This window comes from Neopelma chrysocephalum, unplaced genomic scaffold (assembly GCF_003984885.1).
Source record: "Neopelma chrysocephalum unplaced genomic scaffold, ASM398488v2 Primary Assembly neopelma1_23, whole genome shotgun sequence".
In the NCBI taxonomy this organism is placed as follows: Eukaryota; Metazoa; Chordata; class Aves; order Passeriformes; family Pipridae; genus Neopelma; species Neopelma chrysocephalum.
In genome coordinates this window covers 26,073,076-26,361,433 of record NW_020897691.1, presented here as the reverse complement: position 1 = coordinate 26,361,433, position 288,358 = coordinate 26,073,076, and the positions used below count along the sequence as shown (strand labels likewise).

Below are 288,358 nucleotides of genomic sequence, written 5' to 3'. Positions count from 1 at the left end.
ATCATCATTTCTGAAAAAAAGGTAGAGAAGTACTCCCATTTTAAAGCAGTCTAGCTCAAGACTGAGTTCAGAATTTGAATATCAAGTATGTTTTGTTCCTAGGAGCCTCTGTTGGCTGGTGCAGTGAAATCCGCAAGGTCTGTTGGTTGAAAGTTTTGTGCAGAACTCCAGATTACAGTAAACAAATGAGCATGTGTCTTCCCCTCTTCACAAATATTTTGCATTCCGCTAGTGAAGTTGAGGAAATTTATTACTGTAGTTGATAATATCTACTCTGTTTCTGTAGTGTATTAATCACTGCAAAAAGAAAGTAAAAAAAGAAAATAGAAACAAAGGTCTGATCCAAAGACAGAGTTTTTATCTTAAAAATAGATAATTCCCATTATTTGTTTGTATTGTACACAAATACATTATATCTACGTTGTTCTGAAGTTATTTCTCTATATCATTCAAAAGAAATGCCCTTGAGTTACAGAATACAGTATACAGACCTTGCCCCTGCTCAGAGGAGATAATATCTAGTTGTTAGGAGGCTTGCCAGTTGAATCAATCTCCACTCGCAGCTAAGAATTTGAATGCACTCTCTTAGCAGCAAACTCTACCTGACAAATTCTTACAACCAGACACAGGGTTGACATACATTCCATTCCATGTGAGAATTGTACTTATGGGAACACAGTCTGGTAAGCAATGCATTACACTTGTAGAACATTCATTATAGCGTCATTATTCTTTCTCATTTATGTAGGGCATTTGGTGCCCTTGCTCCAGGGTTTTACCACTACAATTCACTTTGTTAAGAGTAGTATTTCAGTGATGAAGACGAAACATCTCCCTACACTCTCAACTCTTGCTCTTTTCTCCTGGTAATCATTCTATGTACTAACTGCTCTTTCTCTCTCTGTGGCAGCCTGAAACATTTGGCTTACAGTCTTCAAGAGGATGTGTTCCCTGCAACTGCAACTCTTTTGGTTCCAAGTCCTTTGACTGTGATGGAGATGGACAGTGTTATTGCCAGCCTGGAGTGACAGGAAGGAAGTGTGACCGCTGTGCACATGGATTTTACAACTTTGAAGAGGGAGGCTGTACTCGTATGTAAATTTTTTTGAACCCAAGTGCAGATTTATTTATTTGTTTGTTTATTCCTAAAATTCTAGTTTGGCTGGTTTTGGATTGCCTAACAAATTTTCTTGACAGCTAGGTATGTTCATAGGCAGCCTTGTAAATCAGTCAGTTGGCAAGGATGATGATTGGCAAGAAGAGAAGACACGGGTAATTTCTGCCATTTTATGGCCAGTTTATGGCTAATCTACTATGCTTAGAAGGAACAGGGATGTCTTTTACTCCAAGTACTGTCTGCCAAAAAATTCTTTGAATTTCCTATAATTTAATTATGTTGAGGATATCATAGAAGTCTGATTAAAGTTCTTACCAAATCACATCAGCTTGAAGAGAAAACAAAAACAAAAACACAAACCCCCTTTGCTTCTAGTTTTATCCCAGATCTTTTTTATTAATGCAATCCTTTTCTGTACATTAATATTTAGTTTCTTGCTTACTTGTATACTTTTTGTGTACAACAATATCTTCAGGTAAATCTGTCTGCTATGTCCCTTGTGTAAACACTTGAAAAGTCTGCTTCTCTAGATGCTGAAATTCTGGCATTGGACATAAATATATCCAGCCACTTCTTTACATTTATTTTTTTTCCTTTTTGGACATTAGGTCAAAAACTGAAATGGATGCTTCCTATACCTGAAGTAGTACAGATTGCTATGTCAGAAAGAACCTAATCTATAGGTTTCTTCACAGGGAAATATCCATCTTTGCTAGTAGAACTGTATTTTTAAAGTCTCACAGACTCATTTAGGTGTGATTACAGGAGACATAACTGGTTGTCTAGTGTGAGTGACTGCTGGAATGCCAGAATGCTGCTATAATTCTTCAGCCATAAACTGTATTCTTCCCCAAAGCAGAAATCACCATGTCCAGTAATCTGTTCTTCCTCCTTTCCTATCCAGAACGGCAGCAGAAGCAGCAAGACTAGCTCTCTGCCTTTTTTTTACTCCCTTTTTTTATGGAAGGAGCATCAAGGCCTTGAGACCCACATTTGTACAGCAAATTTCAATTTTAGCTGTAGTGTGGATAAACCTTGAGACAGGCTGGATTATGGATTATGTTTGAAAACATTGTTCTATGGTATTGTTTCCCATGTTCAAAAGGAGAACAGCCTTGAAAAGTGCAAAAACATTGGCACCTTGGAAAAGGGAAAGATTGGTTCCCAGGCTCACTGATGAAAAGAGCTTGAAATAAAATGCAAATGATAACTGCAGTCCTAAAGCCTATAGCAAGTATACAGAGGGGGAAAAAATACTATAGTTTATCTTTATGGTTAGCCTCTTATTCTAGCGTTTCGCAGTTTAAAAGTACTACAGTATTGTGAAACACGAAAAAATGTTGTTAACTTCATACAGTTGGAGAAGGAAAATGAGAGGGCTATTAATAAGATTTCAAATTAAATTTATAATTGCTCTCTTGGCAAACTTTGAAATGACAGAGTAAATCCATGCAACATTTTAAATAGAAATATATCAACCTGTGATCATCAAATGTTTAAAATAACAGCAACAGCTGAAGATATTCAGAACACTCAGATTTTTTAAAGTTCCTAAGTAAGTAGACAAATGGAGAGGAATTCTGTTTTCAACATGCTGTTTTTCCCCACTTATTTTTAGGTGACTTCTTATGTATTCCTTCAAATGACAAAAAATAAGGAATTAAATTATGAATCACAAAGAAAATCAGAAATTTAATAAAATATATCAAAACGTGCTAGAAAGAAAAGTACAGAAAAATTATTTCCATTGTGACAGTTAAGTATCAAATAAAATATTGGACCTCTTTTATCTAGCATTTATCCAGAAGGAATATAATTTGATTTTTTCTTGTGCAGTTAAAGCCCATAAATCATAAAATAAACCCTAAAGCATCATCAGTGTTGACATTCTAGCAGCAAAGATACAAAAGAGATTTCTATTTCACTATTGCTTGCAACAAATGTGTTGTACTTTTTCCCTCCTTTTTTTTTTTTGAGAACGATAAAAGTAAAAATGAAAAAAAGATTGGTCTATCTCCTTCTTCCCCTCCGTGTCTTTTAAGCCAATATTCTGTAAGACCTGGAAGCCCATAGAAGAGCTGTCACATACAAAACCCTCAGTCTCCCAATGAGCTGTATTCTGAAGCATCTTCAAGCCACAGTGCGTCAAAATATTTGAAGTAGCATGCAACATATCCTGTTCTGGCAGGATGGAGGCAAAACTTGCTATCTTCTTTGCAACAATTACCTTATTTTGAAAGCATTGATGGGGAAAAAATAAAGGTCACTTCTTATTTGAACTATAAATATGAGTTCTATCTTTGCACATCTCTTGTTTTCTTATTTAACTCTGAACTGATGTATTTCATACCGTAAAGGCAGTGATCATAAATGAAGCCCTCAGTAACAAAGTTACACTGCCCTTTAAACACCCAAGGAACAGATTATGGCTCAGAGAGTCATAGTTTGCTTATGATGCTTTTTCTCTGGCCTCAGGGGTAATGTGGATGATGGGTATGAAAATAACCTCCTTCAATCACTGAGGTGTCTTGTGCCCCATAACTACTTATCACTTACATACCTTGAATTTGTATTTTCTACCAATGAGCTGTTCACTTAATAATCATTTAAGAGCAAAGACTGCTTCTGGAACCACTTTCAAACCCAAAGCATTTTTAATTTACTACAGTCTGTGAAGAATCCCAGTTTCCCATGGAGAGGAGACATCAACTTGTTGACATCCTGCCAAGGCAGAGAACATGTAATCTGAGAAGAATAGAAATGGAAAAAGGAAACTGAAACACCTCTTTTGTTCTTTAAAAGAAGTCTCTTTAGAGCAGCAGAAATTTCAGGAGGTTGGCTCAGATTGGTATAAGATGTTAAACACACTGCAGTTCCTGCATAGGTGGCTCAGGTGGCTTCTTGCAGGAGACAGCGTGGGTCCAGAAATTGTAGAGCAGCACTCCTGCAGTTAAGACACAAGAATGCACAATCTCAGAAGTCTCTGCACTTCAGCAGTTGGTGCCTTTATTTTTCCCATTCTGTTCTCATTGCAGTTACTTCAACCTCAGTTGTGTTCCATTGCTACTGGTTTTGGTTTGTCTGGGTTTACCCTACCTTTCCTACCCCACTGTCCACAGATAACTGAGTGTTCACTATACAGTGACCCTGTTAGCATCTGCTCTCCAGATGTCACATAAAGGGCTAATTTTTCCTCTGCTTTTTTTTTTCCATCTCCCATGAAGCCTGTGAGTGTTCACATTTTGGTAATAACTGCGATCCCATCAGTGGCCGCTGTATCTGCCCTCCCAATACTGTTGGAGAAATGTGTGACAAATGCGCACCAAATTACTGGGGCCACAACATTGTCAGTGGCTGCAAGGTGAGTGGATTTCTATGTTCTCTGTGTACGTTACTTTTTTCACAGTAATTTATAGCTGGAACACAATTCTTGGTTTGTAAATCATGTTTTGCCTCTGCATTGCAAGTTTTGGTGTCAGACTGATGTAAATGTTGGTGATCTTTTACTGAGCACTACAGATCCTTTGTCTCAGGTATACAGCCAGTAACACAAAAATCCTGTTGATTCTGCAGTCATGCTGAGTCAGTGTCCTGCTTGAAACTGGTTTTATTTTATTATAGCTGTGTTTAAAGTGATTGAGGAGATTACCACAGTATTGAGCAATGTATATAGATGTATATTTACAGGTAATTGACAGTGCTTTTGTGGAAAAAATTTACTTTAGTCTTAATGGTGATACCACTGGGAATTTGTGCTTGAAGTTTGCTTGAGAAGGGCTTCCATTAGTGCATAAAAGACATCAAGGAGAGAAGAAAAGAAACATCCACCTTAGTTGTAAATAGCTCTTTCTTCCTCTGTTCTGAAAGGGGTAATAAACCTTTTCATTAGCCTTTAAACCCTTTTATCACAGTATTTGACACAGAGTTAAAAAAATCTGAAGAGAAGGGAGAAGAAACAGGAAAACAATGATAGATCATCAAGGAGGCCATGAAAGCTGTTGTTAATGCCCTTGAGTTGAGGAGAGCAGTATTCGGCTAAGGTTGAAAATTGGTGACAGTGGACATCATGCAAAGTTCAAATGCCTTCTCCTCTCTTCTGTGCTAGTTGATGATGAGGGATTTATAGTTCTGCTACAATTCATCCACAAAATTATATCTGGTCTGAACATAGTCATACACCATTAATGCTTTTTCTTGAAAGGCTGTTTGTCGTGTAGCTCAGGCTGCAAAGCAGTTGTTGAGAATGATTTCCTTTTTGTATTATGAAAAACTCCTCTTGTGAAACCTCTGCTGTGCTGCTGTGATACAGACTCTTGGCTTCTGAAACCAGCCTAATGAGGTTGAAGACCTCTGTTTGAGCTCTGGAATATATTCTCTGATTGTCTTTTATGTGAGCACGTTAGTATGACAGTTCCATGGCACCATCTAAATTAATAATGATCTATCATCCCACATCTCTTTCAGTATGTTGCAGCTAATTTCTGCAAAGTAAGATGTGAATCTCCTACTTGCAATTTTTGTAGAAGTTTTCCAAGGCTCTTTTAACTCAGGGATAGAGAGAATTGCGTACAACTGCAAAAACAAACATAGCATCTTATGGTAATTTAGGTTTTGATATTGCACACCAAGCTATTTCAGAGTATGGCACAGAATTTGCTTTCTAAGCTTTATGTTCACATATATCTTGTAGTATAAAGGTCTTTCTGTCGGAAGGTTTTATTTTTTAGGTTAGGTAGTAGTCTAGCAGCCTAGCATTTAACCAGTGGTTAAATAGTTCCTCTGGCATTCAGTAAAGATTGCATTTGAATGTTTCCTGTAAATATTAACCTTCTTTATATATAGTCTTTCCAGATCAGAAGAAAAGTGCTCTAAGTAGTCACGTAATAAACAATTTTACTTAGAAACTGAATCCACATTTTCTTCTCTTTTTCAGCTTTGTTTCTGTAATTTTAGCAAGTCTATCCATGTCAGTTACTGTGGTAACCTGTACTACTGCCACAGAGTTTGCTTCTGTAAGCTGAACTCCTCCATATGAGATTCTGGTCACGCCAGGGGTTGCAGCCAATGTCCTGTGCTAACTTTGCAGTGCAGTCACAGTAATAGCACTGAGGGATTCTTCTATTCCTTGGAAGTCTGCAGTGTTCCCTGCTACTTAATTCTCTATTCAATACCTAGACCCCCTGGCAAATCACCTATTTCTATCCTTACCTGCCTGCGCAAGTCTCATTCTCTGAGCAAGTTTACTTCCCAGTATACTGTATGACTAAATCTCTAGCCCTTACTGTGTAAACTGCTGTCATCTAGGAGTCTTTTTTGTACAAAGACACCTGTCTGATGGATGACTAATAAACATTGAACTTGATTCCTCTGGAACTACTAAACCAATTGCCCCTGAGCAATTCCAGTTTTAGGAAAGTGGTCTGAACATGCCTGCAAAGGATTTACATACAAAATACTTTTTAGGGTGTGTTTGTAGTTTGCAAGTTAATTTTGTCCCTGAAGTATCCTAATGTCCTCAACACTTTTAGATTTATTTGTTTTCACTGCCTAACTTATCAGTGATAAGTCATATCTGTTGAAAAAAAACTGATGGAAAAAACCCACCGGTACTGTAAATGTATTTAGTGTATATGCTTGACCCTTGTTGAGTAAAAATAAACTACTATCCTTATAATTTAGATATGTTACTTTTAGACAGTGGTAATTCATTGCTGTACTTTATTTACAGATATTTGAAAGAGATGAATTGCTTTTTGGTTGGGTTTTGGTTTTGATTGGGTTTTGGTTTTTTTTGTTTGTTTGTTTTGTTTTGAGTTGATTTTTTTTTAGAGCACAATTACAATTGTCTCCTTGTTTCTCTCCCTTTTAGCCCTGTGACTGCAGCCTTGTTGGAGCCCTGAGTTCTCAGTGTGACTTAAATACAGGCTGTTGCTTCTGCCGCCCTGAATTCTCTGGGGATAAATGCACTGAGTGCAGGTTGGGCTACTGGAATTATCCACACTGTGTTGCTTGTCAGTGCTTTCTGGCTGGGACTGATCCACAGAGCTGTGATACAGAGGGGAAGTGCTCATGCATTGATCATACTGGCCAATGCAGCTGCAAGGTAGGGCAATGAAGGTTGTAAACTGATTTTATAGCTGCTGAGAAGTGTATTCCAAAATTTATTAACCTTTGTACTTACTTATTCCAGCTGCACATGCAGACAAATCTCCTTGGTTTTCATAGTGCATTTGCTAACTGCTGTGGGAGGAGCCCAACACAAAGAAAGACTTAAGTGCTTGTCAGTTGCTTTTTCACATACAGACACTTGCCGGGATAGCATCCTCTTGAGCTTTTTTCTTAGTTCGAATTTCTTTCTGTTCTTAGAGAACTGCTGCCAGTTTATCCCCATAATACAATTCTTGTTCAGATATTGGGCAAAATAAAAGCAAACACATCAGTAATCACAGTATGCCACAGTGCTAGTTCAAAGTACATTGTCTTAGAGGGAGTCAATATTCATAATTTCATTAGTAGAATTCATTGCAGTAGTACCCCTTCTGAGTAGACTGCATCCAGTTCAGGATCACTAACGCAAAGACTTTTGGCATCACCATCCACAGCATTCTTATTTGGAATTGTTCTTGGAAGAGCAGCACACTTAGATGGTTTGAAAATTGACTGGATTGATGGCTTAAAGGGCAATAATTGGTGGTTTGACATGCATTTGGTAGCCAGCAAGCACAGTACCCCCGAGCCAATACCTTCATCAGCACCACAGATGACAGAATTCATGATTAGCACATTTGAGAATATTGCTGATTTGAAAGAGGTAGAAGGTTGACATGCTGAAGAGTAGAATTATATTCTAGATGATAATTGAAAAGCTTGATGACTGGGAAAATGGAAAGATCATGAATTGGAGAGCAATGACCTCAAGAATCAGTACAGTTTAGGAGGAAAAAGCCTGAATGGTAATTCTGCTGAAAAGCACAGTATTAACCAACCCTATACTCTCCTTGTAAGTCCTACCTACTGAGCTGGATGCATTGAGCATACCAGCCAATGCAGCTGCAAGGTATGACATCACAAAGAGCATGACCAGCAGAGGAAAGTCTTTATCTACTCCATGCTCTACTCTTTACTCAGTGTTGGTAAGACTGCACTTGGAAGTGGTGTCCAGTTTTAGGACCTGATTCAAAAGTATTGTTGAGAAATTGGAGAGGATCCAGAGAAGGGCTATAAAAAGTCTTACAGTAGATGATCTGTGAGGATGTACTGAGCTGGACTCTCTTAGCCTGAAAAAAGAGGCTAATAAGAGGAAATGCAATTGCAACCTATAGCCACTTCAAAGAGTAGTTGATGGAGTCAAGTCCTTTTTTATGTTGACAAAAGATGTAACAAGGGATGTCAGCTGCAAATGGCAGCTTGGGAATTTTGAGTTGGACATTAGAAAAAAAAAATCAGGGTTATGCAGCACTGGAAGAGATTGTCCAGAAACATTGTGAAATACCCATTCTTGGAGATTTTCAAGAACTGACTAGAAAGAGGTATGGGTAACCTGATCCAATATTAGTGATAGTCTCACTTCAAGGAGGAGGCTTTTGAAAGTGACCTCTAGAGATTTCTTCTGTGACTTTGATTCATTTTTCTTCTTTAGGTCTGTATTGACACAAAGAGCTAGTAAAATGAAAGAATTAATTTAGATTGTTGAACTGCCAGGTAATTATTTTGTTAAAAGGGCACCAGTCACTTAATTCTGAGTTTAAAGACTCAGTGGAAGAGATGTAGAACAAAATAAGTTGGAAGTGACCTATTGAGGTCACCTGGTCCAGTGCCTGTTTTGAAAGACGTTACTGAGGCAGTAATTCCAAGGATGGAGAGGGATTTCACAACCTCTGTGCAAACTGCTTGACCACCCTCCCATTTTTCTGGTATATTTGAACAGAACATATCCATTATGTTCTATTTCACAAATACTGATTCATTTGATGGTGAAACCATAACAAAATTGAAGTGAGTTGATCACATGGACTGTCTCAGTAAAACTCAACGCTATTTGCCCTGTGTCAGCCTCTGAAATGGAGAAATTGAAGTATCTGAATTCTGTCAGCCTCTCAGGATACATGATAAACTCCAGCCCCTCTAACCATCTTGTTGCCCCATTTCTGGATTAGGTCCAGTATGTCACAGAATCACAAAATGTGTCAGATTGGAAGGGACCAGTGGAGGTCATCTAGTCCAACCTCCCTGCTCTAGCAGGGTCCGCTAGAGCATGTTACTCAGGATTGTGTCCAGATGGCTTTTGAATATCTCCAGAGGAGACTCTACAACTTCTCTGGTTCATCGTCTGTCTTGTAGCTCCTGTAACCACCAAGTAGAAAGAAGGGAGGTTGATGGTATTTTTAAATGGAAGTGTTTCTTTGTTGATTCTTTTAAGGCTAGTATAGTTGCTTCTATGTTTCTGTGAGTGCAAATGAACAGTATATATTTAGCTGATGATTAATGATAAGGAACTGAAATTGACATGAAACAAAATTCGAAACAAGTAAAAATCACCTTTTATGACAGAAAACGGACAAATAATACTGACTGAAGTCAGCGTTTTTTCCTCGGAGTTTATGTCTACGGTTAAATTTAAATCTAGCATTGGTTAACATTTTGTATAACTTTTTTGAGGGAGTTATATATTGAAGAAACTAGACTTTTAGAAAATGGTAATCATTCCCATTTTAATCTGCTGTTACGGCTGCAGAAATGAGCTTTCAAAGGCTCAGGAGCCTCATTGTCAGCCCTGATAAAAAGCAGCAAAGTTTAAGCTAAATACAGTCTAGGCACATTTGTTGATAGAGTTACATGTGGAAATGAGGGTTAAAAATGGTAAATCTTGAGGGATAATGTTGGTTTCCTGTATAAGCTTTGGAAAGTTTAATTTGTTTTTTAGATTGTCTTCTTCACATTACTCTCAAGAGAAAAAAAAAAGGTGTGTGTGGGGGAAAAGCCAACCAGTACTTTCATATTGGTGATTTTTTTTTTCTTTTTGAATACCTTGGTCTTGGTATGAAAATGGTTTTAAAAGGCTCTGCATAAATTATTGTGTATCTCCCCTATCTAGAATAACTTTTTATTTGGACTAATTGAAAAATGAAAATGAAAGCATTGACATTACAACAGTGAAAAATTTCAGCCTTGTTAATACTGTTCAATGATGTGGAAAACAATCATGAAGAGGGGAAAGCTTTTCTCTACAGAATTTCCATTAAAATACATTTCTCAGCGAGAACATTCAGTGCTGTACCTTAAATATCTGAACATGTCAATGGTAATTCCTATTAAGAAGGCTTGATTAACACAGGCAATTTCAGAACAACTTATTTTTCTTATCTTATCAATCAGTTATTGAGCATGTCATGCCCAAAGTGCCATTTAATTTTTCTGTGGTTACAAATGTCAGTGTGAAGCCAGCATCCATTGCTCAGAGCTACTCAGTGGATACAAATACAAATGCCTTAATTACATTAATTACATATGTTTACATACACACGTGATAAGAAACTGGAAAGTTCCTTGAATATTTCCTAACCCTTATTATTATTATTTCCTTCTGCACTCTGTTATTGTCATCACTGCCTGATTTTCTACTGCTACCTTAAAATAAAATTTGCTTTTTTTTTTCCCCCTTTTTTTTCCCCCTTTTTTAAACATTCTCTCTCTTCCAGGTTAGTGTGGAAGGTGTCCACTGTGACAGGTGCAAGTCTGGTACATTTGGTCTCTCTGCCAGAAACCCACTCGGCTGCAGCAGTTGCTATTGCTTTGGCCTGACTACACGGTGCAGTGAAGCAAGGGGGCTGATCCGTATGTGGGTGAGTGGGAAACTGCTGAGCCATGTAATGCGATAATGTTGTTTCCTGCTGGCATCTTTTAGTCAGGCACTGAGAGGTAGCTAGAAAATGGCCAAACATTTAAGCAATCATTTTCTTCTTTATACTTTGAGAAGTGGTGAGAGCAGTATGTTCCATTAGACAATCAGGGTCAAGACATTAAAAGTAAATAAGTAGATGATAAAATGAGTGATAAAATAGCTGATGTCAAGCCAAAGTAAAGCTATTAAGCCCCAAGAAAGGGCAAGCTAGTCGTGTGGAGAAATTATGCAGTACAATGCATTGCAACATAATCCCTGGTACATGATAAACAGTTTACCCAGGTGTATTCAAGGGTCACAGATGCTTGTTGTCCAGCATAAATTTCTGATAGTTCAATTAATCTGTTTATTTTCATTGTTGGTTTTGCTGTTTTGATGTTGTTGGGTTTTGTTTTGTTGGTTTTTTGTTATTTCTTTAAATTTTTAAAAAAAAGCTTATTGAAGCTGTATTTAAATTCAAGAATGGAAGGGTCTAATTCATCAAAGCAAACAAAGAGCTCTCCACTTGTTTGTGGAAGAGGGCCTTGAGGCCTATGCGGCACTGACAAATAAGGCAGACTGGATGTCTCCATTTATCTGTACAACAAGCACAAAACACACGTTGAGACTGCTGCTGTCTTGTCACTGCTGTGCCAGCTCCTCAGTTACATTCTGGAGGAGTGATTTCTAATGGAAAAAGATTAGTTCTGTCCCCATGTATGGTCAGTCATATCTCTGCTCGAAAGCATGTTGGCCATAGAAGGAATGTCTACCTAATGCAAATCAAGCAAAGCCCCAGACTTGTCAAGTACAAGCATCAGTTGGATAAGGAAACTTTAGGCTGAAATCAAGGTAATGTTTCTTGCTTAATGTAATATGAATACAGCTTATTCTCCCCTTCATTATTCAATCCAGTAGCACCTCTTTGGTTTCCCAGTGGATGAAGTGATTTATTATGATCTGACCCAGTTCTCATTATTTCTGTTTTGCCCCTCATATGCTGCTAGACTGGAGAGGGAAGCCTGCAGAAGACTGGCAAGTTATAAAATTTAATCAAGTTCCATGACAGCAGCAGTTCTGGATAATTGTGCTTTGACCTTTGTGGCAGCACAAACCATAAACAGTTTAAACCTCCTGATTATTTTGTTTCTCTTGATTAACCTCCTTTCATATTTGTGCTCATATCTAAAGGAGAGTATGATTATATGTCATCTAGTTTTTGGTGTTCTGTGTTCTGCCAACTGATAGTGGCTATTTCAGATACTTTCAGGTGCTTCAAATGGCATTACAATTGTTTTAAACAAGCAAATCCTCTCTTATATGACAATAAGGCATGGCTAATCTGAAATTCAAATGTGTTAACCCCTTTCTTGATGTCTAAAGTATTAAACAGTAAAATACAGTTATTCCAGGAGCTCAGTAAATCTCACTTAGGGCTAGCAATATTAGGAATGCTTCCATGTCTGATCAGTCCATAGATGCTGCAGCAAATGGAAATACCAGGATACTGGAAGTATAGTACAGGACTTAGCTGATTCCTCATTACCTGGCTCCTGTCTCATGACCAGCCTGTTGATGGGATGACTGTTAGAGATATGACTCTGCATTTGTTTTCTTTGTTTTCCTCACTCTTTGGGAGAAGCAATTTTGATACCAGCCTTTTGTGTCTGTTCACATACTCCCTGTGATACTTCCATTGGCACAGAATTACTAAGACTCTTATTACGGTTTTTGATCAGAATAATGATTTCAATAAAATGCTATTGAGACTCTGTCAACAAGTCTAAGAAAATTATAAACATATAAGTGACATTAATTTTTCATTAAATCTGAATTTAGAATTACAGAAACCCTCACTGAGCCCTCGCTCTTTGCATATTGCCTGGAAAATGTTTAGCTTTGAATATTGCATAGAACTGTCAAGGGATCAGGCACTGTGTTCCACAGCCCCAGTGATGTATGATGAGTGGTGGTGAGAACTGTGCTTCTTTGTAAGGTACGTTCTCACAATCTGAAGAGAAGAGGCTGGAGACTGAAATAGGACTATGAAAATCACTGATAAAATTCATGGAATCACTTGCTGATTGAACTATTTTAACCAGTGCTACTACATTTTTTGTTAACATGAGGACAAGGTGCAAAAGGCTCAAGAGGAAAGTCATTATTAGCACTGTTCATACCTGAAGGAGTAGCAAGACTGCTTTGTGACAAATTGCTCATGATGTGAAATGAAATTACCTAGAAATAATTTTTTAAAGAGGTAGAATTTAAAGACTAACAATTCATGTGGGAAAATAGAGTTAATTTTCTTCTCAATTTTTTTTATTATGCATAGGTGACCTTGAAGCCAGAGCAAATGATTCTGCCACTGGTGGATGAAAAGCTTCAGCGCAGCACTCTTTCAGGGATTGCATTCCAGCCTCCTGAAATAGTAGCAAATATGGAACAGGTGATGCAGGATCTTCGGTCAGAACCTGTTTACTGGAGACTTCCAGAGCAGTTTGAGGGACGAAAGGTAAACCTAAAATTCCACAGAATACTCACATCGATTTCTTTTTTTTTAGTCTTATATTTCTATTTTACAGTGCCTTTTTTCCCTTCCAATGAGCATATCATCACACAGTGAAAGGTACTTCAAAAGAAAATAAATGCTATTCCATTATTAAAAATTATTTGCTCTGTTATCATGGAAATTCATAAAGTAACATGAATAATATTTAGCATAGATATTTACGGATATTAATATGTAATATTTTTCCACAGGATAGATTTTCTCATAAAAATGTTATTTGAAAAAATAAGCTGCATAAAATTTAATATACTTCTCTTGTAATTTTTTGTTTATCTCAATTTTAAACCAAAATGTCTGACCTTTGTAAGTTACATAGGAGAAAATGATTGAAATAACCCTCCTTTTGGATGTTGTTATGCACTTCTGTGATGATTTATTTTGCATTTTTTGTATTTCTTGGTTTGGCTTGGGAAGGTTTAGATGTTTTTTTCCTTAAACACAAGTTTTGGGGAACACCAAAACACATGTAAAGAAATAGATTACATATTATTTTTAGTGTAGTACAATAACAAATTGTTGATGGGTGTTTTTGAACACAGCCTTTTCCCCGGATATCTCCACAAGCATGTATTGCTATTTTTTACCATGTATGCATTCATCAGGCTGCACATGGGTGTAGAGTGCATCTAGCTCCTTCCCAAGAATTTATTTCTATATAACTGAAAATTAAGATTTCTTTTTGTGCATTCTTAGCTGACTGCTTATGGAGGGAAACTGAAATATGCCATCTACTTTGAAGCACGAGAAGAGACAGGTTTTACTACTTACTATCCACAAGTCATCATAAGAGGTGGGCCTCCTACTAATACAAGAATTATTGTCCGGCACATGGCTGCTCCTCTGATTGGGCAGCTAACAAGGCATGAGATAGAGATGACAGAGGTAAATCACATTGCCTTCTGCTTTTTTTACTCCAAAGCTTAAGCACCCTGTTCTTTTGAATAATGTTAATAACCTGGTTTTGCATTTGTGTCTTTCAGCATGAATGGGAATATTATGGTGATGACCAAAGAGTCAGAAATCCTGTGCCCTGGGAATATTATCATGATGACTCAGGTATCAACAGGACAATGTCTCAGACAGATTTTACCTGGAAGCCTTATGGAGATGACTCAAGACCAAGTAGAGCTGTATCCCGGGAGGACTTCATGAATGTGTTGTATGATGTTCATTACATTCTTATTAAGGCAACTCATGGCAATATCATGAGGCAGAGCAGGTAACTATTTCATGCAGTGGTCTGAAATAGTGCAGTAGTCACAGACAACCTTGTAGACCTCCCAGCTATTCCCAACAGAATTTGTATTCATAACATCAGCTATAAGCCATTGCTGAGAAGAAGGAACAGAAGGAGTTAGCATTCAGCATAGCAGAAGACACAGGAGAGGGAAGTTTAATTCAACAGAAAATTTAAATCACAATAGGCAATCTCTATTTTCAGGTTCCTACAGCAGAAAACACATGTAGCACACACATTCTGAAACAAATTCAGGGTATTTTTTGAATAAATGTCTATTTTATGAAAATATGATGCTGTAATTAAATAAAAGTGTTAGTATACAAAAAATTTTTCTCCTGCAAGTGGGAAATAGAATATGTTTGGGTCGAATATACTCAACGTCTTCTATTCAGTCTATTAGTTATTTATATGAGGAAATAAAAGAGATGACTGGAGCAGTACAAAAATCTGCTGCAATCTAAAGGTCAGCTATAAGATTGTACACTGAAAGTAGCGGTCAATTGAACAAACAAGGAACAACTCCTTAGTTGCCTATTCTTCGAAGAGGAGTCTGCTGTTTACAACAGATCACCAGGTGAACATGATTCAGTAACGATATTTTTGTTAAGAAATCCTAATACTCTATCTCCATGCATAAACAAATATGGCCTGCAAAATGAAATTAAAAAACAACCTCTTTTACTTCCTCCAACACTAATAAAGCGTAAGCATCAAGTTCCGGTTAATGGAATTCAAGAAAAAAGTTATTAAAGTGTTCACAGGATATCAGTGAACATCATCACAGGTTAAAAAACATGTCCTGTGAGAAAAGATGTAAAGAACCAGATATGTTTAGAAACTAGAAATTGCCTTAAGATGCTTAAAGAGAAGAATGTATTCTTTGTTGCCATTGCGGGGAAGTAAAAAACAAAAATGAACTTAAACTTCAGCAGGAAAGATTCACATTAGACATGAAAGAAAAACTTGTCGGGGTAAAGACATTGTAGAACAGATTATACAGACTATTGCAAAAAGGTTTTAATAATGAATTCACAATATCCTTTGCAAGCAAAATTTATTAGCAAGGACATGGGAGTGATCAGAGATAAACTCCAAAAGTCTCCAGAGGTCCTTTTTATGATTCTGTCATAAAAGTGATAGACTAAAATTACTTCCAGATTTTTAGATTACAAATACATCTGTAAGAGCCTTACCTTTGGAGTTTAAGGGTGAATAGTAGGGGAAGATACATGTACAACTTTGCAGTATCTTGTGACAGAAAACATAGTCATTGTTTCTGCTATTATCTCTATTTAAAGTATGTATTTTGCTGAAAAGTATTCATGCAGCTTGTGCTGGCTAGATGCTAAATATTAACACATGCCATAAATATTTTACATTGGTTTCATTTATTTTTGGCACAATCCATGTAGGATATTGTATTACAAGCACAGGCGGGTTCCTGTGAAAAGAGTTATGAAGGTAACTCCACTGCAACTGGAAAATTTGAGAAGCATATTCATGTTTTATGTCTGTTTTTCCCTTTCCTTACCTTTACGCTGTACATATCCTAGTTCAGCTGTGGAAGCAAAAATTGAATACTATCTCAGCTCGAGCATCAAGGAAATTTATGAAAGCAAAGCTCCTGGTTTTGTTCTGGGATATGTGTGACTTGTGACTGAACTAGACCTGCATTGTAATACACCACTGTTTTATCAGGGCCACAGAGTAAGGAGGCATATATCAGAACAGGGGAGGACTTTTCAGTTTCAGGGCAGGTTTGCAAAGTGTCACTTAAAGAACCAGAATATATTTTTATAGCATGACAGGTAAGAATGTGACATTTTATGACAGCAGGAGTTAGCAAAGAGTTCATCTGGTCTTTCTGGTAACTCTCCTTCTGAAGGCATAACTTTGCATATAATACCATATTTGATTTTGAAGGCGGTTATGTTACAATAGATTTTTATGGCCTAGTTACAAAGCATTTACCACATGGCATCTGAGACTTTAGGTAGAATATAGGAGGAATTATTATTTTTTCAAGTTAGCTGTATGAATGATTTCAGTGAAAGTTTTAGAAAAGACTAAAAATAAATCCCCTAGAATGTTTTTAAAGGTTAGTGGAATATTATCTTGCATAACAGTTGAAGGCTTTTATTAAAAATAAGCTGAGACCCTCTAAAGGACAATATTTATGCTCAAATTTAAATATATGTTTGAATTAAGTGACTTATAACATTTGTTTAAATAGAGTATGTTGTGCTTTCCAAATAGGGAAACTTGTAGTAAACTAGTAAAGCTTCTCTTTCTACCTGACTGCATAGTAGGAAAGGATAAAGCAAAAGGGACTGTGGATGGGAGGAGGAAAATATATATATTGAGTGGTTTTATATTTTTTTTAGGTTTTCAATAGTGCTTTAATTTCAATTGCAAAGTTTAAAAACTGCAGGTAAGTGATAAATACCAGGAAAAACATTTTAAAATAAGAAGTCAAAGTAGCAGCAGCAACAGGAAACATAAAAATAGCTTAGTTCTAGTGTTAGCACTGTATTAGCTATAGAGTTTAGCAGCAATGCTAATGTTACAGCTTCAAAGCTGCAGCATTGGTAGTGATTTAGAGGTTTCTGCTCAGAATCCAAACCCAAACATTTTTCTCCAATATCGTTCATTTTGTTGCCCTCATTTTCACATTCACCACTCTAAATGGAAACATTGCTTTTATTAGATTTTGGTTTGCAGCTGGGCTGTGATAATAAATTCATTTGTATTGGAAGTATGCTTTCAATTTGACTGGGAATTATTTCAATATTTCTGACAGTGATCAGGTAACAGTTGTTTGACTGCTGCCTAATAGACAGGCAGTTACCAAAAATCAGCCAAGCCAGACCTTCCTTAAGTAACATTTTCACACAAACAACAGGTTGGTTTATGGTCCTAGAATGTATTGTTATGTAAATACAGCTTTTTGACAGTAAACAGTTTCTCAACCTTGCCTCAGCCTTGATGGGGGAGCAGATTTCATTTTTTCCCCCCATTAAATGTACAGAGATTTCAATGTAAGCTTACACTGACATATCAGATCTGAATGGTTTTGCCCTCTTTATTTTCAGTCTTCTGGTTTGACCTGGCTTTGTTTTCTCGGGGGGGTTTTTTGTACAATTTCCCTGCTCCACTGAACCCCTTTCTTTAGGTAATAACAAGAGAGCACAGGGTTTAAGATACTAGATTGATTTGGGATTTTTATTTTGACACAAGGTATCAAGAAGTATGGGTCTGGTCATGTAAGATCAATCAGAAAACTCTGATCTAGTTCAATGGTGGGCATTTGCTTTTCCGATATTCATCCTGACATTGGTGCCTATATGCCAATGAGCAGAAGACTGTCACTGAGTCACTCAGTAATCAAGGTTTGGGAGTAGATGAACAGACTGTAAGCATAAGAAGGAGATGAGCAGTTCTGTGAGCTCCTCTCCATTAGCCCTGTGCTCAGACACTTAATGAATAGACTCTAGCTGCATTATTGACATTTATTCAGCTAGTTAGTCAGATGATCTTTGACATTTTATCTTATGTTGGCAGTATATTTGAAGCTTTAAAATTTACACTGTTCTGCCCTTTTCATTTCTCAGAAGCAATTGGTGTTCCAGATCATAGCATTCATTTAAACAAACTAACAAACCCCCAAAATAAAGAAGTAAACTGAAAGTACAGCATTGGGGTGGATTAGGATTAAGTGTATTTCATTAGATGTTATATTAGTTACCTTTGTCTGTGATGTACTGAAGCCTATTTTTCAGGACAGCATTCATGCTGGAAAGACGAGGAGTGGTTGGGAGGCAAGGATATTATTATTTATACAATCAAACAAATGCTTAGAAAGTTAAAATGTTAGAAACATATCCCTTTCTGATACTAGAAGATGTTTCTGTAGTAGGATTTCATGTTTGCTTTGAATTGTTTTTTATAGGTCTAAATAATCCTAAAGAAAAAAAAAAGGATATCTGCCTACAGATCTTAAAATTCCTGCTAAAAAGGCAAATGTCCAATATCTTTGAAGTCTGTTTTACAGCTTGTTAGGTTACTTTAGTTGCTGAGGATAGATGTTATTTTATTTTTTTAAATAGTTGCCTCATTACAAGCTCATTTAGTGAACAATTTTATTGCTGTACCCCTGAGAGTCATGAATGGGAACTGTATTTAGTATGTGACTTCAGTTTCTTAATGAGTCCCTCCAAATGAAGAATCAGATATGAACTTTTGTTAGTAGTTTGCCTGAAAAGAGATTAAAAAAAAGAAATAGAATCAAGCTGGAGAGCTAGTTAGTTATACTATTGCCTAAAGACGGAAAATGAGACCAGAGGTTGTGTTAACTTTGTAGTTTCCTTAGCAGATGCAAAAACCAGTGTTGTCTCCTGTAGATCAAGAACCCTACAAACAGCCAAATAAGACTGTTTTCTCCCATGCTAGCTATGAACTAGCTATATTTGAGTTAGTGCTTGACTAATCTCATTAGAGATATTTACTCCTCTTTTTCAGGATTTCTGAGATCACGCTGGAAGTTGCTGAAGGCGGCACTGTGTCTGGGATGACTCCTCAGGCTTACCTGATAGAGAAATGTGACTGCCCATTGGGTTATTCTGGTTTGTCTTGTGAGGTACGGTACTAACCTAACTCCCAGTAAAAGTCTGTACCTTTGCTGGTCCATTCATTGGTAACATGTGAAAAGTAATTAGAGTGTGAGTTCATTTAACTGGCAACAACTCTCTCTTAACGTAATTACTTACTTAATCTCTCCGGTATTTCTCTCACAAGGAATTTAGGCACTTTTTTTTTTTTTTGCTGTAGGCAAATATGCTACTGAAACCATGGTGATGACTCAAATACATAGTACAAAGGAAAGTGAGTTTTAGTAGGACAGCATCTCTGAGGCTGAATTGTGTGACTGGCAGATCAAGGCTGACAGATCAAGCTTTTTTGAACAGATAAGGGTATAATACTATTGCAATAGTAAATTTCTAACTCATTGAATGCTGGGAGAAAATGCTGTTCAACTCGGTGAGCTCAGTGTGCCTTATACATGCACCATATTTATTTTTTTACTTACGTAAATGTTTTCATGCGGACAATAACATATTACAAAAGTACCCAAGTTTTATAGAAAATCAGCTGACTTACATTTTTGCAAACTGTATTTTATGATAGATACCAGAGAAAGTGTTTAAGATGTTCTGCATTGGCTGCAGAATAGAAGTTAATATTTTTGACTGTCCGTCTCTGGAGGATGAGACTTCCGGTTTTTCTGTGTGCAAAACACCATGTTTTCATTTTTAAGCAGCACTAGCAATTCCAAATGTATTGGTTGCAATTGCTAGGTAGAGGTAGCAGGAGCAACACCTTGAGTATTCTGCAAACACCATAGACACCCTGACTAAGTGGGGATCTTGTAAATATTCCCCCAAACTAGCAATGGGAGAAAAATTGAAGTAAATAAATCAAGGGAAAGATGCCTTGTTATCTGTAAGAACTCTGCTCCCTTCAGATATTATACACAATTGTGTTATGCAGCAAACGAGTCAACAGGAACTGTGAGTTCATAGGAAATGTGTGGAAGGAAGCAAGTGAAGTATTTTTCTTTGCACACTGTTTCGGTAAGAGCATACACCTGAATTTGTGTAAATGCATGAGAAATTAATCGGCTCCAACATTTATAACTACAGATTTTTTTTTTTAATTACTGTAGCAAATTGAATTTTTGAAGAAAAATATATGATAATGTAATTAGAACTTTATTTTAATTCACACCCACCAGGGGCTGCAATAAATGTCTCAATTGCAACCTTCATACTTCATGCTTAATTTAGTGATCTTCACATGCTCATAACTTAGTTTATTTTTAGTGTGCTCAGTGAAGGTTATGGTGTGTTCTCTGAAGGTTTATTTCATTTTAGCAGGAAAAAAAAGCATCTGATACCCTGGCATTTTTTAAGCAAATGCTAACAGGGTATATGCTCTATCTGTATAATTGCATTTTGAAGACTATGTGCATAGCAGTTTTTATTAGAAGTGACATTTATATCTACCCCCCCCTTTTTTTTTTTCTTTAATCTGGTTGTATGCTGAAAAAGCAGAGGTAAGAGTTTCCCTTATGGCTACTTCTGAAAAACTTCCGAACTAGTAATTAAAAATGTAGTCTACTTTGTCTTTTGTCTGTGTCTCATTTCATCTGAGAAATGCTTTGATCAAAATAGTGAGAAGAGTGTTTAATGACATCAGAAAAAAAAAACAGATATTAGTTTTGTTTGAGGATGTACCATATATTTATACCTTGATTTTAAAGTCACTCAGAACTTGTAAAGCTATGTTTTGTACCATGTTTGGAGAAGGACTCTGGTGGAGATAGAGAGGGAGAAAAAAAACCTGGAATTTGTAGTAAGAAACAGAATTACTTTCATTTGAGATTATTTATCTAAATTAGAATACTTCACAAACCATGAAAAAGCAGATAGACTGTTTCCATGCTTCAGGGAACTTAATGTAGTCTAAGTCAAAATAAAAGGGGAAAAGCAGAAGTGAGTTAGATTTCTTTCTTTGTGATTCTAAAGAAAATAATTGTGTTTATGCTTTTTCCATAACTTAGGCACCTGGAGGTTTTGGCAATAATTATAAAACTGTCAGAGTGGTGGTGTGTGAATAAATCTAGCGTGTCAGCTAGTGCTTCTCTGAAGGATCCTGCTTTTTGTCACAAAATGTTACTTACTTCAGATTCTCCTTTGTTTTATTTTGCATCCATTTTATTGCTGTGTGAAAAGTGTACTATTCCCATTCTCTCCAAAAAGCAGAAATTGTGGTCGACAGTAGGAATTTACCTCATCAGACAGCCTTCACAGGCTCCTGGCACCAATAGGTGGTGGGATTTATACATGGGACAAGTGACTTCTCTGTAGGCTCTTACTCCAACGGTCTCAGCTGTCAAAATGTTCCTGTTTGTGTTTTTATGCAGCCATAGCTGTATGCTTTCTGAAAGCTATGTGGAGACTTTCATAGAATTGAGTAATAAGCCTGAAATAAAGATCAAGTGTTTGATTTTGCATGTGTCAGCTTTGCTAGTAATTTTGGGGTTGTTCTCAGAATTTTATTGCCAAGCTGTGGTAGAGGAGAGAGTGATTGATAAACTTGGTTTGGGGCTGATAGTCTCAAGACATGGAAAACCCTTAATATTTTGAATTCTGTACTTTTATGGTCTTTAAATTATATAGCTATAAATAATGCAGCCATGCAGCCATATTCTTGTTTATTATCATTTCGCTTTTGCTTGTTATCCATCAGGTAGTCTGTAGGCAGATACTAGCTTGTCAAACTTGAAAAACTTAGCAAGGATGAAGGAAACAGAATCATCATGCTTACTCTCCACAATCCGTGCAAAAAAATTATTTTGAAAACAAACCTTTTTCTGAAGAAATGAAGGTAGTGCACTGTGAGAACAGAAAGGTGTTGTGCATCTGAATGAAAGATCTCTCAAGCTGTAGGGTAAAAGCCTGGTGCCAGTGGAGTGCTCCCGGGATTTTTCAGCCCTGTGTCCAATTAGGGCTGGCTCTTGTTATCTGTAAAGTACTGTATATTGTTTGTAACACAGCTGGAAACCTGTCAGGTTCTTTTCACAGCTTGTAAAAACTGGTGATTGGAAAGATGAGCTTGCAATGCTCCCCTACCCAGTCCACTCTGTAATGATCTGTTTTCTTCTGCATCTTTTTTTATTGCAGTCGTGCTCTCCAGGATTTTACAGGCTTCCATCTCCAGCTGTGGGAAGGACATCTGCTCAGTCCTTGGGCACCTGTGTTGTATGTCAGTGTAATGGACACAGTACTATGTGTGACTCTGAAACATCAATTTGTCAGGTATTATGCTTCTGAACTTAAGCACCAGGTTAATCGTAATGTAAAATTCATAAGTTGTATAACTGGTCTAAAAAGACAGAGGACGATATTTTAATCTAATTTTACTTAAATAGCTTAAGTGACAAAGTTCAGGGAGGTTTATAAAAGCAAACTTTTAAAGTTTTCCACTCTGATTTTCTAAATTTCAGACTAAGCAGTGCCTTTTCCCCCCTGAATTACTATTTGTGTAAAAAGAAAAACTAGCCACCTGCAAACTGAAGAAGCAATGTATCATGTGACGTACAATAAGCACAACGCTGCTCTTACAGGCAGTAATACATGTGACCTGATCCAATAAGATTGAATTTTAATTATTTCTCCTTCTTCAATGGGTGGAACAAAGGAATGAAGAAAGGATGAATGGGATAAGAAATTCTGTAGCATACATCTGGCTAGCTGAAGACCTCTATTCTTTCTTCTTTTAAGCCCACATATTACTCAGCAGGCATTTGATAGATGCTTAAAGCAAGCATTCCCACTGAGAATCATATCAGGGAGAGACAAATTATATATTGAAGTAAGTTTGAATCCCTGAGGCTGGGAACAAAATTTTGTCTGCTTTCTTGTAGTTATCAAATACAGCTTTCATTCTGTCTCCTTCCTCTGCAGAATTGTCAGCATAATACTGCTGGTCACCACTGTGAGAGATGTGCACCAGGATTTTATGGCGTTGTCCAAGGCTCTCCGGATGACTGCCAGCCTTGTGCCTGTCCCCTATCCATTTCTAGTAACAAGTGAGTAACCAAACTTAAGATGCAGAATTTCCTTTCCAGCAAGCCAAAGCTTTGTTCTGGGCTCACTGTGTCCTTTTTTTCAGATGGGTACAGGACAATTTCATCATGGAAGCTATACTAAAAATTTCTTATCTACTTTTGCTAATTGATCTCCTTTTAAAAGTGGGAAATTGCTCCCTTGCTAATTTGTGATGAATAAATTAATAAGTGCTAGAAAATGCAATACTCAAGATAATGAATGTGTGTTATAAAGGTATTCTCATAAATGAAGCTAGAGCAGAATTCAAGTACAATATAGCCACAAAGGAGCTGCAAAAAGTCTTATGCTCATGTTTTATGTTGCTATAAATGTGTTACAGTGCCTTTCTTACTCCACTATGGAATTTATTGATTCCTTATTTAATGTTACACAAGTTTTAGGCAATTTATGAAAGATAGAATAATTTAAAAGCAATATAGTTATTGCAGCATAAATTTTATTGGTTGCTTTATGCTAATGAGCCTTTCCGTGGTTCTTCTGCATGTGTTCCCAACAGATGATATTTTAGCACTTGAGATTTGTTTGTTGTTTTGTTGAGAAGCTCTTAATGATATTTGGCATCCTACTATAATACTGTTCTGAAAAGGTTTGTGTTTCATGATTGTTCTTTTGAAAAGCTGGAAGTGTTCTGTAAAACCATTTTTCTGTGCTTTGTCTGGCCTTTGGGATGCTTTAGTGAGTATTTCAGTAGTATAGCTGAGATTTTGGGTTTTTTTTATTTGTTACTTCTTCATTTTATCATTTTGGATTGGTCTCAGGTTTATTTTGCAGGAGGGAAATCCTTTCTCATACATTACTAGCTAAAGACATCATGATCATTCATCCACAGAAAGAGTTTTTAAGAATACTTTAAAATCTCAGGTATTTAAAGAAATAACCTTTATCTCAGAAAGTTATAATGCAGTCTTAAATGCAAGTTTTTCCTGAGTTGTACCCCATTTCATGAGTGTCTGGTGTTACAACTTGATTGAGTGTTCTACCTATTACTGTGAAAAAGGACATTCAAGTTGCAAAGAACAAGATCAACCAAGCTTTTCAGCTTTGTAAATCAGCAAATAGACCGGAAAAAACTTTTTCTGTTACTAACTTGCAATATGAAGCGCTGCAAATATTCCATCCTATTTTTTTTCTGGGGTTTAGGAATCTTTTGTTGCCCAGAAAAACATGTGTCAGTACAGAAAATGAGGAGGGCTCTTCATATGAGTGGTTATGGCACCCTGCTACAAGAATTTAGACATATTCTCCATACTGTGCTCTAGAGATCATTTCAGTATCTTATCTAAAAGCTAACATAAAACACAGGAAGTTGGTGTTGCTGAAGTGCTCTATAGGTGAAAAATGTGTGGACCCTGGGTAGTGCGTGTGTCACAGAATCATAGGATGGTTTGGGTTGGAAGGGACCTTAAAGATCCATCTCCAACTCCCCTGCCATAGGCAGAGCCTCCTTCCATTAGACCAAGTTGCTCAAAGCCCCATCCATCCTGGCCTTGAACACTTCAAGAAATTGGGGCATCCACCATTTCTCTGGGCAGCCAGTTCATTCACCACCCTCTGAGTAAAGAATGTCCTCCTAACACCTAATCTGCATCTCCTCCCTTTTAGTTTAAAACCATTCCCCATTGTCTCATCACTATCTGCCCATGTACACTGCTGCTTTCCACGTTTTTTAATAAGCTCCCTTAAAGTGTCCTGTGGGCACGCTTAAATTGCTGAGCTGCCTGAGGAAGAGCAAGCAAAGTGCCCATACCTCATGCAGCCATATAGCCTGCATGGCTGTGGGTGTTGTCACAGCCTTTTGTGTCATGCTCATGTAGAAGTGAACTCTTTTGTTTCATAACCCTCATAGGAGATAAGAGAATAACACATAGTTTGAATTTAGAAAATACACTTAGTCATGAGATGGTCGTCCAATTTCTTAGGAGTCAGATCTGAAGCATGTCCAGAAACAGAACTGTTTGTGTTTTATAGAGCTTAACTCAAAAGTCTCTAGATGTCATGGAAGAGATTTCTGTTAGCTGCAGCCATCAACAATTTTGGTAGCTGTATAGTAAATGCAGGGACAGACGACTGTACATCTTGCCCAAGTGAAAACTGAAGGAAAACACCATTGGAGAGAAGGCAGGGAAGGAGATGTTTCAAATGTGTGAATAAGCCTGTCTGTGCATCTCCACTTTCCAGTGCTGATATACGATGCCTGAACAGTTGGATTAGACTACATGCCTAACTTGTAGATGGATATAGTGTGATAGATCCATTCCATAAAACTACAGTATTAGGTGGAAAGTAATAGTATCACACCTTGGATTTGCATCTTTTGCAGGTCAGTTCAAGCTCTTCAAGATACTATTAAGGAAAAAACTCTACCTGCAGCTATTCTGTGGTAGCCAAGTAATCATAATCTACATGAAATACAGATAGCTAATGAGCTATCTCATTAGCTTACTATGTCATGACTGACATGACAGTATTTGGGAAAGGTATAGTGCAATTATTTTTATTTATGAAATTGTATAGAACTCCACTGAAGTTTTAAATACTGTGTTTATACTCCTGTACAATCAGCAGTCAGCTTGCAACATGATGAACTAGGGAAAAAAAAAAAAGAAAGAACAGAAAGAATGATTTTTTCCTAACATGGATCTATTTTTATAGAGTTGAAAATGTGTTGGATAATGAGCCTGTGAGTAATAGATCGATTTGTTTACATTTTTTGCAAAAGCATATTTTATATACTTATTCGAGCACTATTGATTTAATGCATTATAAGCAAGTTAGAGTAGGATGCTGACTGTACTGTACCAAGAAGGAGCTCTGGGCTCACCACTAGCCACCTCTGTGCTTTTCTGGTTCTTCTTCTGCAAAGAGCTGGAAGACTTTTACAGTTTTGCACCATCTTAATATTTAGTTCTCTTTCTCTTCCCCTACCTACCCTTTTTATTGTTTTAACCGCCTTTGCATGCACTTAATACACATATTCCAACAAAATGCTACTTTCCACAATCCCCATAGGTACAGACCAGTAAAGTGACTTAGTAAAGATAATCTAGTGTCTTCTATGATTAGAATAAGACCCCTCCCTGATCATGAAGGAGATAGCTTTTAGGCTTTTTTAATCTGTAGAATATTTTTTTCTCTTCAATACCTCTTTGAGAAGATTGTCTGATACTGCCTTTTTGGAAGATTCAGACAGCTATGATTTTTGTTCCTTTTTCCCTCTTTTTGTCTTAACTTTGAGTACATGCTTCCTAGTTTGTCTCCTTTCATTTGAACTAAAAATAAATCCAACTGGAAAGGCTAGATGTTTGTTAGCTGAGTTTCTTAATCTTTGATTTCACATTCTTCCCAGTGCTTCCTCTTCTTGATCACAGTGAGCGACAGCACCATTCAATTGCACAAGCCTACAGCATGGGATGTTGCTGACTCCATCCCCTCTGATACAGCTCTTAGAGCATTTGTCCAAATTGTCCAGGGCGTTCGCAAAATTCTTAATAGAAAAGAGGGATCTTCTACAGGTTTTTATAAGCAGATAAGAAAATGCTGCCATTTATATTAAGAGTGGAGCTTACCATGGGCCCTTCTGCACAGCTGACTAAAGTGGAATGATGCAATAGAGTGGAAAAAATTCTTTATTTGCTTTTGTTTTAGTTTTAGCCCTACTTGTGTTGCTGAAGGACCTAGTGATTACCGGTGTACTGCATGCCCACCTGGATATGAAGGCCAATACTGTCAAAGGTAGGATGAATGGGAAAAGAGGGACAAAGAAATGCAGAATAGGCATGAAGGAGGTAAATGAATTTTGATACCACAAGCATGTATTTACTAATGTTTAGATACACGCTTGGGGTAAGTTATTTCCTCTTTACATGTTTTTAAAACTCAGCCAAAATAGGCAAGTTTTATGTACACTTACTGTAAATTGATAGTCAGTGCTATTGGCATCACCAATACTGTCCTAATCTTACTTTTTGATTTGTGAGGGTTTTTTTCCTATGGGCCTCTGAAGTTAAATCGAAAAATACAAAATTTATCTAAAATTAAATGCCATGCTAAGAGTGTATCTTGATGTCACTCATACCTTTTGTTCTAGTGACTGTTGTGTCCTCATGGGCGCTGAATGTGAAAGAAAGTTACATATTAACATATTAATGCCAAATTGCAAATAAATAACCTAAACAGCAACTGTTTGTTGTCCTATCCATAGCAACACTGAGATGATCAAAATTAGCAAAATTGTCTACTAGGAGATTTCACTTCTAATGCCAAATACAAGTGGCGAGGTCTATAGGCCAAATATTGATAATGGAGAAAGTTTTTTTTTGTGGTATAATAGAAGTTTAACTGAAAACTGTTAAGGATATGGAATCACTTTTGCATACTCACTCCACCCAGACTGTTCCATGTCCTGGTTAGAAGTTATTATCAGTTTGTTGGACAGTTTGCAATATTTATCCCTAAGTCATGAAGCACCAAAGATCTTTTTTCAGTGGTTCGTGAATGTCCATATAAATTTTGTTTACAATATTGCCAAGTATTCATTGTGGTGCACTGCATCTCAGCTGGCCAAATCTTGTTTTGTATTTCCAATGTCTAGATGTTCTTCTGGCTACACAGGAAACCCACAAATTCCAGGAGGCTCCTGCCAGGAATGTAAGTGTGATCCATATGGTTCCCTGCCTGTCCCCTGTGACGCTGTCACTGGGCACTGCATTTGCAAGCCTGGATTCACGGGGTGGAAGTGTGCTGGCTGTGAACATCGGCACGTGCGTGATGGCATGAGATGCATTTGTACGTATACTAATGTAATTTTGGATAACATTTGATTGTGTTTGTCATGTTTCATAAATCCAAACCTGCTTGTTTAACAATGACTTTTGTGGGTGTCTTTGAAAATAGTTGCTAGGTTTCTTACTGTTTTGGCATCTGGTCTATTTTTTTTACAAGCCTCGAGATGTTAGGAAAACTCCCAATACTTTTTAATATGCTCATTGTTAATTGACAACAAAACTTTGAAGGATTTCTTTTTGGGTTTGTTAAGTTTTGCTAAAGGTTGTCACCATTGTTTAGTGATTTTTTTGTGTTGTCCTAAATGTTTAACCAGCAATTGCAATACTCTATGCCATGAATCACACACAGAGTTTTTACCAAAGTTTACTTTATTGTGTTGGTTCAACAACCACCCATTGAAATTTAAAAGATGTAAGGAATGACAGTGCACTATGTCCAGGAGCAAAGAATTCCTTTGTTTAAAATAGAAAACTAATAGCCTAAACCACCAGTTTATATTTACAGTACTGGTATCTTTGTCCTACACTCAATTTTGATACATACGAAGTGTCTTATCTTGTATTATTGTTTGGATTTTTTTTTCTTGAAATTGAATAGTGTTTGTTTCGAGTCTACAATCTCATATCCCATGATGTTGTACATTTAAATCTTATACAAAAAAACAGGTAGCAAAATCTTTCTAGAACACTTGGTCAACCCTGACTGAAATAAGGCATTTTCCTCTCCTCCATTTTCCCCAGCTTTTGAAGGACTAACTTTGTGATTTTTTTTCCCCTTCAATGCCATGATTGTTCATTTTAAAGTAGAATACAGGTAGAGTTTCAATAAGTCCACAGTATATAATATTTATTAATCTGTGCATATTTGAATATATTGGCAAGGTACAATGAAGTGGTTTAAATGTTTTCTCTTTAATTGGAGCTTTTTCATGGAAGGGGAGGTGTATATGTGAGGAACATGTAACATCAAGGCAAATAGATGCCATCTATTTTTTTTTTCTTTTTGCTTCTTCAAAGAATTTGTTCCATTTGTACCTCAATACCCAGAAGTGTACAGTTCTCTAATATTAAAATCAAGTAGTAAAGCAAAAACAAATTGCAAATATTTCAAAAGCAAATTGGAAAAATAAACAATGAAGTGCTAAAAATGTGTGAAGGCATCATATCAGTGAAGAATGAAATGCATGGCTGCTTTGAGTGGTGGAAGAGGAAGACATTAGGCATGTAGGGTCAAGGGCTACACAGTGCAGAGCATTTTTTCACTCAATTTAATGGTTGTGATCAACTCTCAGGCAGTCATCAGGACTTAGCAACTAAGCTTTTAAGTGTGACTGTTGAGTTCAGTGCTTTTGCATTAGTCCTGAATCCCAGGCAGAGATTATAGATTACGGGGAATATAGACATAAATGCTTCTATTTCTATATTATTAACAATATGGCATTGATTCATTAATTCAAAGTTTAGTGTACTTAAGGGAAATAAAATTTAATGTCCTGCAGTGTGATGTAGTTTAGGACTTAATTCTGAACTTAAGCTCTATTTTAAACTACACAAAAAGGAATGCAAGTAGAGTAAGTAGTCACTTTGCCAAAATAACTACAGTTTGGGTTCCATTTTGTGGCCTACGTGCCAAGGAGAATTCAAGGAGAATTGTAACTGTGAGTTAAGTCCATAAGTATTACAGCTAGAAAATTTTAAAATAAAGACTGTGTTTTCCAGAATGGCATCTAAATGAAAATTACTTCATTTGTCAATATCTTGAATAGCTCTTTCATTATTTCCAGTATTAGCCAAAGCTTCCAATATCAGGCATGACTTAGTATGGTTTTGGTCTTTTACCTTGTCAGTATTATGAAAAGTCTTTCGGATATCCAGGATGACAGAGTTTCATTGTACAAAACAGCCTAAATTCAAATTATCATTTCTAATGGTTTTCCAATTTGTTAATCAGACTATTTTACTGTGTGGATAATAAGGTTAAAAATCCGTGCTGTGAATGGGAAAAGCTGTTTGCAGGTAAATCAAATTTTCCACCTTTTTGCTTTGAAATATGTGATTCTCTGTAATCTATGATTTAGCCGCAACATATTCATGTGCAGGTGTTGAAATGTATCTATGCTATCTGTAGTGGCATTTTTGCTTTAACTAGGTAGTCAGTTTTCAACATAAAAACAGTCCATCACATGCGCATATGGACATTTCCTTTGACTGGTAGAAATGTGGCATCAAATGAGAAAATTTCTTTTCTTTATTCATAAAGATAGGAACCACCTATAGGAACATGTGGGAGGTGCTTTAAATCTCCCCTGTCACAGGAACTAAGCTGCTACTACTGATACCATTTCAATAATATCCCTGTCATAAATTGCAGAAACTGCAATTAAATATTTCATTAGACACTTTATGCCTATTTGCTCTTATTATATGATTTTCCCTTTGTTTAAAGGTTCCTTGACCCCCATATTACTCCAAACGTACCTTTGCTAATGCAGTGCAATACCCTTGACATAGCAGAAAATAAGCCTGATCAATAACCTTTGTAGCCTGTGATGGATGCAGGGGCTGTGGCAGACAAAGGAGTGGGGATTTGCCCATGGTTAGCACTACCTAGTATGTCACAGGCTTCGAACTGCAGCTATTGATAGGGATTCATTACTGCAGCCCTTAATGTGCTTTAGTAGTCACTGTGCTGTCAAAGAACCATTAGAAACACCTTTTGGGGGAACCTTGAAGCTTTCCTTCCTTACTCTCAGAACATTGAGCTGTTCCAATCTGAATTTAATGCAGCTGAGAATTTGGTCCTATATGCAATATATTTTTACTTTCATATATCAGCCAATTGCAAAATACCCAGTAAATTCCCTTCTGACTACAGTTGTAATGAAACCTTAATAGTAATAGTACTCTTAATGTACAGAAAATTAATGCCAAGAGCAGAATCCCATTTGTCTTCAATATTTAAAATGAGCCGTATGCCTGTATCTACTTTTGCTCTTTTGTGGTCCCATTTCAGCTACTGCAATCGCATTGTACCTGTTAGAAATTTGAGGAACCCCTAGTTAGGTGGTAAAGTAGTCTAACTTAAAGAATATAGATGTAAATACAGGAACCCATGTTTGAAAAGGTGTAGTTGTAAATAATATAAGACATAATGTGATTAAGCTGCCCAATGTTAGTATGTTATAGTTCATATTTAGGAAAGTGAAATTTGATTTTGAATATTTAACAAAGAGTAACTGTAACAAATTTTTTGGCAAATTCTGTAAAAGGTCACCACGCCATATGACCTGAAAACCAAATAATGCATATTTAAATCAAATTAGAGAGATATTTTAGCCAAAATATTGTAATGCATTGTTTTTAAATATAACATTTATCTTTTAACATAGCCCTTATCACAAATATTCTAAAGATTTTTAAGTGAAGATTTACAATGAAAAGACAGGGGGAAAAAAGCAAGAAAGCATGCATGTTCACTGAAGTGATCTATTTCTGATATAGCTGAAAATCTGTTTTACCAGGTTCTTACTGTTTTTTATCATAACGTTTCATTTTTCAGTTGCTTAGTGCATCCACTTTTCAATGCTGTGTTATAATATTATATTTTAGAAAGCTACAGGTAAAATAGAAAGTGAATATATTTTTCAAAAGCCACTGTACAAAGGGGAAGAGTTTGCTTACTGATGAATAATAATGGTAAGATAATTACAGGTTCTTGGCACAGAGAGCATTCACTTCCCATTATATTCTTAGAACAGAACAATGTTGTTTTCTCTAGGATGCCATCAGGGAATGAAAAATTATATGCAAAAAGTAGATTTTTTAAAATAAGTAATACAAGAGTCTGGTCAACTACACATCATAAAAAATGTAATTTTTAAAAATTAATTTCTAAAAATTTTATTTTTTTCTAATTTTTTTCTTTCTTTTTTTTTTTGGCATTAGTACAGTAGCTGGATTATTTGGTCAGGTAAAGTGACCATCTAGGTTGTCCTGTGCAGATATTCATAATACTCTGCTGATGAATGCTTCCTTGTTGGACTCGAGGAATCCACTTTGTAGGCTCACTTTCCCTTCTCTTTTGAAACAGTCAGTTGCCAATTAAAAAAAAATAGCAATGGCTGCAAACTAATTTTAATAATGCTGCCAGAATCCTTGTATACTGTCAAATATGACAAAAGTTTTCCCAAAACTTCTCTAAGATTTTGAATCAAGCCTGTAGCAATCATGCATTTTCTTAGATATACTACTTCCCTTATGTATTTTTATTATACCTGTTGACATTCTGCTTCAGTTGTAGAGTTTGTAGTACATAAAATGAAAAAACCTAAATTGCAATGTTATTGGAACAGTGACTGTGATCGCTACTGTGCCGTATTTAAGGAGCAAAACAATCCTAGTGAGAACTTCAAGGCTTTATTGTTATATGGCTCTATATCTTATATGGCAAGTCAGAACTCACCTTCTGAATGCTTTCAGGGTATCTGTCATAACTACAATGGAGACTTCAAAAAAATGGTCTTCAATATTTTGAGCTCTGTTGCCACACAAACTACAAAACCTTTCTGTGGATGTATGCATCTGTCACAAACGTTCCTCAAGCAAAAGCCTGAATGTAAAGCAGTTGATGTGACCGAACAGGAAGCAATCATGACACAGGCAGATCAAACAGATAGGAGTTTTTCTTTAACTCAGTCTTATGGGGGGAAAAATAAAAAGACCTTAAGCCATGCTGCAGTCACAAAACTTTCATCTTTATGAATTTAAATATTCAATATTGGTAAAAGGAGAAAATTATATAATGAGATTCCTTTAATACCAGGTCTAGCACACTTGCCACCGGTCCTGGCAGAATCAAGGTTTTTACTTCAAAACAGCCATGATATCAGCCCCTCCAAAGTCAGAACTAGGCAGAGATGCTGCCTCTGTCAGAAGCAGATCTTGAACAATCCATGAAGAGAAGCCTCTCCTAGCTCCTACACACTGCTTAATTCAGCAGGAGCTAGGAGCTTCTTACAAGCCTTTACAGAGTGAGCTGAAAAGAAAGGTCCTGTGTGTAACACCATTTTTGTGATACGTGAGTTCCTGTGGAGTTTAGAACCACACACCAGTGCCTTTCACCCAACTCAAGCATTCTTTAAACTCAACTAGGACTGGAGTATTAGGACCAGTGGTATGTATCGGAACCAGCAAATGAGGGTTTCTAAATTAGCAAAATCAGAAATAAACTTGAGTAGGTGCTTTAAATCCGGATCTGGATCTGAATTTTCCTATATTTTGGAGACATATTGATCATGTAAGCTACCTGAAACCAACAGCAGTGGTAAGGAAGCTAAAACTTTAAACTCGCTATGGGGGTTCTATTTTGGGAGGCACAGGAAGGCTATTTTATTATTTGGTATGAGACTTGTGCCAAAATGGGAAAAATGAGGTAATAGCTAACAGACTAATGAGCTAACAATAGTCCAACACTTTGTTGTGAAGCAACAGGAAACTAATACTGAAGAGTCACTGACTATCATAGGATACCACATCCTATCAGAGATTGCATGGTTGCTCTTAGACCAAAAATTACCTAGTCATAACACAGTCTTCTGAATCTTAACAGCAATGAATGTATTAAAGCAAAATTGTGTCATATAATCACTCAATTGGAGGAACACATTGTGACTCAGACATGTTTCCTTTATTGTACATTATCTGCTCTTTGTACGATGGAATAAATGGTTAATGTCTATAAACTTAAAAGAATTTCTTTCGCATGCATACTTTGGAGATGCTTCTCGCAAGAGGTAAGTCAAAATCCTTAGAGGAGTTATTTTGCATGGAAAAGTGTGGTGAAAATGGAAAATGCAGTAATTTGCATTAATTGCTTGCTGGACTATTGTAATATTGATTTAATGATTTGCCTCTTACATGCTTGCACTGCTATAATGTTCTGAATTTAGTGCTGCATTTGTTAATATTAGACACAAATTTATCCTGACAACTTTATAGATAGACACAGAAGTATTTAGTCTTGCAAAATATAATCACGCTCTTAAAGTATTTCCCATAGCTACAGTACATTTCAGACTGCATATTGGAGTAGCTTAGTCCTGTCTCATCTGCTCAGCTGTGGTCTCACTTGATGCAGTTCCTCTTTTCAACCTGATTATTGTGCAAGAGGTGTTAATTTATACTGAATACTCACTTAATGATTTTTTACTCATTGAGAATACTTTTTCTCTTCATGAGCTGTTAATTTTTTTCTTATTGATGTGAATTGAGTTTGTCTTTAACACATAGCAAATTTTTAGCATTTTATTCCCACCCACTAAGAAAATTTTCCAGGTGAATAGATTTAACTTGTTCTGTAAGTGAAACATTGTATCAGAAGAAAACCCACAGCAAAACCCAAACAATGAAGACCAACCCTTTTCAGATTCGAGATTGGTTTCTTTCATCCTGCAAAATAATTATCAGGTTTCCTTACTTTCTTGATCAGCTACAGAACAAATATTTCTTATTTAAAATGTTGTTGGCTATAAAACTTGCTTTTCCTTTAATTCTCTCAGACTTCTAAAGGCAAGCACACAGATGACAAGAACTGGGATGTTAATAAGTTGAAGGGTGGGTATGGGGAGATAAATTCCATGGAGAAGCATAAATCAGAATGTATCATGCCCGCAGTTATAGACCGCAGTTCTAGTGCAATTCAGCTTATGTAACAAAATACTGTGAAATAGGAGGAAGAAGTCTGCAGATGGAAGCAATGAAAATGCAAACGGAAGTCTTAAAATAACAGTAGTATCTACCTTTCTGTACCCACTTCTTATTGCACTAAGCCAGCATCTACCTTGTCTCCTTTTCAATCACCACAGGAGTTTCATGGTGTATTAAACTCATTTTGGGGTTTTTTTCCCTCTGTGTTTGACTTGACTCTTTGCTATATTGAACAGTCAACCTACTGAATAAGAACTGTACTTAGGTAACTGTGAAAACTTCAAAGAACAGAAAATATTTAATCTACATGAAGCATAGATTTCGAGGGGGGGAGTAATTCTCTTTTGAAAACTACTTCTCTTTTCTACAAAAGCATACATGCTGCTTAGTGGAGGGCTTTTTATAGCTGTTTATTTTTTTTTTAATAAATAATTACACAGTTGTAAAATTTTAGGTACAACCCTCCACATCTCTTAACATCACCAGTGAATTCATTGTTTCACAGTTTGCTTCATCTCCTGAGATGTTTATGTTTGTCAGTTCTGCACAGAGTCTTTATGCAGGGAAACAGGTATTCCCACAACCCTGTTCTAAAGGATGAAGAATTTTCCTGTCTGCAGAATAAATGATACAGGATGAGAATTTCTTGTGATAGTTAATCAAAAGCAAGGGGAGGAAAAATGCAAACTCCTTTTGATACATGCAGCACACACCAGTATTTTTCTTGCTGAAGGATATTTGCAAGAAAGGAAGCATACATGAAAATCTTATAAGCTGGTTAGTGAAAAAAGGTAGGGAAAAGCAATTTTTAAAAGAAAACTATCAATATTTTTACCTGTATGCTTTCAACTGTCTGCATTACAAGTTTAGCATGCTTGGCTGTGCTGTTATATGAAGTATGTAAATTGGAAGATTTTTTTACATTTTTTCTTACATTCAAATCCATAAGCATGCTGTGTTTCTTACAGCACTCCTTAGATTTTCCAAATTGTCTGTCCACTTTTCTCAAACTTCATCCAAATTGCCTGTCTAATTTAATATTTTATATTGGCAAGTCCATATGGACAACAGAAATTATTTCCTTTTTTTTTTGTGAGGTAAGCCTTTCAATTTTGTGTTTTATATTAAACTTTCCCATTACCAAGTCCTAAGCAATAATGCCTTTCCTATTCCCTAGTTGTTGTTTCCATTTTTTCTCACTCTACACTTTTGGAGTAAATTATCTGAAATTAATGTTACCTCTCACAGAATTCTATGTGTGCCATATAATTTCTAACTCAAACATATGTCTTAAACGTTTAGCAGGAAGAAATAAGCTGTGGTTCTTCTTCCCCCAGCTTGTGATGATAAATGCACAGGACTCCTTCTCAATGACCTGGATCAGCTAAACCAGATGATACTGAGTGTTAACCTTAGTGGTCCACTGCCTGCTCCATATAAAATGTTACATGGTTTTGAGAACATGACACAGGAATTAAAGGTATGTTCACAATATTCACATACATAAATAACCGGGCTTCAGTACAACTGTACTTGAAACTGTTCAAACACGCAGCCTGAGTAGATTCAAGGAAGAAGAAAAATTCAAGATTTAATTACTTCAGACTTTGGTTGATAAGTATTACTGTTATTTATTTTTACTTACTTCAATAATTTATCTATCTTGCAGCAGTAATTTCTGTACATATGTTCAAGGAATTATACTGCAAGCACAGAAAAAGCAATGTTTATACAAATAAAATGGTTTTTATGCTGATGGTCCATAAAGTGGTTATGTATTTTATATACTGTATGTTCCCTACCATACTTACAAGTTCCCCACTAAACTATGTAAAGTTGTCAAGATTCCTGAGAAAAGTCTGTTGGATGAATGTGACACAAGAGTCAATGACAAAAGGGATTGCATACTGTAGTGAAAAGGAAATGTTTTATGCTTCTTCTCTACAATATTTGAAAGCACCAAAATCTGTTAAATATGGATTTTTCACTCTCCCTTCTCTTTCCCAACAGCACTTACTTTCCCCTCAGCGAGCACCAGAGAGATTTCTTCAGCTAGCACGAGAAAATCTGGATACCCTTGTGACAGAAATGGATGAACTACTGACAAGAGTAAGTCTGTGATCACATTGGGGTCTATGGGTTTGGTTAAGGCTGCATAATGACATAAATCTTCTGAGTATGAATTAAACATGAATGAATAGATGAAATATAAGTGCTTCTCAGTCTCAGTGTTTGAAATGGCAGCAAGTCCTCTAACGACCTCTTTTTGTGGGCCAATACATTGAGACATAATGTGGTGGTTTGAAACTCCCAAGGATCCAATTTTTGAGTTCAAGACCCCCCCCCACAGTCTGCTCCTGTGAGAGGGTTTAGTGATGGTATGGACTTGATATCCTTTTCTCTTCATGTGGAGAGTTTTCAGACAAAACACAACCATTTGTTATTGGGGGAAGGGAAAAATATTTACAAAGGTTTATTTACTCACACCTATATATATATATATATATATATATATTTACATTGAATTAAATTCCTCTTTTCCTTCAATAAAAGTCCAAGAAGGAAAGAGAAAAGTCTTTCTGTCACTGCACAGGCCACAGTTCCTTCGTTTCAGTTTTTTTTGTGGCACTGGTTAGTGTCCTTCGTTTTCCTGAGGCAGCAGATGTAAGTATGGCAGTCAGGATTTTGGTTCTTACTTTGTGGAAATTCCAACCCCGAGCCCAAGCCTTCGGGGGATTTCCTTGTAGGTCTTCACTCCTTTTGGGGGTAGAACATTGAAGGCAGCTTTCAGTTCAGTCTTACCAAAGCTCTTTTGCTCTGGCTCAGCTCGCTAGCATGATAGAAGCAACAGCAGCAGCAGCAGAGGGCACGGGCACCTCCTCTGCACTCTGTCCTGGTTCAGTTCTCAGGACGACTTCAGGTTTCTCGGCTCTTTTCTCCCTCTCTCTAGCTGCTGCTGCATTTTGGGACTCCCTAAAGGTTTGGAAGTCCACCCCTGCTCCTCAGCAGGTGTCTGGGTTTTGGGAAAGTAACACAGTCTTACCCCAAACCAGCTCTGTTGAGTTTTCCTCTGTTTCGTTGCCAGCTCTCCCTCCTGCAGGAACATCTCTGCGTCCTTCAGCCGGCTTCATGTTATCTTGTTGTTATTGGCTATCTTTTTGGCTTTCAGCCATTGCTGTTTTCTGTTCAGGACTGCTCCGCTGCCGCTTTCAATGTTTTCTGCCACTGCTGACAGTAAGGAAATTCTCCTGCCTCTTGATCACAGGACCCGGTCCAGCCCTGACACTACACCGGGTCTCTCGTAGCCTCAGTTGGGGCTGGGGGCTCTTGGCCCCCAGAGGGGGCCCACTGGCCCCCTGCCTCCTCGTGGTTCAGATCATGGCTACCAACTTACTAAAAAAAAAACAAACTTCACCACCTTCTCTTCCGTTGCTGTGGGTATGTAATTTCCGCAGGGCGCATATGAACCTTTGATTGGTCTAGTATTATCAGTGGGGCAAACCATTACTGCCCCAGAGAAAAGGTTTTTCAAACCACCACACATATTTTCTACAAAACTTCATAATAAGGTAAGAACGCTTTATCGTGCCAATATGGAGCATTCAAGAATGAGCTTATCTGGAAAAGCTGACGCTAAAGAGGTACATGAGTTTAGTTTTAAATATCTAAGTTAAATTTTCTAGATTTTATTTATGAGGATAGTTAGTCTTCTGGATTTTAACAGTTGTCTTATGTACTCTATTACAAAAGTTTTATTTCACACAGACCTTATTTTGGTCGTTAAAGACAGTCTTAGAAAATAAATTGTGCCACCTAGTGGACAAAAAATAGGAAATGAATCAGCCTCAATACAACTACAGCTGTCCAAGATACATTGGTGTGAAGGACTACCAAAAGTCGTCTTTGTGAGTTGAAAGTGCCAAATAGGAAAGACATGGAGTACTGTAGTGATGAATATTCACCTCGGAGAATTACATAAACTCCATACAGTTTTAGCATCATGTCTTTAAGTTGTACATGGCTTACAGATCTAAAATTCTCAGAGAAACTCTTTCTTTGTGTGGATTTTACTCAATTTTGAAATGAGTTTTGGGTAAGAAAGCATCTGTAGTGTGTTTGCATATATAGTCCTGTATTTGTATGTCTGTACACGCACACACACATGCATACACAAGTATCTATCTACACATACTTTCTTTGTGAGAAAGCTTGCTTTTCCACTTCTCTTTGATCTTTTACTTTTCTGCCAGAAATAACTGTGGTAGTTTTAAGTCTAGCTGGATTTTTAACTTATGTTAGCCCTACAAGCAGGTGAGATTATATTTCTTCTATTAAGATTTCTCAGTCTTAGGCTAAGATAATTTTTTTCCACTTGTAAAGTTGCTCTTTTTAATATGCTTTTCCAATTGCCCCCGTAGAGGTGACCTAAACTAATGTTGCAAGTTCTGACCTTCTGTAGACTACTCTTGGAAGCCAAAATATATCGAAGGTGTGATCTTAAGGGAGTTATTGTAGTGGCCACATTATCACCATGGTTGCAATGACTAAGAACCCTTATGATTTCCAGCTATCCTTACAGAGAGTTGTTAATTGGATTGGAGTAGTTTGTTTTGTTGGGTTTTTTTTTAATTTGGGGACTGGCAACAGGTGGCAGGCCTACCTTTATCTTTCTATGTTTGTAAATAGGGATAATATTCCAGAAAGAAGTGCGAGTCCTGATGTAGTATGTTCAAGTCCATTTCTTAATGAACATGGCTAGCACTTGGACTACATAGTATAACCATAGATACCAAAATTTTTCCCCGTATATGACTTGCAAGCTCACTAAATTTTCAAAGTGAAACCAGTAGTGATAAGGAAAAAGATTGATGAGGATTGGTGAGGAGACTGTTTCCATGAAAAAAAAAATCAAACTGTTTTAAGATAAAATATATAAACCAATAATATTTGGTCACTACAAAACCTTTGGGGATTTTGCTTCCTTGTGGTAGCTTTTTAACCAATGATCTCTTACTTCAGCGCAGCATTCCTTTTCCTTTTTTCACATTGTTCTTCACTTCATTTACTTTGCCATATAGAAGATCCTTGTGTCTTTTTCGCACTAATTACATTCATATGTAGGCATGCACGTTCCCACACCTAGCACCAGGGGCAGACCCAAGACTTCAGTTCACTGCATTTCATCAAAACCCCCACTTCCCTTCTGATAGGTACCTTCAGAGCCCTCATGAAGGGCAGGGATCAGAATCACTCATCTTGGTTGAAATGCTTCTTTTGTCTTTGTAAACTTTTACATTTCTCCCATACCACTGAATTTCTCAAACTTGAATATTTATGGAAGCAGTAGCAGAGGCAACTTAGTTTGCCATATCTGGAAGCATTTGGAGGGAGAGTCAAGAACTTCCATCTGTAAAGTGAGTTCTGTGTTTACTCCTCTTTATGTGGTCTGCAGCTCATTAGCTGGAGAAATTCCTATAAGGCACCCCTCCAGATGCCATCCAGAGGAGTTGTCATATCTTAAGACCTCAGATTAAATAAACACAGAAACAAAACGAAACCAAGAATGTGTGTATAGTTGCTAATACTTGCTAATAGTTTAAGTTGCTAAGTGTTTACTCCAGACTGGGACAAGGCTTTCCATAAAACTTCCATCACTAAGTATAAGCTGTGGACATCACCTAAGCGTGTTCACTGATCTCAGATACTTTCTTTACTGTATTACCATGCGAGGAATCTCCTTTATGCCAAAAAGTCTTATATTTGTCCAGACTTGTCGAAGATTCATTCCAAACCCTTTCTGTGGGTCCAGTCTGCCTCACCCTTATTGCTTCCTCAGAAAGAGTTTATCATGCCTGTTTAAACTGTTAGAAGATGCTGAAAACTGACCATATAGAAATGGTGAATTGTAGTAAATTGAATATATAGAAAATTAATAGGACCTTATTAACAGATGAAAACATTTAATTAACCATGGAATGGCTAGGTGCAGTGTGAAGGATTTTCGCCATTTAATTTGGTTCTGGAGTTAAAGCTAGACTAGATAACAAAGTGAAAGGTTATTTTTCAACAAAGCAAATTATGTCAAAATGCAGAAAACCTTCAGTGGACCTGAATAGGATTTAAGTACTAAGGAGAACTGTCACTGAAAGGAAATGAAAATTGTTCAGTGACAGATTAATTTGCACAAAAATGTAGTATGTGCTATTCAGTCATAAATAGAGAGGTTAAAGTGGCCAATTTGAATTAACATGATTGTGGAAAAAGTAATCAAACCTAAGAAAGGTATATGTAAGTTATAAAACGCCATTTGTAGCAAAGGACTTAGAGATGTTATAAAATATAATAAAATTCAATGTGAATATTCCAAGCAAATAAAACCCAAAGAATAAAAGGCTGCTTGTGGAGGATTTGACAATAAATAATAAGGTATTCTCAGTTAAATGAAGAATTAAATATCATCAGGAATGCCAAGCAGTGTTAGAGCGGTGGTCCATCAAGACCGTTTTGAATTTTTGCCTTTTTCCTATCCCATTGCCTCTTACAGCTCACTGGGAGAGTATTTTAGTTCAGTATCCAGGCAGATAAAAGGGGGTTGAAAATCTAAGAGGAAGTAATCAATAGTATGATTAAAGCTGTATAAGTGTGAAAATACATGTTTTTCTACTGATGTAGGGATGAAATAGAACAAACTTTCCCTGGTCTGCATGGGTTCTTAACTCTTCTTGTATATTCTATTTACCTGAACCATTTTCATATAAATTGCTTTCAGTGTAACTACTCTGATGTAGCCCAAAATTGTAAGTGGTATGATAATGCCAGGGGTTTCCTTTCAGAAACCCAGATGTTCTGATGTATCTTGAGGGTTTCCATCTAGAAGCTAATCAGGCAAAAATAAATGCGTTTAAGTGCTACTATTTCTCTTAGATTATTATTGAAATGGGGAAGGGGGAGAGGGGCGGTGTTGTTATAACAGAGAAACATTTTGTGCAGTTCAAGTCAGGGAAAACCTAAGCTCAATTTTGAAAAATTGACCTTCTAGCCATTTCACAGAGACAGAAGAGAGCATAATGCCCTACTTCAAGTTGATTCTTGGGAAGGCAATCCCCAAAGAAAAAAGCTAGGGTATTAGGGGGGGTGTTTGTTTGTTGGTTGGTTGGGGGGTTGTTTGTTTATTTGTTTGTTTGCCTGCTTGCTTTACAGTACAGTTCCACAAGCTTTGTTGCTTGAAATGGTCAGCTTCTTTATAATAAAAGTGGGTCCATTTTGTAAATTGGGACCTTGAGAGCTAAGTTGAATGTCTTAAGGTGACTCCTTTCCTCAGCATTTCTTCTCAGGTCTGGAGCAGATGTCTGTCTTCCTGCTGCTGCTGTGATGCAATAAAATTATAAAGCATTTAGTTACACACAGATAAAATTTTACTGAACACCCAAGTAAACAAGCACCTTCAAGCATTAGAGCTGAAAAAACTACTATTTTTTTCTCCCATTTTCTTGTTTTAATTAATGTATTGATTTAAAGTTCTTCTTGCTTTTTGTCATGAACTGTCTCTTTGAGAACACCTCCAGGGAAGAAGAAAAGAGGTCATGGTACCTGCTGCACTTTGTCAATCGAAAAGTACAAAGTTGTGGAACTATGGAAAGTATTCCCTGAAGAATCTATTAAAAGGTTCCAAACATTTCTTTAAGCAAATTCAGTGGATAATTTCATCCTGTCTCCCTTTGTGTGCTTTGCACGCATGTGGGTTTCTAGGAACCTAAAATAAAAGCCTTTCAATTTCCATTTAAAGGAAAAGGTAATAAAATTTGTGTTCTTGAACAGAGCATGTAATTTCCCATGCATCTGATCAATAATTCATTGATTGCCTCTGGCCTGAGGAAAGTTTTGTATATAGAGTCAACCATTAGGAATATCACATAGTACACCCTTGTCCTGTTCATTAATTATATTTCTCCTGAATTTGGATCACCAGGCTACCAAGGTGACAGCAGATGGTGAGCAGACCAGGCAGGATGCTGAGAGGACTAATGACAGAGCGAAATCTCTTGGACAGTTTGTCAAAGGCGTTCTCCAAGCTGCTGAAGGTATTGGAAAAAGAAATATTGCTGATTGTTTCTCAGGAAAACTGGAGGATGGTGGAAGAGGGTCAGAGACAATGAGGAAGATTTTATTCACTGAGAAATGTCATGTGCTTTAAATGTCGAGTGAAGAAAATGCAGTAAACTATCTTCAGATTTTTTTTCAAATCTGTATATGCATTTTGTATAAACAGTTAGGGTATTAGTAATTATGAACAAAGACACAGAATACTGAGTATGTTTCTTCACGATATTTGCAGTTATTTGAAGAGCTATTATGATGAAGTAACTAACAGGGCTTAGCTTTTGTTTATTTTCAAAGCAGTCAAAAATATGTATTGGTAAAGAAGTTTGATGTAATTTTAGCACTTTTTACATTAACACTTCATCTTAATTACCCAACATTACTTCAAAAATGCAGTGCTACTTCCTGTTAAGGAACATCTACTGCTTGGTATTTGCAAGTGACTCTTAACCCTACCTAAGCAGTGGCATGGAGCCAAGCCATCTCTCTCTCTTCCACAGACTGATCCACTGCCCTTACACTGCAGTAAATACTTAAGAGAAAAAGTATTGCAGATGGCTTTGAGAAGCAAGACCTTTGAGAAGCTATGAAATATGATAATGGTTGAAAAATATGAAAATAATTGCCAATTACAGGCAGGTTTTTTTCTTTGAAAAATACTTAGTTCTTTCCTCCTTAAAAGTTTCACTGCAGTACTGATTTCAGTAGCTATGCTTCTGAGGGCCCACTTCATTGAAAGGGAAAGCTTTCACTTTTGTCCAAGTGCTATAAAATACATTTTATATTGCCTTTCATGTAACACATAACCATACATGCCCTGGAGCTAAACTGAACAGTAATTTAGGGTATCTTTAGGACTTGTAGCTTTAACATGAAAAAAATGTGGAGAAAGCAACAAGAAAAAGTGAGCAAGTTTTCAAGAATTTTTTTTAAACAAAAAAACCTTGCTCCTCATATTTCAAGATGAATTTGGAATAACAAGAACAAAACCAATTCTTTTACTCAACAAAGTTTATGCCCAGTGTTTGTAACTAAACAAAAATTTCCTCAAGCAGTTTTAACAGTAGAAAATACAGATTTAGAAAACATTGAGGCGGTGAAATAAATTTATGCAGTATCTTAGAAGTAGGCAAAGACTTTAAAATCAATGTGTTTGCCTAGTGGCCAAGTTAACATTCTAAGAATACATGAAATACAAGAACACAGGACTGAAAGATACCTTCTGGGTTAAAGCATCCACTCCCCTGTTATCATTAACTTTCTAAGCCTCACCTTCAAAGTAGTTTCCACAAATACACACTATCTGAAGAGGAGGCAGTTTCAGTACTCTTCATAACTACAATCCTTCACATATCAAGCAAAAAATATTCATGTTTAGTTTATCATCATGGGTTCTTTGTCCTTTAGTTCAAATAGATTATTTTTTTTCCTCTCCCTAGTACTTCTCTTCCTTCTCCCACACCCAACTATGATTATAGAGAGGAATCATATTCCTCTTTGGTCCCTTTCTTTCTAGACTGAAACACACAAAAGAATATTCTCCCAAATCTCCTACTCACCATGTAATTTCGCTTCCTCTGTTCAAAATTATGTCCATGTTTCCTGACCACAGGTAAAAAGCAAGCAAAGAGGTTTCTTCAGTGTCTTGTTCTTCAGCAGTAGTAAAACCTGCCTTTGTCAGCTCTCCTAATAATGTCCTAATAACTTTTTTTTACAGTTGGGTGCCATTGGAGATTCATAACACAGCTATGTTTTCTCATTCATATCTTTTATCTAACTGACAAAACTCCTTATTAAATGTGAGAAGTTTGTAGTGATTTCTTCTAATGACCATACTCTGATCATTGATCCGTTTCTACTGAACTGATTGCTGACTTTCTGAACTTCTGAATATCTGTAACTGATTTTCCCCCTTAACTACGGAACTTCCCTGCTTTCCACTTCCTTCCATTTGTCTGTGTCAGTGCACACAAATCTTTTACCACCACTGGACTCTGAGAATCTGATAGTTTTCAGTATACCAAGATGCCAAAAAAAAGACTGTTAGGAGAAGAGAAGAATGGGGAGGAAGGATTAAACTAGGTATAAATTTTCCTGAACTAAGGAAAGCTTAGGTAACATATCCATTTTCTCTTCTAAGGTAAATATTCAGGGAGGTTAAATTTCCATCTATTTATTCCAGAATTAAAAAATTAATATATATCTATTCCTTGCCTGAGGTAACTTAATAATGATACTAAGTACACAGAAGTGATCCACAATCCATTTGAGCAAAGTGTAGTCTTTTCCAGACCTCACTACCCCACACACTTGATTAAAGACACAAATCTCACCAGCTAATCAAAGACATCATTAGATAATAATTTTCTTCATAATTTTCTCTGAACCTATGCAATGTGTAGATGAAATTCAAAGTTTGAAAGACCAATTTTACTTTCTTCAATTAAAGATTTAATTTAAAATATTCAGAAGTACCCATATGACCATGAATGGTGCCATTTTGTAGAAATCAGTTACTTGGGAGCTCTGTACCTATGATAGGACAGCAGTACTTTTTAAAATTGAAGATGGAATTGATAAATGACCTAGTTGCTTCTGAAAGTGTATATTCTAATATATTGTGGTGTGCTATGGCAGAAATATTTTAGACAGTCCTTGAATATGACGCTTTATCACTCAGGAGTAATTCAGCTGTTCCAAATACATAATGTGTTTACAGTATACCTTCATATATTCCAAACTTCATACTCTTCCATTTCTAGGTATCTGCTTCTAAACATGAGTGGGTTTAGACATCTGTAGGTGTCTTTCACTCCTCTCTCCTTCATTTTCCAAGATTTCACAATTGTTTATTCTTCTTAGTACTAAGTCTGAATGCTAAAAGTGACATATATTGAAGTTCTCCAAAGGTAATTTAAATCTAATTTTCATTGCTTGTACTGCCTGCTCCTTAAATCTATGAGCAATATAGCAGATTATATTCTGCTGTTCTGAAGGTTCAGTGCAAATTCTTTCTTTCAGGAGGAGGAGAAGGGGAGCAATGTATTTCTTATCCTGGATATAAAGACTTCTTCACTTTAATTATTGTGTTTAAAAGTGAACTATAATAATAGGTTTGATGAAACATATATCACTTTCTCATTTGTTACTGATCATTGGATTAACCATCCTTTATAATTCACGGCAGGAATAAGCAGTGCAAGTTGCATTCCACTTGCTGATAGAGTTGATGGCAGATACTTAAAGCCGCTCTGTTGTTAATTAGTAACTCCCTACATAAATATTTTTGGTCTCCTGCAGCTGCAAATGAAGATGCTATAAAACTGAACGAGACACTCAGAACTCAAGATGAGACCTTGGAGAAGAGTCTTCCAGAACTGCAGAGGGAGGCTGAAAGAAAAATCATAGAGATGAGAAATAGAGAGCTCAATATGCAAGAAAGAATAACTCAAGATGAATTAAAGTAAGTAGAGGGACCTCAGTCTTCCACCTCCTAGTAATAATATCTGACTCTTGTAAATGTGATTGTCATCTTTTCCAATCAAGTTTTTGAGCTGGAGCTTACAAAAATGTGAAGGAAGGCAAAGTCTAATATTTCAAATCTGTTAATGTAGCATTTGCATTTTTGGAAATGCTTACATATGTGGAATACAATCCCTAGGAAATTACTTCTCTGCTCCGCAGGTACCAGCAACATTTCTAATTGAATTCTAAGCATTTTTTCTCAGTTCGGTTTTAGTTTCTGCTTCAGACCTAATGAATGGCTTTTGTACTAAAAAGCTTGTCTAGAAGCTTGGGTTTTTTTTTCTGGAAAACTAGTTGGTCTCATAAAAATATCTGTCTTCAAAGTTTGTCCAACAGAGTAGACATTCAAAAGGATGTATTTTGCCATGTATAGAATAGTATAGATCAGAATATCCCATCTCTGTGGCATAGTTCAAAAGTTTAACCAAACCAGGGTTTGGTTATTTAGTTAACTCTAAAAATAACAATAATAATTATATGTACAATTATATTTGCAGCTGTTTATAAACATTTAGCAAAATGCTAAACACTGATCCAGAAAAATACTTGGCTTGACATTAAAGTTCTGGTAGTCTTTTACTTCTGTATGAGTCAGATCAGGCATATTTCTAGAACTAGACTTTGCTTAGCACTTCACAGAGCAAACAACTAGCAGAGAATCCAGCTGAGGAGCTGCCTGGTCCATTGAAGTTGTGATGGCTCAAAAAACTCTCTGGGATAGAGTTATTCCGGCCTGAAAATGTCAGTTATCAGGTGTGTACATACTTTAAGGAGACGTAAATAGAATACAAGATTAGCTAAGAATTCAAGCAGTATACAATCAGATTTGCACTGGCTATCTTAGACCTTACAAATCAGATTATTTTCTGGAAATCCTGCCAGTACAGTATTTCTTCCCATAATGCTGATGGCTCTGCTTTCTGTTCTCTTGAGAAAGAGTATATTGCAAACTTATTTTTCAGCAATGTTTTATTGCTTTTTCATCTGATGCCACTGAGCTTCTTCAATGCCTTCTCTACTCACACATAGAAATCAACCAGGAAAAAGTAGAGATGAGAAAAATTTAGCCAGACCTTTTAAAGTGCTGCCTGCAATTTTAGGACAGGCTGGATAAGAGTCTTTCTGACAAGGCGTTCTTAGTTCTCAAATACTACAGCCAACATGAACTGTCAGCCTACCATGAAATCATTTCCTATTCTTGCCCAATAACTAGAGTAGAAAATGCAGCAGGGCTTTTTTGAGGGAAAAAAACTTCTCTTTCTCTTCCATTGTTTCTGAAATGTACAAAGCAGGTGTTTAAATTTCTTGATAAAGGAATACATTTTATACTAAGAGGTACTTGAATATACTCATTGATTTCAATAAAAGTTGTATGGTTTATCTTAAGGATATGGTTATTTCTTTATAGGCAGTCATTGAGATCCAAGAAATTTTGGCAGTGAACTCAACTGAAGGAAAATTAGTCACTGTGGATTACAGGGTAGGAAGGAAAGGACCCTAGATACTGTTTTCTGCCTCTTAAAGAAAAATGCTTTCAAACTGTTTGAATAATGTAGTAAGATAGTGGATAGGATACATTCTTCAAGGAAAAAGGAAGAAAAATTAATCATTCTTAGAACTCTGTAGGTATGCATGCGTGTGGATTGCTATGCTCATGTATTTTCTACAGACTCATTTAGAAACATTTACTTTTGAATAAATTAAGGCTCTTGCAAGTCTCATGATCACTTTGAAGTAGTTAATCATGTGTACTCTTTGCTGAGATGTCTTTTGGCAGTGATTGTATTCTGTTTTCAGAATTCTGACCAAGAACAAAATGACAAGATTCAGGGGATCCTCTCCTATGTTTTCAGTGAATTCTCAAAAGTTAAATAAAGAAGACAAACAAAGTAAAGTTTCTTGCTGTCATAGATGGCACAACTTCTCTTACATATGCATTTTTTCCATTAGTTTCCTTCAAACTTTTCAAGTCCAGCCTGTAATCTGATTGCCTTAGTGTACTGGAATGGCACATTAGTCAATAATTTTTCTCTAAAAAGAGCGTGTTAGAAACACACCAGTTGCTGTTCTGAACTGCCCTGCTTTTCACACTTAAGAAATTAATCTTTCAATATTTTATAACATTCCTACATATTTTCTCAGATGCCACTGAGTTGCTATCAAGGGATGCTGTGAGCCAGAATTTTATCTTTCTATTTAGTATGTTGAATAGCTTTATTTTTGTGTGACTTTTTCTTCCATGATGGCTTTTGAGCTTCTATGAACTTCTATCACCCAGTTTCTTGTAAGAATGAATTGCATAACTCAGCCATACAGTGTTTTAAGATACACCTCCTGTGTTTTGACATTGCTTCCTGATTGTCATCAGTTTCTAATCTTTTTTTGTTCCCTTGCATTCATTTAAAGGATCCAGACCATGCAGCAATCCAGGTGTTAGGCCAGATCTGTGACTGTTTCTTCTAACAATTCAAGCATTTTGTATAGTTTTATTTTTTTTTCTAGGACGGTATCCAGTGGAAGTAGCACAGCTTAAATGTCCAAGAGATTATTTCAAGAAATGTGATGCAGTCCAGTCACACAGTAATTCTGGTACCTAAAGCAAGGGATTACATGGAACACATTGCCTCAAACTTCATTGGAAAGAGCAGAGGGAAAAATGCACAACAGATCAATATGGAAGTGTTATCTTTAGATCCAAGGAAGAATTTTGAGGTAGACTATTGGATGGATAGGTAGAGTTTGAACTGTGCTATGAGGCAAGGGAATAAAAAGGAAATCCATCTGTCTTATAATGTTTCTCCACTACTGCAGAGTCTTAAGGGTGTCAAAATTTGCCAGAAGTGTAAGACAGGAGCTTCTTATACAAAGAATATTGGAGGACGTATGGAAGAAATCTTGAATTCCTTTCTACACTTCTTCTGGGACAGGGTGTCAATACTGGGATTTAGTTTTTGATTAAATATTTTGTCCTCAGAAGTTGCAAATTCACAGTTTGAATAATTTTTTTCATCAGAGCCAAAGCCAGAACAGACAGAGGAACAAAACAATCCCTCTCAGAAAATCTGAAAGCTAAGATAACAAGTTTACTTTTCTTGGCTCCAGTTCAGATTCTTCATCTAAATTATGTCTAGTGTCAGCATACCTTTTCCACTTTTCAGATATTTTTGGTGGGTGTTTATTTATGTGTTTATTTTTAGAAGATTCCTTAATGAATGGACTACAGGCAGGCCAAACTGCAGTGTTTTTCAAAAAATACAGTTCTTATTTTCCACACTTGGTCATAATGAAACCAGAAGAAAAACTTAATCTGTTCTAGGAGGAAGTATGATAAATTTCTTTTGTAGTTATTATCTATCCTGCAGATTCCTGTTTACTTAGGATTTTTCTTATCTCCAAAGCATCATTTTGGAACTGCCTGAAGTGCCTCTTTTTTGTTTTTGTCCTTGACATATCATTGCATTAACACAGTGGTATTGCATTAATGAAACTGATCCCGTGGCCTGCTATCACAAGTTCTCCAGTCCAGTAAAAATATCCCGTAATTTATTTTAGATAAGCCAAATTTTTTTGGCTACTGGAAATCATAAATTCAAGGATCCTGTTTTTTTCTTTATTTCACCAGAAAACATTTATAATTTTTGACTGTCTAGTCTAAAGCGGTTGTCTGCTCAAAGACAACTTGGAATCAGGCATATCTACATATACTCCTCAGTTCAAGGCAGGAAACTACTTTGTGTCACGTGTCACATTAATGTGAATGAATGAAATCTTTTTGAGAAGTTGAAATGTTTCAGCAAACCTGACTTTGCTAGTGAGATCTCAGGAATGGCAGTTTAACCCCCCCAAAAAAAACCCCAAAACTAAAAAAAAAACAAACCTAAAAGATAGTATTCAATGGTGGATATTTGAATAAATAGGACCTCAGTGGCATTTAAAAACCTCCTTTAAGAAAGGGCTTAAAAACAACTTTCACTTCACTTTAATAAACGTGTGTCCCCTGGAAAATTACATTGAGATTTAATTTAGAAGTCTGTTTCATTTTCCTATTATTAAGACTATTCAGATTATTTGTTGCGGGGAATATGAACTTGATGTCTTCATGGGTGGTGTTGTATTGCAGGAATGCAGAAGATCTTTTGGACAAGGTGAAGAAATTATTTGGTGAGCCCAGTGAGAAAAATGAAGATCTCAAAAATGAGGTCCAGGACAAGCTAGCAAACTATCACAACAAAATTGATGATGCTCGAGATCTGCTACAAGAAGCTGCAAGTAAAATTTGGGAGGCTGATCGTTTATCTGCAGTCAACCAAAAAAATATGACCATGCTAGAGGTGAGTGCTGACAAGTGTTATCCTTGATTACTTGGATTCTGATTAAAGTGTGAACCTTTGCATGATTAAATCTTGAAACAAAAATATAAACAAAAAAAAATTATTAAAATATAACTATATCTGATGTAATTTAAAGGAAACATGAGAGAATGCCTTGGCTTTTAAAAGTAGAATTACTCCACATAAATGTTATGTGGGAGGTTCATTGGATTTATTATTCTGGGGGAAATTAAATTCATCCCAGTATAAATAGTCATGTAAAATTCAAATCGTGTGCTCAATATTTAAATAGGAGTTCAGTTAAAATCTTTGCTGTCATATATTTGCTTCTAGAAAACTTACACTTTCATCTCCCTCTCCAACCCCTGTGAAGAAGACTGAAGGGGGTATGTGGATATTACAGAGTAATAAATCAAACTCTATCCTCTGTAGTTAGTAGCTGTTATAAATGATCTCACTCATAGAAGAGGGGTCTGCTTGTGATTTAATTTAAATTGCAGAGACTTAAAGAGTATATTGTAATGCACATTAACAAGCATTTAACCGAGACATAAAGAGCAGAGTCAACCTAACGAAGATAATTGTTTCAACTGTGTTTGTGTCTCGGTGAGCTTTCAGCTCCAGTACAGTAAGAGGTTAAAGTTCTGAGACCTCTGTTCTCAGAAGAGATTTCTGGGCTTGATTGAATTAAGAAAATACAGAGATGTGAAGAAGTTGGGTGATATCTGCTCTGTGCATTTTCTTCCCAAAGGTGGATGGATAAAGAATGAAGAAATTACCTGTTATCTCAGTTTTTAAAATATTCTCTGCATCACAGTAACAGAGTGCCTGAAGGCATTTTTTCCAGCAGTCCTGCCCACATCACTGCCATGGTCTCCTGTCAAATTAATCTGTGATACGCAATGGATCTGGTATAGGAAATTACCAATTCCTTATTCAGAGGTCAATCTTTACTACATAGTATGCAGTAGTTTTACTAGCTGGAAGAACAAGAATCCTAAGGTTACTCCAAAGCTTATATTTTTGCATTCAGTAGTAGTGAAGTACCAATGGATGTAAGTAGGAAAGCAGCAGATAAATTTTTCCTTCATAGTCAGAGAAGGTGATTTTCAAAATGAGGTACTTACATATCTGTGTAAAGTTTAGGATTTATAACTTATTTCTTATTAATTTTGCAATAGTACTTCAGTCAATTACGTCAAAAACCTTACCATGTGGGAGGGCGATACAAAGCTGGGGATAGGAGGACAAAGAAAAGATACCTTACATGTTCTTTATTGTTGTCACTGTCTTTGCTCTGAGAGCTCAGAGAATTCCAGAAGGGGTATGGTGGCATGGTGACAAAATGCTGGCATTTGAACTGGCATTCCTGTTCTAATAAACAACTCGTATTTTTCTTTGTATGAACACATCCTATAGAAAAAGAAGCAAGCTGTAGAAGATGGCAGACAAGATGTTGAAAAGACTCTTCAGGAAGGGAATGATGTCCTTAATGAAGCCAATGAACTTGCAAATGACATCAGCATAGCTGTAGAGGTGAGTGCTTTATCATCTTTATCTGAGAATCAGTACAACAAAGCATCATTATGGAAGCAAAATATATAATCAAAGTAACACCTGATTTTTCATTGTATTTTTCAATGTTGGAGTAATTGATTTGGAAGAACTCATTTTTCAATTGCTGTATGGCAGAAAAGCTAGTCTGTTATATAAAAATTATTAACTTGGAGATTTAAGTGATTCGTTGAAATACATAAAGAGCTAGTTCGTAATTTTTCATGGACTCTGCCTGCTTTTATGAATATGGTATTCTGATTGTAGTACTGACTTAATCTTTAGAATTGCAGATGTAGCAGACCCATTCATAATCTTGCTTTGACTGTAATCTAGATGTAGATTTATCTGCACAAAAACTGTGCATGCATATCAGAAGGAAACTTCAGAAATAATTTATTGCCTGTGGCCACAATTTTAAGTCTAGATAGATCAGGGAGAGGAGAGGATTGCACTTTGATTTTACATAACATTTTTGAAAATTCTGCCTTAAAAGTTTTATCAAGTGTTTGAGATCAGTGCCTTAGCTACAAAAAAAAGTACCTTAAAGTATCATTGATTCTGAATATATTTCCGGATTGCATTCCAACTCGTTATAATGAATGGAAAAATGCTTTTTGGAGAAATGGAAAAGGAAACAATTTGAGACTGCTTATTGGAACAGGAATGGCAGATCTTTATAAAGTACAATTCTTATTAGTATTTTCTAATAAGCAAAAATAGATTGTAGTCACTCAAAGGGTCCTGAAACATGAAATTTCTGTCATTAATTGGTTATTATTATGGAGCATAGCAACAATTTAATATAACTGCGTATGCATCTACATTTAGGAAACAAAAGCAAATTAGAGTTTATGAGCTTTTAAACTGTGCAGCTCCTTAATTGTAAAATAGAAGCTTCTACTAAGCTCTAGAGAGGCATGTAGCTCTTGGAATATTGTTTATCTCCTTTCTGCTTTCCAGTCCAGCCATTCGTGCTACTCTTAGTTTCCTGAAGTTTTAATGCATGGGTAAGTTGAGATAATAGCTCACAAGGAAAAAACCCAATTATATATATATAGGGCTACAGAGTGCCTGCATTCAGCAATTTAAAGACCTTTCTTTTGTCATTTTCAGTATGTAGAAGGTGTTGCAGATAAGATACAGCCAATGTCTGATCAGCTGAAAGACAAAATAGATGACTTATCACAAGAAATTCGTGACAGGATGCTTCCAGAAAAAGTATTGCAAGCTGAGAACCATGCGGCCCAGCTGAATGAATCATCTGCAGTTCTGGATGGGTAAGGCAAACGTTCACTGGTGATGATAAAATCATGAAGCAGGTTTGCAGAATTGCTCACGAGAAATTGAAGGGCTTTCTTCTCCGACTTCAACATCTGGCACTGGAAGTATAATAATAACTAGTGTCCTATACAAATATACAACTATCCAGTAGGTCAATTTGTGTGTGTATCTCTTGTGAATGTTTTCATACATCTTGTGATTCTTATAGGCTGCATGAAGTGCAACCAGTGCCTTCAGATGCGCTCATAACACAGTTTAACTTATCATATGCTTACTGCTGTGTTCATGGTAGTTCTGTGTTTGGCAGCCAGACCAAGAAATTAGTTGTTCAGAGATTCTACTTTAAAACATGTCTGTCATGATCCTTCATGTTCATGCAGTGCAAATTTAATTGAGTTGCCTGGCTCAACAAATGTGGCTACAAACCCACATTATGAATATGTTACTTGTATTACAGTATTAAGCACAGCGCTATCTTTTCTCAGTGTCTGGTCTATTTTTATCTCACAGAACCTCCTCTTTTAAGCGAACATTGTTCTTTATGTCTTTCTGCACAGATAAAATGTGAATTCTATTAAACACATGAGGCCAGAACTCCTGAAATCCCAAGTGTAGCATTGCTCTCTAAAGAAACACCTTAGAAATACAGGCTGTTGGGTTTGAAAAAGCAGGATACTATGTTCTGTTGAGCTCTGATAACGGTTTAATGGTGTGTTTACTTTTCCCATCCCAACAGAATCCTTACTGAAGCCAAAAACCTCTCTTTCAATGCCACACGTGCTTTCAATGCTTATACTAACATCAAGGATAACACAGACGAAGCTGAAAGAGTTGCCAAGGAAGCCAAGGTTCTTGCAAATGATGCTATGCAAGCGGTAAGAAAAATAAGTAAAATACTGAGTAGAAGGGTTAGACTTTCTGTGGAACTGTGCTACACCTTATCTCAGATCTGTTTTTTGCCATCTTATGACTTTATGTAGAGACCTCTGCCACCATAAATTCTTGTGCTGCCATCAGAAAGCTTATGCCCTTGTGAGAGCTATGTGCACCTTCAGACTACATCCCCATTTATTCCTAACTCACATTCCTTGTTTTTCATTCCTTTTTATTTACTATTCTTCCTTCCTCTGTCTTTCACCTTTTGATCTGTGTCTTGGCTCAAGCTAGCAGCTTTCAGTCAGGAGTGTAGGCCATTTGGTATTCAATAAAACTAGTTTAGATGTGTCCAAGACATTCATTAAAGAACTCCATACCTTAATTAACTCTTCAACCCAGTTCCATGAAAATGCTCAGAGGCACTCATCTGCCTGTCAGATGAACTGCATGCACCTGGCAGAATTCTAGAAACAGAGAATTGTAGCAGGGGAGTGGAAAGTTTTATTCCCTTTGTGAACTCTGCCAGTTGTTGCAAAGAAATTCTCACTATAAGGTACTGCATGCAAATTTTCAAAGAAAACAGAGAGAACTTTTAAAAATGGGATTTTAAGGTAAAAGCAGCTCTCCAGCCTAAGTCATAATGACGATCTCAGCTCCTCAATGCATATACTGTGAGCAGAAAACATTCTGAGCATAGCCAGAATTATCTTTTATGTCAAATATAAAAGGAGTTAATGGCTAATTTGTGGAGGGCAGTCAGAGAGCAACTGACGTGCAATTCACAGGCACACAGAAACATAAGGCAACGACAGTATAATAGGAGATATCCAGAACCTATATTTGATACAGAAACACAGATGAACAGAAGCAACTTGTAGCCACAGCACTTGTACATGAATAAAGGTAGCTTGCAGAGAGCTATTTCAGTCGAATTGATTATGGGAATAACAAAAGCAATCACATGCTGTAAAGGTCTGTATTTATGAGAGGGATAAAGTTATCTAGCCACTGCACAAAAATTTTAATATTTTTAGGCTTTTTACATTTTCAGCATTCTTTCAAATAACACTAATTACTATATTTCTCTCTTGATGAAATAGTTTCACCTCACACATTGGTATGTGCTAGTTCTCTGTAAATAGTTATTTGTTTCATCAGAACACCAAATTACACCGCAAAATTAAATAAGAACTTGGCCTTTTTTTTTCTTCTTCTCATTAGGATCAATACATGATGTCTTTTGCTCCTTTGGAGTGAGTGAGGCAGGCAACTGTTTCAGGGACTGAATAGGAAAAAAAGAGATGCATAGAGCAGTAAAGAAACAAAGCAAGCAATTACAGGATGATGACAAAAGTGTATATATCAGATGGTGAACTGAGTGATTATACCATAGACAGAATAACAATTGAAACATTTAAAAGTGATGGAGGTCAAGATGAACAATATCATGTAAGTAGAGGCAAATGAGTAGCAAGGAAGGAGACTAAGATATTAAGGTGATGTTTTCAGCATCTCCATTGCATGTATTCATTAAAGGGAGCTTGCTTTTTGTTATGAGTTGTATATATATATAGTGGGGATCTACTTGATGAGGAAGAAAATTGAGGCAGCTGACGCCTTTTAAATGTAATTAACTTGATATAGAGTAGAGGTCATCAGTGGTTTACCATCAAACTGCTGCAAAGCAAGATAGATTTAGCCATTATTTTTTAAATGATCATGTGAGGATTTCGAGCCAGATTTAAAAAGTATACCAGTTGTGAACTACAGACATCATTTTGCTGTTCTATTTTCTTGTTTTTATTTAAATACTGTTGAATGTTTGCTCATCCTAAGTGAAGAGTTTAACTGGTAGTCCCAAGGAACTTTTAGCTGAGCTTCAGCACAAGAGAAGGAATGTACCCTCACTCAAGGATGTCTGGAGCACAGTGGTTCAAACAGTCTCCCTCAGATTGATAAGCCCCTAGAAACTGTGTCCCCAACTTTCTGAGAAGATCCTCATGAGGACACTGCATAGAAGACAGAGATGATGTCTTTCCCCTCCTTTTGAAAGATGGAGCCATGTTCTCTTCTTTATGAGAGCCGTTGTGGACGCCTGTCTTCTGTAAAAGACTCTGAGCTCCAGAAGCTAGGAGATAATGGAGAAAAGTGCTGTAGCTCACATGCACCCGTTCACCAGTTACAATGTTAGGTCAGGGGAAGGAAGGTTTCCCAACAGTAACAAGCTGGTGTATAAAGTAGAGATGGTCGAGACAGGTTTCAGTTTTAGGTTCTACCCTGTACATCACTGGAGCAAATGATTTACAAGAAGCTAAGTGATATCTCAAGGATTTTTTTTTGTTTTGGTTTGTAATGAAAATTACCTCTTTTTCAAATTAAGCTAATGTTGCTGAAAGCAAGAACAGAAGATGCTTAAAATCCATCATGATTACAGAAAGCCTGATAAATGACTGGGAAAAAATGTATTAAAAATATGACAGAAAAATTCCTCCTGAGCTGTTTATGATGGATATGTTCTCCTCTTCAAAAGCAAAATAAATTCATCACAAATGAGGAATCTCTAGCATTCAAGCAGTTTCAGCATCCCATTAGCTAAGGCAGTAAATGACTAGAAAAGAGTCACGTTAATAGATTCTGCTTGTACCTCACAGATCAGAATCATAGTTTTACCATATATCTTGAAAACGTGTGATTATTCTCAGGCTTTTTGGAGAGGACTTACAGAAGAGTAACTGAAACCACAGGGGACACATTAAATGTTTAAGGTCCTACTTCCTTCTTTGCTTTTGACTTTCTTTCTTACATTGTAATGGCATAAAGCTGCCTGGACATCCCTGTGAGGATGTCCTGAGGTACAAACCCTTCATAACATTTTTGGTACCTCAGAATGCTCAGCTATCTTCAGGACTGGTAAAAACGAGAGTAACCCTAACTCTTGCTAGGTGAAAACTTCACGATATAAGTGTATGTGAAAAGAAAATAATTTAAGAATAACACGGAACTATTTTTAACTGATGTGAATTAGCACTTAGCTCTATAAAACATCTAGTGCCTGTGTAAATTGTATGTGATCCTCAAAACTGTCCCACTGCATTTATGCCTCTAAACCATGATTGAGACTGGAGTGTATGAACACATAATGAGGTCTCACTCCTGCCACAAGATGCTGCAGGTATTCAAGCTGCACAGAGTTTGCATGAGGAGGGTAGAAGCCATGAAGAAAGGCACAGTGGAGGAAGGTACTATCCGCAAGTTATGGCCACTCTGGAAGAGACAGAAGAACAAATTAGATTCCCAAGACCCTGCAATTTTCTAATTTATTTTGAATAATAATATTTTTTTATTATTCTTTTTTTTAAAGTGTCTCAATTTAGAAAATAATATCAGAGATTCTTGGCTGTAAATCCTACTAAATCATTAAGGGGTTCACCATGCCCCAGGCTTGCCAGAAGCCCACAAACTCACCTCACACAAAGGCATAAAATGTTTGTTTTTCTAATTATTGACTACTTCATAACTTGACATCTCATGAGCCACAAGAAAAACTAGTAAAAAAAAGTATGTTTTCTGTCAGATATCTTGATTAATCCTTACTTTCAGAATGACTTTTAAAAAATTATAAAATAAAGCTTTTAATCAGTACAAGTTTTTTTATATCTGAAAGGGTTTTATGCTGAAATCTGCTTCTGACTAATTGTCAGCACACGCCCAATTATTGTTCCTGATTTGATGAACTTTTTGGTTTTGCATTGTAAATTTGGCCTTCCAGTTTCATTTTATTGACTATAAACTGCGTCAACAGCCAGTCAACCATGCCTAGTCATGGAATAATAATAACAATCCTTGTTTTTGAAGTCTGTGGTCCCAAAGTGATCATACCCTGGATTCTGTTGCTAATGGGAAAAGAAATATGAAAGTATTATCTGATTTGACAAGTGCATCTGCCACAAAATCTGGCCAAACGTTCTTCCTTCAAGAGCAGCATTTTACTTGATTGGGTAGTTTTTTGGATTTTTTTCCTGGGGCTTTATGTATTTTTCTTTTACCAGTGCTACTTGTTATTATGTGATAAAGAAAATCTAGAATAAATTAATTTTGTTCATCTTTTGAATTTATACGTTTCTGTTGATGTTGAAAGGAATTTGTATTCACGGGAATTTGTGTACAAAGGAATTTTGTGTACACAGCTCATTTCAGATGAGCTTGGAAAAGGGCAGTCATGTGTGCCTTAGTTCTTAAAATCACATAAACGCATACATTTACATTCCCTACGAATACAAAGAATCTTTAATAGCTATACATCCCTGTGACATGGCAACATATACCATGAGATATTGCATAGCAAAAACCTTGGTTCTGAATTTTGAAAGCATCCAAAGCATTCTCTAAGATTTTTAAAAGAAAAAGAAATGGCAAGTTCAATATATGGTTTTTACAGTTTCGTTGAAAACCAGCAGAGATTCAGGAGTATGTGGAATGTCACCTCTGGGCTTACTCGTATAAATAATGAATAGCAATAATAATTGTGTCATTTAATTGACACACAGTTAATTTTTGAGTATATGTATCTGCCCTGGAAAATGAAAAGTAGCTGCTTCTTAATTACATACTAGTTGCAAGGCTATGACCCATGACTAATATAGAATGTTATCTGGCTGTCAGGAGTATTCTCAAAGAAATGTATTCAGTATTATGTATGACCTGAGTTCAGTCTTACAAACTGAGCAGTAAGTGGTTCAGAAGCTAGAGCATTTCCTACCAACTGAAAACACTAATCTAATTTAGAAAAATCATTCCATCTATTGATCAGTCTCTGCACAGAAGGTAGAGATGGATGTTTTTCAAAAGAAAGATCTTTAAGTAGCACGATATGATGAAGAGTGGTTACTTACTAATAAAACTCTTTCAGATTAAGTGCAGTCTGCCCTTCTTTTAAAACTCTATTTCTTATTTTTTTACTGACCTAGCAATTATAATTCTTTAATTTAACCACAAATGAATCTCCATTGTCAGTGTTAGAATCATCAGATCCAGTCTGGCTTCTAAAGTTGCTCAAGCTGCAGTTAGGGAGAAATACTATATTGCATGGTGTTCTGTCCATAGCTGGAAGGATAAATACATATTTAATTTGAAATATGTTTTGTTTGTTTGTTTTGGACAAAGTTTTGCTCTTAGAGTCAAATCTTTTTCTTTAATAAAAAGAGACAATGTTTACAGTATTAAAGTCCCCAAAGGGGATCTGGCTTCCCATTAAAAAAAAAAAAAAATTAGAGAATTTTTTTTATTTTTTGCTCTTGTAGACCAATATAATGGCAATGGGATGTAATTCAGAGCACACATTTATCATTTAGGTGACTCTTCACTTAGATCATATTCATACTTCTTTTATGACTTCAGACTTCCTTGTATGTTTAACACTGCTTGTTTGTCTACAGACATCTAGTCCTCAAGGATCATTGAAAGATGGCGCCAGGAGCTCTCTTCAGAAAAGCTTCAGGGTCCTTAATGAAGCCAAGATGTTAGACAATGATGTTAAAGGTAAATGCAGTATATGACATTCAGACCTATTAAATAGAAAAAAAAAAAAACAACAAAACGTGAAAGTGCTATGCTTTCAGTATGAAGAAGCCAGATCAGGAGGAAAAAAGTATAATTCATTATCTGATTTGAAATTGAACAATGTATCCATGAAAAAGATTCTCCTGTTCTGTGTCCAAGCATTATGCAGGAATGCTTGTTCCCTCTATCCATTTTCTTGGACAGGAAGGCTGAGGAGGATGAAACTTTGGTCTTCTCTTGCTAAAGGAACCCAGTATTAAACTTTTATACTTGTCAATACAAAACAGAGTTTGCATTGCTCGTCAGAGATGATACCACGTCTCTTGAGGACGTCTATGGGGTTTTTTTCTGAAAATGGAAGCATGGGGAGGTCAAATGAAGCTGTTTGCCAAACAGACTAGTGGATAAGAATTGCTAAGCATTTTCTTAAAAAAGAAAAAGAAAAAGAGATTAAACCCATGTCTCTAGAGGTAAAATTTCACACACACAAAATGATTTCTTTGTTCCTAAAGCATCAATACATGTCTAAATGCAGGTTAAGTCATAAGGTTTGTAAATTCCAAACCGAATACTTCAGCTTCCTGGTGAAAAATAAAGCATCTTTCATTTCTCTTCAATATTTTCCACTGGGGAAAAAAAAATAAGTTTTTGAACCGTGATGTTCAGTGAGATGTAAAAGCTGGTAATTCAGGTCAGACTGTGCATATAATGTCCTTAATATTTTCACATCAATAAATGAGAGTATTGCTGGTGAATGCCATAGTGTGAGAAGGTAGGACAGTAGTCAGTATGGACACGTACAAGGGCTTACATGTGTACGTGAATAATCAGCTGCAGAAATGAAGAATGGTGAGCAGTTGTCTGGGTAGCACTTCTCTAGTGCAAGACTAAAGAGAAGCATGGATCACATGTTGGGTGGGGGTGGAAAAGGCAGATGTCACAGAGGAATGCACAAATAGGTGCACACTTTCCAAAACACATGAAACAATCCTTCCAATCTGTTCAGGGCTTCTAGTGCTTGAGTTACTGGCTACAGTCTTGGGCACTGAACTTCATGAGGGTTGAGGTGGTTTGCAGCATCCTGAAGACATCATGAAGACTAATTGGTGATCTAGCAGAAGAGGGATGAGGAGAAAGATTGAAATAATGTATATTTAAAGACTGAAAGACAAATAATCAAAGGGATTTAATATCCTTCAGTTATGTCAAGGTTTTTCCAAAGAAGTTTAGACTAACATATCTCAAATGCACTGATACAGATCACATATTAGAAAAGTCTTCATTGTAATTAAAATACAGAAGTACTGGAATTGATTACTGGGAAGATTAGGGAGATACAACCTTTGAAAATCTCTGAAAACAGCTTAGATGAACATCAGTGAGGAATGACTGTTGATCAGAAGGAGAAAAACGATCTTTGGACAACCATTTGTTCAGAGCCTATGATTCGATGATCTTCTGATCATTGCAACCAAAAGCAGTTTATTCCTTGGGTCTTTATCCAGACAGATTATTTTATAGGTCCTCTAAGAAAATACCTATTGTAGCACTAATGAAGAATCTGTTTAATAGTACTCAATACTTCTTTCTCCACAGCACTCTTAGGAAAGAATTAGAAAAAAAAATAATTTTGATTAAACCTGAGGGGAAATAAGTATGATACAATCATCCACTTTCAAGTAGGCCAACATCAAGTTTCTCACATCTGCCTTTGTGAAAAATGTTAAATATTACTGCTTTAATTACTTTGTTTTTTACATGTAACATAGAAAGCAATTTAGGAGCATACAATGTTTGTACCACTGATGTAGTAAAGTCTGAGAGGAGAATCAGTTAACTGAGTCCGCCATAAAATTCTTTGAAAGTCTTTCATCTGAATACTGAGTCCAGACAAAATAAGTTCAAGTTGATAATTCTGTGGTTTATTTCAAGTTAGTTCACTGCAATCCTCTCCCTTTAGTAATTTGAAATTTTGGTGTGTGTATATTTGGAGAAGCTTATGTCCAGTCACTATAGTTTTTGAAGAAATCTTTTATACTAGATAGTATACTCTGATTCAATTGGCTGAAACTATAATAGGGTTAACCTGCAATTAACCACAAGGACACAAGGAAAAAGCATAGCACTTGAAAACCCATGTGAGAAAGCAGATTTAGGACTTGGAAGAAATAAATATGAGGAAAAAAAAAGTAGCTATGATATGATATTTTTTGCTCATCATGGGATCTGAAAATCAAACTGGGTTTTGGGGGGATATTTTGGTGTTTTTTTCCGTGCATCAGAACTAGAAAAATTGCATACAGTAGATATTCAAGGTTGGGTTTTAAACTTGTCACAGAGATGATGCCTGAAGCTTCCCTGTCCTTTTAGCTTAGTTAAAATACTTTTTTATTAGAAACAAGACAGATTTTTATAATAGAGCCTGTTTTTCAGGTTTTTACATACAAAATTTTCCTTGACCTGCTGGGAGATACATTAAGAAGAACATCCAGCATAAGGGATGAGATCCATATAGCTTTTGGCTATTACTACACTTGCATTTAGTTTTGGCAGCTCTAGGATTTCCAACTGCAGAACAAGTAAACATAATGTTTCATAAGGTCATTAATTGCATTTCACTGTCATACAGTGTTTGAAAGTGAAAAACATCATTATTTTCTTGTAGCAGATCTGAGAAAAAAAATGTGTCTGAGTTACTAGTAAATCTTGTATGTATATTTAGGGTATTCTTTATTGCAACTCTCTACTGCCAGATTCAGTACAGATTTAGGGCTGGATGAACATATTTCAGGAAATATGTTATAGAAAATCACATAATATGAGAAGAGGCGAGTGTGCATTTTCAGTAACATGGCTAAAGCACGAAAAATAGGGGTGCTTTCTGGAATGCAAACTGCTGCAGTTTGCCATGGGTGGTTTATAGAAAACACTAAAATTACCCTGCTGCCTCTTCTCTTCCACAGCATTCCTCTGAGCAGACTGGACACCACGAAGTGGGGTCCATAGCTCCATGTGCTTCCCAGGCATGTATAATTGAGTAACCACATAGCACTGTCCCCTGTTTTGAAGGACAAAGTAAAATAGTGTCTGTACTTGGATGTATGTGAATTCCACGTGTTCACAAGACCATTCAATTTAACCCCGAGACAAGATATATTACAACCTCTATCAGGCATTACTTCATGGAATTTTGGAAAAGCATATGTTATTCTCCCATTGTACCAGTGAGAATTTGATTACAGTTTCATAATTCAGAAGCAAAAGTTTAAAGAGTCTAAAGATGCATAAAGCAAACCTAATGCAAGCAGGCAGCAGTGCTTGTAATGCACATATTAGATCTTTGTCTATGTTCTTGGCCCCAAACTGAAGGGTAATGAGATGGAGCTTTCTTAATGCTCTCTGATATGTCTTAGATTTAAAGGGCTTCATAAAGACAAACATTCTGAACTTGAACAGTACATCTTTTTGCATCTAATAAAACATGGCCATGCTCCACAGCTTGACCCGTGGAGATCAGTTAACATCGTGCCCAGAATACGGATGTGTAAGAATAAAATGCAATGACAGATTTCTATTCCCTACTCTGCTTTTGCTCAAAGTGATGATATTATTATTATTATTGTGAATAACATAGAACATATGTTATTAGTATTATGAACCTAATCCTTTGTGGATGTCTTGCTGTTCCCACGATAGAAAGTGAGAGTTCAGTGTCAAATGAATAGTAAGATATTTTTTTAGAATTCCTATAAAGCCACCCTGTTCAGTCTCAGTTGGAAGTGCAGGATGGCTAATGGGTACTCTATAAAGATTTGGTAGAAAGAAGTAATTGCTAGTTTAAAATTTCTCTGTCTGCACTACAGGTAGTACATTAGTTAAAGTAATGAAGACCCATAAGCCACTCAACTGATATATGCTCCAAAATTCCAGGCTAGGCTGTGATAGAGGTGAGAGTGTTTTCTTCCTACATTATGACATTCTCCTGATTTGTAGCCAATTACCTGAGTTATAAAACCACTGTTAATCATGAAAATGTTTTATATAACCACCAAAGACTGCTGAAACAGTCCTTACAAAGCAAATGTTCTGACAGAAGCTATTAAAATGGAGATTTAGTAATTTCTCTCTCAGTGGGGCTTGGAGTTAGAAAGAATAACCCTGGTTATTAAAAGAAGCAAAATCTGTATGTAGTACTCTGTAGTACTCTGACTAAGAAGGAGTTTTGAAATTTTGGCTACAAGTGAGGCTGCTGCCTGCTAGCTGCATTCTCTCTGTGCCTTGAGGGATTTTTCAGTTTGCCAGGAGCAATTTTTCTTTCTTATAATTTTGAATTTAATGTTTTAAAAATATACTTGCCCCAGCATAGATTTGAGACTATATACAGACTTTGTCAAAACTGAATGAAAAGTGAAAAGTGAAAGTAAGATACATAAACTCCTCATCAGCTGGAGATTGCTGTCAGGTCATTTCTTTTGCTGAAGAATTGACAACTGGAGGGGGACTTGTCTTGTCTGACAACACGTGAATATTTTTAGCTAAAACATTTTCCAGCTGATAGACAACATAACAAGGTGATAGATCCCTTGTTTGTGTGTTCTCCTCTGCTTTGTATTTCTGCTGACCTGGCATATTGCATTCACCGAATTATTGCAGTCCGTGCTAAAAGCAGTCTTCTTAAAAAGTTAAACATCGTTAGCTGTATTTCTGTAGTTGCATATCTTTCCCCTGTTTGTTCCTAATGCCAAGTCTTGCTTGGTTTAGGGGAAAAAAATCAGCTTGTGACCCATCTTCCTCTTTATCAGATGAGACTGTGGAAAGCAAGAATGCTATTTGGAAGAAGTAATAAAAAGATAACAGAGATGTGTGTAATGGTCAGTTCATTTGTGCTGTTTCCAGTCAATAAAAACAGCTGCATGTGTTGCTACTCGATAGATTTCCATCTTTATTCTGTTTTTGGAGTACATGCATTTGGTAGCATAGCCTTGTAATGTCTTTTTGGGCAGTTTCACCTGGAAAAACTGCATTGGTCCATACTATCAGAAGATACCTGTTTCCACTATGTTCCACTATGTTTCTACATATATGTTTCCGCATATGTTCCAATATGATGGTGGCTCATCATCAGTCCTTAACCAGTATCACCTTGTATGTGATGTGCAGAGACTTGTAAAAACGTGTGCCTTGTAAGAGTAGACCACTACCTATAAACAATAAGTAACTAAATTCTTAAGTTCATCTTAAGATGAAATATATGTGTGCAGGTATTTTTTTTTCATTTGGCTCACTTCAGTTTATTCACTCAGAGGAAAAAGGGATGATGCTTTATCCTGTAATTCTCTGTTTAATATAAAGAGGAATTGAAAATCTTTGTTCATGTTAACCAACCCAGAAAATTTAAAGGCCCATACATGCCAAGTCCTTCAGGTTTCTGCTTACTCTTAAGAGTTTAGTTTCAGCAGTGCATGACTAGTTTTGCTCATTTGAACAATAAACAGTGCATTTATTGGTATCCTGTGCCGTCTCTGTGCAGAGCTAATCAAATGGAAACAGTATTGAGATAAATTTCTCAGGATACTCCTCAACCTATACTTGACAGTGCAGACCTACTAACCTCTTCCAAGTCAGATAAGCTCTGTAGTTTGGAAAAAAACTTAGGAAAAGCTGCCTGTATTTTGACTAGTTTTGATGATTAACTGGAGGATCTCAGGCCTTCAAATCGTAGCTCCAGCATTTTTCATAAATGCTAATACTGAAAGGATGGGGGAAAGCTGATGTGAAGTGGTTCAGTTTGTGATTCATACAGAAAATTAGTTCAGTGCTTAGTGAAGAGGCCATCTGGATTACAATATGAGAAGTTACTTCAGAATAAAACCTCATCTTAATATCACTGAGCAAAATGAACAATTTCCTTGAAAAACTGACATGGGACATAGCATCTCCTCACTTCTCTTTGTGTAAGAGCCTCCCTAGGAACACTTATTTATGGCTTTATTATTGTAATTAAAAAAGAAAAAACAAAGCCATACACTTAAAATGTATTTGAGGAATTAAAAGAAAAATGATTAAACAGGTATTTCAGGAGTTCTAGGGAAACTTCCCTCATTAAATTCCAGTTTGCTGCTATAGTTACAAAGCTGAAAACAGAAGTGTGAAAACATGATTCTTCAGAAATATAACTGGGGGATAATTAGCATGTTGGATCTGGCAGAGTAAAGAGGAGAAAAAGAGATAATTTAAAAGTATGCTCCAAAGTTAGAGCATAAATGAATCAAATTTCTCAGAAATATTGACACACTTTATAAACACTAACATCCCACCAGAGACACCAAGAAATTATCAGGCAAACCATAATTTCAGAATTAAATAGAGGAAATTAAAACAGTTTTGTCAGTATTATTACTTAACAAGAAATGAACTCAGATAAAATCTCAGGGCGTACAAGACCAGAATATCATGAGTTTATCCTGGTTTAACAATATCTCATTACCAGCAGCCTCGTTTAGCAGTCATGACAAAACCTGTCATTTAAAAATAAAGGTGTTTTTGAGGAGAAGAGTGATCTCATAATTTGTGTGTGATTCTTCCCAACGTTATTCTAGTGTTAACTGTACCTCTTACAGTTCACACAAATGTCCTGTTCCTCTGCAGGACGTTTTGCAGGAGTGAAGGCCTACCTCCAAGCACTCCTGCAGTCCCATATGTTGCTTTAATTTAAATAATGCAAACAGATTTTTTCCTGAATGACGTTTCAAAATATCTAACAAAAAAAGTATAATTCTCATTTAAATTCTATGTGCTATTTCAGCCTTGCTATAGCCTTGGAAAATTTAATAAATTATTTCCTACAGGCTATATAAATTTTGTTTGATTTTTCTCTTTACAAATTGCTTTTTGCACATCTAGTTTTAAGAAACTAGATTTTCTAGAAATTTTGGAATGTGGACTACAGTCCTTCATTTTAATGTACTGTTTTTTCTCTCACAAAAGTGTTACAGCCCTGGTGATGTTGGCAGGGTTGGAATACCCATGATACACCTAATTATTGTTCCTTAGTAAAAAGAGATGCTTTTTATTTTGGCAAGCATATGCTTATAATACCTCATCTCCAGTACATTTTCCTATCCTAGTATGTATTTGGATAAGTATCTAAAAAGTAGTTGTTTATTTTCAATAACCTGTCACATATCTGAAGGTCACAGTCGTAGTTTATATCCTGAACTCCCTTTCTACAAATTATTCTCCTCTTCTGGCTGTCAAGCTCAGTGATGGTAAATTAGTTTCCGAGTAGGATATGCCTTTAAGGCAGGAAATTACCTGTTTCAAATAATTTCGTATTGATAGGAAGAAATGATAAAAAATGCCCCGTACTGTAGTAGTTTAAACATTAACCAGCATTTTTTATGCCAAACTTTACTTCTGAATTTTGGAATAATGTCTGTTTCAGTAGCCATAAAGCTTAGCTGGAAGCTCATTTTTGAGAGTTTGAAAAATTGTTGCTATGCTGAATGCTGTTCAAAAGACCCTCCATGATTTTTATTCAGAGCAACTGATGAAGAATAGGAACTTCCTTGTGAAGGAGAACATCAGTTTCAACCATAATGTACCAAATGTGACACACCTGTGCCTTTGATTTGTACTGGTTCTTCGGTTTGAACAAATTCTTAACTATGAATGTTATTTACTAGACAGGCATTTCCCCTAAAAATTTAGTATGTTTGTTTCATAATAACCTGTTGTTAGTGTGCTCTTCTCATATTGATGATCAGTGCCAGGGTGATCTTGTATTCTCCTCAGATATTATGTCAACACTGGTTATCTTTGAGAAATTCCAGGAGAACTAGGCTGTGGCCAAATTGCAACAGCTAGCTGACCTAATCATGCTTGCCTCTTTCACACTACATTCAACTCATTCAACTTAGACAACCAGCTTAAGAAGGCTCAATCTAGGAATCAAAACTATGACTAACATCACAGTTGTTGAATCTATCATTATGTGAATTTGTCTAAATCATAACATGTGTGATTGTAGTTCTTTCCTCTGCATGCCTTAGAAAAACTTATGATAAATATACAACAGTACAGGGAACTGAAGCGTTTAAATACCGTGGAACTAGGGAACTTAAAGAAACGGGAGAAGATGATCAGTGAACACTACAACAAGTTCTACTGGACTTCCTTATTTACACAGTATAATATCTTAATGAAAAATGGCTTGCTTGTTGTCATGCATTTTAAGTTTTGTGCAAAGAAAGGGGAGTGGAATCAAAGAGTTAAAGCTTCTGTATCATATGGACTTTTTGTAGAAAATGGGGATAATCTGGACAGCATGCAGAACAGGCTGAAAGATGCTGATGAGAAGAATTCCAATCTCCTGAGAGCTTTGAATGAAACCTTAGGAAAGCTGTCAGCCATTCCTAATGGTAAGTTGGAAAAGTGTTGCAACACTTGACTCATCTCTGTTCTTTTGTTTCTTTTCCCATCACTTAACATCCATCTCATCAATCTTTGCCTGTGTCCACACTATGTCTACTTTAACCATTGGCTGTTGTTATAAGATGAAGATGAGCAGTGTGAGAGAAAAAACTGAACAGAAAAGTTACGTGGTAGTGGTTTGAATGGTAAAAGGTACCATGCTCTACAGTTTGCAGAAGGTTTCTGAAGAAAAATAATTATGATAGCAGGATATGGTATACACTCTGAGAAAAATAGTCTTTTGTTTATATGTAAAAAGTCTTTTTATGAAACTACTGTTTAATGAACCATTATAATTTCACCAGTGTAATTTAACCAAAGAAGCATAAGACTTACTGACTTTACAGAAAAAGCAGAGTGAAATTTTCTGGATTTTGTCTTACCTTTCTACCACACTCTCAATGTTTCCAGTCACTGTTTGGTGTTGTATATCTTTTTTAGCTCTAAAATGCTTATAACTAGAACAAATTTTCCTCAATGGACTCTGAAGTGCTGTTGTGTTACAACCTGCCCCTGAAGCCAGGGTAACTGAGACTGAGTGACCAGGGTTTGTATATATATATATGGCAGGTCTATTTTAGAACAATTTGGTTGCAATGGAAAGGAGGTATGCCATCCTTTTGATTATTAACTATAGAAATATAACAATATGAAAGTATAAAAATATCACTGAAGAAAATAAGTAAGGCAAACAGATAAAGATAAAGATAAAGATAAAGATAAAGATAAAGATGATAAAGAAAAGCTAAGAGTAGGTAGCAGAGAGGAAAGATGTCACCACCAATGGATCCAGCAAGAGACTAGGTCCTTGCAATTTAGATGTCTGTTAGCCAAAGTGGTGGTTGCAGTCTTGATCCATCTGGGGTCAAGGAAGCCCCACACAACATAAAGTTCGGGGGTTAATATACACTCAGTTTCAGGTGGGAACACCCAGGTACCTCCCTAGGGGGGAGTTTTACAGTGTTTGATGCAACACTGTGAATCACGTGTGGTCCTCTGGTGGAAGGCCCCAGAAATGAGTCTGGGGTCTTTTGATGGTTTACGATATGACAACTGCCCTCTCAAGCCAGCATAGCTGAGCCAGTTATGCCTTATCAGTACCTTCAGGCCTGCATGTGAATGTCCTGATACATACCTGGGGAGGGGGAGTTTTACGTCTTTGCCTGTGTAAGGAGGATGTTGGCATGATAAAAAACATTATCCTGTCTTGAGGGATCCGCCTCTTATTGGCCTTTTCCCTTATCTGGCACAAGAAACAGCTTCTTGCTAAACAAAGATCAGTTTGTTGTGGTGATCTTCCAATGATGGATGTGCACCCCCACTGCACATGGGCTGTTCTTATGCAAGTCAGAGGTTTCACCCCAGGCACTCAAAAACCATCCTCCTTCCCTTCATTTGCAGGCTGCAAATCTGGTCTCAGCAAAGCACCTGCTGCTTTTGCCAGTGCCCAATTTTTTGAGTCATTAACCTGTAATATTTCAGTCTCTCACATATGCACATTTTTCATTCCATATAGACATTTTTTTCAAAAAAAATGTAATATTCATTAAAATCCCAAAGTCCTGGGATGTTAGCTACATTGTGTTGTGATAGCAAGAGACAGGGAGTTACAGCAGTTTCATTATAATGGACAGTGAATGATAAAATGAATGTTTTAGAAAATAAAAAGATTTTAATCAATGTATTCTGCTATGACTTTTCTCTCCAAGGAATACTTTATAAACTGAAGTTATGCCTTAAGGAAAGTGTCTAAGGAAAATCTATATTCTGTCTGGTTTCTGACGGTCTGGAAGGTTCAGACTGCAAGTAAAACCTTGGCATGAAAAACAATTTACTGTTCGTGTTGTACATTTTTGTGGCTTTAAGATTCCAACTAACTGAAAAGTTTTGATTTGGATTTAGTAATCTTTGGAATCAGTCATTCATAAAATAAATTGTTTAATATTTTGTCCTCATACTATACCATTTCTTGGGTTTTGGTCACAGATATTGACATGAGTGTTTGTCTTCTTGTGCACAGATAGATGTCTCAGTCAAACAAAATGGATGTCTAAGCCTGTTAACCTTAGGACGCAGATTACTAAATATGGAACATGTAAAATAAGTATGAAATATGCAATCATTAGCAATGCATTAAACTCTTGGCAGATTAGAGTTACAGGGTGCCTGTTCTTGGGACAAGGACACTCATCAAAACAAGCTGATGTATATTAAGAATGAAATTCAGAGCAAATAAATGGCATGGATAAAAAAATGCAGTAAATTAGTTGTCCAACAGGACAATAATCAATGAGGAAGGGAGAAGAAATGACCCTGTGATATATCTTGTTCAAGGATTCAAGAAAGCAGAGAACAGCTTAAACTGATAATTCTTGTTTCCATATTATACTAATAGTCCAATAAAAGCCGAAAGATTCAGAATGAGTTAGGCAGGCAGATCGCATGTGGGACAAGGACCAACGTGCAGAGATGGCATAATTTAAAGTGTGGTTGAAAACAGTTTGTGTCACCAATGGGGGAAGTGACACAGTAATTCTAACTTTCAGTCAGCGAGAAAGGTGTATGACCTCTAATAGTGATACTAGAAGGAATTACTTAAATATACTGAAAAAAGGAAGTGAGAAGAGACAATCAGAACTCTCTTTTCTTTCGCTTGGCAGGACTGACAATGACAATGGTTTATGAAAAATTCGGTTGTATTTCTTAGGTGCTATTGTATTTGGGGGGATTTTCAGAGCCAAAACTTCAGAAATAAGGGTTAAGTTGTTTGGAGCGCAGGTATAATATCTTTACTCAAAAAAAGTAATAAGGTTCAAATAACTGTCCAGCATGCAGGACAAACCCACCAATTCTCTATAGCATACAGAAGCATTACATGGTCCCCAGGCCATAGGCTTGATCACATCAGATGTTCCACAGAAGGAGAATCACCTGCCTAGGAGACCATCTGGAAACCTATGCTGTTGATCCATTGAAATGGAGAAAATATCTGTGTTTCCCATGTCTTCAACAGTCACAGAATCGGAAATGTGCAATCTGTTTCAAGCAAATGTTTGTATAAACTAACTCTTATCAGCTCTCTTAGAAATTGAGTGAAATCACAACATCCTGTGCCTTCCCCACTACTTCAATACAATGTTGACTTCACAGACTACCACAGGAAGCCCAAGTCAATATAAGTGGCACTATCTGTACATGGTTGTTTCAGAGTTGTCCAAACTTCTGAGCTGCACACTGAAATTTTTATATGACTAAGGAACAAGAGAATACCTTGGAAAGCATAATGGAAAGCACCACCAAGAACAGTTTCACAGAAAGCACGTGGCAAAACAGGTTCCTGCAAGTTCCATGACTCCACTGTGGTGTGGTAATAGAGTGGGAGTTCACATCAGTTCCCTTGCAAGCTGGAGTGTCCACCACATTTTCTGCCTGCTCACTTCCTCACGTCTATGGGAATTTAGAAAATCTGTGCTCCCTAGCCAAACACAATCTGTGCTACTGGCTCATCATGTGCAGTATTCCCAGCCTGACAACAGCACCTGAGCTGCATGATAAGTTTTAAAGCAATCCAATTTACATGGGATCTGAATAAGTACCTAGTTGAATATCTAGCTGTCTGTTTTATCATTTATCAATGGCAGAATCAAAACCATTCAACTTGAATGTTTTCACCCCAAAGACAGAACATTGGTTTCCATTTTTCAGGCAGAGAGGTGGGGCAGTATTAGACTAATTGCTTTGCTCAAGGTCACCCATGATGTCTATGGATGTATGTGATTAACTAGGGCAATGGATCCTTGGTCCCCTGATTCAAAAAAATATTTGTCACGGAGTTAGCTTTCTGTATTCTGTACATCAGAAGATTGAAACTCCTATTTCTAAATATCAGATATTATATCTGACTCTTGATCAGAGGTTAACCAGTGAGTCAACAGCAACAACAAAAATTGCATACAATTTTACTTGCTGAAAATTATTTTTCCTTTGCATACAAATGGGTCTGGAGCCTTTTTTGTTCTTCACATGCATTTGATGTCCCAAAAAAGACATAAAGGGCCAGATTCTGCAGTCGAAACTTACAAGTAATCATGTCTTATTATGTGTGAAATAGAAAGTCTCAAAGAACTATATAACACAGTTTAACTGTGTTTAAATACATAACACAGTAGAACTTTTACCCAAGTTTATTCTTAAGATGTGTGGAAGAAACTTCTGTACTTATCATTTCATTATCCTTTTCTACCTACAGATACAGCTATAAAGGTACAGGCAGCCAAGGACAAAGCAAGACAAGCCAACAGTACTGCAAATGACATCCTGGCCCAAATTAAAGACCTCAATCAGAATCTTCTGGGCTTGAAAAACAACTACAGTAAACTTACAGATGATGTGGCCAAAACGAATGCTGTTGTGAAGGATCCTATCAAGAACAGTAAGATCTTTTTGGGTTGTTTGGTGGTTGATTTTTTCAGTTTGTGGTTTTCATTTCATATCTCAAAATGAAACAGAGACACTCCAGAATTGCACTTATATAGCATTCTACAGTATGCTGGGATAAAAGGAATCTCTATCACTTCTATTTTCTGGACTTCTTATATATGAAAAGGGAAAAACTCTAACAATTCTGTGATTCTGTGAAAATAATTTTAAATCTTAATGCTAGTAGTTGAAAGAAAAGCTCATGTCAGCACGATGAAAATGTAATGGATAGATTTGTTCCACTGACTACTTTTTAAAGTATTTAGGAGGTGAATAATCAAAGATTCTAACTAGCAATTCACCACCTGATTCAAGCAAAATAGCCCACACTGTACCTGTCTTCAGTCAATCAGATAATCAGTCCTTGGAGAAATGCATGACTTCTTTCTTATACTTTACTATTTTTGGTAGAACACTGAAGATGCTTAAGAAGAACGAAAGAAAAGAGATTCTGGGAATGGGCTTTTGTCTGCTTTTTTTTTTCCCCACCATGGTTTCTGTTATCAAATGTGACAATTGCTTTATCCTTTTCACTTTGGTTATTACGGATAACAGATTAATTCTAAATTACAACACATTTTATGGTAGATTGTTAGACCCTATCCTACAGAATATATAATCAGGGCTGACCACAAAACCAGAGTGTCTTTAGAAAGTTACAGAAGGACTGACTAATTTCTTAGCTACCCTGGGCTCCCAGCTTGTTGTCAGCTTGATGAAGCTGGGCACCTAAAAACATACAATTTAGGAGGTTTTCATTCTCACTCTATGGACAAATATCCTCTTCCAATTGATGCTGTACAATCTCCTGGTTGTCCCCAGTCACCATTATTTTGTTTGCATTGAATAGTGGTCTTAACACTTGCAAACTGTTTCATGTCAGATAAAGCTTAACTGGAAGATGTTCTCCAGAAGTACACTTCTACCACTCTTCAATAGTTAATGGATACTCAGATGACAGAATGAGATTAAAGTAATGTAGAGTAAACCATTCCAGATGTATAAACTGAATATGTTGGCACTCATGACTACTTGCTGAAGTAGACATAGCCTCTCTTCTATGTCAAAATTCAGGCCATGAATTCTCATTTTGTAGATGTGCAAAGTATAAATGGTAAAAAGGTTTTATAGACTCATCTTGTTCCTTATTTTACTTTATATGTCTGTTTAGATCTTCAAAATGTTCTCTTACATTATCTTCTGTTTTTTCTCTTTTCTTTGTCTCCATATCTTGCCTGCAGAAATCTGTACGTACGTTTTTCTTACTTGCAGTTTTTAGCGTGCATTTTCCAGTAAACGATGATTCACTGCTTATCACCAAAGCTTCTGCATGGTGCTCTATGTTTCACATTCATTGAAATAGCTAAATAGTCACTTTTTGAAAACTTGGAGATAAAGTGACTTACTTGGCAGCTAGTTTACCTTACGTGAAACCTTAAGAAGCATCTTGAACGTTTGGTATGAGTGTTTGGGTGACGATCCAAAAACTAGATATGCAATAATTTCTGCTTTATCTAAGCATTATTTTTATTGCTATTACTATTATTTTAATGTAATATACATTCTTTTGGTAAATGTGTGTTTGTCCCTTTCAATGTCATCCACAAAAGCCCACACCCTCATTCTAGCCAAGTGTTGTCATACTTAGATCTGCTGATGAATTGTCAAAAAGAAGGCATTATTTACTAGCTTTGTGTTGAGAGGCAAAAAAGTAATTTGAAGCTTAAAGAAAAAAGAGGCAAAAAGTATCCATGTAAAATTATTAAGTGCACCTGAAATTAGAATATCTGTAGTTTACTGCCACTGTCTTTAAATCTGCTTTCAGTACACATACAGTCTTAAGCTTGTGACCAGAATAAAGCTTTTTCTATTTGTGCCCATTATAATTAGTTCAAGAATTAATTTCAAATTAATTTTAACACTCAGAAATTACTAATGGAAACTAACCAGTTTTTATTTATTTTTCTTCAAAATTGGAGTTTAAAAAAAAGAGGAAAGCAAATATTTCATTCATAAATGTATTTCGCTACAGGAAATGTTTTCCATTAGTTTCATCCTGACCTGAAGCATAGTTACATCTTCAAAATCCTGCTTTAACCCATGTTTTTGCTACTTTTGCTGTTTTAACTTGATTCTAAATATTCTGAAATTATCTTATTCTGTTCAAGTAGCTTCCTGGTCTGTATGTACCTCATAGTAGCATATACTATCACCTGAGCATTGTGTATGCAGAATTTTCTTGGATTTTATTTTTGCAATGTCTAATTAGTCTCTGCCACTGTTCTCTAAAACTCTGCCTTGTTCTTTTATGAAGTTGCTGATGCAGATTCCAGTATTAAAACCCTAGAAAAGGAAGCAGATCGCCTGTTAGATAAAATCAAGCCAATCAAAGAACTTCAGGATAACTTAGGGAAAAACATTTCTCAGATAAAAGAGCTGATAAACCAAGCTCGGAAGCAAGCCAATTCGGTAAGCCCTCTTTCTCAAAAAAATGACCTTTTGAGTATTGATGGGATTTTATTTTCCACTTTTTTATTTCTTTTCCACAGTGTAAACCCTTCCTAATTCTAAACAGAGTAAAGAGATAAAATAATGGAGTATAATTTCTCAGATAAAAAGAGAATATTCTAATGATTTTCATTCTGTGTCTTGTTTCTTCATTTCAACACTGCACTTGTTAAATTTATAACATCTGTAGGAATGTATCTGAAAAGATTATTTAAGTATTGTAGATGATAGTACAACAGAAAGGTCACAACATAATTGGTTTTTTGTGAAAACAAAAATGTATTTTTTTGTTTCAGCAATGATATTAAGCCCCAGATTTCATTTCATAGAACTTATATTACTCAAGAATGACACCAACTCAAATTCATTGAAATTGCCAAGTATATTTGTTTTTCCCATATTTTTGGTTTTTCTTTGTCCATTAGCAGCGTTGAGGACTCAAAATGGACTCTTGTCCATTTAGGGAGTTTGGAGTCCACCTCCCTGACTAGGTAATGCTATCAACTTGAGGATCAGCTGGTTAATAGTGAGGTTATTCAGCTTGTGACCAAAATAACAAAGGAAAAAAAAAATCTTGAAGATAGTACTTAAGAAATCTTCCTCAAAAATGGTTGAAAAATAGTGGAAAGAAGCAATCTACAGAATACTAGGACACTGTGAAGGAAGTGCATTCCATATACTTGATGAAATTTGCACAGAATAGAAAGACAGGGTACAGTAATGATATGTTTTACTAAAGGCTTTGAAGTAATTAACTGCTCAGCATTTCTGTGATAGGGAAATTGTGAATTTGGTCCTATAATGGATCTCCTTTTTACCAAAGTTTGCCCTAAGCATAAGGTGATACTATTATGTACATTTCCTCTAATGCATAAACATGTCTAGCTGGGATTGAAATACCATTGTACTGTCATTATATCTGTGCTGGCATTATGAAAGCAAACCGTAAACTGTTTTTATCTGTGCTCAGACCCTGAGGAAACTAGTACATGTATCCAAACGCATATGTCACTCAGCTGTGAAAATAAAATTTAGTTATGAATGCCAACTCCATTATAGACTATGTAAAAGCAGTGATAGACACAACTGTTGGTTAAAAATAATTGTGAAAAAGTGTCTTAAATTGGCATAATCAAAGATATTACAAGAGAAAAATAGATCATTCTGACTACCCAATAGCAATATACTGTGATTCCTTTAGGAATGCTGTTTATTTTCCTGGCTGTATATTCCACTTACAGATTGACTGTACTGCTAGAATTCCACTGCTGCTTGCATTAGACCAGTATATCTTCTAGCTGTTTTTAGTCTATGCAGTTTGCTCTTTCAAATCTGAATGCCAGAAAAGGCTTTTATTTCCTTTTAATAAACAATTCCAGAAAGAAAATTCCATTTCTACCTCCTCTGCATACCCAAGCAACTCCTTGGTACATGTAACAAAAAAATGTGAGGAAAAAAAAGTATATTTTTATAATTAGTTGGAAGCATCTATAGTTAATTCTGGAATAATAACCAGTGAACTGAATTCTTTCTGCTATGCTTTTTTTTTGAAGATCAAAGTGTCTGTGTCCTCTGGAGGCAATTGTATTCGCACATACAGACCAGAAATAAAGAAGGGAACATACAACACCGTCACTGTCAATGTGAAGACTGTAGTTGCTGACAATCTGCTTTTTTACCTTGGAAGTGCCAAGTTTGTGAGTCTGTCTCCTGCTTTTCATGTCAGAGTTGCTCGATCAGATCAGACTACTGACAAATATAGAGGATGAGAAAGGCTTTTTTTTTCTCACAGAGGCTTCAAGGCAGTAGTAGAGGGTCTAAGATAATCTAGACATATACTGTCTTTGGTATTAATATAGAAACTTCTAATAATATTACCAGCAAATTTTTAACATATATCTTTAACGAAATATGAAATAGCAGGCTCGTACATGAACTACATTAGAGCTTTAAAATTCTTGGTGTAACTAGAGTAATTTGGGAGTTGGTTGTGTGTTTTCCTTTGGGAATGAAGTAGCTAATCACATTGCATCTGTCAAAGCTTCTATTTATTGTCATTTTAAGTCAAGAATACAATTTCAAGCATAGCAATGGTGACTGATTCAGTTTCCCATGAGGCCTATAGGAGGTAAACTTCTAGAATAACCAAAAATAATTCAGCAAATGGAAAAAGTATTCTATTACCAACATTTTAAACTATGTATTTTATTTACCTAATACAAAATGAAAAGGTTAGATGTCATCATGTATCCCAAAATCTTTCTGCCATCCAGGGGATATTTCAACAATGTTTTTCTGAGTTAAATCCCTCTCTCAAGGGCTAAAATATTAACATTTATATAAGTCTGGCAGTCATTTACTCATTTCTCTCATCACTGAGATAAATAATTTGCCATGTTTGGCTTAAGATTCCTTGTTTGAACCAATAAAAGCAGGAAAAAGAGAGTCATTTTAGATCACTGTGAGAATTAATGTTCATACTCTAGTGTCTATATGTGAGTTTCTCATGCCTCATTAGACCTTCTGAAATGTGAAGGTTTCTGGAAAACTTCCTTAATTAAAGTATGAGATTGCTTTTCTTATTTTACATGTAGACCGACTTCTTGGCCATAGAGATGCGCAAAGGCAAGGTGAGCTTCCTATGGGATGTAGGATCTGGAGTTGGACGAGTTGAGTATCCAGATTTGACGATTGATGATGGGTTTTGGTACCGGATTGAAGCCTCCAGGTAAGTATATATTTCATTTCCAAGATTTTAGAAAAAATGGCTAATATGAGAAATTCTAGTCTGGTTTAATGAAAGCTTTTGAACCTACATCCATTAGTACCAAAAGCATATACACTACAATTACTTTTGAAATGTGAATTGTTCTGTGTCAAGAATTCATTTTAATCATATAGTTCCCCTCTAGCATCAACAATCTATGACTGATTATATTCCCTTCCGTTTACCTGTCACTCTGTCGATTCTCTTCTTCGACTAGCTTCCTTTTAAAATCGGTTACAGGTTTTGGCACTCAAATGGATAACTACTATGCTTTTCTCCTTGAGTTTTAAAGAGGAGCATCTTTTCTGAATTTCTGGTCTTGAGACAGTACTGCAAATGAGTGGTCTGTCATACAGCAGTATCTTGATTCTCAACTCAAAATGCTGTTTCCATAGGCAAAATGTCTCATCAAACTGGAGATATTTAAAACAGATACAGTTTATTAAAATTAAAGGAGGAAATATTCTGGAAAGTTAAAATACATTTTGTAATTTGAGATCCATTGTTTAATGCTTTTGAGCTTTAGAAATATAGATACATAAATATTCAAATTCCAAATTTGTTAGCTGAAGCTTATATTTTCCACTCAAATACCAAACACATGACATATGGTGTAGTAATTACAGTATAAGGATTGCATAACTTTATAGCCTTTATCTTAAACAGATCTTACTAATTTAGATAACATCATCTGTATTGCAATTTGATAGAAAGCTGAGTAATTTCTCCTGCATCATTACAGTTAATTTCACAGAGTACTAAACATAGCACAGACAATATAGTCAGAAAATGAGAGAATGAAGGAGAAAGAAAACAAAGCACTCTAATTTTGATTACATGCATAGCTCTCAGAGGAAAATGGCATCCAGTTTAAATAATTTAGTGAAATCACAGAAATCAGGCATTCAGAGCAGAGAATTAAATAAAATTATGGCACCATCTCCAGAAGCTGGCTTTAATGAAACCTTATTGCTAGGAAAATACAAACTGGGGTACAATACGAATTGTTGAAATCTTCACCAGTTCATATTATGCATACTAAAGCAGCTTCATGACACAGTAATGCCAGGCTTTCATTTACAAGAAAGCTGCTTCAGCAGAATATGGAGCCAGGACATGGTATAAAATTCACGCATCCTACAAAAGCCCATTACCTATTAGCTGGTTGTTCCAGATATATAGGGTGTGCTTGCCATTAGTTTGAATAAAGTGCTGGATCAGCTATTTAGAACGATTACAGCTGCACAAATCAAGAGTACATAGCAGTGTTTGGGAGAATTACATTGCAGAGGTATTAGTTGGATTTGTGGGATTAAGATGATGAGCTTGGAACTAATTTTGCATTCTTAAGGCAGACTTCAAAAAATGTACCCTACAGAAGAGTCTTCAACTTTGTATATTTTAGTCCATTTGATAGCTTTTCTCTAACTTCCTTCATAAGCTGTTGAAAAGTTTTACTCATTTCCTTCCCTCACACATTTTCTCTTAATTTCTGCTCTGTTCCAGCCACAGACTTTTTCAGCCTGACATAACCACCTGAACAGCCGGAGCAGGGCATGTGTTTAGAATGTGGAGATAAGATGAAATTTTGGCCTTGCTGAATTTTGCCATAGTTTTCAGTGGTGGCATGCATTAGCAATAATAATGATATGGTGTTAAACCCACCATAGGTTGATAGGAGTTCTTAATCAAGGATCCCAAAGGGACTAAAACAAAAAAGAGATGTGGTGGCACAGAAGTTGGGAAATTCTTAAGGTCACTCAGCATTCTGAATGAAATCTAAATATGAAAAATCTGACTGTTGAGTAATGTTCAGAAGTGTTCAGTTGATGCCTGCACCAAAATTTCCAGTTATTTAAGGTTAAATTGATAATAACTGCATCTGTTTTCCAGGGACACTTTTAATTTTCATCACCTTTTTGTTTAAAGTACACTGATCCTTTGCATTTTATTGTATATGCAGAGGTTAGAAAGGAAGTATTTTGAATTCTTTTTAATGGAATTGAAGTAAAACCTATTTATTCCTATAGGAATTTCTAAAGGAATTCCGTATACTTTGATGTACAGGAGTTTAACAAATGTCACTTACAGAGTTACTTACCTGCTTACAGAAGCAAATCTAATTGGCATCAAGAACTGCAATCAATCAAAGTTTCAATTAACAAAGGAAAATCTGGCATAACAGTATGTGACAAAATGATTTAAAGGAGATTTACAACATGCAGATAATGTCAATTTTGTGAGACAGTCAAATGGATGAGAGAATATTTTTGAGACTCACTAGATCAGTAAAGCAATGTCACTTCACTTCAGCAGGCCTCAATTAGGAGCAGAACCTGATTAGTTGTGATTTTAATCAACTGTGATTTAAGTATTACCATTGTTTTGATTGTTAATGACAGAGTTTAAGCAGTGCCCTTCCTTTGAGGACAAAGGATGCTTGAATCACAAGTTCACTTTAGACACATACAGTGTAGCTCAGCAAGAATTCAGTCTTAAAGTACTGTAGCCATGTTTTTCAGTGAAGTTTTTCTGTGCTTTCAAGGGGTCAAGGAGCAGAGGTTTCTACATGTGTTTTGTAATCTAATGCTGATTACTTGCAAAAGTCATCTAATTTACCTCGTGCATCTCCTAAAGAGCAAACACTGCATGTATGATATTACATAAATTTTTCATGGAATCATAGAGTATGCTGAGCTGGAAGGGACCCGCAAGGATCATGAAGTCACCCCAAGAATCACTCTATGTGCCTGAGAGCGTTGTCCAAATGGTTCTTGAACTCAGACAGGCTTGGTTCTGTGACCACCTCTGTGGAGAACCTGTTCCAGTGCTCAACCACGCTCTGGGTAAAAAAACTTTTCCCTGATATCTAACCTAAACCTCCCCTGACTCAGCTTCATGCCATTTCCTCGAGTCCTGTCACTGGTCACAAGAGTGAAGAGATCTGTACCTGCCCCTCTGCTTTCCCTCATGAGGATGTTGAAGACTGCAATGAGATCTTCCCTCAGTCTCCTCTTCTCCAGACTGAACAGACAAAGTGACCTCAGCTGCTCCTCCTACAGCTTCCCCTCCAGACCCTTCACCATCCTTGTGGCCCTTCTTTGGCTGGTCTCCAATAGCTTAATGTCTTTTTTATAATATGATGCCCAAAACTGAACACAATGTTCAAGGTGAGGCCTCACCAGAGCAGAGCAGAGTAGGACAATCACCTCCTTCCACCAGTTGGCGATGCTTTCCCTGATGCCCCCCCAGGACACAGTTGGCCCTCCTGGCTGCCAGGGCACTGCTGACTTATATTCAGCTTGCTGTTGACCAGGACTCTCAGGTCCTTTTCCACGGTGCTGCTCTCCAGCCTCTTGTTCCCCAGTCAGTACACACAACTAGGAGTGCCCCATCCCAGGTGCAGAAACTTGCCCTTGTTAGACTTCATACGGTTGGTGATTGCCCATTTCTGATTTTTTAAGGTCTCTCTGCAGGGCCTTCCTGCTCTTGAGAGAGTCAACAGCTCCTCCCAATTTAGTGCCCTAATCAGTGCCTTTTCACATTTCAGCCACACAGTGCTGGTACATCTTCTGTAATCCTCCAGTTTTACAGGTCTGACTATCACTAGAACAATATCTTCTAACCTGATGACTTGTCATGCACAGGATAGAAATGTCTTTTTACTGTCAAGTTAGCCAGGATCTTCCTTTAAGCTCCATTGTCCTCCATAAATAAGAGAGAATTATTTATGGCAGAGACTCCATTGTTAGCATTTCAGTCTGTTTGAAGATAAAAGACATGCATACTATTTGTGAATTATTAGACACCATAAAATGTGTCAGTCTGCTCAGTGACTTTTGCATTATTGCACTTGAATATTTTTAAACTGGAATCCTGATTTCAGCACAATATAGACTGGAAGTGCCAGTAACCTTCAGAAAGCATCAGATTTCCACAGTTTTAAAATAGTTTTTAGAAACTTTGTCTTTTGACAGTTATTACATTGAAAACTTCTGTCCTTTAAAGGCTTCACATCAATAAACCTTCTGTAATAAACCAGTTGCATCTTAGACGCACACAAGTCCATGAGGATGGGATTCACCCAAGACAACTGAGGGAGCTGGCGGAAGATCTCACCAGGCCACTTTCAATCATTTACCAGAAGTCCTGTTCAACCGGGGACATCCCAGGTTGAAAGTTGGTAAATGTGACACCCATCTATAAGAAGGGTCAGAAAGAGGATTCAGGGGACAACAGGGCTGTCAGTTTGACCTTGGTGCCAGGGAAGGTCTTAAAGCAATCACACGACATGTACAGGACAACCAGGGGATTAGGCCCAGCCAGCGTGGGTTTACAAAAGGCAGGTCCTACTTGACCAACTTGATCTCCTTCTGTGAAAAGGTGACCCACTTAGTGGATAAGGGAAAAGCTATGGATGTTGTCCACCTAGACTTTAGCAAAGCATTCCACACCGTTTCCAACAATGTTCTCCTGGAGAAACTGGCTGCTCAGGGCTTGGGCAGGTGCACTGTTTGGTGGTTAAAAAACTGTGTGGATGGCTGAGTCCAGAGACTGATAGTGAATGGAGTTACATCCAGCTGATGGCCAGTCACAAGTGGCGTTCCCCACGGGTCACTGTTGGAGTCAGTTCTATTTGACATCTTCATCAACGACCTGGGCAAGGGGATCACAGGCACCCTCAGTCAGTTTTTAGATAACATCAATTTGGGTGGGAGTGTTGCTGGAGGGCAGGAAGGCGCTGCAGAGGGATCTAGACAGGCTGGATCGATGGGCTGAGTCCAACTGTATGAGGCCAAGTGCCCAGTCTTGCACTTGGGTCACAACAACCCCAGTCAGCACTACAGGCTGGGGGCAGAGTGGCCGGAAAGCTGCCTCTTGGAGGAGGACCTGGGGGTGCTGGTCAACAATGGTTGAACATGAGCCAGCAGTGTGCCCACACGGCCAAGAAGACCAATGACATCCTGGCCTGTATCAGCAATAGTGTGACCAGGAGGATAATCAAAGTGATCATCCCCCTGTACTCAGCACTACTGAGGCCACACCTTGAATCCTGTTTTCCGTTCTGGGCCCCTCACTACAAGAAAGACATTGAGATGCTGGAGTATGTGCAGAGAAGGGCAATGGAGCTGGGAAAGAGTCTGGAACATAAGTTTTATGAGGAGCGCTGAGGGAGCTAGGGTTGTTTAGCCTGGAGAAAAGGAGGCTTGAAGGAGATCTTACCACTCGCTATTCTAAATCAAGGAATTCCCTAAATACAGGATGACAGTGTCTTCATTTAGCTTATTCAGTAGCCTAAGTTCTGTAGTTTTCCTTGCTGTGCTCTACATATAAGTTCTTGAAGTAAAGCTTTATTTAACTTTTAGTTTGCTTCTTATTTCAACATCCCAAGCCAGTCATGTTAGTTTTGGTTTTGTTTTTTTGTTTTCTAATTAGACAAAAAGGAATTTTACATCTTTGCATGCAACAAAGTTCAGGATTTTAGAAAATCAAAGGAATTTTTTTTTTACCTTTCTGGTTGTGGCTTGGCAGTATCTTGATGGGATGGGCATGTAACTTTTTATCTAGAAAAGCTATATATGGAAATTTATGGTGAATTTTATTAACTCTATTTAGTTGTCTTTCTTTCTTTCTTTCCCTAGGAATGTTTTTCACAAATATAGATATAAAATTTGTTTTCTGAGAAAAATCTCCGTTTTGTCTAGCTTGAGAACAGGCACTAATTAATTTTTAGAGTCTAATCAGGTAGCCAGTAAAATATCACATGTAATCTAAAAAAATTGATAGTCATTCTTGATAGGTATACACTCTTGGTAAGCTGTTATGGAAAAAAGAGAATTTTGTTTTAATTGGTGCTTTTCTACATTAAGTATGAAATGTGTAAGTTAGCAAAGTTCCAACGGTATCCATGCTGTGTGTTTCAGTGCTAGTTAGATTTCAAGATCAGGCATACATGTTAGAAATTTCCAAATCAACATGACAATCATCATGGGAAATCCAGCATCCTATTAAAAATGAGCTAAAGTAGCAATTTCCAAAATTATCTATAAATCCACAATATTTGATGACCCTCTGCCTCATCTCCCCGACACACCTTTACCACATTACTAAACATACTAAGTACTTTATGACAAGATTTAGGTCATACTCCATGCTTATTTCTACAATCATATTATGGCCCCATAAATTATGTATGTTGATTATGATCCATCTGTTTGGAACGAAACACTCATTTATGGTGTGACTAAAAGTGCCTAATAGCTTACTTCTGTTAAGTAGTCACCTTTCTGTGAAAAGCTACTATCCATACTGCTGTAAGCTAAAGTATTACTAAGCAATTTATTGCAAAGGATTCAAAATTATTCCTTTGAAATACCTTTCTATATATCTGAAAGACTAGGAGGAATCATCTTTCCACAATCTATTACTTCTGTTGTAAATACATGTCAGCAAACTCTTTCTGTGCCAGTTACTACATTAATATAACCTAAGAAGTAGAAAACAAACTGATTCAGAAACTGTTAACAAATGGCAAAGTCTGTTCTTGTTGTTGTTACCATCAGTATTTGATGTGATTCATAGAGGACTGTGCAGGAACATTCTTAATTGTAATGGGGTTTGTGCCTGTTTGATAAGCAACCAGAGAGCTCCACTGCAAAAAATGCAAACTCTCTGCATCACAGTGAAGGAAACTGAAGCACTTTATCACATAATCATTCATTTCAATTAAAATATAATCTAATAAACCTTATGAAATTCAGAAATTTCATTTGGAACCTTACCTGCGACATTTGTTATGTCAAGAAACAACTACTTAACACTAATTTCATCACAGTAATTAAAAAAATGCAATTTCTTTTTTTTAGTCAAGCTCCATGTGTATAGTGAATTTTGTTCAGAAAGGACATTCAGGTGAGAAAAAAATCTGGTTCTGTGATCATGTCTTTAACTTATGCAGGCATATTAGTCTGTTCATTTGTATCAAAATGGAGTATAATCAGATCACTAATTCATGCCTCTGTTAAAAGATGCCATATAAAATGGACTTTTCCTATGTTTGGTGTAACTACTGACTTTGTATGCTTATGTTATTGTTTTTAAATCTCTAGGACTGGGAAAAATGGCACAATATCAGTGCGAGCTCTGGATGGTCCTAAAGCCAGCATTGTGCCAGCCACATTCAGTGCTGTCTCTCCACCTGGATATACCATTCTGGATGTAGATGTCAATGCTGTGCTGTTTGTTGGTGGTTTAACTGAAAAAATTAAGGTAATGTCTTGTCTCGTGATAGTGTATTAACTGGCTGCTTATGTGGACAAGTTTTGTTATTGCTTAAAATAAAAATAGTAAATTTTAATATGCTGACATCATTGTAGTAGGTGCTTTAATACCAAGTAGTACACCTGCACTCTAGAAAGATTATTGGGATTTGCATACAACCAGGTGCACAGACCTGAGATTTCACTGCCCATGCTGTTAACTTCTAATCAGAGGTCCTAGGGCTGGCTGTATTAATGCAGAGTTTAGCCCAAGCAACTAATTCCTGCTGGTTAGCTTGATGCTTTACCTTGGATATACTGCTGCTCTGACAGGCTTTCAGTATCATTGTGACAGGAATTCATTTCTGTTTCCATACATTTCTGGTCTCCTAACAATATAACAGTATATTTTCCTTTGCATTCAGGGTTTTTTCTTCATCATGTATCCATCGTATCACTTTCTCCTTTGCAGTCTACTTCTGGTAGTTCTGCTTTATTTTCTTAATTTTTGTTCCAGTTTCCTCCCTTGTACTACCCTTCTTTTTAACTGCTACCTGCATCAGACCCCTGATCTATTTTCTCTTCATTTTGCCTGTTCATTTTTCTGGTGACTTCTACATTGTTAAACTTAAAGGGAGTAAATAGAAGATTTATGCCAAATAGAATGTATGGAAATCTTTAAAAAAATGTTCTCCAATAAAAGCTAACTAGCACTTCTTTTCCAGTGGCATTCATTACAAAACAATTTAAATTGACTATTTTTTTCCTGGTCGATATTTTACCATTAAAAAAAAGCTAAAATTTAGACTTTCTCTAAAAGTGAACTCAAAGAAGTTTTTTTACTCTAAAATTTTTATATGTCCTCAAGGGTTAAAATAACACAATATACAAAAAATTGAAATGCAAAACCCTGATGTCAGAACAACTGCTTTCAACCTCAATAAGTTCTCCGAGTATTTTTTATCCTAGTCAGGAAAACCTTCCTGAATTCTTTTTTCTTCCAGGTAAATAAGGACAAGGGCAGAGGAAGGAAAGCAGTCTATTGTAAGTTTGATATGACTGGTATATTTGCAATTTAGGGTTTTAAACACTATCAGATTTGTTTTGTTCAAATACAGTGTGTGAATTAAAAGATAAATTATAACTTCATGTTTTTGGGAATTTCTGTCGTCATTTAGTACAGTTGTCAGGCTTAAAAAATGAAGACCTTAACTGAGACTTTTCTAAAACTATAAAACTCTGTGGACATTTAATCAAGATCACCGATATATCTTAAATCTTTGAATCTGCTTTTTCATATTATTGGGATTTGGAGTGCTTTAGATTTGTCCTATGGTTTTGTCCACATCCCTTTTTACATGCATGTTTGCACTGTATTCAATAAGAAGATTCATTTTCAGTTTTTACAAACGTCTTTCATCTGACTTGAGTAGATGACTATGATACTTAGATGTCATGGATTTCTCAGAACTGACATTAAGTTCATACTTGTTGCTAATTAAAACCTTTCCAATTACCCTGGGAAATATCAATAGCACATTAAGTCTTTTAAGTCATACTTTTCCTTGAATATTTTCAAATTGCACTTCTCCATGTTCTCTTGCAAGATCTTAATATTTGTAATTGCTGTATGGAAAACAGCAGGTGCTTGTCTATCTCAAATAGCTAAGTGTATAGATTTTTAATCAGCTCATATTGATGAAGTGAAATTTAAATGAAACAAGGTATTTTTAGAAAGAGAATTTTGATCTGAGTACTCTGTGTACTGTCAAATATTACTACCTTCATTATGGTACCATGTTATGATCTCATAAGTACGTATGTGCGTGACCCTAGCTTAATGAGTTCTGATGCAACATGGGGGTTAATTGCTTTGCCACCTGCCCTTTTTTCTGTATTCAAAATTCAGCATGAACTTAACAGGTGTAACAGTTGAGTTCACACTTAGTCTTTTAGCTTGGACAGTCTGCTCCGTTTCCAGGGTTTTGAGCATTAAGTAGAATTTCTTTTGTGGCTGCTGTTAAGTTTGTAAATTGCTGCCAGTGGCTGAAAAATTCCAGCCCCGTAGTTCTCTTGGAATCAGGAGAACTGTGTCTATTGGACTGTGTGGATCTGATGGCCTGGCACGTCAGACCCACAAGAATACCAGGCTTTGGTTGACACTGATGCTCAATGCATGTTAATGCCATCAGGACATGTGGGACCAGAGACTATTTCCATTTCTGGAGTGATGGGAGGGTCTCAAGAGTTGACTGTGTTGGAAGCTGAGGTGAGCTTGACCAGGAAGGACTGGCAGAAACACCCCGTTGTGGCTGGTCCAGATGCCCCATGTATCCTGGGCATTGACTACCTCAGGAACGGGTATTTCAAAGACCCCAAGGGACATCGATGGGCTTTTGGAATAGCTGCTGTGGAGACAGAGGCAGCTAAGCAGTTGAATTCGTTACTGGACCTCTCAGAGAACACTTCTGCTGTGGGATTGTTGAAGGTTGAGGAACAGCAAGTGCCAATTGCCACTACAACTGTGCATCGTCGGCAGTACAGAACAAGCTGAGACTGTGATCCCCATCCATAAGATGACTCGTGAGCTGGAGAGTCCAGGGGTGGTAGCAAGACCCACTCACCCTTCAACAGTCCCATCTGGCCTGTGCGTAAGTCTGATGGAGAATGGAGATTGACTGTGGACTATCATGGCCTGAATGAAGCCACCCCACCGCTGAGTGCCACCGTTTCAGATATGTTGGAGCCCCAGTACGAGCTGGAGTCCAAGACAGCGAGGTGGTACGCCACTATTGACATTGCAAATGCGTTCTTCTCCATCCCCTTAGCAGGAGAGTGCAGGCCACAGTTTGCTTTCACATGGAGGGGCATGCAGTACACCTGGAACCGACTGCCCCAGGGGTGGAAACACAGTCCCACCATCTGCCATGGACTGACCCAGGCTACACTAGAGAAGGGTGAGGCTCCAGAACACCTGCAGTACGTTGATGACACGTGGGGGGACACAGCAGAGGAGGTTTTTGAGAAAGGAGAGAAAATCCTCTAGGTTCTCCTGGGAGCCGGTTTTGCCATCAAAAAGAGTAAGGTCAAGGGACCTGCCCGAGAGATCCAGTTCCCAGGGGTGAAGTGGCAAGATGGACGTCGTCAGATCCCGACAGAAGTGATCAATAAGATCACAGCAATGGCCCCACCGACCAGCAAGAAGGAAACGCAAGCTTTTCTGGGTGCCATAGGTTTCTGGAGAATGCACATCCCTAAGTACAGCCAAATTGTAAGCCCTCTCTATCTGATAACCCGCAAAAAGAATGATTTCCGTTGGGGCCTCAAACAGCAGCAAGCATTTGAACAGATTAAGCGGGAGATTGCCCACGCTGTAGCCCTTGGGCCAGTCAGGACAGGACCAGATGTGAAGAATGTACTCTATTCTGCAGCTGGGGATAATGGTTATTACTTTGCTTATTGTATTGTGAGCAAGATTCCTCATAGTCCTTTCTATGAAGTCTTAAATTAAAACCCAGATAGACCTTGAACAGGTGAGAGCAGGCAGCTCTTTGAATAGCCAGGAAAACTGATGGTGGAAACCAGAGCAGCTCCTTGTTCTCCAAGAATTGTTCTCCCTAGGCCTTCCCCAGAGTCTCAAATCTATATCATTTTTTTTTTCACATTTTCACTGATCAGTTGTTCTATAGGAGGGCTTCTAAGATTAGATACTACTCTTGATATTCAAAATATTAAGAAGCATCTTATGGTATTTGTTATTTTCATACCAGTTATGTTTTCAGACACAGCAGATCACTTTGAATTGCATTCTAAGGAGGTTTTTGTTTTCTGTTGCAGAAGTCAGATGCTGTAAGAGTCACCACCTTCACTGGCTGCATAGGTGAAACCTTTCTAGACAGCAAACCCATAGGACTCTGGAATTTCAGGGATATTGAAGGTGACTGCAAAGGGTGTGCTGTCAGGTAGGTAAAGCACTGTTTTTCATCTTCTTTGGAAACCTGTCATTACATTTGGTGGTAAGCATCAGGAATTTTCACAGCAGCCATCAAGGTCCAGTCTGTATGCAACAGAAATTAGGTTGGAATTACACCAAATGTGGTCAATGTGTTATCAGAAGTAAGATTGATGGTGTAAGACTGGTGTAGCAGTGCTGTGATGAAAAGATTTCTCACAACCAATAACCAGGATTAGTCAAAGCATGAGAGAACATAAGAGCCACAGTGGGATTGAGTCTAGTTCATGGACAGTTGTGTTGTGGGTGCCTGCACCTCTTACAAAGCATGAAGCAGAGTCAGGTGCCTCAAGGTGACTTTCACAGTGTGGAAAGCAGAGACCCCCACAACAGAAAGGTGTTTCCATTCTCAAAATAGGATGGGAAATCCTGTCCCTGTCTGTGACCTTGTAGTTGTAAGTAGGGTAAATGGCCCATCCAGACAGGACCAGGATTCACATATATAGGCTCAGAACTCTGTTTGGGAATTTTAAAACAAGATAATTCCTTTCCAGACGCAGCCTTGTCCTCAGAGAGCTGCAATCTTCATTCCTCTTTCTGACCAAACTTAAACATTTTGTTGTGTCATGTCTCAGCTTCAAAAGCTGAGGACCTTTATAAAGAGGCACCACCTGACACTACAGCACAGTCCAGGCCTGGGAATGATCATGTAAAAAGGACAGACTCCGCATCTGTCACATATTCACAGTGACCTTCTGCATGAAATCAGTTCTATTCTCTTAAATGTTCCTGTTTGTAGTGAATTTGGCAGTCTTAATGTTAGGTAAAATAGTTGTAGCCCCAGTCAGGGAAGTTAAGAGTAGGCAATTTTTCAAACTAGCAGCCTAATTTTACGTCCTACTAGGGCAGGAAAATTCCAGTCATGAACTGAAACAATTTTGGAAGTACCAGAGGATTTCCTTGACTATAAGTGTAGTAATAGTGTAGGTCTGCTTGCTTGGAGTGAGAGTGGTTGAGAGAGATTAAAAAAGAATAGTAGATTGAAGATTTGTAGAAAACTGAATTACAAGCTTCCTTTTACCTTAACCCATTGTTCCAGTACCAGAAAGAGTCCTACTCTCCTGCAAAGTCTAATTGCAAAACTGTTAAATGCAGCTATGGAAGGTGAGAGGACTACATTCAAGACCCTTGCATGTGTTCCAAGATAAATGGGAAACATGCTCCTGGCCAATATTTCACATGTAGGTCCTGTGTTCAAATTCAGTTATGCTTGTGATTAAATCAAAAGCTTGCTGTCTTGCAACTGTCTGATCTGTGTGACAGAAATGGACAAAAAGTCTATCATAAAATCATACCAACCAAATTCGAGGCCTGATCTTTCCTGTTTTGTAATTTCAGGAATGTCAAAAATCATGGAGGAATTGATTGTGAGGTTTGTAAATTTAGGGTAAATAGAGAATCACAGTTTCCAGGGTTTTAATTCTTGGACCCTCCAGAAGTTGTAAAATTGGTAAGAATAATGAAACCAAGATTTATTAGAAGATGAAAAAGTACTTAATGCTATTTTACATTGAGGAGTGCAAAATGAGTCATTACAGACCATGAGATAGATGTGACATGTTCCTCTTCCATCTTCCTCACAGATGCATTTTTGTGTTGGACAGCTGATGAGCTGACTTTACAGCTTTACTTGTCAGAACAGAGGTTTGATATGAAATCAAACCAAGTTCAGAAAGGCTCCCAAGAGGTGTCCCCACACTCCCCTAGCCCCCCACTTTTTCTTTTAACCTCACAAGGCAAAGGAAAATTATTGGGTTTGCCCCTTTTCAGCCCACAGGTGGCAGATGGTGAAGGGACGGTCCAGTTTGATGGTGACAGCTATGCCATGGTGAGCCGCCCAATCCGCTGGAACCCCAATATTTCCACAGTCATGTTCAAATTCAGGACCTTCTCATCAAATGCCCTGCTGATGTATCTTGCTACTGATGACTTGGTAAGAACAATCAGCTAACTTCTATACTCCTTACAGGTTTCATGCCATCATTGCAGTGGCTGAATTAATCAGATTATGAAAACAATTAGTAATTTAATGTACCACTGTCTTGGTATGATGTTGCCTGGTGTGATGCTTCACTGCTGTCCAAGTGAAGACAATGTTATATTGTGGAGGTTGACTACCTAATGTTTACTGGCTGTGGAGCATTATGTTAGACTGAGGGGAATTCCAGCTTTGCGGAAATTATTAATTAATTTTCATTTATTGCAAATGTGAATCGGTGCAAACATTTTCAGTTGTGGTTGTATATTCATAGTTTAAAATATTGTAGTATGAAGGCAGGGAGAATATAGAACTCCTACTGATACGAAGAAAAAGTTTGTGTTTAATGTGAGTAGTGTTAAAGAGGAACTGAATAGTGCAACAAACAGGATGTAATGGTGATCATATTTTTACAAGGTCTACAAATGGGGCCTTTTAGAGCTGAAATAGAGAATAGAAACATTAGTTATGAAATTGCTCAAGGTTTTTATTCATACACAGTATCAACTGTGTGTGGACAATAGGAAGAAATTATTTATAAACTCATCTGTCCAGTTCTAAATAAACCATCTTCTGCATCTCTGATCCAAATTGACTTGCATGACTGACTGGGAACAGAATCCTTTCCTCAGCCCTTTCACATGGGCCAGAAATTAGGTGCAGCAGTTCTCGCCAATGTCTTGAAGAATTACTGAGAAGTCACTATTTTATAAAAAATGTGTTTGTCTAAATCAGTCTTATTTCAGATTCCTGTATTTTGGAAAGAGTTATCAAGGAGGAGGGTGCTCCTCCTGACTGACTAAAAGAAAAGCTGGCATTTTTTGATGATAATGAAGTATTTGTGTAGTTTTTCTAATTAACTTTTGTAACTGAATATTGAAAGTATAATTAATGTAATTATTTTAGATGATCTTGTATCATTATTATTAATTTATTTAGTTTTCTACAAAAATTATTTACTTGAATGTCTGAATAACACTGGGAGCTGGAAGGCAACTGGACCCTGACACAGTTTGTCTCTGAAGATACTGTCCCACTGTATAAAAACTTTGAGGATGCTCTTTCTAGTGGTGCATGAATAAACTTGCCTAAGTATCTAGAATACTGAGTTTGTTAAATTTTACTCTGAGAAAAGTTGGAACTGGCCATAAGCAAAATTATAACTAAAATTTCTCTGGTACATTCACATTCTGGGTCATAGTTCCAGGCATTACTTAATGCCTATCATGCTGTCCAGTTCCCTGGCTATTTGTTTTCCTCTTTGTATCCTGCTAGTTCCTTTTCTGTAGTTACTGGAGCGTATATCATTGGTCCAGTCAGCCATCACCAGTTCTTGCTTAGATACTGGTGTCAGTGGTTGGTGAAAATAAGAGAGTTCGTAGCTTTCTGTTGCTTCATTAGTACAGATTACTCCCTGGGAATCCTGGTAAAATGTGCCCGTTTTACCATCTTTGCTATTCTTGTTTTCTGCCTTGCAAGTATAAGTCTAGCTGAGGTATGTAGAAAATACTCTAACTATAGTAAAGATGTATCTTCAAAGCAGAGTATTAGTTAGAGGTAGTTATAATGTCTATTTGTGTCTTCAATCCAACAAAATAGAAGTACAGACGTCCCATCAAAAATCCAGCTAAGTTTTTAGCAAAATTCCAGCTAAGTTGGCAATCCAGAAGAGAGTAAAAGGGGAGAAAAAAACTTGTTGGCATCAAACTTTTGTATATTAGAATCCTGGGCAGTAAATGCCTACTTTTTTATTTTTAAAACTTGAAAAAAAATTGTCTGATGTCACCTAGGACTAGAAAGTGTTTATTTAATGTCATATGCCTCTAACCAAAATGAACAAAAGTCATTATTGTGTATCTAATCCTTTTCATTAACAGAAGGATTTCATGAGTGTAGAACTGAGTGGTGGACGTATAAAAGTCAGCTATGATCTGGGTTCAGGTACAGCTTCCGTTATCAGCAACCAAAATCATAATGATGGCAAGTGGAAATCTTTCACCCTGTCAAGAATTCAAAAGCAAGGTAAGTTTCTGTGATGTCAACACCATGACTTTCCCAGTTACCTCTACAGTACAGCTAACCATCTAATCACAGGGAAGATGTAGTGGGAATGATAAAGTTCTAGTGATTTAGCAACTTCTTTTGTTTAGATTACAGATCAAATGGGTCTTTCTGGACAGCTGGCCTATTTTTCAGGCATAATTCTCTTATAATTACATAAATTGCATTCTAAAATTCTTTTGGGTGGGAAAAAAACCAAATCTTTTCATCAGTTCCCTGATGTTATTCCAAATCATGAAACACACCAGTGTGATTTTTGTTAGGACAGCAATAGCTTTCGTTCTATACAGTCCTCTCATGCTCAGCATATACTAAAGCACTTAAAAAAAGCAATGACCTTATTACTGATAGTACAGTATCTCAGTAGATGAACACAACAACTATTTTATATTCCCTAATGATATGTAGTGTACCACTATCTCAGTCTGCAGGGAAACAACTGGGAACATATACAGAAATTCTACTGATTCTTTAATCAGTTTGCTGGTGCAAAATGTGAAGTGGTGGCATTTGATAAGATCACAGAGAATGCTGGCTACCATTGCTGCCAAACCCCTTTTTTTGTTTATAATCTAATTATAGGGCTGATGTAATCTTACCTGAGACAAATTAATTTTATTTATGACAACTGTGACATATTCTGTGCCTTTGTATTCTGAAGTCTTTCTGCATTCTGGATCTGCAGGGTCACCATGAGCCCTTGAACACACTCCTCCTCCTCTGCCCCCTGCAGTTCCAGCTCTCTACCTGGCCTTTATACCTCAAACACAGTCCCACTCCCTTGTCATTTGGCTGAAGTAGATTTGAGAGCTGAGACAGCGGCCAAAATAATTTAGAGCTCTCACTCGCAGATTTGCTGCACCTTTAGAGGAGGAATGCTTTATTGCTAGCCATATTAGTCCATATTTAACGCAGGAGATATTAAGATAAAATACAATGTTACATAATTGTAATTTATTAATAGCATTCAAATATCATGTGTTTATAAAGAGGATACAGGTCTAGAAATGAAAGGAAAATGAATCTGGTTTTGGTAACGTACAGCAGGAAAGTCTCTCCCACATTCAATTCTCAAGGAAGGAAGGAAGGAATCCTTCCTTTTCATCTCTGTGGTGGTAGAACATCCCTATCTTTCTTGGGGACTGCTCAGCATTTTTCACTGAGTCTCATCTCTTTTACTGAACTTTATATTATTTATTAATCCATACATAAAAATATACATGGAACAAGCACTTAAATAAGATGGTTGTGTGTAGCGCATCACTGACTCCAGACTGAATTAGACATGACAGCAACTAACTGCTTTCGGTGTGAAAATGGTTTAGCGTGACTGATCACCAATCTCTAAGGCACATAATGACAATGCTTAACCAACTTTTACACTAAAAAATCCTGTTCAAGTGGCAATCTTTGGACTGAGATCACAAATTAGACATAAAATGATCTCTTCTGTCTCGACTTTGTCCTGAAGTGTTAGCTCCAAAGCCCAGTGACACAAAGAAGACACCAAACTGAAACAGGTTTAGAGAATATATAAAAATAAAGCATACAGAACTGCTATAGTTATTCAGGTTGTTATGGAAACAGAGAAAAGTGCAGGTCTCTTCCCCTGCCCATAATTAATGATGTGGAAATCCAATATCTTAATTGCAAAATACAGCCCTGCTTGCCTCTCCCCTCACTTGCTAACCCTCCAAATATTTCTCTGTTGGTTTCTTACATTAAGACATCATTGTTCATGTCTAATATTTTGAAACTAATCTGAAATTTCTTTTAGCCAATGTATCAATTGTAGACATAGACACCAATGAAGAAGAGACCATAGCAACAGCTTCTACAGGCAGCCACTTTGGACTCAACTTAAAAGCGCATGAGAAAATATATTTTGGGGGGTTGCCAACCCTGAGAAATCTAAGGTAACGTGGCTCAAACCAATTTCTTCACCTTTGATAAGGGAATGTAAATACACTGTAATCTTATTCTCTGTATTTATTTCTCAAGTTCACTTGCAATGAGTGGTGAATTCCCAATACATATTCCCACAGCAGATGATGCTTTATTTGCATATGTTATGTATTTCAGTGTATTTCACACAGCTCACCTTACACAAATACAACAGAAATAACAGTAGCAGTGCAGCACATCTTTGTGATACTGTGCAAGAATCATGATGTAGCTGACTTTTTAAGTAATTTTTATTTGATAAATAGAATTTGTCACTGCAGACTTATAGAAATGGCTCTATACCTCAGCAAAATTAAGGACAAGTGTTTACCTTGTGCATGAGTAGCAAAATTGAACTACTCCTCATGGAATTACTGTTAAATGAGTATCCCTGCTTTTGCATAATCAATGTCAGTATACTTTAAATATGTATTAAAATATTTTGCTTAGATATCATTTAACATTATTTGTAGACTTAGGTTCCTGGACTTCTTAGGTAAAATTCTTCCTATATTCAGGACTTAAAGTATATGATAAAATATTCTTGATATATTAAATGTAAATAGAATGAAATATGGCAACCTTTTCCCTTCAGAAGTCTGATCCTGAATTTCTTATACAAATAAAATTCCCAGTATTTATTTTTTAAATATTGCATGGTGTTATTCATAAACTTTAACCTCAACTTCAATAATCTAAAGAAATGGGGTAACAGATACTTGAATTTAGTAACTTTATTACATGTCTTTAAATAGACCAAAACCTTACTTAAAGCTTAAATGAATATTCAGCAGTTTTGCAATGACAAGAACAAGAGAATTCTGTGCTACCATAAACAGATGAGCAACACAGAAACAAGCCCATTAATCTATGTCAGCTTTAACGACATGGCATAATGATGACCTTGAAGTGGTCTTGTGCACAAGGAACTGTTGTGATTAGTCCACAGAATGGACGTATTTGTTAATTTATTAGGATAATAACTGATCTCTGATGTCAAATCACCCAGCAATAAAAAGATCTAAGATCTATTTTAGTCATGAAATATAACACTATATTATGTAATTGTGAAATCACATCAGTGCATAAGAAAATGTCTAGAGCCATTGTCTTCCACTTCCTTTGTGGTTGCTTAAAAAATCAATGTACCACAGCTACTTGGACCTGTGGTAACCATTTTGCCTACAGCTATGATTCATCAGTGACTGAGGCAAGATGAATGTTATGGTAAATTAGAATCAAAAGTAGTGAAAGGGGGATTAGGGCAAAGCTGAGCTACTGCAAACAATAGATGCTGAGGTATCCATGACTTTGTAATTATCGGGCCATGTCAGTTCTGCCAAATTCTTTTACGTGGTTTGCTTTTACTCATAGCCAAGTATAGTAACAAACTATAAAAGCCCTTTGATATATTACATTTTAAGATGGCATTTTTGCAGAGTAAACATGTTAATTGTTATATGTTTCTTGTAAATTATGAATATCTGCTTCACTGTGAAATGTTTGAACTTTGGTAATAAGCATCACAAAGTAACAATGCAAGAATTATCATTCGCTACAATTAATTCATTTTTGTTGTTTTCTTCTTTTGTTTTTCTTTCTCACCCCAGTATGAAAGCAAGGTAAAAATAATCAGATTACTTGCATGACTTGCATGTGTCTAGTAAGTGCAGCTTGAAAGCACAGGCGGCAGCACAGCAGCAACGTGTAGGCGGTATTTATACCAGCTGTTACGCTAAGGCTCTTAGTTCAGTGAGCTGCTCCTGCCACAACTAGCAAAGCTGCTCCCGAGTGCTTAGCACTGTCATGTTACACGCTCTGCACACACCTACACAAGCAACTTTTATTTTCTTCATGCAGCTGCTTACTTCAGCTGCGTTTGTTTGCGACAGTGGAATGCCTCGGAAGAAAAGCTACAGCCAGCTGTATTGCTTTCGCTTCAACTCCCAGGCTGTAAGAGCAATGTAAACCGATGTGAGGCAAGGAGCACTGTGCTGGGAGGCTGTTAAGTAATTACTGAGGAGAGTATGAAAGCAAGGGGCAGATTTTTGTGAAATTTGCCACTTCTCAGTTTAAGGACAGGAGGATGAGCGGAAGAGAGTGGAGGTCACCTATTTCTGAATGCGTTTTCAGTTTGCAGCTGTTTGTATCCATTACTTTTACTTTGATATGGTCAGATAAGAACTGAAATTCACTGTTTTGCAGCTTAATTCCTGGCTTGAACTGGAAAAGTGCAATTTTACCCCCGTATCCCTGCCCTGACTGTGAGAAAGATTATTTCCTTCCAAGCTCTAGAAATGGTTCCTTGTTCCCCCTTTAAACTAATCCTAGTTTGGCTAAGGGAAAAAAAAAAAAAAAGACCCAGATCTGAGTGAACTTGGACCTAGTTTGGCATGTTTTGGAAAGGAACAAGGAAAAAGGGAAGACTTAAAACATTGAGCAAGTGTTCAGTGTTTGCAAAGAGATTGAACAGATGTGACCCACTGTGGTGCCTTCCAACCTTACCCCTTCTGTGATTCTGTGATATGGGGTTGGGAATTATAACAACAACTGCTTGTACAGAACAGGATAAGGGCAATCTGTCACTGGACAGGGCAGCAAGAAGGTAGTAACAAGAATGGTTTCTGGATGGCAAATATAGGAGACTATGGGCACCACAGACAATGATACAGCAAAACTGTTCTGCTGCTGAAAAGATAAGTCCATAAAGGAACTAGAGAAGAGCTAGGGAAAAAAAAATGAGAAATGAAAGGTGACCATAACTACATGACTGTAAATAAAGCAGCATATGGATCATTTTAGTAAACCAGATGCTTGCTTTAACTTATGTAGAGGATACTAATTTGCCAAAGAATACATCAAGCTTGCTAGGATGGCTATAATGCAAAGAATAACTTTCAGTGCCAAAATGTGCAGCTGATTAGTATCTATGCAAAACAGGTTTATTTTGTGATTAATATTCTTTAAATTTTTTTTTTTCCTTCCAGGGAGCTGAAATGTTTGTTACTTCCCAATTTCCCCCCGCCTCTCCCCACCCCACACCATTTTTAACTCCTTATTGAATTTCCAAATTCATTTTTCTTCCTTTGAGCTGTTCATCTTTTTCAGATATTCTAGAAAACAGTCATGGGTAATACTGTGAGCAAATTAACTAGTGCTTTTTTGCTTTTTGGATTTACTCTCCATAGTATGAATGGCAACATTTTTTTCTGAAGTGACTTTATAAGGCTTTTCTTCTGGCAAGCCTGGTTCAGATGTTGCCAGCAGTTGTGGTCTCACTCCGGTGTTCCCAGGCCTGGGAAATTATACTTTTGCATTAAAGCATGATAGCTTTGGTGTTACATTCAAGGGGCTTCTAATTTTTTCTGTCAGCCAGCTGATAAGTCAGACATGGAACTTGAATTCTGTTACAATATTTTCCTTTTTTTGGACGGATAGTTACGTTCTGTAACAAACCCAAGTGTTTTGTTTTCTTTAACTACCTGAGAAAGTCAAGCGTATTGCTGTGTTGTAAGAAAATACACAGCAGTTTTCATAAGAAAGATTCTGGGAATATAAAATACATAGAAAAAATGTTTGTATGCTGTTAAAGTTTCATTAGGATCTAGCATGCAAAAAGAGGAATGAAACGTGTCTTCCAGTTCAGGTCTCTCCTTACTGTTATGATTTCCTAGCTTGCATCTTTCTGCTTTGCCTAAGGAACAACAATTTCTTTATTTTATAGCTTACTGCATTTTAACACCAAAGGTGACAGCACTCCTTTACCAAAGGAAAAAAACCGAACAACTCAGAACCAAAGCAACCAACCAACCAATCAAAAAAACCTAAAGAAAAGAAAGAAAAAATGGAAAAGGGGACTGTTGTCAATTTGATATTAGATGAATCTCCCATTACAGCTTTGAGTGATGCAAAGCAGAATGCAGTATGTGCTGATAGATGGTTGAAGGCAGCATTTGAGTGTATGTGGTTAGTTAAGATAAAAATCAAGCATCTGTGTATCTGAAAGTGTATGTGTGTGTGTCTGGCTGACTGTGTTCTCCCTAATCTGTATTTTTGAAAACACATTGTACTTCTAAATGTTTTTTAGGCCTGAAGTGAACTTAGAGAAATACACAGGTTGCCTCAAAGACATTGAAATTTCAAGGACACCATATAATATACTGAGTAGTCCTGATTTTGTTGGTCTAACCAAAGGATGCACACTGGAGGTTAGTCTGAGTTCCATGTATTTTGGCCTTAATGGGTATAAATGTTTTCTGGTTTCTGATTTTATGGCATAATAGATTAATTGTATAAGGCATATTCCTTAAATAAGAATCTAATAAATAGGAATCTAACCTGAAAATCCAAACAGTTATATTTAAGAGAAAGAAATAAGATATCACAACAGGCCAGTTGTGATATCCCTGTCCCTAAAGGGTAGGATTTTCTGAATTATGTAGCAGTGATCTAGTTTTGTTTCAGCTGACTAAAATGGGCATTATTGAAATTAATGAAGGTAGTTACTGACAACATTGCAAAAGCTAAAAAATTGTGATGCACATAAAACCCCAGGATTTAAATTATTTTTTAAAATTTTTATTATAAAGTCATTCACTACATAAAACCTGAGGTATGAGCACCTAGTATTATGAGCTACCACTGAGCTGGAAGGCACATTTCTTACCTATCATGAAGAATGTGCAAAAGTGATGTTATTTTAGCTTTAAATACAACTCAGGACCATCTGAAATTTGGGAGAGAATGTAGTAATTTTCCATGGAAAAAAAAAGTCTTCATATATAAAAAATACTTCCAGTGACACTTGTCTCCCAATAAATAGTTAGTATTTCTTCTCTGGAAATCTATACTAGTTTTAGCAAGCAGATGTAATAATTAGGGTTCCATATCAGATATCAGTACAGTAAATCCAAATAAGTTGTTGTTAACCTGATGCTCTTCAAATATTTTTTTTTTCTATAAAATGTTAAAAAATTTCCTTCAAACAGTAATTGGAACTCAGCCAGGCCAAAATAAAGATAAGGGCCCTATTTTTCTTTGTTTATCTTTTGTAGCTCTGGCCCTCATCAGAGCAAAAAAGCACACAACAGTAGGACTCTCAGACAGGATATTAGACTAGATGGATCTGTTTTGAGATCCACATTTTAAGATTTCAAGTTTGTGATAAAGCTAAACTGTAAACAAGCAGGTTGCTCAAATGCTTTTAAATATTACAGATTTGATTTCAGCAAAAATTTGCTACAGAGGTTCATGTTTGTTTTCATTTATTGTAAATTTTTATGGAATAGGAAAGAAGGATAGTTGTGTTCATTTTCTTCTGTTGCTATGAATCTTAGAAAGTACTTTACTTTTCACATAATTTTGTAACACTTGAGGTTTCAGAGTGTGAAATCTAATTGGATTAATTATTTTGTTGGGGAAAGAAATACAATATTCCAAATGTACAAAACAAAATATGTAGGAAAATTAAGAGGAAGTGAAGTAAAAGTAAAAGATAAAGACTGATATGCACTCAGTTTTTTAAATGTCCTCATATTTCAGGGAAAGGTGAGCACAACCAGCAATGATTTTATGTGGCATAATCTCTTCTCTAGACCTGAAAACAGTTCTGCTGTACTTAAAAAATTGTATACTACTTTAGAAAAAGTCACTGTTTCTATAGACTGCTCTTCCACAGCTAGAATAATACATAAATTGGCAGCAATGACAGAAAATCTTCAGGTGTATGCATTGATTTATGATTTGATGACATATTCTACTCTTTAAATTGTGTTAATGGATGCCAATGTCCAAAGACTTGGGCCATGTGCAACAAATGCTTCATTCATGAGTCTAAGTAATAAAGAAAGCAGCAGTTCTTAGTGAAGCAACAATGACAGATAATTGAAAAGTATTTTCTGGGCACTTTTGACAAATAACAGAATCTAGTTTATTTTCATATTGGCTGTTGTTACCTATGTTAATAATTCAAGAGAAAAGTCCAACTGTATTAACTAATGGAAAACAGTCATATGAAAAAACCACCCTTGAACAGTTATTTTTAATCCAAGAGGATATACTGACATAAAACTGGAACTTTGCCTTCCTGTAAGACAGGATTTCAGAAATATGCTAATAATGCCAGATATAAACAGGTAAATTAGTGTTTGCACAACACTTTGAGAAGTAAATTGCTGTTTGTTATTACTTTCCATCTCTTCACACTGGTTACATTTACATAGTTTATTCTTTTAGTTAAGAAATCTTCCTATGTGTTCATACTCTTGCTTTTAATTCTACTAATGACCTTTACTCTCCTTTTCTTCCTGCAGAACATTTATACAGTTAGCTTCTCCAAGCCAGGTTTTGTGGAACTGCAGCCAGTCTCTTTTGGCATTGGCACAGAAATCAATTTCTCCTTCAGCACCAAGAATGAGTCTGGGATCATCTTGTTTGGCACAAGTGGTACAATTGTCCCCCCCAGGAGAAAACGCAGGTACACTGCAACAAAAGCTGCCCCTCTGAGGAGAAAACGCAGACAGACAGGACAGGTATGAGGAACCTAGCAAAAGATGAAGAAAACCCAGAATTTTACTGAGATTCCACTTGGTTTGTTTTAAGACACTGTCAGATATTCATAATTTCAGTGCTTGGGAATAAATTATTTCTAATGCTATCCTTTATCTGATAAAGAATCTAGTAGAAGCTCAGAATTGTTTTTTGCACTGGAGTAACTGTTTTTCTTACAGGTTCACAGTAAGGCATCCATTGCTTGTTGCTAAGCAGCAGATTTTTTTTTATCACATTCCATGTTGGTTTTTTTAACCAAACCTAAATAACCCTAACCAAACCTCATTCTGAGGGGTAATTATGCACTGTTAAAGCTTAGAAACTCTCTCATTCCTCTTCATAGAGATATAAATAAGGATCATTCTAATTCCCCTGAGACCAAAAGAGGAAAAAAAGAAGCTGCTGAAAGTAGTATAAGATAAGACTCTTGTTTGGGATCACTGCTGTGGGATATATGACTCGAGCGCCCTTAGCCTCTCCTTCTCTCCCATGAAATACAAATCTGCTGTATAAATCCACAGTGTCCCAAGTGACTAACTGATAGAAGTGTGGTTGCTGTTAGAAGTTATTCGAATCTTGATTAAATCTTTATTATAATCCTGACAGACATACTACAACAGCAATAAACAGAATGTTTTGATACAGATTTCTCTGTTCAGGACTTCTGAGAAATGATATTTCATTATTCTTCTTTCTGCCTATTTTGGAAGAGAGCTCTCAGTGACCTGTAGTAACACACTGCAGGAACAGCACAGTGTAATGGCTCACCTGCATGACATTAACTTTAGGGCAGGGGCTCCTTTATCATTTCCCAGCTCTTCAGGTCACAGAAGTGAACATGACCACTTATTGCTATAGTAACTGGAGGTTAGATCCTGAAATCTACTACAGTATGATATTGTTGCTAGAGTAACTACTGGCATGATTTGCCATCCTCCAAACTCAGAACTCATGCTGAGATTAGTACTATTCAGGCCTTGATGGGTTTAAGACCAGTTATTGTAACACAAGAAAACAGAAGAATTGTGGGTTAGAAGCCTCCACCCTTCCGTGAACATAGGTATGCAGACAGTTAACTCTTTTGTTGAAGTTTTTCAGTATGACCTCCTTTTACCCATTCCTCATTACAAAAATGAATGTAGCAGCAGCAGCAGAACAGAAACAATAGTGTCTTTTCTATGGGTGAGCAAATTAAAAACCAGTGTAAGACAATAAAACATACACACTAATGTAAAACTAAGTGAAATAATTTATTTCCAAAAGCAACTTACCTTTTCATACCAACATATACATTGCAGGCCTACTATGCAGTGTTCCTAAACAGAGGTCGACTAGAAGTGCATATCTCCACTGGGATGCGGGATCCCCACAGAATCACCGTTAGACCAGAAGCTGGAGAGTTTCACGATGGCAGAGCACACTCCATCCGGATAGAACGAACTAAAGGGTAAAAAATTCCTAGAAGTGCTACAGACCACACAGCACAGCTAATTCAACAAAGCAAATATGTTGATGTCTTTGGCAATCCATGTAAATACTTCTGCTGAGACAAAAAAACTAGTGTTTTTAGAAGTAAGTTTCTGGTAGTGCTTATTGTTCTGCAGAGCTGGGTTTACATGCTTTCCTAGGCTATTGGCCTGTTCCTCCAGAGACCTGTATTTGTCTGAATTGGCATCTTTAACCTTTTGATTCTTGGCAAATATATTTTATTAACAGTTTATGTAAAAGAGAAATACTGCTGTGCTGCAGTAAATCAACTTAGAAAACATGCAGAAATGTAGACATGTAGAAATACTAACCATTTACAAAGAGTGTAAACAGCAACAGCATAGCAGCCTGTAGTCTTTTTGAGATGCCATGTGCTGGTGTATGTACATGTGGTTACAGTAGTGCCCAGCTAAATATGGTAAAAACAGTGAAAACATGCAGTTTCACAGACATTCTCATTGGAAAAGCCGTCAGAGACCTTCTCAGACCATGTTGTTTTAAGCAGAATTTCCCTTGAATTCCTTTGCCTTTTTTCAGACATTGTAAAATTTCTTATTACTCTTCACCATTCAGAAAGTGATTAGATACAGCACTACTGTAGGACTCAGGCAATCATTATTATTTATGGCCTGGAATAGCCCTTCTTCCAAACAGGGTTTATTATGGACATTTGAACATACAAATGTGTACATGTGGACATTCACTGGAATCATGTACTATGCATAATGTTCTATGTTGTTTAAAAAAAATCAAAAAGAAGACATGACATCCAGCATGTTACACAATGCACTTATCCTAGCACACTGAAGACAAAGCTTCACCCTCTTAACCCCACGGCACTGAAGCCTTCTTGAGCAACAGTTCCCATCCCGAGATTCCCTTCTATCCTCTCTGTGCTTTCCTTTCCTTTGTTTTGTCCTTTATCAGTATAATTTTCTGACTGAATTTCTATTGTGTTGTTAAAAAAACCTCTTGTAAATAATGCCATCAGACAATATGTCTCCTCTACTTCAGTGACTAGATTAAAGTCAAACTATAAATTCTCTGGGAGAAAACGTTATTTTGCAAATGGATGACTACTTTTTGTGATACATTTTGTTCCACCATGACAGAACACAAATATGCACGTAATAATTAAAAGCTCTAAACAACAAAATAAGTTCTTTTAAGCAGTGCTATAACAGGTACAGTAGCTTGACCTTGTTAGGGTACATGTGAAGATATATCAAGGCATAATTGTTGTACAATGCTATCCAGTGATGATGCTTGTTCAGATGAAACCTCTGCATTTTCAAAGAAGCTTTGTTACAAAATCAGTTGTCTGAACTCTGCAGTTCCTGTAACCTGAAATGGATGTGAAAAGATATAAATTAAGATTAACCCTTCCCCCACTCATCACAAACTCAAGCTTTATTTTATTAAATGTGAGGAACACCCTGTGAAAACTCTTCAGAGAGATAATTGTCCATATAATTATGAAGTGTTTGCTTTCTCTTCCAAGGTGATTATAGGATACTATATAGCAGACTAATGTACATCATTGCATGGTTCTGCTTGGACCCAAAATATTTACCATGGTTAGCCATGGCTCCATGACTAATATGCAACAGCACAAAGGATAACTCAAGTACTCACAGTCTGATTTCCCTACACTTGCTCTGAAGGCAGTGGAGAGAAGTGTCCTCTCTGGGACACTGCACAGAACCTAAATTAGTCTGTTGCTCTGAACTGCCTCCAGAGAAATTTCTCTCCTTCTGTTTTCTAGAGATTGTCCTGAGAGATAAATTTCTTAATACCTGATTCCTTCAACCCTTTGAAAAATTAATCCCTTTCTTATTCAGAAGCTTTCTAGACCAAATTAATCCATCCAAAACTATGAGGAAACTGGAGAATTTGCATGTAGTATAGCAGTTATGTAGTTCAGGTGCTTAAGTCACTATCCAGTTCTGTCTAGGATTTGTGTAAATAGGAAAGCTAAGCATTTTACATGTGAAAACAAGCCTCTTTTCAATAAATATTTTCACTATTCAGTTGCTAACATTTGTAATTATAGTTAAGGAAGAACACAGTAGTTCAATATAATTTTGCAGTTGACAAAAGTGAGGTTATTTGCCAGAAACTGATTGGTCAGCCAGTGGTGCTCTGCTTCAGAGGCTTCTACCTTCCTCTGTTCAACCTTAACAGTATCTTCCATGGGACTGCATTGTCTTTGACTTGTGCCATGTGAATTACTCATGGGAATGAATTATAGCACCTGTATCAGTACATGGTGAACAATCGGCAATTTTCCTACTCTACCATCTTTCCCAGAAAAAGCTTGGTTAATCCTGCAATCAGAGCAGTCTGTAGCAGTGCTTGTGTCCAAGCAAGAAGATAACTTGTACAAACAGGTAAATAGGGAGTCCAAACAAAATGTGACCCTGTGCTATTCCCATGCTGCTGAGCTCTAGATGATTATACAGTACAGCAGGCTTGGCCCTTACTGTGTCAGTGTTGCCACACCACAAACACTTCTTCCTATACAACTACAATCTGGTATTGTCACACCTCCACAAAACAATTTTGCTGAGCTTTGTCAGACAACTAGTAAGGAAGCACAGCAGTGGCTGAAAACCCTCTAGTGGTTAATATGCATTTAATATGAGCTGCTAATTACATAATTTGAGTTGCTCAGTGTTACAGCCAGTGTAGGAGTAAATAGGGCCTACAAAGGGGTAATTTCAATGCAAGCAATACCCAGAGTAAAATATCTATTTCTTTGCTTTCAAATCTTTTTCCCAGGATGTTCACTGTTCAAGTTGATGAAGACAAAGTCCAGACTCAGAGGTTGCCTTCAGACCAGCCCATCTCTGTTAAGAAACTCTTTGTGGGCGGTACTGCTTCTCAGTTTCAGACTGCACCTCTCAGAAACATACCACCATTTGAGGGCTGTATATGGAATCTTGTCATTAATGCCACGTAAGTCTCACTGATACCAACAAACGTCCAGTTAAGGAGGTCTTGGTGGCCAGAAGAAAGTTCATTGCTGCAAGGAATCATACTAGCAGCAAATCCTAGGATATGATCTGTTTTCTTTTAACACCCTTCCTTTTTTTTGTCTACGATATACTCTCCAAAGGCTATACAATAATTGTTTTACAGACGAGCCAACACTCTCTATTTATCCATAAAAATCAGAGAAATTCAACAGTAACACTACAGTAAGATGTGCATCCGTGATAGGTATTTATGATGTACTATAACACTTTATTTTAAGTAAAGTTCACCTCCAAGAGTATACAAATTCTGAGAAGCACCATGGGAATCAATTTGCTTTGTGGAAGGTGCAGTAACCTGGAAGGAACATTTAAGCACAAAGAAAGGGAATGATGAATAAAGTAAAACTTCTATAGAAAGTTCCAGTGTAAATCTTTCTTTCAAAAATCTGAAGTACCTCAATTAGGATCTCATCACCCCACACTCCATCACTGTATATCATAGAGGACTTCTCCGCAATGTGATTGAAAGAACCTGGGCTGGTAAAGCTTGACAAGGAGGATGCCTGTCTCTCTGCACTGACTATAGGAAGGAAAGCCAGTGCTATCATCACCTCTAATTTAAGTGTTCTGCTTCTGTACCTGTACCTACCTTTACAGGGTGGGATGAATCCTGGCTTTTGTGGCCTGTGAAGTGAAATTACACTACAGCAAATAACTATTCTTTATAAATTGGTAGTAAAAAGGCAGAAAAAGTAATAACAGATATAAATTTCTTTGTGTGTTCTCAGCCCCATGGACTTTGCTCAACCCATGTCCTTCCAAAATGCAGATATTGGCCGATGTCCCACTCTAGAACCAGAGGTTAGGCCACCTGAGGATGAAGATAAACCAACTCGTGCAACAGTCATCATCCAACCTGAACCAGTCACTAATGGGGAGAAAGAAGGGCCAAGGATTCCTTTTGCTTCTCCTCCTCCAACACCACCTCTATCTTCAGCCCCTGTAAGTGTAGGTCACTTCAGTCAGGTAAAATTTTAAAAGTTTCTTTTTCTGAGCAAAATTGAAGGGCGAGCTATAAAGAATAATGGAACACTTTGTAACAAAAATAGTAACAATTCAGCATGATACTGTAAAGGGAACATCTTATTGCAGGTCAGTAAAACCTGTGGATAATGGAAAACTAGTTGATCTCATTTGCTTGTATTATCACAACAGTAATTTAAAGAATGATATAGCATTAGAATTCTCTTTGGCTTGCATGCTTAGCCATAAACCCTTACACCTCAGGATGTAACTCAACCAATATGTGCTTGGGGTTGAAAGGGGAATTTTCCTATGGGAAATCTGTGTCATTATGATTTTTTGTGCTGTTCTCTGATGCGCATAGTAACAGCCATGTTAGTGACAGGATGAAGAAAAAGGTAAACCAGGAGATCTGTTTGAAATGGCAACTCCTCCACTGCTATTTTATGACTTTATTCAGGAGACTTACAAAATGAAACTCCACTCACTACTAAATTGAGGACAGCTGTTGTTATCAGTAATCTTAAATAACTAGATAATAACAAGCAGCCTTATACAACAAAACTGAAGGAAGATATTTCTTCTATCACAAGTGTAGTAGTTTTGTAAGTTGATGCAACATTTCACTGTCCAGAAAATATATGCTTAGATATCTGAATATTAAACTGAATAATATATACACTGGAAGATATTGGTGGGAAAACTCTTTGCGTGTTGTTAAACCTGCATACAACCCACAGGTTTATGCAGGCTATAGTTAAGTATGAGTGAGGTTTCCAAAAAGTGTGAAAAAACTGCACATTCCCAAGTTAGGAGCCTGTTTACACTATCAGAATTTACACTACCATAATAAGACAGTTTTGAGAAGTTAACAACTGTAATATTTAATATATAGCAAATACAAAGGAGTCAGTAATTTTGGAAATTTCTCACAGATTGGCTTCAGAAAATCTTTTAACCATTTTGGGTCAAGTTAAATCTTTGTTCCCGTTTCACACCTCCTCACTGACACAACATTACAGAATACCAAATTTGTTTATGTTGGGGTTTTTTGTGTGACTTAGAGATTAATATTATCAATTAATTGCATGAAGGACACCAAAAAAACCCCAAACAAAAACAGTTGTGATTTTCAATGAGGCTGTGAGAGACAAAGTAACCTGAATTCATTGCCACAGTCACTCCCAGTTAACAGTCTCATTTTCAGAATTCATATCTGGTTTTCCTTAGGAAGGATTTCTGCAAAAAATGGTACAAAAATTGGTCCAAAACCCCTAACTCATTAAGGTTAATTTTGTATTTGAGATTCATGGCCACCTTCATTGTCCAGGTACATATGGCACAGCTTTATCTAAAAGGACTTTTCTGACACTACTGAAGTCTCCACATCACATGCAGCCATCTGTGTGCCTGGAAATGGGAGCCTTGGGTTCAACATAGGCAAGCTCCATGTTAGTTATTAAGGCTCCAGAGTTATAAATGTCGGCCTTTTAGTGCTCTAGGGCAGCGGTTTTGATTTGTTCCCACAAGGTGGAGTAGTTGTAACACAAGGGTTCCAATGTGGCTTTGTTTGGAGCTGAAAGCAAATTTACTGTACAGTAAGGCTACCATAGAAAGATAAGGAACCAGGCAACAAGGTAAAAGGATTGTCCAGTTTAATGGTCACTGTAGTGAAGGAATGTAGACATAGTATCTCTTGATCAAGCCTTATAAACAAAACAAAACCACACAGAAGTGCATGAAAGAGCAAATGCACACTTTCTTAGACTATAAGCACTAACTTTTATATAGCAAAATTGGAAGGAATAGATCTTCTCATTAATATTGGAAACTAGTTCCATTGTAACTAGGTGAGTTTTCTATATCAACATATCTAGAGCCATGATAATTTGAAATAGGAATTCAAAATAAAGATCTAAATTAAACACCATTACTCTACTTCTCTCTTGGAAAAATTGAAACTGTGTTAGTATGTTGAAGACTTGAAAGTAATTTAAATAAGGCAAAGTTTTGGTTAGTTTACGTTCATGTAATGTAAGTAAGTTCTCCAAAGTATTTTTCGGGGAAATGTTGCAACAAATAAGTAACTGTTATGACTGTTAAAGAGATAACAGTCATATGGCAGTAAATTATACAGAATCTCAGAATAGAAAGATTGCATATGGAAAATATACAGCAGAAAAAAATATTTGCACATAAAAGGCTTAAATAAAGTATCTGGTCTATTTAAGTCCTTTTAGGACTTTTTTTCTCCATTGTCCATCTGCATGAGAAAGGGGAGGGCAGTTTAATCCTAAATGAGAAAAAACCTACCCTCTACTAAAAGCAAGACAAGATCGAGGAGTAGGACATTTGGGAAATAACATCCATCACCAGTCTGCTGCTCCTGCTTGCTATAGATGCCAGAATGTTTCTCAACATTGGGTAACTGCTGCTTCTGCCTCACATTATTCACTGCTTCTCAGGATTCACTTGCCAATGAAATGAAGAGCGCCAGCATTACTTCTGCATTTGACTCCATGATGGTATTTTCCACTATTTCTTCATGCGTTACTGCATTGTTTTATTAACAGTATTTAGTGAACTGTGGGGACTGCTTCAATGCTCCGTTTTTCCACTAATTGCTTTCTTTATAATTGCTAATACAGCAAATGAGAATGTAGAGAATGTGTGACAGTCCACCAGTGGGCTTTTCTGTTCCTATTTCCACCGCCAGACACACCTAGTTTCTTGACCTACCAGTCAAGTCCCTGACATCTGACAAGACTGAAGTGCAGCTAAGGAGTTCAGTCTTGAGACACTCATGGAATATGGAAGATTATTAAACAGCCAGGACACATTAAGGCCATTACTGAAAATACAAAGCTGAGATATTTAAATACAGTCCAATGATCCACTTAGTGCACAGTCTTGTGAAGGCTGTAATACTGGAAGTCCTTTGATAAAATGGAGGCAGACACAGGCTTGTGAATAAAGTCTGGAAGTTTTTTAAACATGCCCTAATGATTTTTTTTTCTGTTTGGTTTTTTTCCTTTAAAATCTTCAAATTTTAGCAAGTCCAAATGTTATTGAAAGTATTATATGCATGGTATTACTATTAGCATAGTTGTTAAACTTCTAGATAAGCCTGCAAAGCTTAAAATAATTCAAAACTTTACCTTGCATTATGGGAATATTATTTTTTTCCCTATTTGATGATTGCTGGAAGACTGATGTCACACATTCATAATTTCACTTGATCCTACTGAATTTTCCCTGTTTCTCCCTTTCATTGCATATTGATGTGTACTTGTCATAATGCATGGTGTTCTACTCTGTCATATTCAAACCAGAGCATTCATTTCATTATGGAAAACTAATTTTTAGAAGTGCTCTATACTTTTGTGAAGATTTTTGTGATGTGTGAAAACAAAAAATACAACATTACTGAATGAGTGAGAAAGGGAAAGAAATTTCCTCTTTGCAGCTGAAATCTCAGTGCCTGAGCCACTCATGATATTTTCAAAATGTTTCACAGAAAGAACTATTTGAAAGCAAGGGACTGCACCTTGTGCTTTGCAGGTCCCTGCTGAGTCAGGGCTCAAATAAGAGACTGTCACCAACCCAAAATGATAGCAGACACAGTGCTTAAAAACAGAGCTTGCAGCTATCAAAGTTTGTTTTTTTCCCAGCGGTATTGTCCTGATATTGTGTTGCGTTAGATCCTTTGAGTAGTTTCTTCACAATACTCTCAGTGGGAGGCAAAAGCTAGACATGAGTAGGAGTTGGTAATTACCATGGTCTCACATTGCCCCAGGCACCCCTATACAAGAGCTTTAGGGCCAGAGAGTAAAAGACCTAGTGAAATTAAAAAGAGAAAATTATAGTGGGCAGAAGATATTTTACCTTGCATTGTTGCACCACTTCAAGATTAATAGAGGTGGAACAGACAGGGAGGGGTTTCTTTCTTTATTCCCTGGGTAATGTGTCTACATTAGACAGCTCAGGGAGTTCAACAGTTGTTATGTCTATCCATCAGTTATTCAGATTCCCTCATTGTTTTGAGGGGCCTTTCAGCAGCACTGTGGAAAAGAACAGCACATTAAACAAAGATTACAGTTATAAAACAATATAAAGAAGTAAAATGGAGGACTCATTGAAAGGTGCAGGATCTGAAACTACTTTTAACTCATTATTTTTAAGGTGGCTATATTTCAGGTCACCAACAAAGCTTAGCTTTAAAACTTAGATCTTGCTACATTTTTGTAAGAGGGCATCCTACTGTGTAAAACTCAGTTATGAGAGCTAAGAGTACACTGAGCTGCCTGGAAATCACTTAAGACTCTTGTAAATGTCCACTGATGAAAGCGTGAAAGCAGCAATGTTCATATATTACTTTTATTTGCTTTTACAGCCAGCTTAATGAGCTCTGCTTTTAAACCAAGTTCCTGTCATACTGCTTTATCACTTTAGCTGGTGTGATGAGTCGCCAACACACTGGAAAATTGCAGGGCCAGTCTCTCAACTAGGTAGAATATTCTGTCCTGAATATTGGAAGCTGGAAGACTCCCAGCCTATACATAGCTGAGACAGATAAAAAAATATGACATTTGTATGATTGCTGTATATTTTGCAGGATTCTTGTGCTGCTGACATAGTACCATCCATTTTGGAAGGTGGAAAGCAGTTTGGTCTTTCAAGGAACAGCCATATTGCAGTTGCATTTGATGACACCAAAGTGAAAAACAGGTATGTTGTTTGTTTCAGCAATGAATTTTGGTGGAATAATGTCAAAATGAAATGCCCCTCCTCATACTCTCAAAAGCATCTCTCTAAATTATGGACATAATCTGAAAAAGATCACATCCTATGACTAATTCATTTCATTAACCAAACCTAAAATAGCATTAAAGCGTGAAATCTAGGCAATGAAGTGCCCACCTAAGTAGCTGTCACAGAAACAGTTTACCTCTTTCTTTGGGCACTCACAGATCCCAAACAGATTTTCAGAAAAACAAACAGAAGAATGTATCCACATCATCCAACTGAGTTCATAGATTGCTTTTTCAGAAGAAAGTTTTTTATTCAGTAACTTGATAATTTCTTCTAATAAGAAAAACTTTTTTCCCCTTTCCTCCAATAGTTAAGATCAAGCTTGCACAGTAAACAGACATAATGACATCGGCCCCTAATGTATAACAATATATACATATAGATGTTGACATGCAAAGGAATTCCGTGAACTGTGTGTGAAAATGCAGCTATTTTCAATTGATTTTTGAAGCTATAACTTGTTAATTCTTCATTTTTTCTCTGAAGGCACGTAGTCATTAATAAATATGCCATGTCCCACTATCAAGCACTTTTGTTACCTTATAGTTTACAAATCCATGAGGCTCACACTTATTTTTCCCTATAAAGATGTTGTACTGCATATTTTCACATATGCTAATTTTAGAAAAGTAGGAATGATCCTGGCCTGATCATTTGTTTGCAATGATTTTTCACATTTATATTATCAACTACTTTCAGGTACTGACTTTGCAGCCCAGCTTGAGCTAGGTTAGTGATGTGTTGCCAGTACAACCTTAGCATCTAGAGAATCGAAATAATTTCTTCACAGGTTCTTTGCTGTAGAGAAGGTTCTTGGCATCACCGTTCTGTCTGAGGGGTCAGCAGACCTGCTCAGACACAGCCTCATTTTCTGTTGGGAGAAATCAGAATAAGTATTTTATATCCTCATTGTAAACTCTTCTCTCTGCATCTTTAAAAGTTTTGCAACCTGTCTTCAGGCAATACAACTCATTAGAAATTCAACATTTGCCAGCTGTCACTACAGCTCTCTCCTCTTTGTGAGTATTGTGTGGATGATGGATAACGCTGCTGGAATTTTACAAGTGCTGGGATTTTTCTAGCTGCTACAGCTGCAGCTGAGAATTGTATCTTGAAATTCTATACCAAGATTGCAGTTTTGTAGGGACTAATGAACACTCGCATGTCAGGGATCAGATATGTGTGAAATGCAAGTTGCATATAATCAAATTATTTTTCTTGAACTCTAAAGGACAAGTAGAATTGGGCACTAACTGTAAAGTTTTTTAGAGGAACACAAAAAGGTAAAGCAGATGAATTTGTCTACTCCCTGACTCCAAATATCTTTTCCTTGGTTATGGTTTTCCTGTTTGTTTGATTTCTAGACTTACAATTGAATTTGAACTCCGAACAACAGCTGATTCTGGTTTGCTGTTTTATATGGCCCGCATCAACCATGCTGATTTTGCTACAGTTCAGATAAAGAATGGTCTGCCTTACTTCAGTTATGATCTGGGGAGTGGAGACACCAACACAGTGATTCCAAACAAAATAAATGATGGCCAGTGGCACAAGGTATAATAGTTTCTAATGCTATGTTATTCTTTGTAATGCTAAGAGTGAGCTTTTTTTGGCCCTAAGATATTTTCAAAATGTAATTTACACTAGCCAAACTTTACAACTGAGACTTTCCGGGAAAAAAATCATCTAGCAATATTTGAGTTTTCAGATTCACTGGAACACAGAAATTTGTCCTTCAGGGAACATATTTCTGGACATATTTAAAATATGTCCCATTTATGGTGAGGAACTGCAGGAAATGTTCCTTCCTGCCTAATAGGGCTCAGGTGAGTACCAGCTCACGATGATGGAATACATCATTAAAGCCAGTTGTTTCTACATTAATAATAATGTCATTGTTAAGCATGGTGCTAAGAATAAAGAAAAATAAAGAAAAAAAAAGAGGTAACGTGTAAGTAAACCTTCCCTGGATTATTAATTCATTAGGGAATAAATATGATATACATGGATGTATTTGACAGCTCCATCCGTGACTTCATGAGGGGAAGCATTATCTGCAATGCCTGTAGCATTTAGGAATAATATCACAACTGTGAAATTTAGTATTTAGTGGGCAAGGACAACAGACACATAGTATATTCATTAGGTAACATGCTGGAAGGCACCAATAAAGACAGTGAAGAAAAGAATACATATAACTGTTTTCAAATTATAAACTATAAGATATACTGAATTTTGTACAGATCTTTGGAAATTCAGCATCCACATCTCATCACCAAATGAAGAAAAAATCTAATTGCATTTTCTCTTACACTTTAATTGCTTCATTCCCACTCTGTTCTCCAGGAATTTTATTTTCACTGGATTTTTAGTCATGAACTTTTTGATGATACCAACTGCTCTACACCAAGGCATTTCATAAGTGGAAAAATGAAGTTGTATTCATAATTTATCTGTTTTATACAATATAATGTCTAGGAGCACTGGCAGTAGACCAAGGCCCCTTCTTGCTAGTCTGTCTGTACATACAGAAGAGATATGTTTTTGTTCTTTAGCCATGCCCTCTTTATTCTAAGAGAACTCTCTGGAGCATGTATTTCTTAAAGGAAAATCGTGCTCTTTGGGCATGCAGCTTGACACTCCACAAGAGAGGGCCCCTTGTTGTAGATCAGATTTCTGTAGAGGAGAATGAAGACAAAGTCACAATTCCCAAAAAGCACAAGAAAATCCATTTTGAGAGGGGGAAGGAGGGAAGGCAATGTCTTTAAGAAAAGGCCACAGTCTTTATTTCTAAGAAAGCAGGGGCTTTTCCTCAAAATAATCCCTTAATGACAACCTTTTCTCCATATGAAATGATTTAGGTTAAAACATTTCCTTCAGGCCTACAGAAGCCACATCGTGCTGCTAGTATCTCTTTAGGTTCTCTGCAAGAGTATCTGTTCCCAGTTGCTGTCTCACTCACCTAATCCTTCTTCTGCCCAAGGTGTAGTTATCCATCTCAAATTTACAGTTGCCTGTAAACACCAAGTTCAGTCCCTCACCTTCAGGCCACCATTGTCAGTGTTCAGTCATTCCCATTGCATGACAGATATGCTGCCACACTGAAACAGAAGCAACCACACTAAAGAAAAGCCAAAAAATGCCTTTTGTCTCTCTTTGCTACTCTGGTGAAATTCACTAATATGCATGATGCATTTATCCCTTTTTTATGCAGAACCATTATTATACTGATTTGTAGAGGTTTCAACATAAACCTTTGGAAAGACATTGGCCTGTGGTTGTTGGGGTAGAATTTACTCAGCTCTTCAGCAACTGCACTTCCTCCATGCAATTCACAGCCCATTTGTCTGAGCAGAAGTTATAATACCAGCAGAACATAGTTGGTATTATATTTGCTCTAGCATGAACTATGACCTGAGGCATGTCCAAGCTAGTGGAATCATAAACTGAATATTGTCTGCAAATGTGTGCTGCAATAAAGATTTGCAACCAGTACCATTAACATTCAGCATTTGCTATTCTCAGTCCTAAAATTGCTGTCGAATTCCAGGAAAAAAAATATTGTGCCATGCCTCTTATAACATAACAATGAAGCTTTTTAGAGGAACCTCAAGTCTTTTCAGTAATTCTAATAAATAACTGTCATGATGCCTCCTAACCCAGATGCAATTAAAAGACAGTCAAATGTTTGCAGAAAACATTTATGGAGCTTTGTTCCATAAATATCATTCATAGTTGCTGCCATGGTACTTCTGTAACCACTCCTATTACTTTCTCCTGTATTGTTACATATTTTGGACTGTAAGGCTGGTTACAATCTGGAAATGCTTTGTTGTCAGAAAACTATCTGTAATTGTATTGCATTTGTGTGTCTTTCTAGATAAAAGTAATTCGAACAAAGCAAGAAGGAAACCTTATAGTAGATGGTATTTCAAACAGGACTGTTAGCCCCAAGAAGGCCGATATATTAGATGTTGTAGGAATGCTGTATGTTGGAGGATTGCCCATTAACTACACAACCAGAAGAATTGGTCCGGTAAGCAAACTTGTTTAGGTTATCTTACACTCCTGCAGTATGTCTTGATTGGTACTAGTGTCTTTCCAGTTTTGTCTTGTTTTGCTTTTCCCTCAGATTGGTCAAGAATATGAATAAAATGGACCTTAGGAGAGGTACTTTACATCCTTTCACTCGGAATTCAGTTAATGCAACAAAAAATACAAATAGAAATAGCAGTTACTCTTTTGGAAAAGCAGAAAGTTGCATACACTTGTATCCACTTGGATCACTGTGCAGGTAGCATATAGGTTCCTGAGTACCACTTGCCCTTTCTCGTTGCTGTAATTCATCTAGCAACAAATGCTAATAAACAGTGAAAGCACCTCCTACGAAACAGCAGAAGCCAAAATTACCCTGGACAAAGTACGCAATAGTACTGCTACTTACGGTAGTAATCAGTTGTGTATTGGTATTACTAAAAGAGGAGAGAATGTGTTTTGAAGTAAGGCCATGAAAGTTCTGCTGTACTCTTTCTGTTTCCAAATCAAATGTGCATATATCAATTTATCACTGTTTCAATTCAAATGGCCAGCTTCCACACTGACATGGAAGATACCTTGAAACACAGAGAGCCCAGAGAAGTGAATATAAGTTTGGCCTAAACTTTGTAGAATTAGCTAGGAACACTGTACTCTCTCACCCAAGCCATTTACTGCATCTATCTACACAACTTCATGTCAGTCATTTCACTTTCTTGATGTCCTTCCAGCCTCACCAGATACATCAGTATCTGAATCAGAGAGAAACCTCTTCTGTGACTTATTTTTCTCTCTCTGCCGAGGGTTCTTTCAAAGCAGAAGCCTGAACTTGAGTGAATTTAATTATAGCGAACAACAAATTATCCATCCAGTGCAGCACAATTCAGAAACACAAAAAATGGAATGTGAGTAGCAGCTCTGTCTGAGTTCATCTTGGGCAGTTGTATAGAATGAGTAAAGAGAAGGCAAAAATACAAATCTGGTAAGGAAACAAAACAGACTCCCAAAAAAACTGCAAGTGGGTAAATACCACTGTAGTAAGATGATTATGGAATGGCAAATACTAGTCTATAAACAGGCAAGAGTCCCCCAGTTTGAGTGGACCAAATAAATACAGAAAAGGAATTCCTAGATCCTGCTTAAGTAAGTCCCTGTAATAACTCATGGACAGGGAATAAAGGGTATAAGTAACCACTCTACATCTGCGAGTTGTATTCCATAAAGAAAACTGACCTGTAAGATAATGTTTCTCAGCAAATAATGAATTGTCCAGAACACCCAAACTGAGGCAAATCTACTGATAATTTGGATTTACCGAGACAAATCTGAGACACTGAAAAACAAAAGCAACACTTAATTACCCAAAACACATAATTCATAGTAGTATCAAATCATGCTCTTTGAAATATATCTGCAATTTACAAATACTAATCTAAGGAGAAAGATAACACTAAATCTTTACCTATTGCTCTTTGTCAGAAGTAATGGAGGGAACCCATGCGGATAAATGGCTCAGTCTGGCAATAACAGTCATGTCAGATTCTGATAGTCTTAAGTGCTTTTTGACTTCAAAAGCCATATAAAAAGCAGTGCTTGTCTTCCAATCATTCTCAATAAAATACACACCCAGTGATGTATTAAGAGAGTGTTGTGTTGAAGACTTCATGTAAAGGCTCTGAAGCAAAGTTGAAAGAATATGTTATCTTAATTAAGACTTTCTTCTAAACATTCATTAGCCTTTTTAGACACTAATTGATTATAAAACCAGAGGTGGGTTGGCTTTGTATTCAGTGCAGAAGACTGATACCTACTTATTTGGATTCAGCAGAACTCACATTTTAAGCACACAAAACTCTGCTTTCAGCAACAGAGGTTATATTACCATGCTAATGTATCACCAGATTTGCTTTTCCATAAGTAAAGGGAAATTTTAAACTAGAGAACGTTATTGAGTTGTCTACAAATCTTGCATTTCTGTGATTTATTCTTGCAGTGAAGATGGAAAGATTTGTTTTCTTTTCTGGCATTTTCCTTTGTTGATAACAAAACTTGTTGATCTGGAGATGACTTTCACTTAGAAATTACAAAAAGGTCTATTTATGAAGAATCTGACAGAAAGCATTGTTCAGCTCAGAACTGAATTTATTCAGTGATATTGTTCAAGTTCTCATGAAAATTTTGTACAGGTATATTTAGCTGTAATAAGCTATATAATTTCATGGTACATACAGCTTTGATTTACAAGAAAATTCTTGGAAATTCTTTTAATTACTAGTCAGAATACTGTTAGAGGAGGTAGTGTGCAGAGTCAAGACTTGTCTCTGCAGATATACCTCTATCCTTTCTGTATTTGCTCATATTTCTAGGCTGTATTTTATACACAGATGTTTATTTTCCTCCTTTCTACTGCTCTGCTAATGAACATATCTTCTTTTTCTTTCTCAAATATGTGTTTTATCATTTTCCTCTCTCAAACTGATATCAGGGATAGACTTTTCTAATTCTAAGTCAAAGATCAAAGCCCTTGTCTGAATCTGAGAACCAAAATGCAGCTTCTGCACACCTTGGAGGGAAAAAGGGAGAGAAAGCTCTGGAGGAGATGCCAGTGGCTTCCAGAGGTCCCATTGGACCTGATCACACCCAGGGCAGCCCAGTGTGTAGCCTAGGTAGTCCCTCACTCCTGCCCCAGGCAGATCTTGCGTACTTACATCACCATTTTAAGTGTGCACACACCACCCACTGGGAGTCAGTCACGTGCGCCCAGTACAGAAGCCAAACTGGAGCTGCAGTTTGCTGCCCTGTACAGGAGCCTCCTTATACCTAAGTACATTCCATGCCTCCACTTGCTGCTCTGGCCAACAGAGTGGCGCTTATCATTGTGGTCATCAGACTATGTACAGTCAACAACCTTTACATAGGGTTGTTCATTTTAGTAGCTGCGTATCTGCATTACCTCTCCTTACCACGCAACATTAGGCCCACAGTAAAGTGATTAAAGGGAGAAAAAAAAAACCCTAGTAAAATTACCAGCAGCCCAGAGAACTATATCCAGTGTCTTCATCTACTTGCAAACCCCATAACCTAGTCAATTAAAAAGGTAAAGTATAGGCCATTAAATTCCTGCATTGCTGATGTAATTTGCTTTTTCATTATGCGGTGTATTATTTTATGTCCCCTCCATTAAGCCAAATAGATGTGACTCACATCGCATCACTGAAAAGTAATGTAATTCATCCTCAGTATGACTAAGATTAGATTCCAATTACAATCAGATATTAAGCATTAGCCATGTAAAATTCAAGTTTTATCCAGTTCCAGCAGAGAAGCAGAGGAAATGTACTTTTTGATTGCATACTTTAGGCTTACTTTCACAGTTATACATTTTGTTTGAAATATTGACTGCAGATCATCTACAGCATCGATGGCTGCATCAGGAATTTTAAAATGACAGAATCACCTGTTGACCTGGATAATCCAACTTCCAGCTTCAGTGTTGGGAAATGCTTTGTCACTACCCAGAAGGGAACATACTTTGATGGAACAGGCTTTGCCAAAACAGGTAATGAACAACAATTCTACTGATAGACAAAGAACAGAGAAAGAGGAGATTCTGGTTTCAAAAACTCCCGGTGCTACCTAACTCCTGTTGGCTGGAGGCAAAATGAGACCACTACTTGAAACTGTCATTGATCATTTTTGGTTATCTTGCCTAAGCATAGACTATATGACTTTCTAGCAAGGTCTCACACTAAGCACAACCACCATAACAGTTATTTGCATGATTTCACAAGAAATGGAGTGCATTAATAATGCTTAGTTACTTCACATTACTCACAACACACTTTGTGTGATTATTAGGAATAATGTATTAAATGCTTATCTTCATTTTATTATGCTTCCCCTTTTCTCTCCAAGTTGGTGCATACAGAGTGGGAACAGATCTGCTTGTGGAATTTGAATTCCGTACAACACGAATGAATGGTGTTCTTCTAGGAGTCAGCAGCCAGAAAATGGATGGGCTTGGCATTGAATTAGTAGGTGGAAAAGTGAGTAGCAAAGCAGTTTTGTCTCTTTATAAAGACTGGTTTTAGACAGCACAGGTAGTTTAAATGCAAGGTTACTACCCCAATCTCAAGGCATCTCAAAAAATATCAGGGCTTTCCTTTATGCAACACTTGTCCCTTTCCATACACCTATAGTCTCTTAACACTTTCAAAAAATACTTTAAACAATTCTATAACACTTGAGTTTCCTAAAATGACATCATCAGGTCTTAAATTAATGACTATATGAGAAGCTTTGAGGAAAGGCTTTGTCATTAATAATACCAGTTTCTTGTTTATATCTTTTATTCCGCAGTCCAGAAAACCAGCCATTAATCTGTCACTATAGAGAGCTTGGGGGTGGGGGTGGGGCTGTGAAACACCCTAAAACTAAGATCCCAAAAAAGGAAATACAGCAATTTTGTTCGTTTCCACTTGTGTTTATCTCAGTGACATAACACAGATCCCAGAGGGAGAGCAATCCACATAGAGCCTGGTATTAAATTAGAGTGTGTGTACAGTCAGACCATGTTGACTTTAAACAAAAAAAAAAACAAACAAAAAGAACTTAAGAACCATTTTGAAAACTGACTGACTTCCATGTCATGCTTTTCAGATGATGTTTCACGTTGACAATGGTGCAGGCCGATTCTCTGCTGTCTATGAGCCAGATGCACCAGGCAGCTTGTGTGATGGACAGTGGCACAAGGTTATCGCAAATAAGATCAAACACCATTTAGAGCTGACTGTTGATGGCAAACAGGTGGATAGTAGCAGCCCAAACAGGGCCTCAACCTCAGCGGACACTAATGACCCTGTCTTCGTCGGAGGTTATCCTGGTGAGCATGTAACACAGAACTTGTTCTTTACTTATGCTCTAGTAACACTGCCTTGGTAATGGCTTAAGTACAATTAGGACGAGTATATTAAAGATGATGGGTAAGACTGGCCAAGTGTGTATCAGTTGTCATGGATGCTTGTTTCTGCATCCAGCTGCATTTCAGAACAAGAAGTTGTGCAACACCAAGGGAGTCTCACAGATATCTCTGCCCCATTTCAAATAGGCACTGTCACAGAGAATCAGGCAGACTTTCTGCCTTCTGCTGCTCACACACACACATAACCTCCCTCTTAAAACTTTCTGTTTAGTAACAGCATATTAGTTACGTTGTAATAGTAACAGTATATGGCAAATTTAAATTTAACTGAAGAATGGCAAATTTTAACTAAAGAATGCCTGTATGCCCTTGGGTGGGGCAGGGAACCATGTGTGTAAATCAGCCTATAAACCTGAGGAACTTAGGTGCAGAGCAGCTCGCAAAAAGAGGTGAGAAGACACCATCTCTTCTTCATTAATGTCTTTGCTTCTAGTCTGCTGGTTTTTAAAGAAAAAAAAATAATCAAAATTTGCTAATCAGTATTCTGGAAGCCCTTGAGAGAATTGCTTTATGCAGAGGTGATTGAAGAGGATTGAGAACTGAGCTGACCTCTGTAGCTAGCTTTATCTTCCACTAAACTGATAATGAATGCTTGTATTCATCTCTTCATAGACAGTCAATAAGTTTATCTAAGACTAGTTTACTTTCTGAAAACACAGTTGATATGTTTACAAAGTACAGGTTTGTTGCTTTTATAATAAAGTTTCCCTCTAGCTTGCAAACAAAAAAAGCAAAGTAAGTTTGCAGTATCTGTCTACTCTAGTGAATACTGAGGGCAGTGGCAATACACCTCTGAGTTAATTCCTAAATTATTTTCTGTAAGTTGTATTTCCCCCCATTCTGGTATGCGATATAGTGCATCCAAAAAGCCTTCTCTCTCAAGCTCCAGAACATTTTAAAAAATGTCCTTGATACTGACATATGAGAGTTGTACTTCAGTCACCATGACTATTCATAAGGACCAACAACTTTATGCCAGAAGGAAAAGAGCTTTGTTGCAGCCTTTTTATAACAAAACAATATTCTATATAGGAGCTAGTACTAAAGAAATACTGCAGATGGAGTTACTAACTCATTCTGGACTGTGTGTCAAGAAGTATATTGCAAGAGAAACAAATCGCAGTAACACTGCAATCTGTACATACAAGCCTCACCTTACATCATGTTAAAGTGACGTTCCTGAGTTCAGACACATGACAAGTTATGAAATTATTTAATAAACCTACTGCACATGTAAACACTTCACACTTCTTTTGCCATCTAGTCTAGCTTATCCAAGATTTGTTTTAATATTTCCAATACCTGGACAGCTTCATCACAAATTTGAAACACAGTATCATGGGATTTTGTAAAATTAGTAAGCTTTTGTATTTTCCAGTTCTCTTGAGGCTTCTCCTGGCTGCATAAACAGTGCAAAACATTTGTAAACCAGCTAGAATTAGCTGATGGAGAATTTTCTGTGTAGAGAAAATTTTCAGCACCACAGCATGGACAAGAATATAAATTCCTGAGTACCCATAAAAACTATTACTCGTCTCTTAGTATCACTCTTCCCTGTGCAAGGAGGGACAAATGGATTCAGCCTCTCATCATCTGTGAAACAGAATAATGCTATGGCCACTCTATCCTCTACAGATGTAAAGTTATTTCTGCAACTCTTACTTTATCAGTCACATAGATATGTATCAAAGTGCATCCCTGTAGCCGAAGCACTGAGAAACAAGTTGGGTCATGAATTTCAAGCAGTTTCCCGGTCCAACCACCCTCACTTCTATCCCCTCCTTCTTTAATGGAAGAGGTGTACTCAAATCCCAGGCTTTACTATCAGCAAGAAAAAAAAGTCAGCATGCTTGAAAACTGTCAAAAGAAGTCCATAAATGTCCCTTTAAGTCCATCCTGAGGAACTGGCTTTCTTCTGACATTAGAGCCAAGAATTGCATACACTTTGGCCTTTTTTTTCTCTGTTATTCTGTGGATAAATAGCTTGAAAACTTGAATATCTGCCAGACTAGCATGTATGCATCATACACCATTTATAGCTAGCAAGTTGCATCCATGATTTACAATGGCAGTTTAAATGTGTTCAGATTCTGCCACTGTCATAGTAAGACAGAAAAATAAAATGAGTGGATTATTGTCTAAAGTAAGATTTATCACATTTACTCATAATCTTTGTAATTTTTTACTAATTAATATATACAGCAAATAAAACATTCATATATTGCTGGGGACATCTGTTTTCCTACAGGACTCTCAAACAACAAAATTAAGTATCAACTCAAACTAACACAGTTCCTTTTTCCTTTTTTTTCCCCTCCTTCAGATGGTGTGACCCAGTTTGGTCTGACTACTAATGTCCGTTTTAAAGGGTGTATTCGATTTCTGAAGCTCACCAAGGGTACTGCAAGACCTCAAGAGATTAACTTCAGCAAAGCTTTGGAGCTGAAGGGTGTTCAGCCACTGTCATGCCCTGCAAACTAACTGTCATTCAGCCAATATGGGTCTGTTTATATAAGCACCCCAGATTAAAAAAAAAACTATACCTAAAATGCATTCATAATAAAATGTCTTTATGCAAGTATTTGAGTAGTGTTTGTGGTATATTCAAATGTCTAATTCAACATACTCACAAGAATTCATGAACTAACCCTTTCCCCATCCCCTTCATTAAGGGAGTAGAACAATAATTTTATCTGTTTTCTTATAGTTGAAATGCAAATGTTTCATCATTCTTGTGATGAGTGAGACTACATATTATGCAAGTTGTCCCGGTTTTATGGAACACAGGTTCACAGAATATCTCAAATTGGAAGGGACCCAAAAGGATCATCGAGTCCAACTCCCTTAAAAGCTCCCTAAATGCTTTTGGTGAAGTAGATCTGTAAACTTGTATTCCTTTACTATTCTAAATACAGTGCACTTGTGTGCATGCACAGCTCTGTCCTTCATTAGCATATTACTTTGCTTCAAAAAATTATGCTTTGGTCACTCCCAAGAGCTATTAGAAAATTCTTCTGACCATAATATTTCCGATGAAGTTTCACTGAGAAAATCAAAACTTTATGTAATCTACATGGCCGCTGTCATGCTATAACTATGGAACCAAATGCAGTAAGGAAAATGTTACAACTTAATGTATTTGGGATTATTGAAGAAAATATTTTGCACCTTAAGTCCATGCTATGTCATTTGAATAGCACTGGATTTTAACAAAGGCTGTGTTGTTTGATGTTGGGAGATTGAGTTTCTAATGGAGGTAGTATAAAAGCAGGTTCTATTACTTACCTCAAAATACAGTTTTAAATGATCCTTAATAAATAAAGTTTGATACTGCCTCTCTCTCCAATTACACATGATATTGAAGTTACACGTGGCAAAATTCACAAACCCAGTTTTTAAATGAAGATGAAATCTTGACACTTGGAGCAGAATGGTGGTGAAGCAGGAGAATCCCAGAGATTATTAGTGCACCACCTACCACTAATCTCTACTGTTACCTCTTTATGAAATCCTCACTTTAAAAACAGCTTCCAAAGTTCAACTCTACTGCTTCTGCTTGATGCTCTCAGTTTGTGAGGAATACTGAATGCAGAAGCCACCCTAGATGATCTTCCTTAAATAAAATTTATACTTCTCTGTGGAAACGTAGATGGAGAGATGAAAGTTGCTGCCTAGATTCTCACTAAAACGTCAAATCCTAGTGATTTGCTTCAGTGCTTTGTATGTTTTAGAGGACTATGAAATCATCATTGAAGTGTGGATTGTTTCAAATTGTTAAACTGTACTTTTGCAAAGGTTGTGATGCAGAGCAGCTACAATATGAATGTAAAAAGAACTAGCTACACAAAAGAAAAAACCCTAGCAATAAGGTAGCAGAACCATGCAATTAAAAGAAAAAACAGGTTCTAATTATTTTTTTCTGCCCACAGAGGGTCTTGAATACACATTTTCAGAACTTCTGACTTTACTAAAAAAAGGCAGTGCAAAATTTGTGCATAGGCTAGCTGCAAAATTTGTGCTTGACAGTGAGCACTCCTGCAGGAGTGCTTTGTATTTTACAAAAGGCCTCTTTGGCTTACAATGTTTCTTTAAACTGCCATGGGGGAAAAAAAAGACATCTTTACACTGGGAAAGTGCATTAAAGAGATGGTAGTAAATACGTATACTGCCACTCTAATGGTTTGGGGAGTCTACCATCAATCACATACACCTGAAGAAAAACTGTTTAACTCATGTGAAGCCCTGAAGTAATTGTCTTCAGCGAGTATTCTGGTTTTAGTTGCAACTGGCCCTTAATGTTACGAAACAGTTGATGGCCATGCAGTGTTACCCATGTTCAAAGTGCTAAGAATTAGCAAAGCATACATTTGTCTCTGAAAAAGCCTAATTATGGGACGCATACTGTCTTTAACTTCTACATGGTAGTGCTTCTAACAAGCACAATGTAAAATATTAATGTGTTTCTATTTTATTATTTGTGCCTCATGTATCTACCTACTCTCATCCCTATATTTCAGGATAGTTTGAGCAGCTCAAGAAAAGCAGGCCATAACACTTCAAATACAGTTTAGTACTTCCAAAAGTCTTGAAAAATATGAACAAATGAAGCCCCAAGACTTTTCTGCACAGGGATGTATGTTACTGTTATGAATTTCTCACAACACACAGAACAGCCAAGCCACTTGGCCCATTACACTACCTAGACATACTTCCTCTAGATTCTGTTCAGCTTGTTGGATTCTTTTTCAACCCAAATTTGTTTGCTAAGTTTTGGGGGTTTGTTTCATCTGGTTGGGTTTTTTTGGACTTGAAAACACAAGGGAAATTTGAACAACTGAAACTAGAGCAGCATGAGTTAATACCGTGGCCAGCCTAAGAGGCAGGAAATTGCCATTGCTCTGCTCAGTGCTGCATCAGCAATGGTCTTTCACATAAATATGTCTTTGCTTTCCAAACAATTACTGGAGTTTCTGAATGAAACAAATGGAAAGGGAAAAAAGAAAAAGAAAGGCCTTTATTTTCTTAGCTATGTTGAAATTATTTCTCTCTTGCATGACCTTCCAGGAATGTGTGGGACAGAGCAGAAAACAATGAAACAACGCACATTAATTCATTTCTTGAACTTTTGAGTGGAAATAATCAACCATCTGCTGTCCTCTGCTAGAGGAAATACACTCAGTAGGCTGAAACAACAGCTACTTCAGCAAACAGCCAAGCTAAAAGAGAAAAACCTAACTAATTTGTTTTTGCAGATCAGTGAGTGGATGCAGCAAGTACTGTCAGTAAAGCTTTCTGCATTGAAGATTCAGCAAAGCATCTGGGAATGATCCCACCTCCCTGTTACTACGAGATCTCTTGCCATTCAAGAGATTCGTAGATCGTCACATTCCAGATAAAAACTAAAATTGCTTGAAACCAGCAGGTTGTGAGCTTCAGAGACATATGCAAATTGCTAGAGATTATGCCACTGCTGACTGTTCCAGGAGCATGACAATAACTTTCCAATTCAAGACTGAAAATTAATAAAGACTGCAAACATCCACAGGACACAAGTATTTAAAACCTTATTTTGGTGGGTATTTTGCATACAAAAGTTTTTACTGCCTTTTTTTACTGCTTTCTTTTTTTTTCTTTTTTTTTTTTTCCGCACACACTTTAAATACTCTGCTGCTGAACTTAAAAAGAAAAACTCACATACAGGTGTTTTTTAAAATTGTTTTAAGATCGACCTTGTTGACTGAGGTTACTTTTAGGCATTTATGATAAACAGTCACTCTTAATCTGTAGTTTTAGGCAAACTGCTATGCATGAAAAAGGTTGTCTTTTCAAGTTTAAATACAAGCAGTTCTCAACTTAAAGTCTTTGTAAGGAGTAATTTACTTTTTCTTTCTATTAAATCATGCTTTCAGCCCTTTATAGAAGCTTTTAAGGGGAAGAACATTTTTCTGGCTTAGTACTTTTCTTTAGAATGCACAACAAAAAATGCTTAAAAATCCAAACCATTTCCCCTGTCTCTCTTTTAATATAGAAACCACCAGGAATGCCAGTCCCAGGCTTTCACTTGTTCAGCTATGGTGCTTCTGGGCTGTCTCAGATATCTGCTGAGGGATTTACAGCACAGGCAAGTAAAATTTTTCGCTGACCTGTTTCTGACCGACAAGAAAAGTGTACACCATACCTTTCATATGAATGCATCTACTGAAGAACCACCAAAAGATCCCAATTCCCACATGCACACCAGTTTTTAAACCTTCGAAGAAGACTTTGCAGTTTTCAGCTGTTTAAGTTTTTATGAAAGCAAATAAAACTCTTCTGAAAGTATCCTATGCAATGAAAAACGTTATTTTTAGAGCAATTTAATGAGATACCATAGCTAGACCACTGGATTTTTAACCTCTTTTTTTTCTCTTTATGCCATCTACATTTCTTAAAAATCCTACCAGTTCTTCAGTCATCCATATGGGCTGAACTTCTAGTGTAAATACATAGAAAAGAATATCACTTTCATGCTTCATAATAGACATAGTCATGCTTCATTAAATAGACACAAAACCATACAGACCTTTCTTCAACATTGTTCTTTAAATATACTGCTAATGTGTCATGTAATGAAATTGAAAGAAGACCCCAAATTATTCAGGTTATATATTTCTATAGTGTTATTCTTCGTAGTCAAGAGTACAAATAATTTTTCAGGTACCTGAGGTCCCAGATAATTGCCAAGATGACTCATCTGTTTCAACTCCAAAAAAACAAACCTTTCCTTTTCAAATTTAGTGGGCAACACAGCAAACTAAAATATCTAATTTAAGCAAAGAAAGAAAACCCTAGGGAAAAATCTCCAGCAGTTAGTGCTCTCATACATTTTTCATGCTCCAACTGGGACCAACATTAGAATATTTAGCCCAAATCTAACACCATCTCACAGTTTTCACTTGACTATGGAGTAAAGCATTTTGAAGAGAACTGCACAAAACTCTCCTAATGCTGCTCCTTTTTCCTACCTTTTTTAAAAGGATGTTTGACTATAAAACTAAACTGATACTTTCTGCTTGTCCTGCATTTATCTATGTAACTATCACTCCATAATAGAGATAATAATGAAGTTAGGTGTCTAGAGTTTCAAAGACTAACTTTTATTATATATAGTATTATGAAAAATTCTGCAAAGCTGAATAATCTGCTGTGACATCTCCCGTTTTAAACATAATTTATTTTGACAACTTTGGTTCTTCTAGTTGGCAGGAGCAAGGAAGGATGACTTGGGGCCCTTGAGTAGCTACATTTCCTGTGGTTTTCTTCATTGTGATTCTGTACTGCAATACAACATGAATTGATTTAAACAGCCAAAGGCCTCACTCTTTTGCTCAGTTTCACGTCAATGGCTCCCTGGGAGAGGAAAAACTGCCCATCCCCCTGCATTGAGGAAGGAAGCACACAGAGTGACATGGACTCCTGTGATCCTCAGAGGCACAGGGTTGTGGAATAAACCAGGGCCCTTGCCTCCACAACTTTGAGTTATTTGCAGTTATAGTCTTCTTAAGTACTGAGATGCCTGAAGGTGTAGACTGGCCTAAGACATCAAAGAATGATACCTCTACAGTTTGCATCAGTCTACTCCACCTGAAGATTAAGGAAAGATGCACATATTACAGGTTATTCTAATATTTCTTATTTAGCACCTGTTCAAGCAAGATCTCTATTTCATTACTCTTTTAAAGATTCTGTTTTTATGCTAAATTGAGGGCAAATCATTCTTTTTTTTCATGGCTTTTTCTTTCTCTGCGTCATGGACATATATGTTCTACAACTGAGGGAGAAGTAAACCTACAGCTGAAATACTGCTGCTTGAAAACAATTGATGTCATGTTAAACTGTTATTGATACACCCATCAGACTGTAGTTGCTATTTCAGATGACCAGAGGAAACAACAGGCTGTCCTTTGCCATATCTGCAAATGCCACCTCCAGAGTTCTATTGGCTCCTATTGCACCAGATTCCAAATTATGAGCCTGATCCATCAAATGAAACAGCAGGGCTGCATGGCCAGACTGTGCCAGCGACCAATAAGCAGTGAACTGTGGTCACTGCAGAAGCTGCAGGTAAGCCTGCTGCCACCCTAAGTGTTCTGTTTCATCTAATGTCATTGGTAAAACCTTTCTGCCCAAAGAAAGGAACTTGGTAGCTCTGCTGCAATCTGCTACAGTAGTCATCATTAGGGCTACTCTTAATGGAATACAGCAGAACTCCAGCTTAGGGAAAAACTTCCAGATCCAGGTAATATCAAACATTACTAGCTAGTTTCTTAATCCTCAGTAAACCAGAGCTGCAAGCACAACCACTTAGATCTTTGTCACTGAGCTGCAACACTAAGAAAGTGAGATATTAACCTTACGTATATATTCCCTGAAGCCTGTTTTTTTTCTGTTAATGGCTGCATTATTGCTACTATTCAGACTATTTTGACAATCTGAACAAATCTCCCCATTAAGGAAAATAAGGTGTAATAAAGGGGGTGAATTTGGCTGGAATAGCTAATTAGATTGGTTGTGAATTCACTGACACTGCTGCAAGTAGGAAAATCTAACAAACTCCTGACTGCTGTTACAAGTCTGCTGCCTTGTGCAAAGTCTCAAGGTCAAAGGACCAGAGTATTGCTAATACTTTACTGCATCTACGCCAGGCCATGGACAGCTGGGCAAAAGAGTGAACTACCCAGACAAACACTACTTGCAACAGTGGGTTGCCCTAAATTATAAAACCCAGCTTTCATCCAATGCTGCATACAGCTGGTGCACACCAAAGGAAAAGGTCACAACATTCAAAACACTGATATCATATCTACATACTTTAGTACACATTCACAGAGTCAAAGGGACAGCAGGGAAAGAATCATGTCAGGAATGCCATTATAGCAGGGCAGAAAAAAGGGTTGGACAGATAGGAGTAATTCATCTGCAAATCTGCACCAGGGCCAGATACAAAACAGCTTACTGTGATTTGCTTTAGGCTTTTCTCATGTAAATTAAACATAAAATTCTACTCAATGTGTCTGTATACTTTTGACTGTATTCAAGTATTCAACAAGCAGCTAATGATTATGGACCTAAGCAGGTTTTTCAACTATGTTTTTAAATTACCGTGGGCCAGAAAATTCAAGACTGATTCCGACGTTAGTAAGTTCCTTATTGTCCATCTTATAAAGGGAAAACGGAGAGGAAAAAAAACCCTATAGCCAGACAGTACACTTGAAAATACGGACTAAAGACAGCATGCTGCTTTCCAGCTACATTAAAGAAGGATTGAGCAGTCCCCAGTGATCAAAATCTAACACACCCACTTTAAACCTGACAAGGTAAGGTTTAAAGAGGTGCAGTAAACTTTCATCCATACTTTAGCTCTAAGGCCAGGTTTGCAAGGTGCTAATATATTCAGTGCAAAACTAAGGCAAGCATGGCCACAGTGCACAAGCACACTTTTGTATACTTTGTCCATAAGGCATCTGCTATTGTAAGCCTCCAAGCAGTTTTATATACTGAACTGCAGCAGCAGTGTGCTTTCAAACACCAGCTGGCAGTGGCACATTGGGTTGTGAAGTCTCTAAAGTGTGATTCCATAAAAGACATTGGATGTTGCTGCTGCTTAGGAACTATTAAAAGTACTAGAACAGATGGAGAATTAAGTTTACCATTTAGCTGCCTAGTTCATGGACCGTTTTCCTTTCCCCCCACCAAACATCTTCGAAATTAAAAATTTTTTTCTTTTAACTGGCCTTTCTCTTTTCCGTGGTGTTTTTAATAAGCCATTTCTTCTTTCACTTTGTGGTGTGACATCTTTTTAATATCCTGCTTTGTGGTGTATAAAAACTGACAGTTTTAACTGGTAGTATTTTGCACTGATAATCAGATAATTAGTCACCTTAGGAACATCAACCGGTTTCTTTCTTCACAGATACATTACATTTTCAAAACTTAAAAAATTCTTAATTACAAAACTAAAACTCTTTGGTTACCTGACTTTTTCTACCATTTATTATGTCGCTGATTTGAGGCAATCAAGAAAGCAAAATAATTCTTTTCCTGTACCATGGGGGGATACTCTTGAAAGAGGTGCAGATGGCCTTAGGTCTAGAGAAAACCTTAAAGAAACAAAAGCCTCCACCACACAGTAGAAAGGGCTTTAAGAGGGCACCTAGCTCACTCTTCCTATTTGCAGAGCTGTGACCTAGGCAGTAATTCCCCATTTGTGTTTGTGCACAAGGTTTCTCCTGTGCTAATGCCTTTCCCTAACAGGCATCAGAACTCCATGCCCATACTTGGCAAGTGTCCCGGTGAGGGGGAGACCAAGGAGCACAGGAAGAAGAGCTGGGTAGGTTATATACTTGCAAGAATTCCTCTTGTCTTTTTTAAATTTAGTAATGCCAACTTTGGAGAGATTTCTCTCTCCTGAGCCAGTTCAAGACAGCGGACATAACAGCACTTGAGCTCTGTAGCTGGCTAAATGCAAGCACACTTCAAGATAAGGGCAGTTTTACAGTCCTGCTTCATTTATCAAACCTGACATGTAGTGCACATTATGATTTCCATGTAATGGTTTGACTGTAAATTTACCCTCAGCAAGATCCTTTTATACGCGTTCAAACTAATTTACCTCTTGCTGATGGAGTCCTAAGTTGTAATTTGCTTAAATGTAGAGCCTAAATTGACTAAATCAAATGCATTTGCGCAAACTCAATAAACAGAACCATTATCCACTGAAATAAGCAAGTCTCCTAAGAGCATCAAATGCTTCCTTATAGTAGGAGAGTTGGCTCAGGATCCAACCACTACTCCATCTAATGACCATGTTTCTTCCTCTATTTCATTAACCAGTCTGAGGGCTCTAATTTTTTTTTCCCTCTAAACGGAAGGGCAAGAGGCATACGTAGCCTTATCAAGTATTGCAACCAAAGCAACTAAAGCTCATTTTCCAGTGTAATGAAAAGGAACCAGTGGAAGAAGATACATTTGAATATCCCTGTTAATGCATACATTAGCTAGGCCATAGCCAACCTTGAAGACCTCAACCACCTAGAACACAGCATCCATTTCTGGAAAAGCTCATACAATTATTGTGTCAGCACATGTTTTATATAGCAATGCAAATACGTTCTGAGTCATACTGATCTCCCTCTGACTCAGTGCTTAGAAAAGAACATTGATTTGCAGTTGCAAAGCAACAATTTAAAAACTGGCATCAGTCAAGAGGGTATTCAGCCTCTTTATGAGGAGTGCCCAAACCAGGATCCTTCTGAAAGGGATGGAAGACTCTGATCTACTGCACCACAGCCTACCTCCAGTCTTTCACCAGTATAAATTTATTTCACTGGCTCTGCAACTTAAATGTAATGGTGGTGATCACAATGGAAGCCGACATCTAGTACTTTACACCAGCTTAAGAAAACTTGTGTTGGATTAAAAGTATTTAAAGTTTCATGCTTACCGAGAATAATAACTAAATGGCAGGTGGTACACCCTACATACCAATGGCTGTTCTAATATGGAGAATTTTTACTGCCTGGCAGTACTGCTACACTAAGTATTCTCACTAGAAATTGCTGCTGTTGTTACATCTTCGAGCTATGATGCAAGGAGACTTGAACAGCCAGTTCATTCTGAGTTAAACTTCACATATCTAGTTGCCATGAAAAAAAAAGTCTTACCAAAATTAAAAAAACAATAAAATATTTTTTGCTGATATGTATAAAATACATATATAACCAGAACTGAAAGTCTTAAACTTGCAGATTAATTTTAATAACAACTGCCAAGTTTTTAATACAACCTGGTAACAAAACATAGTATTTATTAAGTACTTGTCTTTAGAATGCTTTAGGAATATTAACTCATCCATTTTTCTATTAATAATCAAATGTCATGATCTAGGCTTACAACAAACATCATGCCCATGGCAAATCCATTAAACACAGGAAATTAAGTTAGCAGTAAAAACTACACCATTCTATTTTATTTGTTTGCCCTTTGAAACTTCTGCCTTCAGTTCCGTGTCTGCTAATTTCCATCAAAAATCAATAAGCAAGACTCTCCAGTGGTTTCCAAGATAACATGTCAAAGAATTATGTACAGATCTACCAAAGGCAGATCTTCCTCAGACATGCCTGAGTAGCTCTGGTGCAGTTTCAAGTAGATTGGCCTTGAACAGAACAGCAATAGTAAAGGAAGGATGTCTTGTGACAGAAAGGATTCCATACTGTGTGGGTTCTCAGCTATCCCTAGCGCAGGTGACAAGAACACAAAAAGCCTAGGAATTACCAGTGCTTTGCACCAATCATTGCTTTTTTAACATTTCTATTAAGGATTAATGTATATCCTTCATTTGTAGTGGAAAAAATTGCAAAAAAGTCAATGCTTCTTTTAAAAATTTGTGTATGGGGCCACCATTTTGTGTGACAGGTTCTCTCACAACAACTGAAATTAAAAAAAAGAGGAGAGGGACACTGCAAAGGCAGGCAGGTGAGGGAACAGGAGGTAGGGGGTAGGCAACTTTGAGTGACAGCAGAGGAGACTTCAAGAAAAGTATTTCTTCAAACAGCAGCCACTGAGGGAATTATGTCTGCTGGACTGAAATTGTAGATACCTAAACACTAAAAGTAGGAAGTTTGAACACATTTTCTTGTTTGTTTACTAAGTTTACAGTTAATATTTGCTATGTCTTCTCTGCCTATAAATGACACATAAATCAAAATCACGCTACTCAGCAAGGTTCTTCCCCTGTAAATGAGAGAGAAGAGGATTTCTGCACACTGTGAATACATTCAAGTTCCCGTGTTTGGTCCTGTTATCTTTAGTCATTTAAGACTTCTTAGAAAATGTACTACTTTTCTATACTGAGCCTTCATTTTATTTTGTCTTTGTATGGAAATTATAGTCCAGTAAATAGCATACTAGAATATATGCACTGGAGTAGATCCAGGATTAATCACATCTTTCACAGCCCTCAGTCTCAAAGACTTTCAATTCTGGGTTACAATTAGGATAGCTTGGGCACTAGAGGAATTTCATGTATTAATTTGCTGTATCCTGAGGAAATAAGTGATGTAAAGAACCAGCAAAGCCATAAAGAAAGCCACAGCAGTGTTACCGCTTTAATTTCAGTGCAGGCAGAGTTTTATTGAAATCCATCAGCAGTTGTTCCAGCCTTTATGGAAAAACAATTACCACTCTCGGAAGACCCCTGTCCAAAAGCAACTCATCTGGAGCACAAGAGGTGCTATAGATCTAGAAACCAAAAATGAGCTGCAGTGTTCTAATCACTTTTCTACATAAGAGTGTATGCCACTGGTATTACCTTGCCCATTAGATGCTAAAGAAAAGTGCTGTGTGATCTATGACTACCTTGTGAAGCTGGAAATTGCTAACAGTGCACATACTGTAGCTGTGATGCATCTAAGATACTCAAGTACATCTTTAAAAATCACCATCTCATTGAAGAGATGTTATAGCTGGATATTTTCAGGAGGTTATTAAAACCAGGGAGGGGTAGATGTGTGTGGGGGCAGGGGTGTGTACTGTTTCTTTCTTCTGGACTGCTGCCAACACTGTGATTACCATACTGTCATCAGCTGCACAGGCTCTTCAAGCACATGGACATCTCGAAAATGTAACCTCGTATGACACAAAAATTAAATATAACCTCACATTCCCCCCCTCCGTGGGGGAAAACAGCTGCCAACCACGTCTCTAAAGAAGGCCTATATATACTGAAAATCCTCTTGCACTTGCACAGTACATAGTGATGTCAGCTTAAAAAACAAAATAAATTAAATCCAGTTCAACCCCTTTCTTTCCCCATGTGCCTTCCCTCAAAACCAGATATCCATGTCTACAGCAACGAACAAGAGCAAACTTATTTAGCAATGGTGCATGTTCTTCATTTGTCACAGCAGTTAGAGATACACACATTGTCAGTCTGTCTCTTGCTGATCTGCTTATGGTTAGTGCTATTTCAAAGTAATAAACAGAATAAATATTCATCACTCACTCCCCTGCCTTGAAGCCCATTTAATGTGACAAGGGCATGCAGTATCAACCATTGCAGCAATACAGCTAAAATCATTCTCTTCATGGGTAATGAGCAATGCATTAAGGAACTGGTGGTTTTTTCTAGTTGGCTTCTTTCACTGTAAGGAAAACAATATTTTGTCACATGGTCTCCAGACTGAATTTGAATGAGCTGATGAACTACTGTCCCTCCAAGGCAATGATGCAATTAGAGGAAACACTATAGAATCAGAAGAGGAAAATATATTGGAATTTATTCACTGATGGAAAGACTCCAGTCAGTAGCAACCATTGTTTTACTGCCTTTCTAAATTGTCCTCTTGCAGTTTACTATCAGACACCCTATTCAATCCCCCTTATTTAGTTCTAAGAGCTTGTTTAAAGTAATGCCAACTGACTAAGGTGTATTTAGTTGCATGTACAGCCCATGTTAAAATTATCACAGTGCTTCTTTCTCAGGAAGCATCAGAGGCTGGATTAGGATGGAACTGTGCAGTCGGGCACTGCATGGCTTGGATCTTGCCCACCTGCAAAGAAGTGCAATCTGGTTTCTTCTCCCCTGACAGGGGAGGTTGCTAGACCATTCTCCCCCTCTTATTAAGAAAAAGTCAAACATTATTTATCCCTTTCAGAAGGAGAAGGTAATTTATCTTATGTCTGATATACAGAATGTGAGCATTATCTATCTGCCTCTCTCAAGTTGCTCGAACTTGGAGCAAGCGGCCAGGCAAAATGCTGGCACTTCTACAAGTGCGCTGCTACGAAGACGAGGCCACAACAAACAAGATGTGATTGAAACTTCATTTTGTCCTTTCCACGGATGCTCAGGACCAGGCTATTTGCTTCTAGTTTGTAACTGAGTGGTACCAGTGTGAGGGGAAGAAAGGCAACAGGTCCCTCCACTGACCTACCCTCTGGAGAGCCTGTACTGGTGCCACCACTGGCACACTTCTGTCCTTTCCCACAGGCTGGGACTCCAGAAAAGTCTCCTGGATTGATTGCTTGGAAAGCTGTCTTGCTTGCTTAGGAATTGGGCAGACATAAAAGTGGCTAGGTGTTTCAGGTACATTAAACCTCTCTATTCCAGCATATTATGGAGAAGACTGATCTTTCAGCATCAAAACCATTGATATTTCTGTCACAAAAGAAACAAAATGCAGCACATCTACATTGGTTTTATTCATGGATCCAAGACTGGGTAAAGCTTTTCATAAACAGCTAATGATTGTGACTATCTCTAGATGCCCAGCTTGTGGCACAGCAAGAAGTGCAAATTAACAAACAGCAAACAAAACACAGTCATCTGAGTCCCACTCTCCTAAAAGGCCAAGTCCTTCTGAGTTGCCCCGTTTTGGAGACTAAGTCAGCCAACTGTAATCACAATTCACACTTTGCAAATTCAGCCAAAGTTGGAAAGATGGATTTTCTTGCCATATAATGCCACAGCAAGGTCCCCTGTTTAATTTTTCTGATGTAAATTTCTGTGCATGTCAGTTTGCATTAATATTGTCATATTAGCTATATTTCTCCAATATTTCTGCAAACAGACTGCCAAAATATACTCACAAGCCCAGTGGAAGGGCTACTTAGAACCAAGAAAATAATAGTGGCAAATAAACTATTTGCTGGATTATATATGTGCAGGAGTGAAAGTTTTGAGCAATTCGTTAGTCCTCACATGCAGTTATTTTAAGTAAAAGAGAACTAAACTATTTTCTAATGAGGAAGAAAATTGTTTTGCTTGACTAGGTAGTAACAAGCAGTGGCTTTTTTATTGCTGCTGCTAAAAGTGATATAAATGCATTTTCAAAAAACAAGTAAGATCCATCTCTTTCGACAGCAGAAAACAAACTAGCAAGTAATCTGTAAGCAGTATCTTCTCATCTTCTCAATGCTTCTTATATACATTTTAATACTTTTTGATCTATAAATTACTTTGAGCAGGTGAAAATAATTTTCTTTTTAATACATTGAAAACGTCATTTGAATGGTGGTCAGAAGACAAAACTTCATGCCATCTTACCCTGAAGTTATATAAAGATACTGTGAAGAGGGTTGCATTATAAGTGCCTGCTATCTCATAACAGGGAGAGGAGACAAACACTAAGTAAGAAAAATCACAGTGGTCAGACATTACTGAAATAAAACTCACTTCAGTATACTTCATATTTCTAGCTATAGAAATATCTATGTGACACGTGAAGAAACACGGGAACACTTTTGTGGAGCAAAAAAAGATTAAATGCTCCAGATGTACAAATAATATGATTATACTCTTCTCCAACTGTTTCCCTACCCAATTTTTGGAAACTGCCAGATGCTACTAGAAGTCTTTATATATCGCATTTTTCGTTGCTAAAATAGAATTAACACATAAAGCAGCAAATAGGGTTATCTGCTTCACTTCAGTCTCGTAGCATAAACATACCAGATCATTAGCTGAAAGCAAGGGTTTTTATGAAGTTCACTATGAGTCCACACCCATAGAGAATAACAGGATAGCATCAACTTCATCAAGAAGAAAAGGCAAGCAATCTGAATGCTGTAGGACCTCCTCAATGGCTTTGACTTACAGTATACTTTTAAATCTAATTCCACTTAATATCATATCAGAAATATCCTTTACTGACACTCCTTATTTAAGATGTTTCATGGTTGATTTTCTGGTGCTCAGTGGCATCAGGTGGGAACATCCATATTAACAAAACATCGGAACTATACAGCTTCTCTGTTCCCTGCTGCAAGTCAGGACATCTCAGATGCAGAATTAAAGGCTAGCACAGTTTTCATCTCTTTAAAGAAACAGTAAATCCTTGTGTGGATGAGTTCCAAATACATGAATAGAATTTTTTTTCTTACTTTCCATCTTTTCTTTTGTAAGGAGCTGAAAGGTGCAGAGTTGGCAGACATTGGCAAATATTGTATTCATGAGGGAAATTTTAAAAACCTGAATAAATGTAGCATGCTAACTCTTTTGTATTCATTTCTAAGCAAGCTAATGTCTGGGAATTTTTGCAGAAAGAGGTTTTGGGTATCAATCTGCATTTCAGCTCTTTTTCATGACAAGAAATCTTCAATTCAATCCACCCTGAAGTGCAATTGCAGCAAGACCATGTGTTGTAGTTTTAGTTAAATGGAAAAGATTTTTAGTGAATTTTTTCATACCAACAAGTAATTTGGAGTGTGGGGAACCGCCTCCGCCCTTGTCTGAGCTGGATCAGAGAAAGACTGTGTCCAGTATCTCACAACCTGATGGAAAGGTGGGTCCCTGAAGGGAAGCATCCCAAGAACTTGGGAGACAGGAAATAAAAACAGGCACGCACCAAAACTCTGGTTTCTGGGTACCTGGTTTCCTTTGCGCACTGGAGCACTGAGGGCTTTTGAAGCCTCTTGCCTGGGGACCGACCTGCCTCAGGTGCACCTGTTTTGCTGCCTCAGCCGCAGCCATCTTTCACATCAGATTGAGATCGCCTGGCCCCAGCTGAGTCATTCTGGCACAACGAGTCACCACTGATACCTTGGGAATTTCTCTTTCTGAAGCTGCACAAAGCAACAAAGCACTGCCACCACGTGGTCCAGGTCATCCTGGCCCCACCATTGTCACTCCACATGGTTTTGCTACGTCGAAATCCACACTACCTGGAAGCCACACTACAGTCCCAGTGGCATAGGCCTCTTTTTTGGATGAAATACTCTATCAGGTTTTGTTTTAACCTAGGGGGCGGGAGAAGGGGTGGTGGATAGCTAGGTAATATTTTCTGCTATTGCTGGGGATTTTTGTTGTTGTTTCTTTCCACTTTTATTAAAATTATTATTTTTCTTTCTTCATTCAGACTTCTCATAATTTTTTCACCCATCTGTATGGGGGGAAGGAAAATAAAAGAAAAAAAAAAAGGAAGGCTCATCTCATTAGAGGTCTCACCTGCCAAACACGTTGTCATTAAACCACGACACCATGTTACTGGTAGAAAGGATGTTATTGATGGCATCCTCTGTATTATTGCTGCTTGATCCAGTCTAATGATGAAAATCTGGAAAGTGTTACTAATATGCAACAAAGCTCTATACAGTGTGCATTTCATAAATCTCCCTTCTTTCATGTATATTGCTGCTATTGTCTGTAGAAGAACAGACTGATCATGTTGTTACAAGATACTTTCTTTTTTTTTTTTTTTGAGAGCTTGAATGATTTTCCCTCTAAGTCACTGCTCCACCACTGGTGGGGGAAGGGAGTTGAGAGCAAAATGTTTTTCCCTAAGCTGCAAGTCCTATAATGTACTGAGTAATATATGCTGGTTCTCTCTCTACCATAACCTTGAGAGCTTGGTAGCAAGCAGCTCAAGAGCCCTACAAGGACCGCAACTGTACCTAGGTTGCGTTACTCTAACGGGTCTAGTCTTCCCCTGACATCACTGCCAATATAGTTTATAAATTTCTATCAGCCTCTTGGACTGTGAGGCATCAGCAGCTCATTAGGACACAGGAACTGTCACTTTCAATCAGGCTTCATCTACAGACAGACATAGGAGGCAGTCACTGACATACTCATGTTAGGTTTAAGGATAGTGCAAAAGGTTGACAAGGGACTCATGGGTCCTCATGGATGACCCGACTCAGTAGTGCCTCTGGCAACTGCAGAATGGCCCTGTTGGGAGGAAAGGGTTAAAAGTGGAAGATTTGGCAAGGAGGCAGTAGATTTCACTCAAGAGACTTTTGCAGCTGAGAATGTTAGGCCTGGAAAAGATCAGTGTGGGAAAATCCCACTTATTACATATACTGATGTTTATCCTCTGCCTGTTTTGAGAAGTAGGATTCCTGTGTAGAGATAACACTTTCTTACAGACATTCTTGAGGCCCCTGCTGGGAGAGAGGGAGACCATAAAAGCACAGAGAACACAGCCTTGAGGTAATGTGCATGTGCCATGGCTGTTGTTACCTAGAGCCCAGGAACGGCCCCCGCACATGTTGTTCAGCCTGCTGCTACCTTGCAGGGTAATGTCCCTGTCTGCCAGCAAATAATGGAATAAATCTTTCTTTCACACTGTAGCTATGGTTCATGGCTATCTTGGTTAACCTGCATCTATCAATTCTTACAGGCCCATACCGGCTGAGTAAGCAGAAGGAGCTCTCTTCTGAAGCTTCAACACAGCACACACAGCAGACTCTCCCACAGACTGGCCTCACTTCCACTTTTTCCTAAGCTATGGAAATTATGTACAAAGGTCTTAGTCTCCCAGGAAAAGGATTATTCCCACTGGGGCATATGTATAACACAGGAGATTTTATAAAAACAGATGAAAAATATACCCACTTTCGCAGCCGTTTTCATTACCCCCAAAGCTTTTATCCGAAACCACTTCCTTCTTAGTTTTTTTTGCCAGTCTGGGTCACCCTATATCTCTGTGAGGCTCAGAGGGAGCTAGAAGGACCTCTTCTCAACAGGACGAAGTACACCAACCTCCAACTTCTACATGTCTCTCTGAAGAGGCAATCTCATTCAGCTTGAAGAAAACAAGATGCAATGTCAGGCTGTCACTTTCAGCTGAACAAACTAACATTTAGTCCAAACCATGTAATAAGATAGTTTAAATTTGCCCTCATTTGCTACATCGTCGGTGCCTTATTATTTATATAAATATTCAAATTCTGATGTTGATTGATATTGATTTCGCAGTGTTCAGTTTCACTGAACATTCCTTTCTGCCCATATAATAAAACATGGAATGAGTATGCTTCATTTTGGATTACATTTCACAGCATAAATCTTTTTCAGACCTACAGAACTGAGACGTAATCTCATTTTCTACTATGCCAAGCAAAGAAAACAAGAAACTCACTCTGCGATGCAGGCTATTCAAAGTGCACACTTCTGGACTGCAGGGTACTGATGATATTTGATCAATACAGGTGGGTGGTTTGTTTTTTATTTGCTTTTAATAGATTTTGCTAGAATGTGAACTCCAAACATGAAAAGGAAGCTTTAGAGATAAGGACAGAGAAATTTTGAAAAAGTAACTGTTTAAAAATGTGCTCAAGTGTCTATGTTCAGAAATTGCTTGACCAGTTAGTTTCCTGCAGCTCCCGAAGACACTCCAATGCAACACAAAACAGAAACATTTAACATTTTCCATGAGCCAACTATAAAAGCAAATTAATATAAAATTTAAACTTTTTTTGTGAAAATGTTATAGCAAATTATGCCAAGTAATTTACTAAATGCAAGGAGAGAGAAACTGCCCCCAAAGCTGCCATTATTATAAGTTCATTGCTACAAAAAATAATTAATTGACTACTCGCCCGCTGGTCTCTCACTGTTTAGGTGTCACTGTTTAGTAAGCGTGAGAGATCATGCTTTTGGGGAAAACAGGAATGAATCACACACTCAGAACCAAGTTTCCAGTGTGGCATATCCAGTATAAAGAAGACAGCTCATAAAATACTAAATTCTCAAGAAAATCTGGCCCATAAAAGTTGGAACCGACCTTTCTGTTCCTTAATAAACTTCACTGAGACCCCAGAAACAACTAGGTTGAATAATTCTGCTTACTTCATGTTTTCTGTTCTTCTGATAGAAGATTAGTCAGTTTTTTTCTGGTTCGTTTTTTTCAGAGACAGCTAGCTACACTCTAAGGACAGTCTGAAGGGGAGTAAAAACAATTTATTCTTGGGAGAGGAGACACTAGGAATTCCTATATTAGGGTAAATTTGCAGAGATTTCTACTTTAGAAATAGATTTAATAGTTCTCTTTGAACTTTGCATCAAATTGCCCTCAGTCTTCTGAAATTGCTGCACAACTCCTAGCTAAACCAGAGCTCTACACTAAACCAGGGGGGGAAATTAGGGATCAGTATTGGAGACCTGGCCACTACCATAACTTCCGAGAGCAGGATTTGTACCCAACTCTAAAAACTACCATTTCCTTGTTCTCATACGCCCTTGCCAGAGGGTAGACAGGCGGTGCATTAATAGGGGACCAATTAAAGTAAATGAAGCCAAAAGCAGATAAAAGCTGCACTAAAGTGAGGTGAGCCAAGGCATTCCTGGCACTGTACCACTTAAAAGTGGTACAGAAGGTCAGAGGAAAAATAAATTAATAGCTCAAGAACAGATCATTTGTACCTATGCTGTTTCATTCAGAAATGAATGGCATTTGTGGGAAGTGTGAGACAGATTAAAAAGACTGTGCAATTACAGCAGTTGTTTAACATTTCTAAGCAGGTCTTTGAATGATCATTTATTTAAGAGAATGAAGAGACAAAGCTTAAAGGTAGAGGACTGTTGGTGTTTTGCAGTCTCTGAATCCATGGAATATTTGCAGCAGCTTAGCTGTGGAGACAAAACAGCTGCCCCTCTTCTTTTCACATGATGTGGCTGCCATGCCACTGGAATGCTGGAACAGCATGGATGAACTGGAAGACAACAAAAGGGGTGGAAGGAAGAGAAAGAGAGAAAACAGAATCGTGGGAAAGAAAATAAGCTGTTTCTAAATTGGAGAGACATAAATACAAAATTAGGTTTCAAACAGTCCAAGAAGAGAAAATGTTGCATTCCATCAAGATTAACTCTTTTTTTTTTAAGTACTAATTGATAATTAAATTATGAAGAAGCAGTAGGCCAATGTCAGAGCAAAACCTTGACAAGAAAGAAAACAGTCCAATGAGACTCAGTTTCTGAAATGTTGCTCTGAAGTACCCCATCAAAACACATGTGCCCTGGAGGGACACAGTCTAAGCCCTCCTGGGCACAATACTGACTCTCCAGAGACACTCGCTTTTCTTAAAAAGTAGCCAGAAAACAGGTGTTCACTTCAGTCTTGCTCATTTGGTTCTTAAGAGGGAGCCCTTGGGGCAAGCTCTTGGTGGGGGGAGGGATGGTGGGAAGGTTTTCTGTGCTTTCAAATGTGACCTACAGTTCTGAATGTGAACCAAAGAGAAAGGAACGAGCGCTTCAAAACTTGCACTGGCACTTCCAACATAGCCTTTAAATCAGAAAAACCTCCATCTCTAGTCACCATAACTGTTTGCACAATTTGGGGAAGCAGATGAAAACAAAAAAAAATTACTTTGCTAGCCATTATAAATGGTTATAAAATGCTATCCACAAAGCACAGATTCTGCCTTGGTTTACCAAAGCACATTATGACATTAAACTGTCAGGCTGTTGTGGTGCCAGAGCCCCAGACACTTTCTCTTTACCTGAATTCCATGAGAGAATTAATGTGCTTTTGTGAAGTGGGAGCTACTCCAGCAAGGAACCCAATAGACTGGCAGCAAAGCCTAAAAGAAGAATAGTTAAAAGGCAAGAAAAGCAGAGCTGCCCACATGTGGCAATCCAATCCTTTTGAGTAGCACAGTACAGGGAAGGTGTATAGAAGGTTCTTAGAGTTGCACTGATGTGGCTGAAGCAAAATTTACACATATATATTTTTAGTAGTAGCAGAAGCATTTGCACTCAAAGGCAAACTCCACAGGGATCTGGACCCTCTTTAACTCCCTTCACTGTGTTCTACATACTATAATAGTGCAAAGGAATAGGCCAACACCGCTGATCCTATAAACAATATCCAAAATGCCAATCATAGCAGCAGCCTCAAAACACATACCCTGTACACTGCAGAAGAGTGAAAAGCAGCTGAGGCACAGCTCAAAGGCAAAAAGTAACAGTGATTCCTCAAGGGCCTCAGTACTCTGCTGAGGCTGGGCTAGGCACAAAGTTTGTGCAATCCAGGGCAATCCAACAGTGTCAGCACCAGCAAACTCCCTGGCTCAACTTGTCCAGGACCAAAAAATTTAGACAGGCAGCAGCTTGTGTGTCACAGCAGCTCTGTGCCTACCCAAGTGCTAGAAACTGAGAGTCGACTTGAGGTGCTTGAATAGTGTTCTTCAGCTGAATGCTAACCCCACCATGAATAAGCCACAGACACAATATGGTGAAGGAAAGGAAGAAACTGAATAGATCTGCTGGACATCACATAAAAGGAAATAATGATGGAAGTCCATCGAGAGATAAAATGTTTCCCAGACATTTGCATGACTGCCACACATATAATTGTCCACCCTGTGGCCAAGTGACATGTGCACACAGATAAAAAAACCAGTCTCTTTGACCAAGATGAGAGGAACCCGGGGATAAAAGAGATGCACTCTATAAAGATGACTAGAAGATGACTATTCATGTGCATGCACACATTCATGGATTTGATTAAGAATATTACTATGATAGGTATATTGAACACCTGGAAGTAGGGAGCGATAGGCTGCAGAGCAATAAAAATAAAAATTCTATACACAAGGGAGTGAGACATGCATGCACAAAAAAACCCAGATTCCCTATGAGAAACACAGATTCCCATTGGGCCCAAGTTCTAGCAGAGACAAAGAATGTGGTACTAGGGACCAGCCATGAGTACCACAGCAAGAGACATACTGAAAGAGGCTTGGAGGTCAGAGAGGATGCAAGCTGAACAGAGAAGAATGCCAACTATCCCTATGTATATATGCTGTGTAAGATATGAAGCTACACATTTAAACACACAAATAATTGCCTTGCAAAGCAATTATTCAGAAAATGCACAAGAGGCAAAGCAATTCCTGACTTCGTTCTGAGGAATGTGCAGGATCTGGTTCCAAACACTGGAAAGATTCATTCTGCCATGCCCCTGATACACTAAGCTGCAGGAGCAGCAGCAGTACCATCTTCTATTGCATACAGTTGAGTTTTCTTTAAGCAAGACTAAAAAAAAAGAAGAAAAAAGCAGGTATTTAAAAAAAATAAATCCCAAAGATATAAGTCAACAGTTAAAGTGTTTGCAGGTGGCAAGAACACTATAGTGAAGGCTCACTAAATTAATATTTAACATTTTGTTATTCGATCATTCTAACAAAGAAAGAACTAATTCTTTGACAAAGACGTTCATCTAGGAAATACACTCTAAAAAAAAAATCAAACCAACTCCACCCCCCCAGATCCCCCACTGTCATATTTTATGAAAGATTATGGTGAGCAGCAAAAAGGGCTTTTGAGGAACAACCTGCTAAACAGGCATAAAAGCAGTTACTCTTTTCTCAGGAGTAGGCGGTAGGGCCATTAATTAATGCATAAATGGAGTGACCAAAGAAGAGATCACAACAGAAAAACTAAATTCTCTGCATCTATATTTTACACTGTTGCATCATCTGCAACACTGTGTGCTCACAGATCAGAAGGCCAACCACATCCTGGGCTGCATCAAAAGCAGCATGGCCAGCAGGTCAAGGGAGGTGATTATGCCCCTTTATTCTTGTGAGACCCCACTTGGAGTGCTGCATCCAGCTCTGGGGTCCTCAGCATAAGAAGGACAGACCTGTCAGAGTGAGGTCCAGAGGAGGGCCAGCAAGATAATCAAAGGGTTGGAGCCCTTACGAAGAAAGGCTGAGATAGCTGAGGTTGTTCCACCTGAAGAAGAGAAGGCTCTGGGGAGACCTCATAGCAGCCTTCCAGTACCTTAAGGGGGCTTATAAAAATGAGGGAGAGGAACTCTTTATATGCACAGATAGTGTGATAGGACAAGGGCTAACAGTTTTACGTGGAAAGTGGGCAGGTTTAGAATAGATGTTAGGAAGAAATTCTTTACTCAGAGGGTAGTGAAGCCTGGAACAAGTTGACCAGAGAAGCTGTAGATGCCCCATCCCTGGAAGTGTTTAAGCTCAGATTGGATGGTGGTCTGAGCAACCTGGTCTAAAGAATGGTATCCCTGCCTTCGGCAGGAGGGTTGGAACTAGATGATCTTTAAGGTCCCTTCCAACCCAAGCCATTCTGTGATTCTATATTATCTCTTTAGGATTTACAGGAGTAACTGCAGAGGAATTATCTCAAACTGAATTTCAGTAAAATTTTGTAATACAAAATTAACACAGAGAAAATTAACACTGGCTAGTTACCAGCACCAGATGGTCTTTACCCACAAATTAAACAGAGCTCAAGTATGACACAGCCAAATTGTTAACTGTAGTATGTATGCATGGCCAGTCTTAGCGAACGAAGATTTTGGGAAAGGTCTTTTACCCCTTACCGAAAATAACACCATTCTTTTACAAAGTCATGACTCTTGAACCTATTGGATTTTTTGAGGAAGTTTATAAGCATGTGCATAATGAAGACCCATAAAATAAAAATAAACATCACATTTCTTGATTAAGTTGCAAGGGGAAAAAAAAGGAAAAAAATGGTACTCAAATGGATAAAAAAGTTTAAAAGATAAGAAAGAAAAGCTAGGAACTGCCTCACTGCAGGCAGGTCATAGTGTTGCACTTGAGCTCATGCTGTTCAACATACACTTGATCTCAAGTGATCTCAAAGAAGTGATAAGGTAGGTTACTGATACTGAATTATTGAAGGCTTTAAAGAAACAAACTGCAGAGAGCTCCAGACAGACCTCATGATACTGGTAACCTCATGACTGACTAGTGAAAAAATGGAAGATGAAATTCAGTGTTGAGTATACAGCAACTGAGAAAATAAGAAAAAGTCCCATACTGCATTCACAGTGATTGAATTTGAACTGCCTACCACTAGAAATGAAAGATCACTGCATTAAAAACTATGAAAATGTTCAACTCAGTGATTTAAAATAGCCTAAAACCCCAAACAAGTACCAGAAATCATCAAGGTTGTGCTGGTTTTGGCTGGGGTAGAATTAATTTTCTTCTTAGTGCCTAGTATGGAGCTATGTTTTGGATTTGTACTGCACACAGGGTTGATGATACAGAGATATTTTTGTTATTGCTGAGCACTGTTTACACAGACCAAGGCCTTTTCTGCTTCTCATACTGCCGCACTGGCAGAGAAACTGAGAGTGCAATTGGAAGCTGGGAGGAGACACAGCCAGGACAGGTGACCCAAACTGACCAAAGGGATATCCCATACCATATGACATCATGCTCAGTATGTAAAGTGAGGGGAAGAAAGAAGGGGGAGGGGACATTTGGAATGATGGTGTTTATCTTCCCAAATAAGCCTTACACGTGATGAGGCCCTGCTCTCCTGGGGAGGGCTGAACACCTGCCTGCCCATGGGAAGAAGTGAATTATATCTTTGTTTTGCTTTGCTTGTTTGTGCGGCTTTTGCTTTCCCTATTAAACTGCCTTTATCTCAAACCATGAGTTTTCCAGCTTTTCCCCTTTGCAATTCTCTACTGGATTCTGCTGGTGGGGAAGTGAGTGGGCCTGGGGCTTGGCTGCTGGCTGGGGTTAAACCATGGCAAAGCTACAGAGAACAACAAAATTACTGTATCACCATACAGATCATTGCACCTCCTGGTAAGATAGGAGTGCAAGGTATGTTTCTGATTTCCCCTAACCTGAGAAGAATAACAGAGCAGAATAAGTTCAAGAAGGGCAACAAAGACGACCAGTGTTCTGCAATGGCTTCCACACACAAGACGGTCTCTTTGACCAGAGGAGGGGACAACCTGAAAGTACACCATAAGTAGCATAGCAAAGGTAAACATGTAGGGTTGTTAACTCAGCAAAGTCCCTTGCAAAGGGACAACACACAGTTACACTGTGAAACTTGCTCCCATAGGATGTAGTGAATGCCATGAGTTTATAGGGGTTCAAAAGCGATTAAGAAAAATAGAGGAAGTAAACCTCATTAAGCCTCATTACCTCAGTAAACCTCAGGCACGTGGTGTGATTCCTGGGGCTGTCCCATGCAGGGCCATGAGTTGGACTTTGATGATCCTAGTGAGTCCCTTCCAACTCAGGATATTCTGTGACTCTGTAATGGCTACTGAACGCAAGAACATCAGATGTAAATGACAAGCTTATTGGGAAAGCATACTAGGGAACTACAACTATGTGCTTGTTCTGTGCTTTGATCCTTCCTTAAGCATCTACCATTGACTACCATCAGAAATAGGCAGGTAATAAAACTAAAGAGACCTTCAATCTAGCCAAATGCAGTTGTTTTTACTGCCTACACATTTTGTTGAAAACCTCCAACTTTGATTCAAAGACCAGTGGTGAGAGGCTGAGATGGCAAGTCAAAGTGCGTGTGTACACACAAGCTGAGATGGTAGATACAAACTTCATCAAAGCTTTCCAAGCCCAATGACATCATGCTGATTAGTGTTAATGCATAGTGTTAATTACTCTGTCAATTCTGCTAATGGCATGGATGAGGTCATTTCACTCCAAAAATAGGCAAACACTTCACACTCACTGAACAACGCCTGAGAAGCAGCACATCATCCTTCAACACAGCATACTTGCACACTTCTAGCAGCAACCACTCCTACACATATGTAGAGACTCCCTGTGCTCAGGGATGCCTTTTGGAACATTCCTTGAGAACATCAGCTCCTCTTCAAAACATATTTGTTTGGAACGGCTAAGCCTTCTGGGGTTACACAGATGAATATTATTTCTGACCTTTTCCTCCGAACATAATGTAGATGAAGCACACTGGCACAGACAGAAACACCACACAGGGTAGACATCTTTTTACCAACTGCTTTCTAAAAGAGTAAGAGGGGTAAAATTACCTAAAAGTAAGAGTGGAGACACATAAAGAATAGGCACATTACAGGATTGCTCACACTCAGCATGTCTTAAAGGAATTTTTAGGAAGTTATTTTGTAACCTTAAGTCTGTGTAGTCTCACCACTACACAGACTTGAGACAGCACCTAATAGGCAGACCTGGGATACCAGTCCTGTCATCATCAGCATATCTAATTATGCAGTTTAGTTATATAGCTAATGCACTAATTATTTTTTCCTAGAATCAAGTAAGTGTTTTTAGATGTTACCGTGCCACAGCCACAAGTGTATTGGGAGAAAAAAAGTATATATTGTTCCCAGCTTTACCAATGGTGTATCACTGGTTTAGCAAGTATTTCTGCACTAGCTCAATTCCTCTTTATAATGATCCAAGAGAATTTGATATAAGCAACTTAGAAATTATTTGGAAAAAATTCAGAGCAGAATATTGCAATCCCATGTATTCTATTCATACCCCCAAAACACCCACATTGTGGTTGCGCAGAAAAAAATCTAATTATGCTGAGCTTTCACAATATTTTCATTATTCCCAACAGCAACAGCATTCAAAGAGAAAAATTAGCCAATTTAAAAAGAAAAAAGAAAAAGGAAAAAACCCTCTCAAACTCACACAATTCCCATGCCTGTCCTTGAGTGCCAGTAACACCACCTACAGGAGAACATCATCTAATTCCTGTGGCTGGGAATGTGGGTATTTCCTTCTGACTCTTCCTAGAAGACCTGTGGTGAAGCAGTTCTGCATGGATGACAGAAATACTTGGTCTACAGACTTGGCTGTCACATTTTCTCAACTTGGAGAGAACTGGAATAAATAAAAATCCTCTTCTCAAGTACTCCATTTCATGTTCACATACTGGCCTATCATTAACAACACTTTTAAAAATAAGATTTTTATTAACCAAAAAACCCCAAAATAAGAACAGAGTAATTCTCTCACAATTCCCTCTACCATCTAGCTAAGACAAAAATGTAAGAAAAATCACCATCACCTCCCAGCAGAGACCTACAAAAAATAAAAATACACCATCTTTGTAGAAAAAAAAATGAACAATTAAAGAAGACTTTGCATAGCATGTTTCCTGAGCTACTTTTTGCAAAAACACAACTGAATTCCTAACTGTGTCAGAATTGTCTGCTCTCTCATTGCTAAACACAATAAGAAAAATCTCTTTTTTTTCCTGTTCAAAATGGCATATTAAAAGCACCAGCAGATATTTTTGCCAGTACTCCAAGATTGCACAATAAAATTTCAGTCTTATCATAGCCCACAAAAAAATGCTTATTTCAAGATCAAGTGTTTTAAACAAAAACAGCATTCCAGATGCATGTCACCTGGCTGCACCCTAAGATTTTGCAGTCACAAAAGCAAAATGATGCACTGAACGAGGCCAATAGCAGGCAGACTGGGATACTGAAGTGGGCACCTCTCAGCTCTATATTTCACAGACATGCAAAGCCTTACAAGAGTCTCAGCGCTCCTTCACCTACTCAGGCTCTAGTTCCTGCTGGAAGAAATTCCATTTGCACATGCTGAATGAGAGTTATGAATAAAGACACCTTCTGGCAGACTGTAGCAGAGGAGGAACATCCAGAATAAGGGCTCAGAAGCTCATTTGCCTTACAACTTACAGAGCACAAGGTGGGAACATACTAGAATATAATCAAGACAACTAAATTAGGTTAGACACACCGTAAATTTCAACTAATCCAAAAATCAGAAGGCAAGATTTAAAACAAACAATTCTTCTCATGTCAGGGGGGAAAGTGAATAAGCAAGAAACCAGATTACAGTTACTAATCCAACACAGCTTAGGATCCGGAACCTCAGACACTTCCAAGCAATTACATGTTCCCTTGTTTATTTTGGATCATTTAGAGTGTGTCGTACATCTGCATGTTGATAATCAGCAAGGGATACTCCAATAATCCACGCAAGCTTGTGATTCTCTGCTAATGCAAAGCTTTCTATCCTCACAGTTCCACTGTGTCCAGAGATACATCAGGTACATATTGCATGTCCAGCCATAGGCATGAGAAAAACACATTAATTTAAATGCATGACTTCAGGAAGTGGAAGAGCTCTTAGTGCAGCTGACAGGATGGATGGCATGAAAGCAGACAAGAATACATGGGTGACCACTAGTATAGATGAGGTATATGTAGTTAGAGTGTTGTACAGTATCATAGAATAGTTTAGGTTGGAAAAGACCTCTAAGATCATTGAGTGAAACCCTTAACCCAGCACTGCCATGTTCACCACTAAACCCTGCTCCCAACTGCTAAATCTACACATTTTTTGAGCACTTGGTGATTCTACCCCTTGCCTGGGCAGCCTGTTCCAATGCCTAAGCACCCTTTAAGTAAAGGAATTTCTCCTGATATCCAGCCTAAACCTCCCCTGGACAATTCCCCTTGTCCTGTTGCTTGTTATCTGGGAGAAGAGACCAACCCTCACCTGCCTTCATTCAGGTAGTTATGGAAACTGATAAGGTCTCCCCTGGGGAGTACCAAAAGTAGTGGTTTACTACTTTTTATATTGGGGAAAAAAAAAGAAAAAAAAAGAGTGCCAAGAGATGATCAGACAGTACATACTCCGTTTCGCGGCCCGACGTTCAGCAAGCCCGAATTTTGCGGGGGAGGCGATCTCGCCTCGCAGCCAGGGGCGCGGGGCTCGGAGCCGAGCAGAGCATGGCCCGGCACCGCCACCTGCCGCCGCCCCGCCGTGGCCAAGGGAGAAAAACCAGGGATTAAGCGGGGCTGCGGCAGGCCGGGGTCAGGCCAGGACACCGAGGTACAGTCGCCCGTGGCAGCTTCCAGGGATTTCTCCCCCCGAAGGTGGCCCTCGGACGCGGAATAGAGAGGCGCGTGCTGTAGGACTGACCCTCCGCCTCTCCCCGACGGGCAGCGAATGACATCGGACAGCAAATACACGCCCACATAATAGCCAGGTGGCAGTTTCACCTCTCTGAAGGCACAGGGAATCCCTCGGGAAAGAAGCACAGAACTAACTGACCTGCAGGACCTGATCTAGTGACACAGCGTGTGAGCAGACTGCTCACGGGAATGGAGCCAATTCATTTTCAAGAGTAACCACATTACAGAGGCATAATGGTAACACAGAGGGCAAAGCTCATTTAGCAGAGAAAAGAGAGAGACTGAGGCTCTCATGCCAATGGGCATTGGCTATTGGTTTTACAGCGCCACAGGGAGAATGAGGGATCCTTTCAGTAATCCCAAAAGGTACTATCACAGAGTGGTAATATCTGCAGGGCTTTTGAACCACCACCACCTCCTCCATATGATTCAGAACAGAGGATCTGAATCGCAACTTATATTCCCACAACAGTTTAAAACCTGCATGTGAATGCTGTCCTTTGATACTGTCCAGTTTTAGATCTGATTATTCTCCAGGATGAAGATAATTCCCAACAGCCCTACAAGCAGAGAGAAGACAGGTACTTCCACCTACCTCCTCACCTGTGTCAATGCCATCAGCTGCGGGTACAGCTCAGGCTGGTAAGGTGCTCAGTTAGTTGCTCAGTCCATAAGGAGGGGATGGAGATGAGTTGTACTAACCAGAAATTACAGAGAAGCTGCACCACAAAAGCCAGCCCAGGAGGACAACTGTAGCTTCAGCAACAATCACCCACATCACGTCAGCAAAGAAAATTCAAAAAGCAGAAGGCAACACAAGCGTTTCCTCAGGCCTCCAAATACCCAATGCCACTTCCCACTGGCTGGCTTTGAGCTCTAAGCACAGTCTTCCTCCACAGCCAGAGCATGTGTATGTCTCTCCCGCTTCTGTTCTGGTACCTAAATAAAAGTGGAGCTTATGCTGTCATCTTCCCATTGAACCAAGGACTCATAGTACCTAGTTTTATGAAGCTCATAGAAGCTTATTTTTTGAGACATTCCCTCCCTCCCATTCCATTTGCCAAAAATGGAGTCTGCCAACAGACTCAAAAGTAATTAGAGGAAGACACACACAAAGCAGCAAGATTACCCCAGATAAATTTCCTTTGGAAACCAAGCTAAAAATTACAGCATTGTATTTATTAAAAGAGTCCCCTGTAGTCATATTCATCATTGCCATACTGATGTTCTTGGCAATATAGTAGATTTTTAAAACTAGTTTTGGATGATGATATTTGGTTTCTACAAATCAGGTTGACTTCACCCCTTCTAGCTGCAGGCCAGTAATTTATGAACATTTTTCCCATTTGTTAAATGGGGACGATAAGCACTTACCTGCCTCAGATGTGGCCTGTGTGAAAACACAAACAGCGGTCTGAAGATCTTTAAAGCATTGCTCTACATAAAAAAATATTATTATAAACATTGCTGTAAGATTAGCAATTAGGTTCTGAATGGCAACCTTTCAAAAACAGAAGCACATGGAAAAGGAGGAAATCATTCATTTAGCAATCTTTTGCCAAGTTAACTTGCTGCTGCAATTTATCTCAGTACTTAGGAAAAGAGTGTATTTTACTGGACCATTCCACTGCTTTTAAAAATGTTTGACAAAGAAATAATGGTCTGGAAAAAGTTTCAAGCAAGCCTTTCTCAAATATTTCCTTCTTTGTTGGTGGTCACTGCATAAAAGTGCATCTCCTTACCCTTGAATTCATCTCAGTCATGCCACTACATAGTAAAAGTTCAATGGAAACTCAGCCACTGTTTCCAACACATCCAGACACATTAATCTTCCTGCTCCCTACTGCCTTCTCAATGTCTCACGGGTACACTCACAAATGCTGCTTGTTGAGTTGCAACATGAGATAAATCTACCATGCTGCCTTCTGCCTTGCTGCTGCTCACATAGGGGGCAGGTGGTTGGGATGACACCTTTCTTCCTTGCATCCATGAATAGCCAGGGATATGCCTGTGCTTCACACAAGGTGGGGAAGTACAGGAAGCTATGGAAAATGAGTGCAAACTCTGCAGTCTTTGAAGTCAAACAGGAAGAGCAAGAAAGGTATCTATACCCCATACAAGCATTGTGGACCCTTCCCCTCCCTCCCCCCTCCTCCAATATACAACAGAAGATGATTTTTTGAGCACAAAACCATCCTTACGTGTTCCACCACATTCAGGCAGCGGTAAGAGGGGCCACTGCCTGCTTCTCTGCTCCTTCCTTTCCCCCACCCCTGCTGCTCTGCAGGCACAGAGTTGCACACTTAGTGTGAAAATTATTAATCCATCAGCTGGATGAAAAAAACCCTGTGTACGTGTTTTCCAAGTCAGCAGTCAAACGATGATGGGCTGCCAAATTACCCCAATAAGCAACCCATGCAGCACTGTCTTTTTAATTATAAAAGATTCTTATCAACCTATTTGAATGTGATTTGGACTTCCCCTTGTGCCTGTCCTAGTTAGAGCAGCTGACAGCAGTTCATCACTGTGTGGGTATAACCCTCCATGTCATTTCTCAGAAACTGTTAACAACAGATCATTTGCAGCAGCTGCCCAGAGCACACCTGACCCCTCAGGCTATAAGCTGGGTGTTAAGAGGCCTATGAGATAGGAAGATGTTCCTGTCCTCACACCCATGGCTCACAATCACCCATTGTGGAACTCCCCACCCTGGGGGAGGTGTTGGGCATTCCTGCCTGGCCCTGAGGGTATATAATCTTGGGGTCTTGGGGCTTCCAATACCATTCATTGGATCCAGAAGAGGACCAGAACCATGACTGGACTGTAACCACCACTCTCGATCGGCCTGTGATCACCACCCTCAACCAGACTGCGACCAGCACTCTCACCAACAGGTTTTTCCCTCTCTTCTTACTCTGGACTCAGGGGGACCACGTGGGGCTAAGCACAGTGGCCAGCAAACACCATTCTGTTTGTGCCCCAGGGTGCTGGGTTATACATCTGGGTTTTGTGGGTTAAAACCAATTGTTTGTCCATATAATTGTATTTATTGTATTATTTTTTTTTAAATTGTAACTCTGATTTATAATCTCTTTAGAGTTGGGTTCATTTCTCCTGCTGGTTTACCTTTAAACCAGCACAGTGCCCTAATTTAATTCTTAAATTATAAGGAATTAAGAGCCAGTATTTTTGATAAATGCTGAGAAGGCTGCTGTTCCTTCACACATACTCAGTAATTGTTATATTATGTATTTAGCTAAGGTGTAGTGTGATTGCACCAAAGTTCAAAACTTCTAACTAGTTATTTCCTTTTCCAGCAGGCATTCATGTTGCAGGACTCTTTCTAACTTATCAATGTTTCTTGTCATACACAAAGCTACAAGCTATCTACAAAGATGTAAAGTGTGAAATTAAAAAAATAACCATTGCTTGGTGTCAATTGGGTATGTTTCACATACAAATATAAGAATTCAAATGAGAAAAGAAGTCAGAAAAAACAACATTTAATTATAAAAGAGCTTTTTAAATTAAAAAAAGAGATAATGGCACTAAACCAGAAACAAAGTTATTTAAAAGATCATAGCCACAGGGCAGTTACAATTTTATACTGAAACTGTATAGCTGTTCCTATCATCCGCACTTTGCTCCTGATGAAAATAACATCTAGAGTTCCAGTAACAAGTAATCTTTTACAGAACTATAATGTACTATGAAAACACACTTCATTTTTGTATTACCTGACAAAAACCCTTATATTTATTACATTAGATTTATAAAGGTTTACCTAAGCACTGTGCTGTTTTTCTACTCTACTTAGTCCTTACATTTGAAGAACAAGGAGTGTGGTTTGTTCTTTTGACAAAAGTGATTTGTCCTGGTAGATTTGCCCATAGTGGCACAGCACTATACCATGCAGGAGTACCCAACTAGATGGAGCATTGAGGGCAGTACAGTCATATTAAAACAATTTTCTATTCTACTCATCCTGCTTTTCAGAATCAGTCAGTGCTTCTTTTTCATATGAAGACAGACTTTGGCTTTAAAAAACAATAAATACTCATGCCCCCAAAATTGTTCATATGCTGTGGATAGCTAATCAGCAGGTGTCTAATTTTTCTATGACCTTTCAGAGTTCTGTTTCACTGCTTGTATGTAAAAGGGAGAATTCCAGTAGTTACTTTGTCAACACAGTCAGGTCCCATATCTAAAGCTCAGCATAAAGGTCCTTTATTCCTTTAATCATCTTTGATCACGAAAAAAATGTAATTCAGTCCTTGATTGTATGTAGAATATTCCCTATGAGGTCAATATAAATTCTGTGTGTGCATTGAAATAACGTATTTAATTCCAAGGATATAATTTCACAGTAGTTATTTCAGGTAGTCAGCAGGCAGGTGTAAGCACTTAAGCACAGCTGAGCTAGTTTACAAATAAATTGTAAAGCAGTACACAAGCTCATGAGCCCAAAGTATTGCTGGGGGAGTGGGGCTCTGGAGCTCCAGGCCACAGCTCTTTGTGCTGCAACAAGCCACATCAGTCTATAACTCATTATCACTAAATTCCATGAGGACCTTTCAGTCTTTTCCTGCAAAGCAATGGATTTGCAATAGTACTCCGTTGGACTATTAAATTTGGAAGTGGTTTAAACAGCATCTATCAGCATCAGGGAAATCAGAATTCAATTTCTAGCCTCATCCAGGATAGACCAGACATACAGCTGATGGTAGGTAAGATCCAAAAAGCCTACGTGAACTGCACAGTAGACCCTTACACTGGTTTTGAGAGAAAGGTATGGTGGTTTGCTACCTATGAAATTTAGACTACAGTTTCCTTCCACAGTTATTTTATTCTTCCTGAAAGTTTTTATTGTGCTAGTAATTGAAACGTTTTGGCAGTTCACAAAATTCAATCTATCAGATATCCAAAAAACCTGAAACCAGTGTATGTAACATGGCTGCACATCACTGCTAAAAAACCTAAAGGTCTTTCTAGTGCATGACAATACGCCAGAATGGACAATGCCAAGAGTGGTGAGCTTTAAAAATTACTCACCTTGCCACATGATTTTTTCTTTCTTTCTTTTTTTTTCTTTTTTTTTAATAATCTCAAGAGTACAATCAACCAGAATAACAATAAAATTATTTTAAAGATCTAGCAAAAAAACCTGCACAGAAAGCATTTTCACAGTTGTTTTTACATAGTTTTCATCAAACTTTAAAATTAGGACTTCCAAAGACAAAATATATTGCGTTCTAGTTGTCTCCTGTGAAATTCACACTTATTTGGGAAATTCATATGACTGGGTTTAGGTATTTTTAATACTGTAGAATTCAGAAGTGCTGATAACAATTTAGTCCTCTATCGTACTAGCAATGAAAAGACCTATATGAATGCAAAAGTCTACACAAACAGATTGTAAATCTCTAATATAAACAGGTTAAACATCTGTTTGAAAAATAAATTCTTCTGCAACAAGAACTACCAGATGGGAGGTAGATTAGTGCCATTAAAATATTTAAGGTACTTATGCTTGTTTCAAATATGAATGGGAAAACTGTGCTATCTCCAAAATTTTGCTGCAAGTAAAACTGAAAATTTACTGGTTATCACTGCTGAGTTTCCATCACTTTTTTTTTTTAAACTGGATAAGGTTCTATTTGTATAAATAACAGTTGAATGCTGAAAGGACACACTATCCCTTTGAAACATTCAGCCTTACAATGTAAGTCCACAGGTTGTTTTTTTGTTGTTAGTTGTGAGCTTAGCTCTGCTTAGGTTTTATAACCCACTCAGCATTTGGGTTGAGCTGGTATAGGTCCTTCATGTAGGTATCATCATCAAGGCAGCGTTCCCCTAGAAATGTAAGAGATATGTGGTTACATCAGTACCAAAACAGAAAGGAATCAACTTTCAAAGGTCCTGCCACTGTTTTATTTCATTTAGGTTTTCAAGGTCTCTCTGTGGTATTAAACAAAGGACAATGCACCTAAAAGCTAGAAGTAATCTTACCCTGCCCATCTGCCTTGAGGAAGAAGGGGGACAGGAGGAAAAAGGAAGGAGAGTAGAGGCTGTGCCACTTCTGTGGCACATTTTAGGTCAGATTCTTCACGCAGACCATACAGATGGAAGCCCTCCTCTGTGAAGATTTAGGAAAAAAGGAGCAATGCCCTGGTCCTCTCATGGGTAAATACAAGGTTCATGTTTGCATAGAAGTCCATTAAAATTTCAAGTTATTTTCCCCTCTTGAAGTGCTAGCTTTGTGCAAGGTTTGTCCTTGTTACGAAGGTGTTACTCCCTATCCTGGTCCTGCTATGCTGTTCTGCATAGTACTTCTAATAGTTTCTGTCCTAGAAGGGAAAGTAGTACACTGTTCTCAGTGCATTACAAGCAATTAATTTATGCATAGTAGCTATGATGAAAATAGCATATGCTGATCCATCAAGATCTACATGTTCTTCCCATTCCCCTACAGGCAAAGCATTATCTAATGCATCTGCAGCTCTACATCACAGCCCCTCTTCTTCTCCACTGTGCAGACGGTTGGGGTAGATGGCTCATGTGCCAGACAGATGTTTCCGGTACGTGTACTCCTGATACAGAAGGCAAGCAGAGGTGCAATGCTGCAACTGAGTTTCTCTGCCAGCTCTTTGGATTCCCTGAGCAGGGCACGCAAGAAGGCAAAACTTCCTGCTCAACCAGGCTCAGTCTCACTGGTCCCTCTAGGATTTTAATACCAACCTATGTGACCTGTACTGCCCACACTACTGAACTGGGCTCTCTCCTCTACACAGTGCAGCATGTTCAGGCAGTGAGAGCACAAGGACAGTGCTTTGCCATATCCAGTCCAGCCAGTCCCAGTCACAAAGCAGTGGCAGAAGTCCTGTTCAGTACCCTGAAGCCCTACAGTGTGTACTGAGTACTCAAAAAATGTCTGGAGACTTCAGTGGCTCCATCTGCTAGGGGACAGGATCACAGCACTGTGCATGTTACAGTTATGAGCCCAAGTGTACGGATGTGAGCATATCATGAGCCCATCGAGTCTTCTCACTTTGGGCTTCCTCTGCAGGAGTCAGTCACATCGAGCAGAGAGAGACAAATGGCAAAGGTCAGGACAGCTGGTTTACTTAAGCCTGTACAGCAAGTTAAAGTCTGGAAGTTTCTCTTATCTCAACTGAGAGTATTAATAAGGACTAGGATTTGTAAGGGCTGATTAAAGTTTAAATTGTCTGGAAGTAAACCACTCAGACAGAGAAAACATCTAAGCTTTCTAACATATTTCATAACAAAATAAATCTGCAACTAGCCGTGTATTTTCTCTAAGAGAAATACAATTTCTGTCACATGTTTAAAGTAATAGTATGTTGTTTCAGTTTCACTGGAATTGTTACAAAATCTTTCTTTCTGCAATGATTACACTTATGTACAATAAACAAGATATTCCTCTGCTTTAAAAAACTCTTACATCTGGGATCACAACCTGCTTTAAAAGGCATAGAAAATGCACATATATGCTGGATATGCAAGAGACATATAATACATTAATCTGGCCTCCAGCTATCTTAGTAACCTCTTTTTCACCATCTAATTCAGTAAAAACACTGAAACATATCTGTTGCAGGAAAATACGGAAGTGCTGTTTTTAATTAAGTCTTTTGGTTAAGACACAGACACACAAAAACTTGATTTATAACAGTGATTAGGTAAAAAGGAAAAATGCTAGAAGTAGCAATTTACATACAGGATTTAAACTTGCAGAGCACAGAAGTACTGCATGGAATTTTATAACTTCAAATAAAGTTTAGCAGTCACAGTTAACAAGAAAAAAGTAAATGTATGTCCAATGCAATACTGGGGTTTTTTTGTTTGGTTTTTTTTTTTCTGAGTATATGAAAAATACTGTGATTAGAAACTGATTCCTAATGAAAAAATCCTCTTGCATTTGTAAAAGAAAATTTCAGAACTGTGTTCAGAATTATCCTTGGCATTAACCTTGCTGATTTCCTACTTACTTTCATCAAGAGAGCCTGGAATAGACAGAGCAGGAAAGACTAACTGTTGGAAAATTTTATCACTAGGTCATCTTTCTGGTTGAGCATTTTTTCCCCCAAAGGAACCTGTAAGCAGTGCTCAAATGCAGAGCACGAAGGACTGTAAGTTCACTTATTATCCCTCAGTACAAAGGGAAGAATAAAATGAACTTCAAGTACCTTTCTATCCAACATTTTTGTGCTTCTTCACTGTACACATATGTACACATATCAGGAACATCTGTTTCAGCTGCCATCTTTCTCTGGGACAGATAATAAGCTACTACTAGTATAACGATCATATCAACATCTCTGCTGCCTTCTCCACAAGGTTAACTGTCTGCTTTAGTGTCAGGGAGAACTAGAGACATGAATAAAAATGCAACCACAGTGAAGCCCATGGACAGTGTGCCAAGGAATCCTATTCTAGCAAAATAAGTTTTTCAGAAGCCATTCTTACCAATATTTCCTCCTATTTCATAAAGAAAGACCTCTTCTTTGTTGAGTGTTTGGACATTTCCACTGTAAGGAACAAAGCACAGTGAGTGATGATACTGCATAAGAGCTTGTAGATCAGCCACTTAGACGTGTCTGGGAAAAATTATGCTAATTAACATCAGCAGTGTACCTGTCACAAATCATTTGTGTGTATACTTACTGATAGTCAGCGAACAAGAGTACCCTTGCATGCTAATGCAAATGAATAGTCCTACAAGTGAGTAATATTCTACAGAAAGGTAAATTAGGATAAATGTGAAGAAACTGCAGGGTTTAGAAAAGAATATCATTGTTATCAGCAAGTAGCCTGATATTTACCCTCTGATTTTTTTTTTCCACTGCAGATGCAAAAAATAAGTATTCCCCTCAAACACTCCATATTTCAGAAAAAGTCTTATGGTTGAGTGGGAGAAACCAACTAAAAGAAGTAAAAAACAGATGGTGGAAGAATAAAGTGCCTATATCACAAAAGGATTCTACTGTTCTCACTGTTTAATAGTAGTAATATATGCTAAGGCACAGCCAGAAAATAACTTTCTGACAAAAATGCAAACCTCAAAACAGCATTTAGGAAAAAGCAGCTTCTTATTCTCATCTAGTGCACCATACTATTGCTTTAGCTAAATAGCTATATATGATGAACATTTATTTTTAATTAAAACTCCCCTTCTAAATGGATTTGGATGACTAAAATGTAGCTTTCCTTTTAAATAATTTAATATGCGTGACATTTGCACATTATTATATCCCAATGCCTATTATATTGCTATATGTCAATGCATTATTTTACAAAATATTTACTTTCTCCTTTCCTCATTTCTTTGTTTCCTAGACTTATTTTCTTGGAGTTCCCTTCTATCTTGTCGCCAGAAAATTACAAAACTATTCCTGACCCATCAGATTCAACAGCGATTTTTTACTAACAACACTCATGTATTCCTTAAGGCTTCATGAGCTTTAATGACATTAGAAGCATTAAGTTAATTCCTGAAGCATGTATTTTGATGGCTACATTCAGCCAAAAAATTCATGAACTGACCAGGACTTGAAGTACTTTAAAACTTATTTCTTGATATAATAAATGAAAAGACACTTCTCTTGAAACAAAACAAAAATGTGTTTATACCTTTTCTGGCTGAGAAACCTGGCTACTATATCACCGGCTTTCAGTTCTTCTGTCAGCTGTATTGCCATGGAAACTTTCGAAAGATGAGGCGCTTGCACCCGTATCACTCCCTGAGGAACATCAGTCTGCAAAGCAATAATGGTGTTGGAACAAAGCTGCTAGCAGCTGGCTTTGATGAGCTCCTCAAAGTACAGTATGGAATAAGTAACTAAGTACAGTGCTCTGTACTTCACTATCTACTACACTTCACTACAAAAATATGATAACTACGCAGTAATTCAGTAAATTACATCAGACTTTCAAAGCTCTTTTTAACAACAGGGAAAACTTCAGAACAAAAGAACAGTAGTGCTTAATTATTTTTCAAAGACGTTATGAATAACAGTAACAATTATGCTATATTAAGAACACACTCTGGTACGATAAGAAGCATGTGAGATTGATATGGAAAAATCTTGCTGTAGGCATGAAAGCCAGGCAACAGCCCTGCACCACCCCTCTGCTAAAACTTCAGGAAGAAACCTTTCCACTTTCATTTAACCTGAAATGCCCAAAAAAAAAAATCACAGAGTACTCATGGGTCAGTATACTTTAAGTGATTCCTCTTTCCTCTTGGTAAATTTCATTTTTTTTAAAATAGATATTCACTACTGCAGCTTCTTCTCCCTGTTTTTTATTCTCTAGAATATATTCAGCTAGCCAGCCTGCAGGTCTGACTATATAATGGATTTGTATTTTATTTCAATCCACAAGTCCTGGATGATGAATATCAATCATATTAGCTACAGAGAAGGAGGGCTCCAAAGACCAGTTTTTCTGTTCAAGCTGCAGGTACATGACATTTGAAGTTACAAAAGGCATAATTTATTTGTGAATAAGGTCCTAATTTCTGTTCCTGGAAATCTCAAGGTAATTTTTCTATTCATATTACATTATCATTTACCCAAATGTACTTATTTTGATAGGAAAAGAAAGTAAGAGTCTCAGTACTCAAGGTTGATTATGAGAGTTCATTCTCTTCTCCCCCCCACCTCCATTTACTCAATTGCAAAGCTGAACATTTCTTCTTCCATAATCAGTGAACAAGTCTGGGCACCTGTGAATCTAGAATAGCTTCTCTGAAGCCATCAGTGTTAAATGAATATAGAACAAGCATAAACGTGAGCAGAATCAGGACAGCTTCCTGAGAAAGCTGAAAGCTCATTACTATACAAATGAGGAGTTATGGTAAGTAATTTTAACCGAACAATCCTTCTATATCTAGTCTTATTATTTATTGATTTTAAAATATTAGACATAATACCTATTTCTATCTAAAGCATTAAGAAATGTCATATTGAGAATTTGCTATGTAGTAATCGTGGAATCAAAGGTTCATAACATTGCAAGAGATCTCCATGAGATCTCCCCTAGATTTATCCCTAAATTTGTCAAATCTGTTCTTCAGGGCCTTCACTGATGAAAAAAGTGTCTCTAGCCATCCACTAGGAAGCTAACTCTCACTTAAAAATTTTTTGCCTCTTTCCAAACTTCTGGGATCCTGGCAAAATGAAATTTTTATGGCTGAACAGATATCACAGACATCCCTAGCTGGTCTTTCACCAAATTCAGCATAGTAAATTTAAATTAGCTTTCATTTTTTATACAGATCTTTAACATTTTGTCTCAGTTGATTTTAATGGGGTTTTTCCAACTTTCAGCTGGATAACTTTTTTTTAATATATACAGCAGGCATCTTATATATTATTTAAAAAATAACCTGCTTTGAGTATATGAGAGAAAGACTAAAAAATGTCCACAGAGTTCTAACATTATGGTCACAGATCAAACAGAATAATTACTTTGTTTATTCAGACAAAATCATTATTAGCTCAGCTAATGAATACATTTTGCCACTTTCACCACCTTCATTTACAGAAAAAATCATGCCCAACTAGAGATAGAACAGAACCTGACCATCCCCTACCCCATTCACTGTGCTAGTTGGCGATAAAAAAAATGTGGCCTAAAACATCTAGGAACAGAATCACAGAAGGGCCTATTCTCTGCACAGCACAGCTCAAAACATCCAAGTTAGGGGCTCCACATCACAATATATAAGCCATGTACCTCTTAGATGATAAACAATACACTAAAGAGTGGTCACCTACACTATTCAGTGCGCGAGTTCCCTGTGCTGCCCCACAGGCTCTTTCAGGATGAGATTTAAAACACTGTAGCCTCTGGCTGAATTAGAAAACCTCTTAAGAAAAAACATGAAGAAGGTACATACTTAATTGATGGAAAATATTGGCCTACAATGTTTAGTCTGCAGCAGGCAGAGCAGTCACCTGGGAGGCACTCATCTTCTTTCAAACTCCTTCTTGTCAGAGGGACTTGAATCTATGTATCACAAAAGAACAGCAGCTCCCTGGCTATAGGATCTGGGGTAGGTCTCCTCCAGATTCTCCTATTCCATTTGGTATGACACACTTAAATATTTATCAGGCTAGATGAAGAGAGAAATTAAGTGACTATGCAGTATTTTCAGTAATGATGGAATATTATATATAATTATTAAATGTGCAAATTATACCAAGCAGGAATGGGACATGAACATTATGAAGAACAAAACTGATTTTAAAAAGGATCTTGCTACATGGGAGGCAAAGTCTGAAAAAAACGCAAAACAGTTGTTCTCTTTGAGTTGCAAAATGTCGCACCTATTTTGGGACAAAAAACTGCAAAACTATACAAAGAGAAATGATTTAGCAGGTAGCAATTTTTTTTAGTAAATAATTTGGCAGTGCAGTGAGCAACAAATTTAGCAAGAGTCAGAAACATTTTTCTGTGTAATTCAAACAGGTTATACAAACTCGTTTGTATAGAAGGGCTATGGGATACAATGGTTTTACTAACCTGTAGCAGCTAAGTCTACTAGCATTGCATTGTGCTGTTAACATGACTGCTCCTTACTTTGGAACAATTGCAACATACAGAGGAATACAATGACAGATGGTATAAATCAGGGTAAAGCTAGTGGGTAAATTTCCAGTCCTGAGGGCATCTTTTTTTGACCATTATGCAGCCCAACAACACCAGAAAAAATCCCTAACACTGACTTGGAGCCATGGGTATGCATAGGTATCTCAAAATGCAATTAACCCTCACAAGCCCTCTAATATTAACCACTCTCAGCACTGTACAGAGATCTCACCTACAGTTTGCAGTAAATGCTATTTAACCTCTGTCTTAAAGAGGGAAATATGATTGATAGAGAGGCCTCATCAGAGATAAGATGAAATTCTATCCAAATGAGCTGCTATTAAGAATGCAGATACTGAGTTATTTATGGAGAGTATGAAAGTGACTCAAGCTCTGTCCATCTATGTTTAATCATGTGGGGTGCCACAGCAAGTGGTAGAAAATAGCAACTTTTCCTTAGCTTTTATTCAGCTGCACACAAGATAATTAGCTTTCAAAAGTTGCAAAGTTTTCACTGGAGCAGGAATTCACCCCAAGGTTGGGTGCCTCACTTGCCATCTAATAGTGAAATGCAGTTCAGGAACTGCACAGGAAAAATCATCTCAATTTTAAATTAAAGCAGTATAAATTGAAAATTGGGGTGGGGGGGAAAACCCCCACAAATTTTCCTTAAAGAATGAATGTATAAAATTGTCATTCACAATGAAGCCTTATCAATTTGTTAATATGATTTTAAGAGTAATATCTTCCCAGGCACCCAAAATTACTTAATGCTTCAAATAAGTATGAAGGATTTGTGAAAAATTGTACCATTTAATTTTGAACCAAAGCCCCACAGAATTCTACAGCTTAAAGAAAATTATTGAATAGTAACTTTACATTTACATTTGAGCAAGAATGTATTACATGAGACTTAAGTCCTAACTCTCCGGTGGATTGAAAAGACATAATTTACTCTAAAAGACCTCAGCACTAACTCCCCAGTGGATTAAAAAGGCATATCTTACTCTAGAAGACCAACAGCGCTGAATTACAAAAAAAATCCAATATCTGAACTTGCAACAGCATTTGCCTACTTCAGTGTATTTGCTGTTATTTCTACGATGAACACAGGATGGCAGCATTAAGTGTCATCTCATCATAACTCAACTGAACTGAATTCAAGGAATTCTCTTCTTATTAGACTGAGAAAAACAAATACCAGTGTTTAATGAGCTTTATGTAAGTCTTCATTCTGCGTACAGATTCCGTCATATAGACAGATATGAAAGTAAGGCAAAGTGATGCCTGGGGAATTAATTAATGTTGGACATTAAGATATGTGTCAAATATTGCATACAAAATGAGGTCGGAACACTGAAATGTAAGTCTCCAGCAAATTCTGGATATAGTTGCTCAAAGAATCTAGCTATTTACACATTCAAAAAAAAAAAGGCAGCATACCAGATTTGAGAGATAACACAGCATATTCATTTGCTTTTTTTTTCCTTTTTTTGGCTTAAAAAAATGCCTTTATGAGAATATGACAACCCTTTTTTTGTAACAGTATGACATACACGCGCTTGATAAAAAAGCTGCGGACTGCTGATAGCACTGAATTTCTACTAGTGACCACAAGATGTCTCTACCTCACCAGAATCTTCACTGTGACTCCAACCCTCAAGGGGGTATTTTCATACCACCCAAATCTGATAAGTGTTCATTATGTTATCAAGATACACGTATTTTGTGTTACCTGTTTGTGTATTTAAACTAACTTTGGAATAACGTGTAGGCTAAAAAGTTTCAAAAAATTGTAAATACTAACCCCATTGAAATCATAAATAATTTCAATGTACATGATATGTATTTTTTAAGCTTTTGATGTCAGTGGGAACAGTCCAACTAAAATCTTTCTGAACCACAGGAGAAATTAACACTATAATGCCACAGGATTTTTTTTTTATTTTAAAGAATATGTGAAGTGTGTTGTGCTGAAACTTATGCCTTGAGATCACTGATGGGTCTGGCAGAAGTTAATTACCTAATGGAGAGATTCTGAACTGTAGATCATATATACTGGGGTAAGGTGGCAGTAGACACTTGGACAATAGCTGCATAAGAGGCAGTTAATCAGCTTTTTACATTTGTTTCATCCTTTGGGGTTTCTTAGGATGGGCAGGTTGTGTGTTCTAGCTAAAGATTGAGACAAAGAGTTCAGTGGTTGGGGAACTTCTGTAGATGGAAGAATAATTAAAAGCTAGATTTGTTTCCAAATACTATTACATATAATAGAGTGAAATCTAGATATTTAGTTTTTAAGTAAACACATGATCTGCTGTGACTTTAATTGGGCAGCACGGAACCTAAACATGGATAGAGTAATACTAAGTCTTGTCACAACACTTAATTTCCTCTGCAGATACAGAACTAATATATTTTTCTTTCAGATGCTCAAATTGAAACAACCTGTGGGATATAATTTTTCAGAATAGAAATATTTTGAAAAATCTGAGAAAACAAACAAAAAAACAGTACAGTCCTCTAAATGCATCATGTTGGTAACCCACAAACCATGAAACCCACATTAACTTGCTCTCTATTGCAATTCTTAGTTAAATAAATGTAGATATCCTCTCTGTCATATGCACTTTTTCACCACTATAAATTATGGTCTTATTAATAAAGTATTTCAGATGCATGCTTCCTTACATCATTAGGAGTCTTCTCCTGTTTCTCATGCTTTTCACGGTCATATGCCATCTTTTTCAGAAGTTTCTTCATAGCTTTGTCCTTTTTCTCCTTCTTCTGTCTTTCAGTGTTTTGTTTTCTCACTTGGTTAACAATAAACTTAGGAATCTAGGTGAATATAGATAGTAAGTAGGAACAGCTACGTAATTTTCTTAAGTAATTAAGTTATCAAAACTTTGTAAATGGACAAATTATCAGGTAGAACTCAAAAAATAGTATTTATTTCCAGTAATAATTACAGATTGAAATAATATAAAACTGTGAAACGATTTTAAAACCACTCTATTTGTGTGGAGGGGAAGAGAGGTGGACTCATACAGCGTTTTTACTTTTCTCAGCCAACAAAATTTAGTCAACACTTAGTGTGCACAATGGTGATAATTATTTTTCCTCACATGCAGCAAAGGTCAAAATTGTTTCAAATTGCTAATGGACAACAAAGCTTCAACTTCTTCAGTCTATCTTAGAGCTTTGCTTGAGACCATGATACAACTTCATGTTTTATCAAAACATGTTTTATATAATATTAAGTTTGGCCCAAAATGCAAATGAATTCAAATATTTCCTGCTAATATCTTTAAGCTCAAAAGAATTGCCCACAACACTGTATACTGGTAGACCAAATATAAATATCCCCCAGGGACTTATTTTTGAGTTCACATATAGTATCTACTGTATTAAAACTCGGACCATCAGAGCTTAACATCAGATGTAATGATTTTGTTTTGCTCCCGTAAGAGTTACCTATAAGCAAGAACCCAGCTGGATGGGGCTGATCTTTCTCTAAATCATGGATGTAACTCCATATTACTTCTTTGTTCAAATAACTTGTTTCTGAAATTCATCATTCCCCGCCCCACCTAAAAATACACTTACTGTCCAGAGAAGTTTTTGGTACTGAATCATAAAACGCATGACATTTGCTGTTCCAGCTGCCATAACAAACTCGCTTTGTTCAATAGTCTTTGAGCCAAACCCATGAAATGTGAAAAGGTTTGGGGCCATCACCATTGCAACATTCTTTAACGTCATTTTATTTTTGTCTCGATGATCAATTACCCTTTGGAGGAATTCAAGCAGTACCTGAAATAAGAGCAGAACTTACAGCTCAACTCTGCACATGAAAAGTGAAATGTGCAGAATTGAACATGAACATAGAAGTGAAACATGATGTTACATATTTTTTGAAAAAGCTCTTAATTCCTAACACAACCACATTAAAAACAATCACTAATATGAGTGTGTATATATTTATTCACAGGACTGTAATGCAAGTTTTGTTTCCTTCAAGTAATGAAGTAAAACATTCTTATTATTATCGTAGATAACATTTTCAAAAGTAAATCATGTGACTTTGAAGCACTGCACAGTAGGATGTTTTCTCAAAACCCTTGCTGTGTAAGTGCATAAGTAGTATCCCACAGATGCTTGTGAAGACATTACTGTTGGCTTTTCTTAAATTGAAGGTGAACACAATAGTGCCAGCTGTCATGGTTATGGAAACATGGAGTGGCTAGTTCTGTAAGGTAAACAATTTGTGAGTAAAGCATTGTGAATGACAGGCAATTTTAAATTAATTCAGTTCCGGATATTTGTAACTCAGCTCAGGAGCCCTCTTGACTGTCCTCTTTACTAACTCAAAAAGGAAGCCTTGTTTGAACAGTAAGACCTAGTAGGGGGTTTTTGACTGTAATAGATGATCTTTTGCATCCTACACAAATCCTGCACTCGTTTTTGATTGTAGCAGTTTTAATAGTAAGCGTATTCTGAAAAAAGATTATTAGCTTTGCTACAAAAGGAAAAGCACAAATTGAAAGACTCCATATAATGTGCTATAAATAGCAACAGGAAGTAAATTTCCAGTCTATTGAGAGTAGAAACAAACAGCACAGCGAAAAGTGGGGAATAAAAATGAAGAGCTAAACCCACTTCATAAAAGCAAACTCACATCCATAGTATTCTGTTTATTTTTTGCATTGGAAATAATGAGTGCTGCTGAAAAAAAAAGGAGCAAAACTTCTAAGAGAAAAGGTTGCTCGCTGCGAGATTATTACTGCAATCTCCTGGAAAAATTTCAAGTCACATTCTTAGAAGTCATTTGGGAGGAATTAGGGTCCTAAGTGGGTTTTTTTCTGAAATATATATTAAAAACAAAAAAGAATCACTAGTTTCAGTATTAACTTAGAACTGAAAGAAAAAAGAATGTTAAAAAAACAACAGCATTCATAACAGTGGACTCATAAAAACAGACAAAACATTTCTGCAGGAAAACAGTATTAACAATTCTAACCTTCAGAGTGTCTCTGTTTGCTTCAGGTAGAAGGAGAACCAAAAGATTCAAAGCTTGCAGCTGCTGTTTCCTCGTTGGAAGATCTGCCAGTGAAGAACATGAACCTCAGTATTTTGAAATTGTTCTTTGTACTTTTCAAAAAGCATAAGTGGAAACCTCTTACAAAATGCTGAATGCATACACATGGCTAATTGTCATAGTATGAAAAAGGACTGGCAGACTCTGGTTTTCTGATACTCATTTCCAAATGTTCTTTTAGGATTCAGTTGCTGTATGACTCAGCAGTCTTCTGGCAATATTTTCTAGATGCCTTGTGATTCTTTATTTTGCAATGTTACAAGAAGAAATAGTCAGCTAACGGTTCCTCCCTTTTTGAGCCTGTGCCCCAACATATGAAAATATATATTCAAAACTGCTTTCACAGTTTCTCTGATTGCCTTCACAGTTGCATGGTCTCCCAAGTCACAGAATGAATATCACATGCTACGGAATAAGGCAGGTCTTCAGTGACATAAGCAGCAGCAGCTGCAATGGCAGTGGGGATAAAGCCAAGAGCAGAGAAGCTTAACACTTATCTACAGCAGTAAATGCTGTACCAAATGATGCAAGCTATAATTAAAGAAAGCTAACATTGTTCTGCCTTTTACCAATTGCTCAGTGGTGCGTCATTCACCTAAGATGCACAATGAGTGCATCCCTACGCTCCTCCACCTCCTAGAAGAGCTCCTACATTATGGCAGTGTTGAGCAGCAGGAAGCCCTAACTCTCTCATATTTGCCACTTGTGATAAACTTCCTCCTGTCATGCTTTAGAGGACATGCTCTGGCAAGTCTTCTCAGCAGACTCCTAATGAATCAGGCCATACATAAAACAAGTGAAGAAAGAGGTACCTGCACTTGACATAGTTTTATCACGCTATTCCAAAATTCGACAGCGCTATTCTCATGCTTCCTGTTGGGATTCCAAATCAATTTGGGAGACACCACAAAAATAATAAAGGTCATTGATGAAATTAAAAAACCAAACTGTTACTGACTACTTTATACCATGATAAAAATTAAGGAATTGAATAAATGAGTGGCAAATGGCATAGCCATTTAAAACATCAAGTAGTGAGAACAGTGTATCTACCTGCTCTAGAAAGACATACATTAAAAGTAAGGCTTAAATTCAGGTTCAAAACACTATATGTCACAATGTTCCAAAAACAATGAGAATCAACATTTTCCTAGGAAAGCAAGCAAAAATACAATTGCAAAACATTAAAATTCATTACTTAAATTGGGGGTTTCTGTCTACTCACCTTAATAACAATTGAATTTTAGCTGCTTACATTACTTAATCAATTAAATTGTTTAAATTATGTTGTTTAAATATTTAATTCTAACCACACTACTTAGTCACAGTATCATGAAAAACACTGATTACTGTCACAAAGATGATGTCTTCTTTCTCTACCACCTAATCTTATTACATGTAACCATCAAGACAGGCAGACAATTTAAACAATGGGAGGCTATGAAGTACTGTGTCTGTTTTGAATCGAATCCTTTGGTTCAATGTAGAAAGTGGTTTGGATCCTGCACCTGAGTATTTCTGGGTAAATAAAACCACATAAGCCTTCAGACAGCTGAGGAGTGAGAAGCAGAAACCCTCTTGGCTCCAATCACTATCCAGTAAATGGAACAGTCTTCTGGAGTAATTTGCTGCCAGCATCATCTGAAAGCATTCTGGCCAGTTTTAACTTGCCACTCAGTACTGCAGAATCAACAACACATGTAACACAACAAAGCACCAGCTCCCTACTCCCACCAACCCAAAGGCATTGAAAGGCAGCTCACAACTGGGAGATTGACATAGCCCACAGTTTTTAAAAATATTCATCTGTCTGCCTGTCCATGGGAATTGTCTGACCCTGAGAATAGCTCAGTTGGTTACAGCATGGTGCTAATAATGCCAAGGTCATGGGTTTGGGCCATTCACCTAAGAGTTGGACTTCATGATCCTAGTGGGTCCCTTCCAACTCAGAATATTCTGTGATTTTGTGGAAGTGTCTCTAAGAAATGCACCATTGCTCTGACTGGAGGGAAGTGAAATAGAACTTTGCATGCCTGTGTTGACCGGGGAGTTAATGCATGAGGATTCTCACTCCTGATTCATTATCACCAAGCCAGTCTCTTTCAATTACAGCTGGCATGTTTGCTGTCTTTGTGACCAGTTGGCAAGGAGGACATTTGCACTGGAACTTGCTGATCTCATGGGACATGGATGATCAGCAGTTCTGACTGTTCTGCTTTAACTTCTCCCATTGTAAAGGGATAAAAGACCATAAACAGTATAAATTATAATTTGTTACATTTTTCTGCAGAACTACTTATCTTTGCTGTGGTTTTCTTTTGAAGCAAACACTGTTTGTAAACTGATACTGTCATACACGATTTCCTTACAACCCTTCTATACCTCCTAACAACTATCAGAAACATCAGAAAGTGGCAATGTGTTTTCATTTTATGTGTTAACTACTGAAACAGTTGTTACATGAAAAATGTTATTTGTACATTAGTAAAAATATGGCCAGTCTTTTCTCAGGAGAACTCACATTGTTGTTATTCAATTTGTTTCTCAGTTTTACATATTATTAGTGAAAATACTGCTACAGCATAGAGGCACTTATCTGCACGGATATCAATTCTTTCAGCTGAGACAGAAAGGACACTACTCACTCTGTACATCTTGGAAAGCTTTGAGATATTCTACAGTGAGAAGTGGCTGAGGCAGTTCACGTATGAAGAGTTTTAAAAGACTTGCTGCATCATGCTGCTTTACATTTTCCCAGTTGAAAGTCCCTTCATAAAATTTTGCTTCCAGTTCTTGGCAAAGAGTCTGAAAGGCAGTAGATACAGAGAGCACCAGTAACACTCGGCTGCTGGAAGTCATGCATCACACATGCAGCAATGCTTTCCATACTTTGAAACAGGGGGGAAAAAGGACATCTGAAATATCACTTAACTTCAGCTGCCACTGACCTTTTGCTACAAAAAGATAAATTGGGGATTAGAATTACTGCAAGCAAACATGTAGTAATAGGCAGCAGTCAAATCATATAGGAAGAATCTCAAGGGCCTGCCTCAGGGCCATATGGAATATACAATAAGAAACAGATAACACACTCAAGTACGTAAGGGTCATGACTTCCTCTCCCACCAAATATTAAGACACGTCTGATATACATAGCAATTCTGAAACTACTACCAAAAGTATTGCTATACTGTATGCACGGACATTTTCATAGAAAAAAATATGGCAATTACATGTGTTGGCACACAGTTTCCTATCAAAATACACAGTAAGGTGAGGCTGGTTCTCTTTTTAAAACATAGGAAAAAGATGTGACTGAATAGCTGAGGGTCTTGCCATCTATAGGGAACTCCATGTTGCTGGGCACATACAGCTTTGCCAGCACTGCACATGTCAAATGTGCCCTCTCTATGGAAGGGGACTGTACTGCAAATCATGAGGTTATGCAGCAGAATAAACAGTACTGAAAGTCTCAGTGGTACATCCTAAAAGTTGGGAAAGGGTGAAATATTGTTGGCAGCAGACATTACCATATACCTGCCCTGCTCCCACGGCAGTGCTACCACTGGGCTTTCAGAGATGTACAAATGGGAACACGCTGCAAAGACCAAGTCCTTCTTCGTCTATTGCTAGGCATTAGTCCAGGCCTCACATCCACTTCATTTATTTCTTAGACTGGCAGAGCAGGAAGTAGCCTCCATATAGGGCCATATAGGTGCCCTGAGGCACCTCTCAAAGGTCACTCCCTTCTTCTAGACTCAGTTACTCTAGACAGAAAAGGAGGACAGAGGCATCGGCTTGTTTTGCAAAGTATGTGCTATGGAAAAATATGGCCATAATTATTAATCTGGAAAAGAAGGGCACACTGGAGAGATGATACTAGATACATTTTTAAGATACCATTCTTATTAAATTTAACTTTGTCAAAATGGAAAATGGATCTATTTCCAAAGAAAATGTGGACACTTAGGTTGATATAAAAGTTGGATGTTCTCAAGTGTCCTCAAGAGAGACCTTCTGTCTTCACTGACTATGTTGGGGGTTCAAAGGTGCAATGATTGCAACTCAGATGTCTAAAGTCAAGTGGGTATGATTTCCTGATCATCAAAAAAAGCAACCTTTAGAAACAGACATGAAAATTCTCCCCCGAGGCTCATCAGCTCCTCCATCCACATTCAGACTAAATCACTGCAGCAAATGCAGTATTAAAAATACAGATAAAATGAATTGTTTTATATGAGAGGTAAGAGTGGAAATTTCAACTGTGTCCTAGTGATCCAATGCTTAGATTTTAAAGTAAATGTATTTAGCTACAGGTATATCCAATGCATCTTTTAATAATAACTCTAAAATCTATAGAACATGATAGTAAAATATTTTTTCTGTGTCTTTGTGTAAAACTACATAATGAAGAAAATACTTTCCTTTTCCAGTTTAAGAAAACAAAGAAAAAAATCAGTCTTTGGTTTTCTTAAAATTTTCTATTTGGATAAGTAAAAGAACTTAACATATTTGCTAAGAAAACAATTGCTTGATTTAAAGAAGCAATTAAAAAAATGAATGAAAGCCAAATAGTGACTGATCCCCTCACTGGGAAATCATATTAAGCTAATAAAATCAAAGAATAAACAAATAAACAATTAAATAAACAAAATCACTCAGAAATCATTCCAGTTTGCGGAACTGATTAGAAGTGGAAAATAAAGAACAGAGGAAAACTGAAAAAAAATTACTATCTTAGTTACTGGTAAAGAAAGAAAACCAATTTCCATAACATTCCCTTCTTTTAGTTGTTTCTAATGAACAAGCTGCTGGACCAAGTTCTACACAACAGAGGCTGGCAGACGTCTTTGAACAGCTGAATCCACTTAAATGGTCCTTTCTGTTTAGAATTTAAGGCCAGTTCAGACCGTCTTTTTAACACATTGACTCTTGGCAAGAATCATACTGTGCACTTAGTTTCCTGCATTAAGGCAAATACTGGGGAAGAGTCTGCATGTAATTGGCACTCACTCTGCAAGTGTTGGTGTGCACAGATGTGCCTAACACTTAGTGCCATGGTCTAGTAACCACAGTGGTAGTGGATCAAGGGTTGGACTCGATGATCTCAGAGGTCCCTTCCAACCCAGCTGATTCTATGATTCTATGATTGCACTTGGTGAGCCACTTAGTTATATTGCTGTTCATAAAAACAAATGTGAGAGTTCTTCAGTGCGTGCTGCCTGCCTTGCCCTATAACATAGGTTAAGTCTAGCTATTAAAACAGGCTCAAAATGCCAGAGAAAAGCTTCCTCCTGGGGTAGAAAGACTGTGTAGGAACTGTTCAAATGATTAAGATGGTTCAGGGAAAAAGCAAAGGCCTGAAAAGCTCATGCCAAGGATTAATGATATTTTGGCACAATTGAATTTGAAATGTAGCTTGAACTCTCCTTCAATTTTGGACACCAGTCTTTTCCCTAAGACTATACTGGATGAAACCATCAGCTCTCTGGCTAATATAACTCAGTTTTCTTTGTAAAGAGATTTTGCTTTCTGTTTTTGAAGATTTTCATAACAATGTGAAATTAGAATATATTTGTATGACAAAATAAAATCAGAAAATACAGATACATTTTGGGGGATGTTAAGAATCTGTGCAATGTTTTACCTTTACTCTTGTTGCAACTCCTGGTATTCTAAGAAGTCCTTCTGTTTCCAGAGTTGTCTCTTCTATCTGGGCAATCAGCTGTCAAGCACAAACAAAACTGCATGAATGAAGATGCCAGTTAAAAATTACTGGAAGACAGTTCTGACATATTGGAGCCTTTACGCTTGTATCTCTGTATGCATATGTGTATGCATGCATTTGTGCAAACAGATATGTAACAAGTGGAGGAACAAACAGTTTGTAAATGGATTACAGTTGTTATAGAAGAAAACTTTAATATGGTTCTTACCTTTTTTATGAGTATTACTGAAGAAGAGTTTGTCTATTTTATTAAAAGAAAACTGTATGCTTTTTACCTTCTTCAAGTCTTCTCTGAAGACAGAAGAATTTTTTCCAAAAATTACTCTGCCTTCAAAATCAAATCCCAATTACTACCCTTGTAAAATGTCTCCAAATCAAAACAATTAAGGTAACATTAGAGATGCAGTATTAATTTTCTCACAAATACTCTTCTTCAGGACTTTACTAGAGAAGAACTAAGAACTTCTAGGCTTTAAAGAAATCTCCGATTTGCAAATTCTGATGTTCTAACAAACTCAACAGTTTGCAATCCTACACATGGCTAATTTGCAGAAATTCTGTAAAAGTACTTCAAACAGGTACCATAAATTCTTTTTCTCTAAAAGATATTCCTAAAAGCATTCACTGAAGGATGGATTTAAGAGTATACAAAAGAAATCTGTAAACGTCAAAAGCTGATGACATCATTTTAGCGCAAATAGTTCTCATGATGTTTAACTAGGGCAGTGCCTTTGTTACATGCCTTCCTGTGCCAGCTCTTGAATAAGAAAAATTATGCAACACAGTTGTGCTTTCTCCCGTTACAGAAATTGAAGGGGGTTTACCTACCACCGTATTCATGTAACAGATAAATGCCATAAAAAAGATCAGACAGAAAAAACTACAAAGTTCGAAAACAGCACTAGTAGTGTCACGCTGGTGTATTTTCCAGGGTTAAAAAAAAGTGCTAACTGGCCCTATCCAGTTCTCACTGTATCTGGTTTACACCAGATCAGTGGCTGCCACTCTCATGTGTTGAACACGAAGACGCTTTGGGCGTTTTGTGATTTGCCATCAGTACAACGTCTGGGGGAGGCAAGGTCTGGTGGCATTACTGGTGACCACAACTCCTTCACACACAACTCCTTCACTCCCCTTGGCCAAGAGGTGGCTACTGGCAACCACCAGTCTCCTGCCTATGGGAAATCCCCTCTTCACCTCTATCAGGGCTGCTTTGCATGGTTTCATTAGCAGGCCAGAGACTTGAATTACTGTCAGCAGAAACTTCTGATGGAGATACACGGATTGCTATTACCCTCAGATTTTCCAGTCAGAAACCCCCTAGGTTAAATTATGTCATTATTTTTAACTGAAATTCCTCAATGAAATAAAAATTCAGTGTGTTTTTGTTTTTAATTAAGCAGCATTCCTATTAGCTTGCTTTTTTTCATTTTAGTGATAAACAAGGTACATTTAAAAAGCAGAATGAGCAAAAATGTTCTTTCTTGCACTTTATATAAATCCCCCATTCTTGGAAAGCATGTGCTGTAGAGAACAGGCAGAAGAAATGCGAAACTTTTTTATTTTCATATTCTCATTTAGAGTAAAACTGTATTCCAAATGACATCTGCAGCTTGCAAAACAAATCACATCTATAAGTGATTAATGTTTATGTAGCATTTTCTTCCTGCAGAACTATGCTTATGACAGTGCTAGGATAGCACCATGATCAATCACTTTTTTCAATTTGAATTCTTATTTTCTAGATAGCCTCTTTTCCAGAAATGTATTTTTATGATCCTGAGGAAGTAATTTCTGGCATGAATGACACAGTAGTAATTTTCAGAGAATGATGCAAAACTACTTTGAGTTTTCTGTTTCTCAAAAAATAACAAGTACATCCACAAACATACTGAAACATTGATGAGATAGCACTGAGTTTCTGTCAGTGTTAGGACAGTTCCACACACTGTGGTCTCTTTTTTTCTCATGAAATGAGACCTGCTATGCATGGGCAGTAAATCCAGGGTCTCCATTATCTTTCCCTTTATCTTCCTAATTACTACGAGATGATACGGGCCAAAGCATACCCCCATGTACTAAGGCAACAAGTCTTCTGGAAAAGGGCTGCTGTCACCACCAGATGCAGTTATCCAGCATGATTCCCATGCATCCCCATAACATCCGTCTTGTGGTCCAAATAATTTCTGAAAGGAGAAAACCACTTCCTAGAAATACATGTTCAGCCTGGGGGATTGAGAATTTCTACAGAATTTCAAGTATTTCCTCTGGGAGACAAAGAAGAAAAAAAAAGAAGGAGGCAGCCTTACTGATGATGGAAGTTACACCACCTTTATGAAATGGAATTTGGCTGAAGCAGGTTCCTACACTGATTTTTAGTTTTCACAAGCTTATTAGTAAACTTGACTAAATCATGAAGATCAGTTGTAATAAAAAATTAAATGTATTACTTTGACTCAAAATATGTCTGATACAAAGAAAAGTATCACATTTACTGAATTAGTAAGTAAAGTTGCAAATAAAAGTTACGATAACTTTGATAGAGTATTATACTGAAAACTGCTACAGGAAGCAAATAAATCCAGGACAAAAGGTTATGTTTGTCATCTGCAGGCATGTAACAAGTTGACTTGTTCATGCCTATTTACCTTTTGAAAAATCAGTGGGATCTTGGTTCCTGGAACCTTCTTCTGATCCTGTTCCAGTAAAATTGACAGTGGGACACCAAACAAGCCAGAGTCTGAGGAATAAAGCAAAAGAAATGGAGACATTATCCACATCTGTTCCAGTACATGTGATAATGGCATAAACCCATATTTCTGAAGCAATAAGTCTACTCAATACATTCAGAGCTATTGACCTTTTGTTCAAAGTGTTTTAATGTCTTTGTCAATCAAGTTATTACACAAAGAATTCTGGCCAAAAGGATTCATTCATCTCTTTCTCGAGAGTCTTCTGTTTTGACTTCAAATTGCCATCCACACATTCCGCAGCACAGTGAAGCAAACTGCATAAATGAACCATCTGCGTGGTTCTGTTTTGCAGAATGGGTGTGATGATGACCCTGCAATGCAGATCTTCATTACTCAATGCAAGTTATTATAGTTAAGATGCAAATGGAAAGAGTAAAATATCCAGAACTTGGCTACTAAAATGAGACAAATATAATTACCACTCAGAGTTACTCTGAGCACTTCGCTCTATGATGGTTTTGAAATAGGAGCTTTTCAACTTCCGTGTTCTTGAATTATACAACACTGGCAGAAGAGCAAGATAACCAACTCACCAAAGGTTTGTTTTATTTTTTTGTGTTTTTTTTTAAAAAAGCAAAAGTACAGTTAATTCTCGGTTAGAAAATAGCCTTTACAATAGTGCTAAGGCAATGCAAATTAAAATAAAAAAAAAAAGAAATCTAGTGCCAGTTAATCTAGCCTTGATGCAAAACCACCCTTATTCTTCAAGTAAATGGGACTCCCATGTATTTATGACCCAGAAGTAAATGACTATTAGAAGAGAGCTATACTAGTAATAACTAACCCAAAGTCTGCTGACATAGAACTTCTCTGTCAGAAGTACTGATAATTGCTGTATGTGCAATTTTTCTAAAACAGCATATAACACTACATATAGTTAAAAACTGCTGCTTGGTATGATGCCATGCCAATATTGAACACAGAACAGCTGCAATTACTAAAAAAAATTGTCAGCCCTTGAAGAAATGTGATATATGTCAAAGAAAGATCAGTTTTAATGCCAAATCAAAAAGTTCTTGTATCTCCGTGAGCATAAAAAGTCTACCTATAAAATACAATAGACTCATACATACAGTCAACATCCATACCCCATAGCTTTATTATCTTGAAGATCTTGTCAATAATAAAAGTAAAAAACAAACTACAGAAGGTCAATAGAAAGGCAGGGCTGGGAACAGCACAGCATTCCCCAAAAGAACTATATTCTCATGATCTTTTACATACTCAAGCACTGAGGGGAACAGCCAATAGACCCACCACTGCTTGAATCAGTTGGCCCAAGAACACTTCAAGGGTGATGAGGTGACTGACGGTCAGGTAGAGCAATAAGGCACTGAAGATAGTATATTGCAAAAGCAGATTTGCTTGGGAGAAAAAGTGACAGATCATTGTCTATTTCCTACACATTTCCATGGGTCTAGCCCACCTTTTTTAACTTCTAAAAAAGTTCTTAATCAATTCAACATTACATGAATTCCTGCCATTCAGATAATAATGAAATTCAACCAATAAAATCTGTATGAAGAAGCAGTTAAAATCAAGACCCAAAATAAATGAGAAGAAAGTGTTTTGTGTCTGATTATTAATGACACCACTACTGTCTTCTTCGAGAATAAAATGCATTTAAGGGATACAGTTCTTGTAGATGTTTCTGTGTATGCCTTTTGCACTTAAAAAGCTATTTTCTACTACTGTAAAGTGAAAAGTGTATTCTGAAAAATCTATTGTACCTTTCTGTATATCTCAATGCTCTCTGTTGCTTTCAATTATTTAAAGTGAGGTATTGCACTATCACATTCACAGAACCTTGACAACGGAGTTATGGCCAAAGGAGGCTTGTGATTAACTGGTAACACATTTCAAGCTCTTGTAAAGCATTTAGCAGAAGCCAAAAATATGAAAACAAAACAAAGCACTGAAAACCTCTAGCATCTTGAAATTGGTTTCCACGTTTTCTGTGTTCCCAAGAAAAGCACTGCGATTATGCATAGGCTCCAATCGCTTGCAGAGCAAAATGACGTGTTGCAGCTGTTGCTGATGCAGAGTTGCATCCTCTGCTACAGCTTAAATCTTCCACTTAATATGATGCCATTCTGGATAAAAGCTGCATTATAGCCTAATACTGGTTGGCCAAGACCTACATAACACAGGAAAGTTTGCCAGACAGAACAAGAAAGTAGGTGACAAAGGCTCTCAGCATCTCCCACCAAGGGCAATGAAAGCAAAAGTCAGGTAGACTCACAGAATGACAGAATTATTTGGATTGGAAAAGACATTTAAGACCATTGAGTTCAACCATGAAAGTAGTCCAATACCTACCTTCAGGAAAGTTGGAAAAGAATACACATGAAGAGCACATTCCCAAAGAGTTCTTTGGGAATAAATCAGCATATACAAACTTCTGTGAAGTAATTCTTGCTGCAGAGCATGCTACTATGATACTTACCCTTTTCACTCCTTAGCTTATCTGCTTAGGGATTGACTTGAGTTTTAACTCTAGACAATAAACAATGGGTGCAGTAGCTGGAGAGACTATGTCAGTAAACTTATTTAGAGTGTGCCTTGAGTTAAGATGTAAAATTAAATGCTGCTCAGGACCTATATTACTATTCATATACTAAACACAAATTCTGTGATTCTCTGAACTGGGTGCATTTGTTTTGCTGGATTAAAAGAGATGCATTTTGTTCAGAACACAAAACACCAACTCACCTTTGGTTTTGATTTTTACAGCTTTTTGTTGCTTGAATTCTGTCCCAAGTATGTCATAGAGAGCAGTTAATTCAATCAGTGCTAAAGAATAGACTTTCTTCATATCCTGAGGGGCCAGGTCACCAATTTTTGTGGTACCTGTTTTGTCCTTCGGCAGTCTGAAATTCTAAAAGCAGAGATTTGCAGCAGGGTGAATAATCCAAGTCATGACAAATTACTTAGCTCAAAGGCTATGCTTCCTTCAGGGCACAACCTTTCATCATGAAGCCTCCTGTTACTAACTAAATCATAGGAGAATCCCTCAAACAGGTTGAAAAGCAGACGATCTTAAAACTATAGGAAGACTCAGGTTCCTAGTGACTTCTGGAGGTCATCTAATTCAATTGCCTGCTCAAAGCAAGGCTAAATTCAAAGTCTGATTGGGTTGTTTGTTGTGCTGTTCAAATGAATTTTGAAAACTCCCAAAAACGCCTGTGGGTACCTGTTTCACTGTTAAATGCTCTCACGGGGACTTTCTTTACTTTGCAAAACAAAATTTTCTCCACTAGTCACTTGTGTCTATTACCTCTTGTCCTTTTACCCAGCACCTCCAAGGAAAGTCTGGCTTTGTCATGCCACCTACCCACTCCTCCAAATTCCGCATCCTTTTCCAATTTACAGTGGTGGAAATGTCTGTCCATGAACAATCCTATGCATGTACAGTTGGAAGAGAAATCCCCCTGCACTTAGCGTGCAGGACTTTCACTGCTGCGACCATGGGTTCAAGTCCCCGGTCTCCTGGCCTGATGGAGGTCGTTAGCCCTGTGTGGCCATCCATCTATGAGAAGGACACTCTAAACAAACCTACGTCCTGAGGACCTCACTGCCATTGTCCAAGCTTGCTTGGCCCCGGCAGATGAACCTTAGGATTAAAGGGTGGGCTCAGTTCAGCGCAGGCTGTGTCTCACCTAAAAAATCCATTGCGCAGGCTGGAAAGGTAAAAAGACCTTTCCCCAAATCTTCGTTCGCGAAGATGGGCCATTATTATTAAATAATAATAAAAGGGTTATCTTCTTAGGGAAGGGGGACACCTAATTACAGCTCATTTCTACTGTGCTAAATGCTCAGAGGCTGCAGTCAGAGATCAATATAAGGAATTTAGTTGAAAAGGTGAGGGAGAGGGACTTCCCAGCTCACTGAGCTTTCTAACTCCATCTGCCACCCTCAGGCTTCTAAGTAAGACTCTTGCCTGTTCCTGACACTAGCAGTGTGCATGACTCAGAGCAGGAAGGCTGACAAGACTTTCTTCCATTTGGAAAGATATATTATACTCCAGAATCATTTTCTCATCCTATACAAACCCAGCAATAGCACAGATGATTGGTGGTTATGGCATATGACTACAAGGGCAGATATCAAAATATAAACACAATTTACAAATGGCAGATGTGTAGCTGTTTCCCACCTTGAGCTTTCATTGACTTGCACAAACATGTCTGTTTAAAAATAGCTGCAAATGACAAAGTGCAACCAATAAATACAAACTGTAGAATTTAATAGGTAACTCCCTTCATTTTCCTATCATTTTGCCACTCCTTTTATCACTAAGAAATCCCACAACCATGTTCTTGAGCAATCCTTCACAAGCCTAGCTAGAAGAAGAGCTAATGTATGTATCATGCATATATACATATATACAGAAGTTAGAGCTTTCATCTCCTTGTTATAGGCTGCATTACAGAAACGTGACTCAAACACTTTAGAATCCATTTGTAAGTATCCATTAGTGTCTGGTTTATAATGTTTAAACTAGTATACATCGGGTAATTACTACTTGAAGAATTGCACATGTCCTTATCTAAATTAAGTGTTTGAAGAACAGTGAAACATTACTTCACAAACTGTGTTTACTCAGAGATGTTTGCATACAATGTTAGGGAAAAAAAACAAACAACAATACAAACCAGAGGATTTTCACACCAGTCAGTAGTTTACAGGTCATACATAACTGCATGTTCATGAACTGTTAGGCAGGGAGAGATCCTCAAAGAGATTTCTGAGGATCAACAACAAAATCCCTTAGAGGATTTTCTTTTGTATTTATATGGATTCATTCAGAAAGAGCCATTTTTTATTAGGAGTTCAAACTAATCCTTAATTTCCTGCCATTCGATTTCCTAGACCATTCTGTTCTTCATTTTCATCTCTCACCTACCTGCATTGGATAACTGCACCAGGTTTCCACAGTCATCCACCAACCCTCTTTAATTGACAACAGAGCTTTTTATTACAGAGATAAAGGATCTCCTCTCAGATAACAGGAAAAAGGGCTGTAAACAAATGAAGGGCACAGTTTGTGTACAACTACCACTAAGCCATTTACTCCAGCTTAATATTACCAGTTCATCATTGCTTACATATAGAGTGAATTTTATTATACAAGGATATAAATAGGCATCAAAGTAGTTATTTCCATGTTATTGAGAATACTATTTCCAAAAAATTAGTTATCTTGAGAAGCTCTATCTCCACAAAGCTGAATATGGCAAAATTCTTCTAAATCTATTTCGCTCACTATCAGATAAATTTCAGGCAAATAGTACCTCTAATAAAAACAAAGCGGAAAAAATAGGAAACACCTACCGGGAGAAGAGTGTCACCACCTCCACCCTTGCACATATTGCCTACTGAGCTGTCTTTGAGATTAGCTGCCTGTTCTGCAAATGATATCTCCAAATTGATGTCAGTGTCCGAAGATGGCATGACTTCAAGCATGCTCTTCTCCTCATCTGTTCCAAGATTGAACTCTTGACCTGAAAACACCAGAAAAAAAATCCTAAAAATCAGCAGCAGCACCAGTGAGCACCATTCAGTGCACAAGAGTAAGTTTTAAGTAGAAGTAAGTGCTGTGTAAGGGATGGACTTTCTGTTTGCAAATTCGCTGTTTTCTGCAATTTTTATGTCAGTTGAAAATTTAGCTTCTGACAAGGGTTCAGCTTTTCTAGGCTTTCTTCAATAATTTTGCCAAAGTATGGGGTTTTCTCCTATTTATCCATTAGGAAAAGATAGAGCAATCCACCTCAAACAAACATCAGACTCCCAGAATCTTGCAGAGCCAAAGAGCTTTGACTTCAGATGTTTCTTGCCATCAAATACTTTCCAGCCTCAAAGACTGTAACATCCTGCAACTAAATCAGCAAATATTTCTGCTCTTAAAATTTCAAAAGCAAAAGAGAATGTATCCTCTATGACCCAAAGCATTAACATCTAGGAATAACAGGGATGACACAGATCATATCTTTGTTCCGTCATTCCTGTCCTCACCTCAGACTGAGAAGTCTAGATTCTTCAAAACTGTTTGGGCGTGTTTCCATGATACAGGGAAGGACTAAGTACACAACAATGGCCTTATTTCTTTTTCTTGGTTCCTTAAAGAAATCAAACACTAGATAAACTTAGAACATTTTTGTTAAAAAAAAATAAAGAAGGAACAAAAGGGAGAGGCAGTTCTGCTTTTAGAAAAAGAAGTTGCCCAGTTTCACAGTAAATCAACCGTTGCTTTTCAGTTTGAAGTTAAAATATATCATGAAAGAAGCAAGAAGAAAATTATATTGTAAATAACAGAGTGTAATACAAAGCATCAAAGGCAATTTAGCCTAAGAAACATTTCCAACTTTTGCCTGTTGTGTGTGTTACTCACTACTTGCTTTTTCCAGAGTGGCTTCTGCTCACTTTCCATAGATCCCAAATTACCTAGGGCATACGCTAAAGATTAAGCCGATCCTGAAACTAGAGCTGTTCCTTTTGGTACAGAGACATATGAGTCCTCAGTAAGCAAACACATCCAAGGTCAAATTCACCTCTGACTCCAATCTTTGGCCTCCCTGTGTGTATCCATATATATCATGTAAAATGTTTAACGCATCTGAACTGAATGAAAACAGTTCCCCATCCCCCAAAGACTTTTGTCATGCTAATGTGGCCTATACGTGACCTACATACTTCCTACCAGCTTAGGAGGGATCTGGTGTTTGTAACAAACAAAAACGCAGTAGCTCCTATTTCAGTACTCTGGTCATACCAAGGTGCTGTGTAAAGCAGATGTCTTGGTAATGGTGTGCACATTTTAGAGGTCTGGAAATGCTGCTGTTGTGGGGAGTTTCCTCTTGGTTGTATAGCCTTGCTCCTATTGTTGTGCAGTCCTTAACTAGGCAGCATCTGTAAGAGGAAGTGGCTTTGATGTTCTGCCAATCTGCCAACTACATGCAATATTTCATGCGAGAAATGTAAATGTGATACATAAAACGTAAATACTGCCTATGAGGATGTGGAAACCATATTTTACATGAGTTTCGTACCCTTTCCTTGGTTCACAGAGCTATTTTAAGTTCACATAAAATGATGGGAATTCTTCAGGAAAAAACAAGGAAACATCACAAGTGTCAACCTTGCTATTTCCTAGTTTTGCTAGAGAATCTAGAGTATACTCCAATGGAGCTGTGCTGATAGTTCTTAATTTATAATTGGAAAGGTCAAATTTATAATTTTGACTGACAAAGCATTTCTCTAAAATGCCAGTTCATAGATGATTATAAATAGAAAATAAAAAACTTTTTAATCATTTCACTGACACTATCACTTTGGCTATAGGTTCCTTGCTTATCATGTAAAATGAAAAGCAAAAATAAACCCTTTAGTTAAAAAACACAACCACATTTCAGTCTGTTTCCATATCGAGAAGCAAACATCACTGCTCTTTACCCTCATATTACACATGGTACACACCATTCTTTCATCCATTTTCTAGATTGTTATGCTTTAAAATTGCCCTTATACAAAGGTTTTTATCTATCATTCTTCCTTTGGAGCTAATCCTGTGTTCAGAAAGACAACTGCAGTCTCACAGTAAACTGATTTTTGCTGCTACCCTATTTAAGATAATGAATATTTTTTATCTGTTTTATTCTTTCTTTTTTATTTCTTGAGAGGTCTCAACCAACACGGTCATTTTTCTTTTGTATCTGTTGAACATATTGCTAGCTTTGCAGGCCTTTAGTGAGTATCGTGGATTGTTAAATTGATAATGTCTTTTAAGAGCTTAACACACGATTGTGAATTTTCTTTTTGTTTCCTGTAGACTTACTCCATACCTATATGAAACAAAGGCACTTAAAGCCAGTAAGTGAGCATCCTTCCAAAAAACTTCAGATATGCAGCTACAAACAAAAAATCTAAGGAGCTCATTAAACTGTTCTGTTTGAGCAGGATTAGGCAGAAAAGAATAAAAATGTAATGGTTTTGTATTATTCTATGAGTTTGCATACACTATTTGGTCAAGAAACAAGGTGTGTCAGCCTGGTAAGAAAGGAGAAGTGAACACAGGTTCACACAGCTCAAGCATGCTCTAAGGGCAAACAACTAACATCTTCAGTTTGGCAGAAGCACTTGGGAATGCAGCATTCAAATATCAAATTAGGAACAGAGTCATCACCTTTGGAGTATGGCCAGAAAGATTGTTTGCCACAGCAGTTTTAAGACATCTCAATTTAAGCTTTTTTAATAATGTCTGAGATGATGTTCACTTTTTTCAGGTAAAACTGGGACTACTTCTCTGTCAAAGAGGTTTTCCATTTTAAAATAACATCTTTGGATTTGGATTTCATAAATATTTAGTACCTCTGAAATATCAGGCACTGTTTAGCTTTTGCCTTAAATTCATTCACTGTTTGTATAACACTAATTTGCTCATCATTCTGGAGGAAAGATCACAGTACAGCACCAAAACAGGTGCAGTGCTTTTAACACCACCAAACTTCCATGGTTTGACTGCAAATTGAACTGATTTTCCCTTCCTGCTCCAATCCTGGGAGCAGAGCCCATTTCAGTATGTTGACAAATGCAGAAGTGTATCAGGATGTAAGCAGGCTGCATTTGCCATCCGCATCACAATCTGTGCTGAGAAGAGCTAGCATATGGGATTTGCCTTTCAGAACTTCCCATTTCTGAAGGGTTCATCAGGGCCACAGGGAAAAAAAGAACCAGATGTGATAAAAACTCTGTAATAATTGCTTGGTAATTTTCCAGCTCTGAATCCTGCAGTGAAGTTTATTGACACAAGCACCAGGCATCTTCCTTCCCTTGTGCTGAACCAGCTGTCTGGCAGTCCTCCCAATTTTTTACTGTTCTGACTGAAGTGAGGTTTGCTGAGAAGGAAGGAAGGAAATACACACTTCTGAAAACACACAGTATTGGTGCTATTCAGGACTGGTTTATATTAATCTCTCCCACTTCAACTTCCATGCATATCCTGTATTGTCCATTGCTGTTTTCCCGAGTCTAATCCTAAAGTAAAAATTTTTCCAAAATACTACTGATCAGTATTCTAGATCTGGAGCAGAATTTTATTTGGTGGCTTAATTACAGATAACTAACTTGCAGTAGGGAACTTGATCTGCCTGCTCTCAGTGGCTACAGGGTTCAGCCTAAAACCTGTGTGCTGTTCAGCCCCCCAGAAGAATAGAAAACCCCAACATATAAACAAAGCAGAATAACAATGCAGTATCTTAAAGTTTAAATGGCTGCCAGTAAATGTCCTGATCTCTACAGTGGTAGGTCTGGTGGTATAACAGATATAGTGCAACCTCTACTTTGAAGAAACCTAAGATGATGCAGGACAGCCATCTTTTCATTACTGGATCTGAAGAACAGCAGAAAGCTCTATCAAAGTCTTTCATCAAAATTCATGCTCTCAAAACAGAAACTACAGAATCAGCTAAGGACTTCTGTAATGCTTTATCCTGGCAGTGAGAGGAAGAGGTCTTCCATGGGTACTGCACCCTTCTTGTGTGATCTACACGCCATTGAACACAATCCAGTCCTACACACAGGCAATGGTTATTTCCTTTCCATTTTCCTTAAGAAGGTAAGCAACCATTTTTCTTCCATCCCAAAATTTTCTTTTAATTTGAACTGCAGATATATAGCCAGTTCTCACTGTTTTTTCATGTTTATAGTCCATTTAGGTTTATTGTCTCGTATGCACAGATGAGCTTACGTACAGTATACCAGAGATAGACCAGAAGAGAGAAATTAAGGATCAGGAAAGATTTAAGCATAAGCTGTGAGAAGAGACCTCTCCCAGATAGCTCAATTATAAGATGATCCCTGGTAATAAACCAGGTTTCTCAGATGGCTCAAAGGACACTATCTACAGCCACATTAAAATTTTACACCCCAACAATGCAGTTCAGAACAGGTTCCTCATTAGAATTTATTTTGCTGAAAAGTTACTTGAAATATAGACTCATGTAGTAGCTTGTGTAGTTGAATGCCTACAAAAAAAAAAGAAAAAAATAAAGAAGAAAGTCATTTGGCATTACCTTTTGTTCCATCGTGTGTTTCATTTTTGTTTTCACTTGTTCTCACAGTTGAGGGTTCACTTCCATCACAGACCTAAGAAAGGAACAATAAATATGCATGCCTATAAAAACCAAATCCATGCTTGTAGAAACTCCTCTGACCCTGTGCAGGATTAAACCACACCCTCCTGCAATACAGGGGTATGCAGAAGTGTTTCAGCAGAAAACCCTTTGCCAAAGTCCAAGGGAATCTGAAACCTAGGTAATTAAAAAAGAAGTAATTAGGTCAATTCCTCCTCTTCCTAGAAGGCTAAGTGGGTGAAAGACTTAATTTTCCAGAGCGACAAAGAATAAGAAAATGCAGTCTTTGACCTGAAGCCATAGTTTGCACTGGAAAGGATATGGAAAGGGAATCCGGAGGATTTTGACTGACTTGACATTTTGACTTCACTGACTGACTCCAAATTCCTTTCTCTTGCAAAATCTTATATAGTCACCTCCCCTACAGAGCAATCCCATCCCTTTTGCAGGGCAGTCTGACATTATTATCTGTGCTTTCAGGTTTGATTTCTAACAGCAAAGCCAGGACACTGTGAAGAGGCTTCAAAACGGGAAAGGATTTGAACCATCCTCTCCTTTCTAAAATGCAGACCTACCCAGTCTCAAGATGTGTCAGATTCCATGAACTGGATGACTCCTGCTATAGGCAAAAATATTCCAGAACATGTAGAAAATCTACGCCCATATATATGGGTATACATATACCCATATACATTTTTACCCCTGCATTATTTTTATTGTGTTTTTGGCAACTCAAATTAACAATGAATGTTTAGCACTCTAGATTTCTAATTGTATTTTACTCAAGCAATTTATAACTCCATACTTACTGAGAAGAAAAATTCAAGTTTTAAAGATTTCTTCTGCTGGCATGATCTGTATATTCACTTCTTTTTTTCCTTTTTTTTTTTTCTTTAACTGGGGATTCTGAGAGAAGGAAAAAGATAGCACTCCTGCCCCCAAAATTATTACTGTTTCACAAAGCAGCAGAAGCAGACTGGGAAGCTGTCAAGGTACCAAAAGCCTAGCTTCTCTTTGGGAATACGGCAGGAAATTTAGGAGAGACATCAACACAGTTGTTGTGTTGATGCAAAACATCAACACTATTGTTTTACCTTTCCTCCTGCTTTCCTCCAGATGAAGGGAGGTTACAGGATTTTTGGAGGCTATTGTTAAACTGGAATGACTTCATACAGCTGCAGATGGCTTCAGTCCTCTTTTGTTACATAAAAAGCTTTCTAACGATGGAAAAGTAACAAAGTACTGAGACAAGTTACCTAGGGAGGTTGTAAAAGCTACTTCACTACAGGCTTTCTGTGACAGATTAGATGAAAAACCACAAGAAACGATTTCTGAGTAATTATCTTGCTTTGGAGAAAGGAATGCAGCACAGGTTTGAGGGCCTACACTTGTTTTACTTTATTTCTGTTAAGGAAACAGGTTTAGAAGGATTTTTTTTTCCATTATTTCTAAATTGAAGAAATATTTTAACCTTCTGTGTTATGCTTCTTATATGGCTACAATCATTTGTCTGTTTGCATTACTTCTCACTGATGTCTTCAATATCAAAACATGCAGTTTAAGAGACACAGAAGTCTACTGAACGCTGTGATGTAGGATTTTCAAACATTACAGTGTGTAGCTTACATACAGGAACATGAGTATTTATTGTGCTTTACTGAAATAACATCCTTGAAAGAGAAATTATACTGCTTTAAGCTATATGATATTTTACCTAAATTGCTCTGCTATTAGATCATGTAATTTTTAGGTAGAGTCAATTACAAATCAGATCCTGGAAAGCTTTTATGGAGTTAATATCCCTTCTGTAACCACATGCAAGGCAGAAGAATGAAAGTGAAGCTGTGCCTCTAGAACACACATTTGAGCTTACAAACTCCCCTCACTACATTTCACTGCGGCTGAGTTTGAAAGGAGCTGATGAAGGAGAAGATGATGTTGAGGGAAAGAGGAAGTTAAATCTCCTCAAAATTCACTGTGCTTTCCACCACCACTACCACTGCACAGAATGGAACCGTCAGCAGTGACAATAAGGGACAGAGCTGAGGGCAGGTAAACTTGCCATGCATATTCATCAGGTCATACTCTTCTTATGATTGAAGATCTCAGTGCTCTGTGGGAGCAGACAGGACATATGCCCTTCTCCACAGAAAAGGAATTCTAATCATAGTCTCCATTTCCCTCCTTTCCCTTTCCTACATATGGGAGAGGAACTCTGTTCAATATTCCATGAGAGGAAACTGGGACCTTTCAGGACCTGCCAGAGCAACTTCCCATACACAGTCTGACAACACACAAAGGCCCTGGGAGCTAGTATGGGGTTTACGCCTCAGGTGATAAGCATAAAGATGTAGCCAAAACTGAGGACGTTATGTCGATGCCTCTTTTTTTCCTTTTTTTTTTTCAAAAAAACCCCCAAAAAACAAGAGCACCAGTAAGTAAGAGCTACTACCACCCAAAGGTAAAAGTGGGCTTTTGGTAGCTCTTTGGGTGATTGTTGTCATGAGTTTTGCATCTACATGAAAGTTAATTCAGATTAATGTCTTGGCCATGGAGTGGTTGTTTTATTCATCACCTTTAAGTAATACAAGACCAATATACATAACTTCTTTTTACTTACTAAAATCACTTAATGCAATGTCAACTCTGGAAAAACACCATTCCTGCAAATTTAGTCAAAAATTCTCTTGGAAATCAGTGAAAAATCTTCTGGAAATATCCCTTTTGTGTGCCACTCTCCTCTCCTCCCACCCCTGCATGTCCCTTTTCTCTCTGCCGGAATCAAACAAAACAACAGACAGGAACTTACTTTTCCCTTTGAGTCATTTTGTAGCCTGAAGATATCTCTGACATCAGGAATCTGGTGCTGTTTGTTTTTTTTCCTCAGTGTTTGTGTGATAGTCTCTACTCGCTTTTCCACTGCTGCTCTCTGGGTTCGGGTCAGTGTGGATAGAAACACCATGCTTTCCTGGGAGTCGCCAGAGCTCTCTCCAAACAGATTTGACAGACCTGCCTCCTTCAGCCATTCTTCTTCTAGTTCTCCCTCTGAGCAAGTCAAAGGGAAAAAGGCAAAAATGGCTTTCGAGTACTGCCAAGCACACTGGATGTTAATGACATGATAGAGTTAATACAATCCCAGGGAAAGTACTAAGGGGATACACAATTAAGAATAATTACTTACACTATCATGACTTGGAAAAAAGCCATTGTTTCTGAAGAGCTTCAAAAGATTTAACATATGATATCAAAGCTTTTAAAATAGTTAATCCAATACAGATTGCTATGTGGCAATCTTTATAATAATCTACAGCATTTCTATTAAATCATATACCATTTTATAAATGTACCTAGATATAAATTTGTATGGGGAAGTCTGAAAGACTCTGATCATCACTGCCTCATTGATTTTCAGTTCAATATTCAATCTTTTTTGCTCCCTTACTGACATGGTTCTGCCCACTTTTCTTGACACATTAATCCTACAGCCCTCCACTAGCTCAATTTAATGAAGGACAAACCAGGCTACAGCAGTCACCTTAATGCTATTTTTTCATCAGTTCTTATGACATGGTCTCCAGCCTGCTGACAGCCCACAAAACAATTTTTGCTTTATTCTTATAGCTGATAAGGTATCCTTTATTGACAGATCACTGCACAAGAAAGGTGAGAAAGCTATTGAATACTGTTACTGATGGCAAAACTGATTCTGAAACCCGTATCTCTCTAACGATATTTTCTTTAAAACACTAAGTTCTGTCTGTAGCAGCTGAGGTTGTGTCGAATGCCAACAACCCTCTCAAATGTTCAAGCAATATTTCCATTTATCAGATATTTAAAAATAATCCCAATCTGGCATGTCTACTTCACCACTGACTGCAGTTTCCCACTGTGCCCAGTGCACATTCAAATGGGCACCTGAACATTAACAGCATTCAGAAAACAGACAACAGATTTTAAGTATGGATTTTGCTATGGCTGGGTAGCCAAACCCTGAACTCTGACAAAACTCTCAGATTTTATCAGGGCTGGAAAGAAGGGCTACACCCGTTCTCCAGAGCAGGTGTGAGCAAGGTAAATCTCATCTGTCCCCTGCCTTGCCTTTGCATGGCCGTGTTTCAAGCAAGCGCCCCCCCTTGGCAGGCCCATCACCCAGGTGCAGCATCCCACACATTCAGGAGTACTTGTATCCAAGCAAGGTGCTGCACATTAGGCAAGGTGCAGGGCATAGCAACATATGCTTGAGCTTATAACTCAACTGTGCTGACTCACCTGGGCTTCATGCCAGAGTCAGCTGCAGTAACTAAGGGGAAGAAGGCTATGTAAAAAAAAAAAAGAAAAGGAAATGGGGTGCAGAGCCTAAAGGCACAGCCACATCAGTGAGTTGGGGTAATAGAAGAGGCTCATGCACTGCAGAGCAATGGGCTCTGCTTCTCTGGAGAAAGGTTCACAGCTCTGTCAGATGCCCTGCTCCCAGCAAGGGCTGGGAGCCTTGCTGCTTTCTCCAGGGGCCACGTTGTACACTCTTCAGAGCACTTGTAAATAGCAGCGCCATTTCAAAATGCTTAGGGAGGCAGAAGTGCAAATCCCTTTGAAAGCTCATGGAGCACATTCTTCTCACTCATGTGGAGGCCATACCAAAATGCAAAATTCACCATTTTAATTTTCTGAGACTGTAAGTCTCTTGTAAGAATGGAAGAGAGACAGATACTGCTCTGTTAAAAAGTAATTTTTGAGAGAAGACTGGAATTAAGGATATTACTTTTCTTTTGTCAGAGACAAAAAAAAAAGAAAAAAGAAACTGCTCAACCTCCAAGATCATGCCCTAAGGAGTGGCCCATAATTGATGCTTCTGAGAAACAAAATAATACAACTGAACAATCACAACAGTTACAAGCGTAGAAAGTTACTCACTAAACTTAAACTGGTTAATCATTGGCTTGTCTTCTAAAGCGTGGGGTTTCTATCCACAATAGCTACAATAACGAACAACATACACAAAGAGTGAAAGAGTAAGTTAGTTTAACAGTAAACTGTAAATAAAGCTTCAATTGTTGTGATTTGCAAGAACAGGCACCTTTCTGATATTCTGCAAATATCATTCAAAGGAAAATCATCCTTTTACTTCTGTCCAATAAAACTCTTTCAGAGCACTGCACATGCACTGATATGCATCAGAGGCAACAGAATTTTCAAAGTGGATATTCAGGAAGGTGACCTCTTTTTTATGATTTGTGTTTGGTGGGTGCCATCTCTTGAAATAAGACTTGAAGAGAAATTCCTAAATCAGCAAACTGATGATCATTCACAGGAATGGATTTCGTTACCATCTGGCTCTTTCACTACAAGTGCTACTCCTTCCTCATGGTTATTTCCTCTGGTTTCATGGATGTTTTCAAGTTCTTTCCAGTAGTCCTCCATAGACAGTTCATCCAAGGAGTCCTGGGATCCCGAGCGGTCAAACGATGCTCCATCAGGGATCTTCTTGGAATGGTCATGGTTCATTGTATACTGGCCAGACCGACGGCTACAAACAAACCCAAAAGCAATTCTTGGTTAGCATCTTAAGATACAAGATATATTAATATCTGTGAAGGCAACTGGTGATGAATTGTGTCAAAGTATCAAAGCAAACCACTATCAACAAGCAAATCAAGATATCAAAAATTACTTTTAATATCTGGAATATATTTTTAATTTAATATTTCTGCTACCTGTATCTTCCAATCCAGAATGACAGAGGAGTCAGCCTTAAAAAGGAAATAATGAATCCAAGGTCTAGTAATCCTGGTTACACTAAACCTTTAATTCAACTCACAACAGTCAGTTCCACAAACTTTATGGTACATATCTTCCTATCACCGCTTAAAAAAATTTTCAAAAGTGTTTTTCTGCCTGAGTAAAATCTTATAGCTTAACAGTACAATTACTGTTTCCCTTTGTTATTCTGCCTTTATTTTTTATTAATATTTACTCTGGTATCTATGACCTTAATTACAGCTGGGAAAGGACAATGTAGAATTACTGCAATTACAGTTTGTGAAGTAAACTGGCAAGTCTGACTGTTTAATAAGGGCCACAGTAACTATTTGTTTCCATCTGGCTGCCTCTTTGACTGAAACCTTACCATTTTTATAGTTTGGTGTTACTAGTTTCTGATTCACCCCACCAAATGTATATTGCTAAGGCTTCCAAAAGGAATCTTTCATCTTAAGTATAACTGCAACTAGAAAAAAAGAAACCAATAAGCTGAAACCTCTAGGTCTCATCTTGACCTCATTAAGTCATTGGTAAAAATAACCACTGACCTAGTAGGGAATTCATCTTAAAAAGGGCAAAGGTTTTAATTATATCACTGAAATTACAGGTCACCCTTACAGTCAAATATACCAAATCAAAAGCCACAAACTGATCCAGTGTATCAGTGGATTACATGAGTAGCAACCTGATTTAACTTTGGAGTTGGCTCTACTTATAGTGGAGGTCAGATTGAACATGATGATTTCCAGTGATCTTTTTCTAAACTAAGTTACTCTACCATTGTAACTGCTTCTTCCTTGTATTAAATTCTTCCTTGTATTAAAAGATAGTAAGCTCTTAGTATTTCAGGAAGAGCCTCAGAGTGTTTTATGTCTGAATTTATCACCATACTCTAAAAAAGAAGGCATGGTTTGGGCTTTAATAACAAGTATCACTTATTCCAAGAGAAAAACATATCAAAGATCAAGCATTGTGGATTTATCAGAGTGTAACCGCAGTAAAGTTACAGTAAAGTAAGTCCTACCATCCCATTTGGCTGACTTGGCAAGTTCATATAGTATTAAAACAAAAGTCTCTCGTCCTTGCATTTTATCTCAGGACAACTGACGCTTGTTAGCTGCTCCTAAGTAAAAAAAGCCATGCCTTTCTCTCTGAAGATAAGCCCCTTGTGTGTCCAAGTAACAAATCCTTTCACACCACACATGCTCGATTCTCTGATAAGAAATCCTGACCATATGGACTTTGCCTTTAAAGGTAAAAAGCCTTATGGAAGGACACTGAGTTTCCACCTGCCCTGCCTCTCAGCTCCAAGTGCAAGTTAATAAATGACAATTAATTACCAAGATAATACGCGCCTCAACACCATTCCTTAACCTGTCTTTACTTGAAAGCCCGGGGGGAAAAAAAACATAAAGGAGTGTTTAGCTTCTGCATCAATGGCAATAACACCATCATGGTAGTAGTACATGTTACCCAATAAATACAATATCTCTACCTCAGTTCTTTAACCTCTCCTGACAGGTATGTACCTCGCGTGACATGTGCTGCTTGTGAATCCAACACTAATCACTGCAGAAAGATGTTCATGGAGACACAGCAGAAGCGTCCCCCCCAGGCAACTTGAGTGCTGAGTGTGGCCAAAGCAGGTCAGACTTCCCTTGCACAGGCCTCCTACCTTCTTCAGCTGGAGGTGCTCAGAGCAGACTGGGTCTCTCCCACAGACTCTGGACACTTGAACTGCTGCCTAAGGGAGGTGAGATTTCAGTTTATTGTCACTTCGTTTAACCCTCTGGAGCTGCGAGGCAACTCTTGCGTGGCCTTTTACCTTTGGAACAACCCGCTCTCACTGACCCACCTCAGCTGAAATTTAACCACCATAGCACACAATGCAAAAAATAAAACTAACAGACTGGCTAAGTTAAAAGCATGCACTTTGGGGAATTCTGGTAGGCTGAGCTGGGATACACTGCAGCATGTCATGGGTTCTGCGCCATGCTAAGAGGGCAGAGCTCCTCTGATCCCTCTATAAAAGCCGGCTTGTCACCTTCCCAAGACTAAGTCCTGTTTCTGAGAAGAGAAGCCTGTGTCCCAAAATTCACAGCTGACACTCACAAAGAGCACTCAAGGCCATTTTCAGGGTCCTGTGAGCATTTGCTGTACATCACAAACACTGCATTAACACTCAGACACGGCACCTTGCCCTTCAGTCTCTGGTCACAGGGCTGCTCTACTCAACCAAAGGTAAGCGGCTTTTCTTGTCAGGCTCCTCCCAGCCTGACCTTTCCATCCGTCATTAACGAACCAATACAGGAACTCTCAATTGTAGGCAGGCAGTAACGCCACTTCTTGTCATGAAAGCCCTCAGAGATAGAAGGACATGAATGACCAAAGGATCCTGACAAGAAATATTCATACAAAACCTCCACCACTCTGCTGTGAATCTCCAAATCTCTCCTTCAACATGTTATTTTAGGCCCATTCTCAGCTGCCAATCCCAACCTCAGCAGCATTTGGGCTCCTCAGGAGCCAAGTGACACACCACTCCCACTCCACTCACAAATTCCTTGATTCCTTGTCTTCCCTCATCAGAATCAGTCAATCCCTATCACCAGTTTTTGTTTGGACTGCAAACCCTTTCAAAGCCATCTGCATTTGTCCACAGCCACACTTCATATTTTTGTGGGCTAGGAAAGAGAGAAGCTCTGGTTGGGAGAAAACAACTGCTAAAGCTCTAGCTCTCAGAGCACATCAGATCTTATTTTCACTTCGCTTGGTTCAAGGTTTCTTGCCTTGCATACTCCACCAGAGAAAGACATCAGTGAAGCAGTATTTGGTGCATAATCTGCACAGCAGTGGCTCCAGGCATCTTCATCTCTGTCTCTACTATGAACTCCTTCCTATGCACAAAGAGGCAGAAACAAGACAGACCTTTTGAGGATAATGAGGACAGTCTTGATACCATAGGCTTGGTATAGATGAGAAAACAAAAATAATTTTAAAAATTCACAGCAAACGGAAAAATAAGTTGCCAATTAAGATTTTTATTTTCAGATATCTGTTGAAAACAGCTAGAACATGGGGCTTCTGCTGTGACCTTCCACTAAATTCAATCCTTCTCCAAACTTATGCTTAGTAAGCACTAATTGCATATTACACAATAAAAATGCACAGGTGGAAGCACGTTAAGGCCAAGAAGAACAGAGAGGAGCAAGGGAAAAGCAATCGCTCTTAGTAATAATATTATAAGGAATTTGGACAAGAGATATATTTTTTAAAATAATTATTCCACATGTATAGATTCATAAAAATTTTTTTTTCAGTATTTCAAATGCCTCATGTTACAAGCTTTAAAGTTTTGTAGAAGACTGCTATCCAAAAAACTATCAGTAGGAAATAAATACAGCTCATTACAAAAAAAAAGCTATTACTGCAGTTGCAGAAAATAGGTTACTTCTCCAGTACATTGTTATCAAGTGTCCAGTTTGTCTATTTAAAATGTGAAAAAAGCAGCTGCTTTTCTCAAGTATCTTAAAGGAGATCTCTTTTCTTCATACAGAAAATGTAGGGTACTGTTACACACACAGTCACTTGAAGTAATTTTCAAGCATTTCAGATTACTACACAGTAAGTTTACTCACCAGCAGTTTTTTTCCCCCGGAAAACTCATATTTCCATTAAGGTCTTCACTTATAACACTCTCAAACTCTATTAAAATCTTATTAACATCTATTCCCAATCATTAGTAAATAGTTTACTCTTCAAATAGCTTTACAGGGAGCAATGCAACACTCTCATTTGCAAATGACACAGGTAGTTCTGACCTCTCATACTCAGACACATGCCCTTCACGGCCAATGAGACTTTTGCGTATTTATGTCAGTACAAAACTGAGCCCCCGGGTATAAAACTCATTCTTCAATATAGTTATTGCAGTTTCTCACCAGACTTAATCTTCTTGTCCCACCCACCAGACATGCATTTATTTATTAGAAACATCAAGGATGTGAGACGAAACACTCCAGCTCTTTCAGAGGGGGCCATTAAAAACAATTCTTGTAATGAACACCATTCATTACATTTACAAGGAAAGAAACAAGATTTGGGTTATTTCACTAAGTACTGATATGCTTCATATTGGGTCAAGTAATTAAGGGAGAAGAACTGTGTGCAAATGTTTTCTTCAGCATTTACTTTTGTGACCAAGTGTGTCCCTTCTCAGCCTCTAAGTAAATATGACTCTTTACATTAATCACTATTTTACAGCATAACAAAAATGCTGGTTTTCTTAGGCTCTGTTAACCTGATTTTGATTTCAACACTAGTAGTTTTATAATAGTTCAGTTGTCTTTATTCCTAATTTTCTTTCCTGTGAAGTCTAAATCTCCCTGTCTGTTTCAGTGTCTTTTTAGCAGTTCATAACTGATATTTGTCATGTGTAAACTACAACAGTTAGAGATTAATCAGTTAGTAAAGTGCACTTCCATTTTCATTTCAGATTAATTCACTTTGCAGAAAGCTAATTTTGCCCTTACTTCCATTTCTCTCACTTAAGAATTAAGGACCATGTTGTGTTCTAAAACAATGAGTGATGAGAAAAAATATAATATTTGTCGGTTTTGTAGTGCTAGGTAATAATTTTGGACCTTTCTACAGCACTATACAAACATCGTAATTGTATGTGTACCATAATTTTATGGTATTCTTATATACTATACATATGGGTATGCATATAGATGTATAAAGGCAGAAATACTAAATGCAAGGGCATTTATGGTCATAAAAACTAAGGAATATAAATACACTTGAATCAAACATAAAAGATTAACACTGCTGAAAGAAATGTGCAGTTCCTCTAGCAGGATTATTGCAGGAGAGCACATCGACTCTAGGAAAGGACAAAGTCCAGCTATTAAATACTGTATGAGCTAAAGCAAAAAGACACCAGTTTCTATAATCTGTTATCTTCTTCTTGAAAAACAAATGCAACAATGGATGAAACACAAGTGAAACGGAGGAGTGGGAAACACCTTTTCAGCCTACAATCTAGGAATTTCTGTACAGGGTCCTTTTTTCTACCCGCTTTTGGCAAATCTTGGAATTCAAAATTCAGGCCTGGATCTTTCCCAAATAAGTGGAACAAGGGAAGAGACCATCTGCTTAATTACTGGGTCTAACTTCAATTCAGATTCAACTCTTTGGTCCTAAACAAATATGATCCTTTTTCCACAGCTGCCAAACAAAATGTGAGTTTTAAACATTGTCTTTAATTCAATGTTCTACAAGACTAAGAGTCCTCCAAACATTTGCATCAGCTGATTTCCAACACTGAGAACAGTATAAAAAATGCATTGTATCAGCAAGTGTGTTGGGTTTGGGGTAGAGTTAATTTTCTTCACAGTGGCTAGTATGAGGCTGTGTTCTGGATTTGTGCTGAACACAGGACTGAGAACATAGAAATGGTTCTGTTATTGATATTTTGTTATTTTTATTTTGTTATGGCCTTTTCTGCTTTTTATACTGCTACAGTGACGAGGATGTTGGGGGTGAATGGGAAGTTGGAAGGAGACAAAGCTGGGACAGCCAACCCCAACTGATCCATGGAATATCCATGATACATGGAATATTCCATACCATGACATCATGCTCAGTATATAAAGAGGGGAAAGAAGAAAGAAGTGGGGGATGTTTGGAGTGATAGTGTTTTTCTTCCCAAGTAACCCTTACACGTGATGGAGCTCTGCTCTCCTGGAGATGGCTGAACACCCGCTTGTTCATGGGAAGCAGTGAATTAATTTCTTGTTTTGCTTTGCTTGCATGCACAGCTTTTTCTTTCCCCATTGAACTGTCTTAATCTCAACCCATGAGTTTTCTAGCCTTTACCCTTCTGATTCTCTCTCCCATGATGCTGGTGGGGAGTGGTTTTGTGATAATACTTGTTTGCCGGCTGGGGTTAAACCACAACATTAAGTGATATAATTACTTGTCAAATTGAACTATTACACATCATTAAGCTGTACATTGAAAATATAATGTCTGACCTTAGAGGCGTCTTTAAATCCTAGCCATTAACCATTGCTATTGGAATTCCTGTACAGGCAGCACTGCTGCCCCTTCGGATGCACTCTACAGTTCTCCAATAAACTAGCACTTTACTTCCAGAGTTATATAAAATGACAAAAATACATCTGACTATAGCTGCATTACAGCAGCAACTTCTGAAATGCCTATGCAAAGGGAGTCATTGCTCCCAAAGCTAGTCTAAGTTTGGTCATTTACATAAAAGCTATTAGCAGTATTATTGCAGCCATACCTCAGGTGATACTGAGGCTCACTGATTCTGGGCATGATACCAACACGTGGTTAGACATGTTAATCTGATAAACAAGACACACAAATACTGTGAGAAGAGGGGAAAAAAGGGGTGGGTACTTGGCTCAGGGAGGTGAAGCATGTTGTTCAAGCTCATGGTGTAAATCAGTGACAGAAACAATAATAATTCTCAGATCTCTGGAGTCTTTTACCACTGGACCACTGAGTGTTAAAGATTGAGATCTGACCCCATAGCATACTGCAAGACAGATAAAAGGAAGCTCTGCTATTGAGTGTTTGTGATAGGCTCCAGCACTGTGGCCATAGAGTAGCACTCTCAAAGCAGAATTATCTTGTTGACATAGGAGTTACAAAGTACAGTAATCTGTGTAAGTAATTTTAAGTTTGTACAAAGGTTAGCTAGATTGAAACAACCAAAAAATGCCTTTGAGTACAGTGGCTCATTTTGGAAACTATTTACCAAGCAATCCCATCAATGAGATGCTGTGCTCTCAAATATAAATACAGGACCCCCTAAGTCCTTTTTAATCAAAACAACTAAACAGACAAGAAGAGGGAAACAGTGTGGTCTCCTGTCCCACTTCTCATCCTGAATGCTGAGCTACAAGAAGTGTGGGAATAAGTAAAGCTACGAAACCCAAAGCTCCCCCCCTCCTTCCCCTTCTTTCAAGAAGCCAAGCAGCACTGCAAGGTACAAAAACTTCTTAACTGAATTAATCAAGAAAGCTCTAATCTAATGGCTACAGCAGTTGCGTGGCTTCAGCTTCCCATTCCTGACTGGGACACTGGCCTGGGAAGTGATTGCCAGACCTTCCTATAGCCATGGTGCCTACCAGAAGAGCATTCTGATTTTTCACGGTTTCTAGGCAAAGCTGCAACCCAAAGATAATGCAAGGCCTTGATTCTAAGGCTGTGTCAAATCAGGAATTTTTATTACCAAATCACTTATACTAATGGTTTCAACCTGATGTTTGAGAAATTTTTGTCACACCACCCCTTCACACAGTATCCAGGATTTGGCAGTGCAGTTTTGAGCATTTTTCAAAGTCTTCTGTTAAAAAGGGAAAAAAAAGATCAAAATGGAATTGATAGGTCCATCAAAGCAGGTTGTCTTAAAATAACTGAATTTTGCATAAAGCCACAGTGACACTACCTAAATGAAGATAAATTAATTTTTTTAAATGGAAACATCTTCAACTTTTTACAAGGCTTAACATATTAAAAAGATTCTTTCTATTTCACTGATAGTTAAATCCTCCCATCAAACAAAAGCCAGTATCACAACCTTTCATAACCAGCAGGTAATCCTTGAGCAATATAAACATACAAGTCTGGACATTTGGTATCCAGAACAATGCAAAAATATTTCTCACTCCTTTTAAAGTGCTTCATAACTTTCAGAAGGCATTAGAGAACCTTCAGTGTGGGATTGTATTGCTGCTTTTCATTCTAGCTCCTAAAACCTGTCACTCATTGCAACAATTGAACCCTCTGTTTTCTACCTTTTCTGTCATTTACTCCTTCCATGACTGACTGCAAACCCTCCTGCAAGACAATCATGCAGACATGTAAAGGTAACAGTAAAGATGTAACATAATTTCCAGTCTTTTTGGTGAACTGACACTTAGCACTCCTTCTCTCCATAATTAAATCATTTTATTTTGGCTACTCTGTGACCTTATGGAACATTCTGAACATCAACTGCAATCAAACTTGCCCAAATACCCATTAAGCTCCAAAGAAAAGCCAGAGAAGTAGAAACTGAGGCAAAGTTCTGTTCTCTTTCCAAAGAGTACAAAGTGATTGCAGAGAGGGTATAAAACAGTATTCACTTTCTAAATGAGCACAAAAAAGGCTGAGCAAAGAGAATCAAGTCTCTCAGGAATTTTTTTAAAATTCCGTCAGCTGCTGTTAATACCTGCTCAAAACTGCTCTGGAGATTAACAAAAAAAACCCCAAACAACGAAACAAACAAAAAAAAGCCAAAAAAACCCCCTCAAACAAAACAAAGCAAAACAAAACAAAAAAAACCAACAAACAAAACAACAACAACAAAAAAGACAACAGAGAAAACCAAAACCTAACAAAACAAAAAAAACCCCAGAAACCATACCAACTGGCATTTTAAATCCCTCCATAAATAACAAATAGAAAACAGGCCAAAGTTAAGGTTGCTGGACTATAAGAAGTATATATATACACTGTACTGCTTCCAGCCACATCCTCATTATTATTTATATGAGATTTTTTCTACATTAGTGCACATTCCTGATTTTGCAACCCTAGCCTGTCACTAAAGAAAACAGGAAGGGAATTGTGGCAATGACACAGGCTATTACACTTAATATTCTAATCCACTACACTAGAAATGGAAGATTCCAGATACGATGCCAAAACTAAATCTGCCTGAAGTATATGCAGCACTTCTAAGAAGACTAAAATATTTCATGACATTTCCTTTAGTAGGACCTCATGTTCCTACACAGCCATTTAGACTCTATCTATTTTCTATGTCTGCTTAGATACTTTATAATTATGCTACATTGACATATACACACCCTATCTTAAATGAGGATATAGATCATTGGCCCCCCATGTATAATTGATGATGTGAAATGATTTATTATCAAAAGAGGTGTTAGAACTGTAACATATACAGTTGCCAAAAGAGTTATTTGATATGCCATCCCAGGCTGCTTCAGGAAAAACATGACCTTGTTAGACTCCACACAAAGTGAGAAAGAATTCAGGATTGACAACTGCAGCCATAAAGCTCATCCACCACGAAATGATTACAGCAGTTGTGTTTCCTCATCTGTGGGGGGACTGCTGCATTCCAGCATCCAAGCTGTTCAACTCAATGTATGCTTTTAGCTTTATTCTCCAACCATAGAATACAAAAGCCTGCTTTCTAGCTGCAAAAAGTCAACTTTGTGCAGATACAGGGGATCACAAAGGATTCTATGAGGCCCTCAAAACAGCATACGGGCCTACATACCAAGTCCATAGCCCATTACTCAGTGCAGATGGTCAAACGCTTCTGACAGATAAAACCTCCATTCTGAATCGTTGGTCTGAACACTTTCAGTCTCTTTTCAGTACCAACCGTGTAGTCCAAGACACAGCCATTCAGTCCATCACACAACAACCGGTGAAATACGAATTGGATACTGCCCCCACTTTAGGAGAAACCCTCAAGGCCATACAGCAGGTGAAAATCGGCAAGGCAGCTGGGGTTGATGGAATTCCACCTGAAGTCTGGAAACATGGGGGCCTTGCACTCCATGCTAAATTTCATGAGCTTGTGGTGCGCTGTTGGGAACTAGGCGAACTACCTTCAGACCTTCGTGATGCAGTCATCATCACCTTGTATAAGAAGAAAGGTACTAAATCAGACTGCTCAAATTACCGTGGTATTACTCTGCTCTCCATTGCTGGCAAAATCTTGGCAAGAATACTCTTGAACAGACTAATACCCGCTATAGCAGAAGAAATTCTACCTGAATCTCAGTGTGGCTTCAGAGCCAACAGGAGCACCACAGACATGATATTTGTTCTCAGACAACTGCAAGAGAAGTGTAGGGAACAGAACAAAGGTCTCTTTGTAACCTTTGTCGACCTCACCAAGGCTTTCGATACTGTGAGCAGAAAAGGTCTATGGCAGATTTTGGAACGTTTAGGTTGTCCCCCCAAGTTCCTTAAAACGATCATCTCACTTCATGAGGATCAGCACGGCCAAGTCAGATATGGCAACACACTTTCTGAGCCCTTTCTAATAAAGAATGGTGTGAAACAAGGCTGCGTTCTCGCTCCTACCTTATTCACAGTCTTTTTCAGCATGATGCTCCAAAGGGCCACGGCAGACCTCGATGATCAGGATGGTATCTACATTCGATATCGTACTGATGGAAGCCTATTCAACCTAAGGCGACTGAAGGCCCACACTAAGACCCTAAACCATCTTGTCCGGGAGCTACTTTATGCTGATGACGCTGCCCTTGTCGCCCACACAGAAGCAGCCCTGCAGCGTTTAACATCCTGCTTTGCAGATGCTCCTGAGCTCTTTGGGCTGGAAGTCAGCTTAAAGAAGACTGAAGTTCTCCATCAACCTGCACCTCAGGAAGTCCTCCATCATCCCCACATCACCATCGGCCAGTCAGAACTCAAATCAGTCCAACAGTTTAATTACTTAGGCAGCCTCATCTCCTCGGATGGTAAGATTGACGGGGAGATAGACAATAGGTTAGCGAAGGCATATAGTGCTTTTGGAAAACTCCATAAAAGAGTATGGCATAATAAACACTTGAAGAAAAGTACCAAGATCAGTGTTTACAGAGCCATAGTGCTGTCTACTCTTTTATATGGTTCCGAATCATGGGTCATCTACCGCCACCACCTGCGTCTCCTAGAACGCTTCCATCAACGCTGCCTCCGTACAATCCTGAACATCCACTGGTCAGACTATGTGACCAATACATCTGTTCTTGAACAGGCAGCAATCACAAGTATTGAGGCCATGTTACTGAGAACACAACTGCGATGGGCAGGGCACGTCTCCAGGATGAAGGACCACCGCCTCCCTAAGATCCTGCTCTATGGTGAACTTGCCTCCGGCTGCCGCAAGAGAGGAGCTCCGAAGAAAAGATACAAGGAATCCCTGAAGCAACAACTCAGCCTCGGGCATACTGATCACCATAACTGGTCTACTCTGGCCTCTAATCGGGAGGCCTGGAGACAGACCATTTATAACGCTGCTGATGCTTTTGAGAAAGCGCGCAGGATCAGTCTTGAGGAGAAAAGACAACGCAGAAAGAATCGAGCCTTGCAGAATATACCATCTAAGGAGTCTTTCTGCTGTGTCTTTTGCAACCGGACTTGCCTTTCTCGTATTGGCCTTTTTAGCCACCAACGCGCTTGCAAGAAACGTGGGTAGACCCTTCCCAAATCTTCGTTCGCGAAGCCTAGCCATGATGATTATTTCTTTTAGTAAAAGGTAAGTCTCATGGATTCAGATTTGGAAGTTTTTTAGAACTCCAAAACATCACAACAAAACATATTATCAGACTTGCAATAAAATTATCACAATTTAGCTAAACTTTCATACCATTTGAATGAAGAGTCTCAAAGGCTTTGAATTCACAGTGTTATTTTTTTGCCCATATGTATCAACTGCTGTTCAAAATTTAACACTCCAGAAAGAGAAACAGCTATTCCTGGGAGAGCAAAATCCACCAGAGGAGAAAACAAGCGGACAAGGGAATGTGAGTGGCCTGTACAGGTAAAATCACAAGAGTGGCAACATGTCAGGAACAGGTTTGCAAGTTGTGCAGACCTTTGGAAGAACTGGAAAAGCTTACAAAACCTCAAGTCCCACTGAACGAAAAACACAAGTCAATTTCCAAACTCCAGTATGTTCAAGCCTAATTTTGTTTAAAGCTATAGTTAAAAAAAAATGCCTACAGCTAGGAAAATAAGGAAAGGAAGGGCCTCACTTGAATCTCCTTTGTCACTTTTTTGGCTCTGTCCCATGATCAGTTGATCAACCTCTCTCATTGCTTCCAAATGCCTCCTACATCACCTGGCTTCACATGGGCACAGATGTTTTCCTTTGCAGTTTTGATTCTTTCATTCTCTACTTCATATCAGTGACAAAAGTCTATGGGAAATATGTTTTCTGTAACCACCCTCATGTTACTTATTGGGAAAATGTTCAAGCATATAATACACATTTTAAAAGTACACTTTTTCTGTAATCTTCTAAGAGAACCACTGGAAATAATCTTCTCCCAAAGAAGAGAATAAAGCCTGTCTGAGATCACTTCAGGCTCCACAAATATCAAAGAGAATAAACCAGGAAGTGAAACAGATACAGTATTTGTAATTCCATTATTGAGACGCATAGAGAGGAAAGATTTAAATAATTTATTTTTCTTTTCACACTGGAAAAAATAAGCATGGCAACAAAGCCCGATTTAACTATCCTGGCAAATACCAAGATCATCTAGTAAAGTACAGTTACAGCCATGAAATGATACTCAAGTCACTTTTGTGTCTTTAAAAGCAATTAGCTCTTTAAAATCATTAGTTCTTACCATGCTAAAGGACCTATTAGTTAGGCCTATAACCCTGTTACTTGCGAAAATAAGGCTTACAGGACAGTTCAGTAATTTTGTTTATGCTTGAAGGAAATTGGCACACATTCATAGTCAATTTATTACAATATAATCCTTATACTCAGAATAAATTGTAAATGAATTTGTATGAGCATTCCCAAACAGCAGGCAAGGAAATCCATGCAGGAATCTAAAGACGTTTTGTAAGGAAAATGTTTTTATTGTCAGGACAAACCACCAACTAATTCTCAGTAAGACAGAGCAGATAAAAGTGACCTCACAGAAGCTAGACAAGAAAGGGAGAGGCAAAACCAAAAAGGGCTGAGAAGACCAGCATGTGCAAGGTGGGCCAGTACTCAAGTATTCTGAGGGATACAGGTCCATTCAGAAGCAAAGCATCAGAGATGCTTAAAGGCAAGGGAATAGGAGAGAGGGAGACCTCAAGGATGCTGCAAGAGATGGACCATCTGGGTTTAGTTTACGCTTAGCATAAGCAGGGAGGTGTTTGCAACCAGCTTCAAAAGTGGTCACAAGAATTTCACCTACTGTCAGAGGAGCCAACACAATAATGGTGCATAAGCCTGTGCACATGAGGCAAAGCTGCTTTGAGGAATTCCTCTAGTAGGATCCAGGCAGAGCATGCCATGGCAGAGGCAGAGGGAATGCAGATCTGCCCTTATCCAGCTGTTTCCTTCACAACCCATCCCCACAGTCCCACCACACAAAGGGGGCAGCCAAAGAGTCCACTGTCACCTCAGCAAAAGAAAAGAGACTGAAAAGGGTACCCAGTCACAATTCTTACTTTTTACTCTCCAGGGCAACTGCCAAAGCTGTGCATCTTTGCAATGTCTCCTTTCCTACCAAATTCCCTCTTCTAAGCAAATATTCCTGGGAAATTCCTGTTCCTGGGGTGCAACAGCTGAACTGTCTGCAGCACTCTCTGTAATGAGCCATGCTAATGAGTACTTCCAAAATTTAGTGTCCTATGACCAAGCAAGGAACCCACTAAATAAAACAAAATTACATTAATATATTACCTCCCTCCTCATTTTTCTGGTAGTTTTTAAATATTGGTAGGCAACCAAGCAAGCAGAAAGCAGCTCTGGATTACAGATTATTTCCTTCCCACTCCCCCTTTGACACCACCTCTGTTTTCTCAACATCACCAGAAAAGATATAAAAATGTCCGTTTTTTCAAACAAGGCTCCTACAAAGCTTTACTGGTACTTATATGCATAGGTATGTCCCTTCACTTACAAATTAAATATATAGATGTACAGCTACCAATCTGAATATACAATATGTTTGTGTGCAAGTTTGGAAGCTAGCCTACCAAGTTCAGTACAGTGCTACCTGTCCACAAGGTCTGAGCATCAGGATATGAATACAAAACCAAAACTTCAATGGAAAGGATTTGAAAGAGATCTTGGTTTGTTCCAGGAGAGAAGAAAACAAAGAGAACGTAATACAAACCAAACAACGGGGAAAACAGACAAGAAATGAACACTTGAAATTAGGAAAAAGTAAATAAAACATGCAAATTAAATACCAAGTTGTTTCATTTAACAGAAACAACTGTTCAAAAAGAAAAATAAAACCTAAAAAACTCATATGTATTTTATTATTAGTTGATCACAAATGATTTTTTATTTACTCTTAGATATGATTCTTTTTGGTGTAAGCAGTCTCCTTTCTGTGTGGGTACATAGGCAGCCAGTTCATCAAAACTTAACACAGTCGTGGAGGGCTGTTCATATATTAAGGAGGCAAGAGGAAATGTTCAAGATTGGTCAGAAAGTGAAATCTGCTACTAGTAAAATGAGAAAAAAAGAAACAGAAGACCAAAAGAGCTCTTACCAACTCTAATTTAAATTACACTCATCAAAGAGCATGCAGACAAGGACTGCAAGAATTCTGGGATTTCAATATTAAATACTGGTGGTAAATAAAAAAAAAGTCCTTTTTTAGATTTATAAATTATCTAGTTGATAATTCTTCATAGAAATTATTTAGGAATATCCTTTGTTTTCTTTCCTAACCAACACCCCTTTCTTTACTAGCATTTTACAAACATGAGATACCAGTTTCTATGTTAACATATAGGTGCCCCCTATGGTTTTTCAGCTGATAACGTTCCCCATGATTATTTTTCTAAAAAAATTACCACTCTATTTTGAAAGATATCAATCAGTTATACAAAACATATTGCCTTTTTTAAATTATTGCATCACTAATGTTAGCCATAACTCTTACTCTGCATTCCCAAACAAAACACTTGAGTGGAGGGTTAACTGCCAGCAAAAAATGCAAGTAAAAACAATACCGTTTTTACTCAAAACTCTTTTAACTTTCCCTGTGTATCTAGAGGTTATATCCCCAGCTTCAACTTCAAACATATTCCTTTGTGTAAACAGGGTAAAAATAGCACTTACTTGTAACATTAAGTAGCTATGATTACAGATCCCAGTAATAATCAAGGAAAATTAAATACAATGCTTTGCATGTAACAGAAAGCCTGAAATAAGGCACAATCCATATGCAGATGCTTCTATAAATACAAATGCATATTTTTGCTTGCCATATGTACATAAACAGTGTACAGAAGAGCAAGAGCAATGTTAATGCACTCTTGAGTGTTGCTATCTGTGATTTTTAGTTACAGGACCAAATTCCTCATGCTAGACAGCTGTACTTCCCATTATGAGACACATCGACAAATGAATACCATATGTTCTTATAGAGTATAATATGTACACAGGGAAATAAAAAACAGTTGCTGCATGCAATATTAAGTCATATATGAAAACTCTCATTTCAATTAAATCAAAAATATCATATTATGACAGTATTCCCAGCCTGCAATTTGGGGGGAAGGGGCAGGGCATGGGTGGGTGGAGGAACAAAAGGCAGTCTGAATGGGTCTGACCTCGGTGTAGAGAGCAGAGACATTTGTAGATAGCAAAGGGAACCAGATGTGAGGCAAACCAAGGCAGAAGCTGCATGGTGCCCCACCCAGCTTTCCAGCTGCACTACCTGCCCACTCTGCCCTCATGCCACTTCACCGTGCTGGGAAGGATCCACCTGGCTTTCCAGCTATGAAGTGCTCTCTAATACACACTAAAAATTAGGGAACCAGTACATAGCATAACTGCTGGGGAGGCAATGAAGGGACTGAACACCTCTGGGTCTGAGTTGGGTGACAAATACATCCTCTGAGGTCAGGCAGGGTGACACAGTTAAGTCCCTTCCTACCAGAGTTATTAAAGTAAACTCCTTTTTAATATTGTCTGCACTGAAAATGCACAATTGCAACCTTAAAAGTTTACTTGGATACAAGAAATATTTGATTATATAAGTAGCCAGTTCCATCTCAGAGGATAAAGAATAATTCCTTTGCCAAAATAAAGCACCTGGACGAAGTTTTGCATTTATAAAGAACTACAAAAGCGCTGACAGACTGACACAGAACTGGAATCACGCACTTGTCAGCATGAAAAGGGTTTAAAACATATAATGAAAGTCAACATAGCAATAGCAACTGATGTAGAAACTCTGTAACAGGAAATTTACAACACATTTTAGCATAAAGATGAAAAGGAGACTTTCAAAGAACAAAAAATGCCCATATATTTAAATAATTCTATTTTCTCAATTCTCAGTTCTCTAAATGCAAAACCAGTGTATGTACTTTATAGCTTCTGCCCTCCTTGTCGAGTGTTTTCACCAGAGGTGCTCAAATCTTCTTCATCTTTGAAAGTCAGGGAGATACAATGATGAATTTAGGGATATTTTCATGGACTGGGCCCTCTAAGCAATGGACCTTATTTTCCCTTTTTTGCTGTTTCATGACACCCTACTTGGAAGTAAATCCATTAAAATTGTTTGTACAATGCTCTCTCAGAATAAATATGACTTTTTATTACCAAGTATATATGCTATTGTTTTAAACAATGAGATAATACACTGAAGCTGCCTCTTCCCCAGCAGTGTCCAAGTAGTGCTCTTTGGCTCCAATTCCTTCTCTATTCGCACAAGCTTCACACCAGTGCAACTTCAGAGTGTCTCATGGGGATGCCCCCAGGCAAAACACCTCCAGGCCAGCTCACTTTGCAAGAGGCCAACACTACCCTCTGAGCATTCTTCTCAGAGCAGCCTAAATCCACACCCCAAAACAACCATGTGCCAGACCCTGGGATCTCCCCATCCTTACTGGCAGACCCCTCCAAGACAGCACAAGCAGTAAGGCAGCCAGCCCATTGTACATTCAGTCCAATTCATGGAATGGTATCTCTTTACTAGGAGAGATTAAATGGGTAATTGCTACCAGGACTACCAGATGATCATGTGATAACATTGAGCAGAGCCAGCTAAATGCACAACTGAATCATTTCACCAGCCCAATGCAAAAGACAACTCTCTGAGGCCACAGCAGAGAATAATTCTTTATTCAGAAACAGCGATGGGTCTACATCCATGAAAACGGCATCAGCATCTCACATCACCTCAGCTCTGCACCTCCAGCCATCAGATAGGCTTTCTTCCACTTTCTTCCACCAGCAGACATTCAAAGTAATACAGCCACCCTTTGAATTGTTAAGCCACTTCCCACAAAATGTTGCTCATTAATCTGGACACAGCAGACGACTTGGATTCCCAGAACTCTACAAAGGACTTGGAATGGCCCTTAGCTTTCCCTTAATCCCATTTAATCCCCAAGTTCATTGTATCCTAATGCACCCTATCACAAGGTATTCTTTAGTGAATCAGACTGTCCAGAGTCACATCTGTGCAGTAGTTATCCACATAAGAGCCTGCCATAACTGGATATGCCAGACACCTTGCCCTTCTTCCAAACTATTAAGCCAGAGAATCAGAGGCCAGCAGAGCTCGGTGTACTTAGCTGAAGGAACATGCAAGATCCCTTGCTCATATCTCCTTACCTTTAACAATTTCCTCAGTGTTATGAAGAGCTCACTTGGATAACAAGCAGGCAAACTCCCACTTGCCTAGCAGCAGCAGCTTACTGACAAACATGCAAAGCAAGTGCTCTGAGAAAGCTAAACCTGTGGCATGAGGGATCCTTCACAATGGAAAAATACAAACCAATACCCTCTTCTGCTCATAAGGTCACGAGCTTCCTCCTTAAGAAACTAAATGTATACGTATCTCCTTTTAGCAGCCTGGCGCAGCTGACAGTCCCATGACAACTCACTGTAGCTGTACTCTCACATCCTTCTCAGATGGCAACCAGCTAGAAGCAGACTTGATGACACATGGACTCACAGTGCTTGAAAACCATTTTGGTGATGGTGGACATCCTGAGGTAAAATTGTCAAGCTGCTCTTTGATCCTGGTGGACAACTGTCAGTAGGGGATACATTGTATTCTGGGGATCAGGAGGAAGGCTTGGGAAACTTACACTCTGACCTCCACAGCAGGTGAAGTCAGCCTCGAAGCAGCTTACATATCAGTTAGCTTCTTCTCTTGAAGATAACATGGCACTTTGGGAGTTATTTTAAGTAATTTCCTTGTTTAAAGTACTAACAATGGCTTCTTGTGACAGTAGCAGGGACAAAGAATCATCTCTGGCTAGCTCACAACAAGCCCCAGAACCAAAGTAAAAGTTAACAACAAAAACCAAAGCTTTAAAATACTACAATCTCCTCACTGGTTAGAGTACAAAAAGCATTAATCCTACTTGTAAAAGCATCTTATGATTTTAGGGTATCTTTCCCTGAACAGTTTTGATTTTCCACCTTGAGTAAAAAAAAATCTAACTTTATACTCATATTTTGACTCAAATAAATTTCATCAGTCTTCAGAAGAACCATGTTATAAATTAAAATACAGGTAAGTGATTAAAAATTCTTAACACCAGACAGAAAATCATCCAGTAATGTTACAAAGAATATACTGGCATAAATGTATCATTCAATTAAAAATAAGTAATGTATCAAAAAAAAAAAAGGATAAGTACAAAACATGTTCAGCAATGAAAAGGATCTCACTTAGCAACTTCTTCAAAATCATGCAATCAAAACCGAATTTATGACTAATCCCAATGTCAGAGATTAAGTATATACATATATTTAAACTTAAGAGAAATTATAACAAACTGAGGTCTGTGTTTACTGAGATCTACATAAAATAGTTCTCCAAATGGACAGTGAGAAACATTAATGTCTTCCTCACACCCCCTAAAACAGGATGACAAAGCTTTCTTAAACAACCTTTTCAAAAACTCAAGCAAGGCCCAAAAACCAAAACGCCGTAACACATCACATAACTTTTAATATCATACATCTTCATAAGCTGTTTTCTAATTTGAAGTCCAAAGTGCCAAATACCAGCTTGCATAGCATGAAGCTCATCATTTCCCATAAACTTTCATAAGCAGCTCCTACTTAATAGGAGAGAAAAAAGATCCTGTTTTAATCTGTTCTTTTATGTACCATCCACAGTAAGAAGTTCTAGCAAATACAGTCTCTTTCTTAGCTTTCAGCTCAAAGAAGAACAAGTACCACAGCGTAAATACCCGTCTCAGAATGGAGAAGGCAGGCAGAATTTGGGCTGCTGGACAGATGCTTGGACATCTTAATTAATACATAATATTATTAACTACTTATATTTGTAAAGTGTCTTAGATATTTAATGTCTTAGTCTTTTTTTACACTTAAACCAGAAAATATTACTAAAATGAAAAGTTAACTGTGTTTCCTACAGGAAATCATATGAGCTGTTTGGATTATACTGCTCATTTCCAATACAGTTTTCACGTACTGCCTTGGGCACAAGGAAACCAAAGCAATCTCTCTGGTGCAAAGTTCAGAGCAAAGAAAGGTGTGTTTAAACAAGGCATAAATCAGCAAGCTTTTAAGAGCTTATCAATGGACGAACAACTGTAATTTAGAAACTGCACTTTAATTAACCTCATTAAAGTATAAGGGAATCCAAGCAGGGCTTTTGTTTCTTTTGGTGAGGTAGGCTGCACGGTGACACATGAGGGGAAGGCAGGTTATCAGCAGTTCTGTAAGAGGAGTGCAGGTGTTCCCTGCTGTGCAATGTACCTGGATCCTAAGGATCTCTTCTCACATCACAGCCTGCCTTTTGCAGGTAGAGGCCATGCACATGACTGAATCACTGAATGGTATGACTCAGGATTAAATGAGCTGGAGATGAAGCTTATGGTAGCTTTAGAGTGGTTATCAAAGGACAAGCTGTACCTGAACTGACTAAAAACCTGTCAGTACAAAGTTAAGCCATTAAATATCTTTTTAACAAAACTGAACCAATGGAGCTAAATGATATCAGATGTCTCTCACAGGATGTGGCCATAGCCACTACTAGGATTCATAAAAATGAGTTAACTTGTCAAATCACAGCCCCATAATGATTAGATTAACCTGGCACAGATGTAGGCTGCTGCCAGAGGGTTCTGTCAAACCTCCCTTCACTGTATGTTTCCTTCAGTCCTCTTATGCCAACACCACCACTAATGCAGTAACTTGCTGAGCTCGGTTATGGAACTAATCTGCCTGAAAACAACACTTGCAAAAAATATTGCTTTCAGTTGGATTTTTTTTTTTAATCCAGCTCAGCCTACTTCAGTCAGCCTGGAAATGCCAATGCCTGGGCAAGAAAAACATTAGGAAGGTCTGAGAGATGGAAAGAAACTCTGCTTTCAGTGGTGTTCCTCACTCTTTTCAGCTCACACTTATCTCAGCCTAGTATGGCCATGACCTGCACCCACTGTCACTGCACATCAAAATCTCTGCTGGTTTGGAACAAGCCTTAGGACACACTCTGAGAGGAAAGAAAAAGTTTCATGAAATACTGTCTCTTTTCAACAGAACAAGAAGATATTCCTCAAGTCTACCTGAAATACAGGCTTCTTATGAGCAGATATACAGCCAAGCCACCAGAATGAGTTTAGTGGGACATTAAAGCTCATGCCTGGAAAAAGTTACCATGATGAGAATGACCATTCCCACAACGATAACACCATTACTAGTGTTCCCTTATCTAGTTGTGGCAAAGGCAAGCAGGATGTGAGGCTCCAGAAGCTACACTACAGAGCTGTTAGATCTCTCATCCTCTTCGCAACTGCTGAGAAAGAAAACATCTTCCACTGGCCCATGGTAACCATAGATCTGGTCTCCCACTGTGACCAGCCAGTGAGTCACAGCTGTGCGTGTGACAGCACCAATAGGACTTCCTCACTGTTCAGCAGCCAAAGCTTCTGGTTACTGCTCCAAGCCTCTTGCTTTGTATTTGGGATCACAGACTCATAACTACAGCTATAACCACAATTATTATATGAATTCCTGGGCTACTACAAGCCTATAAGAACTTTCTGCTTTATATGTGCAGCTAAAATCTAACCTTGCACTTTCTTAAACCGGGGCAAAGCTCCCTGTTTCCTCTGGATACAGTATACTCCTGGACCTTGCAGTTGTATTTTATTAAAGGCAGAGAATTTCTGATAAAGATGATACTTTATCAGTGGCCTTGAGTCCCACCACTGACAATTACATATAAATCCGCTAAAAACAATCAACTGATTAAAAATACCGAAAATTGAGCAATGTACTTTACTAAGCACATATTGCTAAACATTAACCAAACAATTCTCAACTTAAACACACCGTTTAAGTATTTTCCTGTTTTTCAAATAGGGATGCAAAGTCAAAATATCTGATTTCCTGAAGTCAGAGTAAAAGCTGCCTAGGTGTTTTAGGGACTGCTGAACTGGAAGAAGGAGTTGGAGGAGTGGGAAATTGAAGATTTGTACTGATGTTAAATCAAGCAAAACAAGCCAACTGTTCTGCTGCATTTTGGCACTGAGTATGCATGATAAAGTATTTATTTATTTGCTGAAAACAATGCTATTCCTACTTTGGTGCTTTCTCATTTTTTCCACCATTTTTCTAATTCCAATAAAAACATTCACATTTGCTCCTCCTCAAATACTTCACCTCAAACAGTTTTAAGTCCTCCAAGCATACTGGGGGCCCTGCAGAGGAAATATTTTAACACATTTTTATTATCATCTTTTGGCCTAAGAAGCCTCCCTAGGAAAGAAGGTTGTTGTAGAAAGATGACAGATCATCATCATGACTAGGCTTCGCGAACGAAGATTTGGTGCAATTTGGGTACCCCTTTGAAGGCAGATGTATGCCTTTGTCTCTTGATCTTTGTGTGACCACATTAGAAGAAGATGCCTGTTGGCCATGGTTAACCAACCGGGTGGAGGGGGAGATAAGCTTTGGTTAAGCCACCTTTTCTAGGCCCCTCTCCGAGTGGAGCAAGCAGTGCTGTCCTTGAAAAAGGCTGCTTGGTCATTCAGGGTGCTGCCGAAAAAGACTGTCATCTCCAGGGTCAGTCTCTAGCGACCAATGTCGCATGCAGGGTTGGGTCTGCAGCTTCCAGTGCACCTTTCACCTGCCATTTTGACCCTCGCCCATTGCTACAGGACTTTACAAATGTGGGTAAAACCTTAGAGCCTGTGCAGTGGATTTTTTAGATGAGACGCAGTATGCGCAGTATCCTAAGGTTCATCCGCCAGGGCCTAGTGAGCTTGGACGATGGCAGTGAGGTCCTCAGGACAGAGGTTTGATTAGAGTATCCTTCTCTTAGATGGATGGCCTTACAGGGCTAAGAGAGCTCCATCTGCCCGGGTTTGGAGTTAGAGTTGTCCTTCTCCTAGGATGACTGCCAGAAGGCTAGAGAGCTCATACTGCCCATGATGAGCTCAAAACCCTTCAGTTTTGACCTGTCTGGCATGGGAGACCCTACCGAAGGCATGTACCAATGCCAGTATAGCTCACAACCGCATAGGGATACAGAGGCTTCTTTCCCACTAAAACGGTTAGGGCAAGCCTTTCACTCCCTACTTTTCTGCCACCCATCTACACTCAATCCCAGGGAAATACCCAGGAACATCCCTTTGTCCTGACCACCCTTTCAGGACGCAATAAATAAATCCAAAACAAATTGAACCTGGGCAGTAGCTGCAGGTGAGCCAAAACCAAACCGTTCTGGCCCCCGCACCCACCTGGGGCTCAGGGGCCTCCCATGGCCCCAGCCGGCCAAAGCCCCCCAACCCCCCAGAAGAACCCCCTATCCCTCTGACCTTATCCTCCCCCCGCCATGTTACCACATCTTCCCTCACACTGCTCACCTGCGACACTCCATACAGGGCTGCCCCGCCCGCCCTCCCGTGGGTCTGAGGACTCCCACGGCCCCCCCGACACCCCTCCCCTCCCCCAGACCGGACCGGCAAACCTCTGTGTGCTCTGAAGCTCCCCCTCTCCTCTCCCATGAGGGCGCAATCCCTGCTGGCGGCAGCACCGCGCGGCTGGCGAGGGCAGCGTGGCCCCACGCGGCCCAGAAAGATGACAGATAAAGTATCTGAAATAATCAAGAAAGCCTTTCTAGGCTAACAGGACTGGGATGCTGTATCAGGAAGGCGAGGGAACAGTCACAGAACAAGAGGGAATTTTGATCAGCTTATCCTCACAGGAAAGCGTGTTACCAGGTAAGTAATTATTTCTGTGCATGCTTTTATTCTGCTGTAATACAAGAGACCTAGAATGAAACAATAAACAAAGAATAAGTTCATAACATCAGGTTTCTTGGGAATGCAGGAGTGCTCATCCCATATGCTGCTCAGGATATCATCAAAAATACACCTCAGAAAATGATGTCTAAAATTGTACTTATGAAATAAAGCAAACCTGTCTATTTTTTACACATCCAAATACTAAAAACCAAACTCTGTGGGGTTTTTTTTCTATTTATTTTGCTATAAATATTTAAATTCCCTGCCTGAACATGATTATTTTGAGATCACAACTCCACGGCAGAGGTGAGTTCATTGCAAAACCAGCAGCCCTCAAAAAACAGACTGTTGGCCCATTGCAAGTACTCAAAACTTATAAGCAGGGAATTTTTCTTCCCCTGGCTAAGTAGATTTACTGAGGAGTCTGGATTGACAGTCAGTGACCCAATCCTGCTCATAGCAGTAACCTTGTTGTGTCACTTGCTGTAAATTATGGCCTCCGTTCAGCAGTAGCATTTCAGAAACAAAAAAATGAAGGTGCACATTTAGTAACTCTAGTGAAAAAAGCACCAACAATAGAGAAAAGTGCTGGCACGGCAAATGTTACACAAACACGTGCAAGTAACCTTTTAAAACACAGCTTTTAGCTCCAGCTTCACTAGTAATAGTTACGAAACAAGAGTAAAATATTGGCAATAATAGTTTACAACACTTTTAATCGAGTGCCAATATCAGCAGACTGCAAATGCCATTAGTATTATTGAAAAACAAGTTCAACAATTCTGCTCATCAAAGAAAAGTAACTTAAAGAAGCAATTAAAAACTATTTGTTTGATGCCACACTTAGAGCGAATGCCAAAGTTCAGATTTACACAGCTTCTCTGGCACTTTGCTCATCAGAAGTTCAGTTCCATTCCAGTTTTATATAAAGTCTACAGGTTTATAACAGTACAACTAGTAATATAATGTATTATGCTCTGTTATCATCTAGATTTGTACACACTCAAGCAAAAAAGGGAAAGCCCATAATTAAAATATTCAAAAGGCCTCTAAGTTTCACATTCTTTATAGCTAGACAAGCATGACATCTCATTCTCTGTATGATGCCTTAAGCCCCTAATGCTTTTTTATTTTTCCTATTTTTCTACCTTATAAGTTTTATAGGTAATAGAAGTAGATTTTAGAAACAAACCCCTTTCTCCCTCCTCCCTGTAGCACCCCTTAGTTTATACATTGCTTAATCCTCTCACCCCATATTCAGTAGAAAATGTTTAGTCTCTTAGTCAAGGCAAGCCTGTCTTTTTTGGAGAACGCTTGTATCTTGGCCTAAACCGCAGGACAGAGTCAAGGAAATGGGTCACTCTGCTCTCTGTACCCCGAAGAAGATGAAGGATGATGAAGAGGGGGTCTCAAAAAGCCCCCCGACCCAATTCCAGGAGGTGGGCCAGGGGGTGGACAGGCCAAAAGTTCGAGGATGGACACACTTGGGATTGGCCAGATATTGCTATAAATGTAACATCCCGGGCACAGCCCGGCGCGCGTCGTGTAACATCTCTATTGCCTTGGCATAATTAAACCCTTTCTTATCTCACCCCAGCTTACGGCTCCTGAATTTTTTTTGTAACACCAGCTGAGCAGGCATCAGTATGTCATTAAAATAAAAAAGAAAGCCTATATACAGGAAGCCCTGATTTTCCTATTTTCTGCTATGTAGCTCTACTGATTCAGCAGTTATTCTCATTTTGTATCTATTTAAGGGCCTGACCTGGAGTAGAACTTAATAGACTGTTGGCACTGATAGTGAAAGACATTAAATCAAATCTACACCCATGACACAGAATAATCTAAGTCACCTAGTGAACTGGGCTTGTTGAAATTATGTTGTTTTATCATACTGACAGATGGTAAATGGATGTCTAAGCACAAGAAACAGAGATCATGTCTACACAATGAGGACTGCACTGCAAAAGCTTCAGCAGATTCAGGTCTTAGAAAAGGCATGCAACTCAAAAGGAGTTCTGGATTCTTAGAAAAACAAGATGACATGACTGCAATATATACAGTGGGCTAAGGTGGTAATTATCAGCAAGGAAGTGATTTTACCTGTGTTGGTGACACTCACGAGACTGACACTGAAGTACTGCATGTAATTCAGGCTGGGGGTTGAAGGAGAAGTAAAGTAGCAGGACAAGTGTAAAGACAGATGCTGAAAATGATGAAGAAAAGTGTCACAAAAAGGATTTTCAGATGGAAGAAACAAAGGCTCAAAAAGAATTATTTGTTCCACCTACCAAGATAAAATTGAGTAGCAAGTTGACAACAGGTAACAGGCACTCAGAGGGCTTTTTAATCGAGTAGAGAGATATAGCAAAAACTGAAGGCAGGAGCAAGATAAATTCATAGAAGAAATAAGGTGCAAACTGGGGAATGGGGAACCCCACGAAATGGGAATCCAGAATCAAGGAAGCAGGAAATGTTGAGATACCACATCTTGCTGACAGTAGATCAAGTTACTGGGATTAATACACCAGTATCTAAGCAACACATTAAGGGTCTGCTGTATACTACATATTTATCCATGCATGAAGTACAAAAGACACAAAAGCTATTCTAAATAAAGCAATTTAGTGCTTTGTTACCTGTCAGCTCTATCTGAAGATGTTGGTAAGCATCAGACAATAAACACTGTTAAAATAAGCAGGCAAACCCAAGGCAGAAAAGATTTTTCTAATGCATTCAGATAAAGACTGCTCAGTAAAACCTGTAGCAGACAAAAAGACTGCTATGATTTCATAAAGTCAGCTGTAGTGGGATAGATCTTTGCTTTGCAGATAGATCTTTCTGGTTTTGTAGAGGGAAAGCAACACATGGAAGGTACTGTGTTGAGCCATCCATACTGGCATCATGAAAGGTTACAGGGGTTAGGAACAACAATTGCTGTGATGATGCAGGGGACCTGAAATCCGTGCTGTACTAGCAAATTGCAAATGGAATTGCAAAATGCTCCACCAACTTAAGGCAGTTGTGAGTAATCAGCTTGTGAGTTCACTGCTTGTACACTGAGCATTATATGTACCCCTCACAGTGCTTTAGTCCTTCATACTGGATTTCTCTGGTTTTTAATTCCAAGAGTGAGTCACTCATAGAAAAAGAGGGGGAAATGAATGAGATTTTTTTTCTGAAATAATGGAGATAGAAAATGCCCTTGAAAAAAGGCATCATTTCATGCTTACTACTAGATTTCTTCTTGGCTTAAGATGCAAACTATCAAGACTTCAGAGATTAAACTGAGCAAACAGCTGAACAATGAATGAGGCAGATTATTCTGGTAAGGAAAGAATAAACTCCACTTATATGTGTGATTTGTAATGTCTATTATGGTCAGTGTTTGAAAAAATCATATATTGTGGGCAATTCATAGCAGAAGTCTTTGTCATTTTTCCAGGCTCAAACGACATCTATCACCTGGTTTCCTACTCAGGGAGATCAAAAAGTGAGTCAGAGATTTAGATCACAACTGTCTGTAGAAAATACCAAGTATTTTATGCCCCTCACTTGTCAGCCATTCCCAAAGTAAATACAGATGCTACCACTACTAAATATGTAAATCCCATATTTACAAAGATATATAAAAATAAATATTTTTGTTTATGCAGACTTACACAGTAACCCACAAATAAATATTTTTGTTTATGCTGACTTACACAGTAACCCACAAAAGGGGCATTTCTTTACCACAAAACACAACTGAGACTGCCTGGTTTCACTGCCACACAAATCCAAGCTTCAGCTGGTTTCTCCCACAGAGAGGTAGATTCAGTAATGAAGTTGAACGGTGAAGTTCAGGGGCTGCAGGTCCTGCCTAGCAGGTGTCACTCGAAAGAGGAGACCTAGGGTGGCAGCAATCTTCTCTCTTCCAGTCCGTAAGGGTTACAAAACTCTTTCTAGAACTGGTCTGGGCTTTAGTTCTGTCTCAGGGAAACTCAAATTATTGTTCTCATTTTGCAAGTGAGTACCAGTAAACCAAACGCAAGACTTAAATAAGGCAAAGATGGGAGAGTGCATATAATTGCAGAGCCTCTGAGGAGGAGTAGCCATGTCCTAAGCTCTATGACACACTGGAGTTTTTCTTAACAAGTCATCAGCAAAACAAAGATTCACAGGTCCTTTGGAAGCACACGAAGTTAAACAGGCACTGGCTTGCAAAGCTTCAAAACTCAAACTGGTCTTCCAATGTAAGTTAATACAGTGCACTGAAGTGACAGCAAAAGTGCACATGCTGGCTGGTGGTGAGCAAGCACAGTGACTCATTGGAAACAGAGATACAGGGCAGCTGTCACATGACAATCTAGTACAGCACAGGAGAAAACACAGAACAGGAGCATCCCAGATATGACAGAGGTATGGAGAGAAAATGAAGTCAACTTCCAGAGGCCAACACATTTAAAATCATTTATCTATTACTCAGTTTGCATTTTAGGCTTGGCTTTTGAAAATGCTGTGCAGCAGAAGTTTATTTGCCTCATGCACATTCACCTGTAGTTTTGCTATAACCTATTCCCTATGCATTGAATACTCCAGGCTTGGTCTTAGTCTTACAATCACATTCAAAAATAAATTTTTACATACATTTATATTTGCATACACACACACATTTGCTCACTCTTCAGGACAGAAATAGTCCTACAGAAGACTCTCTGGATGGCATTTGATTGCCTAAGGGTAAGCCCACGCAGCCATATGAGAAGACTGTTGTTATCTGAAAACCAGTCATATGCGGCTGGCAAATATGACACAGGACCTGGGGTCCTTTCTGCCGTAGTAGAAGGGGTAAAACTCCCCAGAAACCTAAATGGCATTGGAAATCTATGCATAAGGGTTTGAAATTCATATGTATGAGGGTGACATACCTACAGGTAGTCATTGAAACAGGGTATTGGACCAAAACCTATCTGATTCACTCTTACTTTCCACAGCCCATATAATAACAAATGGTTTCATGGGAAGACCAAGAAGGAATTATTTAAAAGTTGGTGCATGGATATTAGAAAGAAAAAGAGATTACTCCAAAATGCAAGTAGCATGACAACCAATAAGGCATTAGTGTACCAGACAGGTTAAAACTGGGAAGTGAGGAAACTTAGGCAATATGGACAAGAGAGCGATTAGAATTGAATTTGATACTGGGCATTCTGCCTTTTTGATCTCTCTGAGAAAGCTCTTAAGATAAACACTTAGGTATGCCACAGAAATCACCCACAATCAATATCTACATTATATGAAGTCAATCCTTTAACTGTTACTTTAAAACAAAATGTAAAATAAACTTCCCTTTGGCAAAGACAACAGCTCTAATGCCATCTTACGTATCACCACCGTTAGGGCAATATTCCTAGATGGACAAACTTGGACCTAGTCACATTGAGACTGTTCTAGATTTTAGCCTACTGAACCAATGGTAAGCTAAGCTTTTCCAAAAAGTAAATATTTCACAGGCTCATTGAGCCTTTAAAGCACTAAAAAACCAGAAGAGACAAGTAGCTCAACAATCTATTAGATCAGTAAAATTTTTAAGTCTTATGAAACAAGACTGCTCATATGCCAGAAGGAAAAAAAATGGATAGGAAGTACAGCCCTTTCCTAAGATGTCACTTTGTTTGGAGCACAACCAATGTATCACCTTTTCCAGCATGTACCAGGCCCATGTTTCCCCAACCCTCCAAAGACAAAGCAATTTCTAACATGCACTGTTTTGAATGTCCATGAAAATAATAATTCAACATAGTGTCTCTATTCATCTTTCCAAAAGGGCTGCTTCATTACAGCTGGCACTATATTACATTGGCTTCCTAATGTTCTGACTCCTCTTAAAAGTTGCAGAGTTTTCAAATTAGCAGAGAGATGCTAACCTAGATATTGAAAGTTGCTCTCATTTTGTTATTTTTTAAAAAGGCAAAATAAGCTCAATTTGACATCAGTAATAAAATACGGAATCCAGACTGCAGAACTGGTGCACTCACACTCTGTGAAGAGCAAAACGGAAGAACTTATTTCCACAATATGTTTCAGAATTAAATGGGCTTGGACATTATTATTATAATGCATCTCTGCACATCTTAGGAATGTTGATGAAGAAGGAAAGGAGTTAGAATAATGGGGGGGGGGTGAGAAATCCCACAGAAATGTTACAAGGTTTCAGGAAAGTTTTGTTTGTTTGTTTTTAGAAAGACCAAAAAGTTACAAGTGATCATTCTCCTCCCTCTCTGCTCTCACGAAAATATTTGCAATTTCTCTCACTTTAGAAGTGGGAAGACACTGGGGATGCAAGGCAGTAGGGAGTAGATAAATCAGGACCACATAGTTGAGATCCTGGTTAATGAAAACAAGAGACACAGGCCTAAGGTCCAAATTTAGAGAGGCAAGTGGCACAGCAGAAAAGTGGAGAGGTGTCCTTTAGGATTTTAGTTTCATGAACTAAGTGGCAAATGGGCATGGCCTGGAAAACTGTAATACTGCTGTGATGGAACTCAGGCAAACTGACTGTGGGAATCCTCTGTTCTGCACAGCTTAAACATGCACATTTGTTTGCTATAACTACAGAAATGAAACCACTTTTCACATTTATTTCCCCATCCCTTAATACCAAAACAGAAAAATTGGTGAAAGATCACTATTACTTGCACTGCAATAACTCAGTTTACCCAGGAGGCTGTCCCCAGAAGCAGCTGCAGAGGAGTTGGAATCTCATGAGAATGCTGTTCCTAATAGCGTGGCATCAGCACAGGAAATAAGTCTCTAAGACACAGAGAGGCCCCCAGGACTCATACATCCAGGGCCTCTAGGGGCTAAGAGTCTGACAGCTTAGAACCATGTATTTAGGCAGCTACATGTCAAAAGGGGGAACCAATCTTAACAGTCTACAGATACACAGACCTTTACTCAGAAGTTATCCCAAGGAGCAAGGAAAGTGTTTTTTATCTTATTCCTCCTCCAAAGGGAGTTTGAGAAGAGTTATGGGAGGTAAAAAACACCACAAACAATAACTGAGTTTGCGTATTTTGTGATTTCTTACAAAAAAGTACATATTTTACATTCAGTAGGAAACAACTAGGTTTGCAGTGCCCTCATAGATGTAGTTAAGACATCAGAATTAAAGTGCTGTTGATAAATAGCATTAGTTACAGAAAAGGAAGCACCTCAATGAAAAGAGAGGCATAGCTTTGTGGTTCTAACGCAGGGTAGGCAGTATTTCTCAGTTCAGTCCTTGCTTCTGTTGTGGACTGGTGTGACAGATCATATTGCATCAGTTATCTTTTGTCCAGGGTGACCTGCTGTACTTCCTTCTATCTTCCTTTAACCAGACCATAATCCCTTTGATTACACACACTCTTCCTATGGACATATGGAAACATTGTGCCAGTTTCAATACCTTCCCAGTTTCAGCCGACTTCTCAGCATTATTAAAAGTTCCATCTTTATCAATGGGACCTTTGTTGACAGTTTTCAGCAAGGAAAAGGCAAGATTGAATGGGCCACAAAAAACAAAACTCACACAGCAGTATCTCTGGTCATTACTATGGAAAAGCCAGCAGTGCCTTCTGCCTCTATCAAACACATGCTGTGAAGCACTAGGAGGTAGGTCCTCAACCTTCAAGTATGTGAAACTGGCTTCTTGCCCATTATCAGTTTCAATGGCAAATGCTTTAAAAAGTTTATCTCGTCCTTAACCTGCACCTTTCTCCCGTTTATCACGTTAAAAAAAATTAATAACAATGCAAAGCAGTAAAGCGCAAAGAGGTTATACGAAAATCTATGCACTGCATCCCACCCACAGCCTGATCCCAAAGACTCTGGGGTCCAGCCCCCCGAGGGCCCGGGGCAGCGTTCACCGCTGCAAAACCCTCCACACTCCGAGCCTAAAACCGCACCGACCAGGAACAGTTTGGATTTCGCACCGACAACGCACTCGGGCGGCCACGGGGCTCTTCTCATATACCAACACCTTAACAACAGCCTGCGGCTGCTGTTTGCACTCGGCTCTCGGCAGACCAGCAAAATGCGTGGGGTTTCCACGATGTGCAGAGCTGATTACAGAGAGGGGTGGAAAGGAAGGGGGGAAAAAAAGGAAAATCAGTTTGGGAGGCTGCGGGACAGGGCGCAGAAATGGGCAAACCCTTTAGCCCCCGGGCTCGGAGAAAACACCTTCTCCCGCGCAGCAGCTTTCTGCTGAGCCGGTTCCGCTCCTCCTCCGTGGCGGGCGCGCAGCTGGAGCCGCCTCCGCACCTGCCACCGCCGCGCCGGGCTCTCCGCAACCCCACTCACCCGCCGGGGGCATCGCCTCCTCCGCCGCTGGGGTGGTAAGCGGTGAGGACCACGCCGCGGGAGCTGGACCGCCAGCTCATGGCGTACACCGTCGCATCCCTTCTGGAGATCCCGAGGCGGAGCGGGGCAGCTCGGCCCCGGCCCGGCGCGGCCCAGCCTCCCGCCGACGGCGCAGCGGGGCAGGGCCGGGTGACGGCAGCGCTTCCTGCGGCCCGGCGGGGCCGTGCCCCTCCTCCCGGCTCGGGCACTCGGGCGCCTCAAGGGCCAGGGCAGCCCGGGCGGTGGCGGCACCGAGCGGCTGCCGGGAGCGGTGCCCGGAGCGCCCCGGCCGCCTTAGAGCTCCGTGCACTTCCACACACAGCGGGGTGCGGGAAACCGGCGTTCTCCGGGCAGGGTCCAGTCTGCTTGAAGGCATCGTGAAGTCCGACAATTAAAGAAAAGTCGCTGCCCTTTCAGCCCCGGGTCAGCTGGCCAGGCCGTAGGTACTGCGTGCCACGGGCGAACTGCTGCACTCCAAGGCTGCCGTGTGGCAAAGGCAGCACGGCGATAAGAAAAGCAAGGAATGTGTTCAGGGTGTGCTATGTACATTATCCATTGCACTGAATCCCAACGTTATTCTGTGAGTGGTTTAACTTTTCATACACAAAAAGTAGGGTTTGGGTTTTTTGTTTTGTTTTTTTTAGATTACAAGCTATCGATATAAAAATCACAGCAAGTGATTTCGTCACGCAAGAACACAGGTGACTGAGCTGCCTCAGAGCTACTGGGCCTTAAACCAGCTGCCATTAGCTCCAACAAGCACGCCACACTCTACCAACCAGCAAGAGCCAGAGTAGGGCAGCATTGGGTCGACCTTCGTGGTGGGCACAACCTCCTCTGCGCCTTGGCACAGACTCTGATGAGATGGGACTCACTGCCTTGGTATTAGTTTTGAATTGGGAGGCAAGACCTGTAACATAACACTCAAACTTGTTTGTTTTTTTTTTCCATGGCAACATGTAAATGTACACAAATTATTTAGGTTTGTGATCTGTGCCCTAGTTCACAAAAGCATATATTTTGTCTGAATTGGTTTGTTCTATAAGTGAATGGATCGACTTCAATGAGAGTGTAAGTTGCAGTGTTTACCTTTCCCTTTTAAAACAAACAAATCATGCAACTCCTTTGCTTGCAATTAAACATCTGCAAAGTTCAGTGCTGGGCTATGTGAGGTGTTCTGGAGCACGCAAGCATCAGGTTCTGAACCTTCACTTATTTAAAAATTGTACACCTAAATCGGAAAGCTGCATGCAAGCTGTGGATGGATGATACACTGTGCTGTTCTCCAGCACAGAGCTGCCAAGAAGGAGCAGCACAGAAATCTCATCCTACGGCTACTATGAAGTTCGCTGGAGCAAACGGGCAGAACTTCCCATCATGTCTGAGCAAGATCAGTTTGTCCTCTATAATCCTTGATACTTACAGCTGGTGACTTTACAGGGCTCATATTCAGACTAACTGAATTGTGACATTGATTTAAATGGATAATTTCATCCAATAGGTTTCTTAAAAGGGTGGCTTTCTACATAGTGCCAAACAGGGAGTCCCGCTTTCTTTAAAAAGGGCAAAGTTGCTATGAAATTTTGAGAAGAGTCCCAGTATTACAAGCACAGGAAAATTGTCTGCATGTCCCTACACTCTCACAAAAACAAGGACATAAACCACAGCAAAACTTAGCACTGTGAAAAGATTTCCCTGTACTCCCACTGCAAAGGTACTGCACTCTCTCCACATCTCAGGCTGTGTCCAAAAGGCAAAAATTAGCCTAACTTCTCACATAAGCATACAAGCAAGACTCCTCAGTTTTCACTGCTCACTTTAGAAATATATAAACATGAGATGAGAAAACATCATATGTCAGTACTCCTATGCTGGTGCACTTGGATCTTTCTTTAAATGCACATGTGGTTAATTGTTAAACAGCATATGCAGAATGCAAAGTTATTTTCTGAAGGATCCAACTTTTTTCTTTTAAACTAACCCAGAAAAACTAAAAATGAAAATACCAAAGTCATTAGGACACGGCCATGTCTAAAACTTCAGCTAATTGGTTGAATGCCAAATACCCCACTTATTTATAAAACTTCCTTTAAAAAAATAGCTAAAATATAACAGAAATAAAAGTAAAACATTTAAAGCATTCCATGTTTAATGAGTGCCTTCCAAAGCCCTTTGCCCAAACTAAATATATATTAGGTGTTATAAGAACAAAAATGTAAACTTCTTTTTTTGATAAGCATCTTAAAACACATCATAATTAAGGTACACCATAACATGCTTCACCACTGCCGTAAAAAGAAGAATGCAGTAACAAGATGTAGTCAATGCAGCATTATTAGGTGCTGCTCAAAAGACAGTTTTGCTGCAAATGGAGAAGGGGAAGAATCTGCCTTGCTTGGGGTGGGGGGGAGGTTAAGAATGGCAAAACCCAGAACGAGTTTGTACCAGTCAACTGGAGAGCAAGGAGTAAGAAAGCCTACGAAAGCTTTTGTGAGTATATCACGAGGAGGGTGGGTGAAGAACTGGAAAGAAAAAAAGTTCTATTAATAAATGAAAATAGGGATTAAATTACTGATAAAACGACTGGAGATACTGATTCCCTCCTTATATGTGTCTGTATCAGGACACGCTTCAAACATAGAAGTGGATTTAGGAGCTTACCTCTAGACACAATTTTTTCTATACTATGTCTGACAACTTGATAGGCTCAAACTCAGTCCTGTTATGACAGCACACCACCAGCATAGTTTTCTTTCATTTAATTATTCCCAATTTACAGTAGAGCCAGATAAACAATTTTGACCTACAGATATATTATTGCTGTAAACTCACAAAAATATCACTAGTCTCTTTCACTGGTATAAACAGTCATTAATTCCTGAGTTTGCAGTTAATATTTGTGTTCTTAATAAGGCACAGGCATGCTTATTTGGAAAGTAAGGTTGTTCATAGAGAAGAGAAAGCTTCGGGGAGACCTCATTGAGGCCTTCCAGAACCTTAAGGGGGCTTATAAAAATGAGGGAGAGAGACTTTTTATACAGGTAGGTAGTGACAGGAAAGGGGGAAATGGTTTTAGAGGGAAAGTGGGCAGGTTTAGCTTAGATGTTAGGAAGAAATCCTTTACTCAGAGGATTTCTGGAAAAGGTTGCCCAGAGAGGTTGTAGATGCCCCATCCCTGCAAGTGTTCAAGGCCAAGTTGGATGGGGCCCTGACCAACGTGATCTAGTGAGTGGCATCCCTGCCCACAGCAGAAGGGTTGGAATCTTTAAGGTCACTTCCAACCCAAACAATTCTATGATTCTATAATCAACTAGATAAGAATGCACCATTTGAGGCATTTATGTTTATATGATAAGAGGAGGACATCATTGAGAAAGGAGATTGCAAATCAGTCTACCTTGCTACAGAATCCAAGACTCCTTCAAAGAGTTTAAATATTTAGATTAAGATGTCATGCAGTGCCTTTACACTCAATATAATCAGTCACCAAGGCCAAGCAGATCACGTAGGGTTCTCATGGTTAGTGCTCTCTTTACAAAGCAATTGCTAAAAAGATAACTTCTCAGCAGTGCCATCCTTCATCAGTGCTTTGTGGGGTTTGAATATGCATGTGTTCAACATATGCTTTTGATTCTTCACTGCAGAACAATTTATTTTCCTTTTTAAAATTTTCCCAAATAAAAAAGAAAAACCACATTTATTTTCATACTTTGTATAAATATATGAGTATACATTTTCTAAATGCTTAGGGTGATTTTTCACATTCCATGTTCCTAATGATATGTTAATTATCAGCAGGTAAAAATGCAATGTTTGGAGGTGAATTGGCTTGAGGAAACAGTAACGGGTCAGCTGACAAATTTGAATTCACAGGCTGACTTCAATGGCAGTAGATGGATTTATTCCTGCTGAGGTCCAGAAATCCCTCTGGAACCAATGCAAGAGTGTTTAGACAACCAATGTAGTGCTGCAATAAAAGAAAAATTGAACTTTTAAAGTATATTTTTAATGCAGGAGAGTTTCAACCTTTTCCTTGCATTATTTATTCTAACATTTGTTCAGCTGGATTTTAAACTGAGCAGAAAATGTCTCATCAGCTCACTCGTCTAATTCACATTGAAATAAAACGGCAGCACTGCCCTTGTCCAAATTATGTTTCCAGGGTTCCAGCCAGCAGGCAGAAAAGACTTGCAGTGGAAAGTTGTTTCTATACTGTAAGATGAAATCTAACCCTTATTAAGCTTCACACTTCATGTATTGCTGCACTCCACTACCTAAAGAACCACATATGTTAAGAGTGTTCTGCAGCTGTTAATAACCAATACTATGAATAATATAAAAATGTATATTACAGGTTACTTAACTCTTGGATGTCTACAGCCATACAACTGATTTTACTCCACTGAAAGTCTGTGAAAGAAATGCACTTTTAGAGGGTAAAATTCTCTGCCTTATGCTAGACCTCCATTCTAGCACATAAAGATGAATCATGTTCCAGGATTGCCCATCTGTCTGATAAGTTACACCTTTAATGCTTTTATGTTGACCTTCAAAATATGGAAGACACAGTGTTCAGTTACAATGTGCACCATATGACATAAGCAATGTGGAGCAGTCAGTATTTCAAATGTACAATACTGATATGTAGAAGGTGTTTCAGATCAGCTTATATATCCCTGAATAGCAAAGGTAGGGATGAAATCACATGTGTACACAGAAAGCTGGTAACATGTTTGCTAGCCAGCACATGGTGAACATTTCTTATGGCCTGATCCCACAAGCTAATGTGTAACCTATATTCAAATTTTCACAGGATTTTTTTTTTAATGAAAAACATGTCCAGTATTATAAGGCAGCAGTTCCATACACGGGGGAATTCAGCAAGCAAGACACAGTTGTCACTGAAGCAACTGCAAAGATATGGGCAAATGTAAGAGAAGTGATACCTTCCCAGCTTTCTGAGTTTTCACCTTCTTCCTCACTGCCCTCTACACACATATTTAAAGTGCTGATTTGTTTTCCATAGAGGAAAAAAAAAAAAAGACCAGAAGAAAAGAGAGTATCACTTCTTAGGTTGTTCGCTTTTCTTTCGAGTTGCTCTAAAATGTATCTGCTGCACTCTGGTGGCTGCTTCGGTAATTCTTAATCCTATGACTTTGCAAAAGGTGAAACAGTAACTACCGATGCTGGTTTTGAGATTAACCATATGAAAACTAATAAGCACATGAATTTAATCTAGTTTATCCAGTTTGTTTTTTCTTGAATGCATCCTCTGGAGAAATTCAGATCTCGTCCACTGCAGCCCATCTGCTTACCTTATGTAAATCACAGCACAGGAGTTGAGTGGTGGAAGTTCTCATCTCATTTGCTTTATGATTTTCTCATGGTCAGACAGCTGCTGAATTTTACCCAGAGAGGTATATCTGTTTCTGTAGCAGTAATTTATCCACATTTATTTGCAGTGTGACCTTGCATAAACCCTCACATCAATTCTTGCTTCCCTTTCCTCATCCATACTAAGAGGGTTAATAATATCTAGTTATTTATAAGGATTATTCACCATATGTTCAATTACATTGAAAGGTACCAAAAAATGCAGCACATAATTTTCTGCTACATCACTATGTTTACTTTTATTTGGTGTGTGATTTAATAGGGATAAAATGGCATGGATTTCTGTATCCATTAGCACACAGAACAGATGATAAATCTAGTACACTTTGCAGTACCTCCACGTGAGGTATAAAACTTTTGCGGAAAACTTAATACCACAACTGATGTTTCATGCCACTTTTGGAAAGGGAAAAGTCAGGCATGAATGTTGGGAACTACAGGATTTTCACTGATAACACTGAATGCCACCTTTCTCTTAAGCTAGTTTTGATACAATTTTTATTTTATAAACTATAACTTCACATGTGCCACTAATTAAGAAAAAATAGTTGTATTTTCAGAATGTAATGACCTTGGCCCTCCTTAATTCTCCCAAAGTGTTACCTAGATCCGGTGCACACTGAATGCATTCACTGCAGAGGCAGACATACACTGCTAGCATATGAAAATGAAGAGAAAATAAAAAATGTGGAGCATGGTATCTCATATTCCTGTTCAATCCTGTTTTACATTTATACAAGGCAGCTGTATAACTCTTGAAAAAGAATTTTTCTACATTAAACACACTACATGCTTTTGGTTTTCTTTCAGAGGGAGATCTTCCATCCTCCTGACTGTGCATCTGTTCCAATTTGAACGGATCTTTCCTGAGCATGAGGACCCTGAACGCTGTAGAGCAACTAGGACCTTGTATGACACCATAGATACTTTCCTGACTATATTACACAGTATTGTGGAAAACATTAGCTTTTCTCATGGCTGTTTCTCACATCGGTGCTTCTAGTCCCTTCTGTGACTGATCTGAACATAATGCATTGTCTGATACAGTTTGAGCAGAACCATTGAATGGCTTGTACACCAAAGCACACAGAGGAAGCTCCTTCTGAAATGTCTTCTGAGATACTACGCTTCGGAGTGGTAGGGAGCATTCACTTTGTTGTTGTGAGGCTGCTTTCGTGAAGGCCAGAAACCCTGGGTTTGTCTCTTCTCTTGGACGAGAAAAACAACATCCAGCAACACCAAACCCACTGAAGAGGCAGGAGTGGAGAAGACTCCTGTAGCTCACAACTCCACAGCTCCACCTCTCTTCTCCTTTAGGTCAGGAAGTAGACCCCTGTATTCAGTATCTAGGGTGTAACAATGGATGAACTGAGCAGCTGAAGTTTCATCAAGCAGGACAGAGAGGGTGCTAGCAAGTGCAGAGAACACACTTGAAAATAAATGTATGATTTGCTGCTTTAAAAGACAGGCTGTATCTATCGGTCAGGTTCATGGTCCATGTCAGTTCCCACCACCCCCCACTTTAGATCAGGTTTGAGTAGGAGCTGGGAGAGTTATTTCAGTCTACATCTGGCTGGGAGGTTGAAATCATGCTCCCTCCCACACATGTTAACTAAGTCAGTCTGCACATTGATTCTTCCTCTACCCTTCTAATTTTGCTGTTGCCTGCAGATTTGATCACAGCTGAATTTGTAGCACGAAAACATCTGGTGAAGTAAAACACAGAGCAGCAACAAAGGAGAAGAGTTTAGTCAGTCAGAAAAGCTCACAACAATTGTGACACAATCCTAAGCTGAGCAAGCGAGAGCTATCCAGAAATGTCACTATGCGCTGAGAAGAAATGCTTCAGAACAAAGAAAGGAACAACTGAGTCATGGGCTGTGAGAAAGAAAACCACTTCTCTGTAAGGGTTGAAGATTACCCAGTAAAACTTCAATTTAACACAAAGCAAAATATTCTTAGTTCTTTCTTACTGACAAAAATATTCATTTTGCATCATCTTCTTTCATCCCAAACAAATCGTAGAAAAATGTTTCCTTCTCTCATATTTTACACAATTCAATCAAATTCAGCCACCCTTAATATAGAATATTTCAAGCTGTCAGTGTTATTTTTGCTATTTTGAATTGAAACAATCTTTTGAATTCAACATGAATTTAAAAATGGTTCACATCAACTCATAACTGCATTTTCCAGAAATTTAACTAAAATCCAAAAGAAGGGTACCATACTTTGACTACACGAGATCCTAACTACAGTTTGAGATATACCATATTAATGGGACAAAAACTCTTTAATAACGTTTGCAAATGTCAGAGACAAATCAGAAAGAAGGAACAGAAGTTCCCACATTCTTGCTTGCCTCACCTATTTCATTAACTTACCAGGCTTGTTTCTGTTACGCTTGCATTCTGTAAAAAATCATCAACAGACACAACCAAATTTTTTCTACATCTTTTCTATAAGATAGCTTTGACAATGACATTTAGCACATGCAATTTTGAAAAAATTGAATGTAAGTATATGATATTTGGAAGTTATTTTTTAATAGCATTATTGTAACAAGGATTGGCCAAATTTTGAACCAAGAAATTTATAAATATAAACTGTAAGAAAAAAAAATAGATTGTTCCTAGTAGTACTTCTGATGTTTTTATTTACTCTTCAGAGGTATTCAAAAGTAACTGTCATGAATAACAACTACAAGGAGAATCAACATGAATACTTGTGCTAAAATTCGTACAAGAAATAAATATTTTAGGTTTTGTTTCTTTGTGATTGAAAGCCAGTGAGAAAGCTGAAAAAAATACCAGTCATACAGCAAGAATAATAACACCTCACAGCACTGTTATAGCTGTTCTACAATACCCTCTACCGAGAAATAACTATAAAGTTCATAAGTATTTATAGGTTGATGCATAGCCACACACACAGGTCACAAAGAATTTTAAAGAAAGCATCAAATTTGTAGCCTGTAAGCCCTCAGTCCTCTAGGGTTACATTTGTGACATTCACAAATGACTAAATTTAATAAATCATGTGTTGCAGCTAATTTGCTCATCTTCTACTGCAAAGAAATTGTGATAGACAGGTTTGTAGAGCAAGGTTCAGACAGAGCTGTAGAAATACAAGGCAAGAATATACTACCACTGCTGTGTATTTTGGAAGCAATTGCTAGTGTTAGAGAAGGCTAAACTTTAACATTTGGCCACATCAGGATATCATCTGTGTAGTTTCTGCAGGAAAAACATAACATTTGCAGTTCACCTGGAAGATATTCACCCCCCAAAAAATTGTATTTATGTTATAGTGGGTAGATTTATTTTGATTTACTATAGTATCTTACTATTTAATAACTCACGTTATGTACAATACTGTTCACCATATGTCAAGAAATTAAAAAAAAAAAGAGAGAGAGAAGCCGAAGTATCTTTTAAACAAGCACGCATATGTGGAAACGCAGTGCAAATGTATGTAAATGTAAACATATACATAACATAAATACTACAAGGGCATCTATGATCAAGTGTCCTGGAATTTCAATCTATCAAATACAATCATAGGTTCACTGGGAGAAATTAATAGAGTCTCAAACAGAATCAGAACAGTAGTGCATGACACAAAACCATCTGTGGAAGTGGGGTGGTTTGCAAATGAGGATGCACACATGTACCCTGAGAAAGATGAGTATCCAGGGAATGGTTCCAAGCCATATGGCTGCCACAGGAAAGTTGGGGTCAGAGTGAGCAGTCACAACGTGCAGCTGCATTGGTGTTTGGTCTTTGATGAGGAGCCATCTGCAGCCCTTGGCTGCCCTTGGTTACATCTTGGCACTTGAAAATCAATAGAAACAGTGGTACTAACTTGCATCAGTGGAAGCATGCATCCTTCTCAGGGACAGAAAGCTATTCCCAGGATCAGGGAACACTATCCCTTATATATTTTTATAGTATCACAGAATCACAGAATATGCTGAATTGGAAGGGACACAGCAGGATCATCAAGTCCAACTCCTGGCCCTGTGCAGGACACCCCAAGAATCACACCATGTGCCCGAGAGCATTATCCAAGCACTTCTTGGACTCAGACAGTCTTGGTGCTGAGACCACTTCCCTGGGGAGACTGTTTGAGTGTTCAACCACCCTCCGAGTGAAAAACCTTTTCCTGATATCCAACCTAAATGTCCCATGACTCAGCTCCATGTCATTTCCTTGAGTCCTGTCACTGGTCACGAGAGTGAAAAGATCTGTACCTGCCCCTCTGCTTCCCCTTGTGAGGATGTTGAAGACTGCAATGAGGTCTCCCCTCAGTCTCCTCTTCTCCAGGCTGAACAGATCAAGTGCCCTCAGCCACTCCTCATACGGCTTCCTCTCAAGGCCCTTCACCATCTTCATTGCCCTCCTTTGGACACTCTGTAACAGCTTACTGTCTTTTTTATATTGTGGTACCGAAAACTGCACACATTACTTAAGGTGAGGCCACACTAGTGCAGAGCAGAGTGGGACAATCACCTCCTTTGAGTGGCATATTTTCACTAAATAATAAACATACATTGACAGAAGGCACTATAATCTCGTCACTAATATTCCCATCTCAGAATTTAGCTGAGTCCATCCATATCTTATCTCAGGACAATTTAAAATATCATAGAATCATCAGCATCTCTTTTGTATCCTTTCTTGATCATAAAAAAGGGCTGCATTACTTTATATACTGTGAACTTTTGTGTAGGAGAGACAGACAGGAGAGGCAAAGAGCTGAAGATTGTATTTTGCTTTAACAAAGGGTAACATTTCTGAAGGGACACATCGTTTCCAGACAGCCTATCCTCTCTTTGTCAGTAATTAAGCATTTTAACAATCCTGGTATAGTAAATCAGCTGCATAAACCTTTCATTTCACCACTTTTTCCAGGCACATTTTCTACCATCTTTAAAACTGAGATACAAGAAATAAGCACTTTCAGTAATTCAAGTTTTTCACAAATTCTCATTGAGAAGAGTCTCATCCCGTACGAGAGCATGTATGACAGTGAAAATTGTTGGAAAATATTACAAAGAAGATAACTTTGATACCATAAGCTCTGCTGCTCTTGAGGGAATTTAGCACCTAATTATTTTAACTTTGTTTTGGAACTTCTTTAAGAAGTATATGAGGGGATAATCATCTGTAGGAGCTTTCATCACCTGCTGGCTGATGTACAAAAGCTTCAATTACACACAGGTACCTCCACTCCTGGAGACTTTACAATTTTCCTCAAACTATAACACTGTTATTATAAATATCATAAAATCACACTTTATTAGCTTAGGTGGTTAGGGACAATCAAGCAGTAGTCACACAAAAATTACATTATTTGTGTTTTGCTTCTTTCTGTGCTATCACATATAATCTGGATTTAAGAGCTCAAAGGTGAAGGACAAATCACAAACATGGCAAAACCAGCACACAGGCCACAAACAAACATGCCTAAACTATTATAAAATATTATTTCTCCCTCATTGTCTGCAGATACAGATATATAATGATCAGCACTCCGAATTTTCTAATTGCCTAATTGGCATTACCATAGATTGTCTAAGGTTCTATTTTTATGGCAACAGAGATTATAGATATTGATAAATAGATAAAAGGCAGATTGATAAATTATATGGAAAATGACTACATTGTAGGACAAGAAATTATCAGACTTCCATAGCTGAGATCATCAGTGCTTGTGAAGAAGGTAGCCTTACTTCATCACAGGATGAAAAAACCTTGGGAAATGGGGTTATAAATGACAGGACAGTAGAATACTGATGCTTTTCTACTGCCAGAGAACATGAAGCAAAATGGTGACTCCACAAGAGTCAGACATTAGGCCTCTCCTGATTTTCCTGGACTAATATTTCAGCCACTAGTTCCTGTCCTGTGAGCTCAGCATCAGCTGCAACACTTTGGCTCTTTCATGCTCATCTCTGAGGGGATACAGAAAAGACAGGCACTAGGTCGGCTCCTACCAAGACTTCAGTCCCCTGGCCTTGCTGCTGGCCTGGTGCTGCTGGAGCTGGATGGTCCACCAGCCTGTTATCGGGCTTGTAAATTCTCTTCTGAGGAATAAATAAATAAATTCATGAGTGAATGGTCTGCCCTCTGGGGTTGGATTCATAAGGGATTTGCAATATTTAAATATTTAAATTCTTTTTTCCCTGTGGCTTGTTTTTTTTGGTCTTATTTTTTTCTTTGGGTATAGGACAACCAATATTTTCTTATTCTGCTTTCTTTTGCATTTTTTGCTTAGATCACCATTTGATTTATTTCAACATCATTCTTAGTACTGTATAGGTCTTTCAAGAAATAGCACTATGGTAAAAGATTAGGCTACCCTTTCCTTTGGGGAAAAAAAAAACAGATGGGAGGAGGGAATAGCAATGTGAAATTTCACAACGATTCATATTACTCCCCCCAAGGCTCCCACCAAAATGATGGGATTACCATGTGTCAGCTCCCTCTCCCTTTCACATTCAGAATAGCATTTACAGTTCAGGCTTGGCACTTGTCAACAGTACCCAAGTTTTGAGCACTTCCCAAAAGAATTAGAGGAATTACGGAATGGGGGCTTTCTCATGGTGGCCTTCTACACTTTAATTTTGCCAGTTGACTCTTGCAGAATGGGTAAAGAAAAACACCTTAGTGTAGATAAATTTTATCAATGTAGAAGTACTTGTAACATTTAACACCTGTTCAGGTATTTAGGTGGCTGTATCAGTACGAAGTGATTTTCTATTGCCAGAGTAGGGCTTTTACTAGTAGAGCTATCATTTCTAAAAACACCATTTCTCACTGAAATAGGCAGGTTTTCAAGACTGCAAAAGCCCAAAAAGCACTTGCAAATACTGGGAAAATTAATCTTCAGCCACTGAACCTCCAGATATCTATTAGTTTTAGTTTTACCAAAGCAACGGCACAAACACCACGTCTCTACACTGGTTTTTGGCATCCTGGCTGTGAATAAACAGTTAAGGGGGGAAAGCTGCATGCCTACCAAAATCATTCTTTTTTTCTTTTCTTAGCCTGTTAGTGTCTTCCCTTCGGTTGCTTTGGAGCATCACTAAGAATTAAGACAAAATTGCTATAAAAGATTATTGTTATTCTAAGAGCAGATGCTCATAGGAGCAGTTTTTAAACTGAAGATTTTGCTTTTTCCTAGTGCCAGTGTCAGAGTTATGTATTTGTGGAAGCATCGGTTTACTATCTATCCAAAAGGCATTTCATTAAAGTAATCACAGGAAGATATTTTCACAAAGAATCAGCACAATGTATAATGTGTGCTGTAATGTTATGGAGAAATATATATTACAATATATAACCATAATAGTCTTAAATGTCTTAAGTGCTGTCTGAAGTACTAGCAATGGGCAAAACTGCAATGTTTTTCCCCTTGAAGCAGGTACATAATTTTTTAGCTGCCAACAAGCTGTGAAAGAGTAACAACTGTAGGATGTTGCCATATTTCAAGTACACTGCTTTAATCAGTAGAATTCCCTAGTTTTGCCTATTCAGTTTAGTATATTGTAACTATTTTAGTCAACCTAATTTCTCATTCTTTTGACTGTGCATAAGTACTTCAATGAAAAGCATAGCTAGTATTTTAAAATAAAGCTTCATCACAGTTGCTTTGCAAGGACCCAGTACGTGTACTGTATTTTGTGTTATTCATATTTAGGGACTGAAAGTACAGAAGTGTTGTAATAGATGATAATGTTTCATTCTTAAATTATTGGCATATTGCAAAGTACAGAAGAATACTGGGAATATACTTACAAATCTACCAATAGCATTTACTATATTATTCTTGGTGTATGCCAGAAAGACTTTTAAGCCATAAAAGTACATGGCAAACTCTTTTGACATAACACATTCTTACTGAAGTAAACAATGAGCATTAATATAGAATAAGTATTTGCCTAAATTGTACAGTCAGATCAGGTTTCCTGTTAAGAGGCTGATTGTCCCAAACATCCAATCAAAATACAATGAAAGGTGTGTTTATGTTTAAAAAAAAATTCAGATTTAAACTATATTAAATACCATTTCTAATTCATGGCTCAGTTGAATATGCCTTGCTCATATACGTAATGCTAGTGATTTGACTGCCAGCTACAAAAATTAGAGGATCGATTAAAAAAACCTCAAAAACAAAAAAGCCACCACAAAAAAAACAAATACAGCAGGGGAGGTGGTTTACAGATGAAGGCAGGGACCTAAATTACCAAGACACAAACATCAAAGTGGAAAAAACAGAGTAATTTCAATGGATTGTTCACTGTCTCTTCCAATACCAGCACTAGGGAGAATTAACTATAACTACAATGAAAAAAACTGATTCAGAACAAAATGAAAGGTGTGGCATTTCACGTAAAGTGTCATTACACAGCGGCATTGCTTGCCACAGGATGCTGGTGAAGCTAAAAGCTTACACAAGTTCTCGGCAAGACCGAACATGTTCGCAGAAAAGATAGCCATGGAGCATTACTAAACACATAGAAAGAACATCTGGCTCAGGAATTGCCTGGTAACATCTGGTTGCAAGCTGGTGAAAGCATTGGGAATATCGTCCCTTCTGTAAAACTCTTGTATGGTAGGATACCAGGTAGATGAACTTTTCATCCAAACCAACAGAGCTACTAGTCTGTTTAAACAGACTATAATTTAAATAATTCTGGTTCCTTGTAACAATGGAAGCAGTGTAAATCCATATGAATGACAAAAAATAGAAATAATGATTCAGTATATAGGACACTAGGAAAAATATTTTTATAGTCTATAATTTTATCATGTGGCACTATTTTAAAAATTAACCTTTTTAAAAAGTAACACATCCTATTTACATTATGATTGAATTTCTTGAACTTACTTTCTGAGGATACGATTTTCTGATTAGATTTAAAAACATCATCTTTTATGGAAATCTGGATCACATTTAGCATGCAGTCACAAATAATTCTCAGGAACTCAGTCCTAAACATCGATCTTGTGATGCACAGGTTGCCCGGCTCCTGCTCTGCAGAAATGAAGCAATTCTTCAATTCTAACCCCTGTAGCTGAAACATTTTAAACACAGAGTAACACTGACAGTGTACTTATCTGCAGAACACAGGCCCCTTTCTAAATTGCAAGCCAAGTTTTTAGCTCATAGTGGATGTTTGGTGTTATCTTAATTCAGTGAATTATGTATACGTAAAATAAACATGCATTTAAATTTTAATGGTGCATTTTAGTCAGTGAAACTGTTGCATATATGCCCTGATTGGAAATGTAAATATCAAAAATGTCAATGGACAAACAGAAAGACATCCTCTGCATCACCAACATTTTGAGTGACATCTGGAGTTAAAGAATTAAAACCGTGAAATAGATTTTGCGATAGTAAAAGGTAAAAATAATAATACCTCTGGATTGGAATATTCTCTAAGAAAAGATCTGTTCTCACCGTAAAATGTCAGTATATATTATCAGCTCCTACATCCTTCAAAAAATTACATTCACAGACTACCCTGCTGATTGTTTGGTTTTGGTGTTACATTTGAGTCAGTAGGGCTGAAACCTAAGAATGACTTTTAAGCTGTATTTACTTCAGACTAAACCAAGGTAGATGGTGCAAATAAAAGAAATCCCCTTGAGAATACTCACAAGAACTCATCTGTTTTAAGATGGTTTTAAATACAGTTTACATAACGGATCTTTAATATAAGCAGAGAACTCTTTATTTTGTTTCCTTCCATTTCATTCCTAAACACTTGATCACTATTCATACATTCTGCAGTGCCATGAAAATACCTGCAATATTTTATTTCATCTATTAGGGCTTGCAGTTTTTTATTTTGCCCCAACTATTCGTATTTGCATGCAAAGTCTCATTACTGGAAGCAGCTAATACAAAGGAGAACTGCAAAATCAAATTATTTGCTACGTTAACAATCTCAGCATGAATCTTGCTAATACAAGAGTATGTTCAAAGATCCTTTGAATTACAAATTAGTATTGCACAAATTCCAGAGCATGATTCTAGAAGTGAATGAGAAGCTCAGTCTCTGTGCAGCCAGTTCATGGTGTGTTCCAGCCTATGGAACCATCAACCTCAAACATGAAGGAATTTTGTTTTTCATAGTGCTTATCTACTAGGAAGAGTAGACAGCAGAGTAGGACCATTTTAACTTTCTATCCTGCTATTAGGAATATTTTGTGTTTTGCAAAATAGACAGAAGGTTTGTTTTCACTTCCCTCAACAGCTATTGGGCTAGTGTAGATGGATTTTGGGAGACCTTGGCCATAAGCCCATTTTTCACAGAAGCTGGGAGTTCTGCTGCTGGAAGTTCAGAGCTGACTTTGAGTATTTCTGCTGTCAATAATTAGGATTGTTGATAATAATGGATCAGAGCACAATAGTTCCCAAGCTGACACTCACATAATCCTTTCCCCCTTTCCATGTATTAAAGAGATTTGTATCCTTAGGATGATCTACAGCACACATACACAGTGCTGGACAATCAATGGTGGGTGCAAACCCAGTGCTGTCTGTTGCCTTCATTGTTCTTGTAAATACTGACATCTGCATTTTCTGTTCAAAGGACTTCACTTGAAATTATAATGAAGTTTATAATCTTGAAAAGTACAGAATTATTTGCCTGATTTTCAATATGACCCATTTTTAACTCCCCTTTATCCATGTCTGCATTTCACTGTGCCCCCAAACTAAACTCAGAAAACATACATAAAGAGGGATAGGATCTTCAGGCTAAACTCTCCTACTTCATGACCAACAGTGGTCACTCTTCTGTGTGTCACCAACTCAAAAGGAGACTTTTGTTAAAAAAATACAAATGCTCAGCCATCTGTTTCAAGGAATACTTTGTCATTTAGCAAGATTTTATTTTATCTCCAATACCAAATGTATTCAATATATGTGCACATACCAGTAGCTGTCAGTCAAACCAGCACCTATAAGGGACTATGATCCAACAGTGTTCAAATCAGATTCTCAGGGATGAGTTTTGGAACTCCAAGATTCACCTAAGTACCCCAACAATTTGAAGTTCAGGGAATAGTTGAGGCAAACATATTTTTGTGTCCTGAAAGTAGCAGCTGTCAGGAAATACAGAAATATCAACCTGATATCCAGTTCGAAGGCAGGACCCTCCAGCTCCAGTAGCTTCAAAAGATTTTGCAAACTCAGTGCTTGGCCTTCTGCCAAGAGTGGTGATTACAAAGTCTCATGACATGCAATGCTTCCTCTTTTTTTTTTTTTATATGCCCCAAATGCCTGTTTTTTACCTTATGACAAGTTTTGGATCCTGCTGTTCCACACAGCATGCTCCTAACTACAGAACTAAAAATAAAGTGCTGGTGCTGGTGGTCTGATGGTTCTTTGGGTACTTACTAAAGCAGATGCCAAAAATAAGCAAGACTATACTATATTTAATACATGGATACATTTAAAAGGTTTTTATTATGATACAATATGCATATTTACTAAAACATAAATTGGAACGACTGAGCTTGTAATGGTGCAAGTAACAATCTACTACCATTTTTTTCCATCAGATTAAGGAGGAAACAGCTGTTCTCAGATGGCAGCATGATGCCAATAGTCGAACAGGAAGGATTACAGCATTCAAGTCATCTTAATCCTAGTGCATAAGCATTAATAGAGGCTTTTCTTTCACCACAAATGGCTAATGTAGCTAAGCTCTGACACTGGCCTGAACTTCTCACTTACCTAAGAAAACTCTATGCTGTTGTTAGCAGCGCAGTAGATGAAGTAATATTCCTTTAGCAAAAATGTCATGAAGGATTTACAAATCTGATGTAAATAGTTAAATTGACAACATCATAAAGGCCAGAACATTAAAATGGTATCTCTGCATTAGCTCTAAAGACATCTTGAAAAAAACCATAACATCCTGTACTACACTTAAATCTATTATAAACAGCTTATTATGATTTCCTATTTATCAAATTGAACTGGACATTCACTGCTGTGTGAAAGAGTTCAATGGAAATTGCCAAGGGCAAAGAGCACAGGGGGAGTCAGTAAGTACCAGGCAGTTCATTGCATGGAAACTGCTTTTGCTTAGGAGCACAGCCCTGAGAGACTAAGACACTTCAAACTGACACTTACTTAAACATCCCTGTTCTGTCCTAATTTCATGTCTGTCTTAACTCATAACACTGAAAATCTTTGTTGATCCCATTTGTAGCAAATATGTGTACATGTGCATGCATTCTTAATTCTTATTTAAATTAATCTTAAAAACATCTACTTACCTCATATCACTACTGCATTTAACAAAGACACATTTTAATGTTCTTTTAGGATTATCATTTGTATTTTGCTCAGTTTAATTGCTATTACTAGTATTACAATAGCAGTAGTTTTTAAAATTCCTTCAATTTTGTTTCTGTCAGCTTTTATTGACCATACTGGGTATATCACTTACCAGAAAGCCAAATGCCACAGTGGGGAACAAAAGCTTAGGACAAATTTGCTGTTGCAGGTAGTTCAAAGGATTATCATACAGCCCAATCCTTCAACTTTATTAGAAAATGATCCCTTAACTGAATTAACTATCCAAGTAGGTTTTTATCCAAATTAAGTTTCCTTCTTAAGTTTGTCTAGGGGCAGATGGAAGCCTTTAAAGATTATCGGAGATATAAACCATTCTATCTCATATATGTAATTATAAATCAATACCATGTCCCTAATTTGTAAAGAATATGTGCTTTCCTCTGGCTATAGAATCTTTTGTCTCATTATGCTTGGATCTAATAGCATTTACTGTCATAATAGCAGAATGTAGTGTTTATTTAAGATGTTAATCTGTTGCTAGTACTGGCCACCAAATGTGGGGCCATATGTTTCTCTGCTGTGAAGAACAGAGAGGACCAAAATTGCTTTTACAGAATTATAAATTCCTACAGGAAAAATACACGGGTGATCAGTTCTCCTCTTTTCACCCACCCTTTGCTGTAGTGATCCCACACCAGTGATGTCCAGGAGTGAAGGTCCTACATCTCACCTCTGTGGCAAAGACTCAATTTAATCATCTGAGATGGACCAATACTAGTTCTAAAGATCATTTCTCTCCTAGTTGTCAGATGTTATCACAACTGTAATTGTCTTTCTGCATATGTACATTCATCTGCACATCTGAGCAGCCTGGACTGTAATGGACGCCTCTACCCAGAGGAGTCATTGGCTCTTCTACAAGAGAGAGGCTCAAAGAGACTCCTTTCCTCACGGAGGAAAGGGTAAGGTTTGTGAGGTAAAAAATAACACACATTACTTTCTTTCTAGACAGTTAATTTCTTATTCACAGCAATCAGAAACCCTAATGAGTGCTGGAATTCTGTTATTCCTTAACAGCTCTTAAATGTGTATCACATACCAGCCTTCAGAAGAAAAAAATGATCCTCCTGGTCCAAGACAAAGAGGACATACAACATACTGCTGCAACAGCATTAACCTTGTTTTGCAATTCTTATTAAAAGTGGTCTAGCCCTCTTTACACTGAAGATTATTTGCACTTGCAATCTTTGTTCACTTTTTGTGTCCAATCAAAAGTATTACAGAAGTTTTATTGAAGTACTGATGTACTACACTCTTATGATAGCTGAGTGTCATCTCTCCTTGCTGTCATTTGAATAAGTGTAATCTTCCAGCAAGGATCCCAATTCTCAACTGAAGCAGCTCCCTTTCAGATGAGTGATCATCTGAGCCATTTAACTAGTTCAAAGTCACACTTTGGCAAAGCATGAACTGAACCACTACTTCACTTTCCTGCATGCTGAGACCATCTCTTATTACAAATTTTGATGGGATCTAATGAACCCACTTAGCAAAACTTTTCATAGACACTTAAGGCTTTTTTCACATTAGGTCCATCGTAATAAATTGTATATTGGAGTTTCAGAATCTCATTTCAAACAATAAATATTCCTATAAACGCACTAGTCAATAGTGATTTTTTGATAATCAAGGACTGTAAAACCACTCCTCCTCCTAACTTTATGTGGCAAAATATTTGACAAGAATCATAGTTCTGATTCTGTAGTTCCTCTGTCAGTTGTATTATTTAATGAAATTACTGTTTTCTGCTTGATTTAATAGTGAGTACATACTGTTGCAGTTTTTTTAAACTTTGCATTTGACTCTCATAAACACGCTGTTGAATGGTGATTTCTGGAATTTGTAATTTCATTGCCAAAAACACGTGTTCTAGCAGTCTGTGTTCCTTTGTAGAAGTTGACATTTTTTCACAAATGCTTCTTTTGTCACATTCATTCAGCTATGCTCCATTTTTATAATTAGTATTTTTAAAAAGTTGAATATGACTACTAGTTCTTAGCATCAAGTAAAATCTGACAATTCAATGCTAGACAAGGAACAATATTTTTATATACATGTTCTTCTTTTACATGGTAAAATTAAGCTTTTATTGAAATTTCTGCCTTTTTTGACTCCTGCCTTTACAAGTTAAGTATTGGATGCAGCACTATACACCAAGCTGTTAGTACGGTTCTTGGATTTGGTGTTTCCATATCCATCCCCTTCACCAAGCTGCCCTGTACAGCTGCAATGCAAATCATATACAGACAATGCTGAGGATGTGCCCCAGGCTGCTTTAATGTATCCTTGCAGGTTTTGACACTCAGATTCAATAACATATAATCCATCTCCAGAAATCTGAGGTTTGGAGAAAAATTTAAAATTGGATACTATTATAGAATGGACTATAGGGGTTGGTTTGCATAGAGGAAGGGATCCTCTCATTTTTGCAAGAGGAAATGTTAATTCCAGAGAAAGGGAATGAAGGTAAAGATACGTGTAAGCAAGGGGAAGTAGGTCTGGTTTTCATCACTTGGTTTAAATCCCTAGGCCGTTTGGTTTTGCCTCAGGAATTATGATAAAGTCCATGATGTCAGTGCATGCCCTTGTCCCCAGTAAGAGGAGATCCACCACTCCACCACCTACAAACATTCCAACTTTGAAAACAGTATTAAACAAACAGAGTTAAACAAAATAAGAAAAAATATCTTTGTCCAGGCTTGACTGGCCATAAGGAAGAAACAAACAGAATTTTTAACTCCATAAATAATATTTGCCTTGTCTTTATTTTTGGGAGGACATGAAGTATAAGGATTTCTGCTCTTCAAAACTGCTAAATTTATTGAATGCCTATGACTACTTCATTTCTGCTAGACATTTTTGTGTTCAGCTTGCCTCCAAACGTCATACTTGACACTTATTTTTTTTTGTATTCTGCTTTTCAGTCTGGGTGGATATTTTTAATGTCACTGTCATTGACATGCATTTCTTTTCTCTCACTATTTGTTACTATGCTCCATGGGAACAATATTTTTTACAAAAATATAACTATATACTGTTTTTTTTTTCACAAAGTCACCGAGTTCTTGCCAGAACATCGCTTGATTTACATATCAGTAATTCTGAAAAATGTCTTGATTTCTAATTATTCCATCTGACAACCATTCAAATTCCCACAGCTCAGCAGGACACATAGCAGCTAAGAGCTGTTCTGGGTTGCTGGCCTCTAGTAAGCACATTCTAAAATGTGCCTGCCTGTATTTTTTTCTTGAGTTGATTTTCTGTTACTTTTCACTGTACTTCAAGCTCCTGATTTAAATCTCTGACCTCTGAAATCTTACTTTATACAGCACTGTTTGTTATTTTGATCTTTGTGTTGCAGAAAGAAAAATTATTAAAGTGATACAGCCCTTCTCTCCAAGCTGATGGACTGTGATGCCACACTGTTGAGGTTTTTTTTGGCAAGAGATTATGAAGGAAGTTTTGAAAATACAAAGAAGGAATGAGGCTGATAAAAATTTATATATATTACACGATAGAAATCAAGTATCCATTGATTCTATTGATCGGTGTTGCAGGGGAAAAAAAAGATAATATTAGGGTTTTCAATTACTTACTGCAGTCACTTTTGCTGAGAGGATATGTCAGGAAGGATTGAAGGAAGTAAGCATCTGAGCAGAGAGGGTGAGGGAATGAAGGTCTAAGTGTCTGTCACACATACTCTTGTTGTACTCCCTACTCCCTAACAGAATAAGGAAAAAAACTACACAGTTATTAAAGCCATCTCCCTTCCAGTGTTAGAAAAGCCACCACATGGTATACCCAGGCAACACCTAGTTTGACAGGTAGTACCAGAAAGAGAAGACACTGTCTGAGAAATAACCACCATCCAGTCTTCTCCTCGGTGGCAAGAGTCACCCACCACCTTTAAACAGTACAAGTGTCCCTCTTCCTTTCTATCGCACCTGGCAAGCCTGGTGAAAAGATGAAGTGGTGAGTGTCCCAGGTCATGTTTCTTGGGCTCTGATAATTCCTTTGTGTGGTTTCCAGGAGGTATCACATGGAGCACAATGGTGAGAAATTAAACGATAAATGATAACAAAATATTAGTGATGGCCTTCTTTAGTCAAAGATCTAGTCAAGTTCAATTGAGGGAAAACTGCTGGATTGGCACTCTTAATTCGAGATTTTTTTGTCATTTATCACAGATTGGTCGGAAAGTGGTTTAAGCCGTTTCAAAGCAGTGATGAACAAATATCCATTTTTGAGACAAACGTGCTGATAGAGGATGGTGACTTCTTTGCAGAGCTGACATACAATCATTTAGTAATCCCTTTTAGTCAAAATGACCTGAATTGACAACTAACAGCATTTTGCTGAGTGCATGCTTTTTTCATAGCTGACACTTTAAAAAAAAAAAAATGTGTTCAAGCTTACATATAAATGATTTCCAAGTGTAAGACCTTGAGTTCTCTGTCCCACAGCCTCGCCACAGGCTTCTCAGATGTTCAGTATGCTCTGAGGAAAAAGAGTTGGCAACTCCATAAAAATAACTAAGAACTGTGCAGCATCTTTGGTTGAAAAAAATAAATGGATTTATCTAAACACTATATAAGGTGTGAGCAAAAAGTCTACAAGAAAGGATGGGGGGTGGGGGGAGGGATAGCAAGGGATGACAAGAAAGTTCTGTCTTAGAGTCAAAAAGTATAGGGACAAAATGAGAATTGCCAAAAGTCCTGAGTCCTGACAATTGACAGGACACTTAGCAATACAAATTAAATTATGTATACTATTCTTTGACAGTATAGGGAAAAAGAAAAGTTAATTGGCAGTGAAGTTGCTGCACGGTAAGAATGGAGTTGAGATAAAAGACAATGTTGGCATGGCCACGCCAAACCTTTCTGACTCAATATTCCGTCAGGATAATGACAGCAAAAGCCAGACAACTATGAAAATCTGTGGATAATACTAAATTTCATTCAAGATGGAAGCAAAGTTTTTAAGGTTTGGTAAAATTAAGGCAGGCAGAATAGATAATCTTCTGCCCTAGATATTGAAACAATTCCCCTAAGAATTCAGTGGTGAATAATTACAAAAATCTATCAGCTCAAGTGATGCCACATTACCACAGAATGTCAATATAACAAATATAATTTAGAAAGAGAAAAACTGAAAAACTGGCAACTTTACACCAGTTACTCTGAGCTTGATAGTGTGCAAGTCTTTTTTCAAGAAGTTCAAAGGAAAGGACATTTTGAAACACAGAGGTGAATGGAAACCTGGGATAAAATACAAGACATTATTTACCTTTACCAAAATAAATATAGATTTTGATAATAACTTGTATTAAGGATGGGGGGGGCTGCAGCAGAAGTATCCTATATGGTCTTCAGTATTGCAATTGATACTATAACACATAAGGAACATAACTACATACACAGTTAAACAGGAGATTAGGAACAGTGGAAGTTTGTAAACTGGGGAAAGGCTTATCTGAAAAGACACAGCAATACATTACACTGAAAAGCAAACTGATGAATTGGGAGAGTCTTCCTATTAAAATTTCTCAAGGTTTCCTCTTACTAATGATCTTATTATTTAACATTTTCATTCATAACTTTGGCACAGAAAGAAGCATGAGAAATTTACTCACAGAATGAAATTAGGGATATCAATTTGGAGAAAGTCCAGGATATTATAGAGGAAAAAATAGATTAATAAGGGGACTGGAAAAATAAAAATTATACACAAGTGCATGCATTTAATAGACTTAATAACTAGATTTTATGCTATAAGCCAGGGGACTCATCAGTTTGAAATGAATACTAATTGGTCATAAGGCAACCATCAAACACAGTGTTGTACAGCAATAAAAAAGGTATATGCAGTTCTATGTATATCCAGCTATATCGGACTAGATAGCAGACTTTTAATATAATCACAAACATTAATCAGACATTAATTAAAATCACAGTGTCACTTCCAATCACTCACAATCAAGAAAGGTGGTCAAACATGGACAATCACATGGGAAAGAGCAGAATCTACTCAGCATGAGAAGCTAACAAGCAACAATAAAACTGCTGTTTGTGAGTTCTCACAAACATAGATATCATGGGTGGGAAAATCAATTTCATTTAATGGACAATGTCAATGGAAAAGAAATATGTAGAAACTTTCCACTGGCAACTGTAGGTAGAAAATTAGAAATCTATTTCTAACTATCAAAAGGAACAAGGTTCTAGCACACCCATTAAGAAGGACAAAAAACCTAATCTTTAGAAAAAGCTCAGTATGTTCATGACATGGATAAAAGATGGTAGCCTTTTTATAAGCTTTCTATATCTCCCAGAGAGATAGAAAGTTCTTTTCAACCTGGCATCCTTCTGTGCTAAGGCATAAGAAACAACAGAGTGGCTACAATAGATAGAAAAAAAATCATAGGTTAAAGACACATTAAGCTTCTAAAAAAAATTAATTCAAGAACTTCAGAAGTCAACAACATCACTTCAGGCTATTGTGTTCTTATATGATAATTATTTTAATCTATAATTTTACAAATGTAAAAAACATCATGTGCAAGTATACCTTTGGCTTGAGGGGGGGAGGAGGGGTTGGTAAGAATAAAAGACCAGCCAATGGTCCATTGTGTGCTAGTGCAAGAGCACAAAGAGCCATAAAATAACACGTGTGCTCTATAACCTCACCTGCAGCACTCAGCAGAACCCTGTATCCTTTACTTGACTATCAGACATGACTACACCAGCACCAAGCCCCCACTCAGATGGACTCAGAAATCATGGTAGTTTGTTCCCTGGGATGCTCTAAGAGGGACATGACACTTCTGAAAAAGAAGTTTCACAGGGAAACACGTTGCCCAAGTATGGTAGCCAGGGATGCTGAACCAAGAGGTTCAGACTGTGTGCTTTTGTAACAGCAACAGCAGCAGCTTCAACCTTTACTGGACCTCTAAGCAGGTATTCCTTTCTCTGCTTCTTCATCCTCTCAGGAGAGAGGCTGAGAAAAGATGTTCCTTCCTCAAGCTAACCATGCACAGTCACATGCTGAGGTGTTGGAGTAGCCGCAGTACAGTGTCTTGTCCAAAATTCTTGAAACTAGACTCCTTTGAGAAAAATGCGCTAGGCCAGTTAGAAACATTCCTCAGGTAGGATTCAGTCCATCAGCCACATCTTAAACCATGCAGATACAAATCATGGATTTTAAAGAAGCGGACAGTTAAGTTCAGGCACATACCAAAGCTACACAACCTCAGTAAGATCTCTTGGTTAAGTGTAAAGATGTTGGAATCAGAGCGATGAAGTAAGATGTGACTGACAGTACAAGAAGAGGTTTTTTTATTTGCTGGACAACTTTTTAAAGATATAAAAATTTCACATATAAAAGCAGGAACCTCAAGACAGCTCCAAAACAGCCTTATTAATTGCTGCTTCAACTAAAAATCTTGTTACATTTTACGTGACCACTTTCAGAGTCAGGCTACGAAAACTAAGAGTTAATTGATAAAAATATTGAACTTCCAAAAAGGCACTTCAAGCCTGGGACTGCACTTTTCCCCCTGTGTAGCTTAAACATTTGAATTTCCTAAAATGAAGAACTACCACAGCCTGCTTCAGTTTGAATTTCTGCAATACAATTTACTGTGCAAATCTCCTTGGTAGCATTCAATGTTCACTCTCCTTGTGAAAGTCTTACATTCATAAGTCTATGTCTTTGTCTGCGGTTTGCTTGTGTTGCCCAGTGTTGTCATTGGGAACTGCTCTATCTGCTGCCATCTCCTTTGTTTGTTGTTCTCAAGAATCACTGCTCATCTCATTTTTTTGTACACTGCTCTGCTTTCACTTGCTGCACAATCTTCATTTATGTAGAGATAATTACATAAAGTATATTTATAGGAAAACATCTCGCCTTGCTGAGAACCTAATATAGTATTTTTACAATTAGCTTCTTGGCTGATCCATTCCCATTCAGTGAGCCTGCTTTTGTCTGACTGAAACTAATCAGAAGTTTATGACTCAGCTGAATGGGACTTAAATGGGCACAGAACCATCCTTTATGAGGGTTAATTAATTGATGTAAGTACAAGAGACCAAGTACTGCTACACGATTTCTTCTAGCATTAGGAGTATTGTATTGCAATGTATTTACTTCTGATTTTCAGAAAGGGCACTTTTTAGAATAGTTGTATAGTGCCCAAGGTTTTAGTATTATTCCTGTAGCTTCGGGATCCTATGTTTTGCAAGGTGTCAAATCCAAAGACAGATTGCTATGATGTCCACATTTCTGCTAACTGTGCAAGTCCTAAAGTGATTTGAATTAATTATCTGCTTCTCAGTAAGTACTGAATTAAGGGCATAGTTACTATTCTCTTAGGATCTGATTATAGTAATTGTTTGGGCTGCCAGTGTACTATTTTACTGGCATAGTCTAATCTTGTCACAAAATGTATTCTTAGAAATTTATTAAGTAGAGTTTTTAATGTTTAAATATATTTTTCTTATTATATATCAGCACAGTATTTTTTCACTTAACTGTAGCATAACCTTAAAATCCAATTCATGGGTCAGGCCTCAATGGTTAAGAATTTACACGGAATACAAAAGTGACAACTGACCCTTCAGATTTCTGTGTAGGGGGAGAAAAAGTCATAATGCTGCTGATAAGCATTTTTCCCAGCACACCAGCTACCTAACTATTCTTAACTCAGTCTGACAGCTTACTTTTTGGGGTTCCTTGCTCTTAACTGGTTTTTAACAATTTCCATTCTCATGAATAGTAAAAAAATATTATTGCATGGCTAGCCAGAATCCTAATAAAATGGCTTAATCAGAAATCACAGTATTTCAGGAATATGTCAGACAATTTCATATGTATGCCCTCTTTTCTACATCACTCTTTTCTGAATTCATTTTTATATTGCTGGTCACTTGCTAAGGGAGGCAAATAATAAGCATCTGGTAATGCCTAATAGTAGTTGTTTATGCCTGACTGACATTGATTGAAACATCCATTCCCTATCTGTCACGATTTTGTCATATGAATGGACAAAAGTATGAGGTGAATTTGCTAAAATCAATCTGCACTTTAAGCCTACAGACTCACTAAAGATGACAGATTCCCTGATCTGTTCTGTGTGCAAACATACCCACTTGCTGATGTGTACTGGTTCCAGGGAACAACTGTTGCTCATTTATGTCCTGTCAAATACTGCCACTATTTACCACTCCAGCAAAACTCAGTGAAGTAGCTATCCCCTTATTTAGCATTGACAAATGGAATTTTATCCTAACTCATGTTCATTCAGGTCTAATAAATTCCAGTCCTTCAAATGTTGCATTTACTGAGTCCCTTTTCAGCCACATCTCCAATAGCTCTACTTCTCCTATAAAAGCAAACTGATGGGCTTTTTAATATCTCCCCTAATTTTATTGACTTCTTTCACCCAGTACTAAACTACTCAAATTCCGCCTTCAGACAGGGCACTGACCATGCATTTATTAAACTTTCAGATATGTTCTTCACATTTTCTCAATCTCTTGATGCTCATTCAGCATGAGAAGAGCTTAAGTTTATTGAACTTGTTAGCCTCTTTGCATCTTTTCTCATGATACCTACAAAACACTTGACAGTGATCAGGTTGCTGCTGGTTAAAGAACACAACTTTATTGCTTTGCCACTTTCATCCAGCTTTATGCATTAAGCAGTTTCCTAATTCTCATTATATTATTAAGTCTTTGAGGCTGAGATCGTCTTTTAGTCTGATGTTTAAAAAGCAAATAGCATCATGAACCTCTTGTTCAAAAACAGCAGTAATATGCTGCTAAACAAACAACCACTGTTCAGAGGAGGGCAAGAAAAGAGAGGCAGGAGTAAGAAATTGGCAGAGATTTTTTCCTTCTTGACTTCCTTCTCTATTTCCCCAGCAAAGGAATGCAGCATAAAACTGCACAAATTTATAAAATTAGAGTTGTGATTTTGGTTAGACTTGCAGAATAGGTTAAACAGCGGTTAAACATCCTATTGAATATAACAGGTTAAAAACTGGTGACATTATATACTTCTCTCATGTAATTCATGTCAAAGTACTATTATCTTAATAATTGTTTAAAAAAAAAAACCCAGAAAACTAGAGACTGCAGGTATTCTAGGACTTGAGTCGTAAATCATACCAATAAAAAGTTACAGTACAATTGATTGCCCTTTTTTCCACTCTCTGGCTAACTTGGAAAAAATTGGGTAATGAATCAGCTCCCAGAGCTGGTATGTCTTATGTGAGAATGCTGCACCAAAACATCACTGCTTTCACAAATTAAATTTCTGGCTCAGTGCATGCTCCCCTTGATCAACTATTTTGATGCACATAAAGTGTTCATATACATAAGAAAAACTGTGATTCAACAAAATACAAGTGGAACATCACCAGGACTGCACACTTTTTTGCTTTCTCTCCATTCAATTCAAAAATAGTTGTATTCATTGGCTAAATGCTATTTAGAATGCATGATACTGGGAAAAACGGATGACAGAAGCCGTATTAAAAAAAAAAAAAAAAGAAAAAATATGCAATTTGTCTAATCCATGCTATTATAATTACGCTACACAAGTACTTTAGAGACACCAACTTTCCAAACTATAAACTAGTAACGGGTATTTTCCACAGACACGCCTTGTTCTCCTGTTGTGCCGCAGGATGCGCTTCTGGGAGCGGCTGGGAAGAGTCCGGGCAGGGGACCGGCCGCCGGGTCAGGCACCGACGGGAGCGGACACGCTCCACCCGCGGCGACACCCCCGCCACTGCCACTCTCTTCCGCACCGCGCCGCGGTTTCCCTCCTGGCGGCTTCGGCACAGCCCAGGTGTCGCACCTGGCGGGAGGAGCAGAGCGGTGGCCGCGCTCGCCCGCCCTTACCTCAGGTGCAGGTAGTGCACCAGCTTCGTCACCACGGTCACCATCTTCCCGAGTCACCTTCCCCGCCACTGCCTCGGGCGCGGGAGGGACACACGACGAACAGAGAGACGCTTCCCAGAGACTCCTCAGTCAGCGGCTCCTCGCTGCTGCTTCACCCTCCTCAGTGCCCTTGGCCGACAGCAGCTTCGCCCCTCGGCCGTCCCCTGCCCGCGCCCGCCCCGCCCGGCCAGAGGGCGGGGCCGCCCCCCCTGTTCCGACCGACCGCGCCGGCGGGGTCGTGCCCGGCGCGGAGAGGACAAGCAAGTGAGCGGGTTGAGGGGCTTCCGGGCCCAGGGCGGCTCGGCCGCGTCCCCCGCGCCTCTTTGCGGGGTAAGAGCGCCGGGAGTCCCGCCGCGGGTGGCCCAGCCCCGCTCCGCTCGCTGCCGTCGGGGCGCCCCCCGCCCCTTCCCCTGCGCTCCTCTCCGCGCAGGCGGCGGGCCGCCCTGGCAGGAATGGGGTCGGGCCGAGGGGTAGGGGTGAGGGAGCGTGTGAGGGAGTACAAGCGGGGAGGTGAGGTGTGAGTGCCCCGCGGGAGTGGGAAGCCGTATGGCACGGCTGAGACCTGCACGGTGCCTCTCGAACGCTGCTCAGTGGGGAAGAGTTAAACGAGGGGCAAGGGGAATGAGCGTTGGTCTGGGCAACCTGCCTCGCAGTACGAAACTGATGTCTGCACCTCGTTCAGCTCAGCAGAGGACGGGGAAGAAGAGGTGATTTGATTATGGCGTGTAAGCAGTTACGCAGGAGAATTTGCCATAGCTCTTTAATCTACCAGACGTAAAGGACTGAAGCAGAACGTAGACAACTTCAATCTGGGAACAATGAAACAGCTTTGGTGTTACCATAAGGGTACTGAAACACTGAAATTATTTACTACTGGATCTTGGATCTCGTGAAATTTCAGCGATACAATGGATGACCTCCTCGTATAAACCACATATAAGTCATCTCTACATCTGATTGGTTTGGGTTATGGAAAAAAATGCGGGTCTTTGTTGCTGTGAAGATTGGCCTAGATGATCACAGAGCAGGTGATTAGAACAGTAACTCCAGGTTTTCAAGTCTATGAATATTAATTATTTAGTTTGTGGTGCACTCCAAATTAAGAGTATCCCTTCAGCCTTATTCTCCCCTTCTTGGCATCCACCCTAGGCACTGAACCAGACAAGACTCTTGAAAAAAGTTGGATGTACTAGGTGTAACTCAAAGGCTATCATAATGCATACATTAACTTGTATGAAGAAAGTTTACAAACAAAAATGTTTTCCTTATTTTCTGATTCAGAATGCTTGAATAAATGACTTAGTATTGCTGAAGGATTTCACTGTGTTGGTAACATTCAAACTACTGAAACTTAGAAACAAAGATAAGCCACAGTACATGAAGTATTTCCAGTTCACCAGGAAATACTGGGGTATTTCCATTTGGGGTCTATGGATAGCTAAGAAGTTTAATAGTTGATATGAATTAGAAGGCTGTACCTGCAAGATATAATTATTCATATATGTATATAATTCATATACGTATATATTCATGTACACATATATATACTCATATTCAGTGTACATATCTATACATATGCTGTACAATATACCACACCCTCTTGAAGTAAACTGGCCTACTGTAAGTTGTATTTCAGTTTTTCTAGAAACAACTACTTAGAAATCCCTATAGACAGTAAGAATTTTAAGACAGTCTGTGGTTTGTGGTAGTCACTAATCCCTTTTGTCTGCACATTCTTGATAGTATCAGCCTTGTGAGAAAAAAATGTTTAGTTTTGGGGGTTTTTTCATGAACTATACAGAACACAGATTCTGTCTGATAAACATATAGGAGATGTAAATAATTAAAATAGGGGTTTTTTCATAATGGATAAATACTGCAAGTTGGATATTTTTGTCTCATTGTACATACGGTTTTACATCCCACATCCTCGAGCTTATTGTATCATTAATGTTATTATTTTACTCTCTATAAATTCTTTCTGTACTTCCTGTATTTCTCAGCTCATGTCAATTAAAGCTCCAAAATATGTACCCTTCACTTGCTAACTTGTTCTCATGCTTTGTGCTACTCTCTACACCATTTATGGCTCTGCTCCAGTGGACTCTGCTCCAGTGGAGCAGAAGTGGACTGTTTCACCTCTAGCAGGTTTAACACAGCTGCCTTCTTTTTTTTTTTGTACTTCATGATACCCCTTTCATATTTCTTTTTAGAACTGGTTCTCTCTCATTAGCATTCCTTAACTAATATTTACTTGTTAATTCCATGCTTGTATTTATTCATATAACAATTTTTTTTCAAAAATATCAACAATCTGGTGTAGCTGTGATCTTAAAATGCTGTTATAACTCAAACTGTTTGTTCCCAAAAATATTTGAATTGTTTTGCTAGACTAAAAATTGATCTTATTCAATTTTTTCTTTTTTTTTCCTTTCAAGAACTCAAACTTTCCATGAAACAAAAATTCTGAAAAGTCTGTTTTACAATTTCTAAAAGGGCCTTTCAAAATGTTTAGAGTAAAAAAAACACTTTAGGTGTTTTGTTTCAGTATTGCTTTATTCCATTGTTTAACTTCAGGGGGGTTTGTATCATGTTTGGGTGTATTTCAGTAGTCAAGAGGGTAACGGTAACATATGTGGTTTGCTTATATTCTGTCAACGGATTTCTACAAAAAGAAATTTTAGATTTTGTGTAATTAGCATTTTCTAGTAGAAAGCTACCCATCAGAAAGTTTTAAATAATTTCGAGGATTGAAAATTTAGTCCGCTATTTTCACTATACTAGGGATGAAAGCAAAGCTTTTCAGGATAAGGTATTTGGTCGCCCATAGTGGACAAGTGAGGCATAAGCTGTTGGAAGGGGGAAATTAATTCCTAATCCTATTAGCTAATAGACAGCTTATTTCCAGCTATGTCATCATATGTTCTTTTTACAGTATCTAGTTCATTTAATACAATTCTGTTTTTTTCACATTCTTACATTTCTGCTTGCAGTCCTCATAGGGATGTACAAATTGGCAAACCTCAGTGTGTCAGAAAAGCATGTCGGGGTAGTGAGGTTGAAACAGAAGACCAGTGTAATAGGTGTAATTATGGATAAAGAATCTAAGAAAGAGCAACCACCTTTTGAAGTCAGAGCTTTGCCTGCAGAGGAAATCCTTGGGAAAGGATTCAAGGAAGCTCCGTGGAATGAAGAGGTACGGTCCGTATAAATATAGACTCCATCAAAATGCACTTTGAGTATTGTCAGAAGAGTTCACTGACTCTAAAATGGATCAGGTGATTATGATGAAATGTCAGGAGAATATAGGAGCTCTCAGATGTCTTGAGCATATCATATTCTGATACATAAAAGCATCCAGTTCCACCTGGAGAATGAAGTGTTCATAATTTAACACAATCTCCAGGCAGAACTCTGGAGAAGAGAAAAAGAAGACTCTGATAACAAAACTGAGTTGCATTTGGTAGCCTGAGACAATTTGCCTTTGTGAGGCTAGTGTGCTATAGCAGCAATTGTCATTATGAGCTCTAGAATTTGTGTGAGACTTAGTTTGGATAATTTTGAATTTTTTTTTTAATAGAGAAAGCAGGTTTGAGAACAGAAATGCACTGCCAACTACTAACATCTGCAAGGTTCTCACTTCAGGCTCAGAAAGAGCATTTGTGATTGCAACAGAATCATAAATGCATGGCATTTTTGCTGTTGCTATAATCTATTAATCTGGTAGATACATAATGTAATAAAAGCAGCAAAAATTTAATGTCAGTTTTTAAATTTCTTTATCAGATGATCTGTATCATGGACAATACACACACTTTATCATAAGCAGGACTTAAATGTGCTTTATAATTTACTTTCCTTAACTAAACAATAATATGTTTGAAAGTTAAAAAGGAAATATATGCTTTCCTAAAATATCCACCCGCTGTCCATGTATATTAAAAATATATGGAACAATTTTTCCTATACTCTTCCTGTAAAAATTATGGTGGTTTGAAATTTTTTTGTCTGCCAGTAGTTTGTTGTCATGTGTAGTTTTTTCCTTATTTGCCTCCAAAGCCAACCTGAATCTCTATGAAAAGGACACTTGAGCACTTAGCTATACCATTAATTTTCATGGGAAAAGGCACTTTATGGGGAAAAAAAAAGGTTCAGCTTCAAGGTAACAGCAAGACATCAATTTTCTGTGTTTGAAATTAACATAATGTTTTACATAATGATCCTCTCCGCTGATCATTAAAATAACATAGTTACCTCGGCAACTGGAACAGTCTGCAAATGTTATCTAATGATACTAACACATCCTAAAAATACATACAACAAATAAAGTCTGAAATATTATCATTTGGATGAAAAACATTTTTTTTCAATAAAAATACCTTCTGGTCTAAGCAGATTTTTGTGAGAAAAATTTAATTCAATGTAACTTTATTTTTATGCAAAACTGATTTTATTTGCTCAAAATCTGAAGACCCAGTTTTTTGTTTCCTGACAATGGAAAAAACAGTAGATGCTTTTCAATTACATTACATTCAATTGCATTTTTCTATGAATGTTTCAATGGCAAATGTACAGGAAATAAAATTTAATTCTAAAGCAAGCATTGAATGCTTAAAAAACTGCTGGAAAATATGGCATACCAAATAATTGACTGATGAATTCTATCTAGGGAGTTTACTGCTTTAGATCTGAATGTCTTCACTGTCATTCCAGCCCTCTCATTCTCTTCTTGTTGGTACCCTTGTGAATCTGACCTAACAATTGAAATCTAATGGGACTGAAACAAATTGACATTAATACTCTTCACCTTTTTTCTTTTTCAAGCAAAACTTAATAAACTGTGTTCACTGATGATTTTGAGTGCCTTAAAATGCTTTTTGTGTATTGTTGATTTACTGAAAAGTTCTGCCTGGACTAGTTGCCAGCACATCTTCCGTTAGAATGGAAAATTGCTCCCAGGCAGGTAAGTTGGCTCATATCCCTTAAGTTCTCTTTCATCTTCCTGGGTATTGAAGCCACTACACTCTTGAAACACCCTCTGCCTTTGCCGCTCTCCTGGGAGTATACTAAGGAATACTCCCCACTTTTGTATTTGGTATAATTTTCCAGTGAAGTTGTTAAAACAATTCCTTAGAATTCAGATTATTTTTAAATACTAAATTTGAATTAATGTAAATATGATTTGCTGTTGAATTTGCTCATGTAATTTGGCTAATATCTACAAGTTTTTTCAGTTGATACCATATGAGATATCAAATGCATTGATCTTTTTTGTCCATTTTAATGGTATCTCTTTGTGTGGAACCCCATCAAGGTTTATAAAGTGAATCAAAGCACTTTTTTTCAGTATACTTTGAACACCATTGATGTAGATTTAATTTGAGTTGAAAATTTTCTGAAGACTGTTAAGAAATTGGTAATTCTTAATGTATTTGAACATTTTGCTATCACCCATGTGGGGTTTTTTAAGCACTTTTCCTTTGGATGCTGCAAATCTGGTGACAAGATTGCTCTGAGAGAACATATAAATGGATCCTTTCATACAGTATTGTTCCAATAGACATAATGGGAACTTTTCTTTGGAAGCAGGAGTCGACCATTTGTTTACAGATCACTTTGCAAATGCACAGCAAATACTCTTGTATTATGATTTATTTTCACTGGAAAGTATGTAACAGAAATGACCAGGCTGTGACTATCTTTGATTTAGGACAAGGACAACAAGGACTCAAAGTAATTTTCATCTTCCTTACAGGCTCCAGTTTCAACCATCCGATTCATCTGATTTCAACTATCTGATTGCCACTGTTTTCTAGGGGTTGGCAACCTGAAAAGATTGTGGCCAAGGCCTTTCCTCAGGTTTTGGTTGTCTGTGGTTGGTGTCATAGTGTCACCTCACAAATACCCAGTCCAAGCCCACGCCATGCTACATGTCAGGACAATGTCTAAGCACACATCTTTCCCTTCTTTCACCGTTGCTAGCAGAGGAAACCTGAATGCACGAACTGGGAGAGGACTGCAAGGTAATCCTTCTGTCCCCTGAATTGGAGAATGGATGGAGTAGGATTTAAGTCTATCACAGTGCATGCCTGCCCCACAACACAGGCATAATTATCCTGATACATCTGAAGAGGGACTCTAAAGGGATCCATATCAATCTCCTTGAGCAGAGGAGAGGTTGGAATAGTCTCACACTAAAAGTTTTAAAGCCAATAATAAAGGTATTAATTACACCATCAAATTTTATAATCATTCCTAAGACCTTTATCCTCTCTGCCATCTAATGAGAGAGTGCATGCTGTCTGGGGCCATGATTAGCTCACCAAAAAAAAAGAGAGATTAGAGTATTAGACATTACTGAGCAGATGGATCATTACACAGGAGCCTAAGCTAAGAACTAAATATTCTAAGTACGTCACATTTGGAAGATACAAAATATTTAAATAAAACTTTAAATACCTGTGGAGATTAACAGGGATCTAACTTCACGGTGTGTCAACATACATACCAGATGATGGAATAAAGAATGTGTAAGGCTTTCACATTTTTCTCAGTTTAACAAAGCTCACTTGGTCAAAAGACTACGGCCACAGGAATATCCACTGTACATGACTGAAGGTGACTCATCTCCCTTGCTGGTGATCTAGTATTATTCATACTGTATTTTCTGTATTTATTGGATGTGCAATTGTTGGTATTTTTAGGAATACAGAAGTAATGAGTACTGTAGGGTTTTGCTTTTCTTGCTTTTTAAAGTTTGAATACAAAAGAGTTGGAAATGTTGATCAAGTAATTTGCAGAGCTGGAAAAATGACCAGCTCTTTACTTCACTAGGAAACGATAAGGATTTTAACCTATATTTTTACTAAAATGCCAACTAAAAACCACTATGTTTCCTGTACTCCATAGTTTGATATTTGGTGGTTTTTACATTATTGAGTTAGTTTGTTTGTCCCAGAGCAATTTTTTTAATTGGTTTGCCCTTTGACATTACATTGAAGGCAGTGGCATTAGCCACTCTCCTAGGCATTAAAGTCTCAAAATAAAAAAATCCCTCTTTTCATTCACGTTCTTTGTTACAAGAAAGATACTTCACCATTTGGATCAAGGATGAATGCAGAGCCCTTTAGAGAGAGGGCTGAATGAAGAAGAACTATAATTTGTCTCAGTAGGTGGCTGGATATGATGAAAAGGAGTTTCTTGTCTCTGAAAAGAAATCTTAAAATTACTCTATATGTGGTATTATTAAGGTATGTCATTTGTGTACTGTTCCACTGATTTCTGTACCTAATGTTTGCAACTTCTAATCCTCTTCCCTGCAAACTCTGCCTGGAAGTGGATAAAGTCTCCATCTGCTTGAAACATTTCCTAAACTGATTACACCCCCACTGATACCTGTGTAAACTTGTGACTACTAGACTGTATCACAAAGGGTTAAATAATACCAAACCTACACCAACTAAATTAGACAATATTCCTGTGACTGTCTGAGTCAGAGAGCAGAGAATTCTGAAAGTCCCGGGACAGGAGCCACAGGCATTACACCACAGATTATAGTTGTAACTATGGACGTGGAGACCACCTGTTCTAGAATCATGATACATCAGCCCAAAAACAGATTGCTGTATACAAGAGGCATACAAGTCTCACGTCATGAGACTCCAGTGCTACAAGTTCAGTCTGCAGATTTTTTCTTCTTTCACTAATCTTGTCTGGTTTTGTCTTATCGTTTCTCGTTTTCTTGTGCCTTTTTTTCCAAGTACGTGTCCCTGTTGTTTTCTCTGTTTTCCTTTTGGTTTTTGAGGTGCTCTTTTGTTTCTGTCTTCAACAGGTCTGTTGTGAAACATACAATGCCCTTCATTTCCTCCAGCAGCTCTTCTTTCTCACCTGTGTCTTGACTGTTATCAATTAGTCACATGCAGATTGTTCAAGTGGGTACTTTACTGTTGTTCCAAAAACAGCCAGGTTTGTCATATTCAAAAGTACCATTTTGGTGTATCAGTTAGAAATCACACAGTATTAGATATTAACTCTGAAGGCTTTTAACCAGGTAATGCCTACACAGATATAGCTCATGTTTCTTACATGATGAATATTTATTCGTATAATACAAAATCTGCCTACACTTTAACATTATGTGTAATATTTATCATTGGGCACAGCACTAGAAGTGATGGAAAAGATGAAATAAATAATGTTGAAATTGTCTCACCATTCCATATCTGAAAGTAACGCAAAAACCCAATGACCATTTAATAGCTGGACTTGGGCTTTTAATCCTCAATAGAATTCTTACTGTGATTGTTTTTCTAGCATTGGCCTAGTGGTATGTGCTTTGGAGAAATACTTGGACTGAAGCACTCTTCATACTAGTCTGAAGGTATCTCTTACTGGTGATTTAAGATTTTAAATAGAAAATAAAAGTTAAAAATATTAAGGCTGGGCTACAAGCTGCAGCTGGGCTGACACGCATAGAGGAAAATCCTGTCAGGTTAAAAATAGAAACATGTTCCACCTGCGGATTAACTTTATATGTAATCCACTTATGTTTTACCACATGGCACACTATGTACACACACAAACTCTGTGAGGAAGAGGACAGAGGCATGAATTTACATTAGACCTTACTTCCTCCCCATCCATTTCTATAGTTCTGAAATGAAACAAACCTAGAAGAAATGTGCAAACATTTTCCAAATGTATAATACCAGACAGTTATCTGCATACTAATGTTTCTGGAGATACAAATCCACAAACTAAAACCAATCCATGGTTCAGCCCACTGAAGGTCAGTTAATTCACTCTCCAGAGTTATCCCTTCTGAGTTCAATACGCAGCATATTATGCTGAAAAACTTCTTAAGTCTATATCTATCAAGTACATTGGATTTACATACCTTGTTTGTCTCTAAAATGACTTAAATATCTATCATTCCTGAGAAACAAACTCCTTTTTTAGGGAGTTTTCTGAAATGTGCTTCTCACTATATATGTACTTTCAGTACTGAAGCTTAATTGAAAATTTTAAAACTTGAAATAAATTTAAAGATGTTTGATTAGATCAACAGGGGACTGATTCATCAGAGGCATTATCTGTTGAGTGAGATTAAGGTAAATCCAACATTTAACACTCTTGTGCAAACAGCAATCTAGTCTTGCTCTACTAAGCAAACTTCAGTTGAAATCCAATCATTGGTTTCATATTTAAGATGAAGTTGCCTTCTAGCAATTTTCCTGTTACAATTTTATTATGATTAAAGACTTAAAGAGTAACTTGAAGCCACTACTATGGTTTGTTTGTTGTTTTTAATTACCACTATGCATAAACTCATACTTTGGCATTGGCCACTGGCAGCTGAGGGAGAGAGAAAGGGATATATAGAAAAGTGCCTTTCAGTAGCATTTGCCTTTCCTCCTTCCAGCACAGCCAGACCAGAAATGGATCCTTAGCAGAAGAGAAAATAGCCTGAAGCCATTGTAGAAAACACTTGTCTGTAGCATCCCTGGAAGGAAGAGGGTCAAACCAAACATTAGGGATTGTACCTCTCCCTCCTATTGTATTGGGCAGATTTTAAGTGAGAGCTTTAACTTAAAGATGGAATGACATGCAGAGGTATATGCTGTTCACTGATTCCTCTTTGCCAGGAGTTTGTCAGTAAAGACTGCTTTAAACCTACAGTGATTTATGCCAGATAGGGTGACTTTAAAGTTTTGCAGTGCTTGTGAGTGGTCAGACTGCAGCCTAAATTAGACCCATCATTTCATAAAACACAACAGATAACAGGCACCCAAACATTACATTCAAACATATGTTTTCCTTTTCCTTGTAGGATTTTACAGGAATGTTGCATCATTGCTCTTATCCTCCTCATGGCTTCTTTGTTTTTAAAAGAGACAGTGTATCTAACTATTATATTAATGGAAAATGTACATACAAAAGCTGAAAGTGATGACATTGACATTGCAAAAAAACATAAGATGTAAGAGGTCTGGCAAGATAAACATTAGACAGCTGCTATCTTCATTTTAATTACACTGTTAATGAAACCATAGAAATCATACAGATATAAAAGCAAGTTCTAATTTTCCTTTTCAAAAATCATCTAGAATGGGGTAAATGAAGTTGTCTTTGAACAAGCAGTATGCCAAAATCTGTCCTCCACAAATCATTGAAATTACTCCAGATCCTGAAAGAAAAGATATGGCTGTTTTGTATTAATTTTTATAGTGGAATACAAGCTTTATGATAAAACTTTAAACTGGCATTCTTTTTGTCTTCAATTTTTTTTAAAAATGGCCCATCTACTTAAATATTTTGTTCAAGGATTTACGTACCCACAAAGATACCAGACCCAGCAGCTGCCGATGCAAAACTAGTTGCAGGACAGGGAATTTATTTGCATCTCCCCACCATTTAGGAATTTACTGCAGCTGTTGATCTTTGTTATCCATCATATAAGAAAGAAGAACAGAAACCAGTTCTTTTCTCGAAACTATTTTTCAAGATAATCTGTTTTTCAATTACAAATCTATGATTTTAATTTTACAGAAAATTAAACATTCGGAAATGTACATTTGCCATTCACTTTGAAGAAATGTGATGACTGGAATTTGTCTCATCTATCTTAAATACCTGTACATAGTTTTTATAAAACTTGTCTCTGGAAGTGTGTGGTTTTTTCCATTGATTGTAAAGGGTATCAAGGAAGACTAGTTTGGACAACTGTCTTTTTGACACCTGCATTGAGATAGTTTGATTAGTCAGGACTTAATCATGACTTATTTCAAGTTATGTGTTTTCTGTTTGTTTGCAAGATTAACATAAGCTGAGCACATCCTGGTTTTAATTGAGATTTTTTTTTAAGATGATGCAAATGCTAGTCCAGCATTACTTACCTGTGTCATTAAAAGAAGTATAAATGAAAAACCTATATTTCCTCTTTAAATGTTGAAAATTCTCAGATTAGTGAGGCAACAGACAATCAATAGAAGCAATTCATACTATAAATAGTACACAGATTCTAATAACTTAAACTTTAAAGAATGTCATTATACCTAACGCCAGCCACCAGTGTAACATCAGGGGGAATTCAGACATAACTGCAAGAAGAAGAAAAGTAGAAATGTAAATTTTAAGACTGTAAGGATTGGGATATGTAAACAGTGCACTATGTTATCAAAGGTCTGCTTAGTTATGTTTCATAGATTATATATTTTACATGTATTGAAATGGCAAATGCTTTAGGTCCTGATTATTCAGATACCTGACCATACCATTAAGCTTAGCCATGTGAAGGATCCCACTGGAAGGTAAGTCTAAACCTAATAAGTGTGCTAAACCGACCTCTTAGACACCCTGCAAAAGAAATGCCTTCTTATTACTTACCTGTACACAGTTCAGCACTACAGAGACAGCATTTCCCTGCTAGAGTGCCTACATACTGTTACAATCCAAATAAATTAAGTAGCCTGACATTTTGTGTGTAATGGCTGATGCCATGTGTGACAGACAGCTGGGGCTGCACACTGCAGGCTAACACTATAGCATAGCATGCTCCCTCCTGGGCCAGGCACTGGCCCCTGCCACATGCAAGCTGACCCACATCTCCACTCCATGATCAGCTGCAGGGCCATTATATGTCTCAATATTGCCTCCCCCCAAAAAATTGACAGAACTGTAGAGGTAGTAAAGTGGGCTGGGAGGCAGACTGCTCAAGGTCAGCCAGCAGAGGTTTGGTTGGCCATCTGAAAGAAGAAATAACAAATCTGGGGCTGTTTAGACATCAAAATGCATCATCTATTTTAATGACAGATGCTATCTTCCTGTATAAATTATGTACAAAGCAGATTCTTTTGTAGTTTTTGTAAATTCCTTGATTTAAATACAGAAGTTATTAATGAGGAATAACAGTAGTTTAAATTCCAGGAAATCAAATTCAGTAGATGGGAAATTATGCTTAATTTTTTAAGATGAAGTCTCTGTTGGTCTCTGGCTTAATTTGTCATAGGAACTGGGGAATCTCCATCTGTCTAAAATGCTAGAAGACAAATGGACAAAGCAACAGAAAATGGAAGATTGATTACTATGTAGTAGGAAAGGAGTCCTAATTTGTCAGTGGTATTTTTCCTTTTTCTGAATTCTAGAATAAACATACTAAGCTCATTGAGAGAAAGAGAAAAGAGAAAAGAATTCCCAAATGGGGTCTGGCAAAAATAGAGTTAAGTTATATTTCCTAATTAGCCGTAGGAGCATTCTGCTAAACATCGTGAGAAGAGGAAGCAGGTTACCAGGTGCTGGCAAAAAGTGATGATGAGTCTCATTTACAGCAGCAGCTAGTTCTTTTTCTTTCCTTTGAGGGAAAGAGTTTCAGGGGGGAAAAAGTTTTAATGCTAAAATGCTTCATTTTCCTCAAAGAGATTTAGTTCAAAGATTTAACTTAAAACTTTGCATTGACTTTGCTGAAGCCAAACTCCTTTTTATTCTGAACTAGAGTTAAAGTGTTAAATGAGTAGATCTTAAAGTGTCAAGACATGAACAACTATTAATTTTTTGATTTGAAATAACCCCCACGTCCTAGATGCTGAAGTTGTATCTAGGCTGGATCTGTTTCATATGAAGTGTTAGACTGTGAACTGAACCTGTGATTTTTTTAATAACAAAATAGTGGTTTAAAATTCTGCAACAATCCAGAACAGAATTTTAAATGGGAGGATTGATATACAGGCATGAGTCAAATGGATGAAAAATAGAGATATATATTTGTTTAGCTTTAAAGAATATTAAGTTAGTCAAGTAATACAGTAGATGAATCATAGTTGATTTGTTGTGATACTATGCAAATATTTAGCAGTAAACCTACTTACCAACTGAAGTTATGATGATATGAATAATAGTAACTGTTACAGCATAATCCCAAACCCATTCTTCCACAACCAGAGCAAACAGCAGACCACAAATGAAGAAAGTTATTTCCAATGATATCACGAGAACTGTAAAGGAAAATAGGATATTTTCACCAAACACAGTTTTGAAAGGCTTCCTCTCATATAAATGATAGCAATACAATATAAAATGATAGCAATACAATGTTAAAATACCCGAGACAGTTATGCAAATTTTCTTACAGGATCACTGAGTTCAGTTTTGGACCTCTCACTACAAGAAAGACATTAAGGTGCTGGAGTGTGCCCAGAGAAGGGGAACAAAGCTGGTGAAGGGTCTGGAACATAAGTTCTATGAGGAGCAGCTGAGGGACCTAGGGTTGTCTAGCCTGGAGAAAAGTAGGCTCAGAGGGGATCTTACTGATCTCTACAAGTACCTGAAAGGAGATTGTAGCTGGGTGGGGATATGTCTCTTCTGCCAGGTAACAAGTGACAGGATGAGAGGAAATGGCTTTAAATTGCATCAGGAGAGGTTTAGATTAGATATTAGGATTTTAATTTTTTTTCACAGAAAGGGTTGTAAAGCATTGGAACTGCCCAGGGAAGTGGTGGAGTCACCATCCCTGAAAGTGTTTAAGAAAGCATATGGATATGGCACTTGAGGTTATGGTTTAATGGTGAACATGGTGGTGGTGCTGAGTTGATGGTTGGACTTGATGATCCCAAAGGTCTTTTCCAAACTTGATGATTCTATGATTCTATGATTCTGTGAAATATGCTTATGTTTCCATTACAAAGATAATTTCTAATTTTGCCACAGACATCTGCATGAGTTGTATCCTGATTTGCCCATAGACTTTAAAATGTCACCTATTTTATGTAAGAACATGAGAATTAGCAGGATTATGTCTATTGACAGGATTACACACAATTTATATAGCCTAGAGGAGAAATTTCATGGAAATTTTCCTCAGGGACATATACACTCTTTGTATATGGTACCAAATAGATTTGGTTGATACTGACATAGGTAAAATTTTTCTCATCTAAAGAAAAATTTTGTGCTTAAGGGGTTATGTTTCGTAAGAAACTTCATAGCTCTGTCCCTTCATTTCATCATATATTTATATAGTATATGTACCAGAATATATATATATATCACAACAATTTACAGAGACCTGCAAGGGGAGATATTGCAGAGAGCTAGAAGGTGAGCAGAGGCAGTCCATCCATACAACCAGAAGCTTGGTTTTTCTTGGTGCTGATACCAGGGCTGCCACAGCTATCATGCTGTCACTGTGCCTGACATTCAGCAGCTATCTCCGTGTTGTATTAAACTGTGAATGGGGATTACCAGCACAGTGATAATAACAAAATTATGGTGCCAAAATGGACTATTAAAGTTATCTGACCAAGAAAATTCCTTCTCTAGGTGACAAAATGGTACATTTCTGTCCCCTGATGCTTTCTCTGGAGTGTGTTGAACCATGCCATGCCACCAGCCTGTGGTGACCACCTCCTCTGACATGGGGTGCAGCTCTGTAGAAGTTATGGCACAGGCAAGCCAGGCCTGTTCTGTGGGCAGGAAAGCACATGGCATTTGGTGACCTGTATTCTTCAACACATCAAAGGAGTGGTACTTAGCTGTCAACTTGTTTACTTGCTATTATGGGTAACAGGATCAAACATTATCACTTTTAGGGCAAAGTTTGATTTTATGCTGTGTGGCTACCTGGGATAGTAGTGGGTTGAATGGAAAATGTGTGATGTCTCTTCTAGCTCTAGTCCTGATTTCCCATACAATAGGACATAATTGTGAGTTTGTAATTCATAAAATTGTCCATCTAAATGCAATTTGTTCTTCTTTTTAAGCACACAGGCATATAAAAGCAACATTTTTATTTGAATTGTTTATTTATTTTTCTTACCATTACAGTAACATAATACCTATGATTACTGTAGCTGACAGTAGAGAAACCATATTTTTTTTTTCAGTATATTTAATTTATACAGTGAAATTTAATTTGGCAGCATTTTGTGCCTTTCTATTTTATTCTTTTATTTATAGTATCTATTACTTCCTATTGTATTATAGGTCTCTCACACAGTAGTTTAAAAAATAAGAAAAATTTAACTGGAAAAGCTCCACGTGGAAAGTGGTAAATAACATTTTAAAAATGTATTATAGTATTTTTGTTTACTATATTTCATGAGATAGTATTTCTTTAAATTACGCTTAGCGTAGACAAATGCTGTAGAAACTTTTCACAAAACTGGGTCAGAAAGGATACCTCACTTCTGAGCTGACTTCCATCTTTATTCTGAGGTTGTCTTAAGACATAATTCTGTTTTTAACGAGCACAAGAGAAACTCTGAGTAAACTGATTCTCAGTTTGCAACATCATTCAGAGATCTTAATTCTAATTCTTAATTCTAATATTTCCTTAGACATTAATCAGATGCTGTTGAGTTTTGTGTTTCCGTGTTATTTCATTGGGTGGACAGAAAGAAGGGTGGAATACTAACTGTTTGCATGACATAGCTGCTGTCTTTGGCATATACACATGTTGCATCAAACTAACTGATAAAATTTTTAGGGAAAAAAATCATAATGAGATACAGTAATTACATTAGGGCCCTGAAAATTAATTCTAATGGAATATGCTTTAATTTTCTTTTCCACTGCTATAACGGAAATGTTCTTTCTTCGTCTGAAATCAGTATTGACACTGTACAAACATCCATGCATTTTTATTACTTTTTTAACCTGATGAACTAACCAATTTACTTTTGAGCTTTACATACTTTACCAAGGGGTTATGAGATTTGCCTTTGTAAAACAGATTAAAAATCTGGTAAAATTTTATGTATGAGTGTAATTTTTTAGGAATGACAGTTTAGGAAAAAGAATATATTTTCAGAGCTCCAGAAAAATTGCAGAAATTTGTGTTAGAATATATAAAGATATGTTTAGGGATTGAGCTATAATCAAAACCTTATATTTTAATGCCCACTGTATTCAAGCATTACCAAGCAAAATTTCAATTTGTTGAACATGACCTGTTCCTCAGACCTGGATCCAATGATTCATAAGGAATTTGCTGTAGTAAGAAAATTAAATTAAACAATTTTGTGGAGGAACTTGATGGAGAATAGGTAATTGTTCTGCAATGAAAATGAAGCATCCTGGCAAAGTAGAATGTTTCCTTCAGATGATGTGAGATCAGAAGAAGAACTCAACAAAAAGCCTAAAAATCACTTGAATGTTAAGTAGCAGTACAGAAATGAGAAGTGCATAAACATTTAATTGCAGTGTAGTTAATATACAGAAATCATTGGTGTTATTAAAACAGTTTTAAAATACTGTCCATTGGAAGACAAGTTTCTGTTCACATACAATATATATTCTTGACTGAGGGAAAAAAAAGAGAAACAAACTTCAGTTACCTAAATAATATGGGTTAATCCATGAGGGATTTGTCTTAAAATCAAAAGGTGCCAAACCATCCAACATTTTAATCCTGTGGAAACAGAATGAATAAATTTTAACAAGAGAGTTTAGTAACATCTTAGTGACTATATAACATATTATGGGTGTTTTTAAATAGGATTTCAAATTGAAAACTCTGGGTTTCTGCAAGCTCTCCAAGTCCCATTCTGAGTTGTGGTTTTGCCCTTGCCCACTTTTATTTATGACGTTTGGCACTATACATGCTAATCAATAACTTCCTAAGGGAGTATAATTTGTCTTTTTTATTGACTATAAAATCTTTTTTTTCCTTTTTTTACGTCATCTTTTCTCTTACGTTCAATAATTTACATGGTGCAAGTGCAAGCAAGTATATTAGAACCAACATTTTATGTTAGTTTTGAGTCTCTATTTGCAAATCTATGCATTTGAAAGAAGGTTCAGGTACAAAAATTTAACTGAATTTGAAAAATATGTTCACAGAATAACTGTGAACTTCCTTTAAACAGGCATATCTCTACCCATGATATCCAATTGCTGTATGCCAGCATATTAGACTAAAGAAAAGGAAATCTTACTTGAATACTGCGAAGCACACAGATAGGACCACATAATACACAGTGTAGAAAACTACTATGCATATCAACAGGTTCACCAGAACAACCTGCAAAAGGACATAAGACAGGAAAACCTAAATTCCATGTTTACATCAGGTATTGTCAGAAAACAATTATAGATTTCTATCATTCATAATGTGAAAAAAGAATTGTAAAATGAAATATTTAGGCAGAATTTTTGCTGTTGCTGATTACAGAAAAGTACTAAAACCTCTTTGGTACATTTCCGCTCCTAATGTGGTTACAATTTATGGCCTTTTTTTATCATATATTGCTGTATACCCATTATATATTGAATTTACATGTCTTCAGAAAATGAGGACATTTCTTGACAGTTATTACACTCTTTCTAATGGTTGTTTTCTTCTCTGCCTATCCCCTCCATCCAGCATCTTCTGATCTACTTTCCTCTAAAAAAATACAGATAGAAAGAGGTCATGAGAAAGACAGTGTCTGTAGATAGAATTGCTACCAATTTCATATTGTCCATCTTCAATATTGTGCTATGTGGTGATTTACAGTGGAAGGATGGGTGCCTACATTTTGCTTTTTTATATTAAAGCATTCCAGGTTTTGTTTTAGAAGTAGACTATTTTATAAATTCTTAGCCCAGGTACAGCTCACATAATGAGTTAAGACTTCTTGCCCTTTCTCCAATTTGGCTGTCAAATATTTGAAACTAGCAATGTATGTTTACCCAACTCATCTGGTAAGACACCTCCATAGATCTCCAAACTACCTACCATTAAACAATAATGATCTAAAAGGAACATCATTATTACAGTGATTCCATTATTAAGTTAATACACTTGGATGTATAAATATGGGCCCTAAGCCCATACATTTTAGTGTGCTCTGGAAGATGCCATGCTGAATGTCCCCTGAGATCAATGGAATTGAGCTAACAGCAAGAGAGTTTGAAAGTTTTGATGTTTTACAGGAGTTCTTCTCTATGTTGATCAAAAGTGAATTTAAAACGGAAAAATGAAGAGTAAGATGATGAAATGTACCAAATACAGGTATTCATTCAGAATTAAATCTATGAAAAGTGGCTGTGCCTAAATTAAGTAGTAAAATAACGAGGACTGTATCAAAATGGCAAGCAGAGACTGTAGACTGCACGTAGTGAAACATTATGTCAATGCAAAATAAGCCAATATTTACCTCTTTGAATGGTGACACCATATTTAAAATAGGAATGAATTTTAGAAAAAAAAAGGTAACAACTAATAGAGAATAGGACTCAGTTCTGAAGAAAGGTGAAAGGAATCATATATATGTAGGTTGGTTTTAGGGACCAAAGTAGGGGAAAAAAAGAATTGCACATTCATAGTAAAAGCAAGAAGAAGTATTTGGAGAACAACTAAGACTAAAGGAATAAAACCAAAAAAGACATGTATAAGATACTGTGAAGTTTCACAAATAATTTCCACTTTGCAATGCTTGAAAGAGGCCCGCTCTTTCTATTTATTTACCTTTATTCAAGATTTTTTTTCAAAACTGGTTATTGAGCGCCCTTATTGCCATAGATTTTGAGGATAAAGCTGGGTGGTGTTCTTGACACATTATTCAAAATTAATAACTTTTTTTTAGAGAAAATTTAAGGTATAAAATATTTTTAAGTCTTCATTTTTAAATAAAACACAGTTGCCAGGTGAGATTACAGTGAAAAATTTAAAACCTAAGCCAGCTTTAAAGTGCAATTTCCATTTTGATTTAGTTTGTTCTATGCTGGTAAGTGGAGCCCTTATTCAAGGAGGCAGAGACTCCGAGAAGGGCTGCAGATGAGCATTAGCTCATACTAGCTCATATTTATGAGTTTCTCTTGCAATATTGAGACACAAAAAAAGCCTTTAAGGCTTTGGTGTTTAAGGTGATTTTAGTTTTTGTTGTTTTTTTGTTTGGTTGGTTGGTTTTTGTTTTGTTTTTGTTGTTGGGTTTTGGTGTTTTTGTTTTTTGGGTTTTTTTTCTGTCAGCAATTTTTAAAGTAATTTAAAAAATTAAGAAGCTACACAGAAAAGACACAAAAGGGAGCTGATGGCTAGAAATGTTTGGGGTTTTTCTTCAGTAGGACTACAGCCATAAAGAGGTCAATCTGTTTATCTCTGAGGGATGATTTGATTATGATGGATAAGTACCTTCACAGGCAGAAAATACCAGGTACTTAAGGGCTCCTTAATCTATCAGAAAAGCCACAAGAAGTAAACAGCTACAAGTTTTAGCTACACAAATTCAAAAGATGCATGAAGGAAATGTTGAACTGTAAAGGCAATTAGCCAATGGAATAAACTGCCTCTGGAAATAGGAGATCCTACAAAGCAAAAGCAGATGCCTCTGTGGATGAAACTCCAGCTCTAATGCTCACTTCTGGCCTTGGTTGTGTGAGTGGTTATGTGGTAGATGATGAACTTACAGAAGCATTCAACATTGACAGAAGTGGGGATACTGTGAATTTAGCAAACTAATTATTTTTATATTGCTAAATGTTGTAGTTGCTAAATATTGAGTAGTGCATGTATGTCTCACAAGAAAAGAAGCTAAAGAGCTTTATTTTCTAATGATATAGAAGGGAAAGCCATCATACCTGTACAAACACGTATTTGTCAATAAGAAAATGTCCAGGATAGACTTACTCTTTTCTTTTTTTCCATACATCAAAACAAAGACAAACAAAAACTGAGAATGATTAATCTCTTCAGCCAGGTTGGTCTGAGGGCTAAATACAGGTCTTTTTCACTGTCTGTAGTCTTATTCTAAATGAAAATTGTCCAAATAACCCATTTTATCCTTTCTTTTCCACAGTGCACACCATTACTGCAGTAATGTTAATTGACTACAATGATGTGCTAGTTGCAAGTTTGGCAGCCATGCTATCTCTTCCTCCCCTGAAAGTAACTTTAAGCACTGAAGTTTAATCTTTGGCACATATTTGGTGGGAATTATTTTCATTCCACTGCTCTGAGCAGTTGCACTTTTCATGTAATTCTCCTTTATCCACTGCCCCCCCTCTTGCAACTGCCTCTGTGAAGCCTTAGCTGCTCTAGATGTAGATTCCTACTGTAATAAAACTGGGGAGACAGGACTGAAGGGAAAAATCACAGGACTGAAGGACGGCTGTCAGTCGATGACCTGTTGACCTCTAATTACAGTAGGTGAATTCCTAGCCTTGAAGTCAGCGACAAACTTTCATTGACATCAAAGCCACAGGAGTTTTCTCTTTGCACCTGGAATACTCTTAGTCCCTGTTTTAGGGAGGTAGTGAGGTATTAAGTATAGTGTGCTTTGCTCAGTTGAGTAAGCTAAGGAAATGCAACTAACATGAAAATGAAAACACTTTGAAAATTTTCTAGTTGTATCATATTCTACTTCTTTTTTTTATTTGACTTTGCTACAGAAATTTAAACATACATTTTTAAATCTCAGAATACTTCCTATTTTCAAACTATTTTCCCCTTTCTATATCTTCTGGTATTTCAAAGAAAAAAAAAACCACAAGTTTAAAACTACAGGGTTATTTATTATATGTCAAAACAACTTAAAGGAAGAATCTTAGGAAATCACTGGTGACATCAAATGTAGAATTTCATTAGACACTTCTAAGAATTATATCTCATAAATGGGACAATATCACATATTTTGAAGTAGTTTTTATAAAAAGCACTTTGCAGTACTTAGTACCAGCACTATAGTGTAAAGCGTCCTTTTAATTTTGGGTTTTCTTAGGAAGAGAACATTAAAGAACATTCTGTAAGAATGAAAGCAACAGCTCATTCAAGCCCCGCAGTAGTTTTCTAATTCTCTAAATACTATCTGGTGACATACAAAACTAAATAAACTCAATTCCCTTTACCTTGGTTTCAGCAGTTTTGACCTTGAGAGCCATGGACACATGATGAGTGAAAGGAAGTGCTGTTGCTATATTCTATATGCCAGCATCGGCAGGAAGAAGCAGTTGGTTTTCACCCCAAAAAACATTCTATAGGTAAGTATAGGGCAGAGTGAGGTGAGTTGATTGGATTAAACTGAATTGAGACAGGAGACATCTGTGAGTTAACTATAAGCCGCTGAAGAGCAAAGAGAAAATCCTACTAGCTCGTTTAATGCTCATACTTTTGTAGCTACAGTCAGCCAAAGCATAGCTATACTATAACTTAGCTGTTTAGACAAACATTGTTATTATTTTCTACCTTTTAATTGCTTTTTTTCAGCATTCATGTGATCACAGTTCCTTGGGGTTATTATAACTTCCTACTTTTAATTAGCTTTACATTTTCTAGCATTAATTCTATTGACTATAGATGTGAAGTGGTACATTCTTCACAATGTTCTTTGCTAACATTTTTCTTCTGACTATCACTTTATTGTATCAAGTATAATACACATTAAATTAGTTATCATTAGATTAAGAAAGTAGAAGGAAATTTAGTGTGCTTTAGAGCACATCCAACTTCTGCTGAGCAGTTCCTTAATGGATTCAAATTTGACTTTTTACAGGCACATTATGATTCAGAATGCTGTGTTATTTGGAAAAAGGAGACACTTCTGAAACTGAACCAAGAAAAAACTTCTTTTTCTGCTGACACTAACATAATATGTGTGAGTTTCATTAGGATTTTTTATACCTTTTTAGTCATACAAAATAAATGCTATCTGCTCTAAAATGCAGTTTGTGCTCAGCAAACAAGAGCTTTCAGTCACAGATTTGATAGCACCAGATTGTGAATACTGTCAGGGAAATTACTAGTAGTATTGTGTGAAATTCCTTCCTGTGCAAAAACACTAGCATGAAAATCTGTACATCAGTTAATTCCTATTTTGGGAGCTGAAGTGATGACAAAGAAATAGACTGAAACAAAATAAAACCCTGCAAATTAATTTACCTAAATGGTTGAAATAGTCACAAGTAGCAAATTAATGAAGAAATATTTGCTTGAAGGATTAAAAAATATTTGAAAAGGAGGAAAAGTGTTCATTCAAGGATCATACTATCTAAACCAAAGTATTAGCTGAAAACAACCCACAGAAACTTTTGCAGTAGATATAAGTAGCAAAATAATTAAAAAAGTAATGGATTGCATTAATCTAAGATCATTATTAAACCTAACAAGAGTTTACATTCACTGACTTACTTCTTCACAAAGAGTCAATTTAGCCAGACTGATGATAGAAACAGTCACCAACTTTGACTGAAATGTAATGGAAGTTGTAGGCATGGATTTGTTGGGGAGATTAAGAAGTTCCTCCCATTTCTATTGCACAGTTGAAAACTTTAAATACTCTGAGAGAACGGATAATATTTCTGCTGCATCCTTACTTCAAGATTGGAAACACCTGAATTCCAATTCAAGATTGGAAACACCTGGTAACCCAGTGAATAGGAGCAAATCAAACTTGGAAGTGGCAGAAACTGTGTGTGACCCAAAATACTGACTGAATCACTCAATAGTGAATGTTAACCATAAAGATGTTGTGTTGCTGTTAGCAACATGTTGAGATAATGGAATAATAATTTTTATATTATTTATTTTTCTTAAAATTTACTAGGCCAGATATAGGAGAAATGACAACTGCTATTCAGCAGAGAGACACAGAAGACAAGTTTTAATAGAAGTTAAAATAAATGATCTAATTTGGTTTCAACAAGCCCTACTTTTAAATACACGCTATTTTTTTAAGCATTACACTATAGAATTTTTTTATGGCTTTTAGGAAAAGTAGTACTCCATTACTTTTGAACCCCAGGAGTTTGTGCTAGTTGGCTTTACAGAAACACACAGGAAACAGTTATGTTGGTAGGATATCAATATCTGACCCTCACATATTTGAGAACAGTAAATAAAAACTGTTTTTTGACATTTGGCTGTACACATATACTTCCTTTGTAGTGATATGTAATGGATAAGAGACCTTAAAAAAACCTTAACTGCAGAAAATTGCAGAATGGAGAACACCTTTTAAAAGTAAAATTGAGGATACTTCTATAGGGTAGTAACTCTTTTTTAGAATATGATCATGGCATCTAATAGCACTAAGGTAGTACCTAGTTCCTATCTGCTACCTGGGCCAAAACAAAAAGTCAAATGCAATAATGAACTGTGAGGAAATTTTTATAAAGCTTACAGCTGAGTTTACTGCCTAAGCTTATTACTTAGGGTTTGTTTTTTGGATTTGTTTTTTTTTTAGAATGTTACCATTTACACCCACAATTTATCATGCTGTCAAATAACACTGTGAAAATAATTAACAACAATTTGAAGAACTATGTCATACAGCAATATTACAGGAATATCTCATATGGAAGAGAACACAGAATTTGTATTGCTGTTTTGATGATTGTTTGCACTAGAGCTCTGTGCCTTGAAAAGTATGGCTAGACCCAGAATCATATTTCTTAGGTAATTCCAAAACCTGAAAACCAGTTTTAAAATCAGAGAACTTACTAAACCCCAAGCTTACATTCATTATCCTGCAATCTTTAAAAAAAATAAAAAGATCAACCAAATGGATGCTGACTAGGTTGTGTGGTGAGAAATTTTTAATTAACTGGATGATGACATCAAAACATGTGTACTCTGTCTCCATCTGCTGATAGGGAGGAACTACATTTATATTGTGTACAAGGGTAGAGGAACTTAGAAAAATAAATGGTGGCCACTATTTTTGTTCTTATACTGCAGTGACTAGAAGAATCTGTCAGTGCAGTGAAGGGAACTAACTTAGAAAGTGTTACAACTTCAGCAAATATAGCTTAGTTGTATCCTAGGAAAGACAGCCCGTACAGTTTGGTGTTGGTCACATATACATTATACAGCCTTAATATGACAGCTTGGCTCCCATGTGGGAGGAGCCAGAATTGTGTGAGGTCTAGTCTCTACCTCCATGAGGATTAAAGAAATTAGGTTATTTCCTTCTTTAACCTCTGTTGTAGATGGATAAATTTTGAGGGATGGGAAATCAGAGAATCAGTGGAAGAAGGAATGTGCTTTGAATGTATCAGTCTATTCTTAGTTCCAAGTTTTGTTGAATTCCTTTTAACAATGTCCTTATTCTTGATAATACACTGTAAAAGAGCTTTCAATATAATTGATTAAAGAAGATGTGAATTTTAGGGACTTTCAGCTCCTGAAAATTGTCTCCTTGAATTTCCTTGTAAAAGCTCACAAATTCTAAAATGTTCATAGCACTAAAAGAATTCAACTCAAAAATTGGTATAATTCTTTCTGATTAGCAAACTGCAAATGAATTGGATTCTTTTTAGAGATAATTAACCCCAATGAGCTACTTGTATCTAAGGAGCTGGCTTAATTAATAGCAAAAATAGTAAACAACATCTTTTGTTTTGTTAACTGACACTGTTGGCTTTGTGAACAAGTACAATATAAAGCTTGAAAGCATTGGCAAAGAAACCAATTTAGTGGGCTTTATTTATTCAAACTAGAAATTAATTTTATTGTTTGTGAATGGTGTAGATTGATAGAACTGAAAATGAAGTCTTCTGTTTATCCAGAGAGAAGCTATAACACAATTGCAGCAATGTAAACTTTCCACCCTGGCCCCACTGTATGTCTAAGAAGCAAGTTTAATTGCCTGTATTTAAAAAAAAAATCAATATTTGGCCTTTCTGCTGAGAAGCTTAATGTGCTGATTAGCACAAGCCTACATTTTGAAGATATTCTGACATTTTCACTAGTGTTAGTGGGAATTTTTGGTAAGTACAGTGAAGCACTGAAAAATCTTTTTAGGACTAGGCCCACAAAAACTGAGGAGTGGGCTGTAAAATTGCTGCTACATTTAGAGGAAAATATATCATGCTGGATCAAATAGTTGGAGATAGGAAAGGCTGCTGCAGCTCCATGCCCCCAGGATGAAACAGTAGCAAAGTTGAAATGTATTCCAAGTAAGCACACGCACACATAGCACACATATATGTGCATATACATCACATATATGCATATATATGCACATATATACATGTATGCCACACAGATCACAGACAGGGTCACAAACCACTTACACAAACACAGACAACACCAATGGTCTCATTCTGCCCCCCCTCATTGGCTGAGTAGGTTGAAGGCCTATTAGTGAGAAGATATATTTATACACGTGCAAGGTAGCTGTGACCCAACTTCAGCAGCTGGGTCAGCACTCAATCTGCCCAGTAGTTGGCCTCTGGATCCCACTTTGTCCAGTTGCTGAGGCCAGGACATGCTGCAAATCCACTCCAGTTCTCACAGACTGGAGAGGCCTAAACTCTCACAAACACCCTTTTCCACACTTGCTCCTTCACCAGTCACCTAAATCACTCCTTTTCGAGCCTTCGGTTCTGCCTCTAAACATCTCATAATAAATGTGGGAAATCCCAAAGAACACTCTTTCCCTGCATCCCATACTGTGTCCCACCCCCTCAGCCTGAAAGATGATCCAGAGAGAAGCTCCCAGTGACTCATCTTGATGGGTTTCACAAAGGAGCAAAGGAGCTGAGGCTTTCCTGATAAAAACCTGGAAGGTGTTTGCTCCTCAGGAAGAAGTAATTTGTGTTCCTGCCTCCCACTGTATGTCAGTGCTTCTCTGGTCTTGCAGAGTTGGATCGGTGGTTTTCCTTGATGGGCCTGGGATTATCTCTTTTATAATTGATTCAGCTATAAATTTTATATGTTATGTGAAAGCTTTAACAAGTAAACACACACTATGTGTATACTGGCAACATAAAAGTGCCCTGGAGGCTCCTGGCTATGTAGCATGGCATGGCTGGTGTGTCCTCACTCCACCAGACAGAGTGGTTGCCCACAAGCTGCCTGAGGAACATGACCAAGGCCTGTGCCATCCTCCCCAGCTGTGCGAGCCAGCACAGGCAAGAACCTTTCCTGACACCATTTAATTCAATGTGCAACCCCATTTCTCTTCTCAGGAATGTTCCCAGTCACTGTTTAAATTTACTGGGATAGATGTAACTGTAAAGCCTCTACAAAATGACCTAATGGTGTCCCCAGCACAGTAATACATGGCACTAATTAACCATCTCTTTCTGGGGCTCTTAGGAGAGATACCAGGATTGATTGGGCGTGGAAACTGAACTCCTTTTTCATTTGCAGAAGTGTACCTTCTGATTGAAGGCCTGATTCCAGCATGGACAAAGTAGCAGAAAGAAATTTGCACTGCCAATAGCTATCATAAATGTGTTAATATACAAGTGGGGGATTGCTGGGGAAGGACTATTGGGACACTTATGTGTTCACACCTTTCCCTTCGCTGTCTAAAGAGAGAGTTTAAATAAACCTGCCTCAGTGCTTTTTCACTGGGTCCTTAGGATTATGCAGTAAATTATTCTGCATGCATTTTGTCCTGTTCATGGAGTATGCTTTTTCTGTTTATCTGTACTTGAGGAAAGTGATTGTTTTAGAAAGAGCAAGCTTGTCAGCAAGAGATGCCTGTATAGAGGAGTAAGGATAAATTATGTATTTTCTTATTAGATTGAAAAGCGCCACAAATTCATGATTTTTGTTATTTGCCATCTTTAGTTTGAACTCACCCTTCTAATATGAGAAAATACAAGAATTCTAAAACTGATCTGATGTGGAATAAACCACATCCTGGGTGAATTTCCATCTACAAAATTTTCTCATTTATCTTGATTTTTCTGCAATCATAGATACACTCCATTTGCCTAGAAAATAAAAATGTGTGTTGTTGAAACAGTTGTGTTATTCACATGCTTGAGTTCAGCAGGTTTGAAAGTGAGAATAAAGATGGCACTGGGACATTGTCTGTTTTCAGACTTGTCATTTCTAGAGAAAAATTTCTTCAATTTACAGGTAAAAACATATTTTTCCCAACTTTTTACTCAAAAACAATTTCGAATCTTCAAGTCAACCACTTTAATAAGATAGACAGCTTCTGCTCTCAGTTACACCTGTTGAACTTCATTATCTTCCGTTCTGCCCTAATTACATATAGACAAACTCATTCACTTGACCTCGTTGACCCTACCATTAGAACTTTAATTAACTCTTGTGAGTATGATTCATGGCCCAGAACAGAATGCAAGTCACTTATCACAACTAGGTTCGCAAATGGGGGTAAAGTATATTTTCAATAAATTGAGCAGTTGTCTGTGATCACTGAATGGGAGATTGAGTACAGATGCATTCAGTAACTCAGTGAAAAGTCTGTGTATATTTATATTTTGACTACTACAGTGTAAGCAGACATATCATTAAGCTCTGAAACCTGATAAATTTTGTCATCTGAAGAATTTTTACTCAATTTTACTGCTCCTCTGACATTAGATCCAACTGATATTTGCCAGAAAACAAATAAGCATAATTGTATTTATGACATCTCCAAAATGTATTTTAACAGCTCTTTAGTACAGTTCCGGTTTAATAGATTTTATTATTAAATGGTTTTCTGCAGGATAAGAGCTAATGACATCCTAATATGAATTTCAGCAGCCTAAAATCTTTTCTAAATCCAATTTTTCCCATCCCATTGCTCAAGTTTCCAGCATTTGGGGGATTCCCCTTCCAATTCAGGATACTCTAAAACTGAAGGACCTGTGTTCATAGTCGAGCTTTTGTCATTCTCTGGTTCCTGTCATTCACAGATGTTAGCTACTGCTAGCTATTGGCATGTCTTCTAGACTGACTGACATCAGTTGGCTCTCAAGTATTTAATCTCCATCATTATGGAAATGGCTCCCAGTAGAGTTTAGACATGCAGGACTCATATTTTTTTACTATCCTAAAATCAGGTCTAGGGACATTGTAATCTGACGCTGGCTTTGATGGAGTTTTGAGGTTCTCGTGAAATTTATGGAAATCCTTGTGCAGAAGGCAGGGCAGAAGTCTTTGCCACTTCGAGTCTGAATCAATTATAAAAAGATAATAGCATTTTTCTGTGTCGGGTACATTTCCTGTGTTATGATACATATGGTAATAATACTCAAGCAAGGAATAGTATAGTAACAAAGATCGTGTAAGTATTACAAGCAGATAAATGTCCAGTTACTTTCAAGAACAGCCAAATGAACACTAAAAATAGGAAAATAAATCCACTCACATAAGTGCATAAGTACTACCAGGCCACCCACCACCAAAAAGTACATCTTTTTTACATTTCCTGAGCAGACTCTGGTAGCCGATTTGGGTAGCTATGGTGTATGATCTCTAGCTGTGAGTAGCCTTTCTATTAGTAACTCATAACCTTAATACAAACAATCTGACTTTGCCATGTCATTGCTCTTCCCACATGAACAGTTGCAGTTCCAGTCACTGAGACTACCCAGGTAGGGCCACAGTTTGGCTATGTAAAATTTTGAGTAATAGCATTTCTTTTTATCCCAGAGAGAGACTGACAGGAGCAAGAGATGGGTGAATTAGAAGGTGTCTAATCATCAGTATGTTGTTACATCTTCTTTTATCTAAAACGCTACAGGTGATACATATCCAGTCATGCTGTACAGAAAGTATTAGAGCAACTGAAAATGTTTTTGTTAGACAGCTTGACATTTTTCCTGTCTCAATGCACAATGCTGGGTATACATGCAGTTATCCTTTGAGGCTTCAAAATATTTTTTCCCTGACAATGTATGTTTTCATACACCTCAGCTGATTTAATACACCCAGCTATTTAAAATCATCACATACTGGTTTAAAGTGCTATCTGTGTTCAAAATAGTTGCCACTAGATGGCAAACTGATTGTGTGCAGCCTTCCACACAAAGGGAACATCTCTGCTGTGTGCTAGGTGACCAGGTGAACGTATTGCATCAAATTTATCCTGTCCTGATTCCGTTGAAACCAGTGGAATTACACCAGAGAAACAGATGGCTCTTTAACCTTAGGTTCTGAAAGCGCCTACAGTAAGTAAATATCATATTTGTTTCTGTTTGCTTGTTTAAATCAAGTCTGTTGTACTAAGCCTTTTAACTTCACATCACACAGGCAAAATACAAGAGTTCAGGCCCATCATTCAGTTTTAAGGACCAGGTATGTTCCATGGGACTCAAGAGATAGGGAGTGGCACATACCAACAGAGACAAAGGAGACTTGAAAATCAAAATCCCTTTTTATATGTGCCCAGTTGTACAGGACCTGTGCGAATGCTCACATTTTACAGTGCTCAATCCTTCATGTGCCACAAATCTCCAATTTAGAGAATTTTGCATCCATCAGTTCACACAGAGCCTCAGCTAGAGGTGGGACTTGTTATGATGTTATCCTTTCCTCTTCCCCTCACAATATTGTAATAGTGGTTGAATTTTCTGAATAGATGCTGCAAATTTCCATTCACAAGTGCTATTTGTGGTCACTTATAAAAATTCATTAACACATCAACATACTCAAGATCTTATTTTTATGAGTTTCACACCAGTACCACTTCACTGTTGCTATCATAATGCAAGAAAATATTTTGTGATCCTACATTAAAAATAATTGGCATAGGCCTTCTGTCTGTTAGTATACTTCTCTATTGTTCCTTGGTCTGACATCAACTGTCAGAAACAGAGATCCCTTTTAAAAGCAAGAGTTAGCCAAAAACTATCTTGCTTGTTTTATTTTACTTTCTTACATTTTGGATGTACATATATATAAATGTACACCTAAATGTTATGCCTTTGGTGTGTCATTAACTGATGTTGGTATCCATCTTGATTAGGTTTTTTTTTTGAAATCTGAGTTTTTGCCTATATTATTTTCTGAATTAGCTTGTTTGAGATTTAACAGTTCTTAAAGACAAAGGATCGGCAGTTATACTGTCATTTTCTTATGGAAATAGGCTGGCAATTCAGACTTGCAATTTCTTTTTAACACTAATTTAGTTTACTAGTGGTATGCTATCAAAAATAAAATTAGAGTTCCGATTTAATTTCAATTGGTGTGGCAAATTGACAGTTTTTAAAAATAGGCAGAGGGTTTAGGACATGTCAGAACCTCAAGCAAGGTTCAGGCTAAAAAGATTTGCTTTAATCCAGTTCCTGAGAAAAAGTATAGTAGGTCCACTGAGCTGACTGCAGTTCCCTCCAGTTTTATTAAGTCTGTGTCCAGTGAAGTGATGTTTATTGCCACCCTCCACAGGCCTCAGGGATAGTGTAGGCATCACCCTTAGCATGCTTGTTAAATTTCAACTGTGTAGTAAAGAAATCATTGCAATGGGATCTCATGCAGAGGGCCATTAGTTATTCACCAGCAAGAATCAGCATGGCATTTTTCTGCCTCATGAACAATTAGCAACATGTAAGCAAGTTATCCTAAGTCTTTTGATATTCCTCTTAAGTACCAGAGATCAACCACACCTGGATATGGGACCTCAGCAGAACAAATTCATGCTTTAAGGCTGTGCTGAGGATCCCTACTTCTATTGTCGTGATCAACGTGTCCTCCCTATACGTGCAGATTTTCACTCATTTCATAGGTGGAAAGAAATAACCACCACATTAGATTTGCCAAGGACTGGAGAGGACTTTTTCTTCCTCTGCTTTGCAAAGTGTGGTTCATCTTCTGAGATCACATCACCTACTGGACTGTCAGCTCTTGCCATGGCCTTGGGCACAAGTGTTACCTTCTGTATTCTGACTGTGGCTAACAAATCTCTTACTTTTTTGGGCATTGGAACCTTATTCATCTAACTTAATAGCTTAATTTTAAATGTAGTACAGTAACACGTCTGGCTGAAACCTAATTGTATCCTACAGGATGTAAAACTACAGGGTCTAATGGCTCCTTCTGGCCGTGGGCTGTGAAAACAAAAGATCATAAGTGCTGGAACTTGCAAGGTCACCTTATTGCAACACTGAAAACAATGTTTTCAATTTTTTTAGCCAAAATGCTGGACCATTGATCTGAATATACAGTTATGAGTTTTTCCTTGCAGCCCCTTCATCGACTTTTCTTTCATATAGAAGGTAAGGGAATACAGTTCTCACCTTAAATCATCTCTTTAATGGTTTAAAGTGGCTCTTTTAAATAAAATTAAATGAATGTTTAAAAAACTATTTAGTGTCTCTGATTTTAATCTCATGAACTTTTCTTCAGTACAAGACATTGTCTTCCTTGAAGGAAAATTGCTTAGAGAAAGCTCCTGCAATATTTTAAATCTGTAATCCAAATTCAGTAACGTTCTTACAACCTAGAAGGTTGAAGTCATTTTTCTGTAACAGATTGTTAACTTTTCCTATGAAAAAGGAATTTTTTTGAGACTGTGAGCATACATCCTCATACACATTAAAAATAGCAAAAAACATTCCTTCTTTTTGAGTGACCTCTTTAGAAGAGAAAGGATTGTCTCTGCTATGAGAACAGTTGTGTTAGAAAACAGAACAGGGTCTCAGGAATTTTCTTTTTTCTTCCTTAAACTTTCTTTGGGGAATTTAGGAGCCCTGAGCTTTCCTGTGCCTCTGCTGTCAGTCTACAGTTATGTGGGAGAACAATATTTTCTGTACTATAAATTTATCTGAATGTTTGGGTTGGGGGAAGGTGATATGAGACCTGTTAATGCAAGGTGCCACAGTGCATATGTCCACAACAGGAAAAAAAAGAAAAAGGAAAAAAATATTACACATACTTACCAATGACAGATTCTATCTGAAGTTTCCATCATTTAATACTCTTGGTGAATAATAAATTTAAATTTGTCTGTGCTATTTGCAGTTCTGATGCAGTTATTTGTGTCTGAATTTCTTTTTGATTTGTTTTGTTGTTTTTTTTCTTATTACAACATCATGAGCTGTAAACACCCCTCCAGGACTAGGAATGCCCTGAGTTTGATTTCAGCTGAACCAAGCATGCTTATGGTTTCCCTCATGTAACCCTTTGCTTTCAGTCCTCTAGCCCGAGAAGTTACACAGCAAACTGTTCTGCTGTTAGGCACTCATTTTGGTATGTGATACCTGACTCACTAAAAGATATAAAACACTTCTCTGAGTTTCATCCTCCCATACTACTACAAAAAATATTCCTTTTCTACCCTACATTTTTGGCTCTGTATCTTCCTACATTAGCTGTCATTTAATGAACTCTACTTGGTATGAGACAATCACAGTCTGTGTTTCTTGAGTTTGAAAATAAAATTAATACAATATTCAGACTATTGTTCCATTTAAATTAATTTGTTGATACGATATTCTACTGTAACTCCAAATTTTAGTCCAGTTTCTGTCCAAAAGTAGAGGTTCTATTTTAGTTACAAAACTTAACCACATAGGTTTTTATTCAGTAAATGCAAGATACAGTGGCTTTCTCATTCAAAAACTATCACTTTTTTTTCTCCTTATGTATTTAATTCAAGAACATAGTTGACCCCTTGCATGAGATGAATCACAAGCTAACCAAAAGAGTGCCAAAAGCCCTGTAGGACTGAACTAAATGTTCAAGTTGAAACAAACAAAGCCATGTAGTTTTGCATAAATAAGACAGTTGTTTATTGAAGTATTCAAGTTGAAATCAATTTTGGAACAAAAGAATTAATTCTGCTTCTCTATTTGGAGGAACATCTGGACCTGAAGAACAGTTTGAGGGGAGAAGCATTAACTGCCATAGAATGGGAAAGCCAAACCTATTCTGTAATATTCACTGTCCAACATACCAAGGATCCAACTTTTCAAGTCCTTATGTCTGAAGCATTATTCCAGCAGAATTCAGCTATGACTAGCCAACGCTATTTCAAACGAGATCTCAGATCTCTGGGTAGCTCTCTGAAAATGTGAAATTAGTGGCCATTTGGAAATTACTTGTTTAGTATCATATGAGAACTGTCAGAGGAAAAGTAGGAACCTAATTTTCAGCATCTCCATGCAGGTGGCTTCCCTTCTAGCAATCCACTGCTTAATGCATTTCACACCTTCTGACTGCCAGACTCAATGAAGCAGGAGTTTTGTAACCTCCAACATATAACCTTGTGGAAACCCAGAGGAGATTTGTTATAATGGGGTTCCCTGAGTAAGGCTGGATTTCTGTAGAACAAATAGTCTATCATCATGCCACAGGACTGTATCATTGTGCTTGTGCCCAAGGGTTCAAATTAAAGTTTCAAAAGCGGTGTCAATGCCGTCATTTCCTCTGTGTTAAAAGTTTGCATTTAACCTTGCATTGCACCTTTAAAATGTTTTTTGACTCTCATTCACAGTCTTCTTCATGCCTTTTACATTTCTGTCTTCTTACCTACCTCAATAGTTCAGCTTAAACACTGACCAGCTCCCAAACTACCAGAAAGCCCTCTTGCACTATCTAACCCCTGGTATGGCTGGTACTAATTTTTGTCCCCATTCCTTGAAATCTTCATCTAATTCTTTTCACATATTTGTCCTGGTCACTTTGCTCAGCTAACCTCAATTCTCTTCCTTTGTTCCCCTAGGTTTTTTGTCATCCTTTAAACCTCATCTTCCACACAAGCTCCCAGGCGCAGTCTCCTGTATGTACACATGGCTATTCATGGTCCCACCCTCTCACTCATCACACCCCTTTCCTTTCTTTCTCCTTGTATATAATCACTAACTCCTAAATTTCACTTTTGTCTACACTGCATTCAAATTAATTTGTTTTCTCTTCTGCGCTCTGTCAATAGAAAGGTCCCTGAGAGGCACACATTTTGTGGAGGTTGGCTATAATGACAGGAACAATTAAGTCTCTGGAGCCTCGAGTAGGTCCACAGCAGAGACAGACTCTTCAGAGTTTTCAGCTAAATATCTAGCTAGTCTTTTCTGAACCCTGGCACAATGGAATTTTTCAAATGTAGATAGGTTTTAAGAGGAGTGGCCTTGAATAATTCCTTAGCATAAGGTACCTCCACTCTGTCAAATTTAATATTTTTACTTCAATAACTGGATGGAGTAAAACTTTCAATGTAAAAACCTACACCATTTTCAGCTCTGGCAACATAACACACTTTTTGTCTAGCCCTGTCCTCATAAAACCTTACAGTATTTTATCTGTAAATGAAGAAACAAACAAGAAAATAATGCTAAGGAAAAGCACCTGGTAATAAATTTTTCAGTCAAAACCCTTTGACAAAGTAACAATAAGAGGTGTCTTGAAGTGAGAAATGTTGGGACATCTTCACTACAGACTGTGCTATCAGATCCAATTACATTGTATACAGTCACAAGCATTGTGTATTAATTGGCTCCAGTGGAGCAACTTCCAAGGTGCCAAACCTCAAAGCAACTTCAAGCTTTGCTTTTAAA

General features: G+C 37.8%; 3 protein-coding genes across 10 annotated transcripts in view; 1 reads left to right on the top strand and 2 right to left on the bottom strand.

The window, feature by feature from the left end:
* Positions 1 to 124,144, top strand: part of LAMA2 (laminin subunit alpha 2) — a 363,498-nt gene extending 239,354 nt beyond the window's left edge. For 2 of the 5 annotated variants that reach the window (XM_027691351.1, XM_027691361.1), the window contains exons 22-66: positions 911 to 1,091; positions 4,342 to 4,478; positions 6,987 to 7,220; positions 10,816 to 10,959; positions 13,333 to 13,512; positions 14,263 to 14,451; positions 14,550 to 14,788; positions 19,328 to 19,445; positions 22,552 to 22,686; positions 23,335 to 23,459; positions 27,145 to 27,231; positions 28,091 to 28,284; positions 36,326 to 36,468; positions 36,999 to 37,097; positions 42,958 to 43,069; positions 46,389 to 46,551; positions 50,734 to 50,944; positions 52,364 to 52,480; positions 53,615 to 53,778; positions 54,519 to 54,657; positions 60,094 to 60,196; positions 68,521 to 68,637; positions 72,939 to 73,121; positions 74,410 to 74,415; positions 75,483 to 75,637; positions 77,230 to 77,373; positions 78,271 to 78,404; positions 85,553 to 85,712; positions 89,540 to 89,664; positions 91,485 to 91,647; positions 93,570 to 93,714; positions 95,531 to 95,669; positions 97,308 to 97,319; positions 99,785 to 99,905; positions 102,009 to 102,227; positions 103,545 to 103,693; positions 106,516 to 106,692; positions 107,501 to 107,714; positions 112,351 to 112,463; positions 113,912 to 114,101; positions 116,428 to 116,583; positions 119,988 to 120,141; positions 120,498 to 120,628; positions 121,242 to 121,464; positions 123,887 to 124,144. In XM_027691351.1, coding sequence (XP_027547152.1) covers positions 911 to 1,091; positions 4,342 to 4,478; positions 6,987 to 7,220; positions 10,816 to 10,959; positions 13,333 to 13,512; positions 14,263 to 14,451; positions 14,550 to 14,788; positions 19,328 to 19,445; positions 22,552 to 22,686; positions 23,335 to 23,459; positions 27,145 to 27,231; positions 28,091 to 28,284; positions 36,326 to 36,468; positions 36,999 to 37,097; positions 42,958 to 43,069; positions 46,389 to 46,551; positions 50,734 to 50,944; positions 52,364 to 52,480; positions 53,615 to 53,778; positions 54,519 to 54,657; positions 60,094 to 60,196; positions 68,521 to 68,637; positions 72,939 to 73,121; positions 74,410 to 74,415; positions 75,483 to 75,637; positions 77,230 to 77,373; positions 78,271 to 78,404; positions 85,553 to 85,712; positions 89,540 to 89,664; positions 91,485 to 91,647; positions 93,570 to 93,714; positions 95,531 to 95,669; positions 97,308 to 97,319; positions 99,785 to 99,905; positions 102,009 to 102,227; positions 103,545 to 103,693; positions 106,516 to 106,692; positions 107,501 to 107,714; positions 112,351 to 112,463; positions 113,912 to 114,101; positions 116,428 to 116,583; positions 119,988 to 120,141; positions 120,498 to 120,628; positions 121,242 to 121,464; positions 123,887 to 124,044 — 6,702 coding nt within the window. In that variant the 3' untranslated portion in view covers positions 124,045 to 124,144. The remainder of the gene's footprint in view (positions 1 to 910; positions 1,092 to 4,341; positions 4,479 to 6,986; positions 7,221 to 10,815; positions 10,960 to 13,332; positions 13,513 to 14,262; positions 14,452 to 14,549; positions 14,789 to 19,327; positions 19,446 to 22,551; positions 22,687 to 23,334; positions 23,460 to 27,144; positions 27,232 to 28,090; positions 28,285 to 36,325; positions 36,469 to 36,998; positions 37,098 to 42,957; positions 43,070 to 46,388; positions 46,552 to 50,733; positions 50,945 to 52,363; positions 52,481 to 53,614; positions 53,779 to 54,518; positions 54,658 to 60,093; positions 60,197 to 68,520; positions 68,638 to 72,938; positions 73,122 to 74,409; positions 74,416 to 75,482; positions 75,638 to 77,229; positions 77,374 to 78,270; positions 78,405 to 85,552; positions 85,713 to 89,539; positions 89,665 to 91,484; positions 91,648 to 93,569; positions 93,715 to 95,530; positions 95,670 to 97,307; positions 97,320 to 99,784; positions 99,906 to 102,008; positions 102,228 to 103,544; positions 103,694 to 106,515; positions 106,693 to 107,500; positions 107,715 to 112,350; positions 112,464 to 113,911; positions 114,102 to 116,427; positions 116,584 to 119,987; positions 120,142 to 120,497; positions 120,629 to 121,241; positions 121,465 to 123,886) is intronic. The other 3 variants (XM_027691382.1, XM_027691372.1, XM_027691393.1) reach the window with 2 other exon arrangements.
* Positions 124,145 to 155,526: 31,382 nt separating this feature from the next.
* On the bottom strand, positions 155,527 to 254,329 carry ARHGAP18 (Rho GTPase activating protein 18). 4 transcript variants are annotated; one of them, XM_027691331.1, is made up of 15 exons: positions 254,171 to 254,329; positions 193,688 to 193,887; positions 191,173 to 191,408; positions 188,304 to 188,376; positions 183,568 to 183,737; positions 180,946 to 181,111; positions 178,129 to 178,220; positions 175,400 to 175,477; positions 172,398 to 172,557; positions 169,675 to 169,757; positions 168,261 to 168,467; positions 167,346 to 167,492; positions 161,691 to 161,815; positions 160,527 to 160,588; positions 155,527 to 157,892 (listed from the first exon to the last, which is right to left on the bottom strand). In XM_027691331.1, the coding sequence occupies exons 1-15, from the start codon at positions 254,212 to 254,214 to the stop codon at positions 157,801 to 157,803; spliced, it is 1,935 nt and encodes a 644-aa protein (XP_027547132.1). In that variant the 5' UTR covers positions 254,215 to 254,329; the 3' UTR covers positions 155,527 to 157,800. The 4 variants fall into 4 exon arrangements, with proteins under 4 accessions (XP_027547132.1, XP_027547122.1, XP_027547113.1 ...); XM_027691321.1 differs by lacking the exon at positions 254,171 to 254,329 and adding an exon at positions 225,447 to 225,589; XM_027691312.1 differs by lacking the exon at positions 254,171 to 254,329 and adding an exon at positions 195,264 to 195,360.
* Positions 254,330 to 264,300: 9,971 nt separating this feature from the next.
* Positions 264,301 to 279,266, bottom strand: TMEM244 (transmembrane protein 244). Its single transcript, XM_027683187.1, has 6 exons — positions 279,191 to 279,266; positions 271,138 to 271,223; positions 270,538 to 270,611; positions 267,073 to 267,198; positions 265,264 to 265,308; positions 264,301 to 264,395 (listed from the first exon to the last, which is right to left on the bottom strand). Exons 3-6 carry the CDS (start codon positions 270,602 to 270,604, stop codon positions 264,301 to 264,303), a joined length of 333 nt encoding a protein of 110 aa, XP_027538988.1. The 5' UTR covers positions 270,605 to 270,611; positions 271,138 to 271,223; positions 279,191 to 279,266.
* Positions 279,267 to 288,358: the final 9,092 nt, after the last annotated feature.

Excerpts from the sequence above, each read along its gene's own strand:
- TMEM244 (XM_027683187.1), bottom strand. The coding sequence starts at position 270,604 with ATGTTGGATGGTTTGGCACCTTTTGATTTTAAGACAAATCCCTCATGG. Across the intron at positions 265,309-267,072 it reads TATCATCATAACTTCAGTTG|TTATGTCTGAATTCCCCCTG; the intron begins GTAAGTAGGTTT and ends TTCTTCTTGCAG. Across the intron at positions 264,396-265,263 it reads ACACTGGTGGCTGGCGTTAG|GATCTGGAGTAATTTCAATG; the intron begins GTATAATGACAT and ends CTTTTCTTTCAG.
- ARHGAP18 (XM_027691312.1), bottom strand. The coding sequence starts at position 195,355 with ATGGTCAGGATTTCTTATCAGAGAATCGAGCATGTGTGGTGTGAAAGG. Across the intron at positions 191,409-193,687 it reads TGTAGTGAAAGAGCCAGATG|AGGGAGAACTAGAAGAAGAA; the intron begins GTAACGAAATCC and ends TGACTTGCTCAG. Across the intron at positions 188,377-191,172 it reads AAAATGACTCAAAGGGAAAA|GTCTGTGATGGAAGTGAACC; the intron begins GTAAGTTCCTGT and ends TTCCTTTCTTAG.